The sequence below is a fragment of the Nelumbo lutea genome, chromosome 2 (assembly GCF_056320005.1).
Source record: "Nelumbo lutea isolate HS-2025 chromosome 2, American lotus-T2T, whole genome shotgun sequence".
In the NCBI taxonomy this organism is placed as follows: Eukaryota; Viridiplantae; Streptophyta; class Magnoliopsida; order Proteales; family Nelumbonaceae; genus Nelumbo; species Nelumbo lutea.
Window position 1 is genome coordinate 111789278 of NC_142685.1, and position 256302 is coordinate 112045579.

At 37.8% G+C, this 256302-nt stretch overlaps 9 protein-coding genes, 1 long non-coding RNA gene and 1 pseudogene across 14 annotated transcripts in view; 7 read left to right on the top strand and 4 right to left on the bottom strand.

Annotated features, from left to right (window-relative positions):
• LOC148872821 (uncharacterized) overlaps positions 1-10648 on the top strand; it is a 15020-nt gene extending 4372 nt beyond the window's left edge. Inside the window, exons 5-8 of the mRNA XM_088973646.1 lie at positions 1-327; positions 452-583; positions 7688-7816; positions 7910-10648. The exon at positions 1-327 is cut by the window's left edge and continues 45 nt beyond it. Of these exons, the coding sequence (XP_088829772.1) occupies positions 1-327; positions 452-583; positions 7688-7816; positions 7910-10333 (3012 nt within the window). The 3' untranslated portion in view covers positions 10334-10648. The remainder of the gene's footprint in view (positions 328-451; positions 584-7687; positions 7817-7909) is intronic.
• A 3152-nt stretch (positions 10649-13800) lies between these two features.
• Positions 13801-15267, bottom strand: LOC148872822 (DNA-directed RNA polymerase subunit beta). The gene is made up of 2 exons (XM_088973704.1): positions 14591-15267; positions 13801-14306 (listed from the first exon to the last, which is right to left on the bottom strand). The coding sequence occupies exons 1-2, from the start codon at positions 15180-15182 to the stop codon at positions 14092-14094; spliced, it is 807 nt and encodes a 268-aa protein (XP_088829830.1). The 5' UTR covers positions 15183-15267; the 3' UTR covers positions 13801-14091.
• Positions 15268-25477: 10210 nt separating this feature from the next.
• Positions 25478-46405, top strand: LOC148872823 (DNA (cytosine-5)-methyltransferase CMT3-like). 2 transcript variants are annotated; one of them, XM_088970582.1, is made up of 21 exons: positions 25478-25909; positions 26045-26085; positions 26203-26302; positions 26985-27092; positions 27182-27304; positions 27457-27559; positions 27728-27945; positions 28355-28420; positions 28519-28827; positions 31150-31208; positions 31320-31386; positions 31507-31836; positions 31920-31988; positions 32065-32151; positions 32251-32338; positions 38521-38639; positions 38736-38840; positions 38921-38964; positions 39052-39121; positions 39209-39312; positions 46098-46405. In XM_088970582.1, exons 1-21 carry the CDS (start codon positions 25742-25744, stop codon positions 46273-46275), a joined length of 2556 nt encoding a protein of 851 aa, XP_088826708.1. In that variant the 5' UTR covers positions 25478-25741; the 3' UTR covers positions 46276-46405. The 2 variants fall into 2 exon arrangements, with proteins under 2 accessions (XP_088826708.1, XP_088826707.1); XM_088970581.1 differs by having other exon boundaries at positions 25523-25909; positions 26042-26085.
• Positions 46406-53309: 6904 nt separating this feature from the next.
• Positions 53310-54083, bottom strand: LOC148872824 (uncharacterized). Its single transcript, XM_088972000.1, has one exon. The coding sequence runs from the start codon at positions 54002-54004 to the stop codon at positions 53576-53578; it is 429 nt and encodes a 142-aa protein (XP_088828126.1). The 5' UTR covers positions 54005-54083; the 3' UTR covers positions 53310-53575.
• An 8725-nt stretch (positions 54084-62808) lies between these two features.
• On the top strand, positions 62809-65180 carry LOC148872825 (cytochrome P450 736A117-like). The gene is made up of 2 exons (XM_088968594.1): positions 62809-63803; positions 64380-65180. The coding sequence occupies exons 1-2, from the start codon at positions 62847-62849 to the stop codon at positions 65007-65009; spliced, it is 1587 nt and encodes a 528-aa protein (XP_088824720.1). The 5' UTR covers positions 62809-62846; the 3' UTR covers positions 65010-65180.
• A 6292-nt stretch (positions 65181-71472) lies between these two features.
• LOC148872826 (uncharacterized) lies at positions 71473-72934 on the top strand. 2 transcript variants are annotated; one of them, XR_016107693.1, is made up of 3 exons: positions 71473-71762; positions 72044-72186; positions 72520-72934. XR_016107693.1 is itself a non-coding variant. In XM_088972086.1 (3 exons), the coding sequence occupies exons 1-3, from the start codon at positions 71649-71651 to the stop codon at positions 72658-72660; spliced, it is 369 nt and encodes a 122-aa protein (XP_088828212.1). In that variant the 5' UTR covers positions 71484-71648; the 3' UTR covers positions 72661-72934. The 2 variants fall into 2 exon arrangements, 1 of the variants encoding a protein (XP_088828212.1); XM_088972086.1 differs by having other exon boundaries at positions 71484-71733.
• Positions 72935-76757: 3823 nt separating this feature from the next.
• LOC148872827 (mitotic checkpoint protein BUB3.1-like) lies at positions 76758-87008 on the bottom strand (annotated as a pseudogene). Its single transcript, XR_016107692.1, has 9 exons — positions 86748-87008; positions 86510-86640; positions 82649-82730; positions 80317-80586; positions 78421-78496; positions 77941-78021; positions 77295-77373; positions 77112-77212; positions 76758-77024 (listed from the first exon to the last, which is right to left on the bottom strand). The product of XR_016107692.1 is annotated as a mitotic checkpoint protein BUB3.1-like (transcript).
• A 24490-nt stretch (positions 87009-111498) lies between these two features.
• Positions 111499-112808, bottom strand: LOC148872828 (zinc finger protein 8-like). Its single transcript, XM_088967719.1, has one exon. It carries the CDS (start codon positions 112460-112462, stop codon positions 111731-111733), a length of 732 nt encoding a protein of 243 aa, XP_088823845.1. The 5' UTR covers positions 112463-112808; the 3' UTR covers positions 111499-111730.
• A 2040-nt stretch (positions 112809-114848) lies between these two features.
• LOC148872829 (uncharacterized) lies at positions 114849-122915 on the top strand. The gene is made up of 6 exons (XR_016107074.1): positions 114849-114980; positions 115066-115168; positions 121517-121639; positions 121741-121832; positions 121911-122053; positions 122749-122915. It is a non-coding gene; the product is annotated as an uncharacterized LOC148872829 (long non-coding RNA).
• A 21345-nt stretch (positions 122916-144260) lies between these two features.
• Positions 144261-219640, top strand: LOC148872830 (kinesin-like protein KIN-7K, chloroplastic). 2 transcript variants are annotated; one of them, XM_088971204.1, is made up of 24 exons: positions 144261-144656; positions 144772-145098; positions 145188-145285; positions 148424-148513; positions 148675-148727; positions 150217-150282; positions 150381-150434; positions 170159-170218; positions 171761-171839; positions 172809-172876; positions 180012-180074; positions 180255-180359; positions 203362-203466; positions 203690-203797; positions 203872-204018; positions 206989-207171; positions 207504-207662; positions 207815-208045; positions 214711-214851; positions 214947-215072; positions 215161-215211; positions 215418-215465; positions 216643-216849; positions 218951-219640. In XM_088971204.1, exons 2-24 carry the CDS (start codon positions 144851-144853, stop codon positions 219503-219505), a joined length of 3045 nt encoding a protein of 1014 aa, XP_088827330.1. In that variant the 5' UTR covers positions 144261-144656; positions 144772-144850; the 3' UTR covers positions 219506-219640. The 2 variants fall into 2 exon arrangements, with proteins under 2 accessions (XP_088827330.1, XP_088827329.1); XM_088971203.1 differs by having other exon boundaries at positions 144269-144656; positions 207812-208045.
• A 15372-nt stretch (positions 219641-235012) lies between these two features.
• Positions 235013-235384, top strand: LOC148872831 (uncharacterized). Its single transcript, XM_088970162.1, has one exon. The coding sequence runs from the start codon at positions 235013-235015 to the stop codon at positions 235382-235384; it is 372 nt and encodes a 123-aa protein (XP_088826288.1).
• Positions 235385-256302: the final 20918 nt, after the last annotated feature.

Sequence of the window (256302 nt, forward strand, 5' to 3'; positions counted from 1 at the left end):
GAAAATGTTGGAACATACCATCACTTTGAATGGGCTCTTGGAACAGGAGAAGGAAAATCTGACATTCTAGAGTTTGAGGATGTTGGCATGAATGGAAGTGTCCAAGCAAATGGCCTTGACCTTGGTGGTTTGAGTGCATGCTTTATAACATTAAGGGCTTGGAAGCTAGATGGTCGTTGCACTGAACTTTCTGTTAAAGCCCATGCGTTGAAGGGTAAGCCATGTGTCCATCAGAGGCTTGTCGTTGGAGATGGACTTGTTACAATAACAAAAGGGGAAAGTATCAGAAGGTTTTTTGAGCATGCTGAAGAAACAGAGGAAGAAGAGGTAGTGAAGAACTTAAACCTGTTTACTATTATTTTTACTGGCAGTTCAATTGTTTGTACTGCATTCCTTCAGCAAAATATGTAAGATGCTTCCTTTGGTGCTTTGTGGCCGTATGCACTTGCAGGATGATGATTCCATGGACAAGGATGGAAATGAGGTGGATGGAGAAGGCTCACGTCCCCAAAAGCATGCGAAGAGTCCTGAACTTGCTCGAGAATTTCTTCTAGATGCTGCTACTGTTATTTTCAAGGAACAGGTATGTTCCAGTCAGCTGGTTATTGCCATATTTGGGCGTAATTGATCTGTTTCCTGTCTAAGAAGAAATTTATATGATTTTTATATAACTCTTTACACTGAAAATATGAAATGCTTAGAAATATGGCCCCATCTATCATAAAATCAGGCAGAACATGAATGTGAATCAGAAAACATCTCTATAACTTGCATTACAAGGTCATGACACAATATTCTCAGTTGATAATGGGTTCTGGTCTTTGTTTTCTAGGGAGATCATAAAGCAAGCTTTTGAATGGGCTTGTGGGAGATAATGCAAAAGGATTTGAAAATTGAAACTAAGATTGCATTGAAGTGGTTAAAATTTCCAATCAAATAAAAATTATTACTGGTTCTGTTGTACGGATGCAACTTTAGAGAGAATCATTACTGGGGAAACTATTTTTTTTTTCTTTCTCCCGTTGAGCATGATCCTCCAAAAGATTAGTTGTGATGCAGAAGCTCTAGAGGGGATCAGGAACCACCATGGGGATATATCAAGTCAAGTTTGTGAAGTTTCTAGGTTACTGATTTCTGATTATAGGTCATTCCTTTCCATCCAAAATTTTGTATATATATAGACCTTTGGGGTAATTAGACTAAACCTAAGAGTAAGATTTCTAAACTAGGCATGACACTTAACTTATTCAATTTTGTACTTGACTCCAACCAATACATGATTTTTTTTTTCAAAATTCAATTTCCTCAGTTCTTATCTAGTATTTAGCAAGTTTTTTAGAATGTCTTCTGATGTTTTACTGCAAGAACTACTCTAACTGAATGGTAAAGCGTAGTAGTTTAATCCTGCTGGAGTTCAGAAGCCAGGTACAGGAAACTGGGCACAAGGAAATGGCTAGAAATGGGACCTTGTATAAGGAGGCAGCCAGAATTCAGTCTGGCTTATGGAAAAGAGGGAGGGTACTTTTAAAGATAGGAAAAACTTTTTTCATAGTCATAGAGGATATCAAGGTTATGGCTTGGAAGGAGTTTCAAGTCTGTATCATTGGCCACTTTGAAGGCAACCCAACTCATAAATGGTGGAACAATGGGCAATCAAGGAATGTGGAGCAGCTGTGGGGTGATGGTGAAAAATGAATTCATCACCTGTTCCTGTTCAACCTGTGATTTGCAAAGGAGCCCAAAGAAGCCCAATCCCACCTATGCTCAGGGTCTATTTTCTAAACCTCCTGTTTCTAAATATCTAATGCAGTTGTTATAAACCAAATTTTGCATTTAATCCTTCACTAGTTTGATCAATTAATATTATGTCATCACCAAACATTGGGCAGCATAGGACCTCCTCTTGCATATTTTCAGTCAATTCATCTATGACTGGTGCATATAAATAAACTTGGTGAAGACCCATTGTAACTAGTGAATTGGATCAGATTGCAACCCTGGTTCAATTGGGTTCTTAGGACTGGATCAGTGTGAGTTATGAACTTGGAAAATAACAAGAGCACCTAGGTTTTTACTTGGACCTACCTATTTTCCCACCCCTTTCTTGCTGAAACCCTTCTTCTATTGGCTGTTAAACCATGTATCCAATGGTTTGGATGACCTGGTTACGTTGGAAGCCACATGTCATTCCTTTGCCATCCAATTCACCCTGCACGATCCAAGATCACTAGCTTTATTTTCTCTCTGAAGGTTGAACAACTTATCCTGGTCCATTAAAATTTGAAATTAAAAAAAAAAAAAAAGAAAGAAAAAAAGCCTCCCAAGGCAAGTTCATCACACCAATTTGCCCGTGTTAAATGTCATGATTTAGCTTCTGGCATCTTCCCTGACCTTGATCTCAGCCTTTTGCCTCATTTCGCATGTTCCACCATATGGGGGCAACTGTTCTTCCCCTTACCTGGGTAATTGTTCCCTTCTCTGGCTCCAACTACCTATGATGATTTTCTTAGCAAAAATATGCCCTCAAGGAATTGTACTATGATATCTGATGCTATACTGTCATAAGTTTCCACCATCAGATCTGACATCTCCTCAACCCCAAACTCCAATAGAACTGAAGATACATATGATAGACACTCCAGCCAAATGTTTTTTATGAGTAAGTGTAGGCCTTTATTAATTATAATAAAGGAATGAATTATGTACCATATGCCAAATGTTGATCGAATGCAGAGTGTCACTTACTGCAATGTTCACCATTAAAGGTATTAACCCTTGCCATCTGATCTTTATCCTCACCCTTTTGCATGTCACAAGTTCAGGAATTCACATTTTGAGCCATGATGATACTCCCCACAGTAATAACATCAATTATAGTCTGGCTCCATAGGAAAAGGTAGACAATAGGTGGAGATTGATCTTTTCTGTCTGGATCATTTTGTTAGCACCCAATGCATGTGCTCCATCAGTCCAACAAAGCCTTTTCAATATTGGAAAAAAAAGGCCCTCCAAATATACTGCCATAAGCTTCTACCATCAGATCCTTGGGCATCATCATCTCCCAAAACTCCATTGGAACTAAAGATACATATGGCAGAAATTCCAGTGAAATGTTAATCAAATACATAGTTCAACTAAATGCAATGTTCACCATGAAAAGCACTATCCCCTTGCCATCCGATCTTCATCTCACCCATTCACATCTTGCAAGTTCAGGAATTAGCATTTTGAGCCAAGATGAAACCCTCCACAATAAACCTAAGTACTTAAATAGTAATCTGGCTCTAGATGAAGGTAGAAAATAGACCCTGAGCATAGGTGGGATTGGGCTTCTTTGTCCGGATCATTTCATTAGCATCCAATGAATGTGCTCCACCAGTTGCTCCAATGTTTGGTGATGACATAATATTAATTGATCAAACTAGTGAAGGATTAAATGCAAATTTTGGTTTATAACAACTGCATTAGATATTTAGAAACAGGAGGTTTTAAAATAAATAGATATATACAATTTAAATTTAATAAGAACAGGAGTGCAAACCAGGGTACACTTAGGATTGAAGTCCAAGAGATGACTCCACGTGACCTCTTTCTTTACCTTGGTTCAGTAATTCACAACGATGAAGGGATTGAAGAGGATGTCACCCATAGAATTAGAGCAGGATGTGCAAAATGCAGGGTTGCATCTGAAGTCTTATGTGATAAGTGAATACCACCTTAAAAGGAAAATTCTATAAAACAGTTGTAAGTTCAATATGGTGTATGGAGCGGAGTGTTGGACAGTTAAGGAACAACATGTCCAAAAAATGAGTATGACAGAAATGCAAATGCTTAGATGGATGAGTAGTAAAAGTAGAAAGGACAGGGTTAGAAATGAAGTCATATGAAGGAACCTAGGAGTAGCTCCATAGGTGATAAAATGAGAGAAAGAAGATTGAGATGGTTAGTCACATGGAGCTCTTCAGAAGTGTTTCTACTGGTGACATACTAAGGAATCAGAGAGAAGTGGCACTTTTAGAAACCAATAGAGAAAGTATAAGAATGGAGTGAAAACCACCAGGATTAAATAAGTTAAAGCTAAACTTTGACAGCAACTCCTTTGGTAATTTGGGGAGAACAGGAAGAGGGGGAGTTTTTCCCAATCATAAGGGAGTAGAAGTGGCACTGTTTTCAGAACCAATCAGGTTTGGTGACTCAATTCAGGCTAAATTTCAGGCTCTCTTTCAAGGATCGAAAGTTGTCGAGTAGTTAGGATCAAGAGAGCTGGAAATTGAAGGGGATTCACTACTGGTCATAACATGGGCAAAGCAAATTGACTCAGCACCTTGGAAACTCAGATTTATCTTCAGACAAATTGACCTACTTGCAAAAAATATAATTCTAGTTTTGGATGGATACAAAGGGAGGCAAATGGGTTGGCGGATCCGCGGTTATGTTAGCAAAGGAAGGTGTTGATAGACGCACTTTATTTTGGGCAATCGTGTAATCTATGGTATCCTGGGTTACATATATGATGGTTGCTCACATGCATAGAAGACCATCTATAGCACCTATTAGAGAAAGTGATATGTTACGAGATGGAGCTAGAAGAGTTAGGGGCAAACCAACAATGACTTGGGTGGATTTAATATGAAATCATTTGTGTACCCATAAATTAATGATGGATATGTCACTGAACAGAATGGAATGGCAGAACAGGATTCATATAGCCGACCCCATATAGTTTGGACAACTTTCCAACCTGGAAAGATTGACACTCAGATGGCAATAGTGAGATTGCCATCCATAGATCTTAGGTTTAGCCATCCTCTGGATTCTTTTGAGGTACTCATTGGAGAAGATTTTCATGTCAACCTTGTTATGAGTCCATGTTAAAGATTGAAATATCTAGTTGAAATGTCTTTGTTTCAAGTACTTGTCGTAAATTGGTTAAGAAAAAGAAGGTTGAATGTTGAAGTTAGAATCTACATCATGAAGGGAGTTAAACAAGGCTTACATTTTGGTCAAATAATGAAAATCTAGGCCTTGTCTATAAAGGAAAGTGGGAAATCTTCAAGTTACTCCATATTGTAGTGTTCTTAATACAGAATAGGATGAAATACGCGATTGAGGCCCTTTTTTTGTCAATAACTACAATCATTTTTTTTAGTACAAATAGAAAAATCCAGCATTCCATTGGTTTTGGAATGAAGGAAACACATCACAGAAATGGCCAGAGGCTGGCATACAAATACTTCTAAAATAAAATCATTTTTTTTACAACCCGGGGCATGGTGCCCCCACCCTCCACTCCTACCCCCAACTATTTTTTTAATCAGCCCTGCCCGGCCTAAGGAATCAGCGAGTTTATTGGAAAACCTAGGAGAACAAGCAGTTTATATTAGATACTAATGTTCTTGCTGCTCCAGTCAAGTGCCTTAGGTCAAGGACCATATTAAACCTGACAATCATCAAATCAACCCATGCTGCTACGAAGGCCAACTTTGATGTTTGAATCAATGCAAAGGGCTCTGCCTTCATGGAGATCCCTTCATTAGCAGAGCCAAAACCCTACTATCCTAATTTCTGAACACTCCTACAACGACTGATGGGCCTGGCTTACCAAGATGGCAGGCAACAGCCATCAAAGTTCATTTTATTTGTCGCATTGCATATGGCAATAATATTTGAGCTACCTGCTGTCACAGTTAGCTCAACCCCCGGGCATAGAATCATTGAAAATCTCTCTAAGTTCCTCCCTTTTCAACATGCATTGGGCCACTCCTACTAGGATTAGATCAATGATGATATCAAACTCAATTCCTTGTTTTTCAATATTCTAGAGTTTCTCCCACACCATGTAATTGAGGTCTTTACTGCCCATTGTCATCCAGTGTGAAGTCTTGCATTGCTGTGATGCAATTTGTTATGCCTGTTCATTATGTTTTTCAGATTGCGGGAAAGAGTTAATACCATTATGAACTTAGAAAATCAGTAGTGTCTCATGTATTTTCATTTTAGTTAGGCCTATTCATCTAATGGGGAATTGATTATAGCTGGAATCCATCAAAGGAATAAATAAATAAATTAGAGAAACCGAGAAAGAAGGGGGAAACTTTGATGCCAATAGACATATGCATGTTACCGATAGAAAAATGTATACATATGCATGCTATTAGATGGGGTTTCCATGTAACAAGGTGAGAGTAGGAGAAGTCACCAAAGTTCCAAGTTGCATTTAATTAGCATTGTATACTTCTAACTAAATCTAATGCTACTTTCAGCATATTCTCTACTAGTAAATGTTTGGCTTTTTATTGGTCTGTCGGGGCATTCTTTTGCAAGTATAGGTAACTTTTTGGAATGCTTTTACAGCGTTAGTAGATAATATTAATTAATACCTTGCATTCCAAGTTTTCTGTGGTGAAGAATCTCCTGGACAAGAGAAAATGCTCATTTTTGTTCATGGTACTGCACCTTCATTGATGAATTAATGTCCATATTCCTTAGGATCACATTTTCAGCCATAATAACAGCCAGCTGTGAGCTTCATTTTCTAATGTTGTCTTGTCATATAAACTCAACTTTAGACAATATATGTTGTACTATTCAACTGGAACTGGTTAATAAATTCTCTGTAGCCTATTCCATTCTACTACTGTTAGGGGGCTGAAGAAGAGAGGGAAAATTCTATGGAGATGTGTAAGAGCAGCTGTATGTTGGACAGTTTGGGAGGAAAGGAACCAACGGACCTTTCATGGGAAAGAAAGAAATAAAGGTGTAATTACTGATCTAATTTCCATAAAGGTCCATAAGGGTGATTCAGTGGGCTAAGGGCACATTTTTGAAAACTATTCAGAAGGAGATATCATCAGGAAGTGGAAAGAAATGGCTTGGTCAGTTCCAAGGAAGAATGTATTTCACCCAGTTTGGTCCCTTCCAGCTTCAGGGTTCACTAAATTAAACTTTGATGGAAGCAGCAAAGGAAATCCAGTTCTGTCGGGTATAGGGGAGCTTTCAGGGATGATGGAGGTCAAATTATCGCACTGTATTCGGGTCTTATTGACTGGGGGAACTCTCTTAGAGCTGAAATATTGGCTGTTATGGAAGGATTAAAAAGAGCTCGAGAATTAAATATTAGAAACCTGATAGTGGAGGGTGATTCTAAATTGACTATCAACTGGTTAATGAAAGATGATTCTAGCTTGTTGAAGTTTCTGAATGTAAAGAAGAAAATTAGATATCTCATACAAAATATGGAAGTCAAATTTCAGTGGACTAAGAGGTGCGCCAATTCCTTGGCAGATGCATTAGCTAAACAAGGGGTGGGAAGGAGATAATTTGTTCTGGGCAACATTGTAATCTGAAATGTTCTCTTGGGAGGGTTAAGAGTTTTTACCCCTCCCTTTGTATTTTTCTATATTAATATCTCTTAATAAAAGTATTTGTTATTTATATAAAAAAAAAATCTATGTAGCCTAGAACAGATATTAAGAATAAGTCTTTGTTGTGATGAAGAGTATGACAGTTGTGAGGGAACAATTCTTATGTGAGTTATTGTACTATGAAGCATGCTCTCCATGGCCTGTCCTCTTTTCCATCAAGAAGAAAGAAATATAATTAGCACACACTGCATAATCTCATATACCTTACTGCATATTTTTCCAAATGTGTGCATAACCTAATGCCAGTTATATGCTTTTTCCAGGTAGAAAAGGCTTTCAGAGAAGGAACAGCTCGCCAAAATGCACATAGTATATTTGTCTGTCTTGCGCTAAAATTGCTGGAAGAACGTGTTCATGTTGCATGCAAAGAAATTATCACTTTAGAAAAGCAGGTACTCAATGCTGTCAATTAATTATCAAGTTTCTTTCTAGTTTTGAGATGAGAGATATTAGTGACTTCCATGCCATTTGCTTATACACTACAGATCAAGCTTCTTGAGGAAGAAGAGAAAGAAAAGCGTGAGGAAGAAGAGCGAAAGGAGAGGAGAAGGACAAAAGAACGAGAGAAAAAGCTCAGAAGGAAAGAGAGATTAAAAGGGAAAGAAAAGGAAAGAGAAAAGAAATGTGATGAATCAAAGGAAATCCCAATTACTCTTGATGCTTCTATGGACGATTCACCCCCAAGTATTCATGACAAACCAAATAACACTGTCAATTCCGTGGATTCAGTCAGTGAAACTGGAGATGTTACATGCAGGCTTCCAGATATTCAAGATGAACAACTCCCTAATGCATCTACTATTTCCAATGTGCCAGACCCAAACAATGATAGTGTAAGGCACACATATAATGTTGCTGAAGGGAAGATCTTTCCAAAGGATGGGAATGGCTTGTTTGCAATTGAGCAATCAAAATCTTCTCGCCGGAAACTGAGATTCAGGAAAGATTTTCAAATTGATCCAGCTTCCAAATGGTGCGATAGACGCCGATCCTCAACTGTCTATGACAATAGGGTTCTGTTTGATGAATCTGAACGGAGATGTCATGGCACATATACAGAAACTTCTTCCGGGTGCATGAATGGAGTAGGCAGGCAAAGAAGCAATTCTGTTAAACCAAACACAAGAAATTCTAGTCCTAGGTTTGGTGAGAAATTTCACTGTTTCAAAATGCGTGATAGAAATGAATTCCATTTCTGCAGCTGTAATCAACATAGTGATTACAGAGCAAAAGATGCCTCTCATGTTTCTGTTATCAGATCTTGTAGGGAGAGCAAAACCATGAACAAGTCAGAATCTGCATCTGATTTGCCTAGGCCACGCAGTAACAAGTATAATCATGGATCTTCTATGTCTGATAGTTGTGGAAATCCCAAAAGCAAGGTTATCTCAGGAAGCATTCCTAGCAGAGATGTGTTTCATACCAAGAAAGTATGGGAGCCAATGGATGTGTGGAGAAGGTACTCCCACAGCAACTCAGATCCCGGTGTTACTCTGAATATATCTACTATCAAGGTCGATGAATGTGAAAATGATAAATGCAATCAAGATGAGACTGGATTGCAACAACCTGATAGCACTCTCAAGTCAACAGATGAGCTGCATCTTTATGAACATTCTGGAAATTCAGGAGATGTTGGTGATTCAGATAAATGCCAAGGTAACAAGGACACTAATGGGAAGGAATCCAAAAACTCCAGCCCAAGAGTGGAGGAGGGCTGCCAGAGTGCATATAGTTTGGAAACAATGGCCCCTTACTGTTCAAAGAATGCTGCTGCTGATGGAGTTGAATCATGTCCTATACTTTCTTCTTTTTCTAGAAATGGTACTTCTGATCCCTCAGTTAGCAGCACTTCCAGTTCAGAAAACTGCTCTTCATGCCTTAGTGAAGGTGATAGCAGTATAACCTCTTCAAGTACACAAAATGTAGAATCATCGTCAACATCAGATTCAGAAGATGTTAGCCAACAATCAGAAGGAAGAGATGCTTCAACATGTGATGACAATGGTTTTCATAAATGCCAGGATGCTGGAGTAGATGACAAACAGAGTACAAATGGAGGCGAATCTATCAGAAGCAGGACAGATGTTGGGTCTCCATTAACAAACTCTGTCATAAGAAGCAATTTTACAGTGGACCTACAAATGAAATGTTCCCGTCCTCCCGATTCTGGTAGAATTACAATTGATATGGGTTCTCAGCAGCACAATGTGCTTCCACCAATGCATAATCAAAGCATACATTTGCCTGTGTTCCCAGCACCTTCTACCGTGAGTTACTACCATCAGAATCGAGCTTCTTGGCCTTCAGCTCCTGCAAATGGGCTAATGCCATTTCCCCAACCCAGTGGCTACATCTTCACTAGCCCTTTAGGGTATGGCCTATCAACGAACCAGCCTTCACACTTCTGCATGCAATACAGTGGTATACAACAGTTGAGAACTCCCTTGCTTAATGTGGCCCAACTTCCGGTCTATCAGCCTGTTAACAAAGTCAATGGCGTAACCTCAAAGGAGCAGAGCAAGAATGCTAAACTTGGTGGGGCACAGGATGCCGCCATTAGTGTAGCCGATACAGTGACAACTGAATGTCCCCTGGAGAAAATAGCACCAAGTGGTCAGACTCCAACAGCAACACCTTCACGTGGAGAAGATGGTCTTACTAGGACTGCTAAACTGTACAATGACAACAAAAACTTCTCATTATTCCATTTTGGTGGGCCTGTGGCAGTAGCAAATGGACATAATTTGAATCCAGGGCCCTTAAAAGAGGGAACAGTTGGGGATTTTTCATCGAATTCACCAGCAGATCCTGCTCTGGATGATCATACTTGCACCAAGAAAGAGACAACTGTTGAAGAATACAGTTTGTTTGCGGCAAGTAATGGGACAAGGTTTTCGTTCTTCTGATATACTATGGGAAGAACCAAGGTGGTTGTTAGAATTCCGTCCCTGTTCCTTTCTTTGGTTATGGAGTAAGCACTTGTAGTATTTCATTAGATAATAATCGTCTTTGAGAATTCCAATTTTAGCATGTATTCATCCTCAGTTGATTCTCATTCCAAAGTCTAAATGTGTCTTGTTTCTTTTTTATTTCTTCTAGAGGAAAAAAGAAAATTGCGAGTGGTACATTTTTTAAAGCCTTTCTGTTTGCTGATATTATATCTCTGCACACAGTTGTGTTTATAGATCTTCCTCTGGGAAGATAATTTTTGCTTGATTTCATTTTTGGCCTCCATTTGGGTTATCATTACTATTACTTATTATCTATTATACCATCACATCCTCTTCATCATCTAAGTTTTATCCCAACTATATGGGGTCTGATACATGAATCTGTTTTGCCATTCCATTTTGTTTAATGACATTCATCATATTTGTTACTACTGCCCATTTCTTTTTTGTCTACCCCTACCTTTTAGTTCTAGCGCCTTCAACTTATAACAAATCACCTCTTCTTACAGATCTTCCATATGGTCTTCTATTCATGTGATCAAACAATCTGGGTCTACTTTCTCTCCTTTTATCACCCATTCGAGTTATTATTATTTAGGCTCCTTCAAATAACTTTATTTCTAATCATGTCCTTATGGTTTTTCTATGCATCCATCTCAGTATACGGATTTCTGCCACACATTTTTTAGTTATGTTATTTCTTTACTTACCGCAATTTCATATAACTGGCTTCACGACTGATTTAGTGTTTTATATATTTTTTTAATCTAAGTGGCATTCACCCATTGCAAAAAAAAAAAAAAAAAAGGTTAACATTGAAGTGACACGAAAGCACTACCATTCCCTTGTGAGTTGCAACCCTGTTGCATGCTCATTGCCGGAAGTAAAAAAGCAGTTTGTGTGAATCTACATGTTGGGGCATTTCCATTTCCACATGTATAACACGCTGAGTCTAATAATAATAATCTACTCTCTGTTTGGGAAAAGTACATATACAAAAATGATCAGTATAAATACAAATATGCTTGATTCATGAAAATGCAAAATTGATTTAGTTTTGTGACTAGATCAGATGGTCGGACTGGAAAAACCAGGAACCGGTTAGGTGACCAGTTCCATTTTCCCTAAAAATTGGATTTTCCCTCAAAACCGTTGATTTTGGTCAGCGAACTGTTGAACCGGGCAATTAATCATTCGAACGGTTTTGACTATTTTTTATTTTTTTGTCAGAACGGGATAAATGGATTCTTATCAAACACTAGCAAAATTGAATTAGAGTGCATATATGCATTGAACAGCTATTTGCACTCTTCCCAAACGGAGTCCTAGTGAGATGGATATACTTTTGTTTGCCAACGTTAGAGATAGCAATTTAACATGAGACGGGATCTGCTCCTCACACTCGAGCGCCTCACATGCACATCCACCGTGCATTAGGAATATCTCCTGTGAATAATAACTTAAAAGTACGGGAGATGTTCCCAACACATGGTAAGATATGCTTGTGAGGCACCTTCTGTGAGGAGCAGATCCGGTCTCATTTAACATACCCTAGGCTCCGACCCACCCTGCCTTGGTCAGGGTGTTTTATTTACCGTTGACTAGGTTGAGTGGGTTTTGGGAAAACTTAAAAATTTTGGTGACTGAGGACAGGGTAGGTGTGTATTTGTCTACCTTGCCTCGAGCTTCGCCAAAAGCCTATCTCAATAGATAATATGTTGTATATATATATACATTGTTGCTTCATCTCTTAGTTATTATAGGATTGGCAATCTTATTTGTCATCAATACATGGGTGTAGTTTTACACCATTGTTCATCCAAACGTATATATATTTTACACTATTCTTCCAAACGCACACCAGTGTAAAAGCTGCATTTATCCAGTTCATTTTTTGTGCTTACATGTTGGACCACTCTTCTTTTACACCGATGGAGTTTTGCCTTTACACCTCAAAAAAACACAACCTAAGAGACTTAAGTCCAAGTAGGGGAAAATCAAAATAGTAGTATTAGATAGATAAATACAAAGGTAATACAACAATGATACAAAGAAGCACAAGCATCATGGTTTGTCATGGGGATAAAAACTGGCAAGGTTCTTGGAGTAGTTCGGAGTTCACCTGCAAGGGGAGAGACAAGGTTAGAGGGCCTAGGGTGATATCAGTATGAATTGAATACTAATCTTACCTTTATATAGGCTTTGGAAGCATGCCAGGAGTGTACATGTCAGGCAAGTGGATGACATCTATCGGTCTTCGAGACACCTAATGCTTGGCTTGAACACTTGGAGCTCGGTCAGGACCACCTGGAACTTGGTCAGGACTCAGGACATCAAGCCACCTGATGCTCGGATATAACATGTTCAACAAACTTACCCACCACGTTACGAATGCATGGAGCAAGCTTGGGTACCATTGACTAACGAGGTTGCCTTACGTGTTGGCAATCATGCTGCACGGGCTGTCAAATGGTTGCCTTACTGAGCTTGTCCTCGTTGAGGTCTTCATTGTGATCATGGTTGGAATCATAGTTTCTGTCCCGTATGTTAAGTTGAAGGATGTCTCCATGATGGCCATCCTACTCATAGTCCAATATGCCCATAATACAGTGGGGAGTTCTTTTAACGAGATGAACCGCTGGTGGATGCCCATTCTCTACACCAATTATGGAATCTAATTGTTTTACGTGAGGTAACCCGAACCTGCAAATGATATTCTTCCACACGATGTTTTATATGTTCCAAGATGTAAATATCAACAACGGCTCAGCTTTTACCCAGTGTGGAAGTAATCAATTGCAACCACAAGCTAATTAAGTTGCCCCGTGGCCGGAGGAAACAGTCTAGTAGGTCGAGGCCCCATTGCGTGAACAACCATGACTTAACGAGGTAATTGGAGGTCGACTGCTGGTTAGAGAGGGATATTGGCACGGTGCCACAAAGTCCAAAAATTGATATCCTTTTCCAGTTCAAGCATTATATCGATGAGATAGAAATGACACGGTGGCTATTGAAAAACTTCAGGAAATAGGAACCAGTAAGGAACCAAAAACAAGTACAGATTGGAGGTTGTTTTACTATTTTTTTCCTGAAATAAGAACTAACATGCAATCTTAAGAAAAAAAGAACTACTAGGCAATCAACTAAAAAAGGAAAAATAAAGTAAAAGCATAAAGAAGAAAAAGGATTATTAAATCTCGAATCTGGATTCATAGTCAGAAAGCTCAGAATTTTTAGAAGTTAATGATAGAAAAAGAAAATTCAGAAATCCAAATCGAAATATAGGTTTAAACTTTATAGGGGTCTGAAAAAAATTTAAGTTAATGATAGCCTGTATTTGCTATCAAGAGGAAAAATATTCCATTTTTAAGAAGAAATAAGGAAAGATGAGTGAAATCAGAGTTATTACTGAGACACTCAAGTTGTCAAACTGATCAAAAAAAGGACTGCATTTTATTTGAAAACGAAAAACACAGTTCAAAAGAAAAACAACTTTCCGGCCTAAAATCATCTAATCAGAGATGAAAATTACAAATACAGGCATTGATTAGCAACAGGTAACACCCTAAAATACAAAAGGTTGTCTATGCAAAATATACTTCAAAACTCAGATGAATCCATGGCAGTTACTGATCCCATTTCCAATTCTTGGACATGAAGTTGCCATGGTTTCTTTTAACTCCTGGTGACAACAGAAGCTCAAACTCAACAGTTTACTCTGTCGGGGTGCCTTCTCTGCAAAACTTCAAAACAGCAAAGTAGAAACCAGGCTCGTCTTCAAATTCAGCTATCTCAAATGAATGATTGGCTGCAACCTTCTCCAAAGTAAGTCTATCAGGCAAGTCAAAAATCACCACATCAGAATACTGTTGTCTTTGCTTCTCTACAACTTCCCTTCCTTGAGAGTAGCTGATTACCAGTCTTGCACCTATGCAAACCACAGTCAGAAGTTTAACTAAAACGGTAAAAGATAGACAAATCTCAAGACCCATTACTCCAAAAACCACTCAAGCGATTTTACAACTCGGAGTAAAACAAATCAAGCATAATTCAAACACAAAATGAAAGAATGAAAAAAAAAATCTTTGGGTATTCTGTTCCGAGCTGTAATAGTTCAATTCTGGAGGTTGATAAGGAATCCCCACTCCAGATTTCACGATTTTATAAGGCTCGAAGGTGAACAAAACAATCAGATAAGTTGAGGAAAGATACCTGATGAACAATGTCGGGACAGAGAAGCGAAAATTTTATCGAGTTCAAAGGGCAAAGCAGGCAAGTAGCAAAGGAAAACTACATCAAAGGGCGTCCATTTCTCAGGCACATTGATCAATTCGCCTTGCCAACACTTGACACTGTCGTGTTTCTCTTTAATCCCGGCTAAAACGAAGAGAGAGTCGTGGACGAAAAGCATAAGCCGGCACGACGGCGATGATTCGACCAAGCGGTCGACAAATTCTTCTGTGGCGATAGAAACCAAAACCCTAGAGTCCCCATTGATTTGTCCAGCGGAGATTATCCGGTTAGTCTTCCGAGTACGTTGTTCGTCGGAGTTCGTCTCGTCGGTTTCGAGGAACGACCAGTCCTTCTCCACGATATCTTCGAAGGTGATGATGGAGATGGGGGCTTCGGTTGAAGGAGTTGGAATCTCAGGGGAGGAACGAGGGACACCGAAGGAACGAAGCGAGTTCTGTGAAGATGAGAAGGGGAGAGATAACTTATTCCGACGACGAAATTGGAGACGATGATGTGATGAAGGGAGAACTGGCGGATGAAGGATGGAAGGTGGCGAGTACAGTGAAGCCATGGACGAGGAAGGAGGTATAGTGCAGCAGGGGGAGAGGGGTTTATGAGTTTGCTGGAGTAGTGGACGACTCAGTGTAGGAGGGCTGTAGATAGGATGTGTTTTACACGTGGAAGACATCATAATGCAGATACATCCGATGGATACACTGCACGTGGCAACTTTCTAGCTAACATCTTCGCCGGATCATCCTCACGATATTTGAAAATTGAAGTTATACACGCCTTTTAGGCCCGTTCGCTTTTCGGTAATTTATGTAATTAACTGGGTAGGTGTTGCTGAGGAAAGAATTAAACCACTAATTGCATTTATTGATTCATGTTATTTTATTTTTGATGTAAATAAGATATTGATCATTTTAATCATAAAAATTCATTATTGAAAGGGATATTTTATTTTATTCAAATATTGATAATTTCCTTTAAGTGGGAAAGTTATTTATAAAATAAATTTTCTTTGATTGCACATAAATCTAAAAAAAATGAGATTCTTGATCAATGGGAATCAAAATCCCATATACCAACTTCCCCCTTCTCAAAATCCAAAAAAAGAACACCCCCTAAACCCTAAAATCTTAACTCTAAACTCTTTAACTTCAGATCCTATTCACTTAAACTTTAATATGAGACCTTACAAAAATAAATAAACTTTAAATCCTATGCCCTTAAACTTTAATCTTAAATCTTAAACTCTAAAATTCTATAATTTAACCTTCAAATCGTGCATTGAAGCCCTAAATCTAAACTTTAAACTTTAAATTATAACCTCTTATTCTAAAACCTAAACCCCTGTTCAAATTTGTGTGATATGACACATGTCCTCCAATAGGGGGGATCATTTATGATCTTGTTCCGCCTAGCCCACCAATTTTTTGGCCTGGGCAGCCATATTCCTATATGGTTTGCTCAATCCGAACTTGCATCAAGTCCACATACAATGGATCACATTTGTGCCCCACAAACGCCCCAGATGCACATCTCAGTGCATAGGGGACATCTCCCCAAGTTACTAGTGGGAGATATTTCCAATACAATACACGATTGGGATATACTATGGGGTGTTTGTAGGGCGTCTTCTTTGGGGTGAATATGTGAATTCCATACAATGCAGGCATGGCCCAAGTAGGCCTTTAAGTCTGATTGGCTTGAGGGTACACGCGATGTATGGGATGAGGCACCCCCTCCTTGTCCTCCGCTCCTATAAGTCAAGACATTCTACTCCATCTTTGCCCCAACCCAAGTGGCAGGGCGGGTTTAAGGCAAGGCACCCATTTCCCATCAGGGATAGAGAATCCTCAAATCCCCTCCCCCCTCGCGAGACAACTAGGGGTGTTCATGGTTCAGTTAACCGAACCGTAGGGTTATTTTTTGAATCGAATTGATCTGGTCGTTTTTTTGAATATTCGAACCAAAACCAAACCGATGCAACCAATTAATCGGTCGACCGATTAACCGATGGATCGGTTAATTGCACTTCAGTTTTTCAATTTTTTATGCACTCAAAATAAGAGAGAGAAAGAGAGATGGTCGTCAGTCAATCTATAATTTTTTTCCCATTGGAGAAGAAGAATAGAGATGAGAGATGAGAAACTGAGAACTCGGAGACTGTCGATCGGAGCCCAGAGGTCATTGTCAGTTCAGTTAACCACCGTTTTTTTTTTAAGTTAACCAAAACCGAACCGGAATTGTCGATTTTTAAGAATATCAAACCGAAACCGAACCGGTCGGTTTGATTAAACAAGTTTTTGGTTCGATTTTAGTGGGTTTGGTTTTTCGGTTTTTTCTCACACCTAGAGACAACCACTTAAAAAATCTAATTTATAGATATTTTTCAAATAGGAAAATGAGAATTTTGGTGTATTTTAGGAATTGGATTATGATAATTTGGGGTTATTTTATAAATAAAATTATGGAATCGTAGGATTATAAGAATATAAGGAAAACTTAGAGATATTTTAAAAATTAATATTAAATGTACAGAACAAGGTAGAGCGCCATTTTTAGAGGGAAAATTGCCATCCCTACGATGCTAATAATTTTCTATAACTAATTAACTAATAATAACTTAAATAACAATAAATTACACTATTTTATGATAATTTCCAAAAAAAAAATATTGATATTTCTATTGATTAGTAGTAATGTATAGTAAATTAATCAAGGCAAATTTCTCACTACCCTTACTAATGTGTGGGTTGAAAGCATTGTTTTATGACGGTGTCTTTTTTTTTTTTTTTGTTTGGAAACATTGTTGCCATGTAGGACGTTTCCTAGAGCAAGAACAATGTTTTCTGTTTGGTACCAATGCTCTAGGAAACACTTTCAGCACTGGGTACCTATTATCCAGTGCCACATCATGTCCCTATCACTAACACCTCATGTCCCTATTGGCAACAACAAGTTGCAGCTCCAAAAGTGCCAAATTCGGCATTGTTCCAAGCCAGCTCTAAGAAATGTTTTCAGCATCGGTACCTATTATCCAGTGCCATGTCATGTCCCTATCACTGCCACTTCATGTCCCTATTGGTGGCAATGAGTTGTAGCTCCAGGAAATGCCAAATTCGGTGTTGCTCCAAGCCATGCCTTCCCGATTTCCAAGGTGTGGCTTGGAGCACCGTTTTTTATGAAAAAACAATTCCAAACAAGCAGGTGTTTCCTGGAGAACCGTTTTTTCTGACGTGGTGTTGATGTGTCATCATTTTTTGGAACAACAACTAGGGGTGTCCACGATTCGTTAACCGAACCATGGGCATATTTTGCAAACTGAACCGGTGGTACAAATTTTTCCATTTCTCCAAACCAAAACGGAACCGATACCACTAGTTAACTGGTCTGTCAATTTCGATTGACCAGTTCGATTCTTCGTTTTATCAGTTTTTTATATTTATAATATATATTATATAAATATATGTATAATATTATATTATAAATAATAAATGATATACAATATATTATAAATATTTTAAAATATATATATAATATTTATAAATAGATTATTACAAACATAATAAAGATGTATAATGAATATATATTTTTATATAATATATATAAAATATACATATAAATATATATACCGGTCAGTTTGGTTAACTAGCGGTTTTTTTGTAAGTTGACTGAAAACAGAATTAGTCCTTCGGTTTTTTAAAAAATCCAAACCAAAATTGAACTGATCGATTCGGTTAACCGCATTTAGTTTGATTCGGTTTTTCATAGACACCCCTAGCAACGGCATCGATGCCAAACAGACGCCTAATTGACAAACTCTATTCATACTATTTAACAATTGTATTAAACTATTTCTAATGTTTCTAACAATTGACTAACTCTTCCCATATTACTAACATCCATTAATATTTTGCCAAAATCTGTAGAAATATGACAATAATTTTTTTAATCTAATATTACCCTCCATGTCTCTCTCACACACACTTTCTCTCTCCCCTCCCTCTCTCTCGCTCTTCCATTTGACTTTATCGAGAAGAGATGGAGCCGCTGACTTGATATATATTTTCTAAAATGGCATTTGGAGGTGTCTTTGTTTGAGCAATTGAAGTTTGGTGGTAAAAATCAAAGGAAGAACCAAAAAAATTAGTAGAGGAGAAGAGGAATATGGAATAAGGAAACGAAGAAAAGAATATGAAAAGCCTACGTAGAGTTTTGGGTTTACTTCATTCTTAACTTCTTGAGCTCTCTTACAAAACATTTCAGATTACAAGAAATATAAAGGAGATTTACTTTTATAGTAGATACCTTTCAACTTCCAACTAACAAGACAACCCACTTAATACAAAAGACAAAACATAAAGGAAAATTACAAAATTACCACTATTACTTTTCAACACCCCATCTTAATTTGTAAATTTCATTTAAGATCTAAAATGCAAAAATTTGTCAGAAGATAGGGGCTTGGTAAAGATATCAGCAACTTGATCTTCTGTCTTTACGAACTTCAATTCAATCACTCTTTTCTTAGTTGACTCTCTAATGAAGTGGTGTCTCAACTCAATGTGTTTTGTTCTTCAATGAAAAACTGGATTTTTTGTCATTGCAATAGCTAAAGTGTTGTCATAGTAGATTGTAGTTGGGTCATTTTGCACAAATTGAAGGTCTTTCAAAAGTCATCTAAACCAAATTGCTTCACAAAATGCACTAGTGGCTGAAATGTATTCTGCTTCAATTGAAGATAGTGCCAACAGTATTTTGCTTCTTCGATGATGAAGATATCATTTTACTTCCCAATGAGAAAACATATCCATATGTGCTCTTTTGGTCATTTATGGAACCAATCCAATCACTGTCTGAAAATCCAATAAGCTTGTAGTCACTTTCACTTTCATATTTTAGCCCAAAGTTATTGGTTCTTTTCACATACCTGAGTATTTTCTTTGCTGCCCTAAAATGAACTTTACTTGACTTGTTCATGTATCTTGAAACAATGCTCAAAGCAATAACAATATCTGGCATTGTGTTGGTGAAATAAATCAAGGAACCAACAAGGCTTCTGTAGATTAATGCATCTACTAAATTTGCTTCATCATTCTTTGACAACTTTTCATTGGCAACTATAGGAGAAGCTAGGGGTTTACAGGTTAACATTTGAAACATTTTTAACAAATCATCCACATACTTTTCTTGGGACATAAAAAATTCACATTTTCTTTGATTCACTTGAATTCCAAGAAAGTATCTCATTAACCCAAAATCATTCATCTCATATTCATTGGTCATTACTAATTTGAACTCATTCAACAATTTTGGGTTGTTACTTGTATAAATCAAATCATCAACATAAAGACAAACAAAAATAAAATCATGCATGCCTTTCTTCTTGATATAAAGTAATGGCTCATTTGGATTTTTTTAAATCCATTCTTACGGAAATATTTATCAATCTTGTTATTCCATGCCCGAGGTGCTTGCTTTAGGCCATACAAAACTTTTCGAAACCTGTAAACATTCTCCTCATTTCCTTCTATCACATATCCTTGTAATTGTTCAACATAAACTTATTCTTCTAAATCTCCATTTAAGAAAGTTGATTTCACATCAAATTGAAACACTTGCAGTTTTAGTTGAGCAGCAAGTGCAAGCACAATTTTGATTGTTTCCATTCTTGCAACTGGTGCAAAAGTCTTATGAAAGTCTACTCCCAGCTATTGGGCATAGCCTTTAGCCACTAACCTTGCTTTGCGCTTTTGGATTGACCCATCTTCATTGAATTTTGTTTTGTAAACACATTTCAGTCCAATCACTTATTTTTCTTTGGGTTTATTACCAATTCCCATGTCATGTTCTTCTCTATCATTTCAATTTCTTCATCCATAGCATGCACCCAAACTCTCTTCTTTTTAAGCTTTTTCAAACTTCTATGGTTATAATGCAAGAAATGCAGCACCACAAGAATCAAAGATTTATTCAAATGAACGTACATTTTTTGGTGGAGTATCCAAATCTACATCAATTGGGATTATTTGCAATGGATCTTGGTCTATTGAACCTGAGGTATTCATTCTTGGGCTGAAAATTGTTGAGCTTGATCTTCTTGAGTTTGTTGGCATTGCATTTGATTTAGTTGTTTCGTGCTCATGGTCATTGGGCATCACTTATTCTTCATCTTCTATAACATATTTCTTTATTTGTGGGGAATTTTATCCAAAGTTCCATGTCTCCTTTTCGTTAAATATTACATTTCTTGAAATTATCAACTCATTTGTAATAATGAAGATACATTTCTCACCTTTGCCAATAAACTTATCTCTCTTCTTTGAGAAAATGTGAACATAAGCAATGCAACCAAACACTTTAAATAAGCTAACAACGGGCTTCTTTTTGTGCCATGCTTCAAAAGGTGTTTTATTTTGCATAACTTTGGTAGGAGATCAATTTAATATGTGAACAACTGTATGAACTGCTTCAGCCCAAAAAGTTTTGAGAAGATTTTTACCTTGCATCATGCTTCGTGCCATTTTTATAATGGTTGTATTTATTCTTTCAGCTATTCCATTTTGTTTTGGGGTATGCCTTATTGTCAACTCTCTTTTGATGCCTTATTATTCACAAAACTTTCCAAATTCTCTCAATGTAAACTCTTTTCTTCTATCAGTCCTTAAAGCTTTTAATCCATGATCACTTTGCTCCTCAATTAAATCTTTGAATTGAATAAAAGTAGGCAGTGCTTGTGTTTTTGCATGTAAGAAATATATTCACATCATTCTAGTAAAATCATCAATAAAGAGAACAATGTACCTCTTATTGTTGAAGGAATGTGTACTCATGGAACCACAAATATCAGCATGAATTAGCTCCAATGGTGCCTTTGAATGCCATGATCTCTCTGAAAATGGTAGCCTATGATGCTTCCTATAGATGCAACATTCACATACTTTATGTTTTTTATCAATTTGAAGAAAATCCAAACACCATACTCTTATGATTTAACAAAGAGAGACTTATGAAATTCAAATGTCCATATCTCAAGTGCCATAACATGGACTCATCCAACTTCTCACTATTCAGCCCATAATTCGCATCATAGGACATGGTTAATGGAAACACTTTATTTGTAGCAATTTTTACTCTACCAACGATTTTATATTTTTTCTTATTAGTTATTACACATTCATCATTGTCAAAATGCACCTCATAACCTTTTTGTATAAATTGTTCAATACTAAGCAAATTTTGAATCAAATCAAAAACATAAAGAACATCTAAGATGAATTTAGAATTAACTTGCTTAGTTTGGACTGCAACAATACCCTTTCCTTCAACACTTTGGAGTTGCCATCACCAAGCTTCACTTGAGAATTAACATGTTCATTCAGCTCGAAATAACATTCTCTGTTTCCCGTCATGTGGTTACTATAGCCATTATGCAAATACCAAAATTCGTTTGGCTCTTGTTGGATATTCATACAAGAGTAAAATAAAAACATGATTACCTTGCTTAGTGGGCTTGCTTTTTCTCCTTAAATCTACAATCTCTTGGGGCATGAACATGATTTTTGCATTCTTTTTTTTTTACATATGAAAAAAACAGTATTGGGGAAAATGGTTGTCTTTTTGCAAATAAAAAAACTATATATTTTTTTTATTTTCACTTCTTCCTTTTTCATACGACCCATCTCTTCCATTATTTTGGTATCTTCTTCATTTGCCTTGATGTGACCAATTTCTTGGAATTTCTTTTTCATCATCATTCTTTTTATTTTTTTTAACGGTGAGTTTAAATTGAAAAGTTTGCTCAGTGAAGAATATGAGAATTTTTTCATTCTATCCTAATGAGTTTCAAGTGAGCTCATTAACTCATGCATGGATAGTTTAGTCAAATCTTTGGCCTCTTCAATAGCAGCCATCACATGGTCAAATTTAACTGGTAAATTCCTCAAAACATTTTTTACAATTTTTTTTTATCTGATATAACATCTCCATATGTCTTGATTTGATTTACAATAATAACAACTCTAGAAAAGAACTCTTTAATAGATTCACTTTCTTTCATTATAATATAATCAAAATCTCTCCAAAGAGTGAAGTTTTATGGAAATTACCTTTTTGGTGCCATGAAACTCTTTATTGAGAATATCTCATGCTTCTTTTGAGCTTTTGGTAGTCATGATTATTGAAAATATTGTTTTACTTACTGTTTCCTGAATATGGTACAGGGCTGTAGCATCATCTTTCCTTTTTTCTTTGTACTCTTTCTTCTTGTCTTCAGTCCATGTTGCAAGTTGTTCACGATTTTCTAGTTCTTTGTGTCTTTCTTCCACCAACTCCCAAATCTCCTCGGAGATGAAAAATGTTTTCATTTGCATGCTCCAATAGTCATAGCTTTCTCCATAAAAAATAGGAAGTGGACATTTTGGAAAATGATCTAAAACAAAGCTGCTGAAACTTGATGCCATGAAATGTATTAGTTTTAGATTTGAATGATTGAATGTATCTTTGCTCTGATACCAAAAGTTTATTAGAGCAACGGGAAATGTTGTGGTAAAAATCAAAGGAATAACCAAAAAGTCAGTAGAAGAGAAGAGGAATATGGAATAAGGAGAATAAGAGATGAAGATTCTTAGCTTCTTGAACTCTCTTACAAAAGATTTCATATTACAATAAATATAAAGGAGTTTTACTTTTACCGTATAAACTTTTTAGCTTCCAACTCGCAAGACAACCCAGTTAATACAAAATATAAAATATAAAGAAAAATTATAAAATTACCACTCTTACTTTTCAACAATCTCAGACGATGATAGAGCCGGTGGTTTCGAAATCAAACTAACGACAGGTGGCCGAATGTTTTTATCAAATGGCAATTACTCAATCAAAAAAAAAATTTCCCTATAATATTTGTTTGGAACAGGTATCTGAATAACTTTGGTCGAATGGCAATTACTCAATTAAAATTTGTTTTCATACTATAGACATCGAGAGTTGCAGAATCGAGAGAGAGAGAGGGGTGAAAGGGATAAAGAGAACAACGATGCGCTGCAACTCCCGTTCCCATCGAAAGACATCTCTTATTTGCTCTCCTTTTTTTACCTCCCGTTCTTGTCACCTCTGTTTTTCACGACAGCCGCTGGGTTCCGATCGAGGAGTCGGGGAAGGAACAGATGTCTTCTCTTCATATTTCTCAATTGAGGCCTCCGTGATCTGAAGAATGGAGGATGGTGTGATAGGATAGAGGCAATGCCGACATCCTTGGCGGTTGGGAGGACAGAACCGTCGATTCGATTTAGAAAGTAGCATTCTCAAATATTGTGAAAATCGTGGCAAGGGATTAGGATGACTCAAGCCATGGGTCAGGAGGCTGGTAGGTAATGGCAATTACAATAAATGTAAGGACGGAGAAGATGAAGACATAGAAAGCTATACTGAGTGGCATGAACCTATAGTAACATTTGAAATTTGATTAATGGCATCGATGGCTAACTTAGAACATCTCGTGTGCTATTTTGACCTCTCATGGATGGATTTGAAATCAATATATGATGTCACTGGCCAGGAATTTCGATTGGAGAGAGAAAGGGTGCTAGAAGTTAAATGCCTGTCGAGGAATTTTTGCTACTACTACACCCACCATGGAAATTAAATGCACGCCTTCCCAGGAATTCCGATTGGAGAGGAAGATATGGGGAACTTGTGTATCTTGGTGGGCATTTAGCACCACAGGATCTGTTAAAGGGTCAGTCATGGCACCAAGACTGGAAGTGGGACCGTAGCCATGGGGGGCAGAAGGTGGCTGATTTCCTTGCAAAGTACGATCTGAATTCAGATTATTCGGATAAATTAGAGGAGAGAGAAGGGTTTCAGAAGTTAAACGCGTATTGAGGAATTTCTGCTACTGCACCTACCATGGAAATTAAACGCACGCCTTCCCAGGAATTCCGACTTGAGAGGAAGGGTGCCGTTACCGAGTCAAGATATAGGGAACTTGTGTATCTTGATGGGCATTTAGCACCACGGGATCTGTTAAAGGGTCAGTCGTGGCACCAAGACTGGGAGTACGTAATAACTTTCGAAATATATTTTTCTTTGATTATGAATATAAAGTTAAATTAAAATTTTAATTCATATGATTCAACTGGATGTCCGGTTCAAAATCAGGCCCAAGCATATAATATCAGGTATGGGGTGCAAGCCGGGCCAGGCCTGGGCAGAGACCTTAGTACTGTTGAATGTTGATCTTTGATACCCCATAAAAATCCGGCCCGGCCACGGTCATCCCTATCCACCAACATTGGCAGACGTGGTAGGAGGCAAGTATTTTCCGGGTAGCACATCTCCAAGGCCTAAACCCACATTAGACCATGATGATTTATGGGTTCTCTCACTTTCCGACGGAAAAAGGAATGTTCATTTCGTTGGAACGAGCTGCCAACGTTCGGATTAGAATCCGAAGGAAATATTGACCATCAAGGCACTACATCGATAAGGGCGCCAGTACGAGTGGCATCGGGCCATCGGCATTGCAATTTGACCGTTGCCAACTCGTTCGCTCGTGCGTCACGACTCACGAATCGTTTCCCTCTATAACTAGTGAATCGTTAATTCCATCTAATTTGGCGGTAAAAAACATAGGAATGTCGGTGGATCGGGTTAAGAAACAAAGCATTAAACTCGCACCAACAATCAGAGTTCGGTTTGAATCGGGCCCATGTTGAGTCCGACCAACTTGTTTGAGTTGTATGGGTGCGTTTGCGGCTTTGCGTTGTGTATGGGACGGTTCGGGTTGATGTAAAACCGTTCCGAACCCGATCTCCAACGCATCTTTCTTCGTGTACGGCCGAACCTCTTCCGCGCATTCCAATCCACTTCAGAAAACTCCGAAAATTCCATTTCCCGCCCACGCATTTCCCCTTCAAACTCCAATCCCGGCATTTATTTATATTTTCCCTTCTCGCTCTCTCTTCCTTTCTTTTTTCGTCGTCTCTGCTTCGGTTTCTTCCGTCCGGTCGCCGGCGGTGCAAGTCGTAAGTGATTGGCGAAGCTCCGGCGTTGAAACCTGCCAAGGATTAGACCATTGTCCAGTCCATAGAGTTGTCAAACCAAGAGAAGTCCGTTTCCATGGGAAAGCGGAAGACTAAGGAGGAGGCAACTCAGGCAAGTGCTTCAACTGCTTCTTCTAGAAAGAAGGAAAATAAAACTGCGGAACCTTTGGAGTCTCGGTTGTACGGGGAACCGGTTCCGGCAGAAGAAGCTCGGGAACGGTGGCCGGAAAGATACGACAAGAAGGTTTGGTAGCTAGAATCTTTGTTTTTTTTTACTTGTATTTTGGTAATCTTTGTGTCTGTCTGATCTGTATCTTGCGAGTTCTTGGTTTTGCCCCTTTGCTTTCCTGAGTTGAGAAAGCTGTTGTTGTTCTAGCAGAAGAAAAGCAAGAATGCTCGCGGATCTGGAGGGAACAAAAAGTAAGTATAAGTTTAATTTTCTACTCTTTTTTTTTCTTCGCCAGATTGTCGGCTTTCAGCTACTGCTATTGTTTTTCTAATGTTTTCTCGATTTAAATATATTGTGTGGTTGTTTAGAGAAGACACAGATGAGGCGGTATTGCTTGCACGGTGTCATTACAGGCAAGCTGAGGTCGATGGCTGCATTTTCAACCTCAACGATGACGCTTATGTGAAAGTGAGCTTTTGTGTTTGCCTTATATTTTGTCTTTTAGAAAATATGCACTTTTGGAGCCCAATCTTTTATGTTAGGAATCTGAAACACTAACAAGTTTACTGAAAACACTGACCTCTGATGTTTGAACCTCGAATTCTAGATGTTGTGCTTTAGTACGAAAAAGGAAAAAAAACTAAGGAATTCTTTGGCTTGATTGCACAGAATTGGTTTTAGTGATAAACGTCGTCCTAGGCTTCAGTTTGATGCTTTGTTATTCGACAATCACCTTTTTATTTAAATAAAAACTCATCGATAGAACTGGCTTTAGGAGGAGCTGAAAGGTTAGTTCCTTAGACGTGTTGAGCTCAAAATTATATACTTGAAGTAGTGATTGTGTGGATTGGAAATGAAACAGTACGTAGTGTAAAATGAATGTTTCCTGTGTTATTTTTTTAGCACTATAGTTTTAGGGCATTCTAGAGTAAGCAGAATTGGCTATTTTTTTTAATTTATTCTTTATTTTTCTATTCAGAACAAATGCAGAAAATGATTTCACAATGCTGAAAAGTTCAGTTTAAGGAATGCTAGTTTTCAGCTCAGTGTCTATTGTTCAAATAGTGGTCTTATGTAGCAGAAATTGTGGCCAAATAGAGCATAACTGAATTGCCATTTGAACTTGTACTCACAAGTAGTATGTTTTCAGGGGGAAGAGGGGAAGCCTAATTACATAGGGAGAATAGTTGAGCTGTTTGAGACCACTGATGGCGAGCCATATTTTACAGCACAATGGTTTTTCAAGGCTGAAGACACTGTAAGTTGAATATTATATCAAGCGTACTCTGCTGTTTTTTATCTAGGGTATCTTGAGTAACAGTCTTTTGGTGTGTCTGATGATTTTAGGTCATAGGGAAAGACCATTCTAGCCTTATTGACAGCAGAAGAGTGTTTCTTTCCAATATGCGTGATGACAACCCCTTGGACTGTATTGTATCGAAAATTCAAATTGCTCAAGTTTCTCCAAATGTATGGCCTTTTGCTTCTCAACTACGGAGGCTTGTTATGTTTGGTTATACGAGTATTGCATCTTTCAACAAATAGTCTTATAGAGTATAAGAGTATAAAGTCTTTCAGTAAATGTGTTACTGAGGGTCGTAGTAATTCCACTTGTTCAACAGATGGATTTGGTGGCAAAGCAGAGAACAATACCTTCTTCATGTGACTTATATTATGACATGTCATATTCGCCCACTTATTCAACATTTGCAAATTTGTCCATAGGTGATGTTTTGTTTCTAAAGCATTAGCAAATATTTTTTTCCCTCTTTGGATTTTGATCTTAATTTTGTTTATTTATGTTGAAAATCACGGTGGTACTTTTTTTTCTCATTTTTTTTTGATCAATCGGGAACTATTGTTCTCATTACTGATAGGTTTCGTATATTCCAGAGAGTACGAGGGCTGGAAGTGAAACTTCTTCGACCATTTCTAGTGAAGTTAGTTTTGATGGTGCTGAGGGTGAGTGCAAGCCTGTCTCTGAGAAGTCCTCCTCAATTTCCCTGCCTACAAAGCCAGAGATTGCTTTGCTGGACTTGTATTCTGGCTGTGGGGCAATGTCCACTGGTTTATGCCTTGGTGCAGCCATATCCGGCATAAACCTTGTTACGGTAAGCCAACTGCTATCTGTTTTTTGTTATGTTGAAACCTTCTTTTTTCTTACCCACGAATTTTGCAAGTATCGTATTTCTTTTCTTGTGTAAGATGTCTTGCTCTCTCCGAGTCGGGAGTATTTGCATTTCCATATAGGGGTATTTTGCTTATTTCCCGTATACCCTCATTGATTGTTGAATTTGGTTTTATGAGAGAGAAACTTCGTTCTTTAGGAATCAGCAGGAGAAACTAGGGTATGATACAATGTGTCATCCGTGGGCTTTGGAAACCCTTGCCATAACCTGTTTAATCTTTTATTATTATTTTTTTGTGTCATTGTGCTCATCTTTCATGGTTTACTTTGGTTTTAGTTTTGCCATCTTTCCTTTGAATAAATAGCTAACTTTGCTATATTTGTCTATGAAGAGGTGGGCTGTTGATCTGAACCAGTATGCTTGCGAAAGCCTCAGGTTGAACCATCCAGAGACCGTGGTATGGTATATGCTGCTTTTCTTTTCTTCTTACTTTTCATTATATACATGAATCGAGTATTTCCATATAGGTATTCATAATAAGCTTTGTTTTTACAGGTGAGGAATGAAACTGCGGAGAATTTTTTGGCTTTGTTAAAGAAATGGGAGCACCTTTGCAGGAAGTTCTCTTTGTTGAAGGCTGATGAGGATGTGGAAAATTTGGAGGAAAAAGAAGAAGAAGAAGAAGAAGAAGAAGATGATGATGATGATGATGATGATGATGATGATGATGATGATGATGATGATGATGATGAAGGTGACGAAAAAGATGATGAATTTTCTGAAGAAGTATTTGAAGTTGAAAAGATACTTGGAATTTGTTTTGGAGACCCCAATGAGAGCCAAAAGAAAGGATTATACTTCAAGGTTTTGTAATTTCTGAACGTTTTGAATTGTTTGTCCATGATGGTAGATAGTAAACTACATTTCTTTTGCTTGTTGCTTGATTTTTATATTTTTTGAGGTATTGCAATTACAAAAGCTAAAAAGTTGTTTATGCATGATGGGTGATTAATTTGCTTTTGTTTTGTTGCTGAACTTTCAATGTTGGTGCTATCAGAAAGTGTATTCCTTATTTTGTTTGGGGGAAAATCTAAAATTCTACTTAAAATCATCGTAAACTATTGGTAAGCACGTGGTGCATTTGGTTTGTCTTTTTGTGCATGGGTTGTAGTCTCTTGGATTTTGAGTCAATGGTTAGGGATATTGAATCAGCGGCTGTCTTGCCCCTTCACTCATGATAGCACAAGGTATAGAATAAAATTCTACTTGATTTCCTTTTGCATTCATTGTAGGGTTGTCATTCTGGGCTTTAGTGCAGGGAAATGGTTTTGGGTATGGAAAAATTTTTGTTAATTTTATAAAATCCAAAGTAATAAATTTCAACATTCTTATTATGTTTCCAATTTATTTTTTCTCTATTTGCTTTTTGATTTATTTCTTTCTAATTAGAAAGAGATACTGGATGATGCATAACTTAATTGATCAGTGAGACAATAAGATGAGCTTACAGATAGTGAGTGTTTTTGTAGGTGAGAAAAATAATGCAACCCACTTCTTCTACTTGATTTGGTAGAGCTTCAGAAAGAGTAGGATAGTTGAAACTTGAAAGGGCATGCATAAGAGTGAGTTTGTAAGGGGCTTAGAAGTGGTCTAACAAAACCTTTATGCATTTATGTATTTAATCGTTTGATTTTCTGTTTTGCAAAGTGTTATATTGTGCCAGCAGATTTAAGAAAGGAATGCTAGAGCTTTCTCTCTTTGTTTGGGAGCGGTTGGGACTTGCCAACAGATTTAAGACTGCTTTTTGGTCCCTCTACTTTTGTTTGACAACAGAAAAGGGGTAAAATCATGTGGAGATGTGCAAGAGCTGCATTGATATGGACAATCTGGGAAGAAAAGGAATGCTAGAACTTTTTTGGAGAAGGAAAGGAACCTTCAAGAGATAAAGTACTGCATCTTGGTTAGGGTGATTCATTGGTTGAAATATTTGGACTTGTTTCACCAATTCTTCTTTAATGACATTTGGAGGAATTGGGCAGCAGTGGCAAGCTGTTCCTCTTCCAAGACTAAAGTGAGAACAAGTTGAATTTTGAGGGAAGCAGTCTAGGAAACCCATGTACTTACGGGTTAGGTGGGGTATTGAGGAATGAAGTCGGGAATGTGATACCTTAACTTATCAGGTCCTTTAGAAGTGGGAGACTCTACTAGAGCAGAAATGTTTGCTGCCTTGCAAGGTGTACAGTTTGCAGCTCAATTAGGGGTGAACCAGCTAATGGTTGAAGGTGACTCAAAGGTTGTAATAAGCTGGTTGCAGGACCCAGAGTCAGTTGTTTGGTGCTTCAGGAATGAAATTAAAAAGTTTAAGGTGCTGACAAGAAACATGGACCTAAGAAAACAATGGGTGGGGAGATCAGCTAATGCTATGACGGACTGTCTAGCCAAGCAAGGGGCAGCTAGGACCCAGAGTCAGTTGTTTGGTGCTTCAGGAATGAAATTAAAAAGTTTAAGGTGCTGACAAGAAATATGGACCTAAGAAAACAATGGGTGGGGAGATCAGCTAATGCTATGACGGACTGTCTAGCCAAGCAAGGGGCAGCTAGGGAAGTTCTGTATTGGGCACAACTTTAACTTGTTACTTTTGTTTTCTTCTTTAGTGGAGAGATCGCAGCTCGTGCCTTTCCAAGGGTTGCTTGTATGCGTTAATATTAAAAAATTAATAAATGTTCATTTATTTATAAAAAAAATGTTGTATTGTGCCGTCTTTGTAGTTTGTTTATTGGGTGGCTTATATAATAAAAAAGCTATTTTTTCGGTGTTTGGAATGTAGTTGGATAATGTTTGATTGGGAGATATACGATAACTTTTATTTTAAATGAAAATAATTAATAAAAAATAAATATTGTTACTTTTATATTTTTGGGATATGCATTATTTAGTCTCATTTGAAATACTTAAATGTTTTCACTTTTATTTGAAAGGAAATGTTCTTGCAATTACTTGTTTGTTTCAGTCTGGTTGATTGAACACTTGTTGATATCCTGTTTTTCTTGTGGTATTCTTGTTATTGGTAGCTTAGCACTGGATTTGCTTTTTGTTGTTCATTGTGGTTCAAGTTTGGAATAATGATGTTTGTAATACATCTATTTAATTGGTTTACTTGGCTTGCCATATTTTTGTTTGATTTAGGTTCGTTGGAAGGGGTATGGTCCAAGTGAAGATACTTGGGAGCCTTTTGGTGGACTTGGGTATGCTGTGGTTTCTTTTTCTCCTTTTACTTGCATCCGTTTTTTATTTGTTGTATTAAATGTGTTCTAGAATAAATGCATATTTACTTGGTTTTGGTATTTGCTCTCTAGTGATTGTAAAGAAAGATTGCATGAGTTTGTGGAAGATGGTTACCGATCAAAGATTTTACCACTTCCCGTAAGTTGTATTGTACTTTGCAATATTTCAATAATTAAATTAATATGCATCTGTGAAGGCAATCTTTTTCTTATATTGCATGTTATTAATTATTGTTTTAACCTTTTGCTTTTGTTCAAGGGTGATGTGGATGTCATTTGCGGAGGGCCTCCATGTCAGGGCATTAGTGGGTTTAATCGTTTTAGAAATGTTGAAGCCCCATTAGATGATCCTAAGAACCATCAAATGGTTGTTTTCATGGATATTGTTGAATACTTGAAGCCTAAGTTTGTTTTAATGGAGAATGTGGTGGACATTTTAAAGTTTGCTCAGGGTTTTCTTGGACGCTATGCTATTGGCCGTCTTGTTGCAATGAACTACCAAGCAAGGCTTGGTTTGTTAGCTGCTGGATGTTATGGTCTACCTCAGTTTCGGATGCGTGTATTTTTATGGGGAGCTCGTCCTACAAAAGTATGCATATTCTGAAACATTAATTGTTAATTGAAGAAGTACTTCTTTGTTTTATCAATTTTATTGACTTCTTATTTTTGCAGAAATTACCTCAATATCCATTGCCTACTCATGAGGTTGTTGTAAGAGGGGGTATACCAAATGAATTTGAGGTATGGGTGATATTTCATACTTTGCTCTTGCTAATTCAGGTATGTTATTTTTTAACAATTTCTTTTGCAAATTCAGCGTAATACTGTTGCATTTGATGAGGATCAGCCTTGTAAGTTGGAGAAGGCTTTACTTCTTGGTGATGCGATATCTGACCTTCCCTCGGTATGTCTTCTGCTCATCTTGTTTGGTAATTTGATCCTTTTTAATTACATTTCACATGATGTTTTGTTTTGTTTGTTTATTACTATTGTTCATTTACAGGTCACAAATTTTGAAAGTCGTGATGAAATGCCATATTCAAAAGCACCTAAAACTGATTTCCAAAAGTATATACGTTTGAGTCGGAATGGTGAGCTTCATTCTTGTTTTCTCATTGGTTTTGAATTGATGTAATTCATTAAATGCCATGGAATTTGATTTTTCTCAAACCATTTTTGGTTTTGCTCACCCTTGGTCTCAAAATGCGTTCTCACACTTGTTAGCTTGTTAGCTTGGAGTTCTACCATTGCACAAGGCAATATTTTGAAAATTGTTAGAGAAAGTTGAACCAAATCATGAATTACGTCATAAATCATAAGATTTTTACTATTGTTATAAAAACTAAATAAAGATATATTAAGAGGAAAGGTGTGAGAGGGAGGGTCTTGTTGGGAAAATTTATAATTTAGGGGGGTGGCAATGAGCTTGAGAAAGATGGCCTTAGAAGTGGGTGTGGGTATAGGAGAAAAGGAGGAATGGGTTGATATAGATTGGATGAAACAATATATTGGTTAGAGTTTGAGAAGGGGTCTAGTTCTGATGTGGCTTGTTTTGGAGGAGTTTGGGAAAATATTGAACAAAACTGTTGATGGAAGATAAAGGATTGATTTTTAGGAGGACAATTTAGGCTCAAGTAACAATGGACTGATGGATTTGTTATTGACAAAACTCATGAAATAGGAGGACAATCTAGTTCTGATGTGGCTTGTTTAGGAGGAGTTTGGGAAAATATTGAACAAAACTGTTGATGGAAGATAAAGGATTGATTTTTAGGTGGACAATTTAGGCTCAAGTAACAATGGACTGATGGAATTGTTATTGACAAAACTCATGAAACTGGATGTTCAATTTACTTAGAAACGGTTGTGATTATTTAAGGTGGAGGTGTGTAAAAACCGTGTTTGTTTTTTATTTGTGGGTGGGGGGGGGGAGCAAGGAAAGCCATTTAGGTTGTTGGAAGAAAAGTTTGGTTTGCCTTTTAAGGGTATGGAGAATGACACTTTGATCATAGACAAGGCTGATGAATGTTGTGGTGCAAGATAATGGTAGTTCACCTAAAATTGGACAAGTCAGTTTTGAAGGTGGGAGGAAAGTTGGCATGAGACTAGGTTTTTGAGAAGAATGCGGTGTTGGAGCTAGAAATGATCAATGCTAATTCTAAGGCTTTGAAGGATTGTGAGATTATTCCTACTGCTACGAGAAGGTTCAGATTGCAAAATAATAATTGGAGAACTCAATTATCAAAGGTTTTTTGCTAGTTTGAAGGGGGTTTGTTTGGGATTAGTCTTAATAAGAGGGTAAGGAAGACAAAAAAAGTGCAATAGAAGTAAAGAGATCCTTGTTATAACTATTGTAGATGTGAAGAAATTTGGAAAATTGTTTTTGTAGATGTATTGCCGGTTTTTATTCGATGGTTGCAAGGTTTTTAGTTATGGTGGTTTGGTTCTATGGGTTGGGTGGATAGGTGGCAGGTCTAGGGTCCAAAGGGTTTGGTGGACAGGTTCCACTCTTCACCTTAATGTAGAGGTCTTATGCAGATTGGTAGTGGAAACAGATGTACTATGCTTGATTAAGGGTTAGAGGATTGGTAGAAATCAAGTGACTGTTTCCCATCTTCTCTTTGTTGATGATAATCTTGTTTTGTGAGAGTGTTCATGTAGAAATTGTGAGAAACTTGAAGATGTTGATTGGCAACTTTGTATGTCTCTTGGTTGAAGATCAAATGGAGTCAAAGTGGAATTGTAGGGATTAATCCGAAAGAAGGTGAGTTTTTGAGTTTTGCTGATTTGTTGGGATGTGAGGTTAGGAATTGACGTGATTTACTTAGGTTTGCCTTTGGGAGGAAAACCTAGGTTTGATGGGTTTTGGAAGTTGGTGGTGGAGAGGTTTGCTAAGAAACTGGCTCTATGGAAAGGGATTTTATTTCTTTAGGTGGAAGAATCATTTTGATCAGAACTACGTTGGCAAATTTTCCCATTTATTTCTTCTCATTTTTTGCATCTCTACTAGGATAGTTGGGTGACTAGAGAAATGTATGGACTTTTTGTGTGAACCAAGTGAAGGAAAAATGATCATTTGGTAAAATGGGAACCACAAATGTCAAGGTGACACCTAGATTGGTGTTGCCTAGGTGACAAGGACCGCCCTTGGAGGCTCACCTCTTCTAATCGCCAGACAGTTTTGTATATGATGTTATAAAATACTTTTGTATTAATTTTTGAGATTAGAGTTATAAAAAGACATTATTAAACTAAAGTATTCATTTTGTGTGTTTATATATTAATTTCTTTTTTGTTAGGGTTTAATCAACGTAGACATTCCTACTTGTTGTATTGAACCCTCAAAGACTTCAAAACTTGAACCAATAATTATCAAGGAAATATGGCTATGGGACCTGGGGAGCTACTTTAGGATACATGTTTTTTTATTAAAAATACCATTGCTAAGGTGACACTTAGGTACCTAGGCAATTAGGTGCAAGGTGCCCCATTGTCGCCTAGCAACATCTTGGTGCCTTGGAAACTATGACGGGAACATGCTAGTAAACCAAAGGAGAAAGGGGGTGTAGGGGTTGGAAACATTACCCTTAGAAACATTTCATTATTTGGTAAATGTTTGTGGAGATTTCCATTTGAAAGAGATAATCATGGTTGGGATACTAAAATTGCTCTCTAGTCAGCTTTAGCTTTTTAGGAAGTATTTCATGAGGTTTGCTCCATTTTTCTTCACCTATTTTATGTGGGGAGGGGTGATAAAATCCAGATTTGGGAAGACCTTTGGATAGGGGAAGCACTACTCATAGATAAATTCTTAAACCTTATGCCCTCTCTAACCTTAGAGTTGGAGTTGTGTCTAGAGTGGGAAAACAATCTCCTATTGGTGTTAATTGGAAGCTTGGCTTCAGAAGAGGCCTAAGGGAAAGTGGCTTACTTCCTTTGTTTACCTACTTGACATTTTGGAGGTAGTTTTCATGGACCTAAACTTTCAGGATTCTAGAATATGGTTAACCTCATTAGATGGTCTCTTTATTTGTTCCTCTGTTTTCGAAATTCTTGCTTTGTCTAGTCCAAAAGGGGTGGACTTCCGGATCAATGAAATTTGGATTAAGGCTATTCCGCCTAAAATTCAAGCATTTTGCTTATGTAAAGGGTAATTGTGAGACCTTCGTATTTGGGAGTTTATTTTGTTCTTTGTTTGGGTGTGGGTGGGACCCCCTCAAGATGTGGGCATTTTCTTTAATGGTGGGGATGAGGTCAGTAAAATCCTCGAATATTTCTTTAGTGGTGGTGGAAGGAGACTCAAAGGTGGTAATTAGCTGATGCTAAACTAAACCACTAGGAGGGGCCTTGGAGATTCTCCCATCAGCTCAATGAAATCAGGGTTATGCAATAACAGTTAGCCTATGTTTTTAGGTGGATTCCAAGAGATTTGAACTCATAGATGCTCTAGCTAAATTTGGGGCGATGGAGGATTGATGCATCTCTTATACATCTTGTATATCCTTTCCTCTTTTTGTTAATGAAAGTTTCCCTTTCTTAAAAAGAGAAAAAGATGTTTGCATTTCAATCCTTATTTTTTGAGGAAACCAAAGATAAGAAAGAGTACTTTGGAGAGCTACTAAGGCGTCAATTAGTTGGGTTGTTTGGGAAGAAAGGAATAATACAATCTTTAATGGGAAAAGTAGAACTTTGGGTAGAGACCTTGGACAACTTTTAGATTTTCTCAATCACTAACATCTTAGGAGCTTGGACCGAGGTAGCACATTACTATATAGAAAAAAGAGAATAGGAGTGGAGTGGAATCCTCCTAAAAGCCAACATAGTAAAGTTTAGTTTTGACAGGAGCTCCTTTGTTAATTTGGGTATGACATGGATGAGTGTAATTAGAATTATGAGAGTAGGATGTTGGCTTTATTTTCAAGGCCAATGGGTATGGGAAACTCCCTAAAGGCTAAATTGTTGGCATTGTTGCAAGAAAGGATTAAAATTTTGTCATGTATTGGCCCATATCGGTTGATTCGTATCGTATTGGAGCCTTCTTGATATGCCCCTACGTTTCGGGTGGATAAGTGGTTCAGAGGGTAGATTGGCCTTAAATCGGCCCCTCTGAACCAATTTTGAAAAAAAAATAAAAATAAAAAGCACAATAATAGTACCAATACAGGCCACTACGCCTTGTATCGATACTTTGAACCTTGGTTGCAAGGACTTTGGTTTGCAAAGTTATCAGGTTATAAAATCAGGTAGAGGTGTTATTGATAAAAAATAGGTGGAGGTGGAAGGGGATTCAAAATTAATTATTCTCACATGGACTCTCAAACATGTCTTTAGGGAAGTGTAAAGGATTGCAAATGACATAAATGTTGGATATAAGTGGGAAAGGAGTACAAATGGGTTAGTTAGTTTGTTCCCTTGCCTAAACAAGGGGTTATGAGGCAACATTTGTTCTAAGCTTCTATGTAAATTTGCTTTTTGTCTTTTGAGGATGAAAATCTTGTCATTAAGACAAAACTCATCTATAACCAAATATAATAAAATAATTTTTTGGTATAGTAGGATGAATGGGAGGATGAGTATATTGTTCTATTTTTTTAGAGGTGATTCCTTGTCACCATTTTGTAATTCTCTATTGTCTTTATGAACAATTTTGCTTTTATGCTTGGTGCAAAACGACTAAATACATATATGAACATGAATATACCCTATTTTTAATCCATATCTATCGTATATGTACATAAAACAATAGAATTTACCACTTGTACTATAGAAGCATAAGATGATATATCAAGTTTAATTTGAAAATTGAATAATCTACATATTGCCTCTTTAACCTACAGATGACAAAAAATACTCAATTTTTGGTCCTAAGTAACTTAAGTAATCATTTTCTAATAATGGTTGTAAGATAACTTTCTCCCGACAAAACTAAAATGCTAAATTAAAATAAAAAATGATAGTAGAAAAATAATTATCAAGTAAATTCACTTGAGTTATTGTGAATTGCAAGAATCGTATAAATCATGTCGTAAAAGGATTCATACATAAGAGGCAAGTTCATGTGGAAATGTATCAAGGCAGCCCCCTTGGATATATTTGCTGATTTTTCTTTTGATGACCTGTGGATGTATTGGTTAGTAATAGCTAATACTTCTACAAAGAATAATAGAAGTTTGTTAGAATGGGATCTACCTCCAAAAGGTGTCATCAAGTTAAATTGTGATGGGAGCAGCCAAAGTAACCTTGGGCCTTTAGGTAAAGGGGAGTGCCTTGAGGAATTAGGAAAGCAACATCATCTCCTTATTCTCAGGATCGGTGGGAGTGGGGGACTCTACAAGGTCATAAATATTAGCCCCCTTGGATATATTTGCTGATTTTTCTTTTGATGACCTGTGGAGGTATTGGTTAGTAATAGCTAATACTTCTACAAAGAATAATAGAAGTTTGTTAGAATGGGATCTACCTCCAAAAGGTGTCATCAAGTTAAATTGTGATGGGAGCAGCCAAAGTAACCCTGGGCCTTTAGGTAAAGGGGAGTGCCCTGAGGAATTAGGAAAGCAACATCATCTCCTTATTCTCAGGATCGGTGGGAGTGGGGGACTCTACAAGGTCATAAATATTAGCTACTATACAAGGAATTTAGATCGCTAACCATCTTGGTGTGGAACATCTCCTAGTTGAAAGGGACTCTCAGGTGGTAACATGGTGGCTTCTAAACTCAGATGCTACCATTTGGGGCTACAAAGATCTCATAAAAAAAGTAAAGTGGTTAACCAGTAATATGAGAATTGAGGTAAAATGGGTAAGCAGGTCAGCTCATACTATGGTTGATTCATTGGCCAAATAGGGGTTTCTTGGGTGGATCTTTTTTGTGCTACATTGTAACTTGTTCTAGCATCTTGTGCTTCTCCTTGGAGGCATTGTACTATTTATCATTGGTGATTAATAAATTTCTTTGAATTATAAAAAGGGATTCATACATAAGATTCAAATGAAACCCTTGGGATTGATGATTCAAATAGTGAATCATGTCGTACATTTTAAGATTTTGACAATATTTGTATCAGACAATGACCCTTGATGCACCCTAAAGGCCTTTGGAGGTTCTTATCTTCTTTATCTTAAATCTACCAACCTCTTGAATAAACTTACTACATGCACCGTAAAGGCCCAAGCTAATTTGTTTATTGTGTTTTTAGTGGAGTTGTTTTGTTCCACTCCTTTTGATACATCTTGAATATTGGTATTATTGACAATTCTTACTTTTATTATGTAGAGTTAGGTGTTTCTGCCTCTAAGTGTCAATCATCACAGAAGGCAATGCTGTTTGATCATTGTCCTTTGCAGTTGAATGAGGATGACTATCAACGTGTTTGTCGAATTCCGAAGAAAAAGGTTGTGTTTTTACCTTGTAAAGTCATCTACTTATTCACTGTCCACTTAAATTTTAGATTCTTTAGATCATTTTTATTTTTTATTTTTTTGTGATAGGGTGCAAACTTTAGGGACCTTCCTGGAGTTCTGGTTCGCCCTGATAATGTTGTAGAATGGGACAAATCGGTTGAACGCGTGTTTTTGCCCTCTGGAAAGCCTTTGGTAATACTTGTATCCCTTCACTTGCTGTCTTCTTGTTACTTCGCAGTTATTTAAACATACTTATATGATTTATCCCATAGGTTCCTGACTATGCAATGTCCTTTGTTCGAGGCACTTCAACTAAGTAAGCATTTCTCTTTCATTTGTGTATGCCTTATTTGTTGTGTCCTTTTTTTCTTTGCCTTCTAATTATTTTTGGGATATTACACAGACCATTTGGCCGTCTGTGGTGGGATGAAACAGTTCCAACTGTTGTTACTAGGGCTGAGCCTCATAACCAGGTACTGATGTAGGGCAATATTTTAAAATTGTTTTCATAATAAATATTCATTACTCACATATTGACCGACATAATTGGATTTTGACAGATAATATTGCATCCTGAACAAGACAGGGTTCTTACAATTCGTGAAAATGCAAGGCTGCAAGGCTTTCTTGACTTTTACAAGCTTTGTGGGCCTGTTAAGGAGAGGTAGGCTCATCAAATTAAAACTTATAATTTTTGCTTTGGTGATTTATAATCCCTCCTAAATAAGCCCAATTTAGGTTGGTTGAATTTTGGAACACTATTATTTGTATATTTTGGTTTAATATCTTTTCTTTGGTAGAATGTATAGCGTCTTATGCTTCTGTGATTCTTTTCTTCCAACATCTATTTTATATATGAAAACCATGGTGTAAATGTTGGTAGGTATTCTGATAATTTATATTGCTGTAACCTTTGGGGGCTAGAGTTGGAATTGAATTCTATCATGTCTATGAATTTAGGGTGGCTTGATATTTAAAATTCTTTGTTGGATATGCAAAGGAGCATAGTGTAGAAAATTTATTAATTTTAATAAAATAGTTGTAAGGTTAGTTATGTTTTATGAAGCAGATTGTCAGGTAGTCAAGAAAAAATTGTTCAAAAATTGAGTGGCAAAAATGTGTATGCTGAGATGGATGAGCGGAAAACTTAGTAGGATAGAAGCAGAAATGAAGTCATTTGGAGGAGGCTAGGAGTAGCTTCAATGGGTGATAAAATGATAGAAAGTAGACTAAGATGATTTGTTCACATGCATAAAAGACCATCAACAACACCAAAAAGTAGTTATTTGTTGCAAGTTGAAAGAGATAGTAGCGTTTGGAGGAAAGAAGGCGTGGAGGTCCTACCCCCATTAGATTTTAAAATATGTGGTTACTCCACCCAGGGTTTACTAACAAAGTGAGGGAGTGTGGTATGAGTGTAACCCATTGGTGGAATGGTGAGGGATGAAATTCCATAAGAAACTTCATTTTTTGAAAGCAAAAATCAAGGAGTGGAATCTGATGGAGTTTGGGAGGGTAGAAAAAAGAAAAGGGAGATCTGTTGGATAAGATTGAAAGACTTGACTCTAAAGAAGAAAGGGGAGAACTTGGAGAGGAAGACAATGAGCTCAGGAGGGATTTAAGAAGATAGTTAGAGGACTGCCCGCATAAGGAGGAAATTAGCTAGAGGCAAAAATCTCGGTGTAAATGGGTTCAAGAGGGGGGCAAAAACACTAGGTTTTTCCACTCTCTAGTAGATGGCAGGAGAAGGAAGAACCTGATCTCCAAACTGATAGTAGATGGAGTTGAGCTAGTACATCAAGAGGAGATTGCTGGGGCTTGTGTGGAGCACTTCAAATCTATTCTAAGAAGGTCTGTGTGTAGAAGGGTGTGGGTAGAAGGATTGGATTGGCCAGATGTAGGGGTGGAGAACAAGAGAAGGTTGGAGAGAAGCTTTAGTTTAGAAGAGATTAAGGAGGCTGTATTCTCTATGGATAGAACAAAAGCCCAGGGTCGGATGGTTTCACAATGGCTTTTTATCAGGATTGTTGGGATATTTTGAAAGATGATCTTTTGCGGGTGTTTGAGGAGTTTTTTAGGAGAGGAATTGTCAATCCGGGTGTGAACTCTACATTTATAGCCTTAATTCCAAAAAAGAAAGATGCTTTCCACTCAAAGGATTTTAAGCTAATTAGCTTGGTTAATGGCTTGTATAAGATCATTGCAAAAGTGTTGTCTTTGAGGCTAAAGAAGGTTTTGCCAGATATCATTGCACACTACCAAGGAGCTTTTGTGAATGGAAGACAAATTACTGATTAGATTTTAATTGCTAATGAGAGTGTGGAGAACTTTAAGAGGGATAAGAAGGGAGTGGTTTGTAAGTTGGACTTGGAAAAGGCTTATAACTTGGTGGACTGGGAATTTTTGAGGAAAGTTTTGACTAAATTTGGGTTTGGGGATAGGTGGTGTAAGTGGATTATGAGTTGTGTCCGGAATTGTCATTACTCAGTGCTAGTGAATGGGATAGTGGTAGATTTCTTTCCAAGCCAGTAGGGGTATAAGACGAGGAGACCCCCTTTCTCCTTTCTTGTTCATTCTAATTGCGGAGGTTTTGGGGAAATTGATTCACAGAGCAGATTCTAGGGGGCTTAATAGAGGCTAGAGAGTTGGGAGGGTGGAAACCCCCCTTACTCGCAGTTTGCTAATGACCCGATTCTGTTTTGTGAAGGCGGTAATGTGAGCTTTATCAGGAATTTGAAGTCGGTGATACAACTGTTTGAGCAAATATCTAACTTGAAGGTTAACCTTGGGAAAAGTTGTGTTGTGGGGGTGAATTTGGAGGAGGGAGAGATCAGGGAGAGTGCTGAAGTGCTGAAGTGCTGGGGTGTGAAGTCTCAGGGTGGCCTTTGAACTACTTAGGGTTGCCTTTAGGTGATAATCCTATGAGAGGGAGCTTTTAGAACTCGGTGGTGGAAAGGTTTGAAAAAAGACTGGTGTCATGGAAAAAGAACTAGCTCTCTCTTGGTGGGAGAATTACTCTTATTAAGGCCACGCTTGCTAATTTACTTATTTTTTTTTCTTGTCGGTGTTTAAAATCCCAGTGAAGGTTGCTAATAGATTGGAGAGGTTAATAAGAGATTTCCTGTGGGAATCGAGAGAGGAAAAGAGGGATCATAGAGTTAGCTGGGAGATAGTTTGTAGGAGTAAGACATGTGATGGTTTAGGGCTTGGGAATTTTAGGAGAAGGAATATGACTGCTGGGAAAGTGGTTGTGGAGATTCCCCTTGGAGGAGGAGAAGCTATGGGCTAGAGTAGTGGCAAGTATTCATGAGCTGGAGAATAATGGATGGGACGCTGGAGTCAGAGCTAGGACCACAAGCAATTCTCCTTGGAAAGCCATTCATGACCTGCTACCAGTTTTCTCCCCTAATATCAGGTATGATTTGAATTCTGGTAACTCCATAAAATTTTGGGAACAAACCTGGGTGGGGAGTGCCCCTCTAAAGGATCAATTTCCTTCTTTGTTTGCTCTTTCTGATATGAAAAATGAGCCAATCTTGTCTTTTACCACCTCGTCCTCTTCCACTTCTGGGATTGGGTGGAACTTGGGTCTAAGAAGGGATTTGAGGAACTCAGACTTTGACAATATTTTGAGCCTTATTGCAATTCTTGATAACGTTGTCTTAGACCTCGCTAGGGTGGATTCTAGAATTTGGACACCTTCTTCCAACGGCATTTTTTCTTGTGCTTCTTTTTTCAAAGTCTTAAGTCAGTCCACTAGTCCTACTTTCCCTCCTTTTCTTGTTGATGAGGTTTGGTGTAGAGCAATACCTCATAGAGTTGGTAATTTTTGTTGGGAAGCCTATATGGAAAGAATCAACACTGGTGATTTACTCCAAAAGAAGAAACCCAATACTTGTTTGTCACCTCAGTGGTGTGTTCTTTGTAAAGTGGCTGGGGAGATTGGTTTTCACGAACTGGTGTCTTGCCATTTTGCGAGGTCAATTTGTGAATGGGCTTTGTCTCTATTTGGATGTAGTTGGAATACCCCATCAGACTTGTGAGGCCTTTTTTCCCCTTCTTTTCAGATGGCAGATAAAAAGGGAAAGGACAATGTGGAGAGGACTAAGGGCTGTAGTATGTTGAACTCTTTGGGAAGAAAGAAACTCTAGGATATTCTCAGAAGCTCAGCGAGGAGCAACAGGTTTGAGGGCTATCATTCATATTAGGGCGGTAATGAGTGTGGCTTGGACCCCTCTACCTAGTGGATTCGTGAAACTAAACTTTGATGGGTGTAGCAGGGGAAATCTTGGACAATCGGGGATTGGGGGTGTTTTTAGGGATGAAAATGGGGTCATTTCTGCTATGTTCTCAGGCCCAATTGGAGTGGGTGACTCCCTTAGAGCTGATATCTTTGCAGTTATGGAAGGAGTACAGAAAGCTAAGGAGTTGAACATTAGGAAACTTTTAATTGAATGGGATTCAGAGGTGGTGATAGGGTGGTTGATTAAAGATCACAATGGCTTATGGAAGTACAATAATGAGAGGAGGAAATTCAAGTGGCTGGTGTGGGAGATGGAAGTTAAGATACTTTGGGTTAAAAGATCGTATAATTCCCTAGCTGACGGTTTAGCTAAACAAGGGGCGGAAAGGGATTCACTTTTTTGGGCTAAGCTGTAACTATAGTGTGCTTTTTGTCTTTTTATTCTTTTCTTGAGGTTCTTTGTTGCTCTTGGAAGATAAGCGTGTTTGTCTTCCTATTGCAAATCTTCTTTTGATGAATTAATGAAAGTGTTATTGATCAAAACAAAAAAAAGTAGTAAGAAATGGTGGATATGGCATTAAATAGAATGAAATGGTGAACAAGGATTCATGTAACCAATCCCATATAATTGGTTTAAGGTTTTATGGTATTAAATAGAATGAAATGGTGGATATGGTATTAATAGATGGACGGCGATGACGATGATGGTGAAAATAGGATTTATAGGTCTTTGTTTTCAAAGAAAAGAGTGCAAATGTTTGTTTTTTTAATTGTTAAGGTATGTAAGTTGGATAATTTTATGCTTATGTTTTTGGTTTCTTTTTTACCATTATACCATTGATTTGAAGAAAACATAAACTGGTTTTTTGATGAATAATAGAAATTTTATTAAAACTTGTAAACAGAGATATACATTTGCTGTACGTTGAGGTTGGGTATTACTGATTTAAGGTCTGCTCGTGGGTTCTGTGTGGGGGGTTGTGGGTGACTAATGATGAAGAATATGAATGGAAAACAACTAGAGTGCTTGTTGTCTATAAAAAATATGTGAAGTGTTGTTGTTAGGGTAAACAACGAAGAGACTGGCCCACTTGGAAGAAGAAACGAGGGAGAGGGAAAACAACAATCAGAATTAACTAAAACCAAACTTTATTTCCTGGGATCAACTTTTCTTCAACTGGAAATTACAATTTATAGACTCTACTTATAAGCTCGGATGTCCCTTTACAAACTCCTATTTGAACTTGGAAATTGAGAAAAAAGAACTTTTATTTATTTTAACTAAGACAAATTAAAAGATGACCCATAAAGACAATTACTATGATAGTGTTTGGTTCATTTCCGTTTATAAAAAAATCAGCACCAACTCAGCGTCACATAGGTGTTCCCTTCAGTGGAACTTGAAATGTTGTTTGGTTAAACTGTTTATCAAGGAAATGTTTTTCTCAGGCTGTGTGAGAGTCATCCATTCTAAAAACGTTCTTCAACAGCATTTCTTGTTCTTCAAGAAACATGCCGTAGAAAGTCTGAAAGTGTTTAATTAAATAAATTGCAGTGGAACCAAGTATTCCTAAAATAACTTTAATAACTCATGACTCATACCACTGCAACCGACTTTAAAGACAAAAAATTACTAAAAATAGTGAACTCGGGAATTACTCTAGATAGCAAGTTTGGAACCATACAATTCTGAAAGGCAAGACTAAATTCGTAATGCACCAATAAGTAGAAAATAAATAAAAGAGCTGAAACAATACCCATATCCTATAACCCAAGGATTTTGAAATTGGCAGAGGAATTGGAAAACTGGCTTAATTATTCCCCATTGGTTCTTTCCTTGCTTCCATATTTGTATTATTTTCCCCCGGTTTGAAAAAACTCGAGTTTTTAAGTAGCGAAGAATTAATGTTTGCTCCAAGTCACGAATTAGATGTTTGGTATTGGGAATCAAAGGGATGATAAGATCTGCAACACCGGAATTTTAGGATTCTTATCTTCAAAAATCACCATTTCAATATGATGCATCTTTTCTTCTTTAAGCACATGGTGAAGACTTGTAAAAAAACATTATAGGAAATTTTTTGTGGAACTTGTTGGACTTCCAAATTTGGCTTTTGATTCGTTTCTTCTTGTCTCTGGCTTTTTTGATGAATCCACTTTTTTTGGAACTTCAACTTTGTATTCAAAACTCATAATTATGAATTTCTGATGATTTACATAGATATAGCAAGTCAGCTTGCATTTCACAGCTATCATTGCAAAGTTCTTTTACACAAATTAGGATATCCTTCCCACTCATCTTCAACACTTGCGCAGATGATTCTTGATATAGATTTGCCTTTGGATTTGGTATTGCAACCCAAGGTTCTAAATATCGATATGCCTGAGGCGTATCAGGTGATATTGATAGTGTTTTTTTGCTTTTTAATTTTTTTTTTAAACTGGTTGAGTGGGCCCGGATTAAGGCTCCTCCATCCCTTGAACTGGTCAGAACCTCGATTGTATTGAGAAACCATCGGCATGATATGTATTGACCAATACGTATTGATGCTTTGAACCTTGTTGCAACCTTTTGATATGGTTCTAACATCTTGGGATTTGGGTCTGTTACCTCCTAACATGGATGCTCCGATACCTTTTTATATGGATCTAGTATCTTAGGATTTGGCTTTGATACCAAATCGATGTTGGGCTGGGCAGGAATCCTAATTTGAGCTCTAGTGATGGATTTTGTGGGGTGAACGAGGGGCTGTGGGTGATTGAAGATGAGAGTTGGTTGGAAAGGAAGTAGAATGCTTGCTTTGCTACAAATAGTTAGTTAGAAATTATGAAGAAAGATATGAGCTCTTGTTATAAGGGTAAATAACAACGAGACATAATTGAGATGAAGAAAAAAGGGAGATTTCTGACAAGTCATAATTAAGATAAACCAAAATTTATTTTTTATTATTTAGGGCTTTTAGATCTCCTTAAATGATATGTTCCTTCTCCCATTTCCATTGTGTTTTGCATTTTAAAAGTTACTGCCATGAAATCTACCCTAATTGAATCTCCTAAAGGTTGAATGAATTTGATCCTCTAATGTCTTCTTTTATTTTACCATTCTTCCTTGCTCCATAAACGATAAGTTGGTTGGCCAGCCTCGCCTTGAGTTTGCAAAAGTCTTTTCTGCCTAAATGCATTTTATTTTCTTGTATTTGTTTCAGGTACATACAAGTTGGCAATGCTGTGGCTGTACCTGTGGCTAGAGCATTAGGTTATGCTCTAGGTTTGGCTTACCGTGGTATTTGTGACGAGGAACCCTTATTGGTTCTTCCTCAGAAATTTCCTAATTCTCTTAAACGTGTTCCTTCTGAATCAATTGAGGATGATGTTAATTCATGATGTAATAGCTTTATTTTTTTTCTAATATTCTTGTATTGATAAATGTTGTTTATGTATTTTATTTGTCGCAAACCCCTGTGTAATTGAGATTCATTAAATCGTGATCCATGAACATGAGGGTTTGGCGAAAGTTTGTGTTGTCGACCTGTTGCAACTTTTTTTTTTCGGCTTGGGATTTGTCTTGTAAAGACGAGTTCCTAATAGCTTTATTTGTTTTCTTATATTTTTATTGATTTGTGGCAAACCTCGAGGGATTTTATATACCCCTGTAAATAGGTGTATTGGGGCCCAAAGATGTGATGCGAATGCCCCATATGGGATATATTGTGTTGATATTTTAAACTTTGGGCAAACCCTATTGAAATTGAGATACATCAAGGATTCATGTTTACGAGTTTGGCAAAAGTTTAATGACCTGTCGCTCTCTCTTTTTGGGTTGGGGATTGGTGGTAAGTATAGGTTCACTTAGTGGAGTTCATTAAATTGAGTTTTTATCGTAAAGCATGTCAAAAAGTAAATTTTAATTTTTTTGTATGCTTTTAACTTAATTGTGGGTAAAATGAAGTTACATTTGTAATAATCTTTTAAATGGATACAATGTTTAAAAATGGGGAAGTGTGATGTGAAGCGTTTTATTATCTATAGGTGTGAGGCGTAGTTTAGAATGTGAGAGTCACATAAGGCATAAACCTCTTTAAGAGGAAGGGGATAAGGTGGAAGAAGGATTTTATTTTTTTTATTCTTAATAAAAAATTTTATATTAAAAAGAATAAAGATGCATAGTGTTAATTGAGAGATGGGGAATTGGAATTTCAGAATTTCTTTCTTTCCCTTTTCTTTATTTCTTTCTCTTTTTCTTTTTTTTTTGTTTTTGTTTTTATTTATTTTTCTATATTTTTATGAGGTCTTTATGAAGTATACGTCTCTAGCATGGCTCTCATGAAAAAAAAATGCATGAGGCGTACTCTTCTTGCACCTAAGGTGTAGATGTCAACTCTTCTAGCATACACCTCAAGTCATTTTGTATTCTGTTTTATCCTCTTTTTCTGGTGTACTTTTATATTTTCTGCAAGTTCCTACTTTTATGTATTTTTGTTATATTTTATCAATTTTCTGTGATATGGTCTTGATAAGGGCAGTTTGAGGTTTTAGTAATGTTTAAACTTGCAGATAACAAGAACATGAAAGCAAATGTAAGTGGCCAAGTGTTGGAATCTAAAACTTCTTATTAAGTCTTTAATGCAAATGAAAGATTGGGAGAAGGGTGGCAAGTGGCATTGTAATTTACCCAATTCACGTTTGTGTCTCAAACTTGGTCGTTGAAAGTTGCTCTAAAACTATTATTAATGCCATATCTGATAGAACATTAGATGTTACTGTTGATGTTTAGCTTATATTGAATGAGATCTTTATGTTAATCAATGCCCATGAGTTGACAATAAGAGGAGTCAATTGTTAGGCTATTATTTGGTTGCATTCCATTAACGCCTTTTTTTATTCATTTGTCCATGATATTATAATATTTGTATCATTTGAATTAATTTTTTTTTATAATTTTCAATATCCAATTGCAATCTGAATTCGATTTGAATCTAATATGAATTGATTCGTCTTTGAATATAAACCAATGAAAATTGGATCTTCCTATTTCCGATTCAGTATGCAGTCCTATGGATTAAAGAGTAAGATTTCATTGTTGAGTTTTCAGTGAGAGACTCGCAGTCTTCATGACTTGGTGATAATTGAAAATAATAAAGGGATTATTGATAATTAGGGTGTTATTTGGTAAGTTTTTTTAGGAAAATTTTCTGATAGCCAGGTGGTCAAAATGATAAAGAAATTTTGGGTGTTGTCTTTAAGGATCGTTTGGTAAATATCTTAATATATCATGGTGTTCCAATTTAAATGAATTTTAGGCAAAGAGAGAAAGTAAGCTAAGCACAGAAGTTGTTTTTGCCAATTTTGACTTCCATTCGCTTTTTAGGACACAAGTCCTGATAGACTCCTGTCTTTTATTGTCAAATGGAAAAATACCAGACTTCCATTTTCCAAATGTTGGAAAGCCTGAAAGATTATGCAAAAAGACTTACTGAACGGCCCTAGATTTTAGTAGGTCAACTGGCTGAGCTTCTCCTTTGTGCATGGGTGACTGGGTGTTAAATGGGTATACCCGTTTTTCCATATTTAGATAAATACTGATGGGAAAGTCCCCTACGGAATTTGATTAATTCTATTAAGCGGAGGAGAAGGGAACTTCTCTTGTATATGTGAATTTCAGTAAATTTTGTTGTTAAATATCATCCTTGTTTGATTCGAGATCACATCTGCGCCCTGTAGGCACATCTCAGCGTGCATTGGGAACATCTCCAAAATTGTTAGTGGGAGATGTTACCAGTACACGGTTGGGATGTGTAGGGCATTTATGGGTGCCCTTCGGGGGGCATAGATGTCAATTCGTTTGATTCTTTTGTTATGTATATAGCTTCGTTTATCTGTTTTGCTTCCTCTTAATTTCAGTCACTATCATTTGTTGAGCTTTTGACAGTTATGTTTTGAAGGAAAATTATCTTAAGCTTTCATTGAATTTTTGGATGCCTCAAATTATCTAAAATTCTGCAAGTTTTTACAATAGGAAAAACTATCCTAACCCATTGTCCACTAGATGTCATATCATCTATTTTTGTTCTACTGCTATGACCCTTTGATTTACTAGTAATTAAGTTTGTCCATTGCCCATAAGAATTTTTTCTTCATACTAATTATTTGAATTTTAGATACATCATAGTTAAGATAGAAATTGAAAATTAACAGAAGTAACAATATAAGTAAAATTAACTTTAAATGCTTGTTGTAAATGAGCACGTGCATTGCACGTGGGAATTTTAAATTAAAATAACACATTATTATTATTATTATTATTATTATTATTACTACTACTATTAATTTTTTGTGTTATATTTCTATCATAAACAAAAATAATTTTTATTTTAACAATTATGCTTATTTAATATGATGAATATAGAACATTAAAAATGTTTCCAAATGTTTTTGACAAAATTTTACACTTTTTCATTTTTTGTGTTGTATATTTTTTAAATATTTATTATTCAATTATGACATCATGAGTTTTTTTGAAAAGTTTGACCATTGACCCACCTTCAAAATAAGAAAATAGCTTCGCTTTCTGATTAGTTTTAAGTAATGTATTCCATCTACATTATATAAATAATTTCTAATGATGATACTTAATTTTTGTTTGACATAATTAATATATAATTTTTATATATATTTTTTATTATCCTTTACTTTTTTATTTTTTTTAAGATTTACTATTTAGCTATCATATCATCAACTAATCCATTTGATCCTAGCTACTAACCCACCACCCAAAAAGAAAAATAATTTGATTTTCATGTTGACATTAAATTTTGTATTACATTTCCATCATTAATAAAATTATTTCTTATGTATAATACTTATTTTTGTTCAATATAATGAATATATAATATTAAATATGTACCCAATATTTTATTTTTTATAAATATATAACACTAGATGTGTGTCCATTTTTTATTTTTATTTTTATGATTCTTTGTATTTTTTATTTTTAAAAGTTTTACTATTTGACTATGACATCATTTCATTTCTACGTTGATTTTAAATTTGGTATTCCATTTTCAACATTAATAAAAATACTTTTTACATTTAATACTTTCTTTTGTTTAATATAATGAATATATAATATTAGAGATATGCCCAATTATTTTTATTTTTTATTTGTATTATATATTTAATTTATTTTATTATTTAATTATGATATTATTTAATAACACATTTGACCCCATATGGTAGAATTGCTGACCCACCACCAAGAGGGAAGAAAATGGTTTTGATTTTAAATTTCTTTTTTAAAATATTTATTTTTGTATATTAAAATTAATGTTGTGGGTTTAATTAGTAGAATTTAATGATGGGAAAAATATATCTTAAATATAGAATATAATGAGGAAATATACCTTAGATATGAGATTTAATGAGTGAAAATTGGAAAATAGTTTTATTTCCAATTAGTTTCAAATTTTACATTCAATTTCCATCATTAATAAAATCATTTCTTTTTTATCATACTTATTTTTGTTAATATGCCGGATATATAATGTTAAAAAATTTCTTATTTTTTAATTTCTCTATTTTTTATATTTTATCTATTTTTAAAATTTTGTTATTTAATTGTGACAGCATGGATTGTCCCAATGCATGACAGGAATATACTATGAGATGTTGTGGGCCGCCCCCTTATGGGGCGTAGATGTGAACTCCTGGGACTCAATGTATGAGATGTCCATTCTTGATCATGTTGGAAGCATTGGTGTAACCATAAATTTTTTCCATTGGGATAATTAAATAAATTGTATCAAAACTATTAAAAGTAACAAAAATAATTTAAAATGTTCAAAATACAAATATAAAAAAAATCTTTGTATATTAATCACACTACTTCAACAAAAAATAATAAACGTAATTTTACTATTGTAATTGTATATCTTAAACAAGAAATCTAGATATAAAAAGGAATAATTAAAAACATATAGAATTATTTAGTTAACTACACATGTTTGATTCCCACTGCAACCCTATAAACATTCAGAAGGTCCAAAAACCACATCTTATCCACCCATACCCACCATTGACATCAATTCCAAACTGGCATCTACCCAAATGTATTTTTAACCTATAAATTCTGACAGTGGGGTTATTGGTCATTCTCTTGAATTAATACTTCATCTTTCTCAATTTATATAAAGTCTTCCATCAAATAATATTGAAACTCACATTAGAAATTTATATATTTGAAGAGGCTGTTTTTCAAAGCAATTCTTACCCAATGCAGAAAACACTTTTCTTTGTCTTAAAAAGCTAAAAAGGACACTTTTTTGACTTATTTTTGTTGGTAGGAGATTCGAGCTATAATAAATATTTGAAGGAGTTCAGATTTGCTCCTGACATAGAATGTGTCTAACACCCACCGCATATCACTTGCCAGTCAAAACGTTACCATTATCTCAAGAAGAAGATGTTTCCCAATGCAAAAGCTGCATCGTGTTGTGAGGTTATTGTGGGTTGCCCTCTCTAAGGAAGCCAAATTCAATTGAAAAATAGAGATTGAGATGGTTGAGGCACGTGCATTGAAAAGCTGCAGCACCTTAAAAGAAAGTGACGTTAGATCTGTTCGCTAATACAGTGATATTTTTTTAAAGTAATTCATACCAAATGCTAACAATTAAATGAAATGGATGATAAAATCTATTGTATGGGCGTTAAAACAGTTGCGAAATAGGTAGACGAATTTCAAAAATTTTCTACCTGCCTTTTTTAACTGGGAATCGCATTCCCTAATTTTAGAATCAAAATTCAATGATTATATTTGAACTAAAACCGAACTAGATTTGAACGAAAAAGTGAAGGGGGAATTATACCTGAACCAGAGAAAAATTTCTCCCAAAGTTGGTGTTCACGCCCAAAGAAGGAACCAAGATCTTCTCCTGTTGAAAATGACACAACAACTGTAAAAAAGAACCAGCATGGTGTGCCATACACACTGAATATTTCACAAGAATCCTTTGGATGACAATGGGCACCAAACCAAATCAACCTTTCAATAAAGGCTGATATAAAAACTCTTCTTGATCTTTCTTTGACGGAGAAAATGAACTGTGACAGATGGATGGCGGCTGCAACAGGAGGAAGCTAGAGAAATAGATGGAGAACTACTTTTCTTTTCTCTATGGTTTCTGAGATCTTTATCTCACAAACTGTAGAGTGTGTTCTGTCTCCCTAGGGTTCGAATTCATGTAATTCGAATAGGGTTTTTTCTAGTTGCTTAATGATTAAGAAATGGTTTTCTGATCATATCAGGAGTTGCCTTTATCCAAATCTGTATTTGGATTAGAACTCTTCTTAATCATATTTGTAGATTAGATAAGCTTTTAGGCTCATCCTAATCTCAGATCCGCCCCTTAATAATGACTGATCAAATAAGGCCAGTTCGAAATGGGCTTTAGGCCCAATGAGGTTATGTACTCAAAAGTTTTCCAAACTACTGCCCAGTTGGGCTTCTTTGTATGGCGTGGGACCCAAGCATTGATTTACACACCAACCACATGGGTTCGGCCCAGCTTCTGTTACAAAGTCTGGCCGAATTCACTGGAGAGCCCAATAAACCCTTTGATCCCATCATATGGACTCTATGGGCCCAATACTTACATTAAGTGGTTCCTGGACCAAACCATCTTATAAAAACACAGGGACTGTGGGCAAATACAAGATTAACCCATCAGGTATCATCCCAAATGGCCTTACATTTAACCTCTCAGCCCATAATGATTAAGCACTGCTCGACAAGAGAGGACCTCTCTCGGCTGCAAGGAACAGTGCTGCACTCTCTACTTACATGGATCCCGGGAAATAAAACCATTTGTAAACATTTTGAAACCATACTTATCTATATATCATATATATAAATTTTGCAAAACAAAAATTTCAACGATTGAAATCAACTGCAGACAGTTTAGTTTCCATCAGAGAGAGTGCATCCACGATCATTACCTTTGTCCGACAAAGGGGCTGATCCCGTCACTATGATCACCCACTCAGATGAATTCTCAGATTGTCCCAACATACCCAAGTTTTAACCCTCGCTAAGGATATCACTGATTGACATATCAAAGATAACACAATCCAACACTTAGTACAGTACCATAATCCGGTATAAGGGTCAAGTGTAACTTTTCAGTTTTGATCATCAATTTTCATGGTATAGGGTAATACTAAAAATCTGATCCGATTTAAGGATTCAATTAATCCTACATTACGTGCCTTGGGTCTCACTCTGGCGATTGAGACAAACCACCATAACAATTGGTAATACACTAGTATCAGCTTTGATAAGATAAATCTCCCAAAGCATTTGAGACAAGCCACCCCAACAATTGGTAATACACGAGTATCACCAACTTTAGGATATTACATAGAAATATAAGACACAACATGAATCAATTTCGTTTCACACGGTAGAAAGCTCAAAACCAAAAGCTTATCCAAACAGATTAACCACTTCGACCGTAATCAAAATGGACCTCCGTAGAGAAGGAAAATGGTAAAACGCATTAGTCCTTGAAACAGCTAGCAAGTAGCAACATCAAGAAGGGAAAGAGTACGATACTACTATTACATTACATTACAGTACAACAAAACCATCTGGACCGTCCGATCGCAGGGGAACGGACCTTCCCTCCCTCCTTCATGTGGCCTGTGCCGCGATCTTCGAGGCCTCAAGATCCGCAGCTTTCTTGAGGAAGCTGTTACCGTCATCTTCGAGGGCCATCTGAATCGGCGATTCACCGAGGCCGTCGGCGATGGCCAGCATGATCTTCTTCATCTCGGTCCTAAATTCGTCGAGATCGACGGCGCCACTGTTGTCGCAGTCGAACTTGTCGAAGATGGAGTCGTAGAGCTTGGTGAGCTCGTCGGGCGGGGTGGCGACGTCGATGCCGAAGTGGGATTCGATCAGGCGGAACGACTCGAAGGCCTTGCGGAGCTCGGAGCGCGAGAGCACACCGTCGCTGTTCAGGTCCAGACTCGCGAACCGTTCCTCCACGCTCTTCTTGAACGCTTCCTCATCTTCCACGAAGGCTCGAACCGTCGATCCGTCTATTATCACGATTCCCATTTCTCTCTCTTTTCTCAGGTATAATCACTTTTGAGTCTGCTTCTGACTTATCTCTCTCACTCACTCAACTCACTGAGAACTGAAGCCAGCGAACCGAAGTAGTTTATCTTTTAAAAGATCGGGATAGTGAAAATTACGGGAATGACCACGTCTTTTCCTTGAAATTTATTATTTTGTGGGCTTTGATTGGGTTATTTTGGTCTGTCGCTATTTGCAAATGTGTTTTTTATTTGTGCTTAGTTGCTTACGTTGCAATTGGTTTTGATTGGGTTTGGCGGTGATCGGTGACCATTTAAAGCGCGTGAGAATTGATACGGGACACGTGGAAGCGCGTATTTACTCAATCGGTGGCTCGGTAGACGGTAGTGTGTACTACGAGAACAGAACGACGATTTGGGATCTGCTCCTGCCTGTGAGGTCGGTATGAGGTGCGCTGTGAGCTGATCCTGACTCCAAATCAACTGCTTTGATTGGAGTAGTGAACAGAACGACGATTTTGATGCATTGCTGTGAGTAATTCGGATCTCCTACCCACACATCAATTGAATTCATTTTTCGCGTGCAGTTGATCCGATCAATCATGCTATCATTCATTGGGAGATATTCCTGATGCACAACAGGAGATTCGAGCACTGTTTGACTGTCTTATATATCATTTTATCTCATTCAAGGCGGGCCAAATCAATCAATTAAGAATCAAATCCATACCTATCCACATAATACTATAATTGTATATTGATAACATCTTCCTATAAGTAATAATATGCAAACATAAGAGATATCTTGAACGTATAAACCGACTTTGAGCAAATGGGTAGGTTTTATCTACAACTGAGCGGAACCAACCTCAAATGGGGCTTGAATTGGTGCTACCCATTCTATTATAAAGTAGGGTTTGGTTTCAAATTCTTGGAACCAACCTTAATCCAACCAGTCCAAGGACTAGGGGTTCACCTAATCTCATGAATTGATATTGGAGTCAAAGTTGTTTTGAAATAAATCCCAAAATACTTTTGAGGATGTGAAGATTTGAACCCAAACACCCATGGTATGCAAAGGTCATGGTCTCACTTGACCATTGAGTTATTTAAGTCATTCGATCTTTTTTTTTTTTAAATGTTTGGATGTGTATAATATGTAATGTAAATGGTAATGTTTAGAAAATTTAAATTATAATGATAAGTTTTGAACCACATATAAATATATTATAATAATTTCCATATTAAATTTGTCACTTTAATCAGTAAAAATAGTATAAGTTTTAAACTATATATTGTATTTATTGAAAATAGTTTTTAAAGAGCATATTTCATTTTTTTTGAAGGGAGAGAGTAAAGAAAGAACAAGTTCCATAGGGTAGATCCTGGAATCACCGCTAGAAGCACCAAGGCTAGAACCAACCCTAGAACTGACTTTTAGAGTGTAGGTTCTGGTTCCAAAAATCCAGAACCGATCTCTATAGAGTAGGCTCCAGATTCTACCATGAAAGCAAATCGAATTGACCCATGCTCAACCCTAGTAGGTCAAAAGTTCAAGGGTTCAATTGCTTATATCGAACATGTTTTGACCAAATCAAGATTTTTTTTTACAAAATAGTGGGTTTTCAGAAACCAATAATTATAAATAGGTCGAAGTCATGATTTGGACGGTTCAATCATCCAAGTCAATGACGAGTTGAAAACATTGAATAAAACATCATAAAAATTATAATTCATTTATATTTCATTTGAAAATAATAAAAATTCATCATCCATAGTAAAAATAATTTAGTAAATTATTTATATAAAATAAAATTAATTATTAACTTTTATTATTAATAAATTTTTAATATTATAAAAAATAATCAATTAATAAAAAGTAATAAAATAAATTAAAAACTTATATCCATTTAAAATTCACTTAAAATTAATATAAAAATAATACAAATTATCTAACAATTATTAGATTATAACTAATTTCTACTGTTTTAAAACCAACTTAAATTCCTCTAAAACGTAAAAGGACAACATAACAGATTAAAGTTAGTAAGGATTAATATAAAATGAATAAAATTTTATTAATTTTAAATATTGGTTAATTAATTTAATAGAAATTTAAATTCCGTTTAAAATCAGGAGAATTATAAGAACCTCCTTGGGTTTTCCAATAATCATATGAACCTCCCTTGTGTTTTGACCTTAACAAAAACCTCCCCTATTGTTTTGAAAAAAAGGTGCAAACACCTACCTTGTGTCAGCATTCCAAATGGAAAATGCTGATGTAATTTATTAAGCATTTTAAAATATCATCCTTAGCCAACTTCATGAAATATAAATTTGCTAAAATACCTTGAAACAAAAAGATTTGCTTCCTTCTATACTTCAGTTCAGTCATTTTAACCTTATTTTGTCCAAGAAAAGTAGAGAGGATTACTCTTTGAAAATTGTCAGGTAAAATAAATTAGTGGAGGGTGAAAATGAAACTTTAAATAGTATATAAAAACGCCTTAATAACATAAAGATATTTTGGTAACTTTGGCATCTTTGTTGTTGGAAAGCTAACACTAAACAGGTATTTACACTTTTTTCAAAACTATAAAGAAGGTTTTTGTTAGGATCAAAACTGGGTGGTTTATAGAATTGTTATAAGAGAAGTTTTTTTTTAATAATTTTAACTAGAAATTAATTAAAAAATAATAACAAATCAATAAAGAAAAAAATTAATAAAAATAAAATTAAGACAAAAAATAATTATCTAAAACATAAGAAAATGACCACTCACAGAAGTAAAAGTCAACTTGGATTGTGTTTGAAAAAATAATGATTGAATTGGACATAGATGTCCACTTTAGATGTCATATATAGTGCTCGTTCCTCCATTTCTTTATTCCTTCAAGGGTTTACCATTTTCTCCAACCTCCACCACTACCCCCTCCCTCTCTCATTCGTAATAGTTGACACAAAGTTTTCAGAGGAAACTCCATGAAAACTCTCTTATTTTTAATAAAATTTCATAAAAATCAAACGCCCAAGGAATCGCCGACAAAGCTTTGATGCTTTCCAGAACCCCATTTACTCAAAAGACGACCCAAAACCCCAGATTACACAGACCACAAGAACCCTCTATTCAGTCGATATCTACAAGTCTAACATAGGTCGTACTCAGAGTTATCTTGCTCCACCTATTTCCACTCTCTATGTTTACGTCTTAGTCTTTGGTCCTTTCAGTAGTATTTCTGCTCTTTGGACAACACCATCGATGTAGGTGATGGTGCGCAATTTGATAGCTCTTAGTTGGATGGCAGTTTGAACGTTGATTGCCTATCTGGTGGGTCAAATTGCAAGACAGGAAAGATTAGAGAATTCGAGGTGATTAATCAGGCGTGGTCACTCTGATGTTTAAGTCAGTAATTGGTTATATGCGAGCTGAAAGCTTGTAAGTATGAGAGCTAATGAGCAAATAATCTCGCGTACTTGGGTCTCAGGGGCTGATGCCCTTATACAGATGGGCTACTGTGAGTCTCACGAAACACATCCGAGATCCTTGTCTCACGTTGTTAGGAATCCGTTCTGCCCCAGGAGGTGGATAACATGCTAACTAATAAGGCCTTTCATATCCGTACGATTGGGGCAGTATGAGGATAAGACCTATGGTCATGTGGTGTGATCCTGAAGAGCTCGGAGACGGCTGGTGCTTCTAGAAGTCTAGTACGTTTCACCTTGGTAGGTTGGGCAATCTCAAGCTACTCGGACCTCGGTCATTGTCGAGGTGCCTGAGACACCCGAGGTGGCCTAACCCACTGAGGTGGTTGGTGGTGCTGAGATGGCAGTAAGAGCAGAATCATAGTCTGGTCAGTAGGTCGTGTCTATGTGTCCTCTGCTTACTAGGTCGGGCCAAATCACCCCTCATCAATTGCTCCCCACTCCCTGTGTCGGGGTCCTGACCCGATGCGGGGAGGTCATGATGAACTCAGGTGGGTTTGGCCTGGTTTCCTTTCTGGTCGAGGTCTAATCCTACGGTTTGATCGTGTTGACCTGGTCGGATCGACCATAAATCCAGATCGTGTATCGGGAACATGAGGATGTCACACGGATTACAAACCCTGCGGACGTCAAAACACGCGCTAATCGATTTCAGCCTCAGGAGCTGTGCAGCTGGTTTTGATGAGAACCATCGGATCGAACAGATCTCAGCTATCCAAGATTGACTATCCAGGCTATAAATAGGGGCCTTTGGGTCCCATTCACCTTGTCCATTTTGAATCTACGATTTGGAGCTTGTGCGCTAATCCAAGTTGATGGCTTTCATTTCATTCTGAGGTTGTTCCTTCTTCTCCTTTTAGGTAAGCGACTTTCGTTCCTTATCCGTTTCTTTTCCTTCAGTTCACGATGTCTAGCGTTAGCACTGGTAGCTTGCTTGATGCAAGTAGCGAGTCCATTGGGGCCGAGGTGGAAACCTCGTGCAACTCGTGCATGAAGCTCAGTAAGGGGGAAGCAATTTGTGCCCCGAGGTCTAGCGAGTCGATCGGAGTAGGCATCCATGAAGCTTAGCAACTTGTGCCCCGAGGTAGCATCTACCAGGCGATCTATTCTAGGAAAGGGGAAGCAATCCTTTGGACAGGCTCTGTTGAGGTCGGTGTAATCGACACACATGCACCACTTTCCGTTAACTTTCTCCACAAGCACAGGGTTGGGCACCTAGCTCGGGTATTGGACCTCTTTAACGAAGTCTATTGCAAGGAGTTTCTCAACCTCCTCATCTACCCTCTACCGCTTCAGGGTGAGGTTGCTTTTTCTTTGTCTAACTGGCTTGACTAAGGGGTCCACATTAAGTTTGTGAGTTATTATACTAGGGTCAATATCGGGCATTTCTGCTACCGACCAAGCAAATACATCTAAATTACTAAGTAAAAAACTTACCAGTTGCAACCTAAGTGGTTCATTTAGATGAACGCCGATCTGGAGGGTCTTCGTCTGCATGGCATCCGAGACTGGAACCTGGACTGTCTCCTTCATTGGGGCAGCTCAATCCTCTATGTGCTCGGGGGGTGGTTCTAGTTCGATGTCATCTGCTAACATTGCCTTGCCCTTCAAAGCGACTACGTAGCACTTGTGTGACTCAAGCTGATCGCTTTGTACTATCCCTACTCCGTAGCTCGTCGAAAATTTCATTGACAAGTAGTAGGTTGACACCACCGCACGTAGGGCATGCAAGATGGGTCAACCTAAAATCGCGTTGCAGGGGGACGGAGTCGCGACCACTAGGAATGTATGCTCAAAGCGTACTGAGTTGGGCCATTCTCATTGCTCCTGCTGCTACTAGAATTGTAATTCGGCCAGGGGGTTTCACTACGTCTCCATTGAACCCAACTAGGGGGGTATCTGCTGGCTTCAAATCCTTCTGCTCCAATTGTAACTTGTCAAACACCTCCAGAAACATGATATCCTCTGAACTTCCAGAATCCACTAATATCCGCTTCACCTTGAAGTCATTGATTATTAGCTTGACCACGAAGGCGTTGTCATGTGTACACTGAATTCCGCGTGCATCACTTTTGGTGAAATAGATCGGCTCCTCCACCCGAGGTCACTTTGGTAGGTTCTCTTCTTCTTACTTCAGCTCCTGGATTTCTGCCTTGCTTGTTGTTGTTCTGCACCTTGAAACAATAGACCCACCGGTGATCATGTTGACCACCCCGCAGATCGGCCTGTCTTCTGGTGGCGGCGGTTGTTGAGATGGTTGTTGGTTATTCCTCCTGCTTGGCTCCGGAGCATCTCTTCGTTGGCCGGCTTGTCGGTCTACTGCTTCCCTGTCTTCATGCTTGATGAAGTGATTTAGATATCTGCGGCGGATCAACTCCTTAATCTCGTCCTTGAGGTTGCGACAACCTTCTGTACTGTACCCGATGTCATGGTGGAAATGGCAGTACACATTAGGGTTTTTGGCCGTCGGCTCTCCTTGCATCCTTGGCGACCACTTGACATAGCTAGTCTCCTTGATTGCCATAAGGATTTTACCCCTCTTTTCATTTAGGTGGTGTAGCTGGACCTTTGAATTAGAGGGGTCCTAGATCGCCGACTTGACCTAGAATACCGAGGTGGTAACTTTCTCAGTGATTTACTTTGCTTTGGCGACTTGCTCTTACATTGCTGGTGCTTGCTGCTGCTGGTACCTTCATCTTCCCGCTTTCTCTTTTTGCCTTGTTGTATTTCTAATTGGGAACCAAGGGCTTCCTTCGCCTAAATGAACTTGTCGGCGTCATCGAGGAAGTTCTCCATTGTCTTCGGAGGGTTCAACCTGAGGCGCCAATGAAACTCAACATGTCAAACTCCCTTCTGGGCCACACTAAGCTGCACGACTCAGTTGAGGTTGGGAATTTGCAGACATTCTGCATTAAACCTCGTGATATAACTGTGGATTAACTCGTTCTCCCATTGTATCACGTTTAGAAGGCTCTCTGCAAACTTTGGGCACTTCTTACTTGTGATGAAATGGGCGATGAACAGTGTCTAGCTCTTGACCGAGCCTGGCTATAAGTTTTTGTACCATGTCCTAGTTGTACCTCTAAATGTTGTGGAGAACACAATATATAAGCTTGGCTCATCTGCTCTAGTGAGTAACATCAGGGACTAGAAACTATTGACGTGGTCATTCGGGTCGGTGTTCCAGTCATATGTCTCCAATGCAGGTGTCTTGAAGCCTTTTGGCCTTGGGGTCGAGAGGATTTCTGGTGCTAGGGGGTAGGGCCGACTCAACAAAATTGGAGCCGACTGTGTAGCTACCGAGCTCACTTCCTCCCTTGACTTGTCTACTGCTTCCGATGGACTGCTCTTTGCTGAAGTGCAACATGCCTTGTGCCGGCGTTGCTTCTTAGCGGCCTCGTTGTTGGTTTTATTCACCTTGGTATTGTCTAGCACTTCATTCCTAGTGTGCTCCCGCTCTTAAACGTTGTCATGAGGGTATGGCTGGTCTCTGTTGCTAGCATTCTCACGAACGCAAGCTGGCTGTTGACTGTTGTCATGCCTCTCACCTCGGGCTGCTGGTTGCTGACTTGATTCTTACGGCTCTTACACTGCGAGTGTTGCTATTGATTGGTTTTGCATTGGTGGCTGCTTTGGGGCCGATCCTTCTGGTTTACCACTTGAGGAGGTGGTGGAGTGTGCCGACCCGCTACTGGATCCCGAGGTGGGGTCCGACCCCGATGAGGGGCTGGGACCCGAGATGTCCCTACACCTCGGGGAGGAGATCGGCGCATGTTTTGTTGGTTTTGATTTTGATTCAGGTTTTGGTTCGGTTGGAGTGGTGGGAACTGCTGTTGATAAAAGTAATATTGCTGGTACTGTTGGAACTAATGGATCTATTGCATTTGAAGTTGCATGACCCGAACACTTTGCCCCAACTCATGGAACTACTACTCACCAACCCTGGGATGAACCACAGAGGGCTCTGCGATCGAGATGGCGACACTCACATGAGGTAGGGGAACGTTGAGGGGCTGCGTGCTGAATGCTTGGCATTGTGTCGTTAGAACTCCTGAGATAGTGGGAGGGATGGTGATCTACTTGATTTTCACCAAGGAGAATTCAAGGTTGTACGGGATTTGCTTCTGCCTTGCAATAGCAGTCATCTTGACGCTCTTTCCGGTGTTTCTTGGTGATGCCGTTGATGAGATGCTGGTAGTGTGGTTAAGGTAGAAAACTTGACTTTCTTGTCACGTTTCCCACAGACGAAGCCAATTGATGGTGCGCGATCTGGTCTCTCTTAGATGGATGGCATCTCGGACGTCGGTTGCCTAGTTGGTGGGTCGAATTGCAAGACAGAAAGGATTAGAGAACCCGGGGTGGCTAACCCGGCGTAGTCACTCCGATACTTAAGTTATTAACTGGTTGTATGCGAGCTGAAAGCTTGTAAGTATGAGAGCTAGTGAGCAAATAATCGTGTGTACTTGGGTCTTAGGGGCTGATGCCCTTATATAGATGGGTTGTTGTGGGTCTCACGAAACACCTCCGCTCGGCTCGCGTTGTTAGGAGTCCATTCTTCCCCGGGAGGTGGATAGCGTGTTAGCCGATAAGGCCTATCGTATTCATTCAATTTGGGTGAGATGAGGATAAGACCTACGACATCCTAAAGAGCTTAGAAACGGCTAACGCTTCTAGAAGTTTGGTACGTCTCACCTCGATAGATTGGGCCATCCTGAGCTACTTGAACCTCGGTCATTGCCGAGGTGCCTGAGACACCCATAGTGGCTGGTGGTGCTGAGATGGCAACAAAAGCAGAATCATAATCTAATCAGCAGGCTGTGTCCACGTGTCTAGGTCATGCCAAATCACCCCTCATCAGTAGGTAAAGCAGCTGTGGCCTTTAGGATAATGATTTCCATTGTAAGATGTGGTTGAAGTGGGTCTCCAAGAGCTACCGTGGCTGGGACCACCGATGTATTGGCTTTGGCTTGGGCGGTGTTAAAGCATATTAAGTCACCGCCGATGAAAACCCTTAATTTGCTGAAAGAAGGGTTCTCATTTTCTAACGGAAATAAAATTTTGATGGTAAGCATAAGAAAAGAAATGGAATTGGGATCTTCTCTTGCCTCACACCAACCTCACACCACATCCCACCCTGGATTGCGAGATGTTCCGATGTGCGGTCCGGGCATGCTGTGATGAAGGGTTCTCATTTTCATATACAAACATGGTCGCTACAGATTCTATTTCCCTTCACAGAACACCTGGTGGGCGTGAAAAAGATAATTCAGCCATAGAAAGAAGGACACGTAAAGCTAAGGTGATAGGAATTAAAACCATTATAAATTAGATGGGAGGGATAGCCTTTTTGGCCGGAGTTGTGAAGCAGAGAGAAGAGAAAAATGAGTCCTTGGCTACAACGATTGTGGCCGGACGACCGACAAGGCATCTTCCTTGGTACCCTCCCTTTGTCTCTCATCTTCCTCCTTTCCTCCATCTTTCTCTTTCTGTTCAGTTTAGGTTACCGAAGTCGAATCAAGAGTCACAACCTACCACCTTCTCCATTTCGGCTTCCGGTCATAGGGAACCTCCACCAACTGGGTTCGACCTCGCACCGTGATCTTCACTCCCTCGCACAACGCCATGGCGCACTTATGCTTCTTCATCTGGGCAACTCACCAACCCTAGTGGTGTCGTCGGCCGACACAGCTCGAGAGATCATGAAAACACATGATCTCATCTTCTCCAGCAGACCCAAGAGGAGCAACAGTTGGCGTCTTGTGTACAATCACAAGGATGTTGCACTTGCACCTTACGGCGAGTACTGGCGTCAGATCCGTAGAATCTGTGTTCTCCAGCTTCTTAGCGTGAAGAGGGTTCAATCATTTCAACCGGTGAGAGAGCAAGAGACAGCTCTTTTAATCGAGAACATCCAACGCTCCTGTTCCTCCTCACCTTCTTCCTCGGCTTTGGTCAACCTGAGCGATGCGCTGGTTTCTCTCACGAACGATGTAATCTGCAGGGTTGCCTTCGGAAGGAAATACAGTGGAGGCGGGGAGGGTTCGAAGAATTTTAAGCAGATGTTGAGAGAATTAATGTATCTATTGGGAGTTTTCAACGTCGGACACTTCATCCCATGGCTTGCTTGGGTGGATTACATTAGTGGTTTGAATGCAAGAGCGGAAAAGTGCTTCAGAGAAATGGATTGTTTTCTGGAACAAGTAATTGAAGAACATATTCATCAAGGCAATAAGACTGGTGGTGGTGAAGAAGACTTGGTAGACGTTTTGCTTGCGATAGCCAAGGATAAGACGATTGGTATTCCTATTGAGAGAGACAACATCAAAGCTATCATACTGGTAAGCAGAATAATTAAAAACTCTTCTTTTGGCTTCCATCTGCAACTTTTTTTCTTTTCAACTGATGAAATATATATTTCAACAATCATCTTTTGCCCTTTACAGCGAATTTTTTTTTCTCTTTTATACCTTTGAAAATCAACTGATGTAAACATAGTTTGGGAATCGGGTCTTGGCTCGGTTCACTTGCTGAGTTGAGTAGAAATTATCTCTTTGTCAACCAGTCTATTTAAGAATTTAATTAAATTTAACCACACAGTATGGATCACTAGCCATGGTATACTTGCGAGTATTGTTGTTGAATTTACACCAGGAATTAGATAACATAAAGAAACTTTTTTACCTACATGCTATGCCGTGTCTCATAACACTTCAGGCTATATTTGGATAGGAAACAAGGGAGGAACGTAACTGAAAATTAAGGAATTTATTACTATCAATCTAAACCCAGGGCAACAGTTTCAACAGTAGGGAGTTCAACCTACCATTGTAATGTTACTATAAATTAATTCATCGTGTTTAATAACTCATACTCATGGATTCTCATTAATTTCTTTTATCTCGTTTCCATTGTAGGACATGTTTGTCGCAGGAGCTGACACTACACATACAGCCATGGAATGGGCAATGGCGGAGCTCTTAAGACATCCAGAAGTGATGAAGGAATTGCAGGAAGAGGTGAGAAATACGAGTAGTGGCAAACCCTATGTTACAGAGGAGGAAGTAGAGAAAATGCAATACTTGAAGTTGGTTATAAAGGAGACCCTAAGACTACATCCTCCAATTCCTTTGTTGGTACCAAGAGAATCGACCCAAGATGTCAAGATAGAAGGATACAACATTCCAGCCAAAACAGTGGTGTTTATCAATGCTTGGGCAATTGGAAGAGATCCTGCATCATGGGAAGAACCAGAGAAATTTCAACCAAAGAGGTTCCTGACTTCTGCTAGTAACCTAAATATTGACTTCAAAGGAAATGATTTCCGGTTAATTCCCTTTGGAGCAGGCAGGAGGGAATGTCCAGGAATTCAGTTTGCAATGGCTGCCAATGAACTTGTACTAGCTAATCTTCTGCACAAATTTGATTGGAAATTACCTGGTGGATCCAGCGGAGAGGATTTAGATATGACAGAAGGTTCAGGGACCACAGCTCACAAGAAGCACCCACTCGTTGCAGTTGCAATTCCTCACCAATGTCAAATATGAATTACGTAGTCCACATGTAAAACAAAAGCAACAGATGTATGTAGAGAGAGAGAGAGAGAGAGAGAGGGGGGGGGGGTTGTAAGGATAAGGTTAATGTATACCCCGTCCTGTATATTGATGTTACTGGTTAAATAAAACAGTTCTAATTATATTACTACCCATAATAAATAATTATAGTGGGCCCCATTTTGGTTTAGGACTTTCAACGGGTCAAGTCTCGGTATAACCAGTTTTGAGCGAATTATTTAATGGAAATAAAATCACAGACTTGATTATATTCAAATAATAACTTAAAATAATACTAAATTATTTTTATGAAGTTAAATATTTTTAATTAATATTATCTTATTTACTATCTATCAAATTTACTATTTCAAACATAAAACAAGAAAAAATTACAAGAAAGTTAAAAAAATTATATATTTCCATAAAATAATTAGTTCTAGGTCTAAATATATTTTGGATAGGTAAGAACAAAAACCGACCTTATTATTAATCAAGACAAAAATCATGGAGCAATAACTGTTATAATTATGTTTAATCAATTTAGGTCCATCGGGTAGACCCAACCCATTGGTTTAGCCATAGAAAATTTTATTAAACAAATTAATTTTTATATAATAATTTATTAAGTTGAATAAAATAAATAATTGAATAGAAAATTTTATTAGGATGGGACTAATATAGGCTATCTTGAACCAAACCCGACTTGTTGATAGCCCTAAATATTGGGCTCAAGGGGAGAAAATACTTTTTAGTAAAACATTTTAAATAATTAAATAATTTAGTAAAATAAATAAATAAATAAATATTTCTCTCAATATCAAATCTCCTTTATTTACTGATTTTTAAATAATTTATTTACTCATTAAATAGATAAATGCTTAGATAATAATAATAAAATAAATAAATGAATAAATAAAAGTTAAGGTATAGATTAGGAGAGAGAAAATTAGGCCAGAGTGAAAATGAATGAAATTATTGGAAATAATTATATGTGGCACTCTTGTAAATTTTGAATGCCTTAGGGTTAATTGCATTGAAAGGTTTGTCTTTTATGTGGCAATCTTATAATTTTTGAATATCATAGAGACAATTACATTGTGAGGTAAAGAGAGTAAATTTAATTTGTCTTATATGTAATGGTCTTGTAAATTTTGAATATCATAAAGTCAATTATATAGGGAGGTTTTCTTTATGTGGCATTCCAATAATTTCTTGAGGTAATTTTTGCATGCACGCTCTATGGTCTTTGCATATGGGGTACTGTTTTCTGGAAGGAAAACACAAGACTGTACATCCATTTTATGTTAGGATATATAGATTTTTTGGGACCTAGGGGTGTTTTGATTGCTATGATTTCACATTCAATGCTTATTGAAAGCCATACAACATTGGTCAGATGACATAGAAAAATCACACCACCTTAGAATTCATAAATTAATTTTGGAAAACTTATTCGCCATGCCACAAACAAATAATTATCATTGGAAGTAATGCACTTGATGTAACCGGTTTCGGTCACGTATCATTTTTTCGTGATGTGTCAAATTTTTGACTAAGTACCTCGTCATCTCGTCTGCTCCCAAGTGGTTTGTGACTCAGAGGCTGAAGTGGAGTTCCCTGGTGGCGAGCTGGCTGGAGGTGAGCTACCATAATGAGCTGCTTGGTGGTGAGTTACCTTGATGAGCTGCTTGGAGGTGAGCCATTTGGTGGCGAACTGCCTTGATGCCGAGCTCCCTCGTGTAGTGCAACCCGACTGCTACCGGTAGGAGGTGACCTGGCTACCAGCAACGACGGGAACTAAACTGGCTACTCATTGCTGGCGTTGATCTGCTCATCTTTGCAAGCAACGGAAGTTGAGGGACCTGCGAGAACTAAATCAGAGAACCCTAGGGTGTTTACCCGGCGAGGTCACTTCGATGGCTAAGTCAGCACTTAGTGGAGAGTTGAGAATGATATTAGAGAATGTGAGAGCTAGAGAGTAGAGGTTACCCATCCTCCTTTTTCTTTCCCTCCTTCGTCCCTGGGGGGTGAGGTCTTTATATACTGGAGTCCTCATGCGTTAGGTGGAGCAGTTCCTAGATTCCCATTGTGATAGGGCCTGCTTTCGTGTTAGGTGGGCATAAAGCCACCAACTGGTAAGGTTGCACATTTTCGCCTAACTCGGGGAGTGGGTGAGCTAATATAGCCATTACAAGTCACAATCCCGTAAAATGCAGGTACGGAGGTGTGTTCCTCGAGGTTGTCAGGTTGGCGCTTGTGTCAGGCCGCCAGGTTGGTGCCTGGGCCAGGCCACCAGCTCGTGCAAGGGCCAAGTCGCGCCAGGGCCAAGCTGCCAGCTCGTGCCAGGGCCAGGCTGCCAGCTCATGCTAGGGCCAGGTCGCGCCAGGGTCAATCCACCAGGTCGCACCTGCGCCAGGCCACGCTTGTGCCGGGCTACGCCAGTGCCAGGTTGCATTCGTGCCAGGCCGCGCCTGTGCCAGGTTACGCCTAGTGGGACACCACCAATTTAGCAAAGGCAAGTTGTTGTCAAAGTGGTCCCGGGTGTCACCTAGTTGCTTTGAGGTGTCAGGCTACATGATGGTGAGCTGCCTAGTGGCAAGTTGCTTGGTGGCGAGTTGCCTAGTGGCGAGCTGCATGTGGCGAGCTCGAGCTGTCTAGCTGTCAAGGGGCTGCACTTAGTTGGCATGAGGTGCCAGATGTCACAATGTCATTGGAGGGCCAAATCTGCCCTCATCACTTGTCTCCACTCCCGAGTTGAAAGTAACTCAGTGAAGGGAGTAGATTTCTCCTTTTGGCCCATAATTTGATGATTTTGTAAGCGCTGATTCAGTTTCTTAGGCTCTGGGAGCTGCTTGGAAGCGAGCTGCCCGTAAGGTGCTAAGGTCTCTTCCAGTTTGGTACTGTAGCCCTTAGGCTCTGGGGCCAACTTATAGTCCACTTTTGTTGATTTTGCCCAAGCCGACGAAGCGGCTGGGTCTTGTGCAGCAGTGTTGCCCATGCCGTAGAGGCGATTGGGTCTTAAGCAACAGTGTTGCCCATGTTGTAGAGGCGACTAGGTCTTAAGCAATAGTGTTGTCCATGCCGTAGAGGCGACTGGGTTTTAAGCAGTAGTACAACCCATGTCTTAGAGGCGACTGAGTCCTAAGCAGTAGTGTGGCCCGTAGGCTTTGGGAGCGACTTGTAGTCCATTCCTGAACTTTGCCCATGACATAGAGGCGACTGGGTCTTAAGCAGTAGTGTGGCCTGTAGACTTTGGGAGCGACTCATAGTCAACTCCTGAACTTTTCCCATGCCGTAGAGGCAACTGGATCTTAAGCAGTAGTGTGGCTTTGGGAGCAACTCGTAGTCCACTCCTGAACTTTGCCCATGCCGTAGAGGCGACTGGGTCTTAAGCAGTAGTGTGGCTTTGGGAGCAACTCGTAGTCTACTCCTGAACTTTGCCCATGTCGTAGAGGCAACTGGGTCTTAAGCAGTAGTGTGGCTTTGGGAGCGTCTTGTAGTCCACTCCTGAACTTTGCCCATGCCAGAGAGGCAACTGGGTCTTCTTGTGGCCCTTAGGCTTTAAGAGGGACCTGTAGCCTGCTCCTAAAATTCGCTGCTCTTTAGAGACCTGCAAGGAACTAAATGTCAGAGGACTCGGGGTGGCTAATCCGGTAGGTCACTCCGATTGTGAGCTAGAAATCACAATCTGAGAGCTAGAGCTTGCTTACTTGTTTCTGAGCCAGGTGCCTTTTCAGTTCGTAATCAAAGGTAGTATTGCCTTAGATTGCTAATGTTCCATGCCCGAGGTCAATTGTTAGCTTGGCCTTTGGTCTTTCGGGGGTGAGGAAGTCTTTTATCAGTCCGTTAGTTCACGCCTGGGCCAGGCCGCCAAGTCAGCGCTCGTGCCAGGTTGTGCCAGACCGGCGCATGTGCTAGGATGCCAGGCTGCCAGGCCGTCAGGTGGGTGTCTTAGGGCTATGAAGCGTGACCTTCAGTTTCTAAAAAGGTGAGGACTTAGCTTTTTGGGAGAAGAGGACTTAGCTTTTTGTAAGATAAGAACTTAGCTTTTGTAGGATGAGAACTTAGCTTTTTGTAGCGTGTTCCCACAGATGACACCAAATGATATAACCGGTTCTGGTCACGTATCACTTTTTTGGGATGTGTCAATTTTTTGGCTAAGTACCTCATCATCTCGTCTGCTCCCAAGTTGTCTGTGACTCAGTGGCTGAAGTAGAGCTCCTTAGTGGCGAGCTGACTGGAGGTGAGCTACCTTGATGAGCTGCTTGGTGGTGAGCTACCTTGATGAGCTGCTTGGAGGTGAGCTATCTGGTGGTGAACTGCCTTGATGCCGAGCTCCGTAGTGTAGTGCAACCTGACTGCTACTGGCAGAAGGTGACCTGGCTACCAACAATGACGGGAATTGAACTGGTACTCCCTGCTGGCGATGATCTGCTCATCTTTGCAAGCGGCGAGAATTGAGGGACCGGCGAGAACTAAATCAGAGAACCCGGGGGTGTTTGCTTGGTTACCCATCCTCCTTTTTTTTTCCTCCTTCGCACCTGGGGGTGAGGTCTTTATATACTGGAGTCCTCGTGGATTAGGTGGAGCAGTTCCTGGATTCCCGCTGTGATGGGACTTGCTTTCGTGTTAGGTGGGCATAAAGCCACCAAGTGGTAAGGTTGCCCATTTTCGCTTGACTCGGGGAGTGGGTGACCTAATATAGTCGTTACAAGTCACAATCCCGTAAAATGCGGAGTACTGAGGTGTGTTCCTCAAGGTTGTCAGGTTGTGCCTGTGTCAGGCCGCCAAGTCGTTGCCTGGACCAGGCCGCCAGCTTGTGCAAGGGCCAGGTCGCGCCAGGGCCAAGCCGCCAGCTCGTGCCAGGGCCAGGTTGCCAGCTCGTGCCAGGGCTAGGTTGCGCCTGCACCTGGCCGTGCCTGTGCCAGGCCGCGCTCGTTCCAAGCCGCGCCCGTGCCAGGCCACGCCCATGCCAGGCCATGCCTGTGCCAGGCTACGCCTAGTGGGACACCACCAATTGTCTCAAGAACTGGTTGATTCGGTTTCGGTCCAAAAATTACAAACCCTATCGGGTCATAGTCTAGATCCGGGTCCTCAACATTTCATGTTGGGCCGGTTTCGATCCCAATTGGTTCCAACCCAGACCCAACCTATTGGTAGTCCTATATTTAGGGCTATCAATAGGTAGGTTTGAGCCCAATATTTATGAGGGGGGCCAAAATGTAAGTGGAATGGGGGGTCATGGCTTCCCTTGGTCCCCTTGGCTCCATTCCTCAGGTTGGGATTAAACCTATTCACAGGTCATATTGGGATGTGACATTTTCCTTTACATCAATCGAACATATTCAAGTCCAAGTTTGAGCATGATTGGACCATCGGGCCTAGATCTTTAGCCTAAGCTTGACCCCATATAAAGCCCGAAGCCTAACTTAGAAATTGAGAAAAAAATATATGTATTCTTTATTTGACAACAAAATTGATTTATTTATATTAAATTGACTTCAAAAGTGAAAATTTTAATTAATTAATCATTATTTTATTTTATTAAATTAAGTATATTATTATCCATAATTTTTATTTATTTAATTCAAAATGTGCCCAATATTTAGGGTTGCCAGTGGGTTGGGTTTGGTTCTAGATAACTTGGACCAGTTATGTCCCAATAATAAATGAATAGTTACTTATTTATTTTATTACAATACATAATTGATTTATTTATTTTACAAAATTAAGTAAATTATTATCTATTGATTAGTTAATAATTAATTGTACTACAAATTGTTATCTATTGATTAGTTAATAATTAATTGTACTAAATTATTTAATTAGTTAATAATTTATTATACTAACAAATTATTTCTCTTTCTCCACGAGCCTAATAATTTTGGGCTATCAATAGGGTTAGTCTGCGTTGGGCAGGGGCGGATCTAGAAATTTTTTATAGGGGGCTAAAATCTAAGTGGAATGGGGGGTTTATTTAGGGCTATCAATAGGTTAGAGATCTAGGTTGGGTAGGAGCAAAGCTAGGAATTATGAGGGGTGCCAGAATCTAAGTGGATTGGGGGGTAGGGGGAATAAATAATGGAACATATTCAGGCCCAAGCCTGAATATGACCGGACCATCGGGCCTAGATCTTGAGCCCAAATTTGATCCCCATATAAAGAACAAAGCCTAGCCAGGAAAAAGATTTGTATTCTTTATTTAACAACAAATTTGATTTATTTATATTAAATTGACTTCAAAAATGAAAATTTTATTTATTTATTTATTATTTTGTTTTATTGAATTAAATATATTATTATCCATAAATCTCTACTTATTTAAGTAAATTCTTTTTTTTAAAAAATATTAATTAAAAAATTACCTTTTACAAATTCATTTTTTTCTATACAATAATTTAGCTTTTACAAACTCTTGCCACGAAGGGCCCCTTGTTGTATATATACTTTAAGTATTTATTGCATTGTAAGACACTTGTCAATACATGCCTGTCTCTCTCCTTTACAACTAATTCCTTCTTCTCTTTCTTCCAACTCTCTTAGTCTCTCTCTCCCTCTTTTTCCCCTTCCCCTCATCCTTCTCTCCTTCTCTATTATTTATTCTTTTGTTTATGGGCTTTCCTCTTTTCTGTTATGGTTTTGTCTGCGTTGGTCTTTGCGATGGTTGCAATGGAGGCAATGGCAGCATGCGACGGTGGAAATGTCAATGGGGCTTCAAGTTTGGCCTCTTTGCATAGTTTCTCGATGGTTGTTTCCAAATTTTTTATTTTAATTTGATTTGTTTGTTTTTTTCCTTTTTTTGTTTTTTCTTTATCGTGCATTCATGTTCTTATCTATATGTTTTCAATCTGATTTGTGCACCGCTTGGAGGAGCTAATGTCAATTTGGTTTTTGTATAGCATACTTCTGCAACAATTTTAGCATTTAAACATAAATAAATTAAGAAGACCATGTTACTTGATTTTAATATCTGCAGCTGATCTTAAGAATATTATTTAAATTTACCAATTTTCTGTTGTGATGAACAGATTATAGGGATGAGATCGATGCTGAACATGGAGGAAAACCCAAAGAGGCGCCCCTTTCTCACCTTGGTAGACGATCTGATAGACGAAGAATTTTACGACGAACAATTGCTGGAAAAAGAAACACCGGCTCATTCCAGAGCCAGGTTAGTGACCTTCCTAGCAAGTTGATGTCCGTAAGTCGCATCATCAACGTATCTAACACCAAAATCCTTCAAGATATGGCATATTCACTAGCAATGCATCAAATCTCACTGCACTGTTATTAGCATCTGTCCCTCCTTTTTTGTTTCAAAATGTTAGAGAGTGTGAACGAATACTCTTATCTAATTAAATAAACTAAATCGTTCCAATCCTGTTGAAAATTTTCCGCTTATTGAAAGAGAAAATTTTCTTCAATCTTGATGAACTTTGTTTAATTAGAAATTGATTATTCTGGGTACGTATATAATTGGCGGGGTCTTATCTCTTATGTCTAGGTTAACCTGTTGGAGAAGAACTTCCGAGGTGGAAAACAAGCTGGAGCCAGAGCGAAAGACCCAGCTCGCCAAAAAGCCCTGTCTACAGCCGAGGCAGGTCGTCGTTTGGTTTCAAAACAGGCAAGCTCGCTAGAAGACTAAGCAACTCGAGAGGGATTACGATGTCCTCAAATCTTCTTACGACTCTTTCTCCTCTGAATATGGTTCCATTGTCAAGGAGAATGAAAAGCTCAAATCTGAGGTAAGCTGTAAGAAGGAACCTGGAAAACAAGTCATAAATTTTGGGTGGGTTTTTTTTTTTTTTGAAAAGATGCATATCATTAAACTAAAGAAATATTTACAAAGTCATCTGCCCTAGGCATTCCATTCGGATAGGAGGGAGAATAAAAAAAGTCCAGATCACGGGTTTTTGCTAGATGGGATACCTTGTGGGCAGTAACATTAAAGTTTCGAGATACAAAAAACAAAAAAATTTACAAAAGTCCTTCGAACAGAAAGCTCCCTAATCCTATTCAAAAGCCAGAGGCAGATCCAAGGAACTTCTGAATGTCGTTGAAGCACATCCATCACTTGTTTAGCATTTGATATAATATAGACTTTCTTACAACTCCAAGAAGAAAAAATTTCAAGCACCTGCATAATGGCATTTCAGCTTGTATTACAGATGCTACAGTTTTAGTTCGGCCACCTATAATTTTTAAGTAGGTTAAGTTTGGGGACAGAACTCTACATCCAAAACTGTATAAGAAATTAGCTAATTTTCCTGCATCAATAAAGACAATAAGCTCTATATCATGTGCAATCGTGAGAGTGTGTTTATTGAAATTTGATGCAGAATTAATAACAGAAACAGGCGCTTGGGGGGATGTGGGGCAATTGTAAATTTGGTTTATATACTGTAACAGAGTTGAAGGTTGAATTAGTTTTCCTCTAAAATAATTTTCGTTTCTAGCAAACCAAATAAAGTACAAAGTGATTGCCAACCAAGTCAAGATCTTTTTTGCTAAATGATATTCCTGGGATTACCGAAAAGTACTACTTGGGTATAAGAGCAGTTCAAGAATAGGTGGGTAAGCGATTCCAAGTCAATTTCACAGAAGATACTGATCTTTTGGTTATCCTCGATACTAAGCTTTTCTTTGACTGGAACATAATCATCGATAACTCTCCATAAGAACAACATGAATCTTGGAGCTGTATCTAATTTTCAAATGTGTTTAAGACAGAACTCAAGCTCTTGAGAAAGATTGGACTGAAGCCGAGAGATTTATTTTGATAATCTCTTTTAGTTGTAAATTTACCTAAGGAGTGAGGAAGCCAAATCCAAGTGACTAGGTTTGAGTCTGAATAAATAGGGGTTGCTTGGATGCACTGAGCTTCTCTAGAGGAAAACAAGGAGTTAATAAGGGTAGTCTTCCATTGGCCCTGATGGAGTAGGTGGGAAATATTCATGTGTCTACCATTTGGGGCCAAAGGGAAGGGGATTCGGGAAAAGGATTGGTTAGTTTGAATCCAGGGTTGATGAGAGAGAGGGAAATTTGAATTGGTATTAACCAGGGCACCACATTCAGAGGCTAACTCCCGGAATTCTGGATTGATGGATTTCCAATAGATGGATCCTTTTGCAGGAGTGGATGAAGGAAACAGACTTTTATTCTTGAGGTATTTTGACTTTCAAATTTGAGCCCAGAATTTATGTTGTTCATTGATATATTTTAGACTACTTTCTTTAACAGGCTTCGGTTAAATAAGGCTAGGTTTTTAAAACCTAATCCTCCTGCATTCTTTGGGAGAGTTAATTTGTGCTAAGCACACCAATGATAAGGATGAGACATTTGATTAGAGGAACCCCACCAAAAATGTCGAAAAATTTTCTCAATATGATTTATGTGTTTTTTAGGCAGTTTGATAAGTGACATGGCATGGATGGGGGTTGCTTGAAGGACTGATTGGATAAGGACATGTTTTCCCGCTTGGCTTATGGTTGGGGCTCTCCAACTATTTAATTTGGCTCCAATATTATCTAGAATAAAAGTTAATTGAGCATGTTTGTTGCTTGACCAAAAAAGAGGAAGTCCAAGATGTTCGATATTTTCTGATAAAGGCTTTATTTTAAGTTGTTGTCTGATCAATCTTTCAAACTGGGGGTGGATGTTTTTGCTACAATAAATACTAGATTTCTCATAATTTATTAATTGGCCAGAGATATTTTGGAAAGTATTCAGGATTTGGTTGAGATTTCTCATAATTTACTTCGCTTTGGTGACTTGCTCTTACATTGCCAGTGCTTGATGCTGCTGGTACCTTCGTCTTCCTGCTTCCTCTTCTTGCCTTGTTGTATTTCTAATCGGGACCCAAGGGCTTCCTCCGCCTGAGTGAACTTATTAGCATCATTGAGGAAGTTCTCCATTGTCTTTGGAGGGTTCAACTCGAGGTGCCAACGAAACTCGACGTGTTGAACTCCCTTCTGGGCCGCAATAAGCTAGACAGCTCGATTGAGGTTGGGAATTTGTAGACAGTATGCATTAAACCTCTTGATATAGCTATGGATTGACTCATTCTCCCACTGGATCACGTTTAGAAGGCTATGTGCGGATTTCAAGCACTTCTTACTTGTGATGAAGTAGGTAATGACAAGTCTACAAACTGTGTCCAACTCTTGACTAAGCCCATCTATAAGATTTTGTACCTTGCCCTGGTTGTACCTCTAAACGTTGTTGAGAACGCCATACACAAGCTTGGCACATCTGCTCTAGCGAGTAATATCAAGGCCTGGAAACTGTTGACATGGTCATTTGGGTCGGTGTTCTCGTCATACGTCTCCAATGCAAGTGTCTTGAAGCCTTTTAGCCTTGGGGCTGAGAGGATTTCTGGTGCTAGGGGGGAGGGTCGACTCTACAAAACTGGAGCCGGTTGTGTAGCTATCGAGCTCACTTCCTCCCTTGATTTGTCTATTGCTACCGATGGACTATTCTTTTTTGATAAAGGCTTTATTTTAAGTTGTTGTCTGATCAGTCTTTGAAACCGAGGGTGGATGTTTTTGCTACAACAAATACCAAATTTCTCATAATTTATAAACTAGACTGATATTTTGGATTGTAAGAAGATTTGAGGACATTCTTGGATTGTAAAAATTAAAATCTTAAAAAAAAACCAAAAACAACCTCCAAAACTTAAGATTTTAAAGGTTTTTTTCAACTTTTTACAAAAGAAATTGCAAAAATAAATACGTTTTTCAATTTATTCGATAGTATATTACAATATTTTGTGTTTTTTTATGCTTAGAAATGCTTACATATATATATATATATTTGTGCTTCAAATATATCTATTTAACTTTTAAAAAAATAACAAAAATAAAATAAAATTTTATATTTTTTGCATAACTAACTCATAAAGAATAATTGTCATAGATCTATGGGTGATCTACCATATCCATAGATCTATTGAAATTTCTAAAATATTCATTTTTTATTTTTTGTAATTTTTTGAATAAAAATATTTATTTTTGCAAAACTAAAATTTTTTATTTTTACTTTTTTTGTAATTTTAAAATATTTATTTTCTCAAATTTTTGGTGTGATCTAACCATAGTATTTACCATGTTGTAAATCTTTGGATGATCTAGCACATCCATAAAATTATTTTTCTGTTACATTTTATATTCTTGACTTTTGTAATAAAAAATAAATTAATCCTTTGAACAAGAAAAAAATAATTATTTAAAAAATTACAGAAATTTTTTCATTAAGTAATTATTAAGCTTATATTTTGTAGTTACAACCTTATTAGAGAATACCCTTGTGTTTTTCCATGTTGATTATGACATTTTTTTCATATAAATCTCTAGAGGATGTGATTTTTACGTATATACGGCTGATTTAGGCCCTATATTTAATGTCATTGATATTTTTATGATTTATTGAAATATCTATAATGTTTTCTTATGTTTCCATGCACATCTTAATTTTTGATTTTTGATTTGTATCCATGTTTATCCAAAATGTATCCCGATACATCTATTAAATTTGCATTGGTGCTTTCAATACTAAACTTTGAATATAATATTACATCAATAATCACGTTTTCAGAACCTCAACGGTTCAAAGGTTTTAAACCGTTCGGTGTGAAACTTCATCGATGCTTTTACATCGATGAAGTTTTACACCGCAAACAAAACACAGCCTTATAGTTTTGCTTGCATTGAAGAATTATTCAAAAGAATAAATAATCAGTGATTAGTTGAAAATGTCAAATAGATACTTGTTCAAACTAAGAGAAATTCCATTAGTCAAATTGCCTGACATGACAATGAAGAATGTACAGGCGCATATAGGATCCTCGCTAGAAAACTGAAACCAAATGGTTAAACTCAGACAGGTCATTTCCTGCTTGAGTTCAGAGGTTTCACCGGCAATGAATAAAGAGGAGCAGGGCACACTCTGGGTTTTGGTTTAACCTCCACTTCATTTATAATGCGCACAAAGATTGCATCCGGTTCATGCCTGCAAATACACAAATTGAATGAATACTCTCATGTGTTTGATTGTATATCGGGGTGGGGGGGCAAGGCTTTTAGGTCAGTATCATACGGCCTGTCTCCTTCTTCAAATGTATAACTGGAGGCCACAGCCAATAAACGACCATCTCTGCTGAAGGATAATGCTGCAATGCTTGTAGGGTATTTTGTATACTGCACAAAAGTAACATTTAAACCCTTGCCATGTACAAGTTTACAAGTGAAGAGAGAAGGGAAGCCTTCAAAACTGCAATACCTGATATAGCCTCTTCTTGTTGTTGCCATCCCACACATTGACATAACCATCACAACCTCCAGTGGCAAATGTACCGTAGCTGCCACATGTGGAAGCATAGACGAAAAAATGAGTCTTGAACCAATTACTCAATGAAATGGGAAAGCAACGCCTACCTTTAGGATTGAATTTTTACCTCCACAAAGAGACAAGACCAGTAAGCATCAAACAAATAACCAATGAGTGACCCAGTTAACTATATTAATTCTTGGATGGACACTATCCAACCACCCCACCCCCACCCCCAACACAAAAAAGGGTTCACAATATCAGATAAACTTAACTTGGCTAAGCCTTAACCAAGTTGATACCAAGATGAGTATCAATATGCTAATCCAATCTACGGCTTATATATCTGTAACTGCTCAAATCATTTCTTATCAGACATTCTTTTGTCCCTCTTTTCAGAGCCATTGTAGGTGTGCTATCCAATTCACATAACAGAACCATCTCAATCAAATGTTCTCCATGTTTTTGAAGCTACTTCTAGGTTTCCATTTACATGTCATCCTTCTTGATCTTGTATCTCTCCAACAATCCATCTTGACAAGTCGCTTACGTTACACTCAGTCCTATAGTTCCCCCACTGAGAAAGGGAAAGACTTACACAGGATGGAATGCAATTGTATTGACAGGATAGACTCTGTCTCTACCAGCCTCTGATTTTCGGTGGCACTTGAAAGCATATCTGCAAGGAGCTTACTTCCATCATTAAACGGTAAAGAATAGTTTGAGAAAAATGCAAGCTAGGGTAAAAGTAAGATTAAATTTTCATGCGAATAGTGCCTTTGTAGAAGCATGGCACAAGTGCTTAAGCTTAGATCATTTTAAAGACAGCTAAGAGATATATTCAAAAGCCAACGGCAACATATTGTGATGCCTAAAACAAGTGGCATCTCCTTGCACATTGTATTAATTAAAAGAAAGAAAAGAACAACAGTATTTGAGAGCAAGGGATCTCCAATTGTGTGGTGCAAACAGATTAAAAGACACAAGTCAGGTAAAGCCCCATGTAAACAGGAAAAGGGAACTCAACATCAACATTATTAATCCTGTAACAAACAATTCTTCAAGGATAATGGCATACTTCTTAGCTTGACCAGCCTCAGACAGATCGAAGAACTCCATCGCAACTCGTCCTTCCACTGAACTAAGAGCAAAACCTGCATACAATGCCCCAAGTCAAGAAAATGGCTTTTCAGCAATGAGTACAAGACATGACTCAACTCAACTCAGCCTTAACCTAACTATTTGGGGTCAACCGAATACAAGATATGGAAGACATGCACAAAACAACCAGAACTGCTTCACCTTACCTGCCTTTTTTTAACTGCACCAACACCCTTGGATTTAGGGTCATGTTATGTTGGGTTGCTGGTATTGAAATACATTTCCCAGTGCCTCAAGCAAAGCTAATTTTTATGCACTTAATTGAAATAATTACAAAGTGCATAACTGGAATATGAAACAAACTTGTTCTGAAAAACATCATATCCAAAATCATAGAGAAAGTTCAGTCGAATCAATCATGGATCATATATGCATTGTATATCAAAATCTAAAATTTAGACAGAAAATTTACCTCATTTTCAATTTGCATTCCTTATACATCATATTTTAAAGTCATGATGGATCTTCACCAAGGCTCATCACTAGTCATTGTTTATGTGCACTAATCATAGATGTATTTATTAAGCATATTCAAAGGGTCCCATGGTGCTTGTTGTTTGCTGATGGCATTGTATTAATTGATGAAACTAACAAAGGATTAAATACAAGTTTAAGCTTATGGACAAACTCTTTAGAGACAACATTATTATAGGAGTGCAAATCAGGGTAAGCTTAGGATTGGAAACTAAGAGATAACTCAAATATGACCTCTTTTGTTATCTTGGTTTGGAACATAAGAAGAGATTAAGGAGGATGTTGCCCATAGAATTAGAGCAGGAAGGACATAATGGAGGGGTGCATCCATGGTCTTACATGATAGAGAATACCACTCCAGTTAAAAGGAAAACTCTATAGAACAGTTGTAAGACTAGTAATGCTGTATGGAGCATAGTGTTGGGCAGTCAAGAAACAATATATTCAGAAAATGAATGTGGCAGAAATAAGTGTAGGGTCAGAAAATGAAGTCACCTGGAGGAACCTATGAATAGCTCCAATAGGTGATAGAATGAGAAAAAGTAGACTAAGATGGTTCAGTCACGTGCATAGAACAACATCTACTGTACCTGTAAGAAGAAGCGATCTGTTGCAAGTTAAAGGGACAATAAGGGCTAGGGGCAGACCAAAAAAGGCATCAATTGAAGTAGCAAGAAATGATTTAAGCAGTCATGATTTAACAATGGATATGACACGAAACACAATGGAATTGCGAAACAGGATTCATGCAGCCGACCCCATATAGTAGGAATAAGGCTTAAATGAGGTCCATGAGGATGATATGATCAAGCCCAACCTTACAGTCAATCAACTAAAAGCATTCTTTTGACTCAGATGTTGATAAAAAATAAACTTGGGAAATATCTTTAAATAGGTTTTATATACCCTACATACAGCTTCAGTCTAGTAAGAGTTTTGAAATGAAATCTCTTTAAAAAAGAGAAATGAGATGCAAAACTAGGTTAGGTCCTAGTCAATTTTATCTAAATCTCATGAATTGGATATATTGTTTCTTTATTAGTATGAATTGAATAGTTTTTTGCACAAAATGTTCAACATCATAAATCATAAGATTTTGACAAGCTACAAAATCAGAGATAAGAAATATTATGAACATTACAAGCCACTGAGCTACCTATAACGAAACCTTCTAATGCAGAACATGATGAACTGGATCAAGAAAAAAGAAATAGCATGGCAAAAACAAGAAGCCAAACATGAAGAGGAATTCTTTCTAACTACCAAAAGCACGAGAAAAAAAAAAGAATTTCAGATATATTAAAATACTATAAAAAATTGAAATGCTCAGATGGGTTACCTGTTCCATTGGGATAACAACATACACATCTAGTTTGATGTTTCAGTGATGACTCCCTTTTTTGCTCTGGTTGAGACATATTCCGCAGATCATACACATTGGCATGTCTTCCTGCAGTTGCTACCACTAAACGGTGGCCAACAAGAGATATAGAATAAACACGCTCAGGCTGTGGGTATGCCCCAACAAGTGCCCGCTCTTGCCCACTTGCACCTCTTGGATCCCAACATTTCAGTGTTTTATCCCAACTACTACCAGTGATGACTTGTCCTAAAATCACGAATTATAAACATATTATGATGAAATTTATTCACTTCATAACCGCTTCCAATAAAAAAAAATATTATTCACTTCATATGAAAATCACCCCCAAGATCTCATCTTTCATGGCTATGCATGCACCCTAATTGAGTGCTGAAAAAAAAAATCCTAATTCTATTAGAATTTGAGCTTTCTAATCTTTGACTAGTCAGCAAATCCCCCAGCTTAACTCTAGAGTTTTCATAAGTCAATTTTCAAATTACCCAATTCCTGGGCACTTTAGAGTTTGACTTGATTTCTAAATTAACACTTGAATACTTACTGAACTTAGATGCTTAGCAAATAAGAAAACATATACCCTCAGCTATCTGGGATCTTGAGAGCAGTAAACTGGATACAGTCCCAAAGAACATATAAAAAAAATAATCAACCAGCAACATCTTTTCCTCCACTTGTTGGTCATGCATGCCTCTTGTTGAATTGTAGCTAATATAGACTTTGGGCCTGTTCGTTTCCTCTTAAACTCTTATCTCTTAAGAAGAATCTTTTAACTTTAAGAGAAAAATGGTTGTTTGTTTCCTCGTTTCTTATCTCTTAAAGTGTAATTATACAACTTCTTGTTTTCCAATGATACCCCCAAAAAGACAAACATAAACTCCCATATATGGGGTCAAAATGGATATTTGATAATTTTCAGAATTCAGAATTCAGAACAACATTCTCCGCATTCAAAGTTCAAAGAAAGGAAAAGTTCACCAATACCAATATACCTCTTAATGTAATTATTGCACTTTCAGATATAAGACTTCAAAGCAAACAAACAGGCCCTTAGTTCTTCCCACATTTGACTTTGCCTTGACAGTCAATTTTTTGAATCATATTCCTACTATGTGTGTAGGAAAACTTATTGCTGTCATCATTAAGCAAGTAGTCAATAGTGGAGGGAACCGTAGCAATGATGGAGATGATTAAAATGATTGCATGAAATGATCATCCATTCATCATCACCATCAACAATGATGTCGTCATTTGTTAATATTGTTCATTCATTCATCCTAGTAAAAAACCTTCTTAAAAGGCAATTAACACTATAAAAACATTTATTTTTGTGTAAGGATTAAGAATTTAAGACCCTAACATGGATTTGTTTGGGCTTGCCTTGAGAGGATTGGTACAAAGGTGGCTCATAGAATCAAGAACGCATGATGCTTTACATCACATTAACTATTTGAAATAGTGCAATTGAGGAAAAAAAGAAATTGTGTGTTTTACATGTTTTATATGTTTGATTTTATTTTTAAATTTTTGTTTGAATACACTTTACATGTTATGTTTATGCATTTTAATTTTAGATAATAGGTTTTTTAAAATATTTATTTTAAAATTAAATTTTATATTTTTATTTATATTATGATTAGTATTTTTTTTAATTTTTGCATTTTTTTAGAATTTTTTAAATTTTTTGGATTTTTTTTACTTTTTTTACCATTTTCTTGTATTTTTGTGCCTTGCTTTGAAAAGTCGCGTGCCTCGCCTTGCACCTTACACCTCAAGCACAAACTGCTCCTTGTACTTTTAAAACACTTGTAACAAGATAGGTGCAAAGAGAATAGCCCATTTACCAAGGAACAACACATCAAATATTTTACTCAGAATTCTGATTATAGTGATTTGTTACATGTGGAATGGGCTGGAAGAGCTACGAGTAGACCAAAAAGGACATGGGTAGAAGTTGTAAGGAATGATTTAAGCACTAATAATTTAACAGTGGATATGGCTTTAAATAGAATAGATTTGGTGAAACAGGACTCATGTAGCCAGCCAACCCCATATAGTTGGGATAAGGCATGGATGACGATGATGATTCTGACTATGGTGATTGCACATAGCTGGCTAGGAAAACATATCAGAAAAGAACTTTTGATGGAGAATATTGAGGATAAAAGCACTGACACTCACAAGACCCATGAGTATATGATGTCAATGCAATCAGAAATTGTTACACACATGGATGTCTAACCAGAAGAATACTTCTTTTGTTCAGATTAAACACAATGAAACAAGTACAAACCTGCTGCATAAGAGTATTCAACACAACGAACAGGAGCATCATGCCTTCCCAAAATATCCTCTTGCCAGAGCTAAAAACATACCTAAAATAATGATTGTAACATCATCATTATTTTGACATATCATTAAAATTTAAATTTGACATGTAATCCTAAACTAGACAGGAACGTTATGAACTAGGACAAATAAAAGAGATGAAATAATCAAATATCAACTTCTGTAAATTGAATAAAATGATACAGGATAAAGGAATCATAATTTATAAGCAGTATATAGAGAGACTTACCTTGAAGGAGAAGAATAGTGAATATTGGATAGAAGGTGCTAATAATGAAAACTAAAAGAAAAGGGAAGGAATAAAAGTATAAGAACAAAAACATAAGAATGCACTACAGAAATAAATGCCTTTTTATTCACAATTTAGATCACCTGAGAGATGCCAATGCCAACCAAAATCATTGAAACGCCCCCAAAAAGTGCAAATTGTTACCAAAACTTACAAGCTATCTTCACTAATTCAACCTAAGTATAAACAAGAAAGGAACACTGAAGTACTGAACAATGCAAAACAAATTAGACATTAAGTTATTGAACATATAAGAAGTGCCTAATTTCAAGTACAAGTTTTCTGTATCATAATGATTATCAAGGAATAATGAGCTTCTGGCCATAGGAGCCCTTCTTCAAATGTATAGAATCACTTGAAAAAATGATTCAGCATGGTGTAACATGAAAATGATGTGGAATTGCCAAAAAATGTTGTGAGGTGGATGCTGATAATTTGTGTAAGCAAGAACTTCTCAAGGTAAAGAGGAATTGCTGTATGGCATCTTATGTTAAAACTTTGTATACTCAAGATAGAATTCCTGAAATTCAATTGAACTGGGACTACCTTCCATAAATATTTGTATATTATATATGTATATGTGTGAGAACGTGAAATACAGTAACCTACCTTATAATGAACATTTTATGAATGAATAATTCCTACAATCTAGGACAATTGGAAATCTCCAGCATCTACTAAATGACAATTTTTTAGAGATTTTGTGTGCATATGTAGATATAGATATATGTGTATGTGGATATAACACAAGGGAGAATATTGTTGCTTAGTACGGAGTATTGAATATTAAAGTGTAACAGAATCCCTTAAGAAATATCATATTGAGCATCAGAGGGTCCCTTACTAATATCAGTTAAACCTTTATGTTTCTTGAAATTTGATATTTAAAAGAATAAAGAAGATTAATAGAGAGATCATATCTCATTTAGTCTTTGTCTTTGCCATTGAAAAGGAAAAAAGAAAGGAAAAGGATAGAAGTTTCTTCTTTTGCTAATTGCAGGTTCTAGACACACAGACACAAGAATCACAATCCAACACATATCTAGAGTCTGACATGGCAAGATGAAAAAAAAACATGGATTGAAGGGCACTCTACATAAATGTATACACCAGTGTTTTAAAAGGTGGGGGAGGCGTACGCCTAGAGGCGTGCCTCCAGGTGAGGCACTCCCAAAACGCCTTGAGGCGTATGCTAGAGGCGCTGACACCTTTGAAGCGAACGCCTCTTGTGCTTTTTTCATGAGGCGTGCTAGAGGCGCACACCTCATGCGCCTCATGCACATCTGATATAAAAAGACAAAAAAAAAAAGAAGGAAAGGAAAGGAAAGGAAAGGGAAGGGAAGGGAAATAAAAAGAAAGAGAAGAAAAAAAAGAGAAGGAAACAAAAGGAAAAGAAAGGGAAGGGAAGAAAAGATAAGGGGAAAGAAAGTGGTTTGCCCCCTGCCCCTTCGGCTGGGGGGCAACCCCCCCCCCTTTCAACTAATGTTATGCATCTTTATTCTTCTTAATATAAAAGATTTTTATTAAAAATAAAGAAAAAATGAGATCCCCCCTTCCTCTTCATCCTCCTCCTAACCCCCCTCCTCTTAAGGAGGCTTAACCTCCTTGTGTTCGGGAGGCTTACGCCTCTTGCGTTCTAAACTACACCTCATGCCTCTAGGTAGTGGAACGCCTCGCATCACGCCTCCACGTTTTAAAACATTGGTAATTATTCCATATGTTTTGCATTCTTATGTTTATAACCACAAAAATGGTCTAGAAGCTTATGGTTGCCCTCCAGAACATGTTATAGATAAAATGACATTCATCATGAAAATTAACTATTCATTTATATCACCTAAGCATAGAGAAAAAGAAAACAAAAGCATCCATCATGTACATTTTCAGTACATTAGCTGTTCATTTATGTCAAATGGGCAAGGAGAAAAAAGAAGATGTCTAAAAAGAATTCATCAAAAATCAACTATGTCAGAACTCAGAATCACATGTGCCCTACATGGATACTTCATCCATTTAGGAGAGTTCATGCAACACCATTCAATTCGCACCAAATCCACCATTGTCTTATGCTTCCACCCATTCCACCCTTCCTGTCCCTCACCCTCCCTTAAGTTAGTCCACTTGCTAGCAACTTGGACTCTTTTTTGGTCCTTTATCTAGTAGTTTGTGATTTTATTGGCCCTGAAAAATTAAGGTTCTTTATCTAATGTATCTTCCACTTTCACTGAATATGATTGTCTTGAAGAGGAAAAGGATGATATTTTTCTTAAAATGATGGATTGGTTTTCTGTAGGAAGCAAATAGCCAAATAGTACTGTTTTGAGGTTATATTACCTGCAATTGAAAGCAGCAAAAGAAAAATATGAATTATACACAAAAAAATATTAAGAACAATTTTTCCTTCAATAACAATTATGTATGATTAACAATCTCTAGTAAATAACAAAATCCCTTTCCAGCAACATAATTAGTCTATTAGAGGGTTACTGTATTAAAAAATGGGGTTTGTTTTTTTTGTAGGAAGCAAATGCTACTGTTTTGAGGTTATGTTACCTGCAAATGAAAGCAGTAAAAGGAAAAATATGAGGCCGACACGGAAACATATATACAAGAACAAAATTTCTTTCATAACAAATACTTGTGACTAATAATTTCTAGTAAATAAGAAAATCTCTTTCCAGCAACATAATTAGCCTCTTAGAGGGATACCGTAATAAAAATCAGTTTTGATTTTACTTTCACCAACACGCATTGCACTGACGTTAGACATTGAACCAATCAACATCTAAACTAATTTCTTGTTATACCAGTTAGAAAGCAGGTGCATGCATAATATTGATTTCAGTTCTCTGAAACCCAATCAGAACACATCCTAACATTAATTCACACAAAACCTAATGGGGTATATGTAATATGTTACAACCGGAATTGTAACAAAGAAATTCCTGGGATACACCTAGAGTTAATATGAGCTCTCTAGGTATGACCCAGAACCACGAGAGGGAGAGAGAGAGAGATCTGAATTCTTGAAACTGTTATTTCTTCTTCAATCGATTATATCAATTGGGTTTTACACACAAATTGAGAGGGAAAATCTGTTACAACTCAACTAATCTTTAATGGCTTGAAACAAACTCTAACTAATTCTGTTTACAACTTCCATCTCCACTTTGTTGTTCTTTAGCTGGATGAGTTAAGGCTGCGGTTATGACAGTATATCTCAAAAAGACACATAGAAAGGATGAGATTCTTTGCAGAATGCATGAGAAAAAAATAACAATCAATAAGTAGCTTCCACTTGTAGGTTGCAACTAGTGAAGTTGTAAATCTGTGGAATTTCATTCCAAGAACGTGGGATCAAACCCTGTATTCACCGACTAAAAACTGGCACTGGACCCGCTTTCCCGTGAAAACAAAAGGAAGCATTGTAAAACCAATTGACAATTGCGAAATTGCAGTTTTTATGGTACGAAGCTCCAACCTCAGCTCAAACCAGAATGACAAATTCTCACTTACCTCCTGACAGTGTTATCTACACAGGCGCTAAAACCCGAAGAGTCATCGTGGAAACAGCAATCTAGAACTGGACCACCGTGGAAAAACTCTCCCCTCAAAACATTTGCGCTCGCATCATATAATCGAACAGTCTAGCCAATTGAAACAGGCAACCATATTAAAAACACGAAATGAGACAAGCCAGTAAGAAAAAACGATCTAACTTTTATTTTATTCTTTGAGAAAGAGAAACAAGTACTCTATCCCATGAAGAAACGAGCAGATTGTCGCTGTGGTTGGAAAAGCGAAGGTTCGAAATACCATCGGAGGGAGGGTTGGATAGTTCCCTTCCGGCAGAGATGGGAAGGACCCCAGTCATGGTCGTGCCTGGCTGAGTTTAAAACTAGGGTTTTCCCCTGACTCCCTAAGAAAGTGGAAAGAAGAAGAACCAGAATGAGACAGAGAGCGATTCAGATTTGGAAGCAGAGAGTCGGAGACTAGAGAGGGAATTCTTTTTGAGTTTTTGAAAACATAGGGACTCTGACCATCTCGAATAGATGCCACGGGAACCGAGTTCTCATCTGCGCCCCACAATCCACTGACAACTAATTAGGGGAGATGCTCCCAATAGACGCTGAGATGTGTATGTGGGGCGCCGATGTGAACTCGCGGGAATTCGAAAAGATAACTACGGAACGGATCGTAGTTGTTTCATGTGAAATTATTTATGATGCGGGAAAGACGTGGTATGAAGGAATTTTGACCAATCAAAACCTACCTATCATAGTTGAACCCATAAACTATCCTTGCGTTTCTCACAAAAATTTAGAATTCATTTTCGTTGGGTCTTATCGTTAATTGGCCAAAAGACTTTTTTGATCTTTAACTATTTTTCAAATCTTCAAAACATGTCACTAGGGCTGTTCAGAAGACCCAATGGGGCCAAACCGATCAACCCGGATCGACCCAATTCGAGTTGATCGGGTTTTCTTCAATAGCAGTCAGTTTCGGGTTGTAAAAAATCATAAATCGATGGTTCGGATCAGTTTCGGTTTTTATGTGTGAAAACCAAAACTAATCCGAATCGATTTAGTAGTTAGTTCCTAATTAATAGTTACAACCTACTTAGTTCCTACTTAATTAAGTTTTCTCTGTCTTAGTTACAATTTAACTTAATTTCTAGTCTTCTAATTAGGAATGACATTAATGGCAAGTATTGTAAGACAAATAGACAATGATTTTTTTTGGAAAAGTTTAAATAAAAGAATCAAATGATCTTAGTTTCTATGGTCATTTACACCAAATAGGCAACCAATTACAATTAGAATTAGGTGTCATTTTTTACTTAGATTAGAAGGTTTATTGAAATATACAAATTTCAGCCTTCTTTCTTTAATACAGTTTGACTTTCTATTTTCTTGATAACTTATATTCTAACTTAGTCTGCCCCCCTTAGCCCCTCAACTCAAGCACAATCTCTATAATTTGACTTTCAAGAATCAAAATTTTGAAATTTTAATTTATTACCATGGTTGAACTTAGAGCCGAAACCGAGTCAAACCGACCCAACCCGACTCAAACCGATCAGGTCGGTTTTGCTTAACACAGGACTGATTTTGGTTTCAATTTCAGATAACCCGACCAGGTCGAGTCGGTTGGAAAAATCTCAGTAAACCAACCCAACCCAACCCGTAAAAAGCCCTACATGTCACTCCCATTTTGATCCAAAGTTAAGGGGATTATCGCCGAGGTGTTACTGATGGCTTCGGAATTTTACGAAAAAATCCTTCTCACAAAAATTCTTCAACATTAGCTCTCATTAATATGGATAAGTGGAAAAATTAGATGGGTGGATGAGAATGAATGTGATAGAAATCCAAATGCTAAGATGATGTTTGGGAGTAATTTTATTTTTTAAAAATAAGTATTTATTTGAATAAATATTTATTTGCATTTGACAATTAAAATAAGTAATTATTTAGTATTGGGCGTTTGATGATATTTTTCCTTTAAATTTTGAAATTATACCATATGGGGTGTCTCTCTCTCCAAATCTTCTACGGACTTCCTTCACAAAAGATTTCGCAATTAAAAACCTTAGGCCTGACACCCCCTGTTGGAGATATACCGTTGGCCATCATCAACGAATATTCCGTGACCCCAAGCTCCAGGGCGATCTTCTCCAACGAGCTCCCATTATGGACAACTTGTTGATTATGACATTTACACTGCAAAGGAATGTACAGGTACACCTCACCCCCACTAAACTAGACAAGTCCACACCGGAGTTGGAGAGGTTATTGGATTCTACAACCATACCGGACGTCACCAGCCCTAAAAAAGACCTTTGTTGAAAAAGTCCTAAAATAGTCCTAAATATTGTTGCAATTACACATAAAAGGGAGTTTTGATAATCTCACAAGCGGCCAATGACTAGGGGTGTTAATGGTATTCGAAAATTTAATTTTGAATTCAATATTCGACATAATCAAATTAAATTTGGATAATTTGAATATTTAATCGATCGAATTTAGATATCTTATTCTTACCAGATAGTTAATCAGATTCGAATTTGGATATGACCTGATTCGATTTGATAAATATCTAAATTCGATTGATTATTTAATTCTTATATATAATATATAAAATATTTCATATAATATATATATAATAGTTAAGTTATATAAATAATTTATATATTTATATACTTTATATCAATAAAATATTTATTTTATATATTTATTAATTATCTAAAATAATTAATTAATCAAATTCGAATCGAATCGGATATTCACATATTTAATCGGATTTGAATTTAGATATTAATTTTCAATATCTGTCGATATCGAATCGAATTCGGATATCGGATTTTCTAATCGAATTCAAATATTGCTTGATCCGATTCGAATTTGATCCATTTATACCCCTAGTAAGGACGGTAGATTCTCATCGGCGGCCACAATTTGGTTGCAGAAGCTTTTTCTGCATTCTTGATCGAAACCATGATTCATAGTTGCAAGTAGGGGTGGATTCGAGCCAAGGCGAGTCGAATAGTACAAGGCTCGAGCTTGGCTTGCCAAAGTAGTACAAGGCTCAAGCTCAATTCAAGTTAGAACCTTAAGCTCGAGCTTGACTCGAGTCAAGAACTCGTAAGCTCGAGCTCAATTTGAGAAAAAAAATATAAAAATAAAAAATGATATATAAAAATATTTTTTATTTGATATTTAAAAAATTAAAAATTATAATATTTTTATTATATATATTATTTTCTATAAGTTTATATATATTATATATATTCACTCGAGTACCTCATGAAGAGCTCGGCTCGTGGCCACCCCTAACTGCGACAATGGAGAAGTAGAAGAAGCCCAACGTTTTTACATTTAAAGGGTGTAACCGGTATTCTAAAAATTGACTAGGGATGATTTTGAGAGAAAACATTTAATAAGTGGTTATTATTTAAGTACTTATTCTGGGTTTATTTCCAAAACACCAATAAGTGCTCAATGGTGTGGTCCCAACCCAAATAAGCACTTATTCTGGGTTTGTTTCTCTCTTGTTTTTTCTCAAACCAACCATAGACTAAGTATGAAGTGAAAGATCCTCAATTGGATTCTGACTACTAGATCTTTTTTAGCTACAAATTTTTGAGTTGATGATTTGTGCTGCTATAAATTTGAAATATCCATTTTCCCACTACCATTTGGTTCCTCTTAGGGGTGTAAATGGACCAGATTTGGGTTGCACTCCATTCAAATCAAAATCAATTTCAATGAGTTGGACAATCTAATAAGACATATTGAATTGGATCAGTTCAGACTTAATTGTCCAAAGTATTTATTGGATCGGATTGGACTTAGTTCATCTATAATGGAGAGTGGGTTGGGTTGAACCAATGTCCATTGACAGAAGAAAAGAGTGGGGGTATTAATGGACCAGGCTTGGGTTGGTCACAATATAAATTAAAACCAATTTGAATAGGTTGGACTGCCCAATAGACATCAGATTGGGCCATTCCAGTCCAAAATATTTATTGGGTTGGATTGGACCTGGTCCATCTATAATGGACTTTGGACCAATATCTGTCCATTGACAACCCTCCCCACAATCCTCTTCAAAATTAGAGAGTTTAGAACAGCTGAACAGGTACTAACCTTACAATGAGTGCATCCTCTTAGAGATTTAGGGCCTGTTTAGTTTGTAAAAAACTGGGTTTTGGAATTGGAATTAGAATTTATGGTCTATTTGATTCCAACTTTTTGCTTAGGTGGAATCAAAATTTCATTCTCTTTTTGCTTAGGTGGTTGAGAATGAAATTTTGATTCCCATTTGAGAATAGGAATCTATTCCAATTAATTTCGATTCCCATTTGAACCAAAAGGATTAATGGAATAGACCATTTCTATGTGATTTCGATTCCAATTCTGATTCCAACTGTAAAGCAAATGGGACCCTTAGAGTTGCTATGAGGTTCCCTCTTGAGCTGCAAACATAATGAAATGCATAGGCCATACAGGATTAAGACCCGGCTTTAAGTGGTCAGCCTATTTGAGATTGACTGCACCCTAACCAATATATCACTGATGGATGTTCTGAGAGTTGAGACTGAGTATTCTTCTTATGTACATTCTTTCTAATTTATAATTAGTGATGGTGGATCCGGATCCTCTGCAATGGGTCACAACTCACAAGTCAACTGAGAAGACGCCCACATAGCTGAGACTTGAGAGTCTGAGACCAACAATGGCGATGGGCTTTATTTGGAAATTGAAGCCCACAAAGCATGCAGACCTACAAGGGCAACGTGGGAAATGCCTTCCTCATGTAAGTGGAGAACAGAATAGAATTATTAGGTCTGCTATTACTATTGAGAACTAAACTCTGGAATATGGATCTCCATGTACTGGGCCTATTGGCTAGGTGGGTTGGGGCATAAGGGACGTTGAGGTCTTTCATCAATTGCATCATATAAGAGCCCAGTTATAAGAGAACCAGCATTGACAATAGATCTATCCCATTAGGAGAATAATTTTATACAAACCAATAATCTCATAGTGGCACTTTCTCCTGAAATTGGAGCTTAGGCTCAGTTTGGAAGGAGCACTATGTAGAGTGTAAAACTGTGTATTTTGGATTATCTTGTATGGTACATATTTGTATTTATGTTCTTTTTAAACTGAGTTTTAGAAAGACTGTAAATACAAATATGTACAGTATAAATACAGCTTTAGAAAAACAAAAATGCAAGGCTTTGCATTCTTTATGTTTTTGTATTTACTCTTTGGCTCTGTTCACTTTTTTTGGTAAGTTACATATCCAGATAAATGTATTTACCCAGATAAGTGTTTCCTAGGAAAGACCTACCCAGATAAGTGCATTTACCTATGTTCTTTTATTTTTCATTTAAATAAGGTAATGGCCATTTTAGTCATAAAAACATTTTTGTCCCATTCAAGTGTTGACAATTTCCCCCTGGGAAAGTTATTTACCCACCTAGGAGACCAGAAAAATAACATGGAATTCTGAAAAAAGAACATGAAATTCTTGGTCAATGGGAATGGGAATCAAAATCCCACTGACCAACTTTCCCCCCTCTCAAAATCCAGAAAAAAGGAAACCCCCTCTTTCCAAACTGAGCCAAAAAAATATGGAATGAAGAATTGGTTTATTCTATGTGTAAGCCAATGGACTCCACGGTGGTCGAGCCTCTGAATGTCCGAGGAGATGGCAATGGTTTTACATCAGTTGCACACTCCTACATACAGAATTCCAGCTATGGAGCTTACTCTTTTAATTGGAGTCGAATAACTGAAAAGGTTCACCCAAAAAGGAAAAAAAAAAACTTCAATTCAGAAAATCCTTAAGGCTCAGTTAGTAAAAAATACAAATATGTAGGGCTGTCAATTGGACTGGATTTGGTCCAATCCGATCCAGTCCAATATTGGTCCATTTACAAATGGACTGGACCTATTCTGGTTCAAACCCCATACAAACCGGATCCAATCCAGTCCAATTGAAATGAAAATGGACCGGATTGGACCCAATCCAATCCAAATTAAATGAAACTTTGTAAATTAAATGAAATACGAATTTTCTTCAACTGACATTACAACTTCACTCAAATGCCCTCATTTTCTTATCCTTTCCTAACATTTTGAGGTGGTCACTGGGCATATTAAAGATTGAATGAAAGGTCTTCCAGCATATTAAAGATTGAAAAACAATTCTTTTTGAGGTGGTCACTGGGCATCACTCCAAATGGAAGCATGGGATTGACCCTGCAGAATTGCAGGCTGTCCATGGTATGGCCAGTGGACCTGATGTGCACCCTGCAATATCCCCACCTGAGTTCCTACTAACACTAACCTGCTAGTTACAGGTCTAGCAATATCCCCAATGGGGGCCAAAGCCACATTATAGATCCAAAAACACTAACCTGCTAGTTACAAGTCTAGCAATATCCCCAATGGGGGCCAAAGCCACATTATAGATCAAAAAACAAGTAAAATGAAATTTGTTAATGAATGATATGATGAGGAGAACCCTTTAATGGAAAGCAAGCTTCTTATAGGAAGGAACAAAAAGATCCAAAATGTTGTCAATGGCAAGCATGAAGCAAGGGCCAATAATCTACTCAAGAGAATGACTGGTCAATTTATTGACTCCAGGTGCAAAATGGAATTTGAAAACACTAAATGAAAAACTGTAAATCATAATATAATGAAAATGTTCAAACAATTAAAACTAAACATTATAGCAGATAAATGCCATCCACCACATGAATCCTATTTTGCTATTCTACTTTACCAAGGGCCATACATTTGGCAAGTTCTGAATCATAAGAATGTATCATACATAAATATGAATAATTTATGTATGGTTATGTGAATGTAGTTTTGGTGGACACTACACACTATCATTCAAAAAGATAATAAAAACTAGAATTTGATAGTAACTAGTGGTAATTAAAAAACACTTAAATAGATATATGTGCTGATTCAGAATCAATTTCAACGAGTAGAAGATGATTGTGAATTACTTCACTGAGAAAATTCTCCTTTCTGAATCAGCAAACAATGAGTTACACTATTCCAATTTTGGTTACAACTAAAATGATGAAGGTAAACAAAATGTTTTCCTTCAAAAATATTACTCAATAAGGAATTAATTATTTCCCTAATTCCTCAAAAAATAAACAAAATGGTTTCCATCTCCATCTACAATCAAACACAAAAAAAAATATCATTTCCTAAAGAAATTGTTCATATTAGCAGGACCATATTCTCGGTGCAACACTTGGTGGACTTCACCAACTTAGCCATTTGATCAAGTACCACCAAGAGGATGGATGAACAGCTGCAACCAGAGAATAAAAATTCTGAAACCATATAAACCATTCTCCAAACCACCCGAAAGAAGTTGATGTAGTATTTTCCATATAAAGGAATTCTTACGACATGTTCCGATGTTATGGATCCATTTGTGAGTCAGTGGGTGATGCACCGGTTTTCCACAAACCTGAATAGAGGTTGAGCAAATACCTGAGAATAGCAAATTTGTTAGGTTACAAACATGCATTACATAACAAATTAATGTAGCTTTCAAAGTTAAAACAAGAGTGTGATCTAGTGAGCTTTCTGATTGATTTTACTTGACTTCTTATCTGGTTCTGATAAATGGTCTTTTGCTTTCTCTTACTTGGCCCAAGTAGTGAGGTAGGTAAGACGTTTTCACCTATGAGCTATGATTGTCCAGCCCCTTAAATATGATAAAATTGCAGCATCTAGCTGCTCCAGAAAGCAAAAAAATAAAAAAGGTGTCGATTCACTATCTTTAATTCCTAATGGTTATTCAGCACATAACTTTAGAAGGCAATGAAATGGAATTTGCACCATAGCAAGGGCAAAGATAGAATGAACAAAAAATCACTGTTCAACTTGGGGCTACACAACAAGGCTAGAAGCATGAATACCAATCACAGGGGAAGAAGGGGTGGATATTGATCAGAAATTTTCTCATGGGATCCAATATAAATGTTATCAAGCTATGCTCGGAGAGACATTAAACTGTGAATAGCTACCATGTATGATAAATGGAAGACAAAACATTTTAATGATACAAGAGACAAAGATGTAGCACATTAACTCCCCCACCATCTAGTGTTTGGAGTCAAAAACCTTTTGATTCGTCCCATAAACCCACTCTCAGCCTCTCAGGCATGCCAGTGGTGCTGCTTGTTTGGGACAATAGCAAAGTAACTAATACTTTGCATACAGAAAACTAAATCTTTAAACATTTAAGACAAGGCACACAGAAACATATTCGTTATATTACTTCAGCTCATGTAGTTCTATCACCTTATTTCAGATAATATGCATAGAAATTTTAACAAGAGAATCAAGATTTGTAAGCTCCACCACTCATAAAAGACTACAATACAAATTTCATGTAAAAAGTAAATGCTTGGCCCACTAAATAAATTGATGCATTTTCAAACTGAAACGAAATCTCATATGAGAAAATTGGAAATATCACTAGGATTCTCAAACTTAGAACAGAGAAAATGTCACAGGGAAAAAAAAATGATTAAGAGAACTTCAATCCAAATATCCAATCCACTGTACTATTGGACATTCCAACTTGGACCAAATTGGACTAGTCCAATCCAATCTAAATGGTATTGATTTGTTTCCCATTAATTAAGTAAGATAAAGCAAATACAAAATCATAGTACATATAGTAATTTCTAGTTTTCTACTTAAAGAATAAATAAATCATAGCATGAGAGTCTCTCAAAGTAATAAGTAATAAGTATGCCACAAATTAAGTAAGATCAGTCTGCACTATCTTGGCAGCTTGAGCCTAGGTCATTGACCTTCCTCATAATCTGCTAGTAATAAGTATGCCAAAAAAGCAAGAGTTTTGGACCACAATATATATATATAATTAATTTGGGTTGTCTCTCAGAGATTAACTAACATAGCATACACTCCATCAAGTGTCTGCATTAGTCACCAGTCAACACTCATGTTGGAAACACTTCCAAGCATGGCCCCTTCCTTTTTACTTACAATACTTTTTCTTTCAATTCAGTTGCCTCCTCTAAATCAATAAATGAGGTCCCAATTTCACAACCATGCATGTTTAATATCCACTTCTCACAAAAGCACTTTTTTGCTCATGCTTTATTAAATGAGGCTCACCAAATTGTTTTTGTATGTCTGATTTTTTTTTTTCAATTGAACTTAATTTTTAAGTTACCCTTTTAGACTGTCAAATGTAATTGTAAAAAAAAATAAATAAATAAAGAGTGTTGAGCATCCTAATTACCAATCCAATAAATCTCATTGTTTTCTTTCTTGGGTTTGTAATATTTCTCTCTCTATATAGCATATTTAATACAAGAGTAAATCAAGGGAATTCCATTGTTTGTTGGCAGCAAAGCATAGACAAACAATTCTGAATCTTGGGAATGCTAGTAAGTGACATTGTGACAGGTTGAACTTGCAAGAGATGAGTAAAGGGCTCATAGTTTAATGAGTACCTAAGGTTAAAATATAAAGTAGGTGGGTTTGTGTGGTGCAGATTATGAAGATACTGATGATGAAGATGACGAGTGCTGCGATGAGGATGATATTGCCTAGTAAACTGGACCGGATTGGATTGGTCCAATCTATTGCCTTATTGGACTAATCAACCTAGACCGGATTGGACTGGTCCAATCCACTATCTTACCGGACTGTTCAACTTGGACCGGATTGGACTGGTCCAATCCATTGTCTTATTGGACTGTTCAACTTAGACCATATTGAATTGGTCCAATCCACTGTCTTATTGGATTGTTCAACTATGATACCTAAAAAAAGAAACCTAAAACCAAATCACCAATCAACCAATACCATAAAACTGGTATCCAATAAGATAATATTTATCAAATTTCATGGGCGAGTTTGATTGGTCAAAGTCCTTCCAGTATCATTTCTTTCCAATAGCATGGATTTTCCCCAAGGAAAAATTATTTAATTTTAATTTAAAAATATATCAAATCTATTAGAATTTATAAGATACATAAATACGACATTTGATAGATTTATCCATTCTGCTAATGTTTATAAAATATTGATTTTGAAGATTCTTATTCTTAATTTTTAGTTAAACATAAATATACTATTATTTATTTGGGTTGCGTTTGAGTGACTTAAGTTCAAATCTCATCAATTGCAAGGTTATATTTATGATAAAAATATTTAATGGCACAAAATTAGAAATTCAAAATTCAAATTTCGAGCTGTAGCAAACAAATATTCAGACTGTAGCAAACTCTGTGCTAGGTTCTACCAAACTCTGTAGCAAACAAATATTCAAGAAATATTCAAACAGAACCATTGGCATTCCAAGAAATATCCAAACAGAACCATTGAATATTCAAACATAAATATTTAAGATATTCCAAGAAATATTCAGACTATAGCAAATAAATATTCATACAGGACCACGTATTGTTGTCTACAATTAAAATTAGGAGAGTATCTACCAAACTCTGTGCTAAGTTTTAATGACAAATGATACCTCAATGAACAAATCATAGAGGTTAGATGAGACTATCACTTGAGAGCAAGATGCAAGAGAAAAAAATCACCAAAATATGATTGTCTGAGTGAAGACGGAGTGTTGTTGCCGTTGGAGAAAGTGAGAGGGCATTGAGAGAAGAGAGAGTGTTGTACTGCTGTCACTAGAGAAGGTGAGGAGGCGCTAAGAGAAGAAGAAGCTCTATTGTTGGAGAAAGTGAGAGGGTAAAAGGAAGATTGATGGAGAAAGGGAAATACGGCCGGAGTTCATCCAAAGCTTCAAACGAAATACCGTTGTCTGCCGATGAGATTGAGGATGGAACGATGGAGGTGCAGAGGCGCTGAACCCTAACCTTCGAGCTTCGACTCTTTGAAAGTTTCTATGCTTGACGCTTATGAAAATGAATGAACCATTCGAACTAGTGGCTTTGTCCACTTTTGGTCCATTCTATGAATGGACGATTTATGTTCGGACTGGTCCACGTCCATATCATTTTTTAGGACCGTCCGGTCCGTCCATATTACTTCCAATTCGGATGGTGTCCAACCCAAAACCGATCCAATGACACCCCTACAAATATGTACAGTGCAAATATAAAAATAGTACAAAATCTTTCTATATATTTGTATTTATACTCCTTTCAAACTTAGTTTAAAAAAAATAAAATATAAATAATACAAAATATTTATAGTCCTTCCAAAGCAAGCCTAAAACTCTGATTCCCAAGCTGCTTTTGCACTCTAATGGCTTCTTTTGTGAATGCAATGTAGATGTCATCGCAATCCGATTTGATTGGAGATTATGATTAGATACAACGTAACAAAGAACATAAAATCTTGCTCAATTCCATGGCAGACACAGTCACTCACTGTACATAGTTCGGCTTAACTGTTAATTCCATATTTCCATTGCCTTTGCAGTAGTAGTACGTATCATCAGTAGTTGTGCTGATGTATGTTTCACTTTCCCATATTCTTAGGGCGGGGGGTAGGTAAAGCTTTATCAAGAGTAGTACCTCCCTATCCCTTATTCACTCACAATTTTACTTTAAAACTGTGTTTGGTTTGATAGAAGACAAGAGAAAAACAGAAAGTTGAGTGAAAATTATTAATTAAGGTATATATAATATGGGTTCGATTATGACACCAGAAAAACTTACAACCAATCAGCCAGGTATCATAAAAGTAGAAATCAATTAGGTAGATTTTCATCAAAATTCATTAGGATTGTGATTAATTAAAACTTTTCCCATTTCTCATATAGTATTGCCTTTCTTTTTGAAACCAAACATAGCCCAAATCCCTATAGCAAATGCCTCTGAAAAGTAGAGAAATAGTTCAAATACTGATTGATTATATACTTGGTAATCAAAAGAAAAAGGTAAGAGAGGTGGGTCTGATTATTTCATCATTTTTCATTTGGAGCATTGAGGCTCTGATTCAAGCAATGTACGAGAGTGGCCAGAAAATTAAACAGGCCAAATTAATGCACAAGTGAAGCAAGTGTACGATATTGGGAAAGCACTACCCCACTTCATTAAGGATGATGGAGCTGGATCCACAAGTGTGATTCTTACCTGATGGGATGGGATATGTATGTGGGTTAGCCTATCCATGTTTATCATGTGTAGTACCCCACTGTTCCCCTTCATTGATGATCAGAAATGATGCTGTTGGCTCCATGTTTGTACCTCCACTTGATCAGTTACTATTTGTGAAGTCTCTATGCCCTAGACGTGGCACAAATCCCTACACATAATACATAGAGAGAGAGACAGTTGGGGTGTGGGCCGGGTTATTGAGAGGTGGTGAGGAAGGACAAAACAGACTCTCATCTCATGCGCTTGATGGGGTCTTAGGTCCAGTTTGGTTTGTGGCAATAGGGGTCTGGAATTAGAATTTTTTATTTGGCTATTTCAATTTCAACTGTTTGATTTTATGGAACTGGAATTTTATTCTCATTTCTGCTAGAATGGCATTTTCCCATATAAAAGACTATATATTCTTTACCCTTCTCTTAGGAATAAAGTGCTATTCCTGCTGATTCTAATTTTCATTCTCAATCATGTCTGAACTAAACTGATTATTAGAATAGATAATTCAGATTCTGATTATAAAGGATTTTGATTCCAATTCTGATTTCAAATCCGTATACAAATCAAACGGACCCTTAATTTATAATACACCATCTCAATTTACTTCCTTTGGAATTAATTTGAACTACTCATTGATTCACCCACGTAATTAATTTGTTTCCATGCCTTGGCAGATTAGTGCAAAATTAAATCGAGGGGATCAAATGGGTTGCACCTTTGATTAAGTTAGAATTAATTAAGGGGACCCAGTATTTGTCTATACCTTTGACAAATGGTGAGATCATGAAAACCAACAAATTAATTGAAACTCCACATTGAATTGAATGAGTTTAAGAGAAGTAATAAAACAACCCAGGCAGAAAAAAAAAAGGAAATGAAAAGAGAAACTCAATTGGCAATTTGGATTTTATACTAAAATGTGAATGCCCACTAGATCCATAAATAGTTGAAAGGGAGGGGGGCCATATGTTTCTTCCAGCCATTTGAAGGTTAAAATGAAGGCAACCAAACAGAAGCCTAAGGAGCCCACCAATGGGCAATGGCTCTATCATATGACTCGGAATCTACTGTCTACGCGAACTTTATACATGCCTACCCACACTATATTACCCCGTGAATTAGGAACATCTCCTCTTACATAATATTATGCCGAAGATGAGATGATTTATATGTATGACAGTGATGATTAACGTGAACAGAATTCTCATGGGAGGAGATCCGGACTCCTATCATATGGCTACGAAGGGCACGTATTTACTACAATATACACTAACTAGTACTGTCAGTAGGGCTTATATACGACAGAAGTAGTTAGGTGTCACATTGCACAGGAGGCGCATGTTAGAAGCATCCCATCCATAAAACACTGTAGAAACTGTCTTTTTACCTCGTTTTACAAAGTTGTATGGGGCTGTGGACCGACAATTGCTTAAATTCTCGACAAGTCACTAAACAAGGGGCCTCTTCTGTCAATTTTCCGAAGTGGTCCTAATGATAATGATAATGTATTGTACTCTTTTCTACCCCTTCTTTCTTTTCTTTCTTCCTTTTTATTCATTTTTTATTCCTCAATTCCTTCTCCCACCCCTCTCTGCTTCCTTTTATCCTCACCAGTGTCTTGTATGTTTCTTCTCCTAAATGCATCAATTGATGGGTTTATTGAACGAGTTAAAAAATGGAGAAGAACAACATAATGCAGTTATGAGCTAGTTAGTTTTTGAAATTATTGCTTCTAAGAATAGGGCTGAGGGCAATAAGGTAACTTCATTAATGTCCAATGCCAATGGATCCAACCTATGAGCAAGAGAAGATTATACATCAAAGGCCCCGAGTGTTATCCTAGGGGTGGAGACTTCGACGATCAAGTTAATCAGGTGCTAAAGAGGGGTCGAACGAGGCATGAGACAAAGGCTCAGAGTTTATTCTTTAAGAGCTTAGATGAGATTTCTCGAAAGTAAGAATACAAAAGAACAAGAATGAACAAGATGGATTTACCTTGAGTTGGGCACCCGCTTTTATAGTTGACATTGCCATGGAGTGGTTGGAGGCAGTTAGAGATGGATGGCCAGGATTCCATCTAACTGATGCCACATGGCACAATCCGGAGCCTATCATGTGCGCCTACATCAGAAATGTATATTTAGTTTTCGAACTCCAAATTCCATTCCATCTATATATTTGTCATAGTTTAATTATAGTACTATTCAAGTTCACCCACAACCAATTCAGTTAAGAAATTGAATGTAACATGGACATCTTAACACCAGCCCGTGCATTACATAGGTCTTTTCTAGCATTGCTTCCAACTACCACAATAAGCTTCCAAATTCTTATATAATCTAGGTTGGAGGATCCAAATATATAATTGTTTTCTTGGTTTCATCCCAATGGTTTCATAGATATCTATGGCTTAGGCCAAATTTGGTTAAAATTTTGCTTCAAAGGAATGGGTTTTGAACCAAAAAAAAAAAAAAAACTCCCTAAATTCACCCTAATCCTAATTGATATGATTCAATTTGAATTGGTTGGAATGTAGTGCAAATGCATGCAAAATAATACAAGATACAAACCTTTGTAATTTACATATTTGTATTTGTACTCCTTCCAAACTAAGCCTAAGGCTGTGTTTGGTTGCAATACAAATAAATTTGCACTGCTGCAAAACTATGGCAGTGCAAATGTTTTGAGTTTCAAATTTTGACAAAATTAAATGAGAAATTGCATTTTTTTTTCATTTGCACTCATGCATTTGTACTAGTGCAAATAAATTTGCACCACAACCAAACACAGACTAAGGTTTGGGAAAAGTGCAAATAGAAGGTTTAGAAATATTGTATAGCACTTCACATATTTGTATTGCACTCTTCCCAAAGAAAATCATACATTCAAGTTGAATAAAGTTATCTTTAGGGTCACTATTTAGCGGTGCCATTTGGACTAGATTTGGTCCAATCCAATCCAGTTCAATGTGAGTCCATTACAAATGGACCAGGCAAAATCCAATCTGATGGTGCGCAATCCGACCGGTCCTAGCTGTCAATGACCTTGCCTCTGACTGGAGCAACGGGGAGCCTGAAACGGAGAAGATGAGGGAACTTTGAGGGGAAACCGATGTTATTGCTTCAAAGCTCAAGTTAGTATTCTCTCAAAAGAAAGATAAAAACCAGATGGCGCAAAGTTCACATACCTTATTGTTGGGGGTAGGGGCCTTTTATAATCACTTCGTGCACTCACTCCGAGGCTTCTGTCAAGTCGGGTATGATTACTTCTGTGCTTCTGCCAGTTCGGACTCTATTGGCTTGGGCTCGGAGAGATGCCACACTGGCTGCTACTTCACGGGGTTCAGACTCTATTGGCTTGGGAGCTCCGGGTTCACCCGAACTGGGGATCTCGGGCTCAACTGGCCTAGGGGCTTCGAGGCTGAATGTGCACTCGATGATAAAATCTGCTAAGGCTTGGGCCTTAATGGTAGTTTGTGACTTGTACTGGAGGTCATACTCACTGAGCTCGATGGCCCACTTCGTCAGTCGACCGAAAACCTCAGGCTTTAGTAAGACTTGCCTCAGAGGTTTGTCAGTCAAGATGATGACGGTGTGAGCCTGAAAGTATGGGCGGAGTTTCCGAGCTGCAATTACTAGTGCATATGCTAGCTTTTCTATCTATGGGTATTTCGTCTCTGCTCCCTGTAGAATTTTACTAACATAATAGACGGGCCGCTGGACCCGATCTACTTCTTTTATTAGTACCCAACTGACCACCTCATCGCTCGCCGAGAGGTACAATTCTAAGACCTTGCCCTTCTTAGGCCTAGCTAAGGTTGGCACAGTGGCGAGGTAGCTCTTTAGCTCGTCGAACGCGAGTTGGCAATCTTGGGTCCATTCGAACCCTTTGCCTTTGATTGCCTTAAAAAAAGGGAGACAACGGTCTGTTGATTTGGACATGAAGCGGCTTAGAGCGGCTATGCGGCCGTTTAGCCTTTGAACCTCTTTTACTTTTCGGGGCGGTCTCATATCTAGGATGGCCTTTATCTTGTCCGGGTTGGCCTCAATACCTCACCGGTTGACAATGTACCCTAGGAACTTACCCGAGGTGACACCGAAGACATATTTTTGGGGTTCAGTTTCAAGCTAAATTGACGCAGAATTTGGAAGACAAAATCTAAGTCTTGTATTAATTTCTGTGAGAACTGCGTTTTGACGACCATGTTGTCTACATAACATTCTATTTTCGTGCCAATTAAGGGTTGAAATAGCTTATTTACAAGTTTTTGGAAGGTCGCCCCAGCATTCTTCAGTCCGAAGGGCATGACCTTGTAGCAATATAGGCCAAACTCGGTTATGAAGTTGGTCTTTTCTTCATCGGACTGGTCCATCCTGATTTGGTTGTAGCCTGAGTAGGCGTTCAAGAAGCTTAACAACTCATGTCCCGAGGTCACATCCACTAGGCGGTCAATTCTGGGGAGGGGGAAGCAATCTTTTGGGCAAGCTCGGTTCAGGTTGGTGTAGTCGACGCACATGCACCACTTGCCGTTTGCCTTTTTCACCAGCACTTGGTTGGCTACCCAGCTCGGGTAATGAACTTCCCTTATGAAGTCCGTTGCGAGGAGTTTTTTGATCTCCTCGTCGACCGCCCTCCAGTGCTCCCGGGCTAAGTTGCGTTTCTTCTGTCTAACGGGTCAGTGTTAAGTTTGTGAGTTATAAGGCCAGGGTCAATACTGGGCATATCGACCGCAGACCATGCAAAAATATCTAAATTTTGAAGTAAGAAACTCACTAGTTCGGTTCGTAGAGGCTCCTTGACGAAAGCACCGATCTGTAGCATTCGAGTCGGATCTGTAGCCGAGTTTGGGATTCCGACCGTTTCCTCTGTGGGTGAAGCTCGTTCCTCGCCCTGCTCTGTAGGTCGCTCCAATTCGCGGTCGTCGGCTGCCTTGGTTTTTCCCTTCAGGGCGGCAACATAACACTTGCGGGACTCAAGCTGGTCCCCCCGCGCTACCCCCACACCGAAGTCTGTGGGGAACTTCATTACCAGATAGTAGGTGGAGACCACTGCCCGCAGAACATGCGTAATTGGCCGCCCTATTATGGCATTGTATGGGGAGGGGGTCGCGACCACCAGGAAATTGTGGTTGAGTCTGACCGCGCAGGGCCATGTGCCGACTTCCACAGGTACTGTTATCTTCCCAAGGGGCCTGACTTCCTCTCCGCTGAAGTCCACCAGAGAAGTGTTTGCGGGCTTCAGCTTGCTTCTTTGCAACTATAGCTGGTCAAATGTCGACTTGAAGAGGATGTCCGCCGAACTGCCTGAGTCCACAAGTACATGCCTGACTTCGAAGTCGCTGATCCTTAGTTTTATGACAAGTGCGTCATCGTGGGGGTAGTGGACACCTCACGCGTTGCCTTTAGTGAAAAATATTGGTTCTTCTGTCTTCAACCTCTTTGGAGGGTTTTGTTCTTCTCGGGCTGCCTCGCGAACTGACGCTCGTGCTGCTGCCGAAATACACCCTGCTACCACCAAACCTCCCACTATCACATGGATGGTTCCCCGAACTAGCCTCTCTTCTGGAGGCTGTCGCTGCAAAGCTTCGGTCGGTCTGCTGCTGGATTCGGGGGCATCATTTCCGTGCTCCCCTTGCCGACTTGCCTTATTATTATTATCATTATGCTGTACAAAATTTCTCAAGTATTTGCGATGGATAAGTTCCTCTATCTCGTCCTGGAGATTATTGCACTGTTCGGTACTATGACCGTGATCTCTACGAAAACTAGAGTACATATTTTTATTTCTCTCGTTTGGATTACTCTTTAGGCGAGGTGGCCACTTTAAGTATGGGGCGTCCTTGATTGTCATCAAGATCTCGGCCCGCCTTGTGTTTAACAGCGTGTAATCCGTCCGAACTGCTAAGGGAGCTCGGGACGGCTGGCTTGGCTTCGCCTCCCAGGCTTGGTTTCTTCTGTTGCCTAGGTTGGAGGGCTCACCTTCTCTTTTTCTTTTCTCAACCCTGCCTTCGGTTCTTTGGTTGATTTCTTCCTCTATTCTCATGAACTTGTCCGCGAGCTTGAGGAAATCGGCCACGGTTGCGGGCTGGCTGGCCACCAAGTGCCATTTGAACTCCTTGTGCGTTAATCCTCTCTTGGCCGCCATGAGTTGTACTGTGGGGTCTAATCGCGGTATCTGCAAGCATGCTTCGTTGAACCACTTGATGTAGCCCCAGATGGATCTCCTTCCCTCTGGACTACTCTGAAGATGTTTTCCTCGGTTCTGGGGCACCGCTTGCTGGTAACGAAGTGTGCGGTGAAGACCTGCACGAACTGGGTCTAGCTTCTTATTGACCCGGGGCTAGGTTCCTGTACCAGATGCGGGCCACCCCCTGAAGGTGGTGGTGAAGGCCACACACATGCATGATTCACTGGCCCTAGCGAGGTGCATTCGGGACTGGAAAGCATCGACGTGGTCGTTGGGGTCAAAGGACCCATCATACTTGCCCAAAGTGGGAGCTTGAAGTCTCTGGGCATGGGGATTGCTAGGAGTTCTGATGCGAGGGGGGAAGGAGCTGAGAGAATTGGGGCAGCTTTTACCTCATCCGAGTTTGTCTCTTCCTTACCTCTGAGCTCGGGCAGGACACGGGTGGCAGTTCGGCGACTTCGTCGGCGCCTTCGTTGTTAAGCGGGCCTGGTACTGGCGCTGCTGGCCTTTGTGTTGCTGAGCTCGATTGGCCTAAAATGTTGGTAGTCTGCTGCTAGGGTGCTGAACCGGTTCTCCGTGAGCAGGAACTCAAGCTTGGAGTGCCGAGGTGCTGATTTTGCGGGCGAGGTTCCCGACCCGCCTGCGAACTACGAGGCGGGGGTGATTTTCCTTTCCTTTCGGCCTGGGGATGAGGCCTGACTATTAGGGGGGTTCTGAAGCTGGGAGGCTTCTCCTTGGTGAGAGCGTCCACCCTAAGGGGAGGCCTTAACCGGCTTCAGAACAGGGTGCCGAGGTGGAAGCAGTGACTGGTTTAGGGGTAGCTGAGGGAACTGCTGTTGATAATGGTGTTGAGAGAGGTGGTGTAGTACTTGGTGCTGCTGGAGTTGATGTTGCTGGAATCGCTGCATTTGGGCTTTCATTGCCCGCATGCATTGCATTAGGTCATCCAACTGGTTCTGGCAGGTCACCAGTGGGACAACAGTTGGTTCAACAAAAGTTGTTTTGATAGGGAGTGGAAGAGGGATGTTCAGGGCAGGAAGGTTTAGGGGCACCACTGCTAGTGGCACATTCAAGCTGGTCATCCCATCCACCGGGAGGGGGATGGTGAACTGTCCGATGCACACCACGGGGACTTGGAGTTGTTCCCCGGTGGTGTTCGTTTCTGTGCCATGTCTGGCATTGTTGGAAGAAGCCATGGGTGTTGGAGTTTTTTGGAAGAAGAGGAGGTAATGGGAGTTTTAGAGGGAGGCTTTTAGAAGCGTTCCCACATACGACACCAATTGATGGTGCACAATCCGGCCGGTCCTAGCTTTCAACGACCTTGCCTCTGACTGGAGCAACGAGGAGCCTAAAATGAAGAAGATGAGGGAACTCCGGGGGAACCCGGTGTTATTGCTCTGAAGCTCAAGTTAGTATTCTCTCAAATGCAAGATAAAAACCAGATGGCGCAAAGTTCACATACCTTGTTGTTGGGGGTAGGGGCCTTTTATAACCACTTCGTGCACTCACTCCGAGGCTTCTGTCAGGTCGGGTATGATTACTTCTGTGCTTCTGCTAGTTCGGGTGTCATCCCTTCTACTGGGACAGAACCGCCACTGCTCTTTGTTGGAGCCGTCTCTGTAACTGGAGGTGGCGGTGGGAGGCGGCCGCTTGAAGTGCGGCTGTCAAGCGTCAGATCCCAAGTCAGTCAGGTGCGTCGCTCCTTGATACGAACTTCCTCGGTGTCAGGCATGGTACGGTTGTTCAGTTCGGCGTCCTGGAGGTGAAGTGCTGGAGTGGTGAGCGAGGTGAAGTTTTGAGTTCGGATAGAGGTGTGTCCCGAACTGCCATGGGGCAGGCCAGTTCGGGTTATTATCCTTTGTGTTTGGCTCGGGGCCTAAGGGAGAGTTCGAGCTCCTTGTAGGGAGTTCGGGCTCCTAGTAGGGAGTTTGGACTATTGGTAGGGAGTTCGGACCGCTGGTTCCTCCCTTTGGTGCTCGCGCCTTGGGTGCACTGTGGTGCCGAGCTGTTGCCTTTGCCACGTGTTGCGTAATTACGAGGTCGGGCCAAATCTTCCTTCATCACAATCCAATGAACATTTTGGACCATTTTGAATCGATCCAATTCAATGTCTTGACTGTCCTATCTGTTCAAATTTGCTTTAGTTTATATTCTTATATTCTATTAATGGGCCAGGTATTGGCTTAATCCAACCCAATCCATTATAAATATTCATTACGGATAGACCATGTCCAATCCAATTCAATAAATACTTTGGACTTCTAAGTTTGGATTGGTCCAATTCAATGTCTTATTGGTCCGTCTAATCCGTCCAAATTGATTTTGATTTGGACGGGGTCCAACCCAAAACCAATCCATTGACACCCCTAATCACTTACACCCCCTATATGTAGTTTCATGTATTTACTTAGACCTACTCTTTAGTTTGTGCTACCCATTTACTTTTGCAATCACTTTCTTTAATTCACTTACAGCGAAGAACTGTTTGTATATCATTTTGGGCATGTTTTTTATTCTGAAAATACCCTTAATTAACAAGCACCAGTTGTAATGGGTCCCCATTCCCGTCCCAATGGGGATCCCCACTCTCTTCCTTTTTGTTATGATCTCAAATTCAATTTATTTTTTTATTTCTACTTCATTTCAATTTTTTGTTAAAAATAAAATAGTTACAATTTTCAATACTATAAATTAGATGCATATATATATAAACATATTCAATCATATTTTAAAGATATTAGCCAAAATTCATTAACTAATTAATAAGAAAATCACACATATTCAACATAAAGCGTTGGTAATCAATTAGTACATGAGGAAATAATTAAAGAAATAAATACATATGGAGTCTCAATGGTTTGATATATTAAAGGTATTTTAGTAATTTTACTAAGTGGAGATCCCTTAGGGAGGGAATGCTCTCCCCAGTCCAATCATCCCATCCCACCCCATTTAGGATAAATAATCTTCATGGGATCAGGGAAATGGAAAAGGTTGCCATCCCTATTCAAAAGTTTAATGGGGTCTCTATTATTTGACATGTTGTCATTGAAAGAATGTTTGGGAGCATTACAACTGATGCTAGAGCTATGGCTCTTGTTAGGGGTATTTTTATATAAATGGATGTACAAAGGTTTCGTTGATAGGTGGATTAAGTAAAAAAAGTTACAAATTATCAGGGGTATTTTAGTAATATGCAAATTAAAGGGTATGTCTCGATCAATATCCAAAGCTATAGGGTGCCTTAATAAATTATCCTTTTTTTAATTCATTATTTTATTAATTCAGGATATATAATGTCAGTCAGTGGTTCCTCGCAGCAAGACCGGACCTGTTCCAACGGGTAAAACAAAATTTAAATTGGTTGGAATTAATGAAACCAAAATCCAGAATAAAATATGGCAGGTTCTTGAGTTGGTCTCACTCTCTCTCTCTGAGGAGAAAGAACTTCTAAATTTGGCTGATAACAGGATTCCACCTACTGAATATATTTCAGAATAGTATGCAGTTGCTTATGGTTGAGACATGACACAACTTTTGATCTTTAAGGAACTGTTAAATCGTATTACCAAATAGAAGAGAATTAATGCTATAGTTTTCCACACAGAATAAAGTAGTTGGTATTCATTTTCATGGGTTTGTCATTTGTAAGTGGAATAGTAAATTAGTGAACAGTTTGATTTCCCATTGACTGTAACAACAACTATATATGAATGTGTACTGGCTTCTTATAATGTGATTGCTTGTTGATCATGTGCAACAGAAAATTTGGATTTCTAATTAGCAAACTAAAGAAGAAAGGAAGAAAGAGAGATGGACACATCGTATTGTTCTTATTTGTAGGTTGGGTAATGAGTCTCAAGCCTTCATCTTCATGATTATGACCTTTCCTGTTAAAGACTGTCAATTGTACGCCATGGTGAGGTATGCTTTATTCTAACAGCTTCTACATTAGGTGAGATGAGCAATCTCTAAAAGGAAATTAAAGCAATTTCATTTCTTTTATTGTTTGGCTATGGATTTTCCTTTTCTCTAGACAGTAGGGAATTGGGTTTGGGTCCCCACTTCATTTCCCCATCACAGGCTTAAGTTAGGCAGTTGGCATTTCGCCTTGGAAGTTGGAATAGCAATTACCCAATTGAAGTAGTCTTCGCTAGTACCGGACCAACCTTAGTAGTCCGTTCTGGGTGGAAAACACCGTCGACCAATCCGGTCTGAAAACTATCCAACTGGCTAACTGGCATTTGGTTGAACTTGGACCGGCCGGGCTTGGAATGTTAATCAACCCAACATGAAAAAGAAAAATTAATTGGTTGAAGAGTTGCCGGTCGAACACTGACTTCATGGAGCGTTTGGGTTCATTCGCGTCGTTATCGCATAGTACTAGCCTAGTAGTTGAGGTCAACCTAGTTCTACAAATATCTCTGTTCAAGCAGAAAGTATATTCAAAAAGCAGTTCATGGAAGAGACGACCAATGACTACCGTGACGACTCAGAATGATGGTCGGAGGAGATTCCACGTTTCATCCTCTCAGTGTTGATTGGTGGTAAACGGTGCAACTCCCACTTGCATGCAAAGTATTTGTTCTTGAGCCCTGAACAAAGTCGGTCTTCAGTGACTGAAGTGTTTAATTATTGGTAGTTCTTTAATATGTTGACGTATAAATGCAAGGAACTGATCGTATCAAGTAGTAGATGTCTGTAGCCAATTAAGATGGTTAGTGATGAATTTCAAAGAAGGGAATTCTGATGATGAATTCACTAAACTTCAGTCGTTTAGCTATATATACAGGCAGCAGTGTTTGTTTCAACTAAACTGGGTGGGTGTTTTTTTTTTCTTAGGTTGCTGAAATATTGTAGCAGAAGCTTTCTCTGCTACAATATAATATTTCAAAACAGATGAAGCTTTCTCTGCTAATAACTCTCAGTCTGTCTGTGGGCACACCAAATATATATAAGAGGCTTTGGAGGCCTTGTCGTCCATGAGAGACAGATCAGACCAGTAGCAGTAGTACTGTTGCAAATAAATATCTTTATGACTAAAGACACGCACATGCAGCCATGAACACATGTAGAAGAGAAGAGATGTACCTGGGGTACGTACAAAAGGCAGCAATAATAGAAAATTCACTTGAGAATTTTAAATTCCACTGCAGAACTACAACAATTCAAAATTTAGAAAAAATGAAATTGCAGTCTTAATTACCATGTTCATGTGTTTCTTCAAAGACTATGGTGCCCCGGAAACATCTCTTTCGTGGCCAGTTTTGTTATTTTCAAGCCTAGAAAGAAGCTTTGGTGCCACACTGTCGTCCATCGGTCTGGTCTGGTCTGGTAGTAAAGAATAATTGAGTTTTTATTATTAGTTAAAAGAAGAAAAACAGACAGAGAAAGAGAAGAGAGAGAAGTCATCAGTCATCACCCATTGCCTCCCTATATATCCCTTCCTCTCCCCTAGTCCTTTACCAATGATCGATGATGCTTCTTTAAAGGTGAATGATCACAATCTCGATCAGTGCCACAGCCCAAAACTTTTGGACGATGAGTCCACATCAGTGCCATCTGTTTTCACTTAGTCAGATGTCAACTGAGGGTCCCACGAGACCTGAAACCCTATCAAGTATATATACAGAGAGATCATCAACCTTGATAAATTGTGTCAGATGACATATCGGACAGTTGTCATGTGTCGGGTTATATGGGTTTCTTTATCCTCCTGTTTACTTGTAAATAGTGGCCTCAAAACTGCCAGCAAAGGTCGAAGTCTCTCGAGTCTTGATCGATCCAATCTCTGATTGGTTATTCCCATATATCCTAGTCTACACTCTAAACAGGTTCTATGTCCTTGCCCAGAGCCATTGACTAGATCAAATCAGGCCTTTTAGAGTTCGGGCTACCCGTCCAGCTGCTTATGCCATATCAAGGTGATAGACTGTGGACAGCTCTTCACCTGGTTCAGAATCATGTTGTTTTGGGTTTGGCAATTTCCAACTGGCTAGACCACTCCTCATTAACCAAATCCCATGCCAACGTCAAATCTTTGTCTCCACAGAAGCTTTACTACCTCCTCGATCAGCCCCAGAAACTGGAAGCACCAAAACTGGAAGCACCAAAACCTCCGCTTCTGTTTTGGGCCTACTTTGGCAGTAAATGTTGATCGAATGTAATTTATATAAACATCTCTCTCTCTCTCTCTCTCACACACACACACACAGAGAAATCAGAAATTAGAATGACATACAAATAATTGTAGATCAAGCTTAAAACCCATTAAATGGAAAAAGGTATTGGCATATTTAAAGTAGTGCAAGGATGCAAGCTGTGCTAGCAGCAGCTAATAACTGCAACTGCCATGGCGAATTCATCTGTTTCTTTCTGTTTCTGAGTGAGAACATCAGAATTTATTTTACGAGCTAGCAATAGATTCCCTTGCTTGCTACCACCTGATTACATCATCGAATCTCACTCACTTAAAACCTCTAGTATATATGAATTCATAAAATGTAGTCTGGATCCCAAAAATGATGAAGACAAAACTACCCACGTCACAGAATTCTTAATAACGGCGCATGCGTGACCAGTATAGTTCTCCTAACACAGGGAGGGGTTGCACTAATTAAAGGGTTCCATCTCCTCATGATTTTGTTATCTTTCGAACTAATTTAACGCAAATCAACAAAAGTACTCCATTTATACGTTAATTCATACTAAAATTATGATACTTTGCTCAAGAAACAATAATGGGTTTGCTTAAGATTGCCTCGCACAGGCACCACATGCGTTGGGTTGAGAAGCAAAGAAACAGATCGATGCATTTGATCAGAAAATGCCAATTTCTTGTTTTTTTTTTTCGTTTTTCATTTTTTTTTTCTTTCCTCATGAGAACTAAAGGATTACAGATGCAGATCCAAACTCACATGGTCTTGTACGTTTGATTTCTTGGCCTCGTACATATGTCGCCCTTGATGAGTAGCAGTAGAGCCACCACCGATGGGTGCTGGTCTGGAGTCATCGTCTTCTGAAAACAACGGAAGCAGTGAAGAACGGTCCAGGTTGCTGAAATTCGGGGAGCTCTGAGCGGGTGGGATTCTCCACAAGGCCAAGGGGCTGCCGTTGATGGGTGGCTGCTGCTGAGGGAAGGAGCTATGGTGGCTACCGTAAAATCGGTTGTTAGTAGGGATGACGTTGGTGTTGGTCCAAGAACGGTAGGTCAGCGTTGGTGTTGCAGTGGAACCCAGCTGCCGGTAATTGACAAGGCCGTAGACGTGCCCGTCAGGGATGCCGCTCTGCGCCATGGCCGTCTGGAGGTGTGCTCGTTTGGCATGCTGACGCTCACGCTTGTGAGCATTCTGATGGCCTCCCAGAGCCTGAGACGTAGGAAAGTTTCGACAGCAGTAATGGCACTCGAATTTGCGGCCGCTCTCACCGTTGTCGTTGTCCTTGGAATCCTCAGTCACGTTGGTCTCGACTGACTCGGACTCGTCGGCGGTGGCAACATCTCCACCGAATTCAATACCAAAGAGTCGAATGCCCTTTTCTTTAACAGGCGCAGGGCGAATGAAGGGTAACTGAGAGAAGGAATCTACGTTCATGAAGTCATGAGTTTCCCTCTCAGCTTTTTCCATTGAAAGGTCTATGAAGATAGATGGCTAGCAGGAGTAGATTAGCAAGAGGAGGTGGTGGAAGGGGAAGGAGGGTGCAGTGATCCTGAGCCACCTTGGAAAAGGGAGCAAGAGGGAAGAGGGAAGAGGGAAGAGGGAAGAGAGTAGACCCGGTGGAGGAAAAATAGGAAGAGGGAGAAGGAGAGGTGGGTTCCTTTTGGGCTGGTAAGGGGGTGTGGTGGGACCTATAACGGAGGGGTCTGATCCGTGGACAATTCCTGCTGACCCCATCTGCTAGTAAGGCCTGACAAGTCCACCAGTGCTGGTGTTGGTGAAGGTGATCTCTCTCTCTCTCCAGTTTACCTTCAACAATTTCATTTATTTTTGAGTAACCCCTATATCATTTATTTGTTGTGGGAAGTGGGAACAGTGAAAAATAATGTTCAAGACAACTTTTGATGAGGTCTAATTCCATTTTAGTACAAATTCAAGAAGATGCCTTACTTCTAATATCTAATTCCAATTAGAGAAAGAAGGGTTATCTAGTACCCCTCAAGGGCATAAGCAATTAATTACAAAAATAATAATATTACAAGGCCCAAATACAATATTTTTAATTCGTTTTGAGTATATTTTGTAATATTTTAATATAATTATGCACATTTTAATAGATTAATTCTACATACATCACATATTCTTCCAAAAAATAAAATAAAATACACTTTTTTTTTAGTCTGATTTCTAAAACAAGACTATTAAATGCATATTCACCTTTAATTAAAACAGATGCCTACCTGAATTTTTTACTTTTCTTAATCCTGGTGTTATATTGTTACAAACAATTCATCAGGAGGGCATGCCATTTTGTCCTGTATTAGAATTAGATTAATATAAAAGATGAAATCCTTTTGCAAAGTTGGCTCTTATAGAATGGAGACCTGAAAAGTTGGCATACACTGCATTTTCCTTTAAAATAGGCTTTTTAATCAGGGCCAAAAGGGCCCAATTCCACAAGTTTCTGGTTTCTGCTGTTTGGCTCTAACTTTATGATAGAGCAAAATTCCGAAGCTGGCTGGTGGACATTAAATCCTCTAGCTAGTACTTCTGTGTTTTAGCAATGGTTTATTTGAATTTCTACTGAAGTGAGCTCCATGATTAATGGAACAAAGCCTTAATTACTGCATTCATTAGAAGAATCCCCCTAAACCTTTCTTATTTTGTGATCCTTTCAGTGGAGAAACCTGATTAAGAAGGGATGCATGGCAATACAGGAGAAGTTCTAAGAAATCTGTTAATTGCTCAACGGGTATCCTTTTAATCACCATCCCCTTGTCGCAGGAATGAAATATTAAGTAATGTCTCCAACTGAGTTGATGATCTCATTTTCCTTTAACATTTATATCCAACACTATGATAGGTTTAAGCAAAACCAAATAAAGGTTTAATTAATTAATCATAAATCTAGCTTCAACTAACAGAGAGAACCAGACAACTGGTTTTCCTTGCAATCAAGGGGTGCTAGTTATATAATATAGATAATGAAAAAAATCAGAACATTCTCCCAGCATGGATATGTGGCTTTCCCTGAAGGCAAGGGATTTCAAATTCTCTCTAGTTAGACTGGATATATAAAAAACCCTAACTGCATTGCAACCAAATGTATTTTGATGTTTGATTAATTTATGGTGCATTTACTAAAACAAAAAGGTTGTTATTCCCATTTACATTTACCAAAAAACCCTGTTGCATTGCAATGGAGGGATTTCTAAATCTCTCATATTTAACTGGAAGCTATTTGGACTTGATGCTTGGAAGCTGCTGCCAGTTTCCAGCACATGTGGACCACACAGATTAATTAATGAGTACTTTCAGGATTAAAAAATTCACACACATATATATATATATAAGACAGAATTTACAAGCAAAACATTTAGCAGCCCCAATACTACTCCAAGTATGAGAGTACTCTGAAACATTTGAGACAACTGGTGGAATACAATATGTGAACCCTACAAACTGTGGATAACATGTCTACTAGACACAGACCCAACCTTTGATTAGATGCCTATGACCACCAAATAAAATTAAGGATTTTTCTTCTATCTTGTAGTTGATCAAGTTATATCCAACCATATTAATTAGTTTTTTTTTGGCGTTGAAAACCATAAAGAGGAACCCTATTTAAGATAGAGTAAGTAGGGCCATCTAACTCATATAATGTCTAATCATATATTGCTTTAGAACCTTCTACATATAAAAGGGTATATATATATATCTGCAGCAAACCTTAAAATTTTAAGGAAAACTGCAAAGGGGTTACTAAGAAAATTAACCATCAAATTTAAACAGAAGGGGACTATTAAAAAAAATCCCTTGGCATCTTTCCTTTTCTCTTGGGTGTGTAGGATAAGGAAGGTGCAACTTCCTGATTTCCCTCTCTCTCTCTCTTTCCATCTCTCTTATTGCATGTACGTGTATCCATCAGTCAACACCAAGGTTGTAAGTTGTAAGGATGAGAGAGAAGTGACGAACTACTTCATTGGTGAGTCTCTCTCTCTCTCTCTGTCCAGGTACTAGTAGTTGGTGCTGTTTCTTTATAGCTGTTGGCTGTTTTATATCTGCCGCAGGGACTCTGCAAGGTGGTCCTTGGAAATGTTAATCAGATTACACGAATGGGCTGGAGAAGATGGAAAAAAAAAAATCATCTCTAAACCCTTGTTGGGTAACAAAGTACGTAGTCTCTTCCTTCTTTTTCCTTACTTCTTTGTTTGTTCTAGCATTTTGACATGTAACTCACTATACTTTTTATTTTGCATGATTCACTCAAATTATCTCTTCTCTGCCCTTGATTTCCCATTGTTATTAGTTTAGCTCTACTCCTAATTCTTCAATTTCGAAACGTGTACCATGATCAACAGTAGGCTTCTTGTCTTGTCTTTATCTTTCTTCAAAGCCCTAGTATAGGCTTATATAAGAGAAGTCCTAGTCTAGTGTGTCATGAGGACAGGGACAAGCTGTATCTATATATATATATATAAGAGGGTTTAGAGTCTCCATCTGGAATCTACCAGTATTTACAAAGTTAATTTAATTCAATCATGATCTGGTTGACTCTGGATTGGAAGATCTCAGATTAAACTCATCAGATGATGGAGGGGGGCTTGAATTTAGGCCAGTAATATACACAATCGGGTACCTATGAACTGATTCAGCTGGGGTTTAATTTAGGCTCCAGTACTGTCTCTCCTTGTATTTAATGTGTCTACTACATGAATGCATATCTTGGTTTACCTAATTATTGAACTTAATTTGGAACAAGAGTGTTCTGCACTATATGTGTACTGATTTGAGTTGTTTTTTTTTTTTTCCTTTTTCTTTATTTTAACACTAGCAAGAACAGTGTAGTTTTAGGGAGTACATATATATACCATGTGGGGGCTCACATCAATCGATTTATGGAGAAGAAAATGACGTAATCGTCATATTCAGAAGGGACGAGGACTTCTCTGTCAACTTCTTTTTCCTTATTTCACTGCTTTCATGGACTACTGGCTCAGTGACTGAACCTCTATGTGTTATTTTTAACCGTTCCTATACTTTGAATCCCTCATGTGTAAGGATAGGTGTGGTTATTGTGGCTCTATATTTGTATTTGTGTGAGTGGAAGGGAGAGAGAGAGAGAGTCTTACCTCACTTTAGTTCTTTTACTCTCTCTCTCTCTCTCTCTCTCTCTCCTTTCTTGTTCAATTTGGATGATGTTGTGTTCTGGGTATCTTGAGATTTAAATGAGTGTTAAGCTGAAATAGTAATTTAATGATATATGGGAGTCTCTCTGCAACACACAGACTGCTTTTTTCGTGCATGCTTGACCCATTTTGCAATTATTCCCAGCCTTAACTGTGCACATCCCCATAATTCTACCCATCTTGCCATTCCAAGACAAGTCGCTGTCCCCAGCTCCCATCTAAGACGAGCTTAATTAGAGGACTTGGGCTGAACCCATCTGGCCATCTGCTCATTTGTTGAAGTAAATTGGGTTTTAATTAAAGGCCAAGTACCTTTGTGGTTGCACTGAGATGGACTCCCCCCCCCCCCCCACACACACACACACATACAACATCGACCCTCTATCCTTTATCTAATCTCTCCCTTCCCCAACCCTAACAACAGCAACCTTTCATTCAAGCAAACCCCTCTTTGCCATTAAAGGGGTGGGGATGGGTGAGGCCTGATGAGGGGGGACCAGGTGGGCTTGAATTGAATTCAATTAGATTGAACCACTTTGAGATACTACTCCTGAGTCCTGAATGTCTTTGTTCACTTACACCAAAAGCGTCACCATCGTAGGAAACCCTAATTCTCTAAGCCGGTGTTTGGTCTCTCTCTCTTTCTGCCAATGCCAAATTTGCAATCTAGCTATTTGATATCTTTCCTCATCGAATGGGAAAGGTCGTTTTTTCTCATCGTTCCCATCCCTCTCCAATTAGGTGTCCTGAACACGACACTGTCTCCTGAACTCCTGTCGTGTGGCCATGCGCATTGGTGGATGCAACATGAGTTCCAATGAGTGGATAACATCAGTCGGTAGATGTAGATGTGTGTTGTGTGGAGATCATAATTCATAAAGAGCTCTCTGGAACTCCTGTTCTCTCCATGGACAGTTAGGCTCATGCTCCTATCTATCAGATAGGCGAATTTAAAGCTACAGAAGAGATATTTCAAATTTCACAGAAGAGAACCATGCATGGATGATGAGTGATGATGACAACATCAAGCTAGGGTCCACCAAACCGATATGGAAGGGATATGCATAGAATCATCAACATACATATATGGACATAAAACATCAACATATGTATATATATGGACATAAAACATGAAGTCATGAAGTCGTGAAGGGATATGCATAGAATCATCAACATAAAACATGAAGTTGCAACCTTTGGTGCCAACATGGGCGGCTCTTTTTTAACTTATTAAAGCTCTGATAATTGATGGGCTTTCCTTGGGGCCATATGGGTTGTTCATGTTGTCGGAACTAAGTGCAAGGACCACAGAAATTAAAGCATCTCGACTGTGAGTGTGAGATAACAATGGCTTTGATAATACAGAAGAAAGAAAGAAAGAAAGAAAAAGGCGATGTGCTCTTTTCAGATGTTGCATTATCAATGTGATTGAGAAGGGAGGAGTCTTTTGGTCGTGTATTATAGCCTTTGGAGTTTGGCCCTCCCTTTTCTTTTGTGTTTAGATTCTAGAGGGGGATTTGAATTGACGCTAGAGTGGATGATTTTTGTCCCTTTAATTGTCATACTCTTGTGACCTTTCATGTCGGTTGCACCCCACACTATTTTATCCATGAAATCCTCTCTGATTAATGTGTTGAGTAAGAGATGGGATTTGCCCTTTGTCTCATATTTGAGCCTCTCATGTTGGTTATGCACCACCCCCCATTTGTCCACAAAATTAATTAACCATCTGATTAGTGTATCGAGTGAGACAAGATTAAACATCCATTTGATTGGTTCCATCATGGTTCATAGATAGATATATAGATATTGAATAAAACCTTAAACAACCAGTCTTTTAGTGGTGTAAAAACAAGATGCAAGCTGTACCATAGAAAAGAGTTCATTTTTCTAAATCAGAAGCTAGCCCCAGTGACTGATCTGATTTTTTTCTTTCCTTTTTTGTGTATGTGTGTGTGGTGGGGGTGGGGGTGGGGGAGAGAAAATTTCAAAATCTCAATTGTTGTTTGAATCAATTACTGAAAGTTTTCCCAAGGGATTTCTTGCAAGTTTATAACAATAAAGAAAAAGAAAATTATAAATTGGTTATTGCAAGGTAGGATCTGTAAACAATATTTTTCTAAGAAATATCTGAAAATCATAAATTTTGACCATAGTGTCAGCAAAATGTGCTTGCTGAGTTGCTGAAAGGGATGATAGATACATGCAACTGCAAGATTTGTTAAATCTGATTAAGATCAATATCTCATTAAACAAAGAGAAGTCTAAAGTCAAAATATGATGAAGAGCTTATTGATAAAGAATTTGCCTCTACCAAGAATGAACCAATTGGACAGCTCATCAGTCTCAGTCAAGGTAGATTATCCCATCGTATATGTGGTTATGTGAATTAAGCTTCATGGTTAAACTTTTTTCCTAGTGTATTTGTTACTTAGGTGTAAATTAAGGAAAAGCTTAAAATTGAAAAAATAATATAAAATCTAGAAACTAAGAAAAAAAGCAGCTTGAGAAACGAGGCTCATGAATAATTAAGTTTACATTGTCCAATTAATTCTATATTTCTCTCTACATTTTTCCCTTTCTGAATTCTAATAGAAAGGACTTAAATTAACAGTAAAAGGAATACCTCCACTGAATCTTAATAATTTACTTTTTCACCACATTTATACAATCAAGCATGTAAACCCTAATGACATGCATGTATATACAAGTATCAATAGCTTTAAATTTAAATGCAAGGACTTTTAGGCTCAGTTTGGAAAGAGTATAAGTGCAAATATGTACAGCGTAAATACATACAAAATAATATAAATTATAAGGTTTTGCACTTTACATATTTGCATTTGTACTCCTTCCAAACTCAGCCTTAGGGTTCATTTAGTTCGAGAGAACAGAGATCTGGAATTGGAATTGGAAGCTATTTAGTTGGGTTGGGTAAAATAGAATTCCTACTCACATTCCTGATGAAATGGCGTTCCCCCATCTGATTTTGATTCCTGTCTAACCAAACAGACACAAGGAAATAAGCAATTCCAATTCTGATTTTAATTCCAATTCCAAATGGGAACCAAACACCCCTTGATGTTAACATAAGCATGGTACTTCTAAAACACCATAATAACCTTGTCTTAACCTTAATCGGCAAATCATGAGTTCAAGTAATAAAGAACATTTTTTAAGCAAAAGAAGGTGAAGAAATTTGGCTAACACAACCCTAACCCAACCGGATGACTTTGGTATGGATTAGGGTTAATTACTGTTGGGGGTTCAACAACTTATGTTGGTTTAGGGTTTATATACCTCAATCTGATCTAACCAGCCCTAACTTGCACCCCCATTAAAAGAGCATTTATATAGAAAGGTGTGAATTAAAGAGAAGGGAAAATAATTATGTATTGTAGTTCATAGCAAAGAAACACAATAGAATTGAATGAGAAAAAATATGAATTTAGTTACAGTTTCTTCAAATTGAAACTGATAAGAATCATATAAATGAGTATGATTTCTGATGCATAAAGGGTATCAATCTTTAAAAGCTGCACAGCCAACCACAGGGGATGGATGCTTTGCTAAGATAAGTTTATTACTGATAGGGTCAGGCTTTGAATCCCCTTGAATTAATAACTCAGCTACCAGCACAATCACCTGGCCAATTTTGGAAAGCTCAATGATGGTTCATGTGGATTTGCAATCCAACTAATAAGCTACCTTTTATAGTTTTCTGATTTATATATTTTTTTTCTCTGGATTTTCTTTGAGCTTGATCAATATTAATTAGTTTCCTCATAATTACTAGTCATGAATCATGACCACTTATTCATTAACCATATTCATACTGGAGTAAATTTTATCTTTCCCTAAATGGTTACTATTGTTATAAGAGAATATATCTTCAGGGATGAAAGTGGATCCTTAACCCCATGAGTCTTTGCAATTAGACTTATCTCCTTTATGCAGTTAAAAACTCAGTGTGTACAGTGGCATTTTTAACTGTAAAAAGGAAATAAGTCCTTAAAATAAGGAATGCCAAATGCAGCTTTAATATTCCCCTTTCTTTCCTTATATCTGATTGATTTTCCTTTTGAAGAGAAAGTCCTAACCTCTTCTGATTGAGAAATTGTCAATTTCTTATAAATGAAAAAAAGCTAATATTAGAATGTGCAACTAACAAATATGGTTCCATAGGTAGCTATGAGAAATAATTGTGCATGACTGTTTTTTTTTTGCAATGAAAATGAAGTTAGAATTTTATTGGGTCCTTTTCATAATTCCCAACAAGCAAGTTTATCAGAACTACCGTATCTCTAATTAGTACTTGATTAGTGTGTTTGATCATTGCAACGAAATGGACTCTTAGTATGTGAATCAAGTGAATAGTCATCTTCATATGTTTCCCAAAGTTTGACATTGAAGCCACAACTAGGCCCTAGTATCTGATTTGTAGGTGCAGATTAAACAACCTTCACATGAATAAGGCCCCCCCCCCCAATTACTTCAATCACTGCCAAATGGTCCACATCTTTTATTCAAGATGTTGATATGAGACATAGCATTTACATACATACTTTTTTCTTATATTTGAAGAGTTTAAACCAAAGCTAACAGTAGAGTCACAAGGTGGATTGATGGTTGTGTGAACTTGAGTATGACAAAATAAAGTACAAAAATAATTGACTCCAACCACATATTTGTTCTCAATAACATTGGATACTTCATCTCCCCCCCCCCCTCCCCTCCAAGCAATTAAAACCATAACCATCAATCTACTTTCTTGCACCAATCAATAGGAGAAAGATGAATAAGGTTATCTTTGATAGTTGATGAGCACCCCTGAACTTTGTACCTTTGAATTTAGGTTGTTAAAGTGAGCTTCATAATTTTCCATACTCAAGGAATCATTTGAGCTTTGAAGTACTATTTCTTAGTGCCCATGCTGGAGGTACACTAGCACATGAACCAAACATCTGTCCTACAATTCACCCTTTATTTTAAAGCAGTAACAATCAAGGTTCAAAATATTAATACTCTGGATACGAAAAATCCGTGTGCGCATTGATAGTTGATGTGACAATTTATCAGGACATATGATACAACCTATATTTGCATTTTAAACCATTGAAATTATCTAATTATAAGAAACAATTCATCAATCACCTTGAAAATCGATACGATACGCACTAATACATTGGATATTTTTAACCTAACATTACCAAGTGATAAAGCCATTTCTCCAACTTAAGTAATTAAGTAATTAGATTCAATTTATCTTTTTCCTCGGCACCCAACATGAGTGACATGACATTACTTTATTGTTGATGTTGTTGTTCATTAGTACTTGTTAGAAGTAGCCCCCACACATCGAAGAAAGAGGAGTAAAGTCCATGGGCTTGGTGGGACACTCTACTTGCCTTCCCAACCAATGTTCTTTGGCTTATAATCAAGTGGTCCCAAAGTGGTACATTCTCCCTATACAACTTGTGTTTCTTATCTTCTTTTTCACTCCATTCCTTCCTATACCAGTTCTTGACCTTTTCTTGCACATTGTGTGGACAGCAGGGCCCTTGATTGACACCTGCTGATAGAAAGAAAAAAAAAAAAAAGTATTTCAACACCCAAAAGTTGGAGGTGGGAAATGTGAATTCAGTCAAGTAAGTACACAAATGAAACTAGTTTTGGATATCTTAGAGATATTAACTTTCTCATGTAAGCATTTCTATGTTTGACAGTTTTTGCAAAACCATCCTTGTCCACACCATTAAGGTAGGCTATAATTGTAGCCATGTTATGTCATCTTCCAGAACCCTCCCACCACCGATATTACCAGAGCCAAGGGACCCCACTTCACTCATCATCAACCCAAGACCCCAAGGTGAGGTGTTAAGTTAAGGAATCTTTCATTTTGATAATGACTTGTGATCAGGCGGGAGCGCTCTCGCCTGGATGGTCATGCCCCCCTTCTACGTGTTTATTCTTCATTGGTTGATCAAAATTATTTTTTTTCTTTCTTTCAGAGATCAATCAAGTTTCAATATTTTCAAAATCAGACTAAGACCGGACTGGTTATTTTTCACCTTAAAATTTCTTTTTGGTCAAAAACCATTGATTTGGTCAGTAAATCGTTGATTTAGGCGGTCAAATTTTTGAACCGTTGATTTGAATAGAAGTTTTTTACCGTATTTTGTTTCTTTTACTTTTTTTATCAGAATGAGCCATTCATTCAGAGTGAACAGTCAGACCATTCAACCCAGAAACGATCTTCCTTGCTTGGTACGATTTTAAAAACCTTGAATAGACCTTAATTTTACTTTAAGCTCAATTTAGAAAAAATACAAATACAAATATATACAATGCAAATGTATACAAAATAATATAAAATATAAGGCTTTATACTCTATAAATTTGTATTTTTACTCCTTCCAAACATTGCATTACGTTTTTACTGCCTGCATTTGCATTTGATTCTTGAATGGTGGTAAAGCTCCATAAATTTTAGAACAACTCATATAGCACGTATGGTCAAAAGTCATTACCATTGTACTGATGTCTGGCATATGTAATCTTCAGCTAAGGTGAGAATGGGACCCATTCACCGGTGGATCTGATCTGATTTCATCCTCGTAGAAGTTATGGTAGACCCCAATAAATAGATTGATAAATTGTGGGTGACAATCTCTGTGTGGTGTCTTCATTTATTAATCTATTGACTACGGAGTCGTTTTATAACTGTTGAAGTGGTTGAACTTAATGACTTATTTACTTTTGAAATTGTTTTAATTGGGTTGATTAATTATTATATCTCAAGAATTGAAATATTGATATCGAATATATCATATTGGTATTGGTACGGGCGGAACCTCTAATACATATAAATAAAAAAAATAAAAAAAGAGATATCGACCATATCTATATACACTAATATATACCTATATCGATATTTTAATTCTTATTATATAATTTTAAATATTTTATCATTTAATTATGATGAAAGAAGATTTCGTCCGATCTCGTAATTACGCAACACGTGGTAAAGGCAACAATTCGGCACAATAGCGCGCCCAAGGCAGGAGCAATAAAGGGAGGAACCAGCGGTCTGAACTCCCTATCAGCGGTCCAAACCCCCTACCAGCGGTCCGAACTCCCTACTAGGAGCCCGAACTCCCAACTAGGAGCCTGAACTCTCCCTTAGGCCCCGAGCCAAACCCAAAGGGCAGTAACCCGAACTGGTCTGCCCTATGGCAGTTTGGGATACACCTCCGAACTCAAGACTTCACCTCGCTCACCACTCCAACACTTCGCCTCCAGGACGCCAAACTGAACAACCGTACCATGCCTGACACTGAGGAAGTTCGTATCTAGGGGCGACGCACTTGACTGACTTAGGATCTGACGCTTGACAGCCGCACTTCAAACGGCCACCTGCCACCGCCATCTCCAGTTATAGAGACGGCTCCGACAAGGAACAGTGGCAGTTCTGTCCCAGTAGAAGGGATGACACCCGAACTGGCATAAGCACAGAAATAATCATACCCGACTTGACAGAAGCCTCGGAGTGAGTGCGCGAGGTGGTTATAAAAGGCCCCCTACCCCCAACAAGAAGGTATATGAACTTTGCACCATCTGGTTTTATCTTGCTTTTGAGAGAATACTAATTTGAGTTTCCGAGCAATCTCACTGGGTTCCCCCTAGAGCTCCCTCATCTTTTTCGTTTCAGGCTCCCCATTGCTCTAGTTAGAGACAAGGTCGTTGACAGTTAGGACCGACCGAATTACGCACCATCAAATTATAAAATCATTCAGTTCGGCTTCAGCCATTCATCTGTTACCAAGTTGCAACACCTGTGATTAATGCCATTTAACAGATCAAATTTTGGAGTTTGATAATTGGGTTAATATGCTGATCAAACGAGCTTCACTTCAGATCCTCCTAAACTACATTGACCAACAGATCGGGATTGTGTAAGGTATAAGGTGGACACAAACACGACGTGTTTTTTGTCACTACACGAGGACAGTAATTATGTTTCAGCTTTCAATTATTGATCAACCCTACGCAATGCTGCCTTTGCTACTGCAGCTTCCCTTCTTTGACCCAACCAGTTGTGCAATTCAGTCTCTATGTTCATACTTAAATATGATTTGATTGAATCTCATAAATAGTTATTCAAATTTAAATCTGTTAAAGATGTTAGATATTTAAATATGATTCGATCCTATTCGAATTATAAAAAATTAATAAATTATTAAAAGAAAAACATAAAATATAAATATTTTTTCAACTATTTTCATTATATATATATATATATATTAATATATACTTATCTTTTTATAAAAGATTACAAAAAATATAATATAAACATATTTATAAATAAATATATTAATATATACATTTTTTTACAAGTAAATAGTTTATAATAAATGTGTACACACACATACATATACATGTTAGATCGGATTGATCATGATCAATCCATTTGCACCCCCGATAAGTAACAGAGATCCCGAGTTGGGATCTGTTTGGGTTCATTCATGTGTCCATCCTGCAGGTTACTATAATCTATATATGCATTTAAGCCCCCCTTTGGGAGTGCTTATCTAAATAGCGTTTGAGTGTTTGGCGAAAAAGTGCATCTTTCAAAACATGGTAGAATGGATATTTTAAAAATTATGTGGCGGGCCAAAATGGGCCAGAAACTAAATAAGCGCTAATTGAAAAGGTGCTTTTGGCTTCTTCAAAACGGCCTTATTTTCTGGAATAACCATTTATTCATCTATTAAAATGCTTAAAAATAAGCATTCCCAAACGGGATTTGAGTATCCAATTTGGAGAATTTACACTGCATTGGGCCCGGGTTTCTGTATGGGCCCATTCAAATTTGAGTATCCAAGCTCCCGAGGCTGAAGGGACACTTTCCCGTGGAGAATCATGGAGATAGAAGGTGAAATTTGGGTCGTTGGTGGGTTCCTTTCTCCTAATAAGGCCTTAGCAGTACTTCAGCCAAACTCAGCTGACAATTGTTAAAGCAATTTTGCCAGTTTGAATCCTCCAAGGGAACATTGAGGATTCCATATGACAAAACTGAACAAGTAATGTGATTGTACCTCCTTACAAAGAGTTGAAATTTCATGACAAGGGGGCCAACTTGTTCATTGAATTATCAAGAGGCTGGATGCATGGCTACAAAATGCCCATTACGCTGTGTTTGGTTTGTTAAAAAATGAGAGAGAAACAGAAAATCTAAAGGAAAGTTCTTAATAAATATTTGCGGAGCCATCTAATAGAAGGCATTCTAAATCATGATTCAAATGTATAGACACACATACACGCACAAACACACATACATACACACACATACATAGATAGAGAGAGAGAGAGAGAGTAGATTTCTGCAAGGCAACTGCATGGGCTAAAGACAAAATCATGTACACGGGGATGGGCAACCTATTATGAATGAACAAACTAATGTCTCATATACATGATGTCCACATGGCACCCACACCTTATGCATGCATAAAGAACACCGGTATATTCACTCATGATAGATTGCAAATATAAATCCTCTCCTTGTAAAGTACAAACACATAAGAGATTTACTAAGCACTTCAAATGATAATGGCTACAATTGCAACTGAATGTCTTCAAATGTTTCATTCTCATCATGGAAGATGTCGAACCTATGAATGACTGACAAACAACAATCTATTAATGATACATGAAGGGTTGAGAATTCGGGGACACCCCTTAGCCAATACTTTGAGATTCTGTTTGGACTGGAATATTAAAACAAGAGAAATAGAAAGTTGAGAAAAAGTTCATACGGAATTGTACAATTTAGGTTAAGAATTTTACTTGGCATTCTGTTTCTATCTTATTTTCCATCAAGCCAAACATAGCATGATTATCCTCCTTTGCAATAAAGATTGTGCTTATACCACTTAGGAGACCTAATTTTTACCTGGTATATCTTCATCTTGTACTCTTAATTAGAACATTGCCTTTAACTCAGAAACTTTAAGTCATTAAATTGTGGGTTAATCCTTGCATAAGAGTCTCTTACATCTCTTTTTTTTTTTTTTTCTAATGTGGAATTCTTCATTCTATATCATAGTCTTCAAAACCGGACAGTTGGACCGAAAAAAATGGAAACCAGTTAGGTGATCAGTTCCGTTTTACCCCAGAGTCGCTATTTCACCAAAAACCGTTGACCTGGACAGTCGAACCATCCAACAGTTTTAGCCTTTTTTTTGTCAGAACGGATCGTTCGTTCAATTCAAATGGTCAAACCATTCAACCTGGGAATCGAACCCTTGACCGGTTCATTGTCCAATTCGATTTTAAAAACCTTATTCCATATACTCCTATATGCATCCCAACAATAAAAAAAAACAGTGCTTTCAACCAAGATATCCTAATAAATTAAAAAAATAGTTACAAATGACCAATTGTATGTTCCAAAACCTTGGTCTATTCTAAAACCCATTACAATGACTAATTCCACTATAACTTCCATGGCATGCTAAGGCTAATCCTGAAATTGAAATTATTCATTAAAATATGGTTCATAACAATTCAAATTTCCACATGTTGTGAGATCAACATATTGACTTGTTATAATACCTTTTCATTTCTGTATTTCTTGTCACCATATTGCATATCTTTTGGCCTCTCAATTTTCAATTTTCTGTCCTCCAACTTTGGGTGAAAAAAAAATTGTCTATTTTTTATTGGAAGTATTTGGTAATTTTGTTTCAGTACGTAGTAATTAAATAGTTTCGGATGAAGACAATGAATACGTCCATCTAACTTGACCTAAGTATACTTGTACTCCAACAACATAAGAAAAGTGATAATCTCATAGCCCTCCAAAATTCAAATAAAAAAAAAAAATTGTGAATCTTTTCTGTTTTCCATCCAATGAGCGATCGACAACGTAGAGTGCTCACTGGCTCATCAGTCAAAAAAAACAACCCCACCATTAGAAAAGCTGTCGTGTGAAGATTTTTCCTACAAAAAGAACTTCAGCTGGTTGGTCTTGACTTATGACTAAACTACTTACTGAATGTAAAGTTAATATACAGTTCTTTTTTTTTTTTAGGAAAAAACCCAACAAACAGAGACAGAAAGAGAAAAAAAAAAACACACACACACAACACAAGACAGAGAAAAGCAAAGCACTAGAACTAAGGAGGCTTCTAAACCTCAAGAACCAGGCCTTCTGCACCCTCTTTCAGATAAGGAACCAGTCACAAAGGGGGACTCCACTCTGCAAACAAACCAGATCTTCCTTCTGCTGCCAGTTCATGGGCTGCACACCATTTGCAGATCTATTAAAATAAACGAACGTTAGTTTAGTTTGGAAGTAGTACGAATACAAATATGTACGGTGCAAAAACATACAAAATATAAGGTTTTGCACTTTATATATTTGTATTTGTATTCCTTCCAAACTGAGTCTTATGTTGTGTTCCATTGCAATGTAAATAAATTTGCAATGATGCAAAATCATGAAGACTCAGTTTGGAAGGAGTATAAATGCAAATATGTAGAGTGCAAAATTTTATATTTTGTATTATTTTGTATATATTTGTACTGTACATATTTGTATTTGTACTCCTTTCAAACTGAGTTGGAAGTGCAAATGATTTCAATGTAAAATTTGATTTCTTATTTTTTCAAATTTTAGTTTATTTTGTTTGATTGTAATATGAATGAAGTAAATTAAAACATGAAGCAGAATAAAGTAAAACCCAAAACAGAAATAAATGAGAATTTACATTTTTTTTCATTTACACTCCCTTGCAATTTTACTAGTATAAATAAAATTGTATTACAATCAAACACAGCCTTGGAATCAAATCAACCAAACAAAACAAGTTCTGCAGGAAAGTTCACAGTAGAGGAGAGCAGGCAAGAGATTCTGAGTTAAAGCATTTACAATACTAATAGAATCACATTCAATATCGATGTTTTTAATGGAACTGGATCTAATAGGCACAATATAAGTAAGCACGTTAAATTTGTACTTAACAAGTATATTGATAATTGTCAACAGTGGGTTTTAATCTTTTTCAAGGGTGGGCTGAGGGATTTTTAGGAGACAGTTGTTAAAAAAATATATATCAAGTGCTCATTTAACGTACTTATAAGATTGTGCCTAACTGATCGGAACTGATTTTTAATAATACCCAAACTTTGAGCAGATAAACAGCACTCTAAAATAATCACTAATTCAGCACATTCTTTAGACACAGCCTTACAAGACCCACACCTTGCAATCATAAATTAATGGTTCATGCTTTACATCTATTCATCGCTAGACATTTCATGGGCCGGGCCGGGCTTTTACTCTTTATTAACAGAAAAATGTTAGGTTCGAGCCCGAGTCCGGCCTGACCAACGGGCCTACAACTTGGAGCCGAACCCGGCCCTGATAAAAAGCCCAAAGTCCGACCTAATAAAAGAAATTCAAAATTTTTCCTATTCAAATGGACATTATCTATTTTAATTCAGATGTTTTTTCCCCTATTTAAATGAACAATGAGCCTACAAGTGAATCAACAACCTTCTTAAATCAAAAAATTTATTCAAATGGACATCACATAGGGTTTTTACTTAGGTTTAACTATACGTCAGGCTGGGTTGGGCTCGGGCCCAGCTATTTTGGCAAAGCCCGAGCCTGGCTCAAATTTTATGCGGATCGGGCTTTTTGGCCCGAGGTTAAGCCCGCGGGCCAAAAAACCTATTCAAGCCCGTCCGGGGGCCAGGCCGGGCCAGGCCAGCCCGTTGGGCCACCTGGCCCATGAACAGGTCTATTCATCGCATATAAATTAGGCTCACAAAATAGCTTTTTTATTTTCTTTTGTCTTTGATTGATTTATTATTCTTCCATAATCTACAAGAGTTGTGTATCAATTTCGGAAATATTTATCAGATTTCTTAGATTTAAAATTTTTAATTCCTCGTATGGGGCCATGCAAACCTGGCAAGAGGTCGACCCAATTGCAAATCCGACCTGACCCAAAAAAAAGCAAAAACCCATATTTAGTGACCCGAATTAGAAGGTGACATGACGTGCCCCAATTCAAAATTTTTTGGGAGAATGACTGTTCAGCCCACCTCAGAATTCTTAGTTCAACCGTACAGGCGAGATGAATCCTGATTGTAGATTGATGCCAAATCCATGGGCAAGATGCGGTATATAGGGGGGAGGCTACTAATAGACTATGGGGGACTGTAATTTCAGAATTCTACAATGGGCTGCAGTACACTTCTTTGAAATCTTTTTTGGCCGGGTTGGGTCACTGATTTTAACATCTTTTCACATTAATGTTTTTATACCGGTGTTGATTCGGACAATTGAATTATTTGATCTGTTCGAATCATATGGTTAAATTCATAATTTTTATATAAAAAAAAAAAACAATTGACTTCATCCCTTGACAAATATACAAAACATGGAGAAATCCCGTGGAATGTTTGAATTTTGAATTGGCCATTCATTCGAGTATGTAGGGGTGGAATAGAGCTGAGTCGAGCCAAATAGCTAGCTATTTGAGCTCGGCTCACCGAGGTAGTACGAGGCTCGAGCTTAAGCTCGATTTAAGAAATTTTTTTATAACAATAAAAAATTATATATATAACATTTTTTATTTGATATTTAAAAATTAAGAATTATAATAATTAGTTATTATTATATATAAAAATAAAAAAAATTATATATAAAATTTTAATATATATTATTTTCTATAATAATAATAATATTTATTATTATTATTATTATTATTGTTATTATTGTTATATGTATGCATGTATGTATTTAGCTATTCGAGCTCGACTTGCAAGCCTCACGAGCCGAGCTTTATTGGGAATTGGGCTCGATTCACGAGCCTTATGAGCCGAGCTTTTCACGAGCTGAACTCAACTAGCTCGTGAAGAGCTCGGCTCATGGCCACCCCTATGAGTATGTGAACTGCCAAAAGTTTTATTATCTTAGGAAGTCACTTTGGTTGGAGTGTTTTGGGAGCTTCACACATGACACCATAGCAAATTCAGGTCCTTATTTGTCTTTTCAACTAAAAAAATATTGAGTGTAAATACTATTTTACCCACACTCATTATGAGATGTCAGTCGCGGGCTCCCAAAACAGCCCGACCCCTTTTTTTATAAACAGCCAAAGTTTTTTCTTATCTTAGGCTTCATTTGGCTGTACGTTCCAAGAAAATGGCATTTTTCCCTATTTGTAGCTAGGGGTGTAAGTGAGCTGAGCCGATTTGTGAGTTACTTGGGCTCGGCTCACTAAAGACTCAAACTCAGCTCAAAGATTATCGAGTTGAGTAGTTAGTTGAGCCGAGTTCAAGCTTTGTAATAGTCAGCTCAAGTAGTTCACAAGCCTAATCGAGCTTTTGATAAAATATTATTTTCCATAGTATTTTTTTATAATATAAATAAATATTAATTTTTTATAATATAAATAAATTAATTTATAATCAAATTTCATAATATATTTTTATTTATTATGTTTTATAATATTTATAATTTTTAATAACTATTTATTTATAATGGGCTACAGCCTAGTCAAACTCGAATAGCTCACGAGTATCAATTCAAGTCAAATTCTAAGTATGAAACTCAAAACTTGGTCGATCTCAAATCAAGTTTTGAGTCAAGCTTTAGCTCGAGCCACCCAAACTCAACTTGATTACACCCCTATTTGTATCACATAAAATGACAATGAAAACAAAAGTTTTTAAAAACGAGAGAATATGATCTTGCCTAATCGGAAGAGATGGATTTGATAAATGCATTTTAGACTTGGTCAAATTTGGGAGTGCTTAAATTAAGCACTTATTTTGGGTCGGGACCACATCAATATGTAGGGATGCAAATGGATTGGATTGGATTTGAACCAAGGTATATCCGAATTGGATCTTACACTGTTAAGAACCAATCCGATCAGATCGAATCTGGTAAACATGGATCTGAATTCAAATCTAATCGAGAAGTCGGATATTCATATTTGATCCGATCTGAGTTGCTTTCTTTAAAAATTAATAAATTATTAAAAGAAAATTAAAATATACCAATTTAATAAAGAAAAACAAAAAAGTACAAGTATTTTTTAATTATTTTCATCATATATATACATGTTTTTTATAAAAAATATATATAACAATTTTGCAAAAATACAATATAAATAATACATTTATAAATAAATAACATATATATATCAGATCGAATAGGGGGTGGTCCAATCCAAAGATCTGAATTCGGGTGAATCAAATTCAACCAAATAGGATCAAATCTTAGATTGGATTGGATCATGATCCGATCCATTTGCACTCCTATCAATATGTACTTGTTGGCAATTGGAAAATAAGCACAAAATAAGTGCTTATTCTGAGCACTTATTTGAGAAGCCCAAAATTTGGGTATATTTTTAAGTGCTTATTCAATAAGCGCTTATTTCCTTCCTGGCTTGTCTTGCCCACCACATCATTTTAAAAATGCCTATATTATCCCTATTTGAAATATGAACTTTGTCACAAAATCCTCGTGAGCACTTATTCTTATTCTATAAGCAATTATTTTTCAAATAAGCACTCTCAAACTTGGCCTTATATATATTAGAGTTTAAGAGTCTAAGTTTTGAAGGTTTAGGGTTTAGAATTTAAAATTTAGGATTTAGATATAAAAATCAATGGAATGTTTGGAACCGTGACCGTTTTTCAAAAAAATGGTGCCACGTCAGATCCACATAGGCATTTCAACAAACGCCCATATATATGAATGTTTGGTTCAGCGTTTATTGAAAAATTGGGTATGACTTATAGATCGGGACCCCACCGATCCACATGCACCAGTGAACCATTTCCCCCAATGGTTGACTGATGTGTATCCTATGTTGTGCTTACCTGTCAGCACATACATGAAAAACGGTGATGGAAATCACCATACCAAACAGCATAGTGTTGCTCACTGCCTACGTGGCAGAAGCATTTTTTTGTGAAAAAATTGGTCCTAGGAGCATGGACGTTTTTCTTGAAAATCGGTCCCAAAAAGCACCCACGCTTCCAAACACCATCCAAGAGGTGGTCATGGTAGGAGCAAACTAAAAACATGATCGGAATGACATTCCTTCCAATTTTGCTGGCCATGTTGGACCCCTCAATTCAAATCAGGTTCATACCCATAGTTCTTAACCATTTCGATCGTGTACAAAATTAGGAAAATGATTCATTTTCTAGGAAAATCATTGTGTAAATGAGAAGAACGCACATTCTAGTTCACTTTTGCTTTAGATTTTCCCTTACTTGAAGTGTTATTGTATTTCATCTACAATGAAAACAAACAAATTAATGCAAAAACCAAAACAAAAATAAATCAGAATTTGCAATCAAACCATTTGTGGTCCCATACTTTTGCCACTGGTGCAAATGAAATCGCATTGTAAACAAGCCAGGCCTGTGTTTTATATGCAGCCAAATACAACCTTAAATCTAAAAATTATCCCAAAAGAAGAGCATTTTGTGGCCATTTGGGCTTTGGCTAGGGCTGTCAGCGATCTGGGTCAACCCGACGCATCGATCCAAAACCAATTTGACCCTATCACACAGGGTCCTGACTGAAGAATGGGCCCAACAGAGCCATGTGGCCTAGACTGAAGTAAGGGCCAAGCCGGGCCTGTCAAATATAGTATCTAACCATCCCAAGCTCAAGTGTGCCCCCTACAAATCCATTTTGGGTTGGGCAACTTGCACTAAGGCCCAATTAGATAGGTTCTAATTTCTGAAAGAAGATTTGTTTGCAACCTGTAGTGACTGCCAACTTTCTATTTCTCTAAACCAAATGAACAGTCACTAAAACATAGTCACTTTTTGTGCTAGTTCTTTGAAGAAACACTCTTAGGGCCCCTTTTGGTTAGTAGGAATAGGGGTCTGGAATTAGAAACGGAATGGGCATTCAGATTTCAACTGTTTGGTAGAGAAGAATTGGAATCCAATTCCCATTTCTGGTGGAATGGCATTCCCCCATTTGAGGAATGACCATTTCCTCCCCCTCCCTTAGGAATAAAATCTCATTCCAGTGGATTATAATTCCTATACTGATTTCTGTCTGATCCAAACAAGCTATGGGAATAGACTTGGAATTCCAAGGGATTTTGATTCTAAATCTGACTGTTAACCAAGTGGACTCTTAATTTAAATTGTGATGATTACTTAGGATCTGTTTGGTTTGCAGTTTGAATTGAAATCAGAATCAAAGTCTTTGGGAATCGAATCAGAATGATCTACTCTCATAATCTGTTTGATTGAGACAAGAATCCAAATAAAAATTAGAATCAACTGGAATGAGATTTCATTCCCTAAGAATGGGAGGAAATAGGAATCGAATTCCGATTCCGCTCACTCAAACCGTTGAAATCGGAACATTTCGATTCTGATTCTAGACCTCTATTCTGATCAATATAACACCAATAAAGCTATGAGTGTGCATGGTAGGCATATAACTTTGCAATTTTACAAGCATCTAGCTCAATGACTCCCTACCAATAATCTAGCTTCAGATTATGCAGGCTTAGATTGAGTTGGATCCAACTCAGTCTAGGTTCGGGCTACCCAAAACCTCAACACGTGTCCAATTCAACTTGAAGTCAAGCCCAAGTTTTCATGTCCAGGCCCATTCCAAATCCCAAATTGCAGCCTCAGTTTTTGTTGTGAAGGATAATATGATTGAAATAAAACTCGTTTTTTCACGGCAAACTGGTATCCTTTAGATATAGTGCACTTAATACCCTGGCTTGCTAAACAAATATATACTGCCTTGCATTGGTTTCCTTATTTAGATTTATCTTTGTTTTCCTTTTTCTTCTGGTGGGTGATGCCAGTTGAAGAATGCTTGAGATGTTAAAATCACTTTTCAAAAGCATGGGAGGTTTTGACTTTTTAATAAGCTTTATTTGATTTGCTGTTAAAAATTAAAATATGCTTATCCACAATCTTTCTTTTCATCTTCTCTCCTTCAGGCCTCACCACATCTACCATCAAGAAGCCGGACTACTTAAGGACCCATAAACATTGTGGGCCCCCATACCTTGCCATCCGTCTAGGATGACCAGTACCCACCATTCAATACCCTAGTTTGAAGATTGATTGGGTGAAGATCATCTTAAAATCACATCAAAGATGTGGTTTTTGAAGCAAATATCTGGACGGTTGTCAGAGTTCTATCTAAGCTTTTTTTTTTTTTTTTTTTTTTAAATTGATACGTGATCAGATGGTTTAAAGGGAATAACCCTCACCAGATCATAATTAGTATTCCCTTTAGCATTAAAGGTTCTGTTTGGTTTTATCTTCAAACATGAATATCCATTTATACATGAATCATTTGTTCGGTGAGAGATGTGTTGTTGCATCTATGTCAGTGCCGCATGGATGTCACATCAGCTAGGCCATTGAGACTTTGCCCCCTCAAAGGACAAAGCAAGAACCATTAAATTGACATTTCTTCAAATACCCTCTCAAAAGGATGCAACCAAACAAAATTTTCAACCATTGAAGTCAAAATACCCATATATCGTTCTAAAGGGTCATCTAAGTTGCTCAACTGAATTATTTATTGTTTTGTTTTTCTGTGGATAAAATAAATAAGTAATATTAAAGGATATAATATACCAAACAGTCCAACTTCACCTTAATCCATCAACAAACCCACAAACTCTTTAAAAACATATTTTCATTTTTCTTCATCCATTTTAGTTGTTATCAAATGGCCTCTATGGCCCCATTCTTTTGTTGGTAGTTAGCATAAGATGATTTGGTCAATTGGATAATTGATCACAATCCTCACATTCATTTGTTGTTATATTGAATCCCACACAGTAAGTAAAGATACCAGGGAATATCAGTTACATGATATCTTCCTAGAAGGCGGATAAACAAGTTACCCATGCTAAAATAACGCTTCCTCCCTCCCGCCTCTCCCTTTACTTGCGTAATTGCACAAGGACATTAGAACCAAAACTTATCGAGGCAAGTTTTAGTTGAGAAACACTTGCCCAGATAAACTCATATACCCAGGCAAGTGAAAATGAATAAGACCAAAAGGTAATTAGCAACATTTTTATTAGAAACGCCTATGACACCAAACAGCACCTAAGCAGCAATTGTAAGTAATACACATGCCTCATTGAGATGAATAAAAAACCAGATTACCAGAGCGGTTGCCCTCAATGGTTCAGAGGATAGGTTTTTTTTTATGGGCTTTTAATTGGTTCGATGGATGTAGATTCATTGCTTTTCAACTAAATCTCAAATCCTTAAGGTTGTACTTGAATGGGGTGGAAAAATCCACCGTATAAAAGTCAATCAATTGAAAATTCCTCTGTGCAAAAGTCCATTGGTTTAAAATTTTTGGACCATTGGAGATTTTTGAAGTGAGAATCGATGTAAATGTACATCGACAAAATGAATGTATCATTCACATTATTTTAAGATGGAAAAGTCAAAACCTTACATTTCAAACAAATAGCTGAAAAAGTTAACCAAGTGTGGAGTTTTACATTAGTCCGCTTTTACACAGGAAATAAATACATGTAAATAAATGGTAGAATTTTATGTCATTCTCATCTACACCTCAATCAAATATAGCCTAAGGCTCAATTTAAAAAGAATACAAATACAAATTTATACAATATAAATATATAAAAAAATTTATACACTACATAAGATGGTATTCTAATCACGCCTCCTTGTCAACTGCATAAATCTAAAGGCCAAAACTGGGTCTGACATCTCCCAAGACTTTTATATGATCCAGCCCCTAAATCCTTTTAAGGAAAACCTTATTGATTGACAGTGTGGGCCAAACCAATTGTTATATGGGCCCCGACGGTCCATGGCTTACCCACCTTATAAGCAATTCTCGCTAGGCAGAAAACTGACAAAAACAGTCTAACAAAAGGTTTTAAAATGGAGAGAAAAGATGATAATGGGCCATGGTCTACAGTGAAATTGCAATAATTGCACATTGAAAATCCCTAATTCCTAAGCAATGGACGTAAGTAATCCTCTAATGAAGTCTATTGTGAATTGGGCCCCACAACATGATTAAGCTTGATAAACAATTGCAAAGCCGTCATATAAAGTAAAAAGAAGATAAAAAGAACTCTGCTTTTTATCATTTCTCCAAACAATCCCTTGATTCTATTGATTATTTTTATACTTTGATTTTGAAGGATCATTAACCACAACAATGTCGGCTTGGAAATCATTTGACGTTGTCATATTTCTCCTTTCTCTTTTTTGTTTTTTTTTTTGTTTCTTAGTACAGATCAGAACCTCACAACGTCTCACATTACATCTCCGCTATGTATTGGGAATATCTCCCATTGATGATATCATTATTTCTGGTATTATCATCGGGAGATATTCTTAATACATGGCAGATATGTATTGTGAGACGTTGTGGGGCGCCCCTTGTGCAATACAGATGTAAACTCCTTTTTTCTTTTTTGGGTAATTAGAAAGCAAGAATGATGCACAAAACTGGGACCCGGCAGATGGGTTTTACAGACCTAATATATCCAAACCAAATCGAGCTAATTATATACGATCTTTACATTATGTGTTTGGGACCTTCAGGTTGAGATTGGTTGTGGTTGTTTAAGACCCAAATTGGATCGGTCGGTAAGGTCTTTAGCTAGACAATGGAGATTTCAATTTGAGCACAGCATTCAAATCGCATCTAAAGGAGGTTTTGGAGGTGATGGGATCTGATCCTCACAGGCACATCCACCATGCATTAGGAACATATTCAATGAATTATAACTAATAAGTACGGGAGATATTCCCAATGCATGATAGGATGTGTGTGTGAGGCGCCAGGTGTGAAGAGCAGACCCAATCTCGTTTTGGAAGTAAAAGTCTATGCTTTCAAGGAAGGTTGACACAGTTTCCGGTATTCAACTCCTATTGGATGGCTCTCTTGAGCCTCCTTGGTGATTCCACCATGTGGACTGCGGGACACTTACCCGTGGTTTCAAGTTTCAACCAAATACAAATCAGTTATCAGCCAAAACCCTACTCCCAATTACCTCTGATGACCAGCGTTTTAAGAAATGATCAGGAGGTTGAATTGTTTTTGCATTTAGGTTGTGGGTTACCTATTTGACCATCTGGGTTGAATGGGCCATGTCGTGCCACATCAGCAATATGCAAATATATATATATATATATATATATATTAAAAATTACGATTAGGGCCAAAAAGGGGATTTTTTTGGGCAAAAACAATAGCGGGGCTAGATGCCTTGGGGCACATAGATCTCAAAAAGTAACCTAAAAAAGATCACCTTAATTGAACATTGGAATGCAAAGTTATGGTCTCCCTAAGTTTGCATATACATTTAGTGAGCAATCTGTCACCCATCACTGGGTCAAATAGGTCAACGGTCCAATCACCCAGGTCAAACTTTTTTTAACTAAGTCAATGATTTTGACCATTTTCAAATTTTACTAAAACCAAACCTAAAATATTGATTAAGTAATGGTTCAAACGGTTCAACCAACCAAATCAACATCAGGTTAAAAACATTGTTAGTGATATTTATCGATTAGTGAATTAAACACGCAATGTGCAAAACCCACATTATTGAATACAATAAATGTCTTAAAACCAAGGTTTTAAAAATTGACCCGGAAATGGAACCATTATGGCCACCAATTTTTTGGTCAGTGGTTCAATCATCCGGGTCAAACGGTTCGAACATCTTATCTATTAGATTGAAATATTAGGGTAAAATGCATACCATACAAGAGAAAATAAGGTTTGAATGAGAGAGATTTGAGAAAACTGTCAGCTGAAAGAGTTTAGAAGAAGAAGAAGAAGACTTACAACGGTAACAATAGCAACGACAGCAATGGCGATGGTGGCAAACTGACGATGAAAGTATATATGAGATTTTTCAGTCTCAGATCTCACTCTCTCTCACTGTCTCACACATTTCAGATCTCTCTCACCGTCTTGCGTGAGAGAGACAAATCTACGCAAATTTGAGATTTCTCAGTCTCAGATCTGAGATACTTTGTTGCAAACCGTTCTCCAAGTCGAACGACTCAATAGTCAAATCATTTGAGTCAATGGTTCGTTGACTAATTCAATAATTTTTAACCAAATACTGAGTTTGGGATAAAACAGAACCAATCACCTGAACAATTTCTGATCCGAACAATCCAACCGTCTGAATCAACAACGATTCCTGCTTAAAACCAACTCTACATATAGTGGATTGGCATTCACCATGCATTCTATTGCTGCATTGTGAATTTGATCCACAGATGCATCTTTTTTTAAACAACCTTTTTCCTCTTGTTACATGGGTCTCATCTCAAGCTAGCCAAGCCATTTATTAGTTGTGCCCCATCAATATTATTTTTGGTTAAAACCAAAAATATGTTATTTGAGTGGTATGGACACTGTTTATAATAGTACCTAGACTTGGGTCTTTGTCATTGAAAACCAAACCAATATCTCCACACCAGGATTAATTTACCTCTTTTTCCTCTTGATAATGACAAAACGTTCCAAAACTAGAACCTGATCGGATGGGTAGCATTGTTTGGCCCCATATATTTTTTAAATAAAATAAAAAGGGCACGTGAAAACAGCTAGGAAAAGTGAGAAATGCCTTTTGCGAAGTTTCCACCTTTTAGATTCCAACCCAAGCAAAGAAAACAAAATGGCAAACAGTCGCCCAAGACACAAGGAATCCTCTCATTGCTACCAGTGGTTGGTAGAGAACCTTTTCATGGTGGGACTCTACTAAACCTACTTTTATTATTATTTTAAAATGAAAATAAAGTGTCACTCATACTTTTTTTATTCCTCTTTATTTTATTAGTTAGTTTTACCTGCAACCGTTTCTTCTATGCATCACCCACCACCAATGCAGAAAAAACTAAATCATAATCTTTAAATTATATATCTAGGAATCTTCTTTTCTTGGGTTATTAAAATATTGGGTTTCTAAAAATTTATTCATTTATTTATTTTCGGATGTATTAATAATTCTTGACTGGCTTTATTTTTAATAGATGAATGTATTGTTTTATGAAGTGAATCTAACTCAATTGATTCCTTTTTTTTGTTTTATTTCTTTCTTTGTATCATCTTCAATTTTGTTGTATAAAAAATACTTCAAAATTGAAAGAGACAAGAAAAAGTACAAAAGAGATAGGGATGCAGAAAACTCAAAACCACCCTTCCAAACCAAGTGAATCAGTTTCCCAACCCTATTAGCTAAACAAAGATCATTCTCATAAATTATGTCATGGCAATTAAGGACCCTCTTAATTGTTCTCATCCATCTAATAACTATTTACACATTTCCTTAAATTTTCAATTGTTAGAACTGCAATGAGAACATCAGTCTCAATCCTTGCAATTGCTAATATCTTCACCATTTTATTTTCGGAAAAGTATGGACAGGGCCAATGCAGGTTTCTGAATTCCCTATTTTATACACCAATGTCTATCTATAAATTGACATTAATTCCAAACTGACACTCACCCAACTGTACTTTGGGCCTAAAAATTCTGACCCTAGGCTGAACTGTCATTCTCCCTTGTATTTTTTGTGTTGATAATGTGGTTTTAACCCCCATAGGGATAGGTGCTATATGCTAGACTAGGTCGGTTAGTGACAAGGTGCACACAGGGCCCATTGTCACACAATGTAGATAACTTGTCTTTCACAAGTTAAACCCATACCCCAATAGGAGGCATGCCTTACAACCAACTTGGCGTTGAATGGATTGGCCACCCTAATAGTTGCTCTAACACCTATGTTGAATTAGAATAACAAGAAGAATCCTTCTTAATGTATCTCTAAGGTGCCTCCAATCCTCCATAGGTTCTCCAAGGTTGGGCTTAATTACTATTTGAAAAAGAGATTTGGATTGCTACCATATTTGTTAATCAGATGGAGTTCTAGAAATATGATGTCACTTTCTTTGGTAATCCAAATATGATACTAGTTATTGGAAGTTGGTTTATAGTGCTTGCCTTTTTTTATAGGGATGGCAATATGACCAACCCTTGTTGGGGCTCCACCCCGAGCTGCCCTAGTTAGGGGTGGTTATAAATATGTATGTGTGTATAATGTTTTAAGAAATAAAGATATTAAGATTTTCAAAAGAATTTATAAATATAAAAATATTATAATTCTTAATTTTTTAAATTTATTTATTTTTATATAATTTTTATTTTTATAAAATATTATTTTCTCAAAATCGAGCTCAAGCTTATGAACTTTTGAATTGAGCCAAGCTCAAGCTCAAGGTTCTGGCTCGAACCTTGTAGAATAGTCTTGAGCTAAGCTCGAGCCTGGTGCTAGTTGGCTCGGCTCGACTCGAATCCACCCCTAATGTTAACTAGTATATGCAACAATTTCCTGGAAGAGTCTTTAACTTTTGTATGCTAGTTGGGGCATTTTAGTTCCACAATAATTTGGCCAATCTTCCTCCTCTATGGATACGTGATTTATCCACTTAAAACTTGCCTAGAAAAGTGGACCAAAATTTTATTGGAGGAAAAAATCACTTTTAGTGGGCCTTACATTTTCTTGCAAAAAGGGCATGAAAAATTTAATCAACTTCCACATCAACTTATTAGCAATCGGATAGGCCCTTGGAATCTATATTACATAGTTTTTAAATAAATACTTGGAAATGTATAGAAAGGATTCTAATATGACTAAGAGGTAGGGGTGGCCAGTGGTCATAAGCCGAGCTTTTCATGAATTATTCAAGCTCAGCTCGATGCAGTTTAAATCGAGCTTCGAGCTGAGTTTGAGCTTATTATATAGGCTTGTTTGTTAATCGAGCTAAGCTCGAGCCCAATAAAACTCCTCATAAGGCTTGCGAGCTTAATTGAGACAATAAAAAATAAAAAAGATAAAAATATTATATATAATAACAACTAATTTTTATTTCTTATTTTATATGTCAAATAAAAAATAAATTTTTATATGTACATTTTTTATTTTTATCAAATGTTTGGCTTACAATCAAGCTCGAACCAAGCCAAATTCAAACTTATAAGCTTTTGACTAAAGCCAAATTCGAGCTCAAATTTCTAGCTCAAATCGAGCTCGAAACAAACACTTGAATTGGATAAATTTAATGATTTGGGGCTGTCTTTTAGTGAATTAAATCATTTAGTAGGTTGTGAGCTCTTTAATAACTGAATGGGATGTCGGGTTGGTTATCATTAAGGTGTCTGCATCTTAGCGCTTATGATCTTCTCTTATGTTGAAAAATATTAGCCACGTCAATTTTTAGCATAATAAACTCTATTTAAAAAAACAGTTCTTAGCATAAGCGAGCAAAATTTGTGTTTGTGTTCATACCCATTTATGCAAAATTGTCAATGCAATCACCAACTTCAGAATTTTGTGGGGTGGGGGTCGGATATGAAAGCCATAAAAATGAAGAAAAATCTTTTGTGGTTTGATAAAATGCTTTTTTTTGAAAGCCACAACTCAATAGAATCTTAAGCCCCCAAAAGGACACAAGAGATTTCAATTAAAACTTTTTTCAATTTTCGGTTTCGAGCTTCCATTCTATTTGGTCAGGTTGTCGCTAGGCTTATGAAAGCCATAAATATCAAGAAAAATCTTTTTATGATTTCATAAGATGTTCTTTGAAAGCCACATCCAAATGGACATATATAACATAAGAGGTTTCAATTAAAACTTTTGCATCGCTAGAGTCACCCTTTAGGCTCTGTTTGAAAATAATGTAAATAAGTGTGAATGTAAATATGTAGAATGCAAAACAGTTCATATAAAATTGTAAAGTTGAGATCGACAAATTTATCTTATTAACAAACATATTTTTAGCTATAACGAATGCAAATACAAATTCTAATAAAATGTCTTTTTTTTATCAAAAGCCCACTTGAATACAAATTTACTTCTTTTTTATTAATATATTTTACATCTTATTATTGATGTAAATATGCATTGAAAAACATGTTTTCTGTTATTTGTCAATGTATAAATACATTGTTGCCAAACACAATCAAAGCTGAACCAGAATGCAAATTTACCGTGAAGCAGGATTTATACTCCATTTGCATCTTTCCAAACACAGCCTTGATGGTTTTCTTTTAAAGATATTATGTGGTTAGGGGTGCAAATTGGACTTTATGTGTCAGGGTTAGGGAATTGTTAAAATTTGAATGAATCCAATGTAATGTAAATTCTTCAAATCAAATACTCATATATATGGCACATTAATTGAAAAAATGAAAAAGCAAAAACAAATTTTGGAATTGTCCTTTTGATAGCAACAAAAATCAGCATCACTCATCTGTTTCAAATCTGCCAATATTTGAGATTCATTGTCAACATCTGACTATTGAAAATGGAATGGAGTTAGTGGAGGTAGCATTCTTAAAACTCCCATGACAAAAGCACTTTTCCTGAATTTATTGTCAATCTGATCGTTAAACAGGGAAAACATTGTTTTCTGAAAGTGATATTTCTTGTTCTGGACCAGAAACTGATTGGAGCACTCAACAATAATGCCGTGGTGGTTGTTGAAAACAATTAAATGCTTAATTAAGCAAAATCAATGTTTTCAATGGAAATTTCATAATATAGTAGTTAAGTTAGGTGATTGATGAATTATGATACAGGGGTTTACATAAAACTGATTATATCTAATATGGTCGTTAAGATAAAGAATTCACTTCATTAGAATCTAATGAAAGGAAAGAGGAAAGAAATAAAGGAAGTAACATCACAGGATATGTGGGCTGGGGGCTTGAAAAGAACCCTTAGTCTACCCTTTGTGGATACCCTTCGTTGGTCAAATCCTTGTCCATGGCTCATTTTGTTTATATTAAAACATCAAAATCACACCATTTGGTTGCAATGATCATCATGACCTAATATATATATATGTATATATATATATATATTTATATATAGTAAAAGAATTTTTATGAAGATCAGAGGTAAGTATTTACTGTATGTATGGGTTTTGGTTATAAAAGTTAAATACAAATATGCATATATTAATGTTTTTGTTAATAAGAATACGCATATATTAATGTTTTTGTTAATAATTTTAAGTTTAAGGGCAATTTTTTTGATAATTATATAATTTTATATATACAAATGCTAACACTGAATTTACGTCGGCCCAACCCAGTTGGATTGGGTTAGGATTGATCCAACCCAACCCAATCCGGTTTGACCCAGCCCAATTTAAATATATGTGGGACCCATAGGTTTCAAGCTGATCCCTTTACAAGTGGCAAGTTTTGGGCCTTTTGGGTTTGGGGTCCAAATCATTTTATTATTTTCGAAAAAAAGAGGAAAGCTGGAAAAAAAGGCCTACCTAAAAATTGAAGATAGACTGCCTGAAGTTAAGGGTGTTTACGGTTCAGTTAATCGAACTACGAGCACTTTTTGCAAACTAAATTAATGGTACCAGTTTTTCCATTTTTCCGAATCAAAACCAAATCGGTACCACTGGTTAATCGATTTGTTGGTTTTAGTTTTCGACCGATTCAATTCTTCGATTATTCAAATTTTTAAAAATATATAATATATTTATAAATAGATTATTATAAATATAATATAAATATATACTTATATATATATAACGAATATATATTTATATATAATATATAAAAAAACATGTGATATATATTAATAATATATATAAAATATACATATTCGTTAACCTCGGTTTTTTTAGCTTAACCGAAAGTCGAACCAATCCTTCGCTTTTTCAAAATTTTCAATCCGAAATCGAACCAATCAATTCGATTAATAGCATTTTACGATTCGATTTTCTCGATTCGGTTCGATTTTTGTGTTTTTCGGTTTGTTAAGGACACCCTACCTGAATTGCTTGCTTAGCTGCTCCTTCTTCTATTCTATCGAACAAAGGCAACAAGAAGAAGACAGAAAATCGCCACTTAACCACAAAACCTCTGCAGTCGGTAGCCGGTAGTCTACAGTGTCTCCATCCCATCGTTCCACCTAAAGGCCCGAGCCACTCGTTTCACTCTTCTGCTTCTAGCTGCACGCAACTCATGTGACCGTGTTCTCCACTAGTCTACAGTCTACTCTACCTACGTCGTCTGCTCTCACTATAAAATGAATTTAAAAAAAAAGAGAAAAAGAAAAAAAAAAAGAAAATATAAGCGTTTCAGACTGATTTCTTGTTAATCTCTCTCCTCTCTCTCTCAGAGAATGTGAAGTGGATTGAAAATGGGGTTTGCTTTTCATGGAGGGGCATCGCTTCCAAGGCAAGCAAGAAAAGACTAAAAACCCTAAAAGCTGGATTGACTGACTGACTGACTATGATGTTATTCGCTCTCTCTCTCTCTCTCTTTATAATGATCAATTTCTTGTCAAAATTATCGGTTTTCTCGAGAATGCCATACTGATTTATCCGAGGTAATCTGCCAACGTCTTGTGTTTAATTGGCTGTTCTTTTTTTTCCTGCATTTTTTTGATCTTTAATGACGTCTGCACCTCTGAATTTCACCAAAAACATGCTTTCCAATGGCAGGTGATGATGATTCTTCTTTGATTAGGTAGAACGGAGTTTGCATTCGTCAGGTTTTAGTGCAGAGCAAAATTCGAGCTGCATGGCGTCGAGGCAAGGCTCTAAATCCAAGAAATCGACTTTGAGTGTAAATAAAGCTGTCAATTCTCCTTCTTCTTCTACTACTTCTTCTTCCAGACAGTTTCTCGAGACCTCGCTTGAAGGTCAGAGTTCTCCTGCTTCCTCAACGTCTCGAAGTAAACGGCAGTATTTCTACTCCGAGAGTGTGCCACTGGATGTTGAGAGATCCAAAGAGAATGTTACAGTCACGGTCCGGTTTCGTCCTCTCAAGTGAGTTTCACTTTTGTGCCTGTGCGTTTGTTCATTGATAAAATTTTAGTAGTTTCGGCTCAATTCTGCTCCACTTACGCTTGCTGTAGCCCGAGGGAGATTCGTCAAGGAGAGGAGGTTGCATGGTATGCTGATGGAGAAACTATTGTGCGGAATGAACACAATCCTTCAATCGCATATGCATATGGTACATTATCTCCAATTGTAATTTGGTAATTTTGAAAAGAGTATGAATTATAGGTGCTCCGTTCTTAGTCTTCAAAATTAAAGTTTCGTAGTCAATATTACATTTTTTTTTTACTTTTTTGGAGTTTGAACACATAATACGAAGAAAATAGAAAAGGAGAAAAAATAACAGGGATTGACAATCAAAAATAAAGATTGAACTTTTCCAATACCACGCAATAGTAAAATTCTGAAGCCTCTTGATGGGACACCAAAAGCCCATTCATCCTCAGAAACTTCTAGGAGGCTCCTAACTGGAAGGAAAAGGAAAATTCAGAACTACAATTGCTTCGTAGGATAAGATTAATCCAATTATTAGTTTCCAATATGAATTTCTTTTGTTATCCTTTTAGCTCTCCAAGGCATGCACCTACTTGCAGTAGACGCGCCACATATTTTGGATCTACTATCCAATTTCGGTGTAGCTGCTTGACAATGTTACCTTATTTGTTCAATTTAAGATCATCTGTGCTTGTTTGTTGCCTAACGTATATGGAAGACTTAGATATTCATAAGACCATTTTCTGGATGGAGTTATTACTGCAGGCAAGCTAATTCACCAGTACTATGTTGAACAACCTTGTTACCAAAGATAATATATATATTTTTTTTTACCAAAAAAAAGGATAATGTATTTAAGGCATCACTAGGTGTTTTACTTGCTTAGTCAGGCTGCTGATGGTATTAGGGGGGTTTAGGTGGTTAGTTGCTGTCAGAAAATCAGTCAAGCCACTTATTTTATTTTATTTTTTTGATCGGCAACTGGCAATGTTTCACTAATGTTAGAAAAATAAGTACACAAGGCTATAAAAGCCATATATTCCTTTAAAATACAAAAAGAGTCACCACCTTTCTGCTCTCATGCTGTTTGCTTACTCTTTGTTGAGCTAGAGAGTTAGTAGTTCCAAGAGATTGAATTAAAAACTGCTCCTATCCCGATATCTTGTTTCTCTAATCTGGTGCTATGTATCTTCATGTTCTGCCTTTAACCATCCACTGATCTTTTTTTTTGGATAACAAAAGAGAATTATATTAAACACAAATAAGGAGCATACAACAGAAAAAGTCTTTTAAAATTTAAACCAGTCATCATCCGAGCCTTATCCCAACCATATAGGATTGGCTACATGAATCCTATTTCGCCATTCTGTTTTATTTAATTTCTTATCCATTGTTAAATTATTAGCACTAAAATAATCTCTCACTACTTTGACCCATGCCCTTTTTGGTCTACCCCTGCCCCTTCTAGCCCCATCAACTTGCAACAGATCACTTCTTGTTGTAGGTACTGTTAAAGGCCTTCTATGAAAAAGACACCCAAAGATTCCCCTCAAGATCTTCCTTTCTCATATCTTTGAATTCTTGATGCAAAAGAATCCAGTCAGTGATCAAGTGCAAAAATCTGGCTAGGAGTTCTTGCCTTTTGTACGAATGACTCTAAAACCCAAATTGCTTGCTAGCCATAAACCTTGAAGCACCACTAGGAGTTCTTCCCCTCTTAAGCATATTATTCTTACAAATGAACCTGATTTTCTATAATATAATAGTTTTTTTTTTCACAATTTACTTATTCTCCAAGCCAATATTCATATAATATTTAAAATTGTTGTTTAATCAATATCAGTGTTACATTATCTTTCCTACATGGATGATGTGTCCATCTCAGACATTCATCATAGTTTGATACTCAATGGATTCTTGATGACAGTTCTACATAACAAAATCATGTGGATTTACCAAATTACCTGTTGTGTTGACTCTCCAAAATTACAATTCTTTACTTAGATCCCTCTATGTAGCAGTGCTCCAACCATTTAAACTGTCCAATAAGGAACTTTAGTATTTGTATTTTCCCAATTTGCACTTAACTTATGATCCATTGTTTATTGGAACTTGTTGAAATTCATCAGTTTCTTATGATTTTGTTGTTTATAATCATTAGGTAGTGTAATTGGGCCCAAAGCCCATTAGTTTATGTTGTTTTTTTGGAGCTGTTTTTATGTTATGAACACTAGCCGCCCCATTAAGGGCATTTTAGTCTTTGTAATCAATATTTTTTATGAGTATATAAGATAATGGGTGGGGTGCCCAGATCATTATTGGCTTCTCCCCATCTCTTCTTTTCTTTCTCTTCTTCTCCTCACTGATCTCTCTCTTTCTCTCTTCTTTCTCACTGTTATCAAATCAGATTATTGTTTTTTTTCTTTTCTACTGAACTTTCCAATTAGCACTTAAATCAGGAAAACAACAGTGGAAGTAACCTTGGTAATCCCGGCCCCTCAGGTGTGGGAGGTGTATTAGAAATTAGAATGGCCTGGTTTAGCAGTATTTTCAGGCCTTATTGGAAGAAGGGATTCAACAAGAGCAGAGGTACTAGCACTTAGCAGTTCTTAAAGTCTTGAAGTTGGTAAATATGATGAATGCTATTGACATTGTTGTTGAAGGGGACTCTAAAGTAGTGGTCGTCTGGTCTAGGAACAACAATCGGGCTATATTGGCAGCACAGATCTTCTTCTCCTTTCATTTCCCCTTAATCCCATTCTCTTCTAACCTTTCAGCATTGTGTACGTTTCTTAGGTTGGCATGGTTGTACGTCTTCAGTTTGCATGGGTGTAGGTCTATTGATTATTTGCTTGATTCTTTGATCTGTAGTGGTCTTTTACTGTGACCAATTGGTTGTTATTATTCTCTGAATTTGTAATGATGGGTTACACTTTTACTGTTTTCAGTTTGCAGTATTTCTGTCTAATAATTTGTGTAAAATTTTCATTGTGATTGGTTGGCATTATTCTATGATGATGTGTAGTGATGGTTGGGCTGTGATTGGTTGGGATTATTGTTTTCTGATGATCTATGTAATTTTTTTACTGTGATTGGATGACCTTGCCGTTTGATGATCTGTTGTGATGCTTAGGCTGTATCAGTTGGGGTAATTGTTCTCTAGTCTCTAGTGATCTGTAATGATGCTTATTGGAGTTCTTTCAATTTTTCTTCCTGAATTAATATGCTGCATACTTGCAAATTTGAATTTGTAAAAGCTAATAATCATTTGGAATTTATACTTGGTATCTAATTTTCTTATTTGACTTCATGCTTTTAGATAGAGTATTTGGCCCTACAACCACAACTAGGCATATTTATGATGTGGCAGCACAACATGTTGTTAGCGGTGCCATGGAGGGCATCAATGGTAAATATGCTTAAAACTTTTTGTTTGCAGAGATTTGGTAATAAATTTTGTTTACAAGTCATATTGCTCTCACTTGTTTGTTAAAATCATTTTGTTGTACTATGTCAGTATGCTCTTTATTTTCAATGTTAAATGTCCTTTACTATTGTTTTTTATCACAGGCACAATTTTTGCATATGGTGTGACCAGCAGTGGCAAGACTCATACAATGCATGTGAGACAAATTCTGTCCCCCTCCCTCTCTCTCTGAATTATTCATTCATTTTTTTTTTGGTAAACAATTCTTCACTTGCTCTAAAGGCATGCTTGGATGTATCAATATATAGTTAACCCAAACTAGTAGGGATGGGTGGTTATGCTAAAATGTTGATGACGTGTAAACACAAATGCATGTTCATGTGCTGCCAAATCATGGGATGACTGCAACAGCACCACAATTCCCAGCCAGCAACAGCACCACAACTCCCAGCCAGCATCCCCAAAATCCACAGATGATCACACAACAGATTTCATTCCTCTTTTGTCTTCTCCCTGTACCCCTAGTTTGTGCCTCTTCACCTCCCTCTTATTTAGACTCTAATAGAAATGTTTTTGTGAAATTGGATAGATCCTATTAGGTGATTGACAGGACTCTTTTGGTTTTTGAGAAAGTAAAGTATTTCATTAGAAGTATCAGAAATTTACAGTATCACCCATGTACAGTGAGATCCTGTGCATTGGGACTAACAGCAGCCTATACAATGTATTTCAACCTGCGAATGGCTTATTTTTATCAAAAAACAGCAACCTGTTAATCCCTCCAATAATCAACTCCACCACTGAAGCCTTGTTCTCAAAATATGTGCATTTCTTTCCGTCCAAATGCGCCAAAAGACAGCAAATGGAAGCATTCCCCAAACAATCTTCCCTTGCCTGCTTAGTTCCCCAAGCACCCAGCTTCTAAGAAACAGTTCAATCAACTCCAGGAAGCATCCTTTCAGCTGAATACCACCTGCCCAGGTCTGAGAGGAAACTGGACAGTGTAATAGTAAGTGGTTCATAGAAAATTCCATATGGTTGTGGTTATGGTTGAGTTAAAGTTGTGTTGATCGTCTTCTAAAGATCTCCTAAGTTGACAGAAAGTAAAATCTCTAGTCAATGACTCAAACCTCAATAATAGTCAATTCACAAAATATTTGTGAGGATCAGTCAGTGTTGTGAACAAAGTACTAACTGGCAATGTCTTTACATATATGATCTATCCAATCAGATCCACTAAGTGGTCCCCGGACATGTTTTCCACATCTCTTTTCTCTATCCTATGCCCTGCATCATAATGCCTTTTAGTGCTAATTCTAACAAAGAAGACTTCATGGTGGATGTTTGGACCAGCCCTTAAGTGTTGTTTAGGGGAGGCAATACAATATTTAGGGACCAATCTGTTGTGAATACAATATGAGGGAGGCAACACCTTGTGCCTCCTCTTAGGGTGTTTGTACCTTTTCCATTTCTATTTAATAAAATTTACGGTCATTCATCAAAAAAAGGGCGCCGGTGCTGGATCTGAGACTGTGTTTATCACATTTTTATATTAGTGACGAAATTTGTTTCTTTTTACATTGAGACTTTATAATAGCCAAGCATATGGTTTTGATTTGTTCATTACCAACATATTTTTATTTGTTTTCTCCTACACATTTTTAATATTAACACACAAATGACAGGGTGATCAAAGGTCTCCTGGAATCATACCATTGGCTGTGAAGGATGCATTTAGTATCATTCAAGAGGTATCATAAATTGGGTACTAATTCAAAATCTATATTGTTGGTACAACCATCTGGTATATTAAAAATTCTGGTTAATCTGACACTCATCTATTTCCTAGACTCCAAATAGGGAATTTCTTCTTCGTGTCTCGTATTTGGAGATTTACAATGAGGTAAGCTATTTTCCTTTTAATCAATTTATTTTCTTAGCACTATGATTTACATGATTGTGAATAATCATTTGGGGATTTCTTCTTTGTAGTTGTTTTTGTTTTTTGACCAATTGTAGTATTGTAGTTTCTTGTTTTGGTAATAAATAAAAAGAAAATTCTGATAGAAACATCAAGTTTTGAGTTAACATTGAATATAATAGCTCCAAAAACAAAAGAAAACAAGAAACATGTAGAAACTATTCAAACTCTAAGAATCAGACAATCAAACATAATGGAGAAAACATCTGAAAATATTGTTCTTGTCTTCAAAAAAATTCTAGTTCTCTCCTTCCCAGTACCACAGCAAAAGGAAAACAGAACAACACTCTAGCAAGTCTTTGCCTTTCTTTTTACTCTACTGATAGATGGCCATAGCACAAAAATCTCATGAGGTTCTTCCAGACTGAGAAATGAATTTCTGAAACAACGAGAAGAAGAATTCCCAAATAATATCTATGCTGCAATGAATAAAGTGGTATCTCACATTTTCTTCACTCCTATTGCACATGAACCAATAAGGATAGTCATCATGGAACATCTAAGATTCAAATGCTGATCCAAATAATATTAAAAAAAAAAAAGCTGAGCTTCAAATGATCAATTGTAGGAATTCTCTGTGGAGAGAGCAACCATGCAAATATTTCCCCCCTTGGAGTGATGGGATCCCTCAAATCACCTTAACCTGAGAATAGATAAGCTGATTTTTGACAATCCATCATAAGAGGATTTGACTGAAAACCTACTTACACACTTTTTCCATCTTGCATCTGATGTAGAAGGAGATATATTTGTAGCCTCCAATTTACTAAACTGCAACATGTATTTCTCAAATTTTCTGTCCAATAATGGTCTTCTAAATGATGGGCACCTATCATATATTAATTTCTAATACCATAGAGAGATATAATTCTTTTTCCAAGTTGCCAGCCTTTTTCCAAAATTTTCCAAAATTGGAGTCCAAAAACAACTTTCATTTGGGTTAGCAATTAGCACCTAGAGGAAGGCCTAGGTAGGACATAAGCCAGGAAAACCTAGGACAATCTAAGCACTCTTCCACAGATTCAATAGCTCTATCATCCATGTTAATATCCACCACACAACTCTTGTCCAGGTTTATCTTCAAATTGGATATACTCTCAAAGTGTTTTATCAAACTTTTTAGGTTCCTCACCTTTCTCAAATCACCCACTTCACAAAAAATTATAATGGCATCAACAAACTAGAGATAGGTTACCAGAACTCTATTCCTACCCATCCTCCAACCCTTTATTACCTCTTCCTTATCAGCCTTTGTGATTAATCTGCTAAAAATATCAGCTACAAGGGTGAACAGAGGGTGATAGAGGGTCACCTTGCCTTGGGCCTCTACAAATTGGAAAGAAGTCCTTAACCACACCATTGATCAACATTGCAAACTGACAAGAACTAACACAACCCTTCACTCAATTGCACCACCTTTCCCCAAAACCACAATTCCTCAGTATCTCTGTAATTTTTCCTGGATAGAGAGAAGCGAGAAAGAAGAGAAGAGAGAGGAGAGGAGAAGAGAAGGGAGAGAGAGATTCGATTGGGAATCAAAAAACTGTAGCTGGCTAGTGCCCAGCTTATCATTTATATTAACTCAATATAAAGAATAAAGGAAAAATACAATTACGCCCCTGGCCACGCCCTACTAACAAACAAATAAGAAGAAAATAAAAGACACTGGCTGACAACATGCTACCAACATCTGTAAAATAACAAAATAAACAACTCTCACAACACTCCCCCTCAAGTTGGGCTGAATATGTCTATCATGCCCAGCTTGTCACATAACTCATTGTGCCGCGAGTATGAAAGTCCTTTTGTGAGGATATCAGCAAGTTGTTCATTGGAGTTGACATAAGTTATGCAAATTTCACATTTTTCCTATTTTTCCCTTATGAAGTGTTTGTCCACTTCAATGTGCTTGGTCCTCTCATGTAGGGCAGGATTGTTGACGATGTTTATGGCTGCCTTGTTGTCATAGTAAAGAGAAATAGGATTATGAACAACAACTCCAAGCTCTCCCAGAAGGTTCTTTAGCCAAAGAACTTCAGCCACCCCATGTGCCATATCTCTATATTCCGCTTCGTCACTTGACCTTTCTACCACACTTTGTTTCTTGCTTTTCCAGGTCACTAGATTTCCTCCCACAAATGTGCAATACCCACTTGTGGACTACTAGACTTTCTATCATCCACAACACCTGCCCAATCAACATTTGTAAAGATTTCCACCTTTAGGTAATTATGTTTACTGAATAGTAGACTTGTACCGGATACTTTTTTAAGTATCTAAGTATCTCTCTCTACTGCCTCCATGTGTGGTTTCTTAGGAGAGTGCATGAGTTGGCTTAGGACTCCAACTGAAGGCAATGTCTGGACGAGTCATGGACAAATAAATCAACTTTCCCACTAACCTTTGGAACTGCTTCACATCTTTCAGAGGTTCACCGTCACAGTCACCCAATTTATGATCAACATCCATAAGAGTATCTACTGGCCTTGTGCCTAACTTGCCTGTGTCTTGTAACAGATCAAGGGTGTACTTCCTTTGAGAAATGAAGATGCCCTTTTTTGAGCGGGCAACTTCAATTCCAAGAAAATACTTTAGAGGACCTAGATCTTTTATTTCAAATTTAGATGCAAGGAATTGTTTCAACTTGTGTATTTATGAACTCCAATTTTCTGTAATTATGATATCATCACATACACAATCAATACAACAACCTGTTCTCGATATCTCTTCACAAAGAATGTGATCAAATTGACATTGCTTGAACCCTACTTGCTGAACTGCCATATGAAACTTTCTCAGCTTGCACACCTTATTTTCACTTCCCTTGGCATAGAACCCAGGGGGTTTAACCATGTACACCTCCTCCTCTTGGTCACCATTTAAAAAGGCATTCTTTTTGTCCAGTTGATGCAATTCCTAGTCAAGGTTAGCAGCTAATGATAGAAGAACTCGAATTGAGTTCATCTTAGCTACTTGAGCAAATGTCTCATCATAGTCAACCCTATACACTTGAGTGTAACCCTTGGCTATTAATCTTGCTTTGTACCTTTCAATTGTCCCGTCCGCTCTGTGTTTAACTGTAAGCATCCACTTACACCCCACGGGGTCTTTCCCCCTTGGAAGATTCACCAATTCCCAAGTTTGATTTTTATGGAGGGCATTAATCTCCTCCTTTATAGCATCTGTCCATTCAGGGTATTTTAAGGCCTCTACAGCATTTCTGGGTACAAGGATGCAATCAACTGTAGATAGGAAGGCTCGGTATGAGGGGGAAATGTGATCATAGGATAAATACTGGGTAATGGTGTGTTTGGTCGTGCATGACCGGACTCCCTTTCTTTGAGCAATAGGTCATCCACAATAGGTGCAAGGGTATCAATAGGTGCAATAGGGATTGGACTTGCCTCCTGAGAGTCTGACGATGTCGGTTGCTCAATGTTTGGTAGCTCCACATCTCTGTCACATTGCTGATCTCTACGGCGTGTACGTTGGAAGACATGAAAGGGGGCAAGGTCCGGAATAGAAGGAAGAGAGACTTGGTGGACCTGAACTTGCTTCTCCTCTTCCACACTACTCTCCTCTTGAGGAGAAGCGGGGAAGAACGGTTTAGACTCAAAAAAGACAATCCATAGAGACAAAAGAGTTATGACTAATGGAATCAAAGCACCAGTACCCTTTTTGAGAGGAGGGATACCTCAGAAAGATACAAGGAATGGATCGAGGGTCTAACTTACCATGAGACGGAGACAAATCATGGACAAAGGCACGCCAACCAAATACTCTCATGGGAATGGAAAATAAAGGAGAGTGAGGGAACAACAACTGATGAGGGGCCATGTAGTTCAGCACTCTAGAGGACATGCAGTTGATGACATAAGCAGTTGCAAGTATAGCATCAAACCAAAACCTTTTTGGAACATTCATGTGTAACATCATTCCTCAAGCTACCTCAAGGAGGTGTATGTTCTTTCTTTCTACAACACCATTTTGCTGTGGTGTTCTGATTGAAAGATCTGTATTTCAACATGGAACTACGTAAACATTATCCTCTGGAAGTCTTTCACAATCTTTGGAACTTCATCTCTGCTATGCATGGGAAATACCCATGTATAGCGGGAGAAGTCATCGATCAACGTGATAAAGTACTTATATCCTCCCTCAGAGATTATAGTAGCCCCCCATACATTAGAATACACAATATGAAAAGGAAAGTTGGATCTTTTATTATTTGAATGAAAAGTTGTTCTACATTGTTTGCTCAACTGACACGTTTGACACTAGAAATCTGACACTGAACATGACTTAAATAAAACCGGAAACAAAGACTTTACTATTTCAAATGAAACGTAATCTAACCGACTATGCCATAGAAAAATTTGACTCTTATTTGACTGAATATATGATTCCGAGGACGACACCGAGAGACCAGCTTTGTTGTCGAGAATGTAGAGACCATCCACTAGGCTCCCTCTACCAATGTCGAGAATGTAGAGACCATCCATTAGAATGTTGAGAATGTCGAGAATGAGCCAGGAAAAAAAGGTTACACTACAATTTAAAGAGTTTGTAATACTACTAATTGAAAGCAAATTTATAGGAAGTTGAGGGACATGTAGTACACCATTCAGGTTAAGGCCATGGGGAAGGGATATTGATCCTTGGCTTGCAATGGGGGAGAATGATCTATCTGCAAGCCTCACTTTATCCCTTCCTGACAAAAGGTTATAAGTCTGAAACAAGTTTGGCTTACCAGTCGTGGTTAGAGGCCCCTGAGTCAATGATCCAAGTGGAGTCAGTGGTAGTGGTGACATGGAATGCAGAGGCCACATTACCTGATGTAGATGCAAATGAAGTAGGAGTACCAGTAACTGAACTATCCATTTGTCGCAAAGCCCTGCCATATGACTCAAAGTGATCTCTGAAGGAATTCATGATATCTTTCTTGTGGTCAGAACCAGTAAAGTGGTCCCGTGTAGTACCAGCAAACTGAGTATCCTGGGTTGCCACATGTGCTACATTATGTGTTGTATTCGGCTTCTTTTGACCTTGCACTTTACCCTGTTCTTGGTTCTTCACTACCCACTTGGGCTTCCCGTGAATCTCCCAACATGTGTCACGAGCATGTCTCGAGCGCTGACAGTGGGTACAAAAGAACTTATCTTTATCATCAGCCTTCTTGGGAGTCACTTTTCTTGCCCTATTGTTGTTACCCATTGCAACCAATGTTACCTGTTGCTCCCCCTCGGTTGGAACCATCACACTTCGCCTACTTTCCTTAGATTGAACAAGAGCATACACCTCTTGAACCGACGGCAACTTTTTACTTCCTAAGATCTGAACTCTCAAGGGTTCATAAGCAGGGTTGAGTCCCAACAAGAATGCAAAAACATGCTGTTGAGAAACTAGCTTCTTATAGGCCTTAGCATCATCATCATGTTTCCATTCTATAGCTTGATAGTAATCCAATTCCTTCCACACTGAAGTAAGGGCTGAATAATAGGCGGACAAACTATGATTCCCTTGTTTACAGGTTGAGGATTCAGCTTGCAACTGGTAAATCTTGGCATAATGCCTTTGCTCAGAATAGGTGGTTTTGGCCTGTTCCCAAATCTCACTAGTGGTGTCTGCCTACATAAAGTTCTTCTTCACATCGGGTTCCATGGCTGCAAGGAGCCAAGACATCACCATATTGTTCTTGGTCCCACCTATCATGTTCAGCTGTTTCATACTTGGGCTCTTTCACTCTTACAATGTAACCAGCTTTTCCCCTTGCTGTATCATAAAGTTTCACACTTTTAGCCCTCTCCAGGTAGTTAGGCCATTTAGAGGGGTAATTGGCATGGGAAACATCAAGTTTTCACCACCCATACCAGCTGTGCTACGGGTTGGTGTAACCCCAGATGATGCTGAATCATAGTTTGCCATTGAGGGAGAAGGTCTACACTACAAAAAACAGAATCACAAGTGTACCAGACCTGATCCTACACAAGCAGAATGCTAAACCCCCAAGAATTCTACTTCTGGAATGAGAAAAAAACACTGCTGAAATCAGTCCAGCAATTAGTCTAATTTCACTACAGCAACCAGTAATTAGTTCAGTAATGGTTTGGCCATTAGAACATTAGAAATACAGCCCAGAAATCAGTTCAGTTCAGGTTCAAGTCATTAGAACAGCCCAGAAATCAGTCACAGTTCAACTACATCACATACTCCTGTCTGTAATAAAAAAAACCATACTCCTGTCTAACACCTGTACGAAGGTGTAAATCCAAAACCCAAGGCCTTCACTGCATTGGCCACAGAAAAAAAAAGGAATACATATCCCTGTCCAGCACCTGTTCGAAGGTGCAAACCCAGAAACTAATTTTCACTGCATCGAACAAGGAGAAGAAAGGTGTTTACAGCATCACCCTTCTTCTACTAGGGCTTCCTTGGTGTTACGACCAAGGGGGACCCCAAAGAAAGCAGCAACAAGTGGCCTGATCAGTCCAATTAGGTTTCTTTGTCCACACATCCAAGAGATCAAGAGAGAAAGAAAAGAGATTCTTTATCACTCAGAACCTTGCTCTGATACCATGTAATTTTTCCTGGATAGAGAGAAACGAGAGGAGAGGAGAAGAGAGAGGAGAAGAGAAGGTGAGAGAGAGAGATTCGATTGGGAAAAACTGTAGCTGGCCGGTGCCCAACTTATCATTTATATTAACTTAATACAAAGGCTAAGAGAAAAAAACAATTATGCCCCTGGCCACTCCCTACTAACAAACAAATAAGAAGAAAATAAAAGACACTGGCTGACAGCATGCTACCAACCACTGTAAAATAACAAAATAAACAACTCTCACAACAATCTCTAACAAGAAATTCTAGTCCACTAAATCATAAGCCTTTTCTTAGTCCAACTTACAAACAAAGCCCAGTTGGCCAAACCTTCTCATTTCCTTTACACATTAATTGGCTAATAAAATCTGATCAGTTATTTATCTCCCTTGCACAAAGACTCCTTGGGCCTGACTAGTAAGGGAGGGCAGGACTTCTCTTGTCCTCAAAGACAACACCTTAGCTGATATTTTGCAGATACTACTCACCAAACTAATATGCCTAAAATCTTTAGGGTGTTTCGCATCTACCTTCTTATTAATGTTATGAGCGTGGCATTGACTCCAGGGCTGACTGTGTGCTTATATGCAAACTCCTTAAACACCTGATATAAGTCTTTTTTTTTTTTTTTTGATCGGCAAAGGATTAATTATATTAATAGATGAAAAGGTTACAATAGTTTGAGTGACCATTCACCCAAGAAGACAAGATACAATAATAGCACAATAACAAAATTACAATAGAGCCCAGAATAGCTGTTGCCTATATACTCCTTGCTTGGCTAAAGTGTTGGCCATCCCATTAGCTATCCTGTTGATCCAAGTAAAAGAAGCATTCAAGTCCCCTTTTAGGCTTTCTAACTCCCTTAAGGCATGTTTATAGATCCAAGGCACATTACATCTAGAAGTGATCCAAGAAATAATCACTTTTGAGTCTCCTTCAGTTTCCAGGTTTCTAAAATTTTAGAAACACCTTAAATAAATCTTCTTTTACCACATTCCAACAATCCTGATAAAAATCCATGGTAAAGCCATTTGTACCCAGAGCCTTAGATCTATCCATTGATAAGATTGTCTATCTAATCTCTTCTTCCTCAAAATTCCTTTCAAGCTAGTTTAAATTTTCTTCAGTCAATCTTGGTTAATCTACTCCTTCCATCCTTAACCTGTTGTTCAAGGGTCTTTTGAGAATTGACTTAAATTGGTTCACAAATAATTGGGCCATCTCGTCTTGATTTGTGATTTCTTCTCCATCTAGTTCTAACTTAGCAACTCGGTTTTTTCTCCTCCTCCCATTGGCCAAGGCATGGAAATATTTTGTATTCCCATCCCCTTTCTTAATCCATTTATGTCTTGACTTTTGCCTCTAGGAAATTTCCTCTCTAAAAAGGACTTCTTCCAATTCCTTGAGTTCTCTTCTCATCTCTTTCTCTGTCTTACTAAGACATATCTTTTGAGATTCCTTAACATCTAATTCCTTAATCTGGGACAAGGAAGATTTTTGTTCCTCTATCCTCCCCAAGGGGTCTTCATTCCACTTTTTTATTTTTGATCTAAGCCTCTTCAAATTTTTATGAAGTCTAACTCCTTGCCACTTCACCCCCCTTGGCACTTCATTCCACCACTCCTCAACCTTATGCACAAAATCCAAATGAGTTAACCACATATTCTCAAATCTAAAGGTTCATGGTTAGGGGTGTCAATGGTATTCAAAAATTCGAGTTCGAATTAGAGATTTGACATAATTGAATTGAATTCGGATAATTTGAATATCATAATTGGTCGAATTCGGTTATCCTATTCATATTGTTTAACTAATTAAATTGAATTCAAATATGACCTGATTCAATTCGATAAAATATCCATCCAAATTCGACCGGTTATTTAATTTTTTTTGATGAATAATGAGTGAATTTATTAATAGATTAAGAGCATAAAAGATACATAGAGAAAGTTCCCAAGTTAAGGCACGAGATGCAGCCTTAGATTAAAGCAAAGAATTACAGTTTAGCCCAAAACATCTGATTCCTATGCACGCCTTGGTTAGCTAGTGAATCTGCTAACCCATTTTCTGATCTTCTTTCCCATTGGAATTGGGCTGACATGCTTGTAGTTAGCCATTTGAATCTTCGTAAAGCTCCTTTATAGGACCAGGCTGTTGTTTCTGGTTTTTTAACCACTGGATCACCAACTTGGAATCACCTTCAATTAACAACTGTTCACAATTCAGTTCTTTGGCAAATTCAGCTCCTTGTAACACTGCTTGAATTTCTGCATTGACTGAGTCCCTTACTCCTATAGGGCCAGAATATAAAGCAATAATTAGCCCCTCTGTATTTGTAAACACTCCCCCAACACCAGAAGGACCCGGATTTCCTAAACTGATGCCATCAAAGTTGAGCTTAATGATACCCTCTTGAGGAGGTTTCCATTCTGTTGACAGTTTAGGTCTCATACTAGAACGTTTGGCAATTGCTTCCCAATTTCTCCATAAATCATCAAAGGAGAATGGAGAAAATAGTTCCAAGGCCTTACCCAATTAATGGCTCTATTAATCCTGGCATTTCTTTCTTCCCAAACAGTTCAAACCAGTGCAGCCCTAGCACACCTGCACAAGACTACCTCTTTTCTTAGGCCACCTGAAGGTTGTAGGCTCAAATAGATTGCTAACTTGTGTTGTCATTGTCCACCTGCATCCAAAGAGACTGAAAAGCTTTTCCTAGAGACCTACAATAAAGGGACAGGATCTTAGTAAATGGTAGCAACTTTCTCCGCTTGCTTTGAAGAGGACACACTAGTTGGGGGAAATACTGAGACAAGGTTTTCTTCTTTGTATGTTGTCCAAAGTGTTTAATTTTTCAAGTGAGGCCTCCCAACAAAGGGATACCACTTTAGGGGGAACAGGTTTAGACCAGACCTCTTTACAAGGGAAAGGCTGAGAGCTAGGGACAGAGCATAAGGAAGAGAAAAAGGAGGCGCAAGAGAATGTGCCCGAAGGATTAGGGGACCAAATACGAGCATCCAATTTAGAAGGGTCCAGACAGATAGGATCAAGCAAACAAAGTAACTATGCTGTATGGTCAAGCTCAGGATCTCTTAAATCTCTCCTGAAACCCAAACACCAACTGAAATCAGATGACAAAGAGAATGAGACAAATCTTTGAACTGGTTCATTTTTAAAGTGAGAGAGGGAATACAAAGGTGGAAAAAGGTCCTTGAGTGTTGAATTTCCAATCCATAAGTCCTCCCAAAAAAGAACCCTATCCCCAATGCATACATCAAACCTGATTAAGTTTAAGAATTGTGGAAGAACGCCATAGATTGCCTTCCAAGGAGAGTTCAATGTAGCCCTCTGAGAAATGACGACATCCCAACCATTGCCTTCTTCTCAATGAATACTCTCTACAACTTTGTACCAATTGCCAAAGTCTTTCCTCCTCCAAAGCCATTTACCCATAAGGGTTGAGTTTTTTCTTCCCTACGTTACCTAATCCCAGATCCCCTTGCTACTTTTTCTTGCATACTTATTCCCTTCTTATCAAATGATCCTTCCTTCCCTCTCCAGGCTCCCACAAAAAGTCCTTCATCAGTTTCTCTACTTTCATTACCTCCCTTTGCGGCATCCTAAATACAAAAAGGAAGTAAATTGGGAGATTCACTAAGGTGGGTTGAATTAAAGTAATTCGACCCCCTAGGGTCACTTAATTTCTCATCCAGGCTGCCAGCTTCTTAGCACACCTTTTCACCATGAGATTCCAAAAGCTTCCCTCCCTAGGATTGGCTTCTAATGGTAACCCTAGGTATCTCAAAGGTCAACTAGATGTCAGACAACCTAACACCTCAGCTACTTCACTCAATTCCTCCTCCTCTAAATTCAGCCCCATTACACAACTCTTTTGGAAATTGATTTTTAGCTTTGGCACAACCTCAAACAGCTTTATCACCCCTTTTAAATTCCTTGCTATTCGAGGGTCTCCAGTCTCACAAAAGAGGATAGTGTCGTCTGAGTAGAAATCTGCTGAATTAAAAAATATGAAAGAAAGTAGTTTCTTGAAGAGAGAAGGAAGAGAGAAGGAGAAGAAGAGAAGAAGAGAGGTTGAAAGAAAAGAGAGCAATTAATCTGGTCGCCCCTTTCACTTATTATTTATACTAAAATAATAGAACAATACAAAGACAACTATGCCCTTATAGGGCGACAAAACATAAAACAACATATATAACACTCAAAAAACATAATAAAATTTGGACTCACATAACTACTGTGGTCCCCACCTCCTATCTAACAAGTAACATAAACTTCTACTTAGAAAAACATCATAAAACTAATTAATCTTCAACACTTCCCCTCAAGTTGGGAGTAAATGTCACACATTCCCAACTTGCGTAGATCATGTTCAAGCTCGTTCCTTGCCACCCCTTTAGTGAGAACATCAGCCAGCTGCAACTCTGAAGAGACATAAGGTAAACAAACTTCTTCGGTTGTTACCCCTTCTCTTATAAAGTGTCTATCAACTTCAATGTGTTTTGTCCTATCATGCTGAATTGGATTGTGGGCAATATTGATTGCAGTCTGATTGTCACAGTATAACATCATAGATTCTTCTGCTTTCACCCCAATTTCACTCAAAAGAGATCTAACCCAAAGAATTTCTGAGACACCATGAGTTATGGATCTATACTCAGCCTCTGCACTTGACCTTGCCACAACCGCTTGCTTCTTACTCTTCCAGGAGATCAAGTTTCCACCTACAAAGGTGCACACTCTTGATGTAGACCTCCTGTCATCTAAGCATCCTGCCCAGTCTGTATCTGTATAGGGTTCTAGCTTCAGATTCTCATGATTTGAGAAAAGAATACCTCTGCCAGGGTGTTTTTTCAGATGTCCAAGTATTCTCTCAATAGCTTCCCAGTGCTGAACCCGAGGTGCATGCATGTACTAACTCACAACACTGACAACATAAGAAATATCTGGTCGTGTCATACACAGATACAACAGTCGGCCCACCATTCTTTGATATCTCCCCACATCCTTTACCAATTCACCATCCACACCATTAATTCTGTGATTTGGATCAATAGGAGTGTCTGTTGGTTTGGTCCCCAACTTCCCAATCTCTCGTAGTAGGTCAAGTACATACTTTCTCTGTGAAATCCTTTACCAATTCACCATCCACACCATTAATTCTGTGATTTGGATCAATAGGAGTGTCTGCTGGTTTGGTCCCCAACTTCCCAGTCTCTCGTAGTAGGTCAAGTACATACTTTCTCTATGAAATGAAGATCCCATGCTTGGATCTTGCAACTTCAATCCCTAAGAAGTATTTTAGCTCACCAAGATCTTTGATATCAAATTCTTGCTGCAATGATTTTTTGAGATCATCAATCTCCTCTAGATCATTTTCTATCACCACTATATCATCCACATACACAATTAGATTTGACACCAAAGCATCTCTCCTCTTCATAAAGAGGGTGTGATCAGACTGCGTCTGTGTGTATCCAAAACGGACGAGTGCCCCTCTTAACTTGTCAAACCAAGCCCTAGGTGACTGTTTTAGTCCATACAGAGATTTTCTGAGTCTGCACACCTTTCCTTTACTAACATTTTCATAAAAGCCTGCTGGAATGTCCATATATACCTCCTCCTGTAAGTCACCATTGAGGAAAGCATTTTTGACATCAAGCTGGAACAAGGGCCATGAATAGGTGGCTGCTAGAGATAAAAGAATACGGACTGAACTCATCTTAGCTACTGGTGCAAAGGTTTCCAGATAATCAACACCATAGGTCTGAGTATACCCTTTTGCTACCAACCTTTCCTTGTACCTCTCTATCTTGCCATCGGTCTTATACTTCACTGTGAATACCCATCGACATCCAACTGTCTCCTTGTTTGGGGGAAGATCAACTATTTCCCAAGTTTGATTTTTGACCAAAGCATCAATCTCATCTTGCATGGCTGTTTTCCACTTAGGTTTGGAGAGAGCCTCAGTAACATTCCTGGGTATAGACACATAATCCAGGGGAGAAAGAAAAGCACGGTAGGAGGGTGATAAGGCATTGTAGGAAAGATGGTGTGAAATGCAGTGGGCTATACACTTTCTCTTCCCCTTACGAAGTGCAATGGGAAGATAAAGGTCAGTGGGATTAGCTGCAACAGTGGTGTTAGGGATAAAAACATTATCATTAGAAAACATAACAGGCTCAAGAGGAATACCTGGAACTGTATCTGCCGAATCTTGAGTTTCAGAAGGACTGACAGAGAGTGGTGTGGGTCGAGGATGTGTGGAGTCAACCATCATCTGCCGGCATTGATATTGTTGTGAGGCTACCCGTAGTGGCTTAGGTAATGAAACTAGAGGTGCAGGTGCTGGCTGAACCGATGTTGGCTGAACTAATGGTGCAGGTGGTGGCTGAACCATGAGGGCTGAATTGATGGTGTAGGTGTTGGCTGAACCGATGGAGACACCACAGAAATAGTAAGAGGAATAGATTGTGAGTTCTCCTCCCCAAAACTCTTCCCCTGAGGAGAACCACTCGAGAAGAAGAATGTGGATTCAAAAAAGGTAACATCCATAGTGACAAATCTGCTCATCGACACTGGGTCATAACAGCAATACCCCTTTTGGTTTTGAGCATACCCAAGAAAAACACATTTCTTGGCCTTAGGATCAAATTTCTTGCGATGAGGGCCAAGAATGTGGACAAAAGAAACATAACCAAAAACCCTTAGAGGTATATGAAATATCTCTCCATCTGGAAAAAGGAGGCAAAATGGCACCTTAAACCCCAAAGTCCGTGAAGGAACACGATTAATCACATGTACGGCTGTAAGAACTACATCTCTCCAAAACTGTACAGGGACTGAAGCGTGCACCATAAGACTCCTTGCCACCTCCACAATGTGTCTGTTTTTCCTCTCAACAACTCCATTCTGTTACAGTGTATATGCACAACTGCTCTGATGAACTACAGCATGTTCTAAGAGATACGTGATTAGATCCTTCTCAAAGTACTCTCTGGCATTATCTGATCTAAAAACCTTAGTTCTCACTCCAAATTGTGTGAGAACCATCTGGTGGAATTGTCGTACTAAGTTAGGAACCTCATCACGTGATTTCATCAAATATAGCCAAGAATATCGTGTATAATCATCCACAAACAAGAGAAAGTAATGAAATCCTCCCATGGAAGGGATTTGATATGGCCCCCATACATCAGTGTGAACAATATTAAAAGCAAAAGTACTTTTATTACTTGGTTTAAAAGACTGTCTACAATGCTTTCCTAACTGACAACTCTCACACTCCAAAGTAGATAATTGAGCAGACTCAAACAACTTTGGGAAAAGACATTTCAAAGAATTAAAAGAAAGATGTCCCAAGCGATTGTTCCAAAGCATAATCTGGTTTACTGACTCTAACCAACTACTACTGCTACTGCTAACATGATGGCCCTGATGTCTCGGAATCTCATCCAGAAGGTAGATTCCATTCACCTCACGACCACTCCCAATCATCTTCTTTGACTCTAGATCCTGCAAAACACAATTACCAGGAAGAAAGGTCACAAAACAATTCAAAATTTTTGTCAAAGAACTAACAGACAATAGGTTGGTATGAAGTTTAGGGACATGTAAAACAGAGGACAGAGTTATATCATTGGTCACACTAACTATCCCCTTCCCAACAATGGGCATATGTGAACCATCTGCTGTAGAGACTCTGTCTCTACCAGAGCACAACTGATAGGAACTGAAAATGGTAGGGGCATTAGTCATATGCTCAGATGCTCCTGAGTCTATAATCCAGAGAGGTCCCTCCTTACTTGAAGTGGATGCAAGATTCGCAGTTGCATATGGACTACCTGTATGTGCAAAGGAAGTGGTGTAGTTGGCTCCTGCATTCTGTTGCCCATCTGGAAGGCTAGGGCTGAGTGAATCTTTCCTACTCATAAGTTGTCCAAACCTCTCCAATTCTGTTCTCACTGCTGCTACTGCAATGGATTCCCAATCAGTTTGGGAGAGGGGCTGAAGAGTCTCTTATAGTGGCTATATTTGCATTTCCCTTCTTGTTTCTTATCCAAGCAGGCATAAGGTTTGGATGAAGCTTCCAACAAGTGTCCCTGGTATGCTTAGGCTTCTTGAAATAATCACACACCAAGTCTTTCTTATCTTCCCTTCTAGTCTCACTACTCCTTGACTTAGGTTTTGTTGTACCAACCATAGCCGATTGGTCAATCCCAGACGGTCTTAGCATTACATTCCTCCTACTCTCCTCTCCAGAGACAAAAGCATAGGCCTGTGAGAGTGTCACACCCTCCCCAGAAAGAATATGCTGTCTAGCAATGTCAAATTCAGGGTTCAACCCTGCCAAGAACTCAAAAACCCTATTCCTCTCTACCAGTTTGTGATAAGTTGCTGCATCATTTACACTTTCCCATACCACAGTTTCTAAGTGATCTATTTCCTGTCATAGGGTTTTCAGCATGGAGAAATACACAACAAGAGGTTTTTCTCCATGTTTCATACTTATAACCTGATTTCTTAACTGATAGGCTCTGGCTTCATTTTGCTTATGAGAGTAGGTTTTAGTCACTCCATCTCAAATCTCCTTAGCAGTATTAGCCCATAGGAAATTTTTTGCAATATGAGGTAACATAGAATTACACAGCCAAGACATTACCATGTAATTCTCTTGCACCCATCAGGAAGAGTCTGTATCAGGTTTCTTCTCCTCCCCAGTGAGATACCATAATTTTCCACGGGCACCAATAGCCTTCTTAGCTGATTGTGCCCACTCCAAATAATTTGTGCCATCAAGTTTTACTATAATAATGAACCCAGACCAAAAAATATCACTACTACCTCCAACACCCAGTCCCACATTACCGGTAGATTTCATCTCGGTATTCCAACTCTCCATTTTACTTCAAACAGTTCAACAGTAAGAAAATAATAGATTGGAGACCTTCAAAAAATAATTTAATATCACACACAGAAACCAACCCTTCCGGAAGAAGAAAACCCTAGTTGGAGAAAAATCTCTCTCCTCTCCATGCCTCCCAACAGAGAGAAAAGTGAATCGATCACTCCGGGAGGCCTAGAAAATTTCAGAAACCAAACCGCCCTCTTTAGAAAATCAAAAGAAAACTAACAATACCTGGGCGCCCAAGATTAGATAAAAAACAAAGAGTCCAACTTTTCTGGGACTCTTCCCCGTACTCCAGTTCTTCCTGATTTTGATGCCGAACAGTAGATCACCTTCTTGATGTCTAGATCCCACCAAAAACTCCAAGAATTGGGCAATCTATAGCAGATTGATCAGCCCTTTACTTCTTCATGCAATCGGCTGATCTAGGGCTGCATGAGAATGCTTCAAGAAACCCTAGCCGATGCTCTGATACCAAGTAGAAATCTGCTGAATTAAAAAATATGAAAGAAAGTAGTTTCTTGAAGAGAGAAGGAAGAGAGAAGGAGAAGAAGAGAAGAAGAGAGGTTGAAAGAAAAGAGAGCGATTAATCTGGCCGCCCACCTTCACTTATTATTTATACTAAAATAATAGAACAATTCAAAGACAGCTATGCCCTTATAGGGCGGCAAAACATAAAACAACATATATAACACTCAAAAAACATAATAAAATTTGGACTCACATAACTACTGTGGTCCCCACCTCCTATCTAACAACTAACATAAACATCTACTTAGAAATGCATCATAAAACTAATTAATCTTCAACAGTCTGCAAACTGTAGGTGTGTAACAATAGCGCCCTCTCTTCCAACGACCAATTATTTGATTCTTATATATAATATATAAACTATTTAAACATTTTATATAATTTATATATATATATATATATAACATTTGAATTATATAAATAATTTATATATTTATATACATATAAATAAAATATTTATTAATTACCTTAAATAATTAATCGGTCAAATTTGAATCGACTTAGATATTCAAATATTTAATTAAGTTCAAATTCAAACATTGATTTTCAATATTTGTCGAATATCGAATCGAATTCAGATATTGCTTGATTCGATTTGAATTTGATCCGTTTACACCCCTAGTCATGGTCCATTCCCTAGTAGTTCCTAGCCTAAAGAAATAGAGCAATGATATGGAGTGACTCTAGGTAAAGCCCTAGCTACCAATTCGTCCAATGGTTCTCCGACCCTACATTGAAGAGGAGCCTATCCAGTTTCAAACAAAGAGGCTTTTCTTGAAATTCGGACCAAGAGTAATGGGCTTGCAATAGACGAATCTCCTTTAACTCAAAAAGATTTAACAAATTCATTAAATTTCCTCTTTCTGGTTCTAACAAGGCAATGAGAGTTGTTGCATTCATTGTAGAATCTAATGACATTAAAATCTCCCCTCAAACACCAGGGACCATCCCATAATCCTTGTATTCCATACAACTCTTCCCACATTTCATTCCACTTTCTATAGGTTTTTAGCCCATAAATGTTAGTTAAATTTCCTCTTGCTAGTTCTAACAAGGCAATGAGAGTTGTTGGATTCATTGTAGAATCTAATGACATTAAAATCTCCCCTCAAACACCAGGGACCATCCCATAATCCTTGTATTCCATACAACTCTTCCCACATTTAATTCCTCTTTCTATAGCTTTTTAGCTCATACATCTTAGTTAACATCCAAATAAACCCATCTTCCAGATTTTTGAACTTCAAGGACACAAAGTACCTTCCTATAAGTTCCTCTGATGATTCCACAACATCTTCCCTCCATAAAGTAACCATTCCACCTAAAGCTCCCCAAGATGGAGCCGAAGTCCAGCACACTCTTGATCTCCACACACTTTTCATCCATTTTCTATCTAACTCTGCTAGCTTGATTTCTTGCAACATCACTATATTAGGCTTCTCTCTCCTCAAGTGGTCCTTAATTGCACTCCTTTTCCTTGCACTCCCCAAACCCCTCACATTTCAACTAATAATTTTCATTGATCACACTTTCAGTTGACCCTATGTTATCATAGGAAATTCCTTGGGAGCTTTCTACTAAATTCAATGTCTCCCTCAATATCAGAAATTAATCTCTCCACCTCTGATATCTTTTTCCTTTTTGTTTTAATTAATAAAACTAATGATGGATTAAATGTAACATTGTTTTAATTAATAAAACTAATGACGGATTAAATGCAAAATTAAGATCATGGACAAATGCCTTAGAAACAAGAGGGGTTTTAAAATAAGTTGGACTAAAACAGAGTAGGAGTGAATTAGGATACACTTAGGATTGGGGACCCAGAGATAACTCAACTCAATGTGACCATTTCCAGTACCTTGGTTCAATAATTCATAACAAGGGAGAGATTGAGGATGTAGAGCAGGTTGGGGAAAATGGAGGGGTGCATCTGAGCTTTTGTGCGATAGGCGAAGAGCACTTAGATTAAAAGGAAAATTCTAAAAACCAGTTGTATGGCGAGCTATATTGTATGGAGCAAAGTGTTGGGCAGTCAAGAAACATGTCCAAAAAATGAGTGTGGCAAAAGTGTGAATGCTAAGATTGATGAGTGGAAAAACTAGAAAGGATAGGATCAGGAATGAAGTCATCTGTAGGAACCTAGGAGTAGCTCCAATAGGTGGTAAAATGAGTGAGAGTAGACTAAGATTGTTTGGTCACATCTCACATGCATAGAAGGCCACCATCGGTTCCAGCTAGAAGTTTTTATTACAAGTGGAAGGGGCTAGAGGAGCTAGAGGTAGATCAAAAAGAAATGGTAGTAGTAAGAAATGACTTAAGCACTAATAATTTAACAGTGGATATCCTTTAAATAGAATGGATTGACAAAACAGGATTCATGTAGCCAACCCCATATAGTTGGGATAAGGCATGGAAAGTAATCCATTTTATACATTAATTTTAGGTTTACCATGATCTTTTTAAGATAAAAGTCTTAGTAGAGGTATGGGGATTCATTGCTTTTTCAATAGGCATAGCTGTTTGTTTACAACTTTGAGAGGAAAAATTATGTGATCGTTGGTATCCACTGTTTCATTTTGAAGGCTTTCCACGGTCTGAATGCTGATAATTTTAAAAGAGAACTAGAGCAAATTGTTTCTGATCCAGCCTTATATATAAGACACTTGATCCACATGATTTATACAGTTCAGTCTCATAAATCATGTAAAGCCCATTGATATAAGTTTTTGGCTTTTTGATATAATACAATACTGACCTCTTTAATTATGAAAAAAGTGACAGTCTAGCAAACCTTTGTAAAGTTAATAAATATTGTAACATTATACTTTTCTTAATAATTTTTCTTGAATTTGTTTTTGTGGATATTGATGGTAATGATGGGTTATATTTAAGAATTTTTATTCCCCAAGATTTTCAGGAAATATTAATCCTTGATAAAGTATATTTTTTGACTTAAATATTTCTTTCTATAAGTTAGGTGCCTCACTAAGTTTATTTTATTTTATTCTGTTGAAAAACTTTCTTACAATGTACTGATGTTCTATTGATATTCTGATGTATGCAGAACTAAAATATATTCCATCTGTCATATTAAGAAATATTTAAGATTTACAATATATTCTCCCAACCCTGGATCTACCTAGAGATTCTTCCACCGAAAGTTCATATGATTGAGATTTTTAATAAAAAGAAAGAAAGAAGGTCCAGCCATCTCTCTCTCTCTCTCTCTCTCTCTATTTCTCTATATATATATATATATATATATATATATATAATCCGTCTCTTTCTCTTAATATGCTTATCTTGGGGCAATTTTTTTATCACTTTTTTTTCTGTTTATTTTTCTTATTCCAGACCTCCTTTGTGGTATATTTCGAACTCTTTTTTCCCCTCCATTTTTATATATGCATGTATTCCCAAGCATTATCTCTGCTTATTGCAGATTGATTAAGTACTGTTACATCCATCTGCATGAGCAGTTCTATCATTTCTGAAGCTATAACCTTAGTCATTATTCATTCTTGGTTAATGTGTTGTTGCAGTACTATTATTCTCTCATTCTGACCTTTCCTTTTCCTTGTTTCAGGTTGTTAATGACTTGTTGAATCCAGCAGGGCAGAACCTAAGAATAAGAGAGGACCTTCAGGTGCCAGTCTTTCATTTTATATTTCAAACTAGAGGTTCAGTACTTTTCCAAAATTACATCTAGCCCGTTTGTTCTCAATTGCTTTTTTATTTTTTTTATTTTTAATATCTTTCAGAATAATTATACTTATCAAATTCTGTTATGAACTTATGCATTACCTGGACATTGCATATCAAAAAAAAAAAAAAAGAAAAAAAAAAGAAAAAAAACTTGCGCACTACCTAGACATTTTACCTGTAACAAGGATGAGGCAGCACATGAAAAAATAGGTACTGACTGGCATACTGCATGTGATTTGGATGTCCAACAGCCTAACTCCCCAAACTTCTGAAAGGGAAAGCTCTTCAGAATAGGAAATTCTTGTGCATAAGGTTTGAGTTATGAGTAAGAAAATAAGGGCAGAGTATGAACCAAAATTTTAAATAAGTCGGCCAATTCTTTGCAGAAAGCACAACATGGAAGGCCCAGGTTCCCCAAGAAGCAGGCCAATAAATTTGAGTGCAATATTGCAATGGCGCTAATGGGAGAGGGGGGGGGGGGAGGTGAGGATTAGGTCTGCACAGTTTACTGGAGAGCCAAAGGGATTAACCATTTTTTTTGATAGATGCCAAAGGGATTAACCATCATCATTTGTGAATATTCAGGTTTGTGGGTTCTTGGTACTCCAAGTGAACAGAGCAACTATCACTATTACAAGGATTTATTTTCTTTATATCCATGGGCTATGAGGGTCTCATTAGCCATTATTCCATGTGGCTCCCGCCTCCCATATTGTTATTGGTTGGAGAATAGATAAACCTAGCGGCGGGGGTTAACTATTAGATAAGAGAGGAATGGCTTCCAAGTTCTAGACAGATTATGCCCCTTGCTCAGATGGATGTATCAGCCAATCTGATTGTAGGAAGTGAACAGAAGTGAGCATTTTTTGGTTGTTGGAAGGGAGGAGGGGGCACTAACATGCCATTATAGTTGCATTGTTCATTTGGGAATTAAGAGAAGAATTTAAGAAGGTTAAATGGCTCACCAGAAACTTAACAGTGGTGTTTCAATGGGAGAGGAGATCGGCCAAAGGACTGGCTGACTCTCTATTCAAACAGGAGGTTTATAGGGATCACTTATCTTGGGCTCAAATGTAACTTGTACCTTTTCTTTTTCTGTTTCTGGATGAGGTGATCCTCACACCTCTCCCTGGGATGTTTTGTACTGATGAATATGAACTCGTTACTGATCAGAAAAATATGTTTTTTCAAACCTCAAGTGGCTTGCCTTATATTGTTACTTACTGATACTTAATATGAACTTGTTGCTGATCCAAAAGGGATAAAAAAAATCATTTCATTCCATGTTCCATGAATTAAATGGCATGACTGTAAAGTTGGGTAAGAAGAATGATCATATTCATTTAAATTTTAAAATTAGAAATCAATAGTACAATAAAGGAAGGTTTAGGGAATTATATCTGATTGATGGATACCACTCATGAACTGTTGTTCCTTAGGCTTAGTGGAGGTGTTATTTGTTATCTGTCTGTGCTGGTTACAGGGAACCTACGTTGAAGGGATAAAGGAAGAAGTTGTATTATCCCCTGCACATGCCCTGTCACTTATAGCAGCTGGCGAAGGTAAAAATTTTGCTTGTTTTTTGAATACTTCACTATATTTATATTGTATGCATGCCATTCTTTCTCTTTTTTTTTTTTCTATTTTTTTGAAGGGGAGGTATATGGGGGTTGTTAAGATTGTGAAGCACAGAATCTCAACTTTATCAGAGGGAGGGGGAAGAAGGGATGAATGGTTTCTAAAATATTTACGATTATGTCCATTTTATTGTTTCTTTTATATGATTTATTTTATGAGTTTTCAGTACATTCTTCAGGTTTTATGCTTATGAAGATTGATTTTCTGATATGTGCTGTGTTTCATTGAGACCAAAGAATCTCTCATTGTGGAGTTGACTTTTTCTTTTACCTTTTCCAGAGTTGGTCATGTGGTACCTTTAAATGCCTTATTGATATAAGAGGTAGGGCTGGGCTTTAAGAATTGTACAAATGGTAAAACCATAAAACCTATGGAAAAGGTGTTGGAACTCAATGGGAATAGTTGGATGTTTCTAATGGGTTTCTATGTATATGTATATATATGTATATGTACATATATATACATATATATGTATATATATATCTAGGTATTTCAAATTCAAGAATATTAAAACATCTTTTGTGTTAATAAGATTTGGATCTGAACCCAAATACTATTTGGTGTAGTGGGAGGCTCATTAATGGACAATGATGCATGTGTGCCTTTTTTAACATTTAGAATTTCAGCTTCTTGTTACTAACTTACTATCAATTTTGTCTTTCATAAATGTCCAAGTGTTAAAAACTGAAATAGAATATTCTATTTGTTATTTTGTATAACTAATAAGTTTGTAAGCTAAACTTGGACAAGAGTTTGTATACTCTAGATTTCTTGGGTCATCAATGATATATATACAGATCATCAATGATATATTGTTATCATGCCTCTTACTTTACTTTCGCATTTGCTTATGGTTATTAATGATCAAATTTTACTTTTATTATTGACAACAGAGCATAGACATGTGGGATCCACGAATTTTAATTTATTCAGCAGCAGAAGCCATACTATATTCACACTGGTATTGTAACATCGGTCACTATCATACTTTCTGCAAAACTTTTATACAAGCATGTATATACACATGGATGATAGGGGGAACTGTCTGAGTGATAAAATCATTCCAATCCCAGGCTAGAGGGTCTTGTGGCCTGCCCAGCAATCAATTTTCCCCATAGTTTTAAAGGCACCAAGGTGAACCTAGGCGACAAGGGAGCGCTTAGTCACCTAGTCAACTAGGCACCAGCCTGGGTGTCACTTAGTTTCTAAAAAATGATAGAAAAACAAGGGGCTGATCCCCTGTTTCTACTGTAGGAAAAGAAGTAAAAAGACTGTAGCATGGAAAATAAGGGGTGGAGCCCTTACGCTTTCCTTTTGAACATGAAAACACAAAAAAAAAGACTAAAAAATGGTGGATATGCCCTGCTTTCGTTCCAGAAATAGGAAGAAGAAGAAGAAGGGGAGGATCCCCTGTTTTTGTTCCAGAAAAAAGAGAAGGGGCAGAGCCCCTGTTCTTGTTCCAGAAGAAAGAGAAGGGGCAAGGACCCTGTTCTGTGTTTTTTTTTTTCAGAAAAAGGAAGAAGGGGTGGAGCCCCTGTTTTCATTCAAGAAGAAGAAAAATAAGAAGGAGATGAACATACCATCTGGGATTGGTTGGTGTTCTAAGACTTCAAACTTTGTATCACTCAAACTCTGTTAGTCTTCTTCAGTTCTTTAACTTTTGAATATCTCAGAACCCTAATAAAATAAGCAACTAAAAATAAAAGATAATATTTTGTGAAAACATTACAGAACTTTGTATAAATGGTATATAAACCACTTGGCGTTTGGGCAAGGCGAGCCCCAAAATGCGACTAGATGCCTAGGTGTTGCCTTGACAACTAAATCTTTCCACTTTCATGTGTGTTGAAAATCTCATAGCTTCTAGAGCTAATCTCAACAAGGCTGACATACTCAGTCATATCTTTTCATGAAGTTTGGATGCATGCTATTATGAATGGAACTGATTTCTTAATTGATCTAAAGTATCTTATGCTTTATCCAATGCTAATCTTAATATCCATCTTTTTGGTAAAACCTTCAATATTAGGATATAGATTAAGTAGTAAGTCTTCCACTAAAACTTCAAGGGCGGAATCTGAACCTTAGGTTGAGTGTTGCAGAATTTGGAGATGGGAGAGAAGCTACTTTTCAGTTGGGAGAGTGTTATCTTGGATCTTTGGTGGATAGAGCTTTTAAAGACATACTTTTTTTTTTTGATAAATGAGTGGTAATTTTATTAATATGAGAAAAGGTGTACAGTCACCCTAAAAGGAGGTATGAGATGTTACCTCCCCTTAGGAATGAGGATATAATCACATTCTTTACAGAAATATACTTATAAAGTAGTCCAGAACAATTCAACCCTTGAAACCCCTTGTTTAGCCAAAGAGTCAGCTTTTAAAGACATACTTTTTTTTTTTGATAAATGGGTGGTAATTTTATTAATATGAGAAAAGGTGTACAGTCACCCTAAAAGGAGGTATGAGATGTTACCTCCCCTTAGGAATGAGGATATGATCACATTCTTAACAGAAATATACTTATAAAGTAGTCCAGAACAATTCAACCCTTGAAACCCCTTGTTTAGCCAAAGAGTCAGCCATGGCATTTGCTGATCTGCTAACCCATTGGAAGCTTACTAACATGTTTCATGTCAGCCACTTAACTTTCTTGAGAAGGTCTCTGTAGCCCCAGAAAACCGTATCCGGATCTGACAAACCAACCTACTACCACCTTGGAGTCCTCCTCAGCTATCAAGTGCTCCACTCCAAGTTGGTTTGCAGCCTGTATTCCTTGTACTGCAGCCAGTATCTCAGCCCTTGTAGAGCCACCAACTCCTACTGATCCAGAGAATAGGGATAAGATGTTACTATCCTTATCTCTCACCTATGATTGAGGGCCCTAGATTACCTTGATTCCTCCCGTCAAAGTTCAGCTTTACCACTCCCTCCAGAGGATGCCACCTCTGCCCAACTTTTCCAAAGATTGTCAAAGGAATAATTCATAAAAAGGTCTGAAGTTTTCAGCCAAAGAATTGTTCTTGTCAATATGCACTCCTTTGCTTCAGCTAGGCTTCTTTCCTTGGAAAATTCTGGCATTCCTCTCCTATCAAATGGTCCATAAGATAGCTGCTCTGACGCACTTCCACATTAGTTTCCCTCTCTTTGTAGGCCACTGAAAGTAGTTGGATCAAAAAGCAGATTTACTTCAAAGGGCAAGTTCCACCTCCACCCAAACATCATGAAAACCCAATTCCAAATATTAGTAGCAAAGGCACAAGATATCAGCAAGTGGTGACAGTCCTCACTCTTTACTTTACACAGAATACACTAGTTTGGGGATAAACACAAATAAAGTCTCTTCTTTTGCAGGTTGTCCAAAGCATTGATCTTATATTCTTACCATAATAAGCTTCCCAGTAGAAGATAGACATTTTAGGAGGTATAGGCCTTGACCAAATCTCTTTGACATGTAACACCCCAGAGGAGGAAGAAGAACAAAGGGACTTGAAAAAAGAGGCACAAGTGAAGGGTCCATTCAAAGTCAAAGTCCAAATTCTTTTATAAAGTTTAAGATGATCCACACATAGAGTCTAGAAGTAAAAGCTTAGAGACACAGGCTGATTCTCCATCCCTTAAACCTCTACAAAAACAAAGTCCCAATTTAAAGCCAATGGGAGAACCAAGGGGGAAGGAACCTTGAAATAGACTTCTTTTTAAAGAGGGGAATAGAATATAAAGAGGGAAAGCGATCTTTTAGGTGTTGAATACCCACCAAATCATCCTCCCAAAAAAGAACAAAGTATCCAAAGTAGACATCATGCCTTACAAATGTGAGGAATTTAGGAAGTGTGCCAAAAATTGCCTTCCAAGGTGTTGTGAGCAAAGCCCGTCGAGGTACCCTAGCATCCTAACCAGTTTCAGAGCAGTCATGAATACTATCCACCACTGCATGCCATATTCTCTCCCTTTCTCTCCAAAGGTTACCTCCAAAGCCATTTGCCTAGTAGAGCTTCATTCTTGCTAACTACATTTCCTAATCCTAAACCCCCTTCTTTCTTACTTTGGCTCACCACATCCCACCTAATCAAATGGCCTTTTTTCTCTTCCCTTGGCTCCCATATAAAACCCCTCATCAATTTTTTCTATCCTTTTCATTTCTCTGTTAGGCATCCTAAAGACTGACAAAAAATATCCACTGAAGAAATCTTCCTAAACTTGGGATTGTATCGTTATGGAGAGCCAGCTTGATTGCCCTTGCTTGGAACCCAAACCCAGGTCTGCTTTACAGCTCTCAAAAGGGGTTATAATGAAGCATCCTTTTAACTTCAAATGACAAATTAGCAGGTCTGCAATCCTTTTCCAATTGTTAACCTGCCTCTTGTCTTGGATAATATATTTGCTTTCCCATTCTTCCCTTTTAGTATATTCTATCACCCTACTCTGACGTTTCCACTTAGCCAAAGTCATTACATCTTGCTCCAAGTGCTCCTCTCTAACTGCAGTTTTTATGGCCTGTTCTTTTCTCAGAACCTCCTTTTCTATTTTTGCTAGGTGTGCTCCAAACTTTAGTAATCCACTTACCTCCTTCCAGCCTTGCCCCTATCTTCCTTCAGGGAAGCAAACCAGCTGCTTCCTGCCCTTCCCAAAAAACTCAAGAAGAGCAATGTAGGAACCTTTGGTACTTGCTATCTTCAGTCCCATACTCCTTCCAGCTTAGCTGTTTCCCTTTGATACTTGCTCTACTAAAGAAGTCCTCAACCCAGTCAATCACATCCTTGCCTTTCAATAACACAATTGCCTTCTTTGCTTCCCTAATCTTCAGACTTAGACACCCCTGATCCTTATTTCTTTGAAGAGGAACTCCTTAGTTTCAACCTTCAAGGCTCTCCTCCAATGTCTAGCTTCCACAAACCTATTCTCTATTGTCTCCATTGTCGGTCCTGGTATAAAATAACTTCCCATCAAAGAATGAAACCTTTCTCATGTAGTTGATCTCTTGGACCAAAGAATCATCCTAAAGACATGTTCATTCCATTTTTTTTTTATGATTTTTTTGGGATGTAATTTTTGTGATTGGAGCACAAGTGGTCAGTTTCTCACTAGAGAGGGGCAGGAGTAACCCAGCTGGTTGTCTCGTTCTTGTATGATGATTACAGATTAGGGGTGCAAATGGATCCAACCCAAAGTCCGATCCTATTTTGTCAGATTCGGATATCCTCATTCGAATTTTTGGATCGGATAATCAGATTGGATTTGGTTCATCCCTTATCCATTCGAAAGGATCTGATCCGATAATATACATATATATATATATATATGTCATTTATTTATTTATAAATATGTTATTTATATTGCATTTTTGTAAATTTTTTATATTATTTATTTTTTTATAAAAAAACATGTATATATATGATGAAAATAGTTGAAAAATACTTTTATTTTTTGTTTTTATTTATTTAAACTAATTATATTTTCTTTTTCTTTTCCTTCAATAATTTATTAATTTTTTGAAACTTAAATTGGATAGGATCAGATTTGGATATCCGACGTCCTTATCGGATTCAAATCCGAATCAATATTTGTGAGATCAGATCGAATCTCCGGATTGGATCGGGTCGGGCGTACAGTTTATCGGATCAGATTCAGATATACCCTGATTTGAATCCAATCTGATCTGTTTGCATCCCTATTACAGATTAAGTTTGAGGCTCTTTTCTTCTAGGCAATTTTGGGTGACACTAGGGCACCTAGGCAATAAGAATTTTATAATATAAAGGACTAGCTTTTGGCTAGTTTCCCAGTTTTATATTCCATTCATCATGCATATTATTTAAAAAGATAGCAATTCTCTTTATTAAAAACATTAAAATTCCTCCAAAGATGTGGCAAATCATCATAACTAAAATATAAAAATCTTTTAAATATATTAATTTCATTATTTCCAAAAATAATACTACTATAATAAGTATTTAATAGAGCAATTTCATATCAATTAGCAACTAAAGAAGGTTATTAACTTTATATGATAAAAACTGAAGATGGAAAATAAAATAGAAAAAAAAAGGATGCAGTTGCTGTTTTATTTAGTTGAAGAGAGAGAGAGTAGAAAAAAAGAAACTTCTCTATACTTCTATTCTTTCTTTCTTTCTTTCTTTTTCTCTCCTCAAAACCTTTTGATCTTTTAAATTTCAATTGTAAAACATTAAAACAAAGTATAAATGATATATAGTATATAATAGAATGTATTCACAAATATTAATAAAATACAGAAACATAAATGATATTATAACAATGCACCTGCCTTGTCATTTTTGTCGCCTAGGTGAGCGCCTAGTCACCTAGACAAGTGCCTGCCTTGACAACTATGCCTATTATCTAGGTTTTTCTAAGCATGTTATGCCAGATTTTTATTAAATGAGGACATCTTTTTAAACTTGATACCATCTACGGGTTGATCATAGCAGAATGTTAGCTAATGAATCTGAGATTTCAGAAAAATTCTAATGCAGCAACATAAATGATATTATAACAAGGCACCTGCCTTGTCATTTTTGTCACCTAGGTGGGTGCCTAGTCCCCAGACAGGTGCCTGCCTTGACAACTATGCCTATTATCTAGGTTTTGCTAAGAATGTTAAGCCAGATTTTTATTAAATGAGGAAATCTTTTTAAACTTGATACCATCTACGGGTTGATCATAGCAGAGTGTTAGCTAATGAATCTGAAATTTCAGAAAAATTCTAGGCAATACTTGTCCTTATTTGGATCCCTTCCTCCTCGGGTACTTTCTCTTGTGCTTCGTTTTTTGAGACCTTAATTCAGCCTCCTATTCCTCTTGGGTTGTCCTTCCCGGTTAAAGAAATTTGGAGAAAGCCCATTCCTCCTTGGGTTGGTAGTTTTTGTTGGGAAACTTTCTTGGAAAGAGTTAACACAAATGACATGCTTCAGAAAAAGAGATCCAATTCTTGTTTACTTCCTAATAGGTGTACTCTCTGTAAAGTTGATAGGGAAACTGGTTACCACCTTATGGTTACTTGTTCAGTTGCTAAAACTGTTTGAGAGTGGGCTTTCTCCCTTTTTGGGTGTATTTGGAATCCCCCCGTGAGCGTGCAAAGTTTGTTCTCTCCTTTGTTTTTCAGATGGACTAAGAAGAGAGGGAAGATTATGTGGAGAAGCATCAGGGCAGCAGTGTGTTGGTCCCTGTTGGAAGAAAGAAACTCTTGAATTTTTTTTTTTTCAGACAAGGAAAGGACCTTGGAAAATTTAGTAGATCTTGTACTCTTAAGGGTAGCCCACTGGCTGAAATCTATGGAGCTGTTCTCAATTTATTCTGTGACTGACTTGTTAAGAAATTGGAAAGAGATAGCTACCTCTACCCAATGTAAGAGGACTCTTAGCCCCTCTTGGTCCCCTCCTCCCTTTGGAATCATAAAACTGAATTTTGATGGTAGTAGCTTAAGGAATCCGGGGCCTTCTGTGATTGGGGGAGTGTTCAGGAATGAGGATGGGATTATTACTGCCATGTTTTTAGGTCCAATTGGAGAAGGAGACTCTCTTAAGGTTGAGATTCTTGCAGTTCTAGAAGGAATCCAAAGAGCAAGAGAACTGAACATTAGACGTTTGGTCCTTGAAGGTGACTCAGAGGTGGTGATTAGATGTCTAAAGGAAGAAAACATTGGTTTGTGGAGCTACAGCAATGAAAGGAAAAAATTCAATTGGCTGAGTAGGGACATTGAGGTGCAATGCAGCTGGGTGAAGAGGATTGCTAACTAATTTGCAGATGGGTTAGCCAAGCAAGGGGTGAGTAGGGAATCTTTGTTTTGGGCTAATTTTTAATTTTCTTCCATTGTATTCTGTTAGTGGGGAGTTAAGACATTTTACCTCCCCCTTTTGTAATTAAAGTTTCACAAAGCTTCACATCGTTATTAAAGTTTATTGTTATTGATAAAAAAAAATGTTGTCTTTGTCTTCATGTTGGATAAGTTGTTTGTGCTTTCTAAAACATAAGATGTTATGGGTGTCATTATCCTTATTAATAATTTTATGTTTTATTTTCATTTCTAGCCCTCTGTTTGTTCTTAATTTGATTCTTAGTTGACTTCTTTGTCAACAGACAATAGAGAGTAGCTCGTGTGGTGAAAACAGTGAAGGGGAAGCAGTAAGCTTGTCACAATTGGTATATTTCTGAGGCTCCTACTTGATGCCTTGTAAAATTGCCTAATTGTAAACTTCTCTTAGATCTATATTTCTTTAGCTGTGGTTTAACGATCCTAGTTTATACTTTATAATGATATCTATCATGCAAACATTATCATGGATTTCTTATATCTTTTCTTTATTTTACTTATATTTGCAGAACCTCATCGATCTGGCAGGTTCTGAGAGTTCCAGGGCTGAAACTACTGGTGTGCGGAGAAAAGAAGGATCATACATCAATAAAAGCTTGCTGACACTAGGAACTGTGAGATCTCAAACATTGTTATGATGATAGAAGTATTCATATTTGGAACTCAGGACATTATTAAAATCTTTACATGGCATATGAAAATTTGATTATTGAGCCCGAATCATAGTTACACACGCTTCCTATTTATTATGAACTTTTTTTTTGCTTGGTAACAACTATACGTGAACATTAATAATATGAAAACAGAAACCGTTACTCATAATAAGAATTAAAAACAAAATCTCAACACTCCCCCTCAAGTTGGGTATATATGTTAATCATTCCCAACTTACCTAAATTTTAACAACACCCTTGGTAAAGATATTAGCCACCTGCCTATCAGAGGTAACATGAGGTAAGAGAATTTCTTTAAATGCAAATTTTTCTCTAATAAAGTGCTGCTCAACTTCAATATGTTTTATCTGATCATGCTGTGTTGGATTATGTGCAATGTTGATAGCTTCTTGCTTATCACAATACAACATCAATGGCTTCTCAAAATCAATATCCAATTCTTCAAGCAATGATTTCGGCCACAATTCTTTAGGGTTTAGAAACACCATGAGTCATAGACGAATATTCATCTTCTACACCGGAACAAACAACATCAAGATACTAAATTACCACCAAGGAAAGCACTATAATATTGATGTAGGCCTTTTGTTATCAGTGTGTCCTACCCAATCTGCAAAAGTTTATACTACTACTTTATATGTTCATGGCTGCTATATAAAATTCTTTTGCCTAGATGTTTCTTTAGAGAGACAAGAGTTCTATCAATTAAAGAAAGATGAGTACTCCTTGGGGCATGCGTATATTGACTAACAACACCGATTGCATATATATTAGGTCTGGTCATACAAAAATGAAACTGTAAAGATATAGAGTGATTCCTCAATGGGACTGTCCTTTTGTTGTACATTTTTTGTACCATATCTTTCTCTTCTCTATTGTATATTATGTATCTTTTTGTAAAGGGTACAGTTGTCCTTTCACTATTTTATTAAGTTTAATATAAATTTCAATTCTGGGCATGTGAGTTGTACACACCTGACTCAAACCTAAGTCTTTTTGAACTGCCTGACATGGTACCAGAGCAGGTTCAATTCCTCTTCCTGTAAATACAGCTCTTATTCTTGGTCAACAGGACTACAAATAAGGATTTCGGATCGAGCATTTGGACCTGCTACAAGTTCCTTTTTTGTGGCCATTTCAATCAGGACAAAGGGGACTGTTCTTTCTGAGAAAGACATCATTCAGATTAGTTATCTCTCTGTTTCTCTCAATTGGCTATCTTGTTAGGGCTGAAACTTCACACCTTGTGTCATCCTGACCTGTTTGACATTCCTACAAATTTTTATGTTGATGGGACAGGTTTTCGTAGGGTTTTGATCCCTTTCTTTGGTGCGACAGACCTGTTTCCTGCATTTTCTCGGCTCTGGAACTGCTGGAACTCATATATATTGGTGGTCTCTAATCTCTTTGTGAGTTTCATTCTTTCTTTCAACTTCTGAGATAGAGAAGTCTGATATCTTGCTTGTCAAGTTCGATGGAACTAACTACGCACTCTGGAAGTTCCATTTTTAGTTCTATGTTGAAGGGAAAGATCTCTAGGGACATATGGATCGTACAACTGAAAAGCCAAATGGGACTGATACTGAGAAACTGCATACATGGAAGATTAACAATGCAAAGGTCGTCTCTTAGATTCTTAGTTCCATCACTACAGACATTGTGATCCTAATGTGTGGCTTTCAGACGGCCAAGGAGATGCATTTGTACTTGGAGAAGGTATATCAGCAGTCCAACCTTTCCCATTAATACCAGATTGAGACAGAGATATTTTTGTATTGTCAGGGAGAAAGGAGAATTCAAAAGTTTTATGCTGGTTTTGTGAACCTCTAGACAGAATATGAGTTGGTACATTTTGGTGAGTCTTCGTCTGCCTGTTGCATTAAGGCTTTGAAAGAGCATTTTGACAATTGAAAGGTTATGCATTTCTTAATGCATTTGAGCCTTGAGTATGGGATTATAAGGGCAAATATTCTTATTTTGGGAGAATTACTGAGAGAAGAAACCTGTTTGTTTACTCAATCTACTATCAATGGAAAACTTGATTTTGGGTTATAGATGGTTTTCCTTGCAAACAGGCCTAAACAGAAGAGAGATTTATCCAAAGTGCAGTGCTATGAATGTAAGGAGTATGGACATGTCTCTCATTGCAAGGAGAGAAACTTGCTCACCTATTGCAAACAACAAGGACATATAATTGGTGAATGTCCAACACTGATGGTGATTAATATAGGACAAGTGGACAGGATTTAGAACAAGAAGTGGCAGCTTATGCAATTCAAGTTCTGGACCTGAATTTGGAGGCTTAGAGAATAGAGAGTTTTGGGCCAGCTTTGTGGACCTTGAGCTACTTAGTGATTTGGGCCTCTAAGTGGTTGGGTTTGATGACCCAAAAGCCACAGAAGCAGAGCTACCAACACAGGCCCATTCGTTGCTCAGCAGGCCTACGCTTCAGGCCTAGTTCGAAGTGAAGAGGAAGCTGGGTACAAACCACCTATCAAGTATGTGTACTCCAGGAAGAGAGGCTTAGTAGGTAGCTTTATTGAAGGACCGAGTTCATGGATTTGAGAAATTGGCCAAGTTAAGACAGGTCAGAACTGTTAGAGAATACCAAGTTGAATTTGAGAAATTGGCCAATCGAGTTCATGGATGGCCAAAGAAGGCCTTAGTAGGTAGCTTTATTGAAGGACCGAGGGATGACATTCGGGTTGAGGTCAAGGCCATGCAACCCACGTCCATCTTATCTGTGGTGGGTCTGGCTAAGATACAGGAAGAGGGGCTACACTGTTTAAAGAAAATACCCCGACCCATGGGCCCTATTCTAAAGACCCCTCCACCTAGGGCCCGAGCCTAGCTGAGTAAAGGCCTTTACCCCTAGACCCCCTGTTATCCCCTACAAGAAACTTACCTAGAAGGAGAAGAAAGCCTGCAAAGAAAAGGGGCTTTGTTACAATCGCGATGAGCAATTTGTTCTAGGCCACCATTGTAAGGCCCAACAATTTTACTTGCTCTAGTTAGATGATGAGGATGAAGAACCCATCAAACCGAAGGGGGAGAAGAAAGAGGGCCTAATGGTGACGACCAAGGGGCTGACTGGTATTCCATTTCACTTCAGGCCTTGGTCGGAGTGGGTTCACCACAGACCATGAGGTTCATGTGCCAATTGGAGGGCCGGTGGGTGTCGGTTCTGATTGACAATGGCATTGCCTATCCACGTGGCCAATGGGAGCTGAATCCAATGTGGTGGCATTTGTAGAACCCCTACCCCTTAAGTTATAGGGGCACTTGTTCCCACTTTCTTTCCCCTTGTCTTTTCTTCCATTTTCTGTTTTTTTCTTCTCTTTCTTTTTCTTTCCCTTCTCTTTCTTTTCCTTTCCTCTCCTTTTTTTCTTGTCTTTTTTTTTGTCTTTTTATATAAGATGTGCATGAGGCGTATGCCTCAGAGGTGTCAGCGCCTCTGGCATACACCTCAAGGCGTTTTGGGAGCACTTCCAGGCGTACGTCTCCCATGCCTTTTAAAACACTGGTTTTATGTCACTAGACCACCTTGACCATGGACTTCAACATAGAAGTCCAGAAGGTTTGTCTTAGAGGTACAAAACCATAGGAAGCTAAGGGGGAGACACCTAAAACTTTAATGAAGGGTTGCAATTAAATGGGCTACCCCACCTTCATGTACCTGGGATCAATGACAACTGGGCCTAACTTGCTCTCAGGCCCAAATACATCAAACACCCTAGTTCTACAGAACCAACTAAATCAGCTCTTACAATCATATGCCGAGGTGTTCCAAGAACCCACTACCCTTCCACCCGCTCGTGCCCATGACCATAGAATAGAATTACAGCTGGGGGCCCCTCCAACCAGTGTTAGGCCTTACTGGTACCCCCATTACCAACAGGGGGAGATAGAGAGAATGGTCAACGAACTTCTCAGCAGAGGTTTTATTCAACCCAACAACAACACTTACTCCTCAATCCTACTACTAAAGAAAAAAGGACGGTACCTGGGGATTTTGCATTGACTACAGGGCACTAAATCAGATCATGGTCAAGGACCAATTCCCTATACCACTTATAGAGGAATTGTTCGATGAATTGGGTCAGGCCATATACTTCTCAAAGCTATATCTGAGGTCGGGATATCACTAGATTTGGGTCCACCCCTCTGATATCCATAAAACAACATTTCGGGCTGCGGATGGACAGTATGTGTTTGTTGCTATGCTGTTTGGCCTCACGAATGCACCATCCACCTTCCAAAGACTAATGAATTATGTATTCAAGCCATTCTTGCGGCGATTTATTCTCGTATTTTTTTATGGTATCTTGGTATATAGCTCGACGTGGGCCTTTCACATGCAACATCTGGAGGCCACAGTGAAGTTACTATGACGTCACTAGTTATATGCTAAGCTATCCAAGTGTTTGTTTGGGCAAATACAAGTGCATTACTTAGGCCACATCATTTTTATCAAAGAGTTTGTGATTGAAACAGATACCTCGGGCTGGGGAATTGGAGTAGTCCTCCTGTAGCAAGGGCAACCGTTAGCATTTTTAGCAAGGCCTTGACCAAACAGGACCAACTGAATTCAACATACGAAAAGGAGCTCATGGCCATTGTATTGGCAGTTGCCAAATGGCGAGCCTATTTGTTGGATCGACCCTTTATAGCCAGAACCAACCATCATAGCATTAAGCACCTGCTATACCAGAGGATCCTAATCCCAGAACAACAGAAATGGGCTATCAAGTTGCTTGGTTACAATTTCAAAATTTAATATAAGCTGGGACCATCTAATGTTGTAGCTGACGCCTTATCGTGGGTTGATGAGTTTCAGATCATGGGCCTATCCCAATTATAGTACCCACTCCTAGAGAACTTGAAAGCAAAGGCCTAACAGGATCCAGATCTGATCCACATCAGGACTGCTTGCTCAGACAATCCAGCTTTGCATCAGGCCTACTCTCTACAAGGTTGTTCCATGTAAAGAGACTGAGCTGAATGGGCCCTAACAGCCTCTCTTGTAATATCTTTTATTTTATGTTGATGGGCCGGTTATTTATTTTTGTTTATTTTTTTTATGTAACTGCCAAGCTGGCCACCCACTTAAGGGCATTCTTGTCATCATTAAATTTTAGATCTTAATAAAATAGGGTTAGAGGAGAATGGAGAATGATTCGACTCCTTCTCTTACCACTTCTCTTTGCCATCTTCTTCTCTTATACAGTTATTCGGACCTGTTCTATTCTGCTAATCACTAAGTTTAAACTTGATATTAGAGGACTAATTTACATCTTGGTATCAGAGCAGGTTTAGTTCCTCCTCATTTTTTCCTTCGTTCCTGTACGCTCTAAAATCAAGAGAGTGTATGGAGAGATAGGTTCTCTATAGTATAGAGAATCACTTGCCTAGTTGGTAGAAGGGTTTGGAGAATTTAGTTCTGGCTAGATTTTGCCATGAAGTATTGCTGTTCTGCTACTGCCCGAAACCCCAGCCGACTAGAGATTTTTGAGGTTACTAGGAAAGGTGAAGCTCGGGTGTGGCGCTCTGTGCTTGGAAGGTGTCTTGTGACTGCTAAAGGAGGGCGGTTCAGGTTTGGAAGAGTTCGGGTTAGTCTGGTAGGTGCGACAACATCTTCTCTTCCTCCTATCTGCTGGGCGGAGTAAAACCCTAGTTTTTCAAGCACCCAAGTTCTGGTTTGGCTTCAAGTAAGTTTACATAGTCAAAATTTTTGTTCTTTGATTTCGTTTGATTAATGGAGTCATACGGAAGTGAGTTCAAGCAGGTGCCGGTTTCTGGACCTACCTCAGTAGATTCCGTTTTGATTGGTGTTACCACAATTAAGCTAGATGGGACGAACTATCTTGCTTGGGCACAGTCTATAAAAATCTATGTTTGTAGTAGAGGAAAACTCGGGTATCTCATAGGCAGTAAGGTGAAACCCGAAGAGATAGACCCTGAATTTGAAAAATGGATGCAAGAGAACTACACTGTTATAGGATGGTTAGTTAACTCTATGCAACCCCATATAAGCCAGCACTATCTCTGGATGTCTTCGGCTAAGGAGATATGGGACAGTGTAACTGAGACCTACTCACATAAACTGAATGTAGCCAGAGCATACAAATTGAAAAGTGATGTGAAAAACCTATGATAGGGGGAGAAGAGTGTAGCAATGTACTACTCTATACTAAAATCCCTATGGTAGGAAATTGATGTTATGGAGATAGTGGTATGGGAGAGTAAAAAGGATGCTGAAATGTATAGAAAGCTGGTGGAGAGAAATAGGGTGTTTGAGTTTCTCACTGGACCCAACCTTGAGTTTGATATTATTAGACAAAATATTTTGGCTAGGGATGAGGTTACTCTTTCACAGGCATATGCTATGATAAGTAGTGAGGAGAGTAGGCGGAAGGTTTAGTTGCAGAGTCCACCTACAGAACATTTTGCACTTGCGGGAATGAAACCAAAGGGCCCTACTGAGAAGAGAGAGTAGGTGTGTGAATATTGCAAGAAGCCACGTCATACGAAGGACACCTGCTGGAAGCTTCATCCTGGACTTCTCCCTGATAGGTTTAAGAACAATAATAACCCTAAGAAGGGTAGTCAGGTGGGAAAACCCAAGACTGCTAATGCTACTACAGTACCTGGAGGGGGAAGTAAGGAGAGTGAAGAGAAATCAACCATTGAATAGTTGGCTGCAATGAAGCTGGGTTTTGAGAAGTATGGAAAGCTCCTAAATCACCTGGAAGCTACAGTTTCTTCAGCTCACCCTTCCAACAATACATCATCTTCATCGGCTTTTCTCACTCAGGTACTCGTGCTTCTGCAAATCATGCTTCCGCTTCAGGTAATCATAAAATCCCTTGGATTATCGATTCCAGTGCATCAGATCATATTACTAGTCTATCTAACCTTTTTTGGTCATATCACCTTCTCTCTAGGAAAGAGAAAATATCCCTTGCCGATGGGTCCCTTGCCCCCATCTCTAGTGAAGGTGATATAAAGACCTTTGACACCTTGTTCTTATCTTCTGCTCTTCATGTCCCTAAGCTTAACACAAACCTCTTATCTGTTAGTAGCTTAACAAAGTCCATGAATTGCAGCATAACTTTCTTTCCCACTCATTGTGTTTTTTAGGACCTGCAGTCTCAGAGGATGATTGGGAGTGGCCATGAGGCGAGCGGAATATACTTTCTGGACACACCGGATCAAGCTTTGGGACCACTTCATGGAGTTGCCCTAGAGTCAGTCATGTTAGAGTCTGTTAACAAAATTCTATTATGTCGTTTTCGGTTTGGTCACTTGTCTTTTTCTGCTTTGAGTCATCTGTTCCCAGATATGTTTAAAGAGTGTCTTTATCGAGTCTTCATTGTGAATCATGTGAGCTGGCATAGCATTGTAGACATTCCTATTCAATTAGCAATAAAAGATCATTTTCTCCTTTCCATATTGTTCACTCTGATGTGTGGGGGCCATATCACATGCCAACCATGGGGGGTTACAGGTACTTTATCCTTTTTATTGATGATTATTCATGTTACATTTGGATTTATCTCATGAAATCCAGGGATGAAGTACCAACCATTGTGAAAAATTTTCATGAACTCATCCTCACCCAGTTCAATACTCATATCCAAATATTCCGCTCTGACAATGCTAAGGAGTATTTTGAGAGAACCCTCTCCACTTATCTTGAAACTTTTGGGGTTATTCATCAAAGTTCTTGTTCCTACACTCCACAACAAAAGGGAGTGGCGGAAAGAAAGAATAGGCATATGGTTGAGGTTGCCAGATCCCTCTTGTTTGCATCCCATGTTCCTGTAAAGTTTTGGGGAGATGCTGTTTTTACTGCTACCTTTCTGATCAACCGTATGCCCTCCCAGGTCCTTGGCTTTAAAACTTCTTTTAGTCTTCTCTTCCCGGATGAGGATCTCTTTTCTCTTCCTCTTCGAGTGTTTTGGTGTACTTGCTATGTGCATATTCATAGTGAACAAATGCACAAGTTTGAACCTAAGGCTCATAAGTGTGTGTTTCTGGGATATGCTTCCACACAGAAGGGGTATTGCTGTTTTGATCCAGTTCGTGGCACTCGCTTTGTATCTCGGGATGTCACCTTTGCCGAGTTGACTCCCTTCTTTAGTAATCCTCCTGAGGGGGAGAAATCTGATGAGCCCTTTGTTGTGTCTCCAGCAGTTCCTCTTCCCATCCCTTGTGAGTCAAATCATGGGGTATCCACCTCTTCCACTGGACCTACCTTTGATATCCCTGCTCCTCCTCCTCCTTCTGCTCCTGCTCTCCAAAGTTGGTTCCAAAGGCAGAGATTCAGACATGTGCAGGTTATTTCCAGTCCTTCAGAAGAGCATTTTGCCACTCCCATCTTTCCTGAGGAAACGGGTCAGCCCTCTACTGACCCATCTCTGACTATCCCAGACCTTGACCTTCCTATTGCTCTTCGCAAGGGCAAGCGGAAGTGTACAACCCATTGTATCTCCAAACACTTATCTTACAGCCTTCTCTCCCCTTCCTACTACTACTTTCTTGCCTTTGTGTCTTCCCATGTGATACCCAAGTTTGTACCGGAAGCATTATCTCAAACTGAATGGAGGGATGATATGATGATTGAACTTGATGCATTGCATAAGAACCATACCTGGGATATTGTGGACTTGCCGGAAGGGAAGGAACCAGTGGGTTGTAAATGGGTGTTTACCATTAAGTATCATTCTAATGGCTCTGTTGAGTGGTTTAAGGCTTGGTTGGTTGCTAAGGGTTACACCCAAATGTATGGCATTGACTATCTTGAGACATTTGCTCCTGTTGCTAAGATGACCTCAGTCAGGGTTTTACTTTCTCTAGCAGCTACCTTTGACTGGCCCCTACACCGGTTCGATGTTAAAAATGCCTTCTTGAATGGAGAACTACATGAAGAGGTCTATATGTCTCTACCTCCAGGAGTGTATGGGAAAGAAATGAAAAGCAGGGTGTGTAAACTACACAAATCTATTTATGGTCTCAAACAATCTTCTAGGGCTTGGTTTGAAAGATTTCGGGCTGCTCTTGTCTCTTTTGGCTATATTCAAACACAATCTAATCATACACTGTTCTTGAAGAAAAATGACTCTTTGGTGACGTTCTTGATTGTTTATGTTGATGATATTGTGGTCACGGGTAATGACATTGAAGAGGCCAGTAAACTAAAAGCATTTCTCAACTCTGAATTTGAAATCAAAGATTTGGGAGATCTTCTGTATTTCTTGGGCATTGAAGTTGCTCGATCTAAGGATGGTATATTCATATCTCAGCGCAAATATGTCCCTGATCTTCTTGCTGAAACTGGTAAACTTGTTGGAGCTAAACCCATCTCCACTCCCATTGATCCTAATCATAAGCTTTCTGCCACAGATGGTGAACTTTTGTCTGATAAGGGAGTGTTTCAGAGACTGCTTGGGAAGTTGTTATACCTTTGCATGACTCGGCCAGATATTTCCAATGCAGTAAGTGTTATTAGTCAGTTTATGCATTCTCCCAGAGATACTCATCTAGTTGCTGCAGAAAGGGTTCTGTGCTACTTGAAAGGTACTCCAAGGAAAGGTATTATATTTGCTAAGCATGGTCACATGAAGCTGGAACCTTTACTAATGCAGATTGGGTAGGATGTATTGATGACAGAAGGTCCACCTCTGGTTATTGTGCTCTGGTTGCTGGGAATATTGTGTTTTGGTGGAGTAAGAAACAATCAGTAGTTGCTAGATCCTCAGCTGAAGCAGAATACAGGGCAATGGCTCATGGTGTGTCAGAATTACTATGGCTACAATCCCTTCTAGAGGAATTGGGGGTGGAATACGAGAAACCAATGATGATCTATTGTGACAACCAAGCTGCTATCAACATTGCACATAATCCTCTTCAACATGACAGAACTAAGCACATTGGGGTTGATAGGCATTTTCATAAGGGAAAGAGTCCTTGAGGAGATGTTTGTTTACCATTTATCACATTAGAAGAGCAACTGGTTGATATCTTGACCAAGGGAGTTCCCAGGGAGAAATTGACACACTATATAAGCAAGCTGGGCATGATTGACATCTATTCTCAGCTTGAGGGGGAGTGTAAAGAGGCTGGGCCTAATGGGCCCTAACAGCCTTTCGTGTGATATCCTTTATTTTATCTTTTATTTTATGTTGATGGGCCACACTTAATGGGCCTGTTATTTATTCTTGTTTATTTTCTTTATGTAACTGCCAAGCTGGCCGCCCACTTAAGGGCATTCTTGTCGTCATAAAATTTTAGATCTTAATAAGATAGGGTTAGAGGAGAATGGAGAATGATTCGACTCCTCTTACCTCTTCTCTTTGCCATCTTCTTCTCTTATACAGTTATTCAGACCTGTTCTATTCTGCTAATCACTAAGTTTAAACTTGATATTAGAGGACTGATTTACATCTTTCCATAAAGGGCGTTTGGTTATATCTGCTAAATCGGTTTATTTGTAGGATCTACTCCGGTTATTTCATGATTTAGTCATTGGATGCCACTCAGGGGTCTTATGAACATATTGGAGGTTGGTCCAACACTACTTCTGGAAAGGCACGAAAAGAAAAATTTATGAATATGTACAGCAATGCCAGGTGTGCCAACAACAGAAATATAGCGCCCAGAACCCAACAGGATTGCTGCAACCTCTACCCATTCCCGCTCAAGTTTGGGATGACATCACCCTGGATTTTATTTCAGGGTTGCCCAAGTTTGGGAGAAAATCAGTGGTCCTAGTGATTGTTGACAGATTGAGCAAGCATGCCCACTTTGTGGCCTTGCCGCACCCTTATACGGCTTCTCTGGTAGCTAAGGTACCCATCCAAGAGGTGGACAAGTTGCATGGGACCCCTCAGACCATCTTGACAGGCAGAGACCCACTCTTTATGAGTATATTTTGAGAAGCCTATTTCCAAGCCCAAGGGGTTGAACTACTATACACCACAAGTTACCACCCTCAAACGGATGGACAATCAGAGATCGTAAATAGGTGCCTGGAACTTCCCTGAGATGTTTCATTGGAGAGAAGCCCAAGCAGTGGGCCCATTGGCTGCCTGGGCTGAATATTGGTACAACACTTCTTACCACACTTCGGCCGGGACCACACCTTTTACAGTCCTCTATGGTAGGAAACCCCCTCCTATACTTTCTTATGAAAGGGAAACAAACAGCAGTAGCAGAAGTGGACCAGCAGTTATCTGACCGGGACAGCATACTCAAGGCCCTCAAGATACACCACCCTTTCTTTTGCTTTCTTTTCTTTAGCTGCCTTGCCGTCATTCTCCATGCTTGCTTTCCACTTTTGGCACGGAGGACTAGCTTCTTTTCCTGCCTTGTTGCTTTTGACTAGACTACTAGCACTAACAAAATAGCTTCCTGACTTGCCTTGGCTTTCAGTTTTCAGCTTTTAGACAACTGTTATGTTTGACCTTTACTTTACGAGATTAATGAACCGGAACAACTCTTTTGTCAATTCCAGTTCATGGCTGTTTCGACTGTTGCTACAGTAGTCCGAACAGGAAGAGAAGAAGAAGAAGAAGAAGAAGAAGAAGAAGAAGAAGAAGGATCTGTCGAAAATCTGATGGATTCCCCATTCAGTCGACCCCCTTAATCTATATTAGGTTCTAATCATAGTTACAAAGACAGAAATGACCTTACTTAAGTGTGGGGCAGAGTAACTCTAATAACACTGCCACATAAGCAAGTTACTTAATAAACAGAAGAAGACTAAACTACCCCTATTCGACACATCTTAACACTCCCCCTCAAGTTGGAGAATATATGTCATATAATCCCAGCTTACATAGATAGTTCACTTTCCCTGAGCTTAGAGCTTTTGTAAACAAATCTGCCCACTGGTCATTGGAGCCCACATGTTCTGTATTTATCTCTCTGGCAAGAACCTTCTCTCTCACAAAGTGGCAATCAACCTCTATGTGCTTTGTTCTCTCATGAAAGATAGGATTGGATGAGATATGTAGTGCAACTTGGTTGTCACGGTACAATTTCATAGGTTTATCCATGTGAAACCCAATTTCTTGTAGGAGATTCCTCAGCCACACTAATTCATAGGTAGTGTGAGCCATGGCCCTATATTTGGCTTCAGCACTGTTTCTGGCTACAACCGTCTGCTTTTCTCTTCCATGTCACAAGATTTCCTCCCAGAAATGTGCAATAGCCTATAGCAGATATTCTGTCACTCATTGAGCCTGCCCAGTCTGCATTTGTATACACAACTACTTCAAGTTTTCCTCTTGGTTTATACAATAGCCCACGGCCTGGAGCACCTTTCAGATACCTCACAATTCTAAGGACTGCATCCCAGTGAGGTATACGAGGGTTCTGCATGAATTGGCTCACCACACTGACTGCAAAGGAGATGTCGGGTCTCGTGATAGTCAGATAGTTCAGCTTTCCCACTAGTTGTCTATACCTTCCAGGATCTTCAAATATTTCTCCTGTATCACTGCACAACTTAACATTTGGTTCCATAGGGGTCTCAGTCGGTTTTGCACCTAACAGTCCTGTTTCTTCCAATAGATCAAGGACATATTTCCTTTGGCACAGATTCACACCTTGTTTTGACCTGGTAACCTCTATTCCCAAGAAATACTTTAATGTTCCAAGGTCCTTTGTTTGAAAATGATTTTGCAGAAATACCTTTAGTTTGCCAATCCCCAATTTATCACTACCAGTGATGACAATATCATCCACATAGACCACTAATAAAATCTTCCCAGCTTCTGAGTCATAGTTGAACACTGAGTGATCAACCTGGCATTGCTTCATTCCAAAACTCTTCACCACTTTGCTGAACTTCCCAAACCAAGCACGTGGAGATTGCTTCAACCCATAAATTGCTTTTTTCAGCCTGCACACCTTACCACCTTCCCCCTGAGCAACAAACCCAGGTGGTTGCTCCATATATACCTCCTCCACTAGATCACCATGGAGGAAGACATTCTTTATGTCAAGTTGAAGGAGAGGCCAATCATACATAACTGCCAAGGAAATTAGGACACAAACGGAACCAATTTTAGCCACCGGTGAGAATGTCTCCATGTAGTCCACACCATACACCTGTGAGTAACCTTTAGCAACAAGTCTGGCCTTCAGACGCTCCACAGTACCATCTGGCAAGTATTTCACAGTATACACCCATTTACAGCCCACAGCATGCTTCCCAGGTGGAAGAGTAGTAAGTTCCCACGTTTGAGTATGTTGAAGAGCAGAAAGTTCCTCCTCCATTGCCCGCCGCCATCCAGGTGAACTAAGAGCTTCTTGAACATTGTTAGGTAGGGAAATAGAAGACAAAAGTGAAACAAACTGGCGATGTGATGCAGAACTGTTCATACTCATCATGCGGAACACTCACCATCTCCCTCCCAGGAGTAGATGTAGATGTGGAAGGAGTTAGGTCTGCCAGTTTACTGTCACTAATAGCAACCTCGCTTGCTACAGCATGATTAGCCCATTTAGAGGGAGGGCCATGTAGATCATAACAGAAATTCACTGTGTCCATCTCTACCACAATGAGTACACTTCCTTGTAGAGTTATTTTTTCCTCTGCCACGGCCTCCCCCTGAGTCACGGCCACCCCTACCAATCATGGAATTGCCACGGCCCCCTCTGGAATGACCTCCTCCTCTTGTACTATGTCCACCACCTCTAACTGTCACAAGTGCTGATCTATCATACTATGTGGGGTTCTCTGTCTGACCCAAAGAGATTCTACGGAGTCTTGAGAATACTTCCTCAAGTGTAGGAAGAGTAGAGCCCCCCAATATTTGAGTTCTAACTGGTTCATATTCCGACTTCAGCCCCACTAAAAATCTTGTAACATCTAGCTGCTCCCTTTGCTGTTGCTGAACTTGAATATCTGGAGTAAGGGGATGATAGACATTGAGTTCATTCCTTATATTCTTCATGCAGGCATAGTACTCTTCTAGTGTTTTGGTTCCTTGTTGCAAATCAAAGTACTCCTGATACAGCTGATATACTCTTGTTGTGTTGTCTTGTCCAGAATATAGCTTCTTAGCATACTCCCATATATCCTTAGCCGTATCAAGGAACCTGAAATTGGCACTGATTTTGGGTTCCATACTATTCCACAGCCAAGTCATGACTTGAGCATCTTCTTGTTCCCAATCATCAAACCTTGGAGAGTCAACCGGTGGCTTCTCATCTCTAACATGCTTTGCTTTCTTCTTTGCCTTGAGAAAAACTTCCACGGATTTAGCCCATGGAACATAGTTCTCCCCATTTAGCTTAATTGTGGTCATTTGTACTCCTAGGTAGTCGGAAGAAATTACTACACTAGGTTTCTGATCATTGTAGCCATTTCCTATTGCTTCCATTGTACCTTTTCACAGTTGTCTCTAACTTTACTTCTTAACTACAAGCTGATTGATGTTGTTCACAGTTTGATATTTCAGCCCCTATTGCAGCCTCTAAACACCACTGCTGACTTCACACACTTGTTCTTATTCACACTACTGCTGACTTCACACACTTATGTCCCACATAAGCATCAGTTTACCATTCACTAATCACAAGTAGAGGCCCTCTTACAACCACTCAAGCACCACAACACAGCCAAATCTGCTGCACCCAGTTCAGACTTATTTAACACATTTAAGAGGGCATTACACAACCACAAGGAGTTCGGCAAGGTCACTGCATTCTACCTTATACCGTATCAAGAGGGCATTACACAACAACTTACAGCAGCCCTACACATTCGGCTATTGCACACACAGCCCTTCCTAGGGCAACAATGAACCTAGTTCTCTAGGTTCTACTCAATACAACAGCTTCTTGTAGGGTTTCTACCTAGAAATAAAAGTAACACTAGAAGAAGAAAGAACCGACCTTCCTTTGAGAATATCAATCAACCATCCACTACTGAAGTCACTTTCCTTGTTGAAGAAGGTTATGTGCAGTAGAGAGACAAGCTGTATTGTTTCTGACCTAGGGCGAACCAGTTCTCTCCATCGACTGATCAGAAACGAAAGTGAAGAGTCACGAACAGTGTTGAGGTGCTTTACCAACTGACTTAGGTCAGGAGCATTGCTCTGATACCATGTTTCGACTGTTGCTACAGTAGTCCGAACAGGAAGAGGAGAAGAAGAAGAAGAAGAAGAAGAAGAGAAGAAGAAAGAAGGGTCTGTCGAAAATCTGATGGATTCCCCATTTAGTTGACCCCCTTAATCTATATTAGGTTCTAATCATAGTTACAAAGACAGAAATGACCTTACTTAAGTGTGGGGCAGAGTAACTCTAATAACACTGCCACATAAGCAAGTTACTTAATAAACAGAAGAAGACTAAACTACCCCTATTCGGCACATCTTAACAATGGCTTTAGGCTTTCTTCCTCTTTCCTTGGCTTTATGACCTAGCACTTCCTCACTCTGCTTGATCCAAGACAGCCCACTGCCCACCCTTCCTTTTGGACTAGTTGATCTCTTGCTTCAAACTGGGTAGCTAGGTGAGGTCGACGGGATCCGGGAAGAGAGAAGACCTCTTCCCAACTGACTAAATAGGGCGATTTGAAAGTGAGAAAATGACCCCCCGACCAGTTGAGCAGTATCCGGGACACCCTACGAAGGCCCAACAAAAAATGAAATCCATCTATGATAAAAGGCACTGCGAGTTGGAATTTCAGGTAGGAGACTAGGCCTATCTTAATTTGCAGCCCTTAGACAAACCACTGTGGTTAAACAGGCTAGGCAGAAGCTATCCTCAAGGTTCTTTGGACCCTTTCAGGTTCCGGAAAGGATTGGGTCCATGGCTTACCGGCTGGACCTCCCTCCTTCAAGGATACATTCTATCTTCCATGTGTCCCTGCTGAAACCTTACATTGGAACACCACCAACCACAATCCCAACTCTACCTGAATTTTCTGAGGGAGAACTACAAGTTGAACCTCAAACTATCTTGTTCCGTTGGGTCAAGAGAGGTAAGATATTCATTCAGCAGGCCTTAGTTACTTGGAAGGGTCTACTGATGCAGGAGCTGAAGAATCAAAATTGGAATTTTATGAAATTTTATGTATTTCTGTATTTTTGGATAGTAGGGGTATTTTTGTTACTTTGCAATTTTATGTGGGATACATTGATAGGGTTTAATTTGTATAGTTATAGTTTGTTTATGTTTAAAATTTCAGAGTCATTGCATAAGTAGGATTAGAGTAATTGAGTCTTCTTTGAATTGAAATAGGATATGACAACTTAGTTTGAGTCCTACTAGGATTATTGAGTCTAATAGTTTGACTCCTAAGACTATTATGAGTCTAATAGTTTGGCTCCTAGGATTATTATGTGTTTAGAGTCTATAAATATGTATGGACGTTTTACACAAAGGCAATGGAGTTTATTGAGTTTTCTTCAGCTTATGCTAACTATGGTGAGTGATTCCCATGCCCTAGAGTGATTCCGAGTATTTTCTCTCCTCTCTCCATATTTTCTCTTATTCCTTCAAGAAACCATTATAGCCATCATTCACATTCTCTGAGGACTAGAACTGAGCTAGTCCTACATCACCTACCCTCTGAAGATGCTTCATGGGAGGACTGCAGTCAGTTAAAGGAACAGTACCCATCTCTCAACCTTGAGGACAAGGTTGCTTTTAAAGGGGAAGGATTTGTTATGACCCAAAATCCCACAGAAGCAGAGCCACCAAGACAGGTCCATTTAGTTGCTCAGCAGGCTCAGTTCAAAGAGCAGAGGAAGCAGGGTACAAACCACCTATCAAGTCTGTGTACTCCAGGAAGTGCACATCAGCATAGAGTTAGTTACAGGTTAACCTGCACAGGGAGTGTAGAGCACCCCTTGTAAGGAAACTATAAAAACAATCAGATGAGGAACTCTTGACAGAGCATATTATCCTATTCTCTTCTTCTTCTTCTTCTTCCTTGCTGTAGCAGTTCTGCAACCAAACCAGATTGAGTTGTATCATCGGTCCTATTGGGTCGAGTGATTAAGTGTTGGTGGGCTTATATAGCATTCTATGTTTTAGTTTTATATTTTGTTATGGGCCTTAGTAATTAGGCCTAAACTAGTTTTATTTTTTGTATTGTCTAGGTGTCCCATCGCTAATCAGGGGTATTCTAGTCTTTTTGTTGTAATATCTTAATGTCAATATAAATATATATATATATATATATATATATATATATTAGTTTCTAGGGCCGGATGAGAAGTCATTGCTACCCATACACTGCTCTCTTCTCTCCTCTTCTCTTCTATTCTCTTTTCTTCTTGCTCTTCTACTTCACAATTTCAGCAAACATGGTATCAGAGCATCAATTGGCTTGACTGATTACATCTAGTTTCTCCTTCTTTTCTTCTCTCTTCTATTCCTTCTTTTCTCCTTTTCTTGGCTACTATGAAGAAGCCCTAGGATAGTAGGGCTTAGGAGCAGAACATGTCCACAATATCAGGGGAAGTCTCCTAAGGATAGTAGGACTGGTGGGAGGTCCTCAAACTTGGAAAATCCAAATCTGCATAGTCTGAAAATCATCAGTGTGTTGTTGGATGAATACATTTTCAGAGAATGGCTTGTTTCAGCCAAACTTTTCATTACTTCCCCAGAGCTTATGGGTTATGTAGATGGAAAGAAGAAGGAATCTAAAGTGGATGGTGCTGAATACTCAACCTGGTGCAAGGAGAATGCCATTGTTATGTCTTGGCTGCTTGCTTCAATGACTCCAAGGGTAGCAAGGACTGTTCTGCACTTCCATACAACCTTTAAGATTTGGGAGAATGTGTCTAAAATCTATGGACACCAGAAGATCAATGCATGAATTTATAGATTAACACAAGATATTGTTGCATTGAGGCAAGGGGATATGTCTATTGCAACTTATTTTGCAACCTTGGAAGGATTATGGAAGAACTGGACCACCATCTTGTTACTTGTACTTGATTGGGAGAATGCAAGAGAAAGGAGAGACATGATAAATAGATAGAATAAGGTAGAGCTTTTAAGTTCTTGGCTAGCTTGGATCCGATATATGAAAGTATAAGATCTCAAATTTTGGGAAGGGATGAGTTTCCAAATTTACAATATGATTATTATCTTGTAAGAAACGAAGAAAGAGATGCAAGTTGACACCCAAGTGCAGCCCATTGAGCATTCAACCTTGATTTCTTTAAGCCAAAAAGGGGGCAAGGGTTCAGACATGAGGCACCTCAAGTGCTCTCATTGTGGAGGAGACAAACATCTAAAAGAGACTTGCTAGATTCTTTACCTTCATTTGAAACCAGCTGCATTAAGAAAGGACAAGAAGCCTTAGAAGAGCCAAACAACAAGTGGAAATGTTGTCATAAGTAACAGTGTTGAAAGCCAAAAGAACACATACATGGTTGCTCCTCCTCCAACGGGACAGACCACCAGTTTCCACACATTAAGGTCTTTTTTGGATTTCATAGCTGATGGGGTAGAAATCCATAGCCGAGCCATGGCTGGTTGAGGAACAATCCACTTGCATCCACCTCTCTTGCCAAATCAGGTACCGTCTCTTCTCATAGTGTGACTGGTCCTATAGTATCTAACTCTTGGATTATTGATTTCGGTGCTACTGACCATATGACACACATGTCTTCTTTATTGTCTTCTTAACGTTTGATGTCTGACCAAGATAACAAGAGAGTAGCTTATGGTTCCTTCTCCAGCATCTTTGGAAAGGAGGAGGTTAACCTAGGCAAGGATCTCTCCCTTAAATTTGTTTGCATGTTCCCAATCTTTCTTTAAACCTATTATCTGTTTCAAAGCTTACAAAACGCTTTTTTTTTTTTTTTTGCTAAATGAATGAAATTGTTATTAATAGAGAAAAAGTGAGCATACAAACAACCTAAGAAGAGGCACGAGATGTGACCTCCTCTTTAAGGATGAAAGCAAAAAGCTCATGCTAAATAGAAATCAGTTTACAAAGTAGCCCAATACAAAGAAACTTTTGAAACCCCTTGTTTAGCAAGAGAATAAAGCCAAAACATTTTCTGACCTGCTAACCCATTGAAAACTAACTGACATGTTTCTTGTATGCTAATTAACTCTTCTTAGGAGATCCCTATAATCCCAATTAACAATATCTAGATTCACCAACCAGCCCACATCCACCTTAGAGTCTCCCTCAATTAATAAATTCTCCACTCCGAGTTGGTTGGCAAGCTGTATTCCTTGTCTTAAATTGTAGCATGACATTCTTTCCTACTCATTGTGTTTTACATGATAGATTGATGAAGGGAACGATTGGGAGCAGTCATGAGTCTAGAGGTCTCTATTATTTTGATGCAAACATTAGTTTAGCCTTATAGTCATCTACTTTTAGTGGTCGGGATAATGAGGAGTCAGTAGCTTGGTTACATTTATGGCATGCTAGGCTAGGTCATTTGTCTTTTTCTTTGATGCAAGGATTGTTTCTTGAGTTGTTTAATTGTGTTTCGAGTTAGAGTTTGGTTTGTGAAATGTATCAGTTATCAAAACAATGTAGAACTCTTTATCCAATTTATAGTAGTGAAATTCAAGCTCCTTTTGATTTAGTCCATTCTAAAGTGTAGGGCCCTTCACTCCTTGTTTCTATAGATGGTTTTTGTTATTTTATCAGCTTTATTGATCACTATTTATGATGCACATGGATCTACTTGTTACAAGGGAATGATGAAGTTCCATAGATAACCATGGTATTTTATAAAATGATTGAAATTCAGTTTGACAAGAAGGTTTTTTTTGATAATTGTTTGACAAGAAGATTAAGCAGTTTCGCTCAGACAATGCTACTAAGTATTTTGAAAGCTCCTTAAATTTGTTCATGGAGGATGTGGGTATCTTGCATTAATCATCTTGTGCTAGTACCCCTTAACAGAACGGGATTGTTGAGCACAAGAATAGACTCTTATTGGAGACAGCTTCAGCACTACTGTTTTAGCACAAGGTTCCCAAGAACTATTGGTCTCAACAATCCTTATTGCATCATATCTAATAAATTGAATGCCATCTAGGGTGTTGGGTATGAGAATTTTTTGTCATTTGTCTTAACCTTCAAGATTCCTTTTCCTCCAGAGTCTTTGGTTGAGTGCCTTCATCCATGCCAAGGGTCCTAAGAAGACAAAGTTGAACCCTAGGGCCATACGGGGTGTTTTCCTAGGGTACTCTCTCACACAAAAAGGTTATAAGTACTATGATCTAGTTACCGAGAGAAAGTATGTCACCAAGAATGTGTTTTACGAGTTTCAGCCTTATTTTTTGTCCTCCAAGAATCCTCTTCAGGGGGAGGCTAGTAGGATGGAAGAGGATCCTTCATCTCCTTCCTTTTTTGTGCCATTTTCAGCTTTGGGTCTTCCATCTCCTCCTCCTAATCCTCCTAGTTCTACCTGTCCAGGTGAATCTAGTGAGACTCCTACTAAATTTGTTACTACTCCAGATGTTGAGGAAGGGACTAATGTTGTTAATAGACAATGGAGAGATATGAGAATTGTCTACAAGAAAAGGAAGTGAGATCCTCCAACTTGTGGCAACAATCATCTGGACCCAGATCATCTATATCAGTGGATGCAGGTAACCCAATCATTGATGCTACCACTCCTACTTCTAACTTGGATGTTCCCATTGCTCTTCGTAAGCATGTCTGTTCTTGTATTACTTGATATCCCTTTGCTAAATATGTCTTTTATTTTTGTTTATCTCCTTGTTACTACTCCTTAGTGTGTGGCCTTTCTTTTGTCCATGTTCTTTCCAGGTAGCCAAGATGGAGAGAGGCAATGAATGAGGAAATGGAAGCCTTAATGAAAGCCAAGATTGGGGAATTAGTGGATCTACTAAAAGGGAAGATCATTGTAGGGTGTAAGTGGGTGTTCACTGTGAAGCACAAGGAGGATGGCTCCATTGGAAGATTCAAGTCCAGGCTGGTGGCAAAAGGGTTTACTCAGGAGGGGATTGACTACAAGGAGACTATTGCTCTAGCTTTAAAGCTTAATACAATTCGGGTTCTATTGTTATTAGTTGCAAATTTTTTCTTAGGACCTACATCAGTTGGATGTGAAGAATGCTTTCCTAAATGGGGATCAACATGATGAGGTATTTTATGAATCCTCTACTTGGCTATGACTTTCATGGGAAGGTATGTAGGCTAAGGAAAGCATTATATAGACTTAAGCAATCTCCTCGAGTTTGGTTTAAGAAGCTTTGTGGGGTCATGAAGAAAGTGGGATACACTTAGAGTGGTGCAGATCATACCTTGTTCATAAGGAAACATGGTAATATGCTTACTACTCTCATTGTCTATGTGGATGATATGGTAATTATGGGGAATAATCCGGAAGAGATAAAAAAGATTTAAGGAGTTCTTATCTAAATTTGAGATTAAAGATCGAGGCCATCTAAGTTACTTCCTTGGGATTGAAGTTGCAAGGTCACAAGGAAGTATGTTCTTGATATTCCAAAGGAAATAGGTATGATGGGAAGTAAACTGGCAGATGCACCAATAGAGCAAAACCATTGTCTCCAGGAGTTGATTGGTGTGGACTACTCCGATAAAGAAAGGTACCAAAAGTATTGATCAAAAAAAGAAGAAAGGTACCAAAAGCTGGTGGGAAAATTGATATACCTCTCTCTTACCCGACCTAATATAGCTTATGCAGTACATGTTGTCAATTAGTTCATGCATTCTCCCAAGATTCCTCACATGAAAGCAGTTGAAAGGATCCTTAGGTATTTGAAGATGTGTTCAGGGAAAGGATTCCTATTCAAGAGGCACAGTAAACTTGAGATAGATGCATATACTGATGCTAATTGTGCTGGATCGATTGGAGATAGGAAGTTTACTTCCGAATATTGCACATTTATTGGGGGAACTTGGTTACTTGGAGAAGTAAAAAGCAAAATATGGTTGTGAGATCACATCGTGTTGCAGAACTATTGTGGCTTAGGACTCTCCTAGGCGAGTTAGGATTGAGAGTTGATGTCCCCTCAAGCTGTGCTGTGACAACAAGACTGCAATCAACATTGCAAATAACCCAGTACAACATGATAGGACTAAGCATATTGAGATTGACCAACACTTTGTGAGAGAGAGAATTGTCTTAGGTGAACTTTGCATTCTTTACACACCCTCAGAGATGCATATTGCTGATGTTTTGACAAAAGGCCTGTCTTCAGTGAAGTTCCTTGGCTTACTTGGCAGGCTAAACACGACTGGCATCTATGCTTAGCTTGAGGGGAGTGTTGGGTCGAGTGATTAAATGTTGGTGGGCTTATTTAACATTCTATGTTTTAGTTTTATATGTTGTTATGGGCCTTTAGTTATTGGGCCTAAACTGGTTTTATTTTTTGTACTGTCTAGGTGTCCCATCGCTAATCTGGGACATTCTAGTCCTTTTATTGTAATATCTTAGTTTCTAGGGCCGGCTGAGAAGTCATTGCCGCCCATACACTACTCTCTTCTCTCCTCTCCTCTTCTCTTCTTGTTCTTCTACTTCACAATTTCAACAAACAGGGGCCATTAGAAAATTGCTGGAGTCAAAGTTGTCATTAATATCATATTTATGTTTATTTAGTAGTTGAGAATGCATTTAGTAGTCCTGTGTCTTGTAAGTTGTGACTGCATTAAATAGTCAATGCCTTGTTGTTGTAGCATAATTTGTGACAAACACGGGAGTATTTGTCACATAATTTGTCACTTCCCTGGTAAATCCTAATTGCAGATTTCTATTTGTTCCTACATTTTGTAACTCATAATAAGGATCGTATGTTGAGCTATTTTGACCTTTTTATGTGCTATCAATTGTTACCCCTATCTGAAGTTATGTTTTATGAGATGGTATTTATCCATACTTACTACTTTGGTCTCTGTAGTCCTAGATAGCCTTTTCAGGAACTTGTTAATATTTTATTTATAGAATTGCAGGTGATATCAAAATTAACAGATGGAAAGGCCACTCATATACCTTATAGGGATTCTAAACTTACAAGGCTCCTTCAGTCATCTTTAAGTGGTCATGGGCGTGTATCTGTAAGTATATTAGTTGGATCATGGCTAAACAGATTAATTCCATCCAAGTTTTTTTTTTTGATAGATTTGTTTCTCCAGAACATCAACTGTAGTTTTTAATAGGCAGCTTTAAATGTATTTTAATAAAACCAACTGGTTATATTAATGTGTCAGTAGTATATTTAATTTTTTGATAAATATGTCAGAAATGTTATTATTTTGTCTGATTATGGTTGAACTACAGCTTATTTGCACTGTTACTCCTTCATCAAGTAATTCAGAAGAAACACATAACACATTGAAGTTTGCCCATCGTGCAAAACACATTGAAATTCAAGCATCACAAAACAAGGTGAGTTTCAATCTTTTTTCATTTATTGGATACATGTACTTGACAGCTGACAGAGGTAATCCTATCAACTACAGATAATTGATGAGAAATCACTCATCAAGAAATACCAAAACGAGATTCGTTGTTTAAAGGAAGAGTTGGACCAACTAAAAAGGGGTATCATTACTGTGTCACCATTGAAAGATGTCAAGGATGATGATATTGTGCTTCTTAGACAACAGGTACACCAATTGTGAGGGGGATTTTCTTATTTCTGCTATTACTTCTTAAAGGTTTGATCTCATTGTGAGTTGTGCACACCCCAAAAAAAAAAAAATTGAATTTACATTACAAAGTTCTCTATTGTTATTAGACAATTTCTATTGATTTTTTTTATCAATAACAAAAACTCATTTTATTAATGAAGAAGATAATTACAGCACTCCAGAGAGAGATAAAATGTCATAAGTCTCCCCAAGAGAACAAGAAAATGAATTACAATATAGCCCAAAAAATTCGATCCCTTCCCACCCCCTTCTTTGCCAAGGTATCTGCAAAGGCATTTGCAATTGTCTTCACCTAGTGAAACTGGATTTCCAACCCCCTAGTTAGCCACTTAATCTCCCTCCTCTCTTTGGCAAATTTCTAGAGGTCTTTCTATAACCAGCTTAAGAACAACTTTGAGTCCCCTTTAACAACTAGCTTTTGTATATTCAGCTCCTTTATCTTCCTTAGGCCTTCCAATACATCATAAACCTCAGCTCTGAGAGAGTCCCCAACCCCAATGGGACCTGAAAACAATGCAATTAGCTTCCCATTCTCATCTCTGAAAACACCTCTTGCACCTGAGGGACCTGGATTGCCCTCACTGCTCCCATCAAAATATAACTTTATAATCCCAAGGGCTGGTGGTGACCACACAGGTCAGGCAAATGAATGAGTAGGAGCAGAGTTTGCCACCTCTATCCAACTATTCAGCAGCATACACATAGTGACATCAGCAAACAGGTGAAAAGATTTTAACCAATGTGCCACCCTAACTGTTATATCTTCAATGATACCTTCTTTATTTCTTTCCTTTTCAGAAAATGTCCTTGAATTCCTTTCTTCCCATGAAGTCCAGCATATGTCATCCCTCACACACACCTCCACATAATCCTGCTCCTTTTCTTTGGTCATCTGGCGGAGGGATCCGCCTGCAACCAAATAAAGAAAGAAACCAGTCCCATATATCAGAAGCAAAAGGGCAAGAAATAATAAGTGGTAGGAGATTTCACCATTAGCCTTGCGAAGAATGCACCAAAAAGGCCTTTTTTTTTGGAGTAAGTCACAAGCATTACATCTTTCCAAGAAGGCTTTTTGTGGAGTTTCAAATTTCATGATTATTATCTATACATGTGTCTCTTTATAATATATAAGGATTAAGGATTGCAAGAATTGTTAAAGATTAAAAAACTTGTGGTTTTCTTGCTGATAAACCTCAAAATGGTAAGGATAGCACATTGGGCACTGGTATGATGACTTTAAAGGAGTTACCATGGATGAACAATTTAGAGGATGGCAAATTGTAGTGGGGCACCAAGTCAGGAATGAGCAAAGGAGAGCACCTGATATGGGAAGCTTGAAATTTAATTTAGGTGGGTGTAGTCTTGGCAACCCAGGGGTTTCAGGCATAGGACTAATAAGAAACCACAATAGTAATATTTTTCTCTGATTTTCAGACCTGGTTAGGTTACCAAACTCCCTAGAGGTCCCAGTTTCCATTTATTTTTAATTTCTGCAAAGCTGACTGCTTGGGGGGTTAAGCAAAAGGAGGAGAATTGTCTTGTTTGGGGGGAGATAAATGATCAGATGTTTCAGAACCTCTATGCTGATGAGCAGGTGGTGTGGGGAGAATCAAAGGGAAGATATGTTCATGGCTATTAGTAGATAAGGATTTCAGAACCCTAGAATACAGCAGATTTTTTTGACAGGGATATACTGCTTTTGTGTTAATATCTTGCTAACAGAACTCTGTATAGTCTTATACATGTCTTGGGCATCCATGAGGCCCTTGGTGTAATTACTATGAATGGGCGGACTGATGTAGTGGTGGAGGATGACTGCAAAACAGTTAGCCACAACTGACTTTTTAGTAATAAGGATTTTCTGGGCGAACATTTCTGTTATTTGTCAAAAAGAAAGTCTATGCTCATTGATTGTGGGTCTTAACTAGGTTATGGCAGATTTGCATATTCAATTCGGTTAGACGCATCACATTACCAGGCTAGTAATTTATTTTGGTAGAAGGAAAAAATTTCGTATAGTTGTTTGATTGTCCCTTTTTTTTGATTTAGTCATGCAAATGCTCTCACAATACCACCCTCCACTACATCATCAACGTGAACTCTGTAAACTTCTCTCTAGTAGGCAGCTAATTGGTCTCTGTGATTGTGATAAACTATTAAGATCTCCAGTGCTTTATTTTTTTTTTTTTCGGTGAAGGCTTGAACATCCTTTTCTTTCTAGTGTGATAAAATACCTCAAGTATCTGTACATAATTGTATACTTTGTTGTATTGTAGGAGAACTAGAAGTGATCAAATATCCATCTTACTCTAGATAATGCAAAGAAATATTCCTAAACTTCAAGGAATAAAAGTAGGAGATTAACAGTGATGAATGGCCTCTTTGCCAAAAAAAAAAAAAAAAAAAAGAAAAAGAAAAATACATATTTGGTGAAAAGGACCATTATGGTCGTCTGCAATTGTTACATGACATCACTATTGTTACTGTTCAAGTTTTAGGATTAATCTAATCTTATATAGTTAAAGGGCAGCCCAGTGCATGAGGCTTCTGCCAATGTGGGGTCTGGGGAGGGACAGATTTATGCAGCCTTAACCTCGCACATACAGAGGTTCTGTTTCCAAGATTTTATCCCTGGTCACCCAGGTTGCCCTTTAATCTTATATAGTTAATGGAAAAAAAATTAAAAAGTTGGCTTCATATCTTCATCAATAAATCTATCTTGGCCAATGCTTTTACTAGAACTTGTCAACTAAAAGAAAAGAACAGAAGAAAAGCTTCTTTGAGAGGTTACCTATATGCATTATTTCTTCACTAAACTCATGCAAGATATATTTAAGTTCTTTATGTAACGTTTCTTTATAATCCATTTGCCATAATGATGTGCATAATTTGACCAAATTCCTTTTCTGTGACATGATGTAAAAGTTAGAAGATGATCAAGTCAAGCTGCAATCAAGATTGGAGCAAGAAGAAGAAGCTAAAGCTGCTCTCTTAAGTAGGATACAGCGTTTGACAAAATTAATTTTAGTTTCCACAAAGGCTACACAATCTTCAAGGTTCCCTCAACGCCCTGGTCCCAGGAGAAGACATTCTTTTGGAGAAGAAGAGGTTTAGTGGCTGAAGTTCATGCAAATTAATAATTCTTTTCATTTGGATATAAATCTGTAAGAAATGGTGTATAATATGGCATTCTATTGGATGGATAGTTACAGAATTTGTCCCACTCCTTGCCTGTTCACTTGAGTTTGAAGATAACTTCACTTTTAAATGAGTGAAAGAAAAAGAACTCATCATCATCATCTACTTTCTCTCATTTTATTGCCTATTGGAGCTACTCCTAGGTTCTTCCGAATGACATTGAAAGAAAAGAACTCATGTAAAATTTTGTTTAGGTCTTATTCTAGTTCTAGTTAATTTGATTGCATTACCTAATTGTACAGCTTGCATATCTTCCCCACAAAAGGAGAGACTTGATCGTGGATGATGAAAACATCGACTTGTATGCTTCTACAGAAGCCAATGGTGAAGCCACGGATGATTCTTTTAAGGAGGGAAAAAAGAACCGAAAGCATGGACTGCTAAATTGGTTCAAGTTGCGGGTATGGAATAAATTTTTTTTATTTAAAGAGATATGCTGAAACCTAGAAGTGTCACAAAATAAATATTTTCAATTTATGCATGTGGCATTTTCCAGGTGCTACAGAAATATTCTTTACTTGATGCTTATATAATATTAATATTCTATTAGCAGAAACGAGATAATGGCTTCGCCACATTGACAAGCACAGATGGTGATAAATCAAGTGGGACAAAATCAATTACTGCACCTTCAACTCCTCGGGCAGAAAGCATTAGTTGTCCTACAGAACATAGAATTGCTAATTCTTTAATTACTGAAAGTACTCATGCAGATATTTTGTTGGAGGCTGGACAAGATAGAGAAGTTTGTAATGTTACTTTTTCTGGACAAGAGACACTTCTGGTATGTCCTTTAAATAAATTAATTTCATTTAGAAAGCTAGTGGTTAATGTGGCAATAGCATAGAACCACATTTGCATCAAACAGTTAAGGAACTTCACTTAATTGTTACCAAGTCAATGATTTTCATTGAAATCTATGCAAGTGTAGATTGCTACTTGGGGTTGACAAGAAGCTTCTTTAGTTGGAAATCTTCGAAATATACAAATTGACAAGAAACTTCTTTAGTTAGAAATCTTGGAAATATACAAATCTAAAATTTCTTTTCATATTAATTTTTGGATCTCTCTATGCTTTCCTATCTTTAGTTCTTCGATTCTCCTTGAACTCTTACCTTCACATGTTTTTAATTTTTTCAAACATTAAAGCTCAAAGAATAGCTTTGTAGTGTTATGATCAAAAGAGGAAATCATCTTCACGATTTGTAATATCTATTTATTTTGTGCAAGATGTAAATCGGTCATCTAATATCAAGATTAAACTTAGTGATTAGCAAAATAGAATAGATCTGAATAACTGTATAAGAGAGGAAGATGGCGAAGAAAAGAGGTAAGAGAAGAAGAAGTCGAATTAATCACCCTTCTCCTCCAACCCTATCTTATTAAGATCTAAAATTTTATGACGACAAGAATGCCCTTAAGTGGGCGGCCAGCTTGGCAGTTACATAAAGAAAATAAACAAGAATAAATAACAGGCCCATTAAGTGTGGCCCATCAACATAAAATAAAAGATAAAATAAAGGATATCACACGAAAGGCTGTTAGGGCCCATTAGGCCCAGCCTCTTTACACTCCCCCTCAAGCTGAGAATAGATGTCAATCATGCCCAGCTTGCTTATATAGTGTGTCAATTTCTCCCTGGGAACTCCCTTGGTCAAGATATCAGCCAGTTGCTCTTCTGATGTGATAAATGGTAAACAAACTTCTCCTGAAGAGACTCTTTCCTTATGAAAATGCCTATCATCCTCAATGTGCTTAGTTCTGTCATGTTGAAGAGGATTATGTGCAATGTTGATAGCAGCTTGGTTGTCACAATAGAGCATCATTGGTTTCTCGTAGTCCACCCCCAATTCCTCTAGAAGGGATCGTAGCCATGGTAATTCTGACACACCATGAGCCATTGCCCTGTATTCTGCTTTAGTTGAGGATCTAGCAACTACTGATTGTTTCTTACTCCTCCAAGACACAATATTCCCAGCAACCAGAGGTGGACCTTCTGTCATCAATACATCCTGCCCAATCTACATTAGTAAAGGCTTCCAGCTTCATGTGACCATGCTTAGCAAATATAATACCTTTCCTTGGAGTACCTTTCAAGTAGCACAGAACCATTTCTGCAGCAACTAGATGAGTATCTCTGGGAGAATGCATAAATTGACAAATAACACTTACTGCATAGGAAATATCTGGCCGAGTCATGCAAAGGTATAACAACTTCCCAAGCAATCTCTAAAAAACTCCCTTATCAGACAAAAGTTCACCATCTGTGGCAAAAAGCTTATGATTAGGATCAATGGGAGTGGAGATGGGTTTAGCTCCAACAAGTTTACCGGTTTCAGCAAGAAGATCAGAGACATATTTGCACTGAGATATGAATATACCATCCTTAGATCGAGCAACTTCAATGCCCAGGAAATACCGAAGATCTTCCAAATCTTTGATTTCAAATTCAGAGTTGAGAAATGCTTTTAGTTTACTGGCCTCTTCAATGTCATTACCCGTGACCACAATATCATCAACATAAACAATCAAGAACGTCACCAAAGAGTCATTTTTCTTCAAGAACAGTGTATGATTAGATTGTGTTTGAATATAGCCAAAAGAGACAAGAGCAGCCCGAAATCTTTCAAACCAAGCCCTAGGAGATTGTTTGAGACCATAAATAGATTTGTGTAGTTTACACACCGTGCTTTTCATTTCTTTCCCATACACTCCTGTAGGTAGAGACATATAGACCTCTTCATGTAGTTCTCCATTCAAGAAGGCATTTTTAACATCGAACCGGTGTAGGGGCCAGTCAAAAGTAGCTGCTAGAGAAAGTAAAACCCTGATTGAGGTCATCTTAGCAACAGGAGCAAATGTCTCAAGATAGTCAATGCCATACATTTGGGTGTAACCCTTAGCAACCAACCAAGCCTTAAACCTCTCAACAGAGCCATTAGAATGATACTTAATGGTAAACACCCATTTACAACCCACTGGTTCCTTCCCTTTCGGCAAGTCCACAATATCCCAGGTATGGTTCTTATGCAATGCATCAAGTTCAATCATCATATCATCCCTCCATTCAGTTTGAGATAATGCTTCTGGTACAAACTTGGGTATCACATGGGAAGACACAAAGGCAAGAAAGTAGTAGTAGGAAGGGGAGAGAAGGCTGTAAGATAAGTGTTTGGAGATACAATGGGTTGTACACTTTCGCTTGCCCTTGCGAAGAGCAATAGGAAGGTCAAGGTCTGGGATAGTCAGAGATGGGTCAGTAGAGGGCTGACCCGTTTCCTCAGGAAAGATGGGAGTGGCAAAATGCTCTTCTGAAGGAGTGGAAACAACTTGCACATGTCTGAATCTTTGCCTTTGGTACCACCTTTGGAGAGTAGGAATAGAAGCAGGAGGGGGAGCAGGGACATCAGGGGTAGGTTCAGTGGAAGAGGTGGACACCCCATGATCGGACTCACAAGGTATGGGAAGAGGAACAACTGGAGACATAGCAAAGTACTCATCAGATTTCTCCCCCTCAGGAGGAATACTAAAGAAGGGAGTCAACTCTGCAAAGGTGACATCCCTAGATACAAAGCAGGTGCCACGAACTGGATCAAAACAGCAATACCCCTTCTGTGTGGAAGCATATCCCAGAAACATGCACTTTTGAGCCTTAGGTTCAAACTTGTACCTTTGGTGACTATGAATATGCACATAGCAAGTACACCCAAACACACGGAGAGGAAGAGAAAAGAGATCCTCATCCGGGAAGAGAAGACTAAAAGGGGTTTTAAAGCCAAGGACTCGGGAGCACATACGGTTGATCAGAAAGGTAGCAGTAAGAAGAACATCTCCCCAAAACTTTATAGGAACATGGGATGCAAATAAGAGGGATCTGGCAACCTCAATCACATGCTTGTTCTTTCTTTCTGCCACCCCGTTTTGTTGTGGAGTGTAGGAACAAGAACTTTGATGAATAACCCCAAAAGCTTCAAGATAGGTGGAGAGGGTTCTCTCAAAATACTTCTTAGCATTGTTAGAGCGGAATATTTTGATACGGGTATTAAACTGGGTGAGGATGAGTTCATGAAAATTTTTCACAATAGCTAGTACTTCACCCCTGGATTTCATGAGATAAATCCAAGTGTAATGTGAATAATCATCAATAAAAAGGATAAAGTACCTGTAACCCCCCATGGTTGGCATGTGATATGGCCCCCACACATAAGAGTGAACAATATGGAAAGGAGAATGATCTTTTATTGCTAATTGAATAGGAATGTCTACAATGCTTTGCCAGCTCACATGATTCACAATGAAGACTCGATACAGACACTCCTTTAAACATATCTGGGAATAGATGACTCAAAGCAGAAAAGGACAAGTGACCAAATCGAAAATGACATAATAAAATTTTGTTAACAGACTCTGATACGGCTGACTCTAAGGCAACTCCATAAGGTGGTCCCAAAGCTTGATCTGGTGTGTCTAGAAAGTATATTCCGTTCGCCTCATGGCCACTCCCAATCATCCTTCGAGACTGCAGGTCTTGAAAAACACAATGAGTGGGAAAGAAAGTTATGCTGTAATTCATGGACTTTGTTAAGCTACTAACAGATAAGAGGTTTGTGTTAAGCTTAGGGACATGAAGAACAGAAGATAAGAATAGGGTGTCAAAGGTCTTTATATCACCTTTACTAGAGATGGGGGCAAGGGACCCATCGGCAAGGGATATTTTCTCTTTCCCAGAGAGGAGGTGATATGAGCAAAACAGGTTAGATAGGCTGGTCATATGGTCCGATGCATCGGAATCAATAATCCAAGGGATTTTATGATTACCTGAAGCTGAATCATGATTCACAGAAGCACGAGTACCTGAGTGAGCAAAAGCCGATGAAGATGATTTCCTGTTGGAAGGGTGAGTTGAAGAAACCGTAGCTTCCAAGTGATTTAGGAGCCTCCCATATTTCTCAAAATTCAGTTTCATTGCAGCCAACTGCTCAATAGTTGATTTTTCTTCGCTTTCTTTACTTCCCCCTTCAGGCATTGTAGTAGCATTAGCAGTCTTGGATTTTCCCACCTGTCTGCCCTTCTTAGGGTTATTATTGTTCTTAAACCTATGAAGAAGAAGTTCAAGATGAAGCTTCAAGCAGGTGTCCTTTGTATGCCATGGTTTCTTGCAATATTCACACATCTGCTCTCTTTTCTCAATAGGGCCCTTCAGTTTCATTCCCGCATGTGCAAAATGTTCTGTAGATGGACTCTGCAACTGCACCTGCCGCCTACTCTCCTCACTACTTATCATAGCATATGCCTGTGAAAGAGTAACCTCATCCCTGGCCAAAATGTTCTGTCTGATAATATCAAACTCAGGGTTGAGTCCAGTGAGAAACTCAAACACCCTATTTCTCTCCACTAGTTTCTATGCATTTCAGCATCCTTTTTACTCTCCCATACCAATGTCTCCATAACATCAATTTCCTGCCATAGGGATTTATGTATAGAGTAGTAGTTTGCTACACTCTTCTCCCCCTGTCTCAGGTTCTTCACATCACTTTTCAAATTGTATGCTCTGGCTACATTCAATTTCTGTGAATAGGTCTCAGTTACACTGTCCCATATCTCCTTAGCCAAAGACATGCAGAGATAGTGTTGGCTTATATTGGGTTTTATAGAGTTGACTAACCATCATATAACAGTATAGTTCTCTTGCATCCATTTTTCAAATTTAGGGTTTATCTCTTCGGGTTTCACCTTGCTACCTGTGAGATACCTGAGTTTTCTTCTACTACAAACATAGATTTTTATAGATTGTGCCCAAGCAAGATAGTTCGTCACATCTAGCTTAATTGTGGTAACAGTAGTCAAAATGGAATCTATTGAAGTAGGTCCAGAAACTGGCACTTGCTTGAACTCACTTCCGTATGCCTCCATTAATCAAACGGAAATCAAAGAACAGAAAATTTTGACTATGTAAGCTTACTTGAAGTCAAACCAGAACTTGGGTGCTTGGAAAAGTAGGGTTTTGCTCCGTCCAGCAGATGGGAGGAAGAGAGGACACTGCCGCACCCACCAGACTAACCCAAACTCTTCCGAACCTGAACCGCCCTCCTTTAGCAGTCACAAGACACCTTCCAAGCACAGAGCGCCATACCCAAGCTTCACCTTTCCTGGTAACCTTGAAAAACTCTAGTCGGCTAGGGTTTTGGGCAGCAGCAAAACAGCATCACTTCTTGAAAAAATCTGACCAGAACTAAACTCTCCAAAACTTTCTACCAACTAGGCAAGTGATTCTTTATACTATAGAGAACCTATCTCTCCATACACTCTCTTGATTTTAGAGTGTATTGGAACAAATAAAAAAGAAGGAAGAGGAACTGAACCTGCTCTGATACCAAGATGTAAATCAGTCCTCTAATATCAAGATTAAACTTAGTATTAGCAGAATAGAACTGATCTGAATAGCTGTATAAGAGAGGAAGATGGCGAATAAAAGAGGTAAGAGAAGAAGTCGAATTAATCACCCTTCTCCTCTAACCCTATTTTATTAATCTCTAAAAAATTGATGATGACAAGTATACCCTTTAGTGAACGGCCAGCTTGGTAGTTACATAAAGAAAATAAAATAAGAACAAATAACAGGCCCATTAAGTGAGGCCCATCAACATAAAATAAAAGATAAAATAAAGGATAACACACGAAAGGCTGTTAGGGCCCATTTGGCCCAGTCTCTTTACAGTGCACATACTGGTAGAAATGCGTTTTGGTTTTGCAAAATTTCATAGTAATTTTGTATATTGCTACTTAGATTTTGAAGTGCTATTGCAGAAAGAGTGTTGGATGCCCTAACTATGTAGTTTTGTTTCTCTATGGGTGTTTTAGTTGGCTTCATAATTTCATTTAAGTTAATAAACAATTGGAATTAGTCACTTTGGATCAAACATTTCTTTTCTATTTTTCTTCTTTTCTTTTTTTTTTTCTTTCTTTTTTGCCAACAAACCCAGGTCTCATCTATTCTCTTATCTCCATTGTACTAAAGTGTTTTCATAGGAGACCTTCATGTGCAATAAAATCATTGATTCAACTTGATATTATGCTTCAAACTTAATAAACACTGTATTTGGTGTTGGTAGATGACAGATAATCTAATTATATTTCTTTTTGAATCACATTTTCTTTTCTCATAATTTTTTATAGTTGTCATTGACTCATATGTGTTACAAGGTTTTGCTGAGTAGTGTGATGGATTATGTAAGGCCAGTTTGGGTCTCAAGTTTCTAGATCACTGAAATTTCCCCCTTCCAATGAATTTCATTTACAGCATTATTTTGGTGTGTTCCTGTAATGTTGCTGTCTTTTGAAGTTAGTGGTGCTTATAGGTTACAACTTACAAGTTAGCCATAAGATTTATGTGAATGTTGTCCAGAACTCTGTAAATTTTATTTAATTTTTTTTCTTATTTGATGTCAGACCAGCATAAAAACAATGGACCAGATTGATCTATTAAGAGAACAACAAAAGATCTTGTCTGGAGAGGTGGCACTTCACCAAAGTGCCTTAAAACGCTTATCAGAAGAGGCTTCTAACAACCCTAAGAAGGAACAGATCCATGTAATAACCTCATTTTTTTCTAATTTTTATCTTTCTGCATAGCTTTGTCATGTTGATTTGCATGGAAGCACATTTGATGGTCTTTTGAATTTAAGGTGGATATGCAAAATCTAAATGATGAAATCAAGGTGAAGAACCAACAAATAGCTTCCCTTGAAAAGCAGATAGCTGTTTCCATCATGGCATCTCAAAACAAGATGAACACCTTGGAGCTGTCACAGGTAAAAGATAGTGACCTCCTAAGTCAAGTAGACTGTTTATATGTGATAATGAACTTATTGTTCAGCTGGTTATCATTTTATGCTGCAGTCTTTTGCTGAAGTGGTGGCTCAATTGAATGAGAAGTCCTTTGAACTTGAGGTGACCTTGATTTGAATTCCATCAAACTGTGAATATGGCATTGTAAACATTCAAACTACAAGTTGAACAAATTAATTCTCCATCTTTACATATTTTTCTATCCCTATCTATGTTGTGTGTTCTATATTCTGTAGCCTTGAGTATTTGTCATTCTTCTTTCAAGAATCTGTGACATTTGAAGAACTTTACTGCACTGTTTATTTCAGGTGAAGGCTGCGGATAACAGGATAATTCAAGAGCAGCTTAATCAGAAGGTACTAAAACCATTAGAAATAGTGCATCTATATCTTGCTGATAAAAAAAAAAAAAAGTGCATCCAGAGTTTTCTTGGTTCAAAAAAAAAAAAGAAAAAGAAAAACCATTCCCAAGGATTAGAATTCCATTATCAATGGGTATGTCATGCCAGGGAAGAGGGAATCGGAAATGTAAGTCAGAAATAATCAGTGGTATTGAAGAAGAAATACAATATTTGAGGAAAATACTGTATTTGGCAAGAAAATATATGAGGAGGATACAGTATTTGGCAAGAAACACAAAAAATAAAAATAGATGAACAAACCATTGTTATCTGGGTCATGGGTGGTTATCTTTCACTGGGAATCAAGGAAATTGTCCGTTTTGGTTTAGAATAGAAAAGGCCATTACCCAATGCTGGTCCTAGCTATCTGGGTCATGGGTGGGGTAGACTAGATATACTCCTAATCTTTGTCCTTTTTTTAGATAAAGTAGCCGCCCTCAGACTTGAACCTGCATTTTTTTTATTGGAAATGGTAATTTTCATCAATTAAGATAAGAAGAATTAGTACATTGGTCCAGTTCCCAAGAGTAAGGAAACTGACCCCCAAAAGACTTCAAATTTACAATTCAGCCCAAAAAGAGTTTACCCCTGTGCTTTGTTTGGCTAAAGTATCCACCAAACTATTAGCAGATCTTCTCACCCAACTAGTGGAAACACTCAATTCCCTTGAAAGACATCTAATTTCCTTAATAGTTTTCCTGCGGGTCCAAATCCCTAAGCTGCCTGTTTGAAGCCACCCTATAACCAATTTGGAGTCTCCTTCCTCTTTAATTTGTTGAAGGTGCAATTGTATTTGCCAATCTCAGCCCTTGTAAGAGGGCTAGCACTTAAGCTCTTAGGGATTCACCACCTATGCTTTCCGGCCCAAGATTTTATCATTGCACCAAGTAATGGTCCCTATGGTACAATTTCAAATATTTCCAAATAATAAATAGACAAAGGGTTTCTTTCTTAGTTAAAGTCACTTCTCTTGTGAAGATTTAATTTTGGCAACATCTCCTAAATATTCAAAAAATTGGCAAAATTTACGGCTGTTGCCTAAAATATTGATGATACTTTGGAGATGTATCCCTGGTCATGAGAAAGCTTGGCAGTACTAACTGATTTTGCTATCACATATCCTTTTCTTTCAGATCTGTGAGTGTGAAGGATTACAGGAAACAATTGCTTCCTTGAGACAACAGCTGTCTGAAGCATTGGAGCCAAGGAATTCCAGTCCAGTGACGGCACATTCACAACATTATGCTGAAGGGAGGAGAAGCTTCCAAGAAGAATTTGGTCTAAAAAAAATAAATGCAGTTTTGAGAGATGCTAAAGAAGACTTGCTGCTACAGTCACAGGTTTTAGTTATATAATCTGATTATTGGTTTTTAGTCTTAGCTATTTGAAGCCAAACTATATCATTTCCATGCAATTTTCATACAGAGGTTATAATGATCTGGATTTGTAACCAAATCTCCACCTCATAGTTGTCAAGGCGGTGCCTAGGTGACAAGGTGCCCATGGAGGGTTGCCTTGCCCAAATGCAATTACAATAGGCATTATTAAACTCAATTATTAATTTTGTAGGTTTATGATATATGTTTTTTTTATAATTTGTATTACTAGTTTCTTTTTATTATTTTTCTTGTTTGTTTTGGTTCAATCAACACACAAGTTGGTGGACGTTGTCTTGAACCTTTTCAAGACTTCAAAACCTGAACCATTTGGTAAGGAATAACTTGAAGATTTTATCCAATAAAAACACCTGAACAAGCAAGGTAATCTTCTACTTTTTCCACTATTTTCTTTTCTTCTTTTTTCAAGCACAAAATTAAGGGCTCCACCCCTTCTCCATTTTATTTTCCAAAGATTTTTTTTAATATTTTATTTCCACTCCTTTCATGAGGATTATTTGGCAATTGCTAGTTAAAGATAACTACTAGTTGCTATGAAACCTAGGAAACTACCTTAGGACTTATGCTTTTAATTTTAAAAAACTCATCAGCAAGGCAACACCTAGGCAGCTATGCAACAAGGTGCCACCCTGTCACTTAGCCTTGCCTTGGCACCTTGAAAATTATGCTCCATCATGGTTAGTTCCTATAATCATATTTAAAAGGTAATTCTGTATTTTTGGTTATGAAAATATATTTTATTGCAGTTGCAAAACACACTCAATAGCTAATTCTGTATTTTAGGTCAGGAAAATATGCTATTCCAATTGGAAACCAGTTGGTCCTTATCTATCACACATGGAATGGAACTTGAAAGTTCGTCCTACTGTGTTCTTGCCCCCCTTCCCCCTTAAAAAATTTTAACTGTCGTTTCTTTTTCTGCCATTGATGTCTATGCTATGGTATGCATTGATGTCAGATGGTATTGATGTTGAAAAATTAATATGATAGATGTCCCACTACCCTATTATATTACCGGGGATGTTAGTACTATGCGAATTCCAAATGTAAAAAATGTACCAACCTGCAATTGATGATGAGAGTGAGGTTAGAAACAAATGGAGATAACTGTAAAGATTACAGAACTACAGGTCATTACATGTATACATAATGTTTAGTCACTAAAATGTGAAGGAAGAGGAGTCCAGGAAAAAACTTAAATGTTGATTTTCAATCTCAAATCATGTTGCATCTAGGTGACCTGCCCTTTTTTGCATTTATAGTTTTTGTACAACTGACATTGCACAACTCCTCGGCCAAATAAAAAAGCATATTAAAATCCTCTAGATTAGAAGTATGTAACTACAGACAATTTAATGTACTCGAACTATATTTTGATATTGACGTGAACCCTGGAGCTGTATTAGTTTTAGTTAACCATTCATGTAGCTCTGAAGATACTGAAAGACCAAAGGTATGTCAACTCAAGATACTGAAAGAACAAAGATAGTTAACCACACCAAAGATAGTTAACTACAGACAATTTAATGTACTCGAACTATATTTTGATATTGACGTGAACCCTGGAGCTGTATTAGTTTTAGTTAACCATTCATGTAGCTCTGAAGATACTGAAAGATCAAAGGTATGTCAACTCAAGATACTGAAAGACCAAAGATAGTTAACCACACCTAAACCTTCATAATACACAAGATTATGCACTTTACTGTTGCATAGCCCATTACTCTCTTAACATACACAACCACCATACCATAGTGAATTTTACCTGTTACTGCACATAAGCTTAGTTTTACTTTGAGCCAAATCACTGAAAGGCGGTATCCATCTTAGGGAGATATTTAGTATAGAGTGAGAGGGGTACATAATGACCTTTTTTTTCTTTTTGAGTTGCAGAAGGAAGTGCCTTTGTTATGATATTTTTCTTTTTTCATTTTTTTTTTATTTGATGCATCAAGTTGATAGATATTGTACTAAAGATATCTAGTTTGCAGGTGAAACAGCATTTCCTGTTAACATTGTTAGTGCTTTCTCTTTTCTCAATTAGGCAAACGAAGCTGAAGAACTGAAGAAGAAAGTGGCTGAATTAACAGAAACGAAGGAACAACTTGAAATCAGAAACCAGAAGCTGGCAGAAGAGAGCTCCTATGCCAAAGGGTTGGCATCTGCTGCAGCCGTGGAGCTAAAGGCATTAACAGAAGAAGTTGCCAAGCTCATGAACCATAATGAAAGACTAACTGCTGACTTGACTGCACTGAAAAATTCCCCTGCCCAGCGGAAATCCACTGGTGCGGCTCAAAATGGAAAAAGGAATGTGCATATCAAGAGACATGACCAAGGGGGATCAACCGCTGACATCAAGAGAGAACTTGCCATGAGTCGAGAGAGAGAATTTTCATATGAAGCTGCTCTAATGGAAAAGGATCGAAAAGAGGCAGAGCTTCAGAAGAAGGTAGAGGAGTCCAAACAAAGAGAAGCTTATCTCGAAAATGAACTTGCAAACATGTGGGTTATGGTGGCAAAGCTGAAAAAATCCTATGGAGTGGAGAATGATGAGCATACATCTTTGAATGATTCAACAGCTCCAACAAGATTAAAATAAGATTGTTTCAGTACCATGTGTAAGTGAAGAAGAAAAAGAGAAAAAGAGAAAAAGAAAAGGGAAAAACTAGAAAGTTTCTCTGATTGCAAATTGTGGTTATTCCGTTTTAATACATCTCTCCAGCTCTTTTTGTAATGTTGGGCGGCTCTAATTTTAAGGTGATTCTTTCGCTCTAAAATCAAAGAAATCACTAATTTGGCTGCCACAGAAAAGTGAAAACCTTACAAATTAACAAACCATCTTCCTCGAATTGAATTCATTTTTTGAAGGAAATTTTACTGGAGATATTTTGTTTAAAATTGCTTTTGGACACGTTACAGCAACATCTTCATGGTTTGGCTTCAATGCCAGAAATTTGTCGGAGAAATTCCATGAGAAAATGGTGAGCCTGACAATGTTTTGATCCATCGCAGGGTACTGATTGGCAGTTTGGCACACATATATTGTTGCTTTATCTGAAGTTTTGCCTTGCATCAACATGCCTATGGTGGTCAATTAGTCTTCATAGCTGTTGATATAAGACGATAATATTGAAAATGATAAAAAGTAAGTGCATAGTCATTGCCTACAGATTTACATTATTAATATTGTATTTTGGGAATAATCGATTGAATTGTGGTAAAATCTCCAAACAAAAGTAAGAAGAAAGAACAAAAATAAATGAATAAAAACTAGGAAGGAAAGTAGAAACGAAAAAAAAAAAAAAACCGTAAGACCTTCCTAGAGAATGGTAAGATCATTTGCATAATGCTTAAGCAACTCAGAATTTGAACTTGAAAAAGTTTCTTTAATTAAAAACTATTGTTCATGTGAAATCTTCTATTGTTTATAGAGTTTAGAAGCTAGAGAGACAACTTATTTACAAGAGAATCTGATTCCATTTTCTTTGTTCACCTTTAATGGTTCCTTAGTTAGAAATGGTTTCATATTATGTGTAGTTTTCTTTAAGAACTTAGTTTTCTGAAAATGAAGAAATAAATTTTAATTTGATTGAGATGAAGTATAAAAAAGCCTAGTAATTCAAATTGTAGGTTTATTAGCAATTACCAAACATGTCAAAAGGAGAAGTTTGGTGGTAGAATATGTCTTGTTTTATAACTTGAGAATGACTTTTTGAAAGGTGAAGATTGAAACAAACTCTTAATGCATTTATAGAATTATAGAAGAAGTATGTAATCATGGGGTTATGTATATATCACAAAAAGTAAAACAATTTTCTAAGGGTTGTGTCAAAAATTGCTGGGACCGCCGGCTTATGCCGGCAGTTGTACACCAGTATACCAGAAAAGGTACAATACCGGCAGTACAAATTTGTCCTATGCGGGCAGTCTTGTCTGCCGGTAATGGTGAAAAAGGCGAGAATAACCATATTTCATGGTGGTTGGCACAGTTCAAGAAAAAATTAGATTACAATTAGACCAAATGAAGAATATCAAAGGCATGGAAAACAATAAAACCTACTAGAAATGAAGAGGAATACTAAGTTTCAACTTAACCCTCAATTTCATGAGGCATGAAATAATTTATTTTCCATGTTCTTCTATATGAAATTGAACATTAAAAAAAGGTCCTTTCATTTTTTTTATACATGGAACCAAATGGAGGCACAACTATGAAACAATTAGCAATTTCTATATATAAACAATTGAACTATGATGGTAGAAGCCCACAAATTCACTCAAATCACCAGATAACCAAAACACAGACAACTATAAAAACAAGCCTAAGAAGAGAAGATATATACCAAAAACTCAAATATATAGAACCATAAGAACATTTTCATCAACATATTAACATATAGCAAATTAACACCATAAAAATCAAATAAACCACATTATATAGCATTGACAAAAGTCTACAAATGAATAATATACACAAACACAAGAAACTAAATGAGCATAAACTATAACATCAAGAAGTTACAAAATACTAAAAGAAAAGATCGATGGAAGCCGAGACAAGACAGCCTATGACACAAGAAGCACCTGTGTTTGCCTCATTTATATAATAAAAATACAAGGATCTTATAGAAGGTAAAAGGAAAAAAATATTACAAATTCCACATAAACATTGAGTACAAGCTCTCAGGCTTTCAAGTGGATAGAAATGATTTGCAGAAGTCTTCACTACTCAGGTCCAATAATTAACACAATCTACTCAGTCATTAAAAAAGTCATGTATTATAACAACAAAAGAGGAACAATTAAATGAATGATATATAACAAAATACAAATTACCAAAAATACAATCTAAAATAAGCGAATTAATATATAATTAAAACACAAATCAACACCCAAGACCTAATAATTTATTATGCATAATCAACATAATTCCCTTCCTTAGAGCAAACAGTCACTGTTGCTTTAATCACCTAGTAGTAAGCACGAAGTTTATTTCGTTTCGTTAATCCACTCTCTTTACTTAGGCCTGAAACCAGATGGAACACTCACTACCTATGGCCAATGTTCAAAGTATCGATACGTATCGACCCGTACTGGCCAATATGTATTGTGCCGATGACTTACCGATACGTCCCTCCAGAAGTTGTATTGGGTCAGCCACTGGTTCAAAGGGTAGCCAGGCCTTAAACTAATCCCTCTGAACCAGTTTCAAAAAAAAAAAAAAACAAATAAAACTAAAAAAAATGTACCACACAGTAGGCATATTGACCCGTGTCGATATTTAGAACCTTGTCTATGGCTTTCTTGACATGTTTCATGGAATATCTCTGTATTTGTCATTAGAATTGAGTTTTATGAAGTTGGTTATGTTTTGTTAAGATTTTGAAATTTGTCGGTGGTGGTAACAAGATCCTTAAATGCTAATGGCTAAGGAAGTTAATAATTTTTTGAATGACTTGTAGTTTGACCAAATCGGCCAAAAAAAATGCTTGCAGTTGGCATTAATTGGCTAACAATTGTACTCCAAAGTGAAAGATTACCCAACAACAACAACAAAAACAAAGGTGGTAACCTTAAAACATTGTATTGGAGTACATGTTGTCAGGTTTTAGTTAATATATAAATGTTTGAAAAAAAATTAGACTGAGATGGTTTAGTCACATACATATAAGATCATCTACAACACTCGTCAAAAGAAATGATCTGTTATAAGTTGAAGGGATTAAAAGAGCTAGGTGCAGAACGAAAAGGACTTGGATGAAAATAGTTAAAAATAATTTAAAAACCCATAATTTAATATGACACTAAACAAAATAGAATGGCAAAACAGGATTAATGATGTAACCAACCTCATTTGGTTGGGACAAAGTTTAGATATATATATATAAAGAACATCACTGTTCTCCAATAGACATTATTTTGAATATAGAATAAGTCCAATTTGGCCTTTACTACTTCTGATTTAGTCCTTTCTGCCATTTTACCGTCTCAGTTTTCATGGTCTCAATTAATTTAAGCATATTATTTTCAGGCCATCATGGAGCTTGCAAAATATACATAGCAATTTAAGCAGTAATTTAATGCTAATGGGAGTTTCCAATTGAAAACTAATTAACAACACCCAAAAAAAAAAAATAAAAAACCGGCCCTATTTTCTCAATTACCCGGGCCCAGATGTTACCAGAACTTAACAGGTCTTAGTTGGACTGCATTCACAAAGGTTAATCAAATTATCAAGTATTGATCTCATGCTGCAACTTAATTTTCTTGCAGTTCTAACTTTGTCAGCCTAGTATCATGAACAAAATACAATTAGTAAGGAGATCGAACCAGTAACTAAACATGGCCAAGCATTTAGTCCTTTCATGAATATGTTAAAAATCAATTGAAAAGAAGCTTTCAATATAGCATATATATAGAAATTCTCTGTCATATTATTGGCATGTTTAAACATTACAGAAAACACAGTTACAACCACAGGAATCCAAACAAAAGCAAACAAGAGAGAGAAAGAGAGATTGTTTTCAGAGACTCAATTTCAGGTCCAACCCTTTGGACCTGGCTTCAGCTTCCTCGTCCCAAGACCCCAAGAGGCGACCATTTTGAGACATTGCTAGGCTAACCTCCCGAGGTCTTAGCAGATTCAACTCACACGGAGTAGGGTCATTGTCCACAATGGGAACCTGATGATGGGGATCATCATAGTAGCTTCTCCCCTCAATCGGCAACATTAGATTATAAGAATGATAATAATAATAACTTCCCCCTCCAGATATCTGGGGTTGATGATCAGAAGCAGCATCAGAACCCCGACCTATCCCAGCAGTCTCGTGCATGGCCTCATTACCCAGCGCAGCAGGTAGCTTTTGTGTCTCAGTAGCAGCAGCAGCCATGAAACCATGTCCATGTGCGAGCCCAGACTCAATGTTAGAGGGTCTGTAGCATAGAGCACCATGTTCATTAATCCCTGCTGCTGGTAGCGACCCATATCCAGGTTCAGAGCCGAACCTTGGTTGGACCATAGTTGTTGGAGGTCCATACGTAGTGAATCCTGGGTTGAGCTGGGGCGCACCCTCCTGGCTTGCTGTTGCAGATCCACACCCAGCACGTACAACGCTCTTCTGTGTCTGTGGGTCGAAATTAAGTGAGGCACGAATGCGGGCGGACATCCTCCTGCTGCTCCGCGAGAGGGCGTGGTTCCCCCTCTTCGCCTCATGTCGTAGCCCTCGATGTGCGTTCTGATGCCCCCCCAGAGCCTGTGCATTCGGAAACATTTTCGGGCAGTAGGGACACTTTAGCCACTTCACCACTGGCCCCTCTTCATCACCTTGCTCTTGCTCTTGCTCTTGCTCCTTCCAATACACTTGATCACCATTCTGATCATTCTTCTTCTCTGAATTATCTGAAATCACCTGGTGGTTGCTTGACGTGGAGGAGGTGGGCGACCCCTTCTCCTGCATGGTGATGAACAAGAAAGAAAGAAAGAAGAGGAAAAGAATTGAATTATTAAAGCAAAATGCAACAACGACTAAGCTAGGGAGAAAGCAGGGTGGTGGGTTGAGAGAAGAGGAAAAGAAAAAAAAAATGAAGGTCTTCTCAGTTCTCAGTGAGAGCTAGCTATTTATAGAAGTAAGGTTTGTTCCGGTCAGAATCTAGTAATAAGTTCCCATCTTTCCTTTTTCTTTTCTTCTTTATTCAGATTGTTGAGAAAATGTCAACCACCCCATACGATTCATGAACCCAACATTTTGTATTTTTGTCTTGCTTAACTAGCGACTCTCGTGAAGTAGGGTTTGTAGTGGCCAGGGTTTGGTTAAACGTGTGAGAATGAGTAGTGTGATTTGTTAATTAGGATTGCATGTGTATGATGATGAACAGAGAACAGACAACTGGGGTAAGTCAGATCAAAATCTCACTTGGGTCGTAGAGAGTTTCAAAGAAGCATTAATTTGATCATGAAAAGCCTCTGGGGTTTATCATTTCGAATCGTATACAGTTAATTAATTTTGGACAATTCCCCACTACTCCTGCTTTCAGAAAATTGTCCAAATATGGTGAAACGGATTTATTAATTAGAACCAAATGAACAAAGGAACAATAATTTTTATTAAAATAATTAAAACTACTCTAGCGATCGATAGGAATGAACAATATTGCTTAATTAGTTTTTACAAGCCACTGCAACATGATAAAGCATAGATTTAATATTATCAGTTTTTACAAACAAACTAATTAAAATCAAACCGTAACTATGATTACATTTAATTTGTCTCCATTAAATATAAATCACATGTGCTCCAGCTACTTGTGACTTTGTTTCTATTTTGAATTTATGTACTAGCTGTAGCTACTTGTGACTGAGTAGAAGCTGTTCCAGAGATGGAAGTCTAGAAGATAATAGTTCTTTGGCTAATGATGTATTAATTGTGTAATAACACCTCGAGAAAAAGAATATTTTTTAGTTAAGAATGAACTGACTCATCTCAACACTTGGAATTAACTTGGCTATATAGAAACTCTGTAATGAGATGAAGAGAACTTTTAACTTAATTTGAAGTGACACAGAGCATAGCAGGCATCCAGGTGGACGATTCTCCCCCTTTTTCTCTGGTTTTGAACTCCATGAACAAGAAGATGAACAAGAAGAGACACCATCGGAAAAGTAAGATATAAGAGTGAAGAGAGCAAACTCGTATGAACTCAAGCCATTCCATTTAATAAATCCCGCAACTTCTTTTTCCACGTTGTGATAATATTCCAACACGCTTTTAATAATATAGATATCTTATAGACGGTAACAACAATCTATTAGCAGTATTACAGAATTATGGCCGTTATGCGGTTATGGCACGAACGGAGTTGTAACGGATTTGGATAACTGTTTTTTCATATAACTACTCAGAAGTATGAGAAGTAAATCTTAGAAGGGAAAATTTATAGTAAGAGGCCATGATGACATAAAGTTTTATCTTCAAGATCAGCCTTATTTAATATTTTGCTCTTTAAGCGCTGAACTTATTAAATATTGACTTTTAGGGGCTAAAAATAGGTACAGACATTCAAGCCCCATATTTACCAAAATAATAAAATATCATTATATTTTCAAACAGACAAATTTACCCTTAAGTTAGTTAATTCTATCAATTAAGTTTAAAAAAGAAAGTTCAAGAAATATTCGAGTAGAAGTTTTTTCATTTGTCTGATTCTGCCTCATCGCCTTTTTGTCTGTTGAAGAAGTTCTTTTTTTTTTTTTTTTATCCACTGTGAATATTTTATTCTATCTAGATACTTGTATTCTTGCTTGGTATTATTATCATTTCTCTGTTTTTCATACAATATTTCTTTACTCTTTTGCTTGGTACTGTGATTATTATTCTGTATTCATACAAGTTTCATAATTGGATGAAATATGATGTTGTCTTAAAAAAATAGGAAATATTTGACAAGAAAACAATGAAGTATATATCTTTTTTATCAATTATTAATTTCCATTTCAACCTCTCCTTTCATCCTTCTTGAGTTCTATTTTTCTTGCATCATGACTTTTCTTATTAACAATGTTGGATATGGTGAGGAAAAATCACAATGGTTAACAGGAAAAAAAATGTAAGAATAAGAAAAGAAAAAAAAAAGAGCACTCCTTCCCTTTTTATATCTTCATCTTCGTACAACATTTGGTGTCCCACACAAACATTTTGTGCTATGCGACCCTCAAATAAAATTAAGCCAATCACCATATATAAATTTAGCAAAAAGTTCCTTAATTATACAAAAAGGTTGAAATTGAAAAAAAAAAAAAAAAAAAAGGCTGCACGTAACTAGTGGGAGGCGTCTCATGTAATTAGATTTTCTAGATTATGATTAATTCTGAGGCTATCTTAATTATCTTTGTTGAATGTTCTATTTGTGTTGTGAAAAAGAACAAATAATAAGTTAATAACAAAAGAAAAACAAGATCAATAAGAGAACACACAAATTTTACATGGTTAATTCGGTGGTATATCTCCCTCTCGTTTTTTTTTCAAATTTGTTAAGGCTGGTCTTCATCTCTCCCTTGTATATGTCACTTTTTTTTTTTTATCTTTTAATAACATTTTTTATTTCCAAAGAAAATATTGAGCCTATGCCATTGAGGGTCTATGCAAAATTCCACTATTTTTAATCAATCGTTACAGGACTAACAGAAATCTGCTACTCATACTATTTAATTAGGGTTTATTATTGTGGATGCCCTAATGCAAATGAAATTGACCAAAATACCCCTGTACAGACATTATATGGACAAATTTCGTTTGCTTCTCTTGCTTATGTCCACTCCCATAGACCAAACCTGATTGATTTATGATTAAGGGGATGTTTGGAACCGTGGCCATTTTTCAAAAAACGGTGTCACATCGAATCTACGTAGGCATTTCAACAAACGCCCATGTATCTCATGTTTGGTTCATCCGATTATTAAAAAATCGGGCATGCCTAAAAAATCGGGACCCCACTGATGCATGAAACGCCAAACGGTTGACTGATGTGTATCCTATGTGGTACTTACTTGTCAGCACATACATGAAAAATGATGATGAAAATCACCTTACCAAACAGCATAGTGTTGCTCCCTGTCTACATGACATAAGCGTTTTTTTTTTGTAAAAAACGGGTCTTGGAAGCATGGATGTTTTTTCTTGAAAATCAGTCCCAAAAAACGCCCACACTTCCAAACACCATGTAAATAATCCACTTTGCCTATAAGAATCGGAGCCACATCAATGTGATATCTTGAAAAAGCCTTTGTACTAGATTTCTATTTTGTTTTTTTTTTTTTTTTTTTTTGGTAGAATATCATGTTTCTATTTAAGGAAACTAAAATTAGATTTTGTTTCTTTTCTAAAGGATATGAGCTAACTTTCTAATTTGAGATAAAAACAATACCATTTTAATTAGAGTGGGAAATGCCAATTTACATATATTTTATTTTAAATTGAAATTTATTTACCATTTTTCCTAAATGGAGGCTAGCCATCTGTTTGAAATAGAACCCCTCATGGAAAGTAACTAGGGCATAAAATGAATCAGGTCATGCTTGGAATTGCTGATTTTATTCAAGCTCTGTGAAGTTGTCAGTCATGATGTTAGCTGGAACTTTGAGATGATGAAACAAGTTCCAGAATTTATTAAAAATAGGATCCAAGACGCCAAAAGCTATATTGACAGTGGAGAAGATCGATTAATTTGGAATTATACTATGAATGGAATTATGGAAAGTTCTCACTTACGTCGGCTTGGGATGTGGGCATTATTTGGTTAAAACTGAAATAATGAATAAAAAATTTCGGTTTTGGTTTTGAGTAATTTGGTTCGGTTAGTTTGGTTTTTAAGAATTTTGGTTTTCAGTTTCGATTTTCAGAGTTAGAAATTTGGTTAACTAAAAACATCAAATTAAATGAAATTCATTATATAGTATGTAATATATATTATACTATATATTTATATATTAATACATTATAATAATATATATATATATATATATATATATATTATAGGTTATAATATATAATATTTTATATATTAATTAAATTTAGTTTTAATCGAAATATCCGAAAATTTTAGTTTCAGTTATTTCAGTTTTATTGTAATTCGGTTTTGGTTTATTATTTATTTATTTATTTCAATTTTTAAAATTTCAATTTATTCGGTTCGATTTTTAACCGAATGCTCACCCATAGGAATGACTATATTTGGAAAGAGGCTTGCCCACCAAAGTTTCAGTGTTTGTGTTGAGGTTTCTTCGTGGCGCCTTCTAACTGATGAATGAGAAGGGGTATCTCTATGGTATCTAAATGCCATTGTTGTGGACCATAAACTCCTCTCAACACATTATTGATCGCGTTAGAAGTTGGTGGAGACAAAGCCAATGAAAATGATTCTCAAGTGCTTTAGCCATTATTTTGTGGATAATTTGGAAGGAGAGATGTAACAGGATGTTCAATATTGGAGTGGGTGTGTCATCTCAAGCTCTTAAAAATATAGTGAAAAAATGGTTGTCAGTGCTATATAAAAAATCCCCAAAAATGAATACCCAAACAAATTCGTGCTGCTTCAAGTGCTTAATATCCCAATTAAAACCATGAGAAGGAAAATAAGATGTGTCTCATTAAAGTTTCCTTCACACTTTGGATTTAAATTAAGGTCCCGTTTGCTTTTCGGTAAGTTATTTATTCGGGTAAATACAATTATCTGGGTTAGTTTTTCCTAAGAAACACTTACTCGGGTAAGTGCATTTGCCCATTCAAGTGTTGGTAACTTCCCCCTATGTGGGAAAGTTACCTACCCATCTAGAAGATGGGTATCACTTTCCTGGGTAAATGATACCTAGGAAAATAAACTTTCCTTGGTCCCCACGTGAAGCTGAAAAAAGAACATGGGATTCTTGGTCAATGGGAACCAAAATCCTACTGACCAAATTACCCCCCTCTCAAAATCCAAAAATAGAACACTCCCTAAATGTTGATTGTGCTAGTCACAGGAACCCATGTGAAAATGGAATTTTGTTCTACTTTCTACAATTACTATGGTGTTGCAACCACTTGATGGGCTTCTTTTATGCATCACTCATGGAATTGTTGAAATATAAGTGGAGATTAATAATGAAGTTCTTGTTCAAATCATCAAAGGTACTGGCTTACTCCTACAAAAGAATCAATCATATCCTTAGTAATATGAGATTTGTGGTTTTTCACACCTTGAGAGAAGGAAACACATGCATTGATTTTCTTAGGGATGCAGTATTGATGCTAGATACCATGTAGCTTTTGATACCATTTCAAATCTTCTGACTGATTTAGAAAGCTTATGCTTGAGGATTATATTAATATCCCTCTTTTGTGAATTGACTAGTTGAGATGTAATGTGGCTTACTTGTTTATTTTGGGTGAGTTTTGAGTGGTTAAGGTGAGAGGTTTTTGTTCTGGGCTTGGGGTAAGGTAGGCTATGTCATCCTTTGTTATATTTAATTTTCCTTTTGATAATGGCTAATAAAATTTGTAGGTGGCTGCCCCTCCACCTGGAGTAAACTTTGGGTTCTTAAAAAAGGTTATGTTTGAGTTTGACTTTATTTTTTGGAATATATATGGACAAACACCTTAGAAACAAGAGGCTTTAGAATAACTAGGACCAAACAGAATATATGATATGTAAATATAATAACAATCAGAGTACAAATTAGTGTATGTTTTGGATTGGAGGATGTTGCCCATAAAACTAGATAAAGATGGGCAAAATGGAAGGGTGCTTCTAAAAACATATACCACTTAGATTAAAAAGAACATTCTATAAAATAATTGTAAAGCCAGCTCTTTTTTTATGTGGTAGAGTACATTAAGCAATCAAGAAACAATATGTCTAAAAAATGAATGTTATAGAAATGCATATATTGGGATAGATGAGTGGAAAAAATAGGAAGTATAGGATCATAAATGAAGTCATTTGAAGGAACTTAGGAGTAGCTACAATAGGTAATAAAATGAATGAAACTATACTACACTGGTTTGGTCATATTTTTTTAATCCAAAATTTACTCCAGGTGGAGGGTTGGCCATCTTTATATTTGATTAACCATTATCAAGAAGGAAAATTAAGACAAGGGAGGACATAGCTCAATTTGCCCCAATCCCAGAATAAAAGCCAATTGAATGGTGGCTTGGTTGGCATGTTAGCTGGGTAGTCCTAGCAAAGTGAGTCCCGCTATTTCCACCTATGTTGAAAAGTTAGTATGTTGTGTTAAATACCAAAAAAAAAAAATCCCAGAATATGTAAAAAGCTCTCAAACTAAACCACTCAAAACCCATCCAAAAAGAAAGACTACCTTGATGATTATAAAGCATTAAAACAAAACAAAGAGACTCCGATCTATACATAGAATAGGAATATTTATATAATCCTCAGGAATCAGCTGGTTAAGACCAGTTGGAATGTTGGAGACATGGAGTTGGTTTCAAAGACTATGAATTCTAGCATCAATACCTTCATTAGGTAAGAGATCAGTACATTTATCTTGATTTTTTTTTCTAAGAGTAAGCTACTGCGAGATTTTTCCTTCATGATTTGAAATAAATTCTCATTATCACTCTCCACTTATATTTCATCAATACCATAGTTGATGCATAAGAGAAGACAATAAAAAAATAAATAAAACAAAACTAAGCTTGCAAGGAGGTTGCATGGCCACAGAAATTATAAAATGCCAAACAAAGAGCATTGGAAGAATTTCTATCAATATGACCCTTCCACTGTTATCTGGGTTCCCACAGCTAGCATCATTAACATTTAGGCCCCGTTCGCTTTTCGGTAAGTTATTTATCCAGGTAAATGCAATTATTTGGGTAAATAACATTGGCAATTTAATGCATTCCATCATTTAATTTAATGGTCAAGGGTACTTATTGCAAAATAAAAAATCAAGCGGACCTTTATTTTAGGTGAAAGTCCTGAGGTAATTGCCACTAGACTTGTTCATGGGCCGGATAGCCTGACGGGCTAGCCCGTTATAAGTTGGACTTGGTCATAATTTTAGGCCCACAGACTTGGGCTCGGACCTAAAGCACCGGGCCCGAATTATTTTTGGGCTGGGCTCAAGCCCAACTTGATATTATATATTAAATAATAAAAATATATAATATTTAATAAAAAATATATATACAATATTTTTTCTTTATTCTTCTTTTTTTTTCTAAACAAAAGTGAGATGTTTATTATTTTTAAGTTTTAAAGGTTTTTAATATAAATAAAACATTTTTTATTGAATAAAAAAAGAAAAAAAATTCTGTTTTCAAATTTCCAGACTCGGACTCAGACCTGAATGTATTCTGTTTATACGTATATTAAACCCAGCCCCGGCCTGGTCCACAAACAAATCTACAGAGGGTCTTTGTAATTTGCCCTTTTTATCGGCTTGATTTCATTGAAATTGTGGGGCCCATTAGAACTTGATCACGTGTAGGAATCATGATCATGGTTACCTTGTTTGTACATGCAAAGATACCTCTGGATCATTGTGGAGCCCATCTACTCTTTAGTCTTTATTCAAGGGGAAATAAGGAGTACGTACAATCCAATTTATCATCTCAATAGAGCAGGCGTATTAACTGTAAGTTATAATTCACGACCACAAGGCCATATGATATTAGAACACTCAGGGCCTGTTTGGGACGGATTCAGCAATGATTGAGCTACATTGAATGAATTACTTTCTAGAATGCACCAAAAATAATTTCATGGGAAAGCTAATTTCCCCGTTCATATACACACATTTTTGGCTTTCAATTCCAGGTTTTTCACCAAATAAGGCTTTTTCATGTGGGGCTTTTAACTTACAACACTGCTGCATGAAAGCCCTCTCTCTCAAACATATATATGCACTCAGTTTCTTAGCTAGTATTTAAAATATCCATGAAATCACAATCATTTTTGGGTGGATTTATTTAAGCAAAATTCACAGAGAATTTCTATCAAAATTGAAAGTTTTTATAGTATTTTTATTCTTTAAGATTTTTTTTTTCTATCAAACCAAATACAACCCAATGTAATAAAAAATACAAAAGAAACACCAAATGCATAGCAATTCAGATCTCTTACCCACAAGAATCTTATCCACACCTACCCACTATGATAACATGCAAACATGGCAAATGTTCTCAATGTACAATTGTAACGTGGCATGTACGGGTTCTTGTGGATACATGATCCAAACTCAATGCCTATGGCCAAATTGAGCGCTACTTTTTAAAAAGTTACTTTCAAAATAGAACTAATTTAAAAAGGAGACTAAGCAAAAGCCATTCATATATCCTAGACCACTAGATATTGATCCGGACCCACCCCTTTATGGGATATATTTCAACACTTCTCAGCCCTGATTGAATAATCTAAACCGTTCAATCTCAATCCTGTTTTTGACACAAGGTATCATTAAAACAATTTTTTAAAAAAGGGTTCGACTATGATACCAGAAAAACTTGTAAGCTGTAACCAATCAATCAAGAATCCGGATTTCCTCCTCACATAATAGTCCTCATACACACCCATCTCACGGCATTTGCAGCCATGCCACTTGGAATATCTCCTCATGAATGAAAACATATAAATATGAAAGATATTTCCAATGAACAATTACAACATGTTGTGATGTGGGTGTGAGGACCATTCTATGAGAATGAAATCCAACATTAACCGGTATTTTGAAAATGGTAATCAATAGGGTGATTATTTATCAAATTCATGGGGGTTGGATTGGTCAAAGCCCTTTCGGTATAATGTCTTTCAGGCAGCATAAACTTTTCCTTTTAAAAATGATCCTCCCTTCCCTTTGGAAGGGAGTCAGAATTTAAACCATTCAAGTTAATTAAAGATATCAACATATGACTCAATAAAAAAAATAATAAAAATAAAAAGTAAATAAACAGAAAAAAAAATATTTTAAAAAATATATAAAATGGGCAACTGATATTATATATTCATCACATATTATATTATATTATATTATATTATATTGTATATTATATATTCATCATATTACCCATAATTTAGAATTATTATCAATATTAATGACTTAAATTTGAAAATGGCTAACTAATGCGAAAGGTTTTCACGAAACAGCTTTTGGCATTACAAGGTAGGCGTCACGGAGAAAGCCCTTAAGTCATGTTGGGTGAATAAATACATAGGGCCCGTTTGGTGAGTCATTTTGAGAAGATCTTCTGACAGTCCAAAGATGCATTGAACTTTTGATATAAGACTTAGGCAGCCCAAAGACCATTTGGCAGATGTTCGTCTTTCCATGCCTTTCCATGTGACGTGAAAGATGCGAGAAGCTTCATTTGGAGCTTCCCGAAGTCAGCCCAAAATGGATTTCTCGTGTCTTTTCAGCATTCCATCTTTTGACAGTTAGATCTTCCGTGCACCAAACAGAAACAAACCCAAAATCAAAATTTTCAGTTTGTAAATAGCTGAAAGATCGCACAGAAAGACGTACCAAATAAACCTGTATTTAAGAGCTAAAAAATCGACTTTTGGATAAAACTACTTCTGTATAACTTATCCAGAGCGGCTTAATCGATACGGCTCAATCAACACTGAAATCATCCAAACGTCCTTAATTCATTGTATTTTATTTTATTTTATAGAATGCAAAACCTTGTATTTTATATTATTTTTTATATATTTACATTTTACATAAAAAATGTAAGATTAAAGAATATAAAAAAAAGTCTGAAGTGCTGACATGGACCACAATGGCACATCAAAAAAGAATGTCTAATCTTGCTAACCCTATCTCCTTTCTTTTGTGATTCTCCGTCCCCACGACCTGGCCCGTGATTGGTCGTACGTGGCATGACCTCATTGGTCGAATCTGAATAGCCAACCATCAAAAACTGTTAGTCCTCAACAGTATCCCAACGGATCGTCAAATGAACCTTCACAACCCTTCTCTTATTTAAAGCTTGGAATGGACCAAATTAATTATTAATTGATTTTATAAAATAAGACCAAGAACTGATACAATTATTTTTTAGGATAACTGTATAAATTTTGATTATATTTGACATCTATAATAAAAGATAACAAAAAACGCAAGAAAATCAGCAGACCTTTATATTTATTAATCATAGTTTTTGAACCGCTGTTGATTTCAATGGTTGGACTGTTTGATCTGGGAATCATCTAGGTAACCGATTCCATTTTATTCCAATTCTGATCTTTGATCAAAAAACGTTGAATCGACCAACAAACCAATTTGAGTGGTTGAGCCATCAATCCATTCAATAATTTTTGAACGATTCCAACTCCGGATCATTTTCTAAAACATTATTATCAATTATATAATTGATTCGAACCAAAATCGATCCAATATTAATTAAGACAAAAATCATGAAAGCAGAACCGACATAATCAGTTGAGATGTTTCCGTGCTATCAGTAGACCCGGCCCATTCAATTAAGCAAACCTAATATTCCTGCCACATATAATCAATATCCCCCCTCTATTTTAAAGACAAGCCCATTCATTAATTCATAAGCCCCTCTGAACACCCTTACCTCTCCAGCCCTTTCAGACAATTATGTCTTCTGGTTACTACTCTTCTTACAATCATCAGTTTCCTCCTCTCCACCTCTGTGTCTTTTTGGGTGTACTGCTTTTATTCATGGCTCTCACCTGGTACATCAACTACGAGTTGATGCTCGAGAACTTGATAGATCAAGTGAAGCTGGCATTAATGGTTTCTCCCCTATTATTCGTACTTGTGGTGCACTGGTTATCCGACGGCGAGCGAAAGCGGGTTCCGTTTTTCATTCCGTTGCCGGAGAAGGAGTCACTTCACAGAGCTGGGGGCACTCCTTGGGGTGTAGCAGCTCTTCTGGTTTTTCTCATGTTCATGATCTCTTACCAGTCTTACTTCCATGGGCGTTGGTTTCCTCTGCTAAGAAAATAATGAAGGTAAGCGACGAACTGAATGACAATGATATCATGATCGTTCTTCTATGGAAGCTTTAGAAACCTCTTAGACTTATCCAGATTCTGGCGTGATGTGTCTACTTTGTAATGTTAAATGCAATTAGAATGATCCATTTCAGACGATCTTTGTTCCTTCCTACCAAAATTTAAGCAGTTAAATGAATCTGAAACGAAAATTACTGATAATTAGGCAGAATAGGAATGAAAAGATGCATCTGAGACTGAGAGTACCGAACTATTTCAGTGATGATCAGATTCAATACGGTACAGTTGTGCCCTGTGTAGGAAAGGCAGTTCAATTGGCGAGACCCACATGGGAAATCACATCAGCTATAGTTTATCCTAATTATGTGTATGGATCACAATTAACGGTTTGATGTAGTTTAGCCTTAAAGTTTAAAGGAAAAAGTAGGTTCCTTCACTTTCTTTTCCCTACATTTTCCTTCAAACCAAACATAGCCTTATTTATCTAACAATTCCTCAAACTGTTATTTTTTTTGTTTGATCTGGATTTTTAAATTTTTGTAATCAGAGCAAACCACAAGTCATGTTAAACTAAATTATTAGTAATATATATAATATACATATTTAACATTTCATATGTTATTGTTGTTTGTTTCAATTTTTAACTTATAATTTGATGCTCCAGGAGCTGTTATATATTTGAGAAGTGTTGATCATGGTTTTAAAAAATGATCTAGAAATGGAACCGTTTTGACCATTGGTTTTTGGGTTGACAGTTCGAACGTCCGATTCGAATAAACAACCTGTTCTGATAATAAAAAATAACTAAAATAAAACGGCCAAAACCGTTAAATAGATTGATGGTTCGATCACCCGGGTCAATAGATCATTGACCGATTCAATGGTTTTTTGCCAGGGACCAGGTTTGAGGTACAATAGAGTTGATTGCCTAAATGATTTTTGGGCTGAATGGTCCAATCATCCAGGTTAATGGCGATTCGAAAACCATGATGTAAATGTGGTTTATATTTATATAATAATAATGTACTTGTTAACATCTCAATTTGATATTTGAATTATATTATTATTTATATAGGTATACATGCTATTTGCTTTCTAATTAGGTAAACCCAATAAAATGGCCCAAAATCATATTAGAAATCATATCGAATGGTTTGGTCTAATTTGGTTTCCCTAATAAAATGGTTTCATTTTGACCTGAACAAACCATAATTTATTGGTTTGTTCTTAAATCTTCTCCTAGCCAAACCAAATTGAACCGTAAACACCACTAATCATAACCAAATCTACATTTAGTTGATCTTGTTCTTGGTTTTGGTGGGTGTCCTACCCATTGAAGTGATCTATCGACGATAACTACTGTGAATCTGTGATTTGTGAAGGATAGAAAAGTCCAGGAGGATCTGTTCTTTTGTAGTGGAGAAACTTTTTGATTGCTTTTTATGATTCGGAGGACGATCTTTTGTCACTTGTCGCAGCTTTTGCAAAAGCTACAGTAGCTGCTGTGCCTGTGCTAATGAGCTAATGAGCTAATGAGATGGGCATTGTGCATGGAACAGTAGTTGCTGGAGTAACCCACGTAGACCATATGGTATACGTGTCATTATCTGATTGGTCAATGTAATCAAGCTACAGCACTGTAGAGAAGCCAAACTTGGAACGTCCTGGGTGCTGGTACACAGACCATGGGCCCCCATAAACTGCTACCCATGACCCATCATCAGTTTGGGCATCACGTGTAGAACAACTTTTTTAATTTAGAAACTTTTGTTACGTTTTTTTCTTTTTTCCTCATCGTCCTTTTAAATAAATAACATCAGAATTTGTATGAACTGATATTTCCAAATAGGACCCATCTGATGGTGGACTCCAATATTGGAAAAATGGGTCCCAGACTCATCTAGCCTTCAAATTTGGTGTTCTAGCCTTCTAGGCCTTCCACTGAACCAGTCCTGGGTGGGCCCCTTTTATGATTCCCTACTTCTACCTCTGTATTTTTTTGGTAGGTTGGAATTTGGCAAGGGCTCACAGACCCCTCGGGGTGGGCCCCTTTTAAGATTCCCTACTTCTACCTTTTTTATTTTTGCTAGATTGGAAAGGACTCACAATCACAAACCTCTTGGGGTTTCTACACCCCACGCATCAGCAAAAGAAATAGGACCAACAGGCCAAGCCAGGGCTGAAACCGAATTATCATGACCGGACCAATGCAAGCCAACTTGCTGCGAAGTTTGCTTCTCGAAGAGCATGCTTGTACGTAACGACGATTTTTGAATCTCCCTCAGTAATGATTCTTCTGTTCTTGAATTTAGCTTCAAGTAAGGGTGTAAATGGACTGGTTTAAATCAATTTGAATGGATTAAACGGACCAACAAGAAATGTTGGATTGGATTAATTTGGTCCAAAATGTTTATTAGATTGGATTGACCTGGTCCATCCATAATAAATCTATGTTGAATTGGGTTGAATTAAGTCTGATCCATTGATATAAGATAAGAATATAGGTGTCAATGGACTGGATTTGGGCTGAAATCAATCTAAATTGAAACAAAATTGAACTGATTAAACGGCCCAAACATTGAATTGGACCAGTTCAAAATGGGTCAAAATATCCATTGGATTGGATTGAACCTGATCCATTTGTAATGGACTCACATTGGACTGGATCAGATTGGACCAAATCCAGTCAAATTGACACCCCTAGCTTCAAGACCTGCCAGGGCTTCCGGTTCGCTGATGGAACAAAGACTTGCACTCCTTTCTTAAGACATCAAAGTTAATTTTAATTGCCTCATCTTCCGAAAGAATCCATCCGATGAATGGATTATCTTCTTGAGGTCTAGTTTGATTGACTGCCATGGTATACATTGAGCCAGATGTAATCTCTGTGTTATGATCCATTTCCCATATCGGTAGTATGGGATACTAATGTGAGGTATCTCCTATCGGTAGAATGGGATGCAGTTGTGGGGTATATATGTGCTTGTGCTCCCTCCCTCTAACAGTTAGCTTTTAGAGGTGAATTCTCCTAAGACACATAACAAATGGTATCAAAACTTACACTATGCCTCCCAGTTGCAATTGTGCAACGCAGGTGGTGACATCAGTATTGCAGTGTTCGGTCAAGATTATGTGGACTAGTGCAAAGCCAGCCTGTGTGGGCGCCGGGACTGCAGAGCGTGGTGGAATGTTATGATCCATTTTGTCCCATATAGGTGATATGGGATGCTAACATGAGGTATCCCACATCAGTAGAATGGGATGCTGTTGTGGGGTATATATGTTCTTGGGTTCCCTCCATCTAACAGCTAGCTTTTAGGGGTGAGTTCTCCTAAGGCATATAACACTTTGCATTAAGCTCTGGCCTTTTCTGGTAGGGTTTTTGGAGGGAGGCATTTATTTTCACACATATAGTTTCTGGTTCTTCCAAATATGCCATAGGATCACATTTAAGAGTTACAATAGATGTTCATTTTAATTTGTTTTTGCTAGGCTTATCATCCTTAATTTTCCACCAGTCCATTATTCTCTAATTATTGCATTCCCTTTGAGCCCCCTGCCTCTGAGACCAAATCAGCCATCCACAAAGTCCCACAGCACATCCCGTCATGTATTAAAAACATCTCCCAATGATAATACCATAAATGATAATGTTATCATCGTGAAATATTCCCAATACATGGCGGGAATGTGTTGTGAGAAGTTGTGGGAGGCAATCTTGTGGGGCGCTGATTTGAACTCCCTCCCTCCATATCTGCTTCGAAGCATCACATTGCAAGAAAACATGCTCCACATCCTATTGCCTCTCGCAGAAGGGACACTCTGGGTTTTGACTCAACCCCCATCTGCGTAGTCTTTCTTTAGTTGTTAGTTTTTTAGTTATGAGGAAAAGAAAATGGATTATCTTAAGGGGATCTTCAGTTTCTAAATCTTTTTTAGGATGCATTTGGCATTCCTTATTTGAAGGATGTATCTTCTTTTTATAGTTAAAAACTCAGCATTTATAGGATTACTTTAACTTCCAAAAAGAGAAGTTCATAAAATAAGGAGTGTCAAATGCAGCCTTAGAGGACATAGGCTCATCTGATTGTGAATATGCCTTTTGGGTCCACTTTCCAAACTAATTCATAATTTTTTTTTTCTTTGAGGGAATAGGAATTGCTTTAATTTTATTCCAAATATCAGTGGGGATTAATTTTATTATGTTGTCTTTATCCCATTTTTTGCTACTTCCCGTCCATTGATCTGTCCAGAAGTTTATTTTTTCCCTGTTTCCTATTCTCCAACCTATACCTAGCTTTAGAACCTCTATAGATTCTAGAGTTCCTCCAAACCCATGACATGTTTCTGTTTGGTTCTGCTTCCCAAAATACCTTTTTTTAAGTATTTCCCTGTGATTTTTTTAACCCATAATTTTTTGGGTAAACTACAAAAACCCATTGAACAATGGAGGTTTGTCACTTTTTTATTTAACTATCTGAACTATGAAAACTTTAAAATACCCACCCCCCCCCCCCCCGTCCGCCCAAAAAAAAACATTCAAATTACCTTTTCATATTTTCCCTAATCTTCTTCAGAAAAGGGTTTTCTTTGAACAAAAGTATATTGATCAGACATGTAGTCGTGGCCTATGTGAACTATGGTTTGCTTCCCTTAAAAGGCTATATTTGGTTTGAAGGAAAAGATAGAGAAAGGAAGGGAAAGGTAAGGAAACATTTACAAAGCTTGTATAGATTTCCTTATCTTTCCCTACTTTTTCCTTCAAACCAAACACAGCATTAGAGTGCAAGTACAAATAATTAAGGATGGTAATACAGCCAAGGTTCAAAATTTTGACACGTATCAGGCCATATCGTGGGCTTCACAATATGCCCCTACAGGAGGTATTTTGGGGTTTAACCTGGTTCAAGGGGTAGACAGGCCTTAAACCGATCCCTCTGAACCAGGTTAAAAAAATAGGAGAAATGAGCTTCAATACATGCCGATTTGCCCCTACCGGCGTATTGATACTTTGAACCTTAAATACAGCGTATGGTTGCATATTAGGCCAACTACAATCACTGTAGTTCAAGTTTGGGAAACCAGAGAGGCCTATTAATTAGGGATATGTCAATGGGTCAAGTTAAACAGTAAACCTGGGCTGACCTGACCCTATAAGGTCAGGTTAGGGTCAGTTATTTTCAACTTTAGGGTTGAGTGAGGGTTCTGATTCTTTGACCTAAGTTGGGTTTGGTTCAAGTTTGGGTTTTGGCTGACCTTCCCCACCAGGTCATGCTACCCCTGCATATATATTTTATATTCTTGTAATTTTCTGACTTCTAACTCCATAGTCTTAAAGTTTAGGACTATGCTCCATACCCCTGCATATATTGGACAAACCAATAAGACATATTGAATTCGGCCAGTCCATACTTAAATGGTTCATAGTATGGATCTGATCCATCCATAATAAATTTATATTGGATTGGGTTGGATTGAACCAATATCTGGTCTATTAATAAAAAGATAAGAATATAGGTGTCAATGGACCTGGTTTGAATTAAAATTAATCTGAACAGATTGGATGGTCTAAACATTAAACTGGACCCATCCAAAATATTCATTGGATTATATTAGACCTGATCATTTGTAATGGATTCACACTTGACTGGGACTGCATTAGACCAAATACAGTCCAATTGACACCCTAGCTGTGCGTAGCTTAACTCATATGCAACTATAATTCAATCTAATCAGTAATCATCTGAATTCATGCGAGCAAAATGGAACATCTTCTCAGCTAGGACTAGAAGCACTGATTAATGCCAAGTAGGAAATGGACTAATGAAGTCCTCAAAAAGGCCCAACCCAAGTGAACACCGGCTTGGACATGCTCATTGCATTGTCCCCTAAGATCGGACTAGGCCCAACTTTTGCTTTTTGAGTTTTATTCACACTTCAGAATGGATTTGGGCCCATACAAGTTTCCAACCTCAGAACTTCATTATTTTGATTTAGCATAAATAATATGAAAATTGCTAGCAACAATCTATCTGTTTAAATTAATTTAAAAGCAAACTTTCATCCACCAAAAATATTTCAATGGAATGTTTGGGGAAACTCTTATCATTGCAAAGTATTATATTCAGAACTGAAACAAGAAAAAAAAAAAAAAAAACAAAAACAAAAAAAAACTACACAATATTAATAGCATCTCGGAGCTACAGATGAAGGAGGTGTTATCCAATATGAACCATTTTTCTTGTTGTGACTAGCAAAACCAAATCAAAATTTTGTGGTTTGAAAACAGATTGGTTCTTAAAAAATAAACAGAGAAGACTGTATTCTAAGTCGTATATATGTTTCTTGTTTTTAACCGCAAAACCAACATGCTCTTGAATTTCTGATTTAAATTTGGAGTTTTTTTTTCATCTAATGACTGTTATGATGAATATCTGTACTCTAGAATTTGCTTTTTAATTTAAAACTACTATTTTGATGTTTTAAAAACATGGCTGTTTTTTTTTTTGAAACAACACTGACTTGTTTTTTTGTTTCTTAAGACAAAACATAGTTCTAAAACATGCTTCGACTTTTTGCTTTAAAAAATAAATGAAAGAATATTCATGTTCTATAGCACCCCCTAAATTTTTAAACAAGTTTAAAACTATAGATGGATACATTTCATCTTGTTGTTAAACCTTTATTTCACAAGCATGGATTTTGCTAGTGGAGAGGAATGTTGTTTTAAGGCCCTGTTCGCTTTTCGGTAAGTTACTTATTTGGTAACTGCAATTACCTAGGTAAGTTTTTCCTGAGAAACACTTACTTAGGTAAGTGCATTTACTCATGTTCTTTTATTTCTCAGGTAAATAAGGCAATGACCATTTTAACCATAGAAATCCATTATTAAAAGAGACATTTTTGTCCCATTTAAGTGTTGGCAAGTTTTCCCATATGTGGGAAAGTTATTTACCCACCTTGGAGATGGGTATCACTTTCCTGGGTAAGTGACACCCAAGAAAATAAACTTTCCATGGTCCCCACAAAAGGTTGAAAAAAGAACATGGGATTCTTGGTCAATGGGAACAAAAATCCCATTGACCAACATTCCCCCCTCTCCAAATCCAAAAAATGAACGCCCCTAAATGTAGACAACTATGATGCATGAACTACATCATAAAGCAAAAAGCTGTGAACTAATGATAAAATGACACTTTAAAGTTGAAACATGATAGTAAGTATACCTTATAAAACATGAACTAATTAAAAGTAAGTAAATTATGTGATGTCTTCAACTAATTAGTTATATTTTCAAATGTGATATCCTTGTCACTTTTGCAACATCTAAGCCAAACTAGGTGGGATAATATACACATATTGTTACTAATGAGGGGTAATTTGGTCCTCCAATGATATCATGGCATGTGGTATCGCAAAACAGATGGGTGACACCTCGGCACCACATAAGCGGACCACTTTAGACACTTTGCAACTGTATCAGTGACCTTGGCACCACCCTGGTAGTCCGAATTACGAACAACTAGATTGGACCTTAGGTTGTTGTAAGAAGTGACCTACTTCTATTGAACTGCCCTGGCCCCGTTTAGAGACCTGCCTGACACGTCGAGCGACCTCTCCATTAAGTAGATGAGGAGCCCTAGATCCTCCATGTGAACAGCTTGTCCAACTAACGTGGGAGTAGAGCTGGACTGATACTCTATGGACCTAGCGAGGTGAAGCTAGAATACATTATCCGATTCGCATTTTGAGCATCGAACAATGAAGTCGAGTACGATGTGCTGATAGCTGGGCTATCACTAGCAAAGGGGATCGATGTGAAACATCTCATGGTGTGCAATGACTCACAGCTAGTGGTGAACCAAGTGAATGGGTAATATGAGGCCCGGAAACCCACTATGTCGGCCTACCTGGCCAAGGTTAGGGAGCTCTTTCTCAACTTCCACTCTTGGTACATCTAGAAAGTGTCGAGGACTGAGAACACTGAAGCCAACGCACTTTCGAAGCTGGTCGGTGCGACGGACACTATGAAGAGAACGATGTACATTGAAGACCTACCACGACCTAGCATAGAAAGGGTTGTAGAAAATGTCACTCATGTTTTGGATACAGAGCCGAGCTAGATGGATTTCTTCGTTGACTATCGGTGCCATAGGACCCTACCTACAGAGCATAATGCAACTCAAAGGGTCGAGCGGTAGTCAGCTCCCTATATAATCATAAGTGAGCAATTGTATCGTAGGTCGTTCATGCTCCCTTTCCTGCATTGCTTGCGCCCAAATTAAGCGAGCCAGGTGCTACGCGAGATCCACAAAGGACTCTATGAAGGATACTTGGGGGGCAAGGTGCTTGTTCAGAAGGCACTACGACAAGGATATTATTGGCCCATGATGAAGGTGAATGCATTAGAATTAGTTCAAAAGTGCAACAAGTGTCAAAGGCATGCCAACATACCAAATCAGCCTACTGCCAAACTGAGGTACCTTACCAACCCGTGGCTATTTGCATAGTGGGGGATAGATATCCTCGGTCCCTTTCCACCTACGACCAGGAAAAGGAGGTTCTTGGTCGTCACGGTTAACTACTTTACGAAATGGGTGGAAACTGAGCCGTTGGTATCCATCATAGCTTGGAATGTGTAAAACGTTTTTTGTAAGAGCATCATCTGCAAATTTAAACTCCCCAAGGTACTAATTTCAGACAATGGGAAGTAGTTCGAAGACATTAAGTTCCAGAACTAGTGTGCCATGATGGGAATCCAACAGAACTTCACCTCAGTGGCCCATCCCCAAGCAAACGGTTAGGCTGAAGTGACGAATAGGGCGATACGCTACGGACTGAAAGGGCTCTCCCAAGCTAAGGGTTTGTGGGTGGATAAGCTGCCTAGTGTATCCTTTGGGCAAAACGAACTACTATCAAAACGACGACTAGGGAGATTCCTTTTAACCTAACATAAGGGGCGGAGACTATCATTCCAACTGAGATCGAGGTGGCGACCTTGCGGTCTGAGATGTACAGTAACAAGGCTAATGAGGACTAGCTACGGACTAACCTCGACCTGGTGGAAGAAATCTGTGACTTAGACTATATTCGGATTGTAGCATACTAGCAACAAGTAACTCGTTATTATAATGCCGAGTTAAGAGATGCCAATTTCGAGTTGATGACCTAGTACTTAGGAAGGTTATGGTACCTGAGTCAGGCATGGGAAAGCTAAGTCTGAAATGGGAAGGCCCCTATAGAGTTTTCAAGGTAACCAGTGAGATACGTATGAGCTCGAAATGTTGAAGTGGAGGTAGGTATCCCGTGCATTGAACTCCAACAACTTAAGGAGGTATTATTTCTGAAGAGTTCAAAAGTTTCGAGTTGCATCCACTAAGACTATAAAATTTCATCAAGTGTGAAAATGAAACCGCCAATCGGTCTAGTGATCTACGTTATGAGCACTTTAACTAAGTTGTACAAAAGGGGAAGTGTAAGCACCCAATTTTTGTTTGGTTCCCTCTCTAACCCACCTTTTGCACTCCAAATGCCTGACCAAACATTGTTAACATCTTTAGAATATGCCAAAACCCTAGAAAACCAAATTTCAAGTCAAGCACCCTCAAATCCACCATTAAATCCATAAGATTCCATTTTGATGGTCCCAATTACGCCGCATCGCCATGCCCGTTACCTAATCAAACTCCATCACATGAAATCAATCATTCAAACAACAAATCACACCAAATTTCAGCTATTCCTTTATCTTGTCATTCATCCATCAGAGAACCCATTTTGACATATCTTACATCATGGTACTTCTTGAACAAAAAACCTATGATCACACATCCTTGACATGATCAAATCCTTTCTATAACCTTGCAAATTCAAATCCATGCCACTTTACCAAGCTTAAACCTAAAACCCCCTCATTTACCTATCCATCAAGCCAAGATTTCATTTTGAATCCCCTCATTGGCCAAAAGACCTACGGCGTAAATTCCCTAAATTCTAACACCTTTAAAACCATCAGACACTCCTGTTAGGTATCTGTTGCTCAAATTTTAGATCCAGAAATCCTCATTTTACCCTTTATACACAAAGATTCCAAATCGATAACTCATGTTGCTCATTACACTCAAAATCTTAGATTTCAACCATGACACCTCTCCCGAGACATTCAGACCTTCCCAAAATCTTCAACAACCACTTGATTGACCACCCATGAAATTTTAGACCTCAAAATGTCTATTTTGCTCTTTATCCAAAAAGATTCCAAATCTATGATCTTCATTAACCACCACTCTCCTAATTGGAGATTTTCATCAAGATACTCCATCCAAGACCCCGAAACCTATATCAACTTCTTAATCAACCATCCGTTCAACTTAAAACTTCAGAAATCTCCATTTTACCCTTTGTACACAAAGATTCCAAATCGACCATTTTCATTGCTTATTACACTCAAAATCTTAGATTTCAATCATGACACCTCTCCCAAGACATTCAAACATTTTCAAAATCTTCAACAACTACTTTATTGACAACCTACCGAATTTCAGACCTCAAAATGCCCATTTTACCCTTAATCCAAAAAGATCCCAAACCAACAGTCCTCATTGGCCGCCACTCTCCAAATCAAAGATATCCATCATCACACATCATCCAACATTTCCATATACCATCAAAGCCTCTTGATCGACGACCCATCACATTTCATACCCCAAAGTAACCATTTTGCCCTTTGCTTAAAAAGATTCTAAATGGACAATCCTCATCGCCCGATATGCCCCAAATTCAAGATCCATCATTACACATCATCTAACACCTCCAAACCCCATCAAAACTTCTCGATTGTCAATCAATTAAACTTCAAGCCTTAAAATTACCATTTCACCCATCATCTATAAAGATTCCAAATCGAGGACCTTCATTGGCCGCTACTCTCCTATTTCAAGATCTGCATTGCGGTACACCCTCTGATACACCTAGACCATGTCACCACCTTCCTAGACTCCCGAATAAACCCTTATCCATTTTTAGACCCAAAATTACCATTTAGCCATTCTATCAAGAAAAATCCCGATTCAATGACCCCCATCACGATTTCTTACTCTGACACACCCCTCGAGGTCATCAAACCCTATCATTACCCTTTTCTGACACCTTAAGCTCCCATTGAAAAATTTCTTTACAAAATTCTCCATTTTACCCCTCCATTTACAAGGATTCCAATTTGTGTAATCTCGTTAGTCGAAATGAACCTTAAAATCTGAGTTTTAATCTCAATCCTTGAATCCTACACACCATACCCCTTAGAGTTGCCCTTTCATTGCAAGAACCCCTTACACATTTTTGAAAATCACCCAAAGCCCCCACTAAACCTAGAATTAATCCTAGCCCTAGATTTGAGCCCCACTTTGCATCTCCACCCTAGGATCGGCCTAACCTTCACTTCCACACCCTAAAACCCTAGCCACCCCCTCTCCATTCCCTCTCAAATTTTGGTCAAAGCCTTTTGAAATTCAAATTTAAACTTTTAATTTAAATCATCCCCAATTCTATCCATAAATGGGGGAAACAAAGGGGGAGCCTTTCAAGGAAGGCTGTCCCCTAGCATTCAATTCGGTAAAAAAGGAAAAGAAAAATGAGAGAAAAACAAAGAAAAAGGAAAAACGTGGCAACCCTCCCATCCCTTAGATTTGTCTAAAAGGATCCTAGCCCTTCATATCCTTTGAAAGCCTAACCCTAAAATCCTAACTAGCCCTCTCTAATTTGGTTCAAATCCAACTAATCCTCCTCCACCCAGTCCAAGCCTAACCAAACTAAACCAGTTCGGTCCTAACTAAACTAAGTACCCCCATCCTCATTCGGTTCAAACAAGAAAAAAAAACTAAAAATAAAACCTAAAAAGAAACCTAGAAAGAACTAGGAGATCCAGAAAACTGGGTATTCTCTCTCACACTCTTCTCCTCTCTCTAACACTCTCACCATTATCTTCTCCCTCTCAAGAACCGAACTCCACCTTCCTCCTCTCTCTCAACCTCCTTCCTGACTTCCTCCACCACTGAACTCCCTTACTCTCATCTCTTCTCCTTCAACCAACAACACCACAGCTGAAATCTCAACCTCCCTCCTCTCTCTCACTCTCTCTCATTCTAACCTAAACCAAAATCCCCATTTCCTTTCTCCCTCAACCTCTCTCACACCCAAAGCAAAACCAAAATCCCTCTTATCTCCCTTCTCACTCTACCACCAAAATCTCCTATCCACCACCATCTCACAACTGAAATCTTAGGGACACCATCTCATTCGACCAAGAGAAGCCAATACAAACCATTCGACCAAGAGAGAAGCAAGGGCAAAGGCAAAGAGGGTTAGCCATGTGAAGGGGTAAAAGGAAGAAGAAAACTAGGTTTTGGCCCAAGCAAGGAATACCATCAAGCATTTTAGCACTATCAACATTTCAGCTTGTATCATTCACTCTACAAGGTGTTTGATCAAAGGCTACATAGAGGTGAAATTTCACCTCATTTCTTTTTATTTTTTATTTTTTATTTTTTGTTTTTATTAGTATTCTTTGTCTTTCAGCTTCAGCATTGAACTACTATGTAATTAGATGATGATGTTGTGTGTGTTTTTTTTCTTGAGTTCATTTCTTGATGATTAGATGTAGGAATTATTAGAAAAGCATATTAGTAAATTTGAATGATCATTCCATGTTCCTTTGGTGCTTACTGGACATGTTTTGAACAAAAAAAAATGCTGAAATCAACTTATGTTCTTTATTCTCTTTTAATCTTATGTTGGGGGTTGCCTTAGATGAGGTTTCTTGTAGGGGATTACCTCCTTTGTGGTTTGGCTCATTCAATTGCTTAGTAGGAATGAGAGGGACCTTGGATAAAGAGGGAGCATGACATGTAGTTGTCAGCTCCTTCGCTCCTTTAAGGGTTTCTCTTATCCAAATGGGGAATGAGAAAGTTAAATCACTCGGGAAGTAACACCCACAATGACAATCATCTTTGGTAGGCAAACTCACTAGCATTCTTGTTGGCTTAATCCCTTCTAGTTTTCTTTTTTCTTTTTTTTTTTTTACTTAATTAGGGGAGTGGTACTACATGTTGAATACGGGAGAGGGGTGCCTAACACCTTCCTTCTCTCCCCTAAAAGGTACATAGAATAGCTTTAATTTGGGCACATGAGAGTCTTGTTTTGTTTCTTGAACTTGGGAGGCCCATCATTCCCATGTTCCATGCATTAATGAGTGGCGACTCTATATTTCAGCCATGGAATGAACCCCAAACCCAAGCTCAATTTGTATGTTCATAGGAAGCCAAACCGCTTTTAGCTTTAAGGCCCCCTATGCCAACCTTGGAATACGCTGGTAGTTTGATAACTCGGCATTGTTTTGACTTAGCCGAAATTATGAGTCTAGTCGCTTTGGCACCTAGGCAACTCATACACCTCGTCACCTTGGCAACATCGGGGGTTGTTTTGACACTTAGCCTATTTTCTAGTAATTGAAAATACAAGGCAAGAAAGAGGGGCACAATATATGCAAAAAGTTGATTCCATTAGATAGAAGAAGGAAATAGTACATCGCTACTAAAAAAAATTTAAGGAAGCCGAGCTCGGAGGCTCGACATACAACATATATACATGGGGGTCCAAGAAAAGAGGCAAAAGTCAAACATTCCATGTCTCATCTACCCCCACACCTTCCACACCGGCATCAGTTCCACCGTTTGCACCACCTCTGACCACATCAACCTCGTCGTCATCCTCCTCTTAGGAGTCAAGCTCTTAATCGACTTGACCCATCATCTCGTTGGTGCATGCTGAGGACTTTAACTTGCTAAGGTCGAACTCTAGGCACATTGAGGCCACTAGCATCTGACATAGGTTGAATCCTTGACGAAAGGTACCAGACTCGAACTCCTCCATTTCCTTCAAGAAGTTGGGCAAAGTCTTGGACTCTTCAATTGCATAGACCTAGGCAGCATGGACATTGTAGAAAAACTTGGGCTGTTGCTTGATGAGCTTGGCCTCCTTCTCTTGTAACTTTTTGTCCTTACGCCCAAGCTCCTCGATTTGCTTCTCGACCTCCCTTGTTAGGTCCGCATTGCAACCCCACTCCACCACGAGCTTGTCCTTCAGGTCACTGATGAGACGGACATGTTGCTCAATTCGGGACTTGTATTCCATCGCTTCCTCTTCAGCAGTCTAGGCCCTCGCCAAACCACCCATAGCCTGTCTCAGCAAAGAATGCGCCAAAGTGTTCACCTACAAAAAAGATAAAGGGAAATAAGTTCATAATGGAGATCGGAATGAATACAACAGGAAGGTTAGGAACATACCACCGTGAGGCAACACATAAGCTTTCCCCCGAGCTTACTAGCCTCGCAACCTCTTTAGGAAAGATGACTTCCTTGCTCTTCACCAAGGCAATCAGAACGTCAATGATGGTGTGCCTCTCCTCAGGTTTGGTTTTGGTGTTCGAGCCATCGGTCGCCTTAGGCTCAGGTGGTGGACGGGGCTCCTCAGATATACGGGTGGCCTCAAGATCTAGTAAGGATTAAAATATCAACACGACTCCCCCAGTATAAGGTGTATCGTATCAGTATCGAGCTGCATCAATACGGGATACGCTACGACTGCATGTGTATCCTGCCAATCATGCGTACCAGTCCGATATACCATCGTATTGGCGCGTATCACATAGTATCGATCAATACGCACCGATACAGAAGTATATTGACCATGGTTTCGACTAATGAAACAACATCTCATAATAAAAAACAAGTTTAGCATGACTCACCCACATTGGTCAATGCGCACCTAATGTCTAGGTGCACATTTAACCACAAAGCCATTTGTTATTTTGTGTTAGTAAGTGTCTTAAAATAACTTTTATTAAACTTAATGTTTATATGCAAACAAAAAGTAACATAATTTATTTTTAAAAACTTCAATTATAAATTAAAAAGAACAATATTCAAGATTAGTATTTTATAAATAAATAGAATAAATAATTTATAAAATCCACATACATATATAAAATGAATTTTCATTTTAAAAATTTATACAAATAGAATAATTATTTTAATACTTAAATTTTATAAATTTGCATATGGTATATATCTTAAATTTTTATAAATTATTAATTAGTATATTAATTTACATTAAATAACAATGTATTTATTATTTACAAAAAATAAAAGTATTGTTTACAAAGTATTTGAAAATATAATATGAATTGAACTATCAAATTTATTTTTTATATACAAAATAACTTTTAACTTTGAAATTTTATAAAAATAAAATATTAATAATGGAATAATTATTTTAGTAATTAAAAATGAATTTTCATATGATATGCATTTTCAAAATTTTAGTAGATTTGATATATTTTAAGTTAAGATTATATATTTTTTATAAATTATTAATTGATATTTTAATTTACATTTTATAATAACATATTTATTGTTTACAAAAATATAAATATTATTTATCAAACATTTAAAATTAATTTTTTAGATGATTTTTTTTGTTAATGTTAAAAAAATAGAAAAATGATGTAATAATTCAAATATAATAGTTGCATATGCTTTACGCCTTACACTTTAACAGATAATAAAATAATATTGGCTTTTGAATATATTAATTTGTAAAAATCTACACAATATTTGCCTTGGACTCTTAATTGATGCATTATTAATAAAATTGTATAATATCTACATGTCCTGCTATATTAATTATAATATATTTCTTCATATGTATGTATATATATATATATTTATATATTATTTATATACAAAAATATAAATATCATTTAAATAAACAATTCCTATATATTTATATATTATTTATAGTTGTGTTGACATTAAACTTAATGCTATTAATATATTTATGGACTTTGTGTGCATTTTTTTAGCATATCCTTGGGCTCTAGTGAGGTCCTTTCTGGCTGGTCTCCCTCAACTAGGTCAACTATCGACACGGTCTCAATAGTTTGCACGATGGTCTCTAGAGTAGCGACCTATGGGGCCTCTTGGTGAGGCACCTTCCTCTTCTTCCACTTCATGGCTTGGAACATCCCGAAAGTTGGCATGCCCAACATTTCTCCTGCACAAGAAATTCAAGGGTGAGCCGAACTATAGAAAGAAAAGAAAGTAAAGAAGAAAAAGAAAATTCCCAAGCCTGGGATGACAATCTACCCAAAGGACTCAACCCGACTTGGATCAGCTTCTTCTCAGCCGAGTACTCACTCAACATAGACATCTGCCTGCATTCGCTCATTTAGAGTTTCCTCCCCAAAGTCCCTCACTCCCTCTCTCCAAGTTGTTAGGAATGGCCATCCGCTACTTAGGTCAAGGAAGAAATACTTCCTCTTCTAGGCCAATACCTTGAGGGGAAGTCGTTCAGCAGTTTACACCCAAGTTAGTAAGACATATAATAATTATACATCTCGGGAGTGCTAGAGGGGTTTTTCTTTATATGGCACAGAATGACGAAGGTCTTAACATCTAGGGGGAAGAAACATGGTTATAGAACGAGATGGTGCCGACCGATCAAGGTCCTAATGGAGTTGGGATGAAGTTGATCAAAACTAATGTTGTATTAGTTTATTACCTTGGAAATAAGCATATGAAGGGAGAATTAAAGACCCACTTTCAGGGCCTCCTCGAAGACAACGATCTTGTCATCCCCGTGCTCCCACAAGTACTCCTCAAGAGGAAGAGAATATCCAAACAAATTTGGAATCCTATACTGAGCTGTGAGCTCATAGATGTTATCGGCAAAGAGCTCAAAGGGACTGAACTGGTTCGGTGCTTTATCCCTACGTGAAGATGAGGCCCTCTTATGAGAACCTTGTTGGTCTTGAGCCAAAGTCCCTTCCTCGGCCTAGTAGGACAAACCCCATCTTCCCTAGACTCACTACCAGACATTGTGAATAAAACAGAGCTAAGGGAAATGATTCACCTAAGATGAATAAATTGACCTCGCCGACAATACCAATCACTCCAATAACGTTGAGCTCTGCGATCTCACCAAGGAGTCTAAAGACAGAGATGAGAGAAATGGGCCCCCTAGGGTCCTATCTATAGATGGATGAACCAAATTATGGACGGTTGAGATCAATTGGATCCAACGGTTCGCAAGGGTGTGTCAATTCGTATTTTGAGGTGAAATTAGTTTAACACATTTTTTATGTCCACAAGACCTAATGGTTGTGTGGCATCCGTGCATCCCCGGTATGCTACCTTGTGCCTAGGCCAAACCAACCCAATCCCGAATAATTGGTCAGACCACAAATGAGGATGGAGAATGGAACAAATCACCTCGGGTTAAAACTATTCCTTGTCGGGTTGACAACGCCGGACTTGGGAGTGGGGGGCAATTGATGACAGGTAATTTGGTCATCCAATGACATCATGACACATGGTATCACAGAACAGTTGGGGTGACACCTCGGCACCGCGTAAGTAGACCACTTTGGACACTTTGCAACTGTATCAACGACCTTAGCACCACCCTGGTAGACCAAATTGCGAATAGCTAGGTAGGACCTTATGTCGATGTAAGAGGCGAACTGCTTCCACCGAACTACCCTAACCCCAGTTAGCGACCTGCCTGATGTGCCGAGCAATCTCCCCCTCATAAGTTGTGAACAAAAGGTCAAAGGTTTCAATGTAGTTCTTCGAGGAGAAACACTCCAACGCTCAAATCAGTATGAATAAATGAGTGGTTGGCTAGGCTTAACTATAACTAGTTGTACAAGTTAAAAAGCTTAGAAAGCAAAAGAGCTAGAGAAGTTCTGATAGCTAGAGATAGAGGTGAAAATCGGGTCCTGTTGGGTTGGCAGTGCCCACAGGCAGCCCGCGTAAAGTGCAGGTCGTGCTGTGCTTGCCCGAGGGCCGTCCCGGGCCGTGCCACCCTCTCTTGGGATAACTTGGGAGGTTGGCCCAACACGGCCCACAGCCCAAGCCCGTGCGGGCTCGTGCCATGCCATGGGCCAGGCTGGTCCGTGGGTCGGGCCGAGGATTGGGCTAAAGCTATTTATTTAAAAAATTTGAGAAAAAACTTAAAATTTTTAATTCTATATGAACTTTGATGTATACAATTTCTTATATATACAATAATTAATTAAATTAATATAATAAAATTGAAAACAATTATTTATTTTTTTATTATATTACATACTATATATTATTATATAATTATAATTTATATAAATATATTATATAATATATATATATATATAATATATATATGGGTCGTATTGGGTTGGGGCGCAGGCTGGGCCATGCCGGCATGTGGGCCGCGGGTGACACGGCCTACTTGGTCGTGCCATGCTGGCCTGGCCACCGAACCTAAAACCCGAAGCCTAGCACAGACCACATGATCATGCGAGCCTTGCATGACCCGTGTGCCATCGTACTAGGCTGGTCCAATGTTGGGGTGCGGGTGGCACGGCCCGATTTACACCTTTAGCCAAAGAGTGAAGAGATTCTCGCCTTGGGCAGCGTGCCCTTACATAGGTGCTGAGAGTATCACTGTGCTCCTGGTTTGTGGTAAAAATGTCAGATTCTAAGGTGGTCACCACCTGAGCATTAGGGGCATCAGTTTGTATATTCTGCGAAACTTAGAGACATTAGCACCAACCTTGGTGGTTGGCTAGGCTTGTCTAGTGTTTGCCACGTGTCCCTATTTCATTTGGAGCTTGCGGCGTGCATCAACATTAGTTTGCCGAACATATGGGGGTGTGCCATGTTGGCATCCTTCTACTCATTTGAGCTCCCACAGAACGGGGCCCCAAAAACGTTCCGCATGCACATCTCAGCACGCATTAAGAATTTCCCGTATTTGTCCTTGGGAAACACGGGACGTGCAAAGGTCCTCATCTCGCCCAGTTATCTCCTTAATCATCCATGTGGCAGTCCAACCTGGACCCGATTTATGACCTCATCACTACTCATTACTCACTAGACCTGTTCACGGGTCAGGCTTTGGGTCAGGCCCATTAAAATTTTGACAAAAACTAAGCCTGAGCCCAGCCTATCAACATGTCTACTACTCACTCGTATAGTTTCTAAATTCTATCAGCGCCATGTTTCTATTTTTTGTGGTTGATTGAAATTTAGATGGACGATTCAAAGATATCAATTCTAGTGATTGATCTGATTTGGGTCGAGATCAACCAAGTTATCTTAGACTGCATTTGACATTCCTTATTTTAAGGATTTATTTTCTTTTTATTGTTAAAGTGCCTCTATAAACATTGAGTTTTTAATTGCAAAAATGAGATAAATCCTTAAAATAAAGAATGCCAAATGGAGCCTTAGAGAATTAATCAAGATGCCAAAGGGAATTGCCAATCTCTGATCAACCCAAAAAGAAAAGATACAGGCAAACATAACCTCCACCTGGAATCAAAGGTAAAAGGCTACTTTGAGCAAATCTCTGAATGGGTAAGCTTTGTTCATGTGCCATGTTAATTAGTGCAGAGACACGAGGAGTCTATAGGCTTTTTGTTTATGAGATTGCATTTCTTTGTGTGCCGAAATTCTAACTTTAACTTTTAACAGATAGCTCACGAGTGACAATGAGAATAACCCAAGCTGGGCCTGGGCGTTTTGCAAGCTTTTTCCTCACCAGCCCACCAAGTGGGCCAACTCTCTAACCCATCAAAAGCTGGCTCAAGCTCATGTAGCATTCAATTCCTCAGCACCACTCTTACCTCTTGATTCAAATTGGTTCCAATTTTCTAATTTATTTCTTGAGTCTTGAGGCTCTTGACTGACAGTTGTTAACTATATATACGAGGAACCAGCCCCAGTAGATCAAAGCCAGACTAGGTAAGTAGTCTTGGCCCGTTTTGGAAAATTGGCTAGGGCCGCCGGGTTGTACATTGCTAATCTGGCCAGGGCCCATTTAAAGCCTGGTGGCCCTGGTCCACTGTCATGACAAGTCTCAGAGCTAGTTATAACTAGGGGTGTCCACGGTTCGGTTAATTGAAATATGTCACTTTTTTTTGTAAACTGAATCGGTGGTACCAGTTTTTTTAAATTTTCAAACCAAAACCGAACCGGTACCACTGGTTAATTGGTCAACTGGTTTCGGTTTTTGATCGATTCGGTTCTTTGGTTTTTTGGTTTTTTATATTTATAATATATATTATACAAATATGTGCATAATATTATATTATAAATAATAAATGATATATAATATATTATAAATATTTGAAAAATATATAATATATTTATAAATAGATCATTATAAATATAATATAAGTATATATTTATTTTATATAATGAATATATATTTATATATAATACATAGAAAATATGTGACATATTAAAAATATATATACCGGTCGGTTCAGCTAACCATCCGTTTTTTATAGTTTAACCGAAAACCAAACCGGTCCTTCAGTTTTTTTAAAATCCCAAACTAAAACCGAACCGATTGATTTGGTTAATCGCATTTTGTGGTTCGATTTTCTTGATTTGGTTCAGTTTTTCGGTTTTTTATGGATGACCCTAATTATATAACATGAGACATGGACTGGGACTGGGACTGTGGTGGCTAGAGTAGTCCCTATCCTAGTGACCACGGATCACTAAAACGTAACAGTCTGACAAGTTTTGAATATTGCTAGGGCTACCAATGGGTTGGGAAAGGGTGGAATCAGAACCAACCTAACAACAAATATTAATCCCAGAAACGAACCAATAGATTAGGAATTGGAAATGAGCCATCGGTAATCAGTTCCGATCCATTTGATAGGCCCTAGGTATTGCAGGTCTAAGAATAGGATAAAATGGGTTCAACTTAAAACCTGAAACTGAAAGCCGAGTAGACCCAATACCATGAAGTTAGTTTAGTCTAATTGAGCATTGCATTGACGAAATCAGAGCCATTGGA

Bases quoted from the DNA above. Each gene is read 5' to 3' on its own strand.
- LOC148872822 (XM_088973704.1), bottom strand. From the start codon at position 15,182: ATGGCTTCACTGTACTCGCCACCTTCCATCCTTCATCCGCCAGTTCTC. The intron at 14,307-14,590 runs GTATCTTTCCTC...TGGTTTGCATAG, and splicing joins GTCCCGACATTGTTCATCAG to GTGCAAGACTGGTAATCAGC.
- LOC148872823 (XM_088970581.1), top strand. From the start codon at position 25,742: ATGGGAAAGCGGAAGACTAAGGAGGAGGCAACTCAGGCAAGTGCTTCA. The intron at 31,837-31,919 runs GTATGCATATTC...TTATTTTTGCAG, and splicing joins GGGGAGCTCGTCCTACAAAA to AAATTACCTCAATATCCATT. The intron at 39,313-46,097 runs GTAGGCTCATCA...TATTTGTTTCAG, and splicing joins TGTGGGCCTGTTAAGGAGAG to GTACATACAAGTTGGCAATG.
- LOC148872824 (XM_088972000.1), bottom strand. From the start codon at position 54,004: ATGGGAATCGTGATAATAGACGGATCGACGGTTCGAGCCTTCGTGGAA.
- LOC148872825 (XM_088968594.1), top strand. From the start codon at position 62,847: ATGAGTCCTTGGCTACAACGATTGTGGCCGGACGACCGACAAGGCATC. The intron at 63,804-64,379 runs GTAAGCAGAATA...TTTCCATTGTAG, and splicing joins ACATCAAAGCTATCATACTG to GACATGTTTGTCGCAGGAGC.
- LOC148872826 (XM_088972086.1), top strand. From the start codon at position 71,649: ATGGTTTTGTCTGCGTTGGTCTTTGCGATGGTTGCAATGGAGGCAATG. The intron at 71,734-72,043 runs GTTTGGCCTCTT...TGTGATGAACAG, and splicing joins AAATGTCAATGGGGCTTCAA to ATTATAGGGATGAGATCGAT. The intron at 72,187-72,519 runs GTTAGTGACCTT...TCTTATGTCTAG, and splicing joins CCGGCTCATTCCAGAGCCAG to GTTAACCTGTTGGAGAAGAA.
- LOC148872828 (XM_088967719.1), bottom strand. From the start codon at position 112,462: ATGGAAAAAGCTGAGAGGGAAACTCATGACTTCATGAACGTAGATTCC.
- LOC148872830 (XM_088971203.1), top strand. From the start codon at position 144,851: ATGGCGTCGAGGCAAGGCTCTAAATCCAAGAAATCGACTTTGAGTGTA. The intron at 172,877-180,011 runs GTATTGTAACAT...CTTTGTCAACAG, and splicing joins GCCATACTATATTCACACTG to ACAATAGAGAGTAGCTCGTG. The intron at 215,212-215,417 runs GTGACCTTGATT...TGTTTATTTCAG, and splicing joins AGAAGTCCTTTGAACTTGAG to GTGAAGGCTGCGGATAACAG.
- LOC148872831 (XM_088970162.1), top strand. From the start codon at position 235,013: ATGTCTTCTGGTTACTACTCTTCTTACAATCATCAGTTTCCTCCTCTC.